The following is a 288,358-nucleotide window of genomic DNA, read 5'->3' as shown; positions in this document are numbered from 1 at the left end:
TCACATGCGGCAAAATGTTCTTCCATCTTCTTGCACTGGCATCCCTAGGATCGGACCTTACCTATAGCCTAAGATGACAACTTCACATTCCAGCTATCAAAAACAAGGAGAGAGAAAGAGAAGGAGGCATCCTTTATTTATGAAGGTAAAATTAAAAAGTTGAAACCTTCGTGTCTTTCCATTGGCCAGAACTTTAATCACATAACTATATTTAGCTGTAAGGAAATCTGGAATATGTAGCCACTAACTGCACAACCACATACCAAAATAACAGTAATTCTATTTGTAGAAGAAGGAGGACAATTAACAGCCTCTGCCAGTGTCACTTTTGGGTATCTCAAGACACTAATACCTGCCTCATTCCCTTAATGGTAAGGACTAAATGAAATAATAAGCACGAAAGTATTATGTAAACCATAAAGCAATGTATGCATGGAAGACATTATTTATACTTTATACCGATATTTTAGTGACCAAATGGGAAAACACAAAACAGAAAGATAAAGCACAGCAGATAGGGAATTATTTAGTGACACTGTTCTCAAGGAAGGAGCATAAAGAAAAATCTGTTTTAGTGACTGAAGTTCATGCTAGTTATCTGTGATGTGTTAGACTCAGGATGCGTTTAGAGTGTGAAGGTTATTGCCATCATTTGAAATGACACCTATTTGCATCAAAATATTACAGATGACTTTCCAGTTCATGCTTCTTTCCACAGAAACTGCTACCACATCAACGTTTAGGAAATCAACCCCAGGTGCCAGGAAGCATGCTCGGCCCTAGAGATGAAGATGAATGTTGTTCGGGTAAGAAAGCCATCTACCTGCAGGTTTGTTTGTTTGTTTGTTTGTTTTCCTTGCAGGTTTAAGTCAGAAAAATCACAAAACAATGTCATAACCAAAATCATGCTAATATTTCTTAAAGTCCTGTGGGAGGAGCCTACAAAAGAAATTTATGCTAAAAGCACGGCATTTTGGTAATGCCAACAATTTTTTAAAATGCCCATATATCACTAGCATGTTTCTCTAAAGTTAAAATAGTGAGTAAAAATTCATTGCAATTTTGGGAAATAATGGTATTACTCAAAATACCTCCTATGCTACTAAAGTTCCTGAAATTTTAAAATGAGCAAACTATATATATATATATTAGCTTATTACTTATTATATTATTTTATGTATATGCAATATAAATACAGGGCTGTTTCTTATATTTCTATCTTTACTGAATTTGTTTCTTGGAAGAAAGTAGAATATATATGGAATAAAAGAGACTTTTTGTAATATTGACATTTTTCTTTGAATAAAATTGTCTTTTGACAACAAAACAGAGCAAAGCAACCCATCAAAACATAAAATTATTTTCAGTGTGAGAAATTGGGGGCATTATTTTAAAAGGATTTATAACCATCTCCCTATATGTTTGCCTAGATGGATGTTTTAGGCGAGTGATAAAATGGTAATATTGTTAGACACTAAATATTCTGGCACTACTGACTCTGTTATTACATTTCATGTCATCATTAAGTCAAAGTACATCCAGGATGTAATTTTGTTTGGGATCTCTTGCTAGCTAGACAGTAAAATTAGAACTCTGAGGCCAACTCAAAAGTCATATTGAGGTATTGGTTTATAGCTTAAAGGATGTCTTAGTATAAAATATTTGCATACTCATGTTAATTCTGTTTGACAATTGTATATGCAATCTGAATACAAGTAAACTTTCCAATTTATATTTGATCCTAACATTTAAGATATTTTCTGAAATTAAATATTTTAGCAGAATATTTTATTATGCATTTTGTATTCCTTAGGAACTCATTTGTTTTCTGGATCATTTCTTTACAATTAGATGCTCGTAGCTATTTCACTACTTGATGAAATTTGGATTTTTAAAGTTTTTTAATTACAGTCCCAGTGTGTTCTAAACTTATAAAATTAACAGTAAAAAAAAATAGAGTTCTGTTATTCTTCAGACCATGAATTTTTATGGTTAATTGAGAGATCTCAAGATCTCAATGACCAAAAATATCTCTCACCCTTCAGAAGTCTCTGAAATCCTAGCCTAAGGACACATTTGTTCCTACTGGAGAGAATAAACATTGATGTCATTGGCTCCTCTCTGTCAAAGTGTACTTTTAAATTAATTATCAATCATAAACACATGACAGTAGAATAGGTTACTTGACACTTGGCAGCCAACTTTGGCCTGGACTGCACTGAAACACAGAAGCAGCATACTGTGATGATGGAGAGGGTGGGCATCTACATCTTGCATGCTGTACCTCAGTTGAAAGACACACCAGGAAAAGGTGTCAGTATCCTAAAGCAAGAATCAGAACATGCGATGTCAAGAGACGAGCTTGTGGAAAGCAAAGAAACTTAATGATGATACAGAAAAGCATTAAAAAGAATGATGAGAACATACCAAAGGCAAAAATGCCAATTTCACAATTTCGCCAAGGCCCTGGACCTCATGTATCCTCAGAGAGAAGAAACATTTTGGACAATAAAATACTCTTTTAATGTCTTCCAAGCAGCTAAAGTGTGCAGGTGTCAGCCAGCACTCTGGCAGGTAAGCCTTAAATACTAGAAGTTGGCTGGGTAGATGCTTAATCCAGCACTCTCCAAAGTGTATTCACGTTGGTGGTCTGATAAGATGTTCTATTAAAAAGGATTTCTATAGTCAAATAGGTCCGGAGAACTCAGCATCTTCTAATTCCCTCCTAGAGACCCAAAACTTGTATTAGCATATTAAAGGCTTTAGAAAGTTTTAGAGTTGAAAAATCTTTATAAAAGCCATCAGTTCCCAGAGGTTTTTTTTTTTTTTATCTCATAACCATGTTTTTAGTAACACCTATGAATATTTTGCTGGAAATGTTGAAATGATTATAATCGCTTTCCATCTGTGATGAGGCAAATTTGTTCCTAGTTACAAACCATGATAAAGGAAAGACAACTGCAATACATTGTACCCAGTAATGACAGCCACAAAATTATGATTAAAATATATATCTTTGCCAGAAATATCTCTTTTAATGAAAATTTCACATGAAAGAGTGTCAAATGGCCATTACTAAAAATTCAAATCCTCCTTACACCTTAAATATAGATATTCTGTAAGCAGTAATCAACCAAACATTCCCTTCCCAACAGTGAGTGGATTGACTGATTTAAAAACGGAATGTGGATTTGACCGATTTAATCAACACTGCTCCCCAGGACCTCCGGAAGGGTTGTTAATTGTGACATGACCAACAGTTGACATGAGGCACAGAACCAATCATTAAAGTCATCTTATAATTACTAATCTGAGTCAAATTTAACGAATTGTCTAAGAGAAAAATCTAGACCCTATATCTAATCTCTTCCAGCTTCCCCCTACCCATTTCCAAAATTAGGCAAATGCATTCAAATACACATATACAGTATAGAACAAGAAAATGCCAAGATCTATCCTGGGACTACCTCTGAGGCCAAAGTCATTCTCAACACTGCCTCAAACTCTGAACTTCTCTGTTAGCACAGGTTTCTAGCTGAAGCAGAGGCAAGTAAGATCTCTTCCTAAATAGTAGAATTTAAGGGTAATTTGAAGGTCTGTGTCACAAACCCTCATATTTTCTTAATCTATAGCCATACTACTCTCCCCTCCATCTGAACGCTTAAAATGATTGCTTTGGGGTTACACATTAAAATGTCATCTGGTTGCCCCACTAACACATTCCTTGCATAGTTGGAATATATGTCTTAAAATGACTTTTTAAAATGCAGTTTTGCTTTAGTAAGCAAGTTGAATAGCTTGTTGCATAAATACATTTCTAATTTTTGTATAGATCATAGCTGGAACAATGAAACACCTGGACAATGAACTGTTTAAGCAAACAGGAGGAAGGAAGAAAACTGAGGAGTTACCAAAAGCAGATCCACGTTTCCTCTTTCAAAATTTTGTTTCTGGTTTGCTGCTAATTTTTTTAGAAAAGAGGTTTCCAGAAAGCTTTCAGAGTACTTTAATGTCTATGGTGCTGAATTCCTCCCTTAAATATCTATCATTTCATATGTAAGTGCAATGTGCTATAGTGAAAGAATGTGGACTTAGAAAAAGATAGGTCTGTTTCCTTTTTGTCTGACATCTTAGTGAGGCTGCAGGGGTAGACGTTGCTCTCCTGGCTTCGCTATGCCGCCCAAGGATGACAAGAAGAAGAAAGATGCCAGAAGGTCAGCCAAGAAGGACAAAGACCCAGTGAACAAATCTGGGGACAAGGCCAAAAAGAAGAAGTGGTCCAAAGGCAAAGCTCGGGACAAGCTCAATGATCTGGTCTTGTTTGACAAAACGACATATGACAAACTCTCTAAGGAAGTTCCCAGCTATAAGTTTATAACTCCAGCTGTTGTCTCTGAAAGACTGAAGATTCGAGGTTCCCTGGCCAGGGCAGCCCTTCAGGAGCTCCGTAGTGAAGGACTTATTAAACTGGTTTCAAAGCTCAGAGCTCAAGTAATTTACACCAGAAACACCAAGGGTGGAGATGCCCCAGCTGCTGGTGAAGATGCATGAACAAGATCCCACCAACTGTACATTTTGGAAAATAAAATTTTATTAAATCAAAAAAAGAAAAGAAAAGAAAAAGATGGGTCTGGGTTCAAATTCTAGCTCACTAATATTCTGGCACCAAGGCCCTAGGTGCCCCTCCCATGGCCTTGCTCATCACACCCATTATCCACCTCTGCAACATGAAACTCAGTGTGTTCTTTAGCTACGACAACCTCTCCTGCCTCAGACTCACCCAGCTATTCCAAATACATTTTTTCTATAAGTTCTTCACGATCCAAAACACTATTTTGGATTTGTTTTGCTTTGTTTTGTTTCTTTTCTCCATTTTTTACTAATATTTTGAACTTCTTTGCACATTGCTATACCTACCTGGAAAATAGCGATTTTTTTTTTCTCTGCTCCTGTTATTTTCCCTGGGAAGTCAGGAATTATGCTTGTCTTGCTGACCATGCTAATATAATAGACCTTTAATAAATAATCTTTATGTGCTTTTGAAGAATATTACTTAACATCTCAGCTCCTCTTTTTTGTCTCCCCTGTAAAATATGGATACTAAAAGTAATAGAATTTTTGCAAAAGTTAAAAATGAGATGACTTATACATACAGCTCTCTTGTGCAGAAAACGTAATCAAGAAATGTTAACTCTCTTATCCATGCCCTTTTTTCTAAGATATAGAGCCATGGAAAAGACAAGAAGATAGCAGGGGGCTGGGGAGTGGGAATCTCTTTATCCTTTATGGCCATTATTATACAGATTTTATCTAAAGATTGTGTAGAAAAATTTGTCATGTCCGCAGCATACTTGATTAGAATTTTTTTTCAAAAACCTAAATTCATTTCATTTTTTAAAAATAGATTGTGCCTATTCATGGATTGTTGCTCCCATATATCCATATAGGTTATTCATATGTGTAAATGATCAGGCAAGGATTGTGCTGGTGTAATTAACATCACACTACTGAAATTAAACAGTGATATTTACAACTTGCTAGGTAGGGAATGGGGAGAGAGAAGGGAGAGTAAAAGAAGCTAAATAGGATATAGCAAGAAGTCCTTATTTCTGACCATGAGGAAACTGTTTTCAGCTCAGACTCCTCTCGGAATATTAATCTTCCTGCAAAAACATGTGTAAGATAAAACCCTTTCTCCCGTGAGCAATCAAGGACCCAGGAACAAAACCCAAAGTGCTAGAAAATCATGTCAGCAGAAAAAGAAACCATTTCGAGATAATAAGTAATTAGGGTTACATTTACAGAGCATAATTGAGAGATGATACCTCCTTAAAAGCCCCCATTGATTAAAATCCAGTATTTAAAGTGAACTTAGTGAACCCTTATAAGCAAAGACTAAGAATTTTCTGTAAATAGTGGAAATGGTCCTAAATCAAGAAAGGGAGAACCTACCATACACCCATGAAGAAAATGAACATGAGGAGCAGAGGAAAGGATAAGCAGAATTTGCCAGAGGAAGACAAAGTGTGGAGGAAAAAAGTATTCCTTTACTTATACTGTTCAAGTGTTATCCTTTGTTCCTTAGTGACAAGGAATTTGAATTTACATCAGAAGCCTATAGTTTATCATTTATGTTACATTATAAATAAGTATGTTTAGGTTTATTATATGGTAAAGTATCTATGGTTCTCAACTCTTGAGTCAATTCATGCTCAACTAATTTTTTTATCAACTTAATAAAATTCTGAGATAAAATTCATGTAATGCTATATTTTCTCAAATAGATGGACTATACCTAATTATTGCAGTCAAGACTTAAGAACCAGTGGTGTAAAACCTAGTAAATAATAACACCAGCACTTGATTTAATAAAGTTTATTTTTTTCTGGGTATACTTCTGATTAGACTTGCACATGAAAGATACAGAGAAGGATATAAAACAATTACAGTGTCTTGATAATCCTATATCCAGTTTCTTTCCCACACCATTGGCAGATTCAATTTAATTAAATACATATTTATGGGACACATATGTACCAGGCAGTGTACTGGGCACTGTGATGTAATAATGAATGACAGTTGCTGTCCTCAAATTTATAGAATTCACCGGGAAAACAAAGAAACAGAAAACTATCTTGCAAGTGATAAACACACACAATGACAGGAGAAGGCTAAGACACGAAGAGAGACACCTAACCAGACTATTCGTTGGGGTAGCGATGTAGAGCATGATTTTACCAGAGGTGATTTTCAAGATGCACAGTAGTAAACAGCAAACAGTGGTTGGCCAGGTGAATGTGGTAAAACATATTCTCTAGAGGGTCGCTGAAGATTGGAGAGACAAGATAAGAGAAATAAGATGGGAAAGGTTGTAAAAGACCTTGTTAACCATTTTAGGAGCAGAGAGAAGCCATCACTCTACTTAAGATTAAAATCAAACGTTCAAAGTTAAACATATTTTCAGTGAACTACTTGATATTCATTTTCCCTACTGATGCTGGGATCCCCTATCCTATGAAGGGACCCTTGAACCAGAAAATGGATTGGAGAAGGGAAGATTCTGGTAAAACTAGAAGCAGGAAGACTATCATTGTTATTGCAGTAATCAAGAGAAGAGATGATGTTGGACTGAACTAAGTTACCAGCAATGAAGCGGGGGGGGGGGGGGGGGGTGGACAAAATAGAGAGATGGTTAGGAAATAAAAACAGAACCTAGTGATCCATTACATCAGGTTTTAGTGAAGAAGACTGAGGAGTCAAATATAATGCAAACAGATTTATAGCTTGAGCAACTCAGTGCATGGCATTGCCATTCGCTTAGTTACGAGGAGCTGGGTTGTGAAAAGGGAAGAAGATCAAGAATTAATGTTTTCCATCTTGAATTTTACATATTTTTGTGATAGTCAAGTATAATGTCTCATAGACAGTTGGATATGCAGGCTTAGATCTCAGGGGAGAGATATGTGGAAGAGATCTAAATTTGGGAGGTCACAAATCTTTACACGATCTCCACATTTGTAAGAGTTTATACAACCCTATGTCTTTGTTCTTCCCACTCCTATTTATATGTCCACCTTTGTACTAGATCCCAATGCCTCCCACCTGCTCAGGGACCTAACCATTACCCCATGTCTACATCCTCCTCTCCCCTGCTGCTCCTTTCCATCATCATTTATATATGCTAAAGCTTCTCTCGTGTTTATCAGAAAGGAAGCAAACAAGCAAAACTCTGTCTCCTAGCCAACATCATATATCCCTCCTTCTTAGCAGAATTGCTTATTTTTCTCTTTTTCATTTCCTTCTAAAGTCTGGTTCTGTCCTTTGCCCCAATCTCCATCACCATTAGTCCACCAAAATTACTCCGTCCATTTTTCCACCAAAATTGTACTGCTTGTTATACAGTGAATTCAATAACTATTCTCAGTCTTTATCTTCAGGGACTCTGAGCATCACTTGACTCTATTGACTACTCTCTCCTTCTGGAAGCCCTCTCTAGACTTTGTGACTGTTTATTCTCCTTGTTACTTCTCTTACATCTCCTTAAGAAGGTCCTCTCCTGTCCCTCAAGGGCTAGTACTCTTTTCTTACTCTACACATATCCCCATATGATGTCATCTATTCTTGTTATTATTTCATATAAATGGTTCCCAAATATATACCTCTTGTACAGAACTTTCTCTGAGGAGAGCATATAGCTACAAGATAAAATTCCATCTCCTTAGCTAGGCATCCTCTAGTCTAGCAATACTTTGTAATGCCGCTAGTCTAACTTGTTCACTCACTACTCCATGACACACCACAAGTGAGGTTTTTGTTCCCATCTGTTCTCTAATCCAGAATGCCCTACTCCTTTATTCTATTAATTTATATTTTATCACTCTTAAGTACAAGCTCAAAACTGACTTCTCCAGTAGATGCTTCTCTAACCACTCCCTCCTCTGAATTCCTATCATATCGTTGTATCATCCCCAGAGTACAGGAATAGCAAGAGATTCCATCTTGAATGAAAATGGTGATTTACAGAAAACACCAACCTAGTGCTCAGTACCAGGGAAGATTCGCTTTTCTCCATGTCCATACACAGCATGAAAGTCTCATGATTAATTATCAATGCCTACCATCAGCCCAAGAGAGAAGGGGCAGCCTCAAGTCACATAGTTACCATCCATGTTATGGTTCTTGAAATTCACTTCCTTGACCTCACTGATTTGAGGAATTCTTTATCTCAGGAAACAAACTGAGGGTTGCTGGAGTGGTGGGGGGTGGGAGGGATGGGGTGGCTGGGTGATAGACATTGGGGAGGGTATGCGCTATGGTGAGCGCTGTGAATTGTGGAAGACTGTTGAATCACAGATCTGTACCTCTGAAACAAATAATACATTATATGTTTAAAAGAAGAAGAAGAAGAAGGAGGAGAAGGAGAAGGAGAAGAAGATAGCAGGAGGGGAAGAATGAAGGGGGCGGAATCGGAGAGGGAGATGACTCTGGACTCTGAAAAACAAACTGAGGGTTCTAGAGGGGAGGTGGGTGGGAGGATGGGTTAGCCTGGTGATGGGTATTAAGGAGGGCACGTTCTGCATGGAGCACTGGGTATTGTGTGCAAGTAATGAATCATGGAACACTACATCAAAAACTAATGATGTAATGTATGGTGATTAACATAACATAATAATAAAAAAAAGAATAATTCATATTTATTTTGATTGCAAGTGCCCTGTCCTTACAACCAGATTTGAAATCACAAATTAAAGACTGGATTTTATTCTTCATCATATTGTCATGCAAAAAAATTAATGATCAGTAAATGTTTGATAAGGAGATGCCAGTAAATTTTAGAAGTGGAAACAAATGTGGTATACCGAAAAAGTAAGCTTTCTAAAAAAAGAAATTGATGTCTTACTACCTATTCTCTAGAAATGCATTCCAAAATTAAGTCACCTTACTCCCTATAGATCCAGATGGGATAATAATATTTTTAGAAAACATTTTCTTTTTGAATCTCATGCAATCTCTTCTTAAAAATCTATCAGTTTTAAAGTATATCCTCTGGTTTAAATGACTCCTACACAATTATGCGCACAGCCTCTATTAAATCCAAAGTCAAGCTTTATTGTTAAATATTCCTATTCATTTTCCATTTTAGTAAAACAATATCTTGAGACGTAGAGTACATTCAGACTTTTAAACGTATTTTAGAAGAAATGTAATATGTAGAGGGTGTTATACTAAAACAATGCTACAAAAATGAAAAATGATAGGGGTAAAAAATACCTGAAAAGGAATACTCTCTCCTTCCTCCCTTTTCCCGTCACCTCGCAGGATTCATTCCATTGCACATATTCTTTGGGAAATGCTTTCACAACTACAACATATAAAATATATGCTTCATATCATGATCAAGAAGAGCTCTAGACATATAGGAAACTAAATCCATGAATCAACCATTTAAATATCTAATATTTGAATTTAGTTTCACAGTTTAAATCCACTGGTGTCTTTAACACCTTTTGTATGGTTTTGTCATATTAATGGTTGATGGGCTAAAATTTATTTCAAGCAACAAATCAGAATATCCAGTTCCCAAATTTAGCTTTTTAAATTACTCGTCCTTCATTAGATGCTGCATTACTTCTCTTGTAACACTGGAGAAAGACGTGTTGTCTTATAGAGACACAGTTCTGAAATAATGCTAAGATAAATGTCTATCAAAGTACTATGCCTCTGATTAAATAGTAGAGAGAACACAGTCTTTGGAATCACAAAGGCCAGATTTGAATCACTCTCTAATACTTACTCTATTATCTCAGATAAGCTGTTTACCCTCCATATGACTTTGGACAAGTGCCTCATTTGTGAAGTAGAAATAATACCTATCCCATAGAAGCTGCAGTCAAATGAAATTATGCGTATTCTTTAAAAAGCACAATGCCTAGAGATATTCTGATTTGTTAGCTCTGATTATTTTCTTTCAAATGTTCCAAAATAAAATTATAAGCTGAAAATATGAATTTAAACAGCTACTATTATTTTTTCTTAACATATTCATTAAAGCATGTGCTTGGTTAAGATAGGAAAGGACAGTACTAAATTTTAACTATAAAAGAATTTATAGTAGAAATGGTAATATCGACATATATGATTTACCATGCTGGCTGGGTTGGTATAGATTTTTTTTCTACCCCTTTCTTGCTGCTTTATAGTTAACAAATAAATAAGCTAATATAAAAGTTACCCTAAAGTTATTTACAACAGACTTCTGTAAGTCTGTGTTAAAAAACTTTTATAGCCCAATAGATACTATATGGAAAGAAACACTTATAAAAGGAACTGTGCTATTTATTCTCAAAAGATGTTCATTAAAAAATAACGATGTTTCAAATGTTATTCAATTTTCACAACTTTTGATAAATTACAAAAGTATCTCTTTTTTCTCTCTCTTTCTCAAAAATTAGTAATGAAGTAGGAAGACCAGGATTGGTATTGAGTAGATCCACCTTTCTTTTTTTTTTTTTTAATGGAACTACTTTTATACTTCTATAGGCTACCCTTCGTCACTTCTAAAACACGAGAGAGATTTTACAGAGATTTTTTTTCAAATATTGTGATACAAATTTTGACAATATTCATTATATAATATAGTGATCTCTGGAGAAGGTATGAGGACTCCCATGATATCATGAAGCTTTAAAAGTAATAAAGCAGGAGAGAGAAGATATCACTTCATGAATTTCAAGAAAATGGAATACAAGACAATAACTTGATATTATTATAATAGTTCATATGAAATAATTAATTATAGGCAAATAATGTTTTGTATTTTATTGTCTTCCAGAGTAGGTATACAACACTATCTTGGAAATTATTTAACTTGACTGTTATCTAGCCTATCTAAGAAAAGCTACCATGTTCTAGTTGGTAGTAAATAAAATGGGAAAATGCAGGTGTTGGCAATAAATAACTGATCATCACACCCCATAGGATTTGGTTGTTTACTGAGCATTAGTATTCAAGGAAATCACAAGCATTTTGTTCTTTCCATTAAGTAATATTAGTGATAGTGATCTCAAAATACTATTATAAGAATTAATGTGGCAACACATTGCAAGCCCCTAAAAAATGATAGGTTTCATGTAAGACCCAAAATAGTAATACCATGTTAAAAACCTGAAGACTGCTCTTGAAGGTAAAAAACAGGACTCTCTGTATAAAAATAACACTGCATTATGCTCTTTGAAGCTGCAAACAATTTGAGAGGGTGAAATTTTATTTTCTCAGATGTTCCAGTAACACATAATTCTATGAAAAAAAATTAGATCTAGATATGAAAGAGAGGACACCTGGAGACAGATGAATTGAAAAGCTAAATTTGAAATGAATCATTGAACTAATGCATAAAAGCTATGGGTTTAAAAGTTTTACCCATGCTTCCTTTGCTAATTGCATTTGTTTCCTGCTGTGGCCCTTATTGTCATGATGTTGGTGATACTAAATTTGTGTGTGTGGAGAATGAGGCCTGTTCCCTTTCATGTCAGAGTTCCTGAAGAACAGAGGCCTGTATTTATTTCAATAGTGAAAAGGACATGTGAATGCTGGACAGTGCTGATAGACCACCTCTCACCTGCCAACCATTTCTTATCAAACTGAGGAAATACTGATTGACAATCTTGATCTGAGAATCCACATGTCCGTTCCTCTTCCCTCTCTAATCTGCCCCAAAGTAGGGCAGACATGTGAGGATCTGTAATATTTCGGTCATTAAGGTTCATGTGTCCATCAACTCTCTGTTTCAACACCATTGTATCTTTTAATTCTATGAAGGAAATAAATTCTAATTCTAATTATATGAAGGAAATAAAAATCTCACTACACCCTTAATAGATATTTGCAAAACCTATGACTTCACTCCATTATATTTTGTACTATCCCAAAGTAGAGCTAAATCCTGGGAACAAAATAATCAGGACACTGAAAGTCTGGGGTAAATTAACTTAATGCCTAACTTGAAACTAATCATGAAGTTATTTTTCTTTCTGTCCGTATAGATGACAGTCAGACAACTAATATAGTCAGTGTAACCAATGTCCATTGAAGCCAGTGATCCACACTGTTTATATAAAAGATTGAACTGGGTTTGTACTGATGTCAGAGATCTATTGGAAATTTTTAAAAATAGATACCTGGGTTAATCTTCATTCTTACCTCTTTTTCCTCAGAAGTTTTCAAAGAGAGAAGAAAAAAAAATGTCATTTGGAGTAAAAGTTTGAAAATGTTGGATTCTAGTTTGCATATTTCTGCAATAAGAAATTAATAAACAAAGTGTTTATATTTGTCACTTTCAATTATAAGAAATATGATGATGATCAAGTGTGCAAGGAGTTTAATATACATCCAAATAATTCCTGCAATTTAACTCACTGAAGCTATCATTAACATGCTCTTCGAATGCCTGGGCAGGTTAAATCTACCCACACAAAAGGACCCAAACTTCTCTCAAATGTTTGAACAAGGGAAAGCTGATCCCCCGAGCAATCTATAATTTCATAGATCTTTTTTATTATTTTTATCTTTGTGTTTGTCTCCTTTTGTATACTAGTCTAGACTATATAATCAGTATTTCTTTCTGCAAGTAACACTACACAACCATATAGATTGTGAATCCCACATTTTATGAAGTATAATAAACATAAAATGATCTAAAACTATGAACCAGAAGTTTAGTATACTTTTCTTTCAGACATGAAAAAAATTTGAAATGACGCTTTTAGGAACCATTAACCCAATACTCTGCACATAGTAGATGTTCTATATGTACCTTTTGCTAATGAAAACATCCAAAGTATTAATTGATATCTGTCTTAAAACAATACAATATTAATATGTTATATTAAGCATATTAATAATATAAATATACTAATCATATTCATATTGACAATAACGTGAATTTGACATATTCTCAATATGACATATTCTCAATATGCCAACCTCACATTATTAATGTTAATATAAGTATGATTAGCATATTTATTATTAATATTGATTGATTAGTATATTACATTAATATTTATTATTAATAATACAATATTAACATAAATACTAAGGAATCTTAAACTCTTTTTTTAATCTTTTAATCTTTGTGCTTACTTTTTTTTATTATGTTAGTCACCATACAGTACATCATAAGTTTTTGATGTGGCGTTCCATGATTCATTGTTTGAGTATAACACCCAGTGCTCCATGCAGTACGTGCCCTCCTTAATACCCATCACCGGCTAGCCCATCCCCCCACCCCCCTCCCCTCTAGAACCCTCGGTTTGTTTCCTGGAGTCCATAGTCTCTCATGGTTCGTCTCTCCCTCCGATTTCCCTCCCTTCATTTTTCCCTTCCTTCTCCTAATGTCCTCCATGTTATTCCTTACGTTCCACAAATAAGTGAAACCATATAATTGACTTTCTCTGCTTGACTTAGTTCACTTAGCATCATCTCCTCCAGTCCTACCCATGTTGATGTAAAAGTTGGGTATTCATCCATTCTGAAGGCTGAGTAATATTCCATTGTATATATGGACCACATCTTCTTTATCCATTCGTCTGTTGAAGGGCATCTCGGCTCTTTCCACAGTTCAGCTATTGTGGATATTGCTGCTATGAACATTGGGGTGGGGTGCATATGGCCCTTCTTTTCACTTCCTAAAAGCGTCTTTTCACATCTGTGTCTTTAGGGTAACTAACCAGTGTGCAATTGCTGAGTCATAGGGTAGCTCTATTTTTAATTTTCTGAGGCACCTCCACACTGTTTTCTGAAGTGGCTGTACCAACTTGCATTCCCACCAACAGTGTAAGAGGGTTCCCCTTTCTCCACAACCTCTCCGACATTTGTTGTTTCTTGCCTTGTCAGATTTTGCCATTCTAACTGGTATAAGGTGGAATCTCAATGTGGTTTTGATTTGAATTTCCCTGATTCTGCTATTCCTGGCCCAGGACCCTGGATTAGAATAGCAGAAAGCCATTACTTCCCAGGCCTGAAGACAAAAAGCAGGCGATCCCTCCTGGAACCCAGAGATGGGAAGGACATGCCAAGAGAAGCTGTGAACTTTCGTGTAGAGACACAGTTTATGTGGGGCCATGAGAGAGCTGGGAATAAACTTCTTGCTGAACACAGCCTGCTGCACCTTTCAGAGTTCCTCTTGGTACCTCCTATTGGCTAAACTTACCAGAAGCCAGAAAGCAGGAGCACCTGCTGCTTCAGGCCATAAAAGCCAGCCTCCATTGGCACAGAGCTGGATGCAGGTCCCTAGCAGATATATCAGAGAAGCAGAGAGAAAACATCCAGTACGGTTAGAATGAAATTCACTTTGACTCCTCATAAAAAGAAAAAGATTTGCTTAGCCAATTAACAGTAAAGCAAGATGTACACATGATAATTAAAAACACTTAAAAGGAATTGATCAATTAAAGCACCTTTTCCTTAGAAAAGCACTATTCAGGAAAAAAAGAATTCTGACTATAAATGACTCTTTGAAAGTATAGTAATTGTCTCAGGAAGCTTAACAAGATTCATCGTGCAGTTATTGTTACAATAAATACAGAAAAGAAACAAAACTGATTTTTTATAAATGTTTCACAATCCATAAATCTAATTATACAGACTCCAGTCTCCCTCAATTTATCTGAATTAGTGAGGTTTTAACATATATCAAAAATATCTAAAAATAATCAATGATATTCCTTTTAAAACTGATAGAATTTACCAAAAGATTCATAAAGTTTAGTGGCTTCTTAGAATAACGTGAATATATGTCAAAATTCTTCAAAATTTCTTATCTGACTTCACTATGCATTATTTTGAAATATTTGTTATCACTCCTCAGCATGAATCCTTAGAAAACTTTACCTTTTTTTTTTTTTTTCTCTGCTACCCTCCTCCTATACCACACACTTGTTAAGTCACCAGCCTGGATTGGTACCTCTGGAAACTCATCTCATTTCCTCTTTTAAAACTCATCATTCTCATTTTTCCTCTTTTTCATTTTTTCTATTCCAAACCACATGAGTTCTTTTCTCACATGTTCAGTTATAATATTCACATTTGCTTATATTCACTGTTACATCGTTTTCCAACTGTTGTTTTTGGGGTGGTTACCTATATTATTAAATCTTCAGTCAGACTAGATGTTGCTTTAAGTGAAAAGAATGACTCCTACATTTTTCTTATACATTCTACAACATCTTCAGCTAATGTTCAACTCATGGATATCTCATTTGTATGTTGCATTCATGAGGAAATCATGTCTATTTCTTTTATTCCTATACATAATGATGTGTTTATATCTTTTTTGTTTTTATATCTTAATAAAAGCATTTCTTAATCATTTAAAAGAACACTAAACATTTTAGATTCATCAAATTAATGATTTAAATAATAAAGATCTCCAAAAGTACTGTGGTACCATGTGGGAGAGTTATAGGATTCCTTGCAAAATGGGATTTTTATTTTTAATCCTGATGCGTTTTAGGGATTCATTTTAGGGCCTAAGTCCCCAAATCAAATACCACTTTCCCACTTTTTTGGTCATCGAACTGTTTTCTAAATTACCTGAGGCATTCAGGCCTTACGTATTAAGTAAACAATGCAACTTATCTATGTGTTAGAGCAATTGGAATTTAGGCACAAAGGTTATGTTTGAAATGTAGGAGCATGATGTCTTTTAACAGCATGTTTTATAAAGTCTGCGGTGTTGTTTCTGCCTTGCCACTGTGGACAGAATCACAGCTGCACCCAGATGACCCCAAACATAGAAAAGTTCAAAGGGCCAGTTCCCTGCCACTGTTGTGCTCCAGATCTACTAAGAGGAAGCTGATCCTCTCAGCGCAGATGAAAGAGGTCTTTGGAAACCAGATGACTGATAGAACAATTCCACCCTGCCCCATTTTCTGCAATTAGATTGCCCTATCATTTCTTTACTAGAAATTTCACAAGCCTTCCTTTAAATCAGGTTTTATTTTTTTTAAGATAAATTTATTTATTTGAGAGAGAGAGAGTGCATGAGTTGGGGAAGGGCAGGGTGGGGGGGAAGCAGACTCCCCACTGAATGCAGAGCCCTTCCCAGGGCTTCATCCCAGGACCCTGAGATCATAACTTGAACCAAAACCAAGAGTCGGACACTTAACCAACTGAGTCACCCAGATGCCCCTAAATCAGGTTTTAATAAGTCAGTTTGTTTAAATATGTATCTTGAGAAATGTCAGTGTCAATAGATAGGAAGGGAAGGCTATACAGCCTTACAAGTTTGAGATATGGGGTACACTATCTCTCTTGGATGTTTACAACATATTTAACTTAGTGAAGACTCTGAGAAGATCTGTAGTAAAGGAATCTGTTTAACTTAAATTTATCTAGTCCTTTCATAAATTAATTTGAAGTTGAGATTCTTTCATTTTTTTTCTAGAATATCTATAAACATTTCTTAATATATCCATGTTTCACAGGACACATTTAGGAAACATTGCTTAAAGCACTTGAAGTTTTAAATAATGTTTTATTGGATTGGAAATATGGTCTGCGTCCAATAATATTTATCAAAGCATGTACCTACATTCCTCCTTTAATTAAATATTTTAGTACTTTCTTTTTTTATATCCATATTACTTATAATTTTTCTTCATCAAATTGAAAGGTGATAGAAAAGAATTATTCTTCATTTTGTTAAAGGATAATTTAAGACAAAGTCATAACTTTCAGGCAAATATAAAATGAACACATGTTCAAGATCTTCTTTAGCTAATGAATGAGGGAACAAGTAAGATGTTGCAGTCAGTTCAAAGAATTCAGAAGATACACATATAAAGGCAATTATGAATGCTAAAGTGAATTTACCAGTAGAATGCATCTTCTTTGGGCATAATTCATTGGCATTTTTATGAACAAGAATCATTTTGTACTACTAATTTTTCTATAATTTACACAGCTATAAAATAACTCAAAGACAACTGAAAAGGGTGCGGGGTACTCAGGAGCATGAGTGTCTGTGTGTGTGTTGTTGCCCATTTCAAAGTCTTGCACAGTATTTCCTGCCACTTTTTAATGCAAAACAAACCCATTTATTTTAACCACCACTTTTAAGTGTGTTCCTTGCTCTTTTTAAGACCTACTTTCACTTTAGTATACTGATACCTTCTTTATTGAGTGATTACTATATACCTAAAATAATGCTTGTATGCATTATTCCATTTAAACCTCACAAATACGATAATATTTTATCATCAGATGATGATATGGAGACTCAGACGGATTAAGTTTTGAAGATCACACAGGAAATGAGAAGCAAAACCTCAAGACCTCAAAAACAGTCTGACTCTAAGGTTCATGCTCCAAACCAAAGCACCAACCTGAACACAGTGCTTAACCTTTGTCCTTCAAATAGTAAAACAAACTCACCTTAAGTTTAGCATGGACATTAGTCTTAGTAAAAGTGTCTCAACAAGAGCCTGATTACCTATCCATTTCCAGACCTCACCTCTCCCTTGAGGCCAAGACATACATTCAACTACTTCCTTAACATTTCCCTTGGATAGCTAATGAACATCTCAAAATTAATTTTTCCTCAGCCCATATCTTATCCATTAGCAAATGTCAACATCTCTTCTCCCAACATTTATTCTAACCTTGTCTGCTCTTCTCCATTTTCCTTGCTGCCACTCTGCTTCACTCAATTATCATTTCTTACCTGAACTGCTTCAATAACTTCTCTTTGTTAGCAGTCAGACCATATCTGAACAGTGGAAAAAGAATGGGCCAAAACAAAACTCTTTCATTGTTTTCAACTGTCTTAGATTATCTGTTCATATTGCCAAGGCAACCAGTTAAAATAATGAAATAATACATCAAATAATTATTCTTTTGGAGTTACACGAATCCAAATAATGGCTATTCCCACTGAAGAGCATAATTGCTTCTCCAAATGGGTCAAGTGAACTAGTTATTATCTGGAATGTGAGTTCCCCAAATTTAAGAACGACATCTTATTCTTAGTGTCTTTTTATTCCCAATTCCAAGTTCAATGCAGAGCATAGATGGGATAGTCATTAAATAGCAATGAATAAATGAAATGTCATATTAGATGCAGGCCCAACTGATGGTTTACATTGCCACATGATACATCCAATCAACTGTAATGTGTATAATAATCAAACACTAGTGCCAGTGACAAGAAAACTCAGAGGCTGATTTCGTTGTTTCTCGGGCAGCCACAGATGTTAAGAACTAAATGGTAGGTAATTTTAGATCATTAAGAACATTAATTCACTATTCCCAAGAATTGCCAGATCTAACTTCTAACCCCTATGATGGAATATTTAAGTATACTGTTTTTATTAAATGATGGATGAACTTTGGGAAGAATAGGGGTTGACACACTTTTAACAAGATCACTGACTTAAAAATCTGCTTGGATTTTTGCAAGAAATTAAATTTCTAGTTTCACAAAATAATCAACTCCATCATGGACATTTAAATAGCTATTTTGAGCAATGTTATATACCTTCTAGTATGATTCTATGAAGGTTTCTAAGGTTTTTCCAGGATATTTTGGTGCATTTTTCAAATCTTCATAGTTGAAAAAGCAAAAACTATTCACACAACAGGTATGAACTTGCTAATATTGAAATGATACATAAACTCCAAAAAGCCAACTGAAGGAGAAACTGAGATAGGAAATCAAGTCAAGATTCAAGGCAAAGAGTATCAGGGTTAAGCCCCTGAATCCAGAAACAGGTCATAATGTGAAGCAATGAAGAAGCCACAAAAACTGAATAGGATCAACACATTGATTGTTCAAAACCAGAAAGCATAATGCAGTATAACAAATTCGAGTGTGCTTCAGGGGACACAATGGGACCAAGCACTGGAAATTAAGATTAGTTCTAAATATATGGCTATCCTATGTATAAAATCAACATGTTAAATAACAGAAGCGAAGTTAATTCGTCAAGAGTCTGCAGTCTGTCCCAGAGGAGCTGACAGAGCAGTCTCAGGTTCCAAATGAGACCTTCTAGAAAGCAAGAAATCTAGAAAGATTATACAATCCTTATCATTCATTATGTTTCTAAAAGATCAGCCTTGTCAGTTAATCAGTCACTGAAAATGATTTGTAATAATGAAGGCTGGTAAGTGGTAAAGACACTAAACAGTTGTTCTAAAAGGAATATATGACCTTAACAACTAAAATTAAATTTGCATGAATTACTTATTCCTGGGGGTGCCTGTGTGGTACAGTTGGTTAAGCAGCTGACTCTTGATTTCAGCTCAGGTCATGGTCTCAGGGTCCTGGAGTCAAGGCCCGGGTCAGGCTCCACACTCGGTGGGGAGTCTGCTTCAGGATCTTCTCTTTCCCTCTGACCCTCCCCCTGCTCACATACACTCTCTCTCTGTGTCAAATAAATAAATAAATCTTTTTTAAAAATTGTTTATTTACTATATAAAAGCAGGTTCAATTGTACCCAATGGTAACCACCTGACTCAAAGTAATTAATGATAGTAGGAGCAACATTTTCATCTGGCCTTTGGTATGGACCAGGCATTATGGTGCATCCATTATCTGATTTACTTCTCAGAGCAGCCCTACATATATGAGGAAACTAAGGCTCAGAGAGGTTAAATAATTTTTCCAAGGTGACATGATATTTAATGATTACTGAAAGAAATGAATGTAGGTCAAACTAGGACAGTCCAACAGAAACCAGAACATGTGTTTACTCTAGGAGAAAGGCCTTTGCAAACCTAATTTTCATTCTAATGGATATTATGAGAAATCAAATTATGACTTTTTACAACCAACAAGATTTTAGGAAGATAGGAAACTACTAAAATTGTTACTTTTTTAATTCAATAAAATCATTGTACATGACTACGGTAAATATAACACTGTTTGGCCTGGAATGATGAACTACATTCTGCATTAAAGAACCATAAAACCGGGGTGCCTGGTTGGCTCAGTCAGTTAAGCGTCTGTGTTTCACTTGGGTTGTAATCCCAGGGTCTTGGGATTGAGCCCCATGTGGGGCTCCCTCCTCAGCAGAGAGCCTGCTTCTCCCTCTGCCCCTCCCCCCACTCATTTTCTCTCTCTCTCGCAAAAATAAATAAAATCTTTAAAATAAATAAATAAATAAAAGCCATAAGACCTTCCATGACTGTTGTGGTGTCTGGGTCCACTCTCTGCTCCAGCATCTGCAGGAACCCACAACCCATGCCGTCCATCCTCCCTCCATCCTCCATTCATCCTCCATTCTCCTCTACTAACTTCCACCTGAAGGTATGTGTCGTCACCTTTCTCACTAACAAGAAAATAAATATCTAAAAATAAGGCTAGAGCTAACAACTCCTTAGAGTTCTCCCTCAGAACACAGAATCATAAGTGCTTAATAAATAAGTTTTTGTTTGTATTTTTTTAAAGATTTGTCTATTTTAGGGGCACGTGGGTGGCTCAGTTGGTTGAGCACCCAACTCTTGGTTTCAGCTCAGGTTGGACACTCAACCGACTGAGCCACCCAGGCGTCTCAATAAATATATTTTTATAGAAAAAGAAACAGAGAAAGAGAGGGAGGGAAGGAGGGAGGGAGGGAGGGGTATAGCAAAGAGCAAGAAGTGAGCAGGGAGGTAGGGGAAAAAGGAAGGGGGAAAGGAAGGAGAGAAGGAAGGGCTATAGTTTACATTACTAAAAATGTATCTTGAATTGTTATACCTGTTCTTTAAAAAGCAAGTTTTCAACAAATATATCTAAGGAGCAAGAACCAGTAAAAGTAACTCATATGTAGTTAATTAGCCATATCAAAATAGTTAAATCTGTGCCAGATAACCTTGTTAAGTACTATAAAGATTTGATCTAAAATGTAAAGAAATGTAAGGATTTAATGTAAAATGGCATCAAATCTAATGCAAGAATATTATTTGTTATATTTGTATATCCAACAACATTTGTAAAAAGAGAACAAAATTAGGTTTTGTTTTTTTAAAACTGACCTTGGCAGTTTTGAATAAATATACTTTCACTTGAGCAGGCAATTATCTTAGAGTGATTAAACATAGCCTTTTTGTAGTTTTAAATGACTTTTTACTTTTTTATTTTATTATATTTTTTTTAAGATTTTTATTTATTTGAGAGAGAGAGCATGGGGGAGAGGGAGGACGGGCAGAGGGAGAGAGATAAGCAGAAGCCCCTCTGAGCAGCGAGTCTGTCTAGTCTGTCTGTGGCCGGGCTCAATCCCAGGAACCTGGGATCATGACATGAGCCAAAGGCACATGCTTAACAGACTGAGCCGCCCACATGCCTCTTAAATGACTTTTTTAAAAGTAAGTCCTTGCAGACATATTTTTAGGCAAAATATGCTGTAAGAAATGGTCAATTTATACCAAGGAATTACAAATGGGAAACTATTCATTATAATTTCATTAAAATTTAATATTTAAACTGGCAGACAGAGGTCCTCTGCTTACGTTATAAACCAAAAGAACTCAAATTTTACATTTTTATTTCTAATTTTTAAATTTTACTGAAACTTTTCTCTCTGTGTACATCCATGAAACTATCATCATAATCAAAATAATTTGTATATCCATCATACCCAGAAGTTGTCTCTTACCCCCTTGGAGTCCTGCTTTCCTATCCATTCCACTCCTCCTCTCATTCCCTCATTGCTGATTCTCTTTCTGTCACCACAAATTTGTTTGCATCTTCTATAACTTTACATTAATGAAATAATACAATAGTCACTCCTTTTTATTATGGCTTCTTTCACTTACCATAATCAATTTGAGATTTATCCACATTTTCCCACATATATCGATAGTTCATTTTCCTCTTCACTAATTTTTTTATTGAAGTATAATTAACATACAGTGTTATATTAGTTTCAGGTGTATAACATAATGATTCAACAGTTCTTTACATTACTTGGTGCTCACCACGGTAAGTGTAGTCACCATGTGTCACCAAACATTATTACAAATATTTTGACTATATTTGCTGTGTTGTACTTTTCATCTCCGTGACTTATTTATTCGTTGATTTTACTGCTGAATCATGTTCCATTGTATGGATATACCTAAATTTGTTTATCCATTCATCTATTGATGGACGTTTGTATTGCTTCCTACTTGGGGCTATTAAAAAATAAAGCTGCTGTGACCATTCATGCACGAGTGTTTGTGTGGACACATATTTTCATTGATGTCAGGTAAATACCGAAGAGTAGAATGGTAGAGTAGAATGGCTCAATTATATAATAGGTATATAATTAACTTCATAAGAAAATGCAAACTGTTTTCCAAAATAATTTAACACTTTATATTCCCACTAATAGTGTATGAGAGTTCCAACTGCTCTAACACCCTCACTAACATTTGGTATGGTCAGTCTTCTTAACTTTAGCAATTCTAATAGGTATGTGATGATATCTCATTGTAGTTTTCACTTGTGATTCCCTAATGGCTAATGATGTTGACCATCTCTTTATGTGCTCATCTGCCATCTGTGTATCTTCTTTGGTGGTACCAAATGCCTGTAAAATCTTTTACTTATCTTTTCATTGGGTTGTTGTTTTCTTATTACTGAGTTTAGTGAGTAATTTATATATTCTGGATAGAAATTCTTATCATATACGTGTTTTGCAAATATTTTGTCCCAATCTGTGGCTTGTCTTTTTATTCTAACAGTGTCTTTCAATAAGCATATGCCTTTGGTTTTAATGAAGTCCAATTTATCATTTTCTTTTATAATTCATGTTTTTGGTGTTGTATCTGAGAAATCTATGCCAAACTCAAGATCACAAAGATTTTTCTTCTGTTTACTTTTAAAGATTTATACTTTTAGTTCTTACATTTAGATTCATGATCCATTTTTAGTTAATTTGTGTTCATAATGCAAAAATATTCATGTTTTTTCATATATGTGTGTGTGTGTTCCAGTATCATTTGCTGGTAGTCTTAATTATTTTGATCTTTTAAATCATTATGAGGGATATAGTATATATCCTACATATATACTATATATAATAATGAAAACTTTTAGAAGTTTTTATATATAAAGCTAAAGAATAAAAATTTACCTTATATTTCTTTCCTTATCATTCCATCTATCATTCCTTGGAAACTGACTTGAAAATAGTAATGAAGTGAAATTTTTATTTCCTATTTAAATACATCCTTAATACTCAAGTAATCACAGAGCTCACTATCTTAGGGTCCATTTTGATTATTAACAGAGGGGCATGAAATTCAGAACATAAAAATTGGAAAAATCAAGAATCAAGTCAATTTTTTATAGTCTTTATAAAATGATTAGCCATCTGTTACTGCTTCCCCCACATCCATTCTCCCCACTCTTCCTTTCAGAAATGGACCTCCTGCCCCACAGAAGCAGTCATAGCTATTCAGCTAAGGACTACAATTCCCTTGCAGCAGTGACGGGGTTTGGACGATACAAATCAACGTGGGCAACTCTCAGATCACACTTCTACCACAAAGCTGCTCTTTCCTTTCCCCCTTCTGACTGTTGGAGAAATGGAGACCACATGCAGGGACAGATTCTGGGGTGATGTTCAGGAGCAGAGCTGCCTACCTGCCTTTACACCCTCCTGTCCCTGAACTGTTTAGATGAGATAACATTGCATCTCATTTGAGAGACTTGGTTGGAGCATCGTAGTCTGTACTCTAACTGGCGCTGGTGCACAACCCTGGGATTTTTTGCTGGAACTTGGCAGCTATATCAATAATCTCAGTGGGAGTATATTCTCTCCTCATGAATGATTCCTGAATTGGGGCTGCTCCACTGGCCGGGGTCATGGTTGCTTTCCTTTGTATTAAGGATCAGACAACACGAGGTGCTTCGTCCACTTCACTGTCAATCACCACAATATCCTTTCCCTCATTCTCCTCACATTTCCAGAGATTCCACTTCTTAGCATCGCAATCAGGTTTTGTCACAATCGGGTCTTGTCATAAGCACTTGCACCTCGATCGGTGGCATAAACAGCATGCTAAAGGCACCAGACTGTTATCCCGCTCTTCCACCTTGTCTGCCAGCCTGGAAGCTTGCAGAGTAGTGAACACCCACATATCCTCTTCTCCCCACTTTCTGAGTCAGGCTTGGTCTCCAGCTGCGCCCAAGTGGCCAGCCCAAGTGCCCACAGGAAAGGCCAGCCCAGCGGGCCACCGGCGCGTCCCCGCTCCGCCTCCGCGCGCTCTGCGCACTTCCTCCAACAAGCGCCCGGGAGCAGCCCGCCTTTTCACGGTGCCCCAACTCTCGCGGGATCCACAAGCATCTGACCTACAAGCCTCGCCACACACACAAGGTCTGGTGGCCGAGCTGGGATTTCCCCCGGATGCCTCCTTCCCAAAGGCCATTTCTTCTGTCTCCTGGCTGCCTCACCAGTTGTTCCACAACCTCCCAAGTTGCCCGCGTTAAAGTCAAAGCCGCCCTGCACGCAGGGCAAGGAGAGAAGGAAGAAAGAGGCAGCCACGCCGGAAGGTGGTGTGGCAAGTTTAGAAAAGCAAGGGAACTTACCGCGGCTTGCATAGGGCTGCCGAGAGGAGTGGAGTTGCTCCCGCGCCTGCCAGAATTGTGAGCTTTTCTAGAGAGTCCCTGATGCGGCTCAGTCACATGCATAGTGCAGACAATCTCAGTAATACGTTCTTCTCTGGAGGCTGCACCCTTGAAGCATTCTGGCCATGGAAACGGTGGCCTGAAGGAACATTCCGACGGCAGGGGAGGGAGGCAGGAGCCTCTCCTTGTCCGTGTCCAGCTCGCAGGTCACCGAGAGGTCACGTTCCCTGGATGACCTCCTCCAACAACTGGACATTTGGTGCTGCCCTAACGGAAACTGAAACTATGTGGCAATGCTGTATTGGTAAGATCAGAAAGATGGTGCCTTTTGTCATGCCACAACAAAAATTAGGCAAAACTGTTACCCACGATACTTGGAATACAGACCCTTTACGTACGAAGACTATGGCTCTAGGAGACGTAGTTAGGCAATGTCAACATGCTGGTGGTGTTCACTCTCTATGCCATGTGACAAGGTACTAAAAGGAGAGGATTCAAGCAAAAATTAACCACTTCACATTTCACAAGCAGAGAAGGAAAGAAAGAAAGTTCTGCTAAGGGAAGTTCTCTGTCAATTTGCTGGGAGTCCAGGACTTTGTGGCAGGGCAGGAATGGAAAAAAGCAACTGCTCTGTTCCCCAACAGATCAGATGGCTCTACAGAGCCTTTCTCCAGAGGCTTGGCTTATATATTCTCAAATGTGTATCAGTCAGTGGCAAAAGCAGATTAAGGGTTGCCTCCTCGCTGATGCGTATTGTTTCAAATGGCCTCAAGGTGGCCAACAGTAAATTGAGGGAAACGGGTGGTCAAGAACGGCAACCAATAAACAGATGAGCGTCTGTGCATCAACAAGACAGGAAGAGATCTTTAACCATGGTGATTCTCAAATGAAACTGACCGGAAGCATTTAACTAAAGGTCGACCTATTAGAGACAAGTTGGCATTAAAAGTATTCTTCCTGGAAATACGCACCTTCCACACACACACACACACACATGCAAAATGATGAACTTTTTTTGGATTATGAACACAAATTACCTAAAAATGAATCGTGAACCTAAATGTAAGAACTAAAACTATAAATCTTTAAAAGTAAACAGAGAAGAAAATCTTTGTGATCTTGAGTTTGGCATAGATTTCTTAGATACAACACCAAGAAAGAAAAAGGTTTCACAGCCTGCTCCCTTAGAGATCTAGCTAGGAGACCTAGGGACTGTTTTAGGGGCCACTACATTAACCCTTAAAGCCTTTGCCACTCAGGCTTCTGACATCCTTGTTTATCAAAGCAACTTCCCCAAAATCTTAGAAAAAAAAGGCAAATATGGGAACCATAGAAACAATGACCTATAGAATTCCACTATTGCTATGAATCAGTGGTGTCTGTATCTTTCTCCAATTTCCATTTTCAAAAAAAAAAAAAAAATTGTATGAGACTCTTCTGATCCTAATCTACCATTCTTTATTGGGTGTGACATAGGAAATAGAAAAGTGATCTTTTCATACATCATTGGATATCCAGGAGCCACTTCTGAGCCTGTCAGAATGCACAACATATCACTCAGAGATTCTGGACGTTTAGTTGGTTGCAGTTTACTGGATGGGACATTGGTTTTTCTTACTTGGTACAAGAATGACATGGTCTCTGTGGGAAGAAGGGTGCACAAGACAGATTGGGTGGCCATAGCAGTGGATTTGGGTACACAGCAGGTGTCTCTAAGTATTATTCTCCTGTTTCAAGAAACTTCCCTGTATTTTAGTTAGGTATGTGGCTGCTCAACTTCACACTACATTTTCCAGCTTAATTTACATCCATTTCCTTTATTCCTATAAATGTCAAGCCTATTTATCGAGCTTAAATACACATTAAGATACCATTCTCAAAAGACTATCAAAGCAGACTGATTAATATATGAAGCTCTCTGCAAGGAATGGTAGAATGAAGAGTTTAAAAATTATTTAGATAACACAGGCTGAAGTAGTATCAACATGCAAAAAAAGACAATTGTTTATCTGAGAATATTCTAAAAGTTTTTTAGGTAATCCTTCATTTAATTTCTCTGTGACACAATCACTTTAGTAATATTGCATTGGCCTTGATAAATGTGAGAACTGGTCATATTTTATAAACGATGGTCACTTAGAGATCTAAAAATATGTGATTTTCTCAGCATATCTAAGCTTTTGTTAGATTTGGCTTACTGTGCATGTGTGCATATATGTATTTATAGATGTTAGAGTTATACTTGAATATGTTTATGTTTATTAGATATATATAAATGCAAGAGTTGTAAATTTTTTTGAAAGCCAGAAAAATTTTAGCTAGAAATGTAAATATAAGATAAGACAGTTGATACCTCAATTAAAATAAGCAGTTATTAGAAAAGAGGTAAAGGTTATTTTAAATGGATTCATAAGAAAGGCCCCAGCAATTACTATCATATGATTTCGTCATAGCTTTCCTTTTTGGAAAACAATGAATGAATAAAATGTCAAGTCACAAGTATAAAAAATCATGAAACTGGGGGCGGAGCAAGATGGCGGAGGAGTAGGAGACCTGGATTTCATCTGGTCTCAGGAATTCAGCTGAATAGGGATCAAACCATTCTGAACACCTATGAACTCAACAGGAGATCGAAGAAGAGAGTAGCAACAACTCTCTGAACAGAGAAGCGACCACTTACTGGAAGTTGGGACGTGCGGAGAAGTGAATCCCAGGCGATATTTGGGAGGATAGATGGCGGGGGAGGGGGCCTCCGTCGGCCACTACCGGCAAGTGATACAACGGTGGAGCACAAAATCGGAACTTTTAGAAGTCGGCTCTGCTGAGGGGCGTTGCTCCAGTGGCTAAGCGGGGGAATGGAACCCTTGCGGGACAGTGCGGTCTCAGGACCCTCGGGGTCACAGAAAGACCAGGGGTGCCTGAGTGCGGCAGAGCTCCCAGGTATCGGAGCGGGGAAGCCGGCTGCAGAGACAGAGCTGAGGCGTGGGCTCTCGGCTCGGGGTTGCCATAAACTGTGATCCGCGGCCCAGTCAGGCCACTGCGCCTCCAGCAGGGACCCAACAAGCGGCAGAGCTCGGGAGACTCCCCTTGCTCCCCGGGAGGAGCGGCACGGGAGCGCACCGCAGGATCGGCTGGGTTTGGAGACTCCACACGGGGTGGGGTGCCAGAGATAGAAACTCTCGGTCACAGGCCGGGTGAGCACGGAGTGCGGCTGGAGACTGGGGAGATGGGAGTGACTGCTTTTCTCTGGGGGCGCACTAAGGAGCGGGGCCCTGAGTTCTCAGCTCCTCCGGGTGGAGATTGGGAGGCCACCATTTTCACCCTGGTCCTCCAAAGCTGTGCCGAGAGCTTGCAGGGAACAAAAGCTCCTGATAGCAAACGCGTGCAGCTTGCTTAGCCCGGACTGACAAGGGCGGGGCAATTCCGCCTCCGGCAAAGACATTTGGGAACCACGGCAACAGATCCTTGCCCCAGAAGATCCGCACGGACAGCCAGCAAGCCAAGACCAAGTTTACCAATCAAGGAGAACGGGAGAACTCCAGCACTAAGGGAATACTGCACATAGAATTCATGGCTTTTTTACCATGATTCATTAGTTTTTCAAAGTTAATTTTCTTAACTGTTTTTTTTTAATTTTTCTTTTTCTCTTTTTCAACCAACACCTTGTCAATCACTTTTAAAAAAAAACATTTTTTATTTTTCATTTTTAGAGTCATATTTTATCCCTTCATAGAAGTTACCCTTATTCTTGGCATATATATATATAAATTGTTCACTCTTTAAAATTTTGAGATACACTTTCTTCTAACAGATCAAAATATAGCCTAAATCACTAGTGTATGGCTTTGTTCTAGTCTCCTGCCTGATCACATTCTCTCCTTTTTTTTTCTTTTTCTTTCTTTTTTTTATCTTCTTCTTTCTTTTTTCAAACAACTTCTTATCGTATCAATTCCTTTTATAAAATCTTTTATAATATTCATCTTTACAGTCATCTTCCATCCCTTCATTGTATCAACCCTTATTTTGTACATATATGAATCTTTCTTCCTTTAAAATTTTAGGAGGCACTTTTTTCTAACAGACCAAAATACGCCCAAAATCTAGTGTGTGGCACTGATCTATGCACTAGCCTGATCATATTTGATCATATTCTGTTTTTTTGTATTGTTCTCTTTTTGTTTTTATCTTTTTCTTTTTGTTTTTTTGTTTGTTTGTTTGTTTTGTTTTTTCTCTTTCTTTTTCTTTCTTTCCCTTTCTTTTCCCCTGGTTTCAGGTCTTTCCTGATTTGTATAGAGTATATTTCCTGGGGACGTTGTTAACCTGTTAGCATTTTGTTCTTTCATTCATCTATTCTCCTCTGAACAAAATGACAAGACGAAAAAAATCACCTCAGCAGAAAGAACAAGAGGTAGTGCCGTCAGCCAGGGACCTACTCAATACGGACATTAATACAATGGTGGCCCACGAGTTCAGAATCATGACTTTAAAGATACTAGCTGGGTTTGAAAAAAGCGTGGAAGTTATTAGAGAAACCCTTCCTGGAGAAATAAAAGAACTAAAATCTAACCAAGTCGAAATCAAAAAGGCTATTAATGAGGTGCAATCAAAAATGGGGGCACTAACTGCTGGATAAATGAGGCAGAAGAGAGAATCAGCGATAAGAAGACCAAATGATGGAAACTAAAGAGGCTGAAAAAAGAGAGAAAAACAACTACAGGATCACGAGGGCAGAATTCGAGAGATAAGCGATATGATAAGACAAAACAACATTAGAATAAATGGGATCCCAGAAGAAGAAGACAGAGAGAGAGGGGCAGAAGATATATTGGAGCAAATAATAGCAGAGAACTTCCCTAATGTGAGGAAGGAAACAGGCATCAAAAGCCAGGAGGCACAGAGAACCCCTCTCAAAGTCAATAAAAATAGGTCAACACCCTGACATCTAATAGTAAAAGTTATGAGTCTCAGAGACAAAGAGAAAAATCCTGAAAGCAGCTCGGGAGAAGAGATATTAACCTACAACGGTAGAAATATTAGATTGGTAACAGACCTACCCACAGAGACCTGGCAGGCCAGAAAGGACTGGCATGATATCTTCAGAGCACTAAACAAGAAAAATATGCAGCCAAGAATACTATATCCAGCTAGGCTGTCATTGAAAATAGAAGGAGAGATAAAAAGCTTCCAGGACAAACAAAAACTAAAAGAATTTGCAAACATGAAACCAGGCCTACAAGAAATATTGAAAGGGTACTCTAGGCAAAGAGAGAGCCTAAAAGCAACATAGACCAGAAAGGAACACAGACAATATACAGTAACCGTCACCTTACAGGCAATAAAATGGCACTAAATTCATATCTTTCAATAGATACCCTGAATGTAAATTGGCTAAATGTCCCAATCAAAAGACACAGGCTATCAGATTGGATGAAAAACAAGATCCATTGATATGCTGTCTGCAAGAGACTCATTTTAGACCCAAAGACACCCCAGATTGAAAGTGAGGGGGTGGAAAACCATTTACCATGCTAATAGACACCAAAAGAAAGCTGGGGTGGCAATTCTTATATCAAACAAATTAGATTTTAAACCAAAGACTGTAATAAGAGATGAGAAAGGGCACTATATCCTACTTAAGGGATCTATCCAACAAGACGATCTAACAATTGTAAATATCTATGCCTCTAACATGGGAGAAGCCAATTATATAAGCCAGTTAATAACAAAAGCAAAGAAACACATCGACAGCAATACAATAATAGTGGTGGACTTTAACGCCCCCCTCACTGAAATGGACAGATCATCTAAGCGAAAGATCAACAAGGAAATAAAGACTTTAAATGACACACTGGACCAAATGGACTTCACAGACATATTCAGAAAATTCCATCCCAAAGCAACAGAATACACATTCTTCTTCTCTAGTGCCCATGGAACATTCTCCAGAATAGATCACATCCTAGGTCACAAATCAGGTCTCAACCAGTACTAAAAGATTGGGATTATTCCCTGCCTATTTTCAGACCACAATGCTTTGAAACTAGAACTCAATCACAAGAGGAAAGTCGGAAAGAACTCAAATACATGGAGACTAAAGAGCATCCTACTAAAGAATGGATGGGTCAACCAGGAAATTAAAGAAGAATTTTAAAAATTCATGGAAACCAATGAAAATGAAAACACAACTATTCAAAATCTTTGGGATACAGCAAAAGCAGTCCTAAGAGGAAAGTATATAGCAATACAAGCCTTTCTCAAGAAATAAGAAAGGTCTCAAATACACAACCTAACCCTACACCTAAAGGCGCTGGAGAAAGAACAGCAAATAAAGCCTAAACCCAGCAGGAAAAGAGAAATCATAAAGATCAGAGCAGAAATCAATGAAATAGAAACCAAAGGAACAGTAGAACAGATCAACGAAACTAGGAGCTGGTTCTTTGAAAGAATTAACAAGATTGATAAACCCCTGGCCAGACTTATCAAAAAGAAAAGAGAAAGGACCCAAATCAACAAAATCATGAATGAAAGAGGAGAGATCACAACCAACACCAAAGAAATACAAACAATTATAAGAACATATTATGAGCAACTCTATGCCAGCAAATTAGATAACCTGGAAGAAATGGGTGCATTCCTAGAGATGTATCAACTACCAAAACTGAACCAGGAAGAAATAGAAAACCTGAACAGACCTATAACCACTAAGGAAATTGAAGCAGTCAACAAAAATCTCCCAAGAAACAAAAGCCCAGGGCCAGATGGCTTCCCAGGGGAATTCTATCAGACATTTAAAGAAGAATTAATACCTATTCTTCTGAAACTGTTCCAAAAAATAGAAATGGAGGGAAAACTTCCAAACTCATTTCATGAGGCCCCCATTACCTTGATCCCAAAACCAGACAAAGACCCCATCAAAAAGGAGAATTACAGACCAATATCCTTGATGAACATGGATGCAAAAATTCTCACCAAAATACTAGCCAATAGGATCCAACAGTACATTAAAAGGATTATTCACCATGACCAAGTGGGATTTATCCCTGGGCTGCAAGGATGGTTCAACATCCGCAAATCAATCAACGTGATACAATACATTAACAAAAGAAAGAACAAGAATCATATGATCCTCTCAATAGATGCAGAAAAAGCTTTTGACAAAGTACAGCATCCTTTCTTGATCAAAACTCTTCAGAGTATAGGGATAGAGAGTACATACCTCAATATCATAAAAGCCATCTATGAAAAACCTACAGCAAATATCATTCTCAATGGGGAAAAGCTGAGAGCTTTTCCCCTAAGGTCAGGAACGCGGCAGGGATGTCCAATATCACTACTGTTATTCAACATAGTATTAGAAGTCCTAGCCACAGCGATCAGACAACAAAAAGAAATCAAAGGCATCCAAATCGGCAAGGAGGAAGTCAAACTCTCACTCTTTGCAGATGATATGATACCTAATGTGGAAAACCCAAAAGACTCCACCCCAAAACTGCTAGAACTCATACAGGAATTCAGTCAAGTAGCAGGATATAAAATCAATGCACAGAAATCAGTGGCATTCCTATACACCAACAACAAGACAGGAGAGAGACAAATCAAGGAGTCGATCCCATTTACAATTGCACCCAAAACCATAAGATACCTAGGAATAAATCTAACCAAAGAGGCAAAGGATCTGTACTCAGAAAACTATAAAATACTCATGAAAGAAATTGAAGAAGACACAAAGAAATGGAAAAACGTTCCATGCTCATGGATTGGAAGAACAAACATTGTGAAGATGTCCATGCTACCTAGAGCAATCTACACATTCAATGCAATCCCCATCAAAATACCATCCACTTTTTTCAAAGAAATGGAACAAATAATCCTAAAATTTGTATGGAACCAGAAGAGACCCTGAATAGCCAGAGGAATCTTGAAAAAGAAAAGCAAAGCTGGCGGTATCACAATTCTGGACTTCCAGCTCTATTACAAAGCTGTCATCATCAAGACAGTATGGTACTGGCACAAAAAAGACACATAGATCAATGGAACAGAATCGAGAGCCCAGAAATGGACCCTCAACTCTATGGTCAACTAATCCTTGACAAAGCAGGAAAGAATGTCCAATGGAAAAAAGACAGTCTCTTCAACAAATGGTGTTGGGAAAATTGGACAGCCACGTGCAGAAGAATGAAACTGGACTATTTCCTTACACCACACACAAAAATAGACTCCAAATGGTTGAAAGACCTAAACGTGAGACAGGAGTCCATCAAAATCCTAAAGGAGAACACAGGCAGCCACCTCTTCGACCTCAGCCGCAGCAACTTCTTCCTAGAAACATCGCCAAAGGCAAGGGAAGCAAGGGCAAAAATGAACTCTTGGGATTTCATCAAGATAAAAAGCTTTTGCCCAGCAAAAGAAATAGTCCACAAAACCAAGACAACCGACAGAATGGGAGAAAATATTTGCAAAGGACATATCAGATAAAGGACTAGTATCCAAAATCTATAAAGAACTTATCAAACTCAACACCCAAAGAACAAATAAACCAATCAAGAAATGGGCAGAAGACATGAACAGACATTTTTCCAAAGAAGACATCCAAATGGCCAATAGACACATGAAAAAGTCCTCAACATCACTCGGCATCAGGGAAATCCAAATCAAAACCTCAATGAGATACCACCTCACACCCGTCAGAATGGCTAAAATTAACAAGTCTGGAAATGACAGATGTTGGTAGGGATGTGGAGAAAGGGGAACCCTCCTACACTGTTGGTGGGAATGCAATCTGGTGCAACCACTCTGGAAAACAGTATGGAGGTTCCTCAAACAGTTGAAAATAGAGCTACCCTACAACCCAGCAATTGCACTACTGGGTATTTACCCCAAAGATACAAAGGTAGGGATCCGAAGGGGTATGTGTACCCCAATGTTTATAGCAGCAATGTCCACAATAGCCAAACTGTGGAAAGAGCCAAGATGTCCATCGACAGATGAATGGATAAAGAAGAAGTGGTATATATACACAATGGAATATTATGCAGCCATCAAAAGGAATGAGATCTTGCCATTTGCCACGACATGGTTGGAACTGGAGGGTGTTATGCTGAGTGAAATAAGTCAATCAGAGAAAGACATGTATCATATGACCTCAATGATATGAGGAATTCTTAATCTCAGGAAACAAAGTGAGTGTTGCTGGAGTGGTGGGGGGTGGGAGGGATGGGGTGGCTGGGTGATAGGCATTGGGGAGGCTATGTGCTATGGTGAGTGCTGTGAATTGTGCAAGACTGTTGAATCACAGATCTGTACTTCTGAAACAAATAATGCAACATATGTTAAGAAAAAAGAAAAAGAAGAAGATAGCAGGAGGGGAAGAATGAAGGGGAGTAAGTCGGAGGGGGAGACAAACCATGAGAGACGATGGACTCTGAAGAACAAACTGAGGGTTCTAGAGGGGAGGAGTATGGGGGTATGGGTTAGCCTGGTGAAGGGTATTAAAAAGGGCACATTCTGGGTGGAGCACTGGGTGTTATGCACAAACGATGAATCATGGAACACTACATCAAAAACTAATGATGTAATGTATGGTGATTAACATAACAATAAAAAATTAAAAAATGAATAGTTAACAATAAAAAAAGATCATGAAACTAACATTAAATTTTGCCAGTAAAACAATATTAAGTAGTTGTGGAGGAAGAACAAAGAAGCTGAGGAGAGATCCCATCTGCACAATTCAGATGGTAATATTGTTTAATATATCTAAAGTGCAAAGATGGGGCAGCCTGAGGCCCATGCCTCCACCATGTTGAACGAGCTAACCAGGGTTATGTATTCAGTACAAGAGGAAATAGAGTATTTATTTTAAAGCAAATCAGAACAAAGAAAACTGGTATGGACTGTTTTTAAACTGTATGACATAACAGTTAAGAATTTTAAAAATCACAAGATTGCAACTAAATAGAAAGAACATTTTTTGCAAAGCCATAATTTTCATGAGACAAATATATTTGTATCATCTTTTATGTATAATGTGTTCTAATGCTCTTTCAACCCAGATGGAATGTGGAAGTGTTTTGTGGTTCTGATTTTACTAAAGCAATTGTTTCATGAACAAAGAAAATAATTCAGGATTAAAAAGCTGGTAAACTTTTAAGGTGATCTGTGGTTAAAAAATCCATTTTATTAAATATCACATCATATTTATTCCTTTGCAGAACTTCTGCATAGAGTATGAAGGACAACATTTCTAAAACTGATTGAGTATTAAATAATTCAAAACCCAAGAGTTGTGATCAAACAGATCTGTAGGCATATGTAAGTACCACTGAGGTGAAAGTGCCAACCAAAGCAATTAGAATGAAAATTAATGTCTGGAGGTAATCAATGGAAGAACTGGCTGTGGGTCCTCACATCTGCATCATCTTTGTTTATTGCTGTATCTGGGTATCACAGAATAACCAACTCATTTTTCAAAGACAGAGAAAGGATGTTTCCCTCAATTTAGGCATTCCTAAATTAAATTGGAATCTATAGGAAGTGATTCTATGCTCAGCTCTTAAGCTGATTTTTATTAATGTTGCTGGCCAGTAATGAAGATAAATGGTAGGCATATTCCACTTAAGTCAGAAACTACAAATGCAAAAGTTGGGACAGTTGGGAGTGATTAATTATATTCTTTCTGCAAGGATTCATGGGGGACTGGGGTTACCTCTTCCTCTAATGATGTCTCTTCCCCTGACATTAGCAGCACTGATGTAGGAGTTGGATATTTGACATTCTCTTCAGCATCCAAATGTGTCTTAGAGGCATCATAATGAATATTTAAGGTAAGCCCATCTTGGACATGTTCTTTACATTTCTTACTGTATATTATACCAGCTGATAATTAAAATCCCAACAGGACCCATTTTGGCAGTCATCTGTATGATTAAGGAAACTGTGTTAATGTCTCATGAATAGAATTTTTCTGGATAACCAAAGGGTTAAATAGAAAAACCTGTTTTGTTTCCACCTAAGTAGCCAAAAAATCTTTGCAAAATATATTAGTCTACTTTCAGCCTTGCTAAGTAGGTATAGTAGAGATAATTTAATATTTCTTTTATGATTGATGACTTTGCCATGCCATGGAGTCAGTATGAATTGTTGTTGAGGTAATAAGCTGTAGTATATTGAACTCTGAATCTGAACTGACCAGATATTGGTTTATTTTATTGTGCTTTTCTTCTTTCTTCCTAAAGCAGAATAGAGAAAAGGAATTCACTGGTGTTGGAGTTCTAGTTAGAGCTTTTTACTGTGTATGTGTCTCACACATTGTGTTCCTTTGGACAGATGTGGCCTGTAAGCCATTGAAAGTTCTCAATGTCCCAGCCATACAGCCTTAAATGGACGCTCTCACAACCCTGCTCCTGAATGTGGGACACTCTTCCCAGCCCCACTCAATTTACAGGTACTTCAGTACTTTCATATCCTCCGAAATTGCCATGATTCTAATCGGTGAAGAAATAAGCACAACTGTAATTGGACTGTCAGTATTGCTAATGACTCCATGGTCAAATTGGCAAGCATGACAATTGTGCTCTGAATTCTGATCTTTTAATAAGGAGATGATAATAATGATCTACTGTCAAATTATGCTATCAATATAAAATACCATTCTCTGTAGCAGTGGTGCCCCAATGCAGATATGCAGGTCTATACAAGCTTTCTCACCTAATTTGAGAAAGATTATAGAAACACAGCATGTAGGACTTTTCCTAGAACTTCTTCAGTAGTTTAGGCGGGGGTCCCATCACTCTTTCCATTTTTGTTTTAGGATCTTTTCACTTTGTTCAAACAAAGGAAACGACTCTAAAAAAATTCTTGGGGAACAAATATAGAAACTAGATAATGGAATAAGGTTCCTCGGAAATAGCATTTATAAGATCTGAAGGGTCAATTCTCTCTGCACCAATGAAAATCTAAGACTGGAGGGGTGCTTGGGTGGCTCAGTCAGTTAAGCATCCAACTCTTGGTGTCGGCTCGGGTCTTGATCTCACGGTCCAGAGATCGAGCCCCACTTTGGGCTCTGTGCTCCATGCTCCGAGCTCAGCAGGGAGTCTGCTTGAGATTCTCTCCCTCCCCCCTACTCCTCCCCCTGCTCTTATGCACATTCTCTCTCTCTCTCTCTCTCAAATAAATAAATAAATAAAATCTTTAAAAAAAAGAAAATTTAAGACTGGGAAATTACAGATATGTGAAGGTTATTCCACATGTTTCCGTAACTTTTCTAACCTCAAGATCCAAAGTCCTCAGGCTTTCATTTTTGCTAAAGTTTCCACAACAGCACAACACACTCTAGAGTTGGGGAACTTTTGGAAATATCTCTCTTGAAAGAACAAAGAAATTGCTCCTTTGTTAGATCAAGGAATAAGATGTGGAAAAAGAAGTGAGGGAATGAAGGATAAATATCATGTGTGCAGCACCTACTCTGTAAAGACATTTTTTAAAAAGATTTTATTTATTTATTTGTCAGAGAGAGAGACAGAGCACAAGCAGGGGGACCGGCAGGCAGAGGGAGAAGCAGGCTCCCTGCTGAGCAAGGAGCCCAATGTGGGACTCAATCCCAGGACCCTGGGATCATGACTGGAGCTGAAGGCAGCCGCTTAACTGACTGAGCAACCCAGGCGTCCCACGTAAAGACATTTTGACAGGAATTTTCTATATATAACTGCATCTTCTTTTTAATCATGTGAATAATGCAGTGTTAGCCTTTATGTATGAAGAAATTTACAAATTTACAAAGAAACTGAGATTTAATGGTATTAAGTAATCTGCTCGAGGTAATAATTTCTTTTAAATAGCAACAATTATAATTATTAATAGTTAGTATTTATGGAAAGCCTACTATATGTCAGGCATTGTGCTGGGTCCTTTACATACATTATATAATTTCATATCCACCACAACCAGATAGGGTAGATATTCCTCACTTCTTACAGAAGCAGACTGAGTTTCAGAGAGCTCTAAGTGACTCCCAATATCAAAGTAAAAGCAAATGCAATTAAAATTCAGATTTGTCTGAGTCAGAAGTCTATTTATTTCCCCTATACCAAGTTTAAATGGGAGGGATCTACACACCCTGGTTCCTATAAGTATTAAGTGAGCCTTACAGATCCAGTTTGAGTGGGGGCTAAATGGGAAGTTTTGACCATCAATAATAAAATGGGATTTTCAGAATATGTAACGCACAACTTTAGGCATTAAAAAGGATACCAAGATGCATACAACATAGTCTTTGCCTTCTAGAAATTTATGATCTGTAAAATACCCAGAAAAAAGAGTAGTCTGGCAGCTTATGATACATACCAAAAGGCTTCTAATAATAGCAAATATTTATTGAGCACTTATTTGGTTGCAGACATTTGTTCTAAACTTTACATGTATTAGCTAATTTATTCAATAAGCAAGATATTAGGTAATATCATTACCCCACGCCTCCCTGTCCCCCATTTTACATAAAAGAAAACTGAGAAATTTCTCTACAACATAAGCTGTGGAGATATTCTGAGGTTTAAATGGTCAATTTCCCTTAGGGGCATTAGTGAAAAACTTTTGGAAGTGGGATAGGAGGTAGGCAGAGACTTCAAAATGGATAGTGCTTCACACAATAAAAATTGTATCACCTTCAATAGCTTGTTAAGACCTTCAGTAACAGTGGGAATTTCCATGATGGAAAAATTCTGACATCCTTATATTCAAGTAGACAGTAACAAGGAAACAACAAGGAAAGAGAGTTTATATAAGAATCACCTAAAATACTATATATATATATATATATATATGCTTTTATACATATTTATATGTATACATATATATAAAGAGCATAGCCCCCCCAAAAATCCATTTTTATTTAAATTTTAAAGGAATTATGGAAAGAACCCTTAATAAAAAGACTGAACTTTTGGTTAATAGGAGAAAAAAAGAGGTGGGAGGAAAAGAATATAGATAACTTGAAATCATAATAAAATATCCAAGAGAAAAGTCGAAGAAACAGCAGAAGTTCCATTTTTAGAACCTCACCATGGAGAGAGAAATGGATAACAAAGACAATGGTAGGTAAAACTCCCAAATCCACCCCAGCCCTAAGCAGAGTATCTTTTTTTCCCAGCCCTGTTTAGGGGATGACATGGGGTTGGAGCTGAGCATGAATCAGGATTGCTCTGCTTTGCCTAGTTTTACTGAGTTTCATTGAAGAGCTAAGTAGCATGTTTCATTTAATCTAAGAAACTGTCCGTTGAAAACACACCATTAGTTTAAATGCCACTAAGGAAAATTATACTATCATAATCAAACTATGCCAAATACTTCCTTATCATCAATTATAAAGCCATCTTTACTTCAAAGATGTTAAAATGTGAACAAATGAGCATATTCTAATCAATGAAATATTATATTAGCCAATTCTCAACTAGGTCTTAACCTTAGTTAGTCTGCAAATCTATTCTGGATTAATGAAAACCTGACTATATGACCAAGCATAAATTAAGGCTGGGAAAGTCAAATCGATAATCTACTTTGAAAGAATAGTAGAACTAGAAAGAAATAGCAAATTGTTGTAAAGAGCATGGATTTTGTAATTAAACATACTTGGCTTTTAACTCTGGCCCCATGCTGTATATATAAGATGAAAAACTATTTAATCTTCTAATCCTCAATTGTCTAATCTACAAAATGAGAGTAATACTTGCTGGGTCATCAAGGTTCTTGTGAGGATTGAATAAATTCATTTCTGTATAGCACTTACCACAATTTCTGGCACAGAGAACCATTCACTCAACAGACCCCCAGTAAAATAAGTGCGGATTTACAGGCTATTAAGTCATGCCATCGAGTGAGTTGTCAATATTAATATTAAAGGTACCAGGTTCTTTCCAATCCTATGAGTAAATTAATTGTCTCTTCCTTCCTCACTGATATCACTGTATATTTCTCTAGTGATTGCGTGCCAAGCTTTGGCACCAATGGAAATAAACATTGAACAAATAATGAGTAACATCGAAGCTAACTAATTTCCAGATAAACTTGCGAAGTAAAAAAATATGTACTGATTATATCACAAATGAAAGCAAAAGTGAAGTATAAACTATGACTATTGATTTAATGAGTTCAAGATTTATGGATAATATTTTGTACCACATTCAAGGGGAAAAGAACTACTGGTGGCCACAAATTTTAGTATATTGGTTTTTCTGAGGAATAATCTGTTGTAAGACGGGTTTTGTTTGTTTGCTTGTTTTAATTTGTTCATGTCTTTTATAGTTATAATGATCTTTAGACTTAGATTTTGTTTCTCCCTAAGGGTATAATAGATTAAACTTTCTTATACTGTGGCTGATTACATTTGCCTGCATTAAATTCATTCTGATCTCTGTCATACTGGACTATAACTTAGAAATGCTCTAGTGGACTTAATATTTTTTCTTTTCTTTGTCAGTAATAGGTGCTGTCATATTGACTTGTAGCCAATAGGAATAAGTGAAGTTTAGGGGTGCCTGGGTGGTTCAGTCAGTTAAATGGCTGTCTTCAGCTCAGGCCCTGATCCCAGGGTCCTGGGATCAAGCCCCACATTGGGCTTCCTGCTCAGCAGGGAGCCTGCTTCTCCCTGCCCGTCTGCTGCTCCCTGTGCTTGTGCTCTCTCTGTCAGATAAATAAATAAAACCTTAAAAAAAAAAAAGGAATAAGTAACGTTTAGAAAAATCAGACCAACAAAATTCTGGAATGTCGAAAAAACATTGAACAAGCAAATTTCCCTCTCAAAGAAAATGCTTTTATGAAAATAAGGAGAGTCATTTCTTGGAGAACCCACCTTTAAAAAACAAGAGCCCTGAAAATTTTAAAGAAATACCTTATTTTCGATTATATCATTGAAACAAGTTTCACTTACTATATTTATATATCCTTAAAATGAATAGCTGAAAACTTTAATATATGTTTAAGTTTTTAGTACTCAGGATAAATCTCACATTGACATGGTTAGAAATCCTAATAATAATTTTGTTATATAAAACCAAGTCAATGCTAGGCCTAATGGCTATTTCTGGTGGCTGTTTAAAACAGATAATTAATTAAAACTGAATTAATCCAAAATGAAATAGATTATGTGTATTGATAGGGAGTATAGCCTAAGTAATGATTACATGTAATCACATCCACAGCCTTTGTAGGAAGTGCAGTGAATTAAAATTAAAGTAACTACCATCGGACAAAAATCACCTAAAACTCTATTGCTTAGATCTTTTGTCATAATCATTAAGCATTTGACATATATAAATAAAACTGGCATAAAAGTAGATTAAACTCTGATTGTTAAAGCCAATATGACATGATGATGAAATCAGTTTTTTTGAAAGGATCAAAGAAATGATATAAAACGACAGAGAAAATTATTCCAGTTCAAGCCTGGTGGGGTCAGACTGGAGTGTTTATGAGCCCCATGCCCCCAGGTGCACAAAGAAATGAAGATCAACTCTCAGGACCTTTTAAACAGGTCTTTCTGAAAGAAAAGATTTCTAAATCTTTCTGAAAGAAGATTCTCAAGAACTTTGAGGAAATTCAGGGTATAGTTCCTTACTTTATTTAAAAAAAAAAAAATTGTCCCCATGGTTGAGAATTACCAGACAAGGTAATTTGCCTCTCTCCCTCTCTGGTTAGTAGCTACAACTGGGAGTATTACTTGGAATAGACCTTAAATTAGTCTTCACCAATAGAATAATGCCTGTCTTCTGTAGCCATCATAGCCTTAAAGGATGGTGGGATTGTGGTTTAAGATTATCCAATTGAGTATTTTCTTCTTTGGACATGAATGAGGAAACATGTAGCCCTATGGTGATGCTAGGTAGTCCTTTCATTTATGCTAGTTCATTGCCGAGGGCAGATCCAAAAGTGTCAGAGAGATGCAAGACCTCACCCAAACTCTCCTCTATCTTTAAACATTTTAGTTGGATGGTACAACAAAGTCCCTTTAGTATTTAAACCAGTTAATTACAACTTAAAGCATCCTAACTGAGGCAGAGGGATGGGTTTATCTGTTCATCCAGAACCTGGCTAAAGTCAGTAGGCATGTTTTCTATTTTCCAAGACAAGAGGTAAGAATTATTGGCCCAGCACATGTTGTGCCCAGAGAGCAGTACAGCCTCTAATTTATCATCCCACTAAAAATTTGAACATACTGAGCTACCTATTTACATCCTTCTAGCTTCTGCCACCTAAGCAGGCAGTCTGCTTTAAGTTATCACATAAAATTGTTGCCATGAAACAAAGTCCCTTCATATCCAAGCAGATCTAGATATATGCTCTCAAAACAGCCAGAAGGTCAGTTTGGAAGTCAGGCTTCCCACCTCCTTCTCACACTGCTCTCCCCCATCAGTGAAAACCTTTGTGCCAAAATGTGAACATTCCAAAAAATAACTCAGAATGGCTGGCTTAATTCTTTTTCAGCCAAACCTCCTGAAGATAAATAGAACACCTGGGACTTTGTGCTTTTAGTTCCTTTCTGTGTTTCAAGGAGATCTAAGCTTAATCAGCTTTCCAAATAAGGAAGAATGTAGCCAGGAAGAGAAAAAAGAAACACATAGACTTGTTCCTTCCTTCAGGATCACTGAGATGGCTGATATGGTCACCAACACTGGAATTCCACACCAGCGAACACGGGCTTCCTTCTGTCCCTCCAACCTCAGTCACCAGGGCAGACTGGGAAGGTAAGAATCTTCTGATAGTCCCAGATAGAGCCACTGATCCCAAAAAGACCAATGAGGAGAATTGCGTGTCTTTATTTTCTTGGGCAAAATATACATGAATACATAAACAGCCTCTCCTTCAAGCATCCAAAATTTCCCTTAGTCCTCCATGTATCAGAAAACCATCACGAGAAAGGTATCCCTCTGTGCTATAGCACAGAACTATAACAGAATGTTAAATTGAAATCTGACTGGGGCACCAAAATTAGCAAATATGAAAATGTAAACTGAGTTGCCAGATGAAGATACACATTTCCAGTAAACAGTTAAATATTTAAAACTTTTAATATAACTCAAACTCAATCACAGAGGGGGCATAAAAGTAGAGTTGTTTAAATGCTATGAGCCCCGTTTGTCCCCAGAATGAGGTACGGGGTGGGGCATCAGCTGTTCATCTCAAACTTAATTAAAGGGCTTCAAAAAGATTACTGGTAAGGAAATAAACCAAAATACAAACTGTAAAAAAAAAAAAATCATTGGTAAATATTGGTGTACGTTCACTTTAATTGAGAAACACAATTGCTCACCGACTGTTGCCTATACTCCAAACTTCTTCCTCAATGGGAGAGGACAGTTTGCTGCTCCATTGCACAGGGTACATATTTCCCTTGGGCAAAAAGTAGTTCACACACAGACAAGAGCTGGAGGTAGGTCATACTCAGTCCTAGCAAAGAAGGGCCACCTAAATGATGAACAGGACCTGAGAGAAGCTGAACCAGATCCCTACTGACTGCAGAAAGAGCAGTGGTGAGCCAGAAGAGAGAGGATGAAGTGTGAATTTCCAGCAACCCCTTGATCGAACCCCAGATGGATCAGAAATCCAAGTTAGCAAGCTATAGGAGGAGGATCTTGGAAAGAAAGAAAATACTGGCCATGTCCTCCTCCGCCAATAGCTCTCCAGTTCAAACAGGCCCTAGCTGGGAACATGAGGAAATTGTGAGTTTGGGAGTTTTGAATTTTATGTGAAATACGACTTTCTAATTTCAGGCTTTGGTAATTAAGAGGGACTCTTGGATTTTTTTCTTTCCTAAGAGTGATTATAAAAATCGTGGAAATAACCAAATTTTCGATCGGAGGACTGGGGAGGTTAAAACTTTTCTCATTGAACGTAGTTTAAAGGAATGACTAAAGTCAATATAAAGCTATTTAATAATTTTTAAACATTGAGGATTTTAAAATACATTCATATAATAATATCCTTGGGTAGGAGGAAAAGCTCTCTGTTAAGAATACCTCAGCACTACCAAGAGATGGAGAAGTAATAGAAGGAAAGACCCTTGGGAGCAAAAGGTTGTCCTTTAGCTGATGGGTAAACAGCTGCCCACTTTGGAGCAACAACAATTTCCTAATAGCTGATGGTAGAATTCAGATCTGGTCAAGATACAAGAGCTGTGGAAGTGAAAGACAAAATGAGGCTTTAAACAGACTTCGTAGAAGGAGAAGTTTTATTGAATATCTGAACAATGTTCTATATTTAATACTTAAGCTTTTGAAATTTGTTGTAATCTAAATGTTTCCTTATATTCATATAATGAGATTTAGTTAACAGTGAAACCTTACTGATATATAAAGTCAGGCATGCTTGTTTACTACTACAAAAGTATAGTATTGTTATCAATATACATTGTAACACTATAGTTCATGGTTCCTCCAGAGAGCTCAAAGCAAAGTAATTATTTTAAGATTTTTCTGTGAAGTAGGCAGGAGAGCTCATTATTATGAAAATAAATAAGGATTTCAACAGATCTGAAATGATTTTCCCAAGTTTACACAATGAATTGACTCATGGCAGCTAAAATTAACTGCCTCTTTCTTGATTTCTAGCTTACTGCTTAAGAACATTAGTATGCCTATTTACCATTTTTTGGTATAATCTTTAAAATGTACAGTCTACATTCTTTTTCATTAATTCAGCAAATATTTATTTGGTGTTTACTTGTTCCAGGCACTGTGTTAGATGATGTCATATAGATTTAAAAGTTATAAACTATCAAAACAACCATCCATATTAAGAATGCTGGTAATTGTGAGAAATCTCATTAAGTGATTTAATTTTGTTACTAACACAATATTTCAATTTTATGTTTCCTAAGGATGGAAGAAGGGAATATGGAGCCATGGAAGACTTTGATTGATTCACTTTCAGCTTATATTCGGCCAACATATATATACTCTATCTCACTGATTACAAAAAACAGAAATGTTTTATTTTGGATGCTAAAGGTTTATTCTGTTTTCATTCAAATATTTAAGTCCTTATTTATTCTACCATGTGGTTTTCCATTTTTAAAGGCTGTAACTAAACTTTGCAAACATTTTAGTTGTATTGCATTGCTCTTGCTTTTTGTTATTATCTGCTCTACATTAATTTATTTTTTATATCACATCTTGTAGCCAAGATGTGATTCTTTCCGTTTTCCTTTCTAATCACAAAATAACATTAGCAAAAATCAACCTTGAATGGATGCATGTAGTCACTGATGCCTCTTGTTCTGTGTTAGTTGAACCATGAACGTTTAAATCAACATCCACTATGTAGCATATAGGTAAAGATGTAAATACCTAAATACCTTCCATTGTTCCTTTTTATTCAAAGTCATCTAAAAAATCAGATTCATAGACTATGTCAGAAAGGCTGATTATCAAACTGAGGGTTCTAAAGGGGAGGGGGTGGGGAATGGGTTAGCCTGGTGATGGGTACTAAGGAGGGCATGTATTGAATGGAGCACTGGGTGTTATATGCAAACAATCATGGAACACTACATCAAAAACTAATGATGTAATGTATGGTGATTAACGTAACATAATAAAATAAAATTTAAAAAAATCAGAAAAAAAAAAAAAAAGAAAGGCCCATTATGCTGTCTCTGCTGTTTGTGCAACCCAGCATGGTTTCCCCAGCCTGACTAACCCCATTCTCAGTGACTGAAAGCCTGACCACGGCATTTCTCAGAATTCCTTGCCATTTGGATTCCAGGTTATATTTTGTCAAGGAGAGGCAATCATATAAGACTTGAAAGGTGCAGGAAAAAGCAGAATTCATATAATTGCTCCTACGTCAGGACAGGCAGAAACATGGTCTTCAGTGGATTTGACGTTTTGCAGTGACTTCCAAGTGTTTCCTAGAGTCGCACCTCCTTTGGCGTTATAGAAAACTTGTATAATTACTAGTAATCTTTCATGCCTTTTGAAATTCCCTGCCTCTCTCTAAGGTAGGGGTGAAGCTAAGAGTTAAAAGAGATCTTCCATGACCTTTGCTTCTCCAGGCATTCTAGCAATTAGGAAAGCTTCTAATGCCCTCTATTAAATCCTTCCCTGTCTAAAATAATTCAGGTAGTTGCTCTTGTCCAGGTAGGAACTTCTGAGAAAATATTTGATACCGAAAGTGATCTTAAAAAAAAATAGACTCTGAAGATGAAGAGGATCTTGGATAGTTTGTGCTGAGTTGAATTTGAAGATAAAATAACCTTCATGTCATGGTTCATGACATTCAAAGATTTTAAAATAATCATTAACTTCTCATTATAATTGTCTAAAATGAAGTGGCTATTAAAGACAAGGATCTGGGATACAAAGAGGCTGCTATAATAAAACAATGGGTTATAAATGATGACCACAGGGACTATGGGGTAACCTAGCTGCTTCTGATGCACTACTTCTTTCTACAAGGAGAAACTGAAAAGCTCAGGATTTTAAATTTTCAGCTCACAGCATAATCAGAAAACAAAAGAGCTTCCAAAAATTTCTCCTATTCTTGTAGCCGAATGTATGGTGGATATATTTGAAAACTGAACTCAAAGTCTTAAGATGCATATTTCAGAATTATAAAACATATTGAGTTTACAGCCTTGCTTAGTATCATATATGAGAGTTAGGACACTTATTGGGAAAGAGTGGGGATTTGAGGTGGATTCTGACAGATTTGAACCTTCAAATTCCACTCAACCTTCTTGAAAGTAGAAGGAGCCCTTCCTCTCCTGTCTGAAGAAACCATAAAGGTTATACCTGAGACAATTACCTTGCTTGGTGATTCTGATCCTCCATGAGATATGCCTTCTCAGCTTACACTGTTTCCAGACCTGTAACTATACTCAAATTACAGAAGAATGGGTACAAGGTGTGACTTCAGAGAAGATAGCATGTCCATCAAAAGAATTGGAAGATTTTGCTAATTCATATTGTTGGAGATCTGGGGAGGCGTGCTATGAATGGATTCTGAGAGTCCTAGTACAGGGAGATAGAAACTACTTGTTAGAATAAGCCACATTTATCTGCATGATTGCACTTTCTTAGATACACTGGATTAAGAATGTTCAATGTTTGAGTATGCAATTGTGGTTCACCAGATTACTTAGTCAGTAGACTGAAATTTGGGCTCCAAGTGACCAAGGCTAGATGAAATTGAAGTGCAAGGGTTTCCAGGGTATAATGTAGATGAAGGTACACAAAGAAAAATAGAAATGGTAGTGTTGATTTAAAACTAATGTGACCTGCCACTCATCTCCTCTTTGTGTTACCTGGATGGGTTCCAAGGACATTGCTTTGCCAAAGCACTAAGAAACACCCCATAAGGCCAAGTGTGATTATAAGAAGTAACTTAACTGAGATGGTCTTCCTATATTCAGTGGGGGATAATGGGATCCTGGAAAATGACAGAAGCCAAGTGGTTGTTCTTAAGCTTGAAGACCAGAGACAAGTGCATATGATTCCCCAAGTGGGCAATAGGTTAAAACAGTAATCAGAATGACTTAAGCCCCAGAAATCATTGGTGGAGGCGAATAGGTCCTAGTGTCCAGTGGACTGAAACAGAACTACTCCCTGCTACCTACCTGATTTTTATAATTTAAAATATTTTAGGTATCCTTTTCAGATTTGGGGCACAATAGTTATGGTCTCTCACCCAATTTTCATACACAAACCCCTTGGGGATGAAGAGTATACCAGGTTCTTTTGAAACAGTACCCTGTATCTGTATCAAAATCATAAACCCTGAAACTTCCTAGAGGTTCCTTGAAGGGATCCACAGTTACCAAGCAGAGTAACTGTACGTCATATAAAATAAGGTAATTTTCTCATTTTTTGAAATCATAGCAGGCAAAGATACATTTTGCCAATGCCAGAATACCCACTTTAGTTCTTTGATTTATGGGATGATTATCAGTCCCTGGAACTATCTCCTCTCTTCCAAATTGTAAAGTAAATTGAAGGATGGCACAGATTCATGCAACCCAACCAAGACTAGAAGTAGGCAGGCATAGGATTCCTGTCACATCTACATTTAACTGATCTATTTGACCAGGGCCTGAATAGATGGACATAGAGAAAGACAATGGATTATTATAAACATATTCAGGGAGTAACACCAATTGCAGCTGTTTTTCCAAGTGTGACCTCTTTTTTGGAATAAATGAACACATCACTGAAATCTGCTATCTAACTATTGATCAGGCAAATGCTTTTTCAACTGCTATTAAGGAAAAAATATAGCAAAGAGATTTTGTTTCTCTTAGTAGGGCAGCAGTTTATCTTCACTTCACCTCAGTAATAGGCCACCCATCTGCCCTTCTGTCATAATCAAATCCCCAGAACTTGATGATTTAGACATTTTGTCAAACCCCTACCTTGATAGTGGTGGATCGCATTTTCTGAGATGGACAAATGGTCTATGTAAACTTCGCTTAACCTCTGATGAATCCTGTCCAAAAGATTTGGCTCTTTTGTTTGAGCAAACACTGTCCTGGGACTTTTGGTTATGAAAAGGATACTAAAATGAGACAAAGTAATAAGATAAATGATTTGTTCTAACTTTTAAAAATCAGTGTTTCCTTTTTCTTTTGGTAGCTCAAGACAGAAGAGTTTTAGAGAAGTGCCTGGACTTGAGGAGAAGAGATGGTAGAGAGAGACTTCTGTAGAGAGTGAGAGCATGAGTCAAACACAAGGCACAAGACTGACCTCAAAGGAAAGCTGGGTTCCATGAAGGGAGTCCCTGTGGCTTAGAAATCATGATATCTGATACGGGTATGCAAAAGTTGTGATTGTTCCCTGCTCCCATCATCATCCATTAGCTTCCCACATTTGGGAAAATCTCCATATTTCGTAGAAATGTACAACAGTACACCTATCTGGGTTTTCTAGTGCTATATCCAAGGACTAAAACATCACCTGGCACATAGAAGCTACGCAGTAAAAAAAAAAAAAAAAAAAAAAAAAAGATGAAAGATAAATGACTGGATTAATGGAGCTTTTGGAAATGTCTGCATGATGTTTTGCCCATGCCTGGGATAAAGTATGAGGTGTGAAGCCTGCTAGGTATACAGATAAAGCAACTATAGTTAAAAAAAAAAAAAGCAAAGATTTGGAGTTCAGAGTAGGCGGTGTAGACAGCATCATGCATTTAAGCATATGTACCTTGTACTCTTTGAAGAATCCTTAGAAATACTGGGGAAGGAATTACATTGATTTTCCATCAATTACTTGGGATGGAGGCTCATGTGATTGTATATGAGAATATCAAAGGAAAGGTTGACTTCCAGAGGCTGAAGGACATGGGGATATTAGGCAGCATTTAATAGATTCATTTTAGCTAAATCTCATAAATGTGCATTCAGCTTGGGGAGAGTTATACATTACTGACCTAGCTCTTGTCTGCAAAGGGAAAATGCAAAACCAAAGGTGCACAGTCCAATTTAAGGTCAGACCAGTGTGCAATTGAACAGAGAAGCCCTACCAGCTGCCTATGTATAAATGCCATCTGACAGGCTCTTACATTTTATGCTGGACCCTTGAAAGGAGAGGATCCCACTCCACAGGAGACTGAACGTTGTTATTTGCCATGGGTGCGTGAGGACCCGGAGCAAGTCATGAATGGGGCACTAAGTCCTTTCGTGCAGGGACCCAGATGGAGAACTATGTCTGTGGGAGCAGTGTTCCCAGGCACACAGATGTTCTGCCTTCTCGTAGCTCTCAGAAGGGCTGTCCAGTCAGACATAGCCCCTATTTTCTCTGTTCTCTGAGGAGGCCCAGGGGATGAGTAGCAGAATGGTGGTACCAGAGCTATGGAAACATCTTACTTCTATGTAAATGAAAAAGCAAAATGGTGTATGACAAAGCTTTATTGTAACAAAGGACCGAAACATCCTTTCTGAATATTTTCTCTCCAGGGGTCCTAAATTTGTATTTATATCTCAGTACAAAGTTTGTACTAAATGTTAGCAGACTGGGCTCGAATTTTCTTAGGAACAAAACTTAGTTGTACAAATAATAAATTTCTTTATTTCTCCACAACTGAACTGAATTTAGTTCCCGAGCCCCAATTTCTGCTGATGGTGGTGAATTTTATGTGGAAATTGAGGCTCTCTCCCTCAAATCAGTGATCACTCAGTACTTTCAGTTATAAACTCTTTTTGGTAATTTCTCAGACTGTCAGAATATGTCTCCTTCTCCTTCTCTTTCACATCTCTCCAGGGGCCATCTATATTCTGAGGGTGTGTGTTGGGGAAGGAGGATATACCATCTTCAGTTTGGAGGAAAGACATTGATCTAGAATAATGCTTTTCAAAGCAAGGTCCTCCACCAGCAATATCAGTGCCACCCGGAACTTGTTAGAAATGTCAGTATTTGGGTCCCATCCCACACAGAGCTACTAAATCAGAAACTCTGAATGAGCGGCCCAGGGCTCTGTGTTCTAACAAGGGCTCCAGCTGATTCTGATGTACACTTACCTTTGAGAAGCATTGGTCTGAAGTTATCAGCACCCACCCACCTTGATTTCTGATGAGAGGTGTGATCACTGCCGGTCTGGTTTTGTGGCACCTAGCTCATTGCATAATTGACTGAAATGCCCTCCTCTGTTCATGGACCAGCTCTGTGCTCATTCTGCTCTCTGCTTAGCCTGACCAGAGTGCCATGTTTGCACCCCTCAGAGCTTGCAACACTCTTGCATGCTGTTCTCTAGCCATTTCTACTTTATAGTTTGTGTTCCATGCTCAAGACAGAGTTTCTCTGAAGAGTTGAGGTCTGGAAGGGGAATATATCTGGAATCTGGGAGATGCATCTCTTTCCTGGAATCCCCCAAAAAGCAGTGGAGTTTCAATCATCTTTACTCATCAGAGATTGATCCTAGGAGACAGCAGGATGGAAGCCCAGATTCTCGGGCTCCTGAACCTTAATTTATTCTGCTGTTTTCTTCTTTACCTTTCCTCTCCTTCTCCTCCACAGTCAGGAGTTGTCTTGTTTTGTTTTGTTTTGTTTTTGTTTTGTTTTGTTTGTTTTATCTGTATTCCCTGTGGAAAGGAAAAGAAAATCCTGGTTAGACACATAGACTTCTAAAACTACCATTTTTTATAAGGCCCCTGCTGTTTACACAAACCTTATTTTTAAAAATATTTTATCCATTTAAGAGAGAGCAAGAGAACACATAATCAGGGGTTGCTATAGATGGAGAGAGAGAAGCAGGCTCCCTACTGAGTAGGGAGCCCGACGCAGGACTTAATCTCAGGACCCTGGGATCATGACCTGAGCCAAATGCAGATGCTTAACCAACTGAGGCACCCAGGCACACCCTACACAAACCTTATTTTTTTATCCTCCGATAATGTCCACTCTAATCATTGAAAACCTTAACTTGCAATTCTACTGGCCCGTAAAAGTTTCAAAACCTTAGCATCGAGTGGTCCTTTGCATCTTTTTCTCAATAATCCTAATTCTTTCAGATAATCAATGATACCTCTGAGATGATGTATAAGGATATGTAGAAGAGTAAACACATTAATTAAAATTTTAAGATATTATTACACCGCACCTGAATTAGAAACACTGATAATTTTCTAGGTGTACTACCTGATTCTAATCACTTCCCACTAAAATCCTTCTATTAAACTAATTCTCATAAAACACTCCTTTTAACATATCATTTTCTTCCTTGGGTTCTTTCAAAAGGTCCCTTTTAGCAGAATTTATAGACAAGCCTTTATTCTAAAATTCGTATTTCCATGGACATGTACAATGCTTGAAAATGAATGAATGAATTCCAAACCATGCCTGACCTGGTCATGACTCTTGCGTTAAACATTATTTCTTAACATATCACTAATTCCCATTATACTCAGCCTAATTTGCATCATAAAGAGATTCATATTAAAAACATAACCCTTATTTGTGGGCTCAGCCTGACTTCAGGATCTAGCTTCAGTCCTTACCCTTGGCAAGGAATATTTAAGCAACATCAGACCAAAACTCCAGACTCAGAAACAAGTCACTCTTTTGGCCCATTAGGCCCTGTTACAATAGGGTTTCTGCTTTATTGTCCAGAATCAGTCCTTATCATATCCCCAGTCATTATTGGTTTGGCTTTCTTCCTACTGAAATTCAGCAACAGTGACAGCATTAAGTATTCAATGATATTGTTTTAATTCATTGGGATTGTTCATTTTATTGGCACTATTAAAGTATTTCCAATGACATAGGCAAAATCAAGTTTTCCTCCATTTACTATAGGACTGGTGCCCTAATAGGACCCAAAATGTATTTCATTTGTTAGGATTCACAGGGCTGGAAGACTGAGCCCTCTTTAATAATTTATTCCAACACTTTGGATTCCATAAAATGTAAGTTATATCTAAATTTAGAGTAATCATAATTTATATAGTTGTGTAATGTCATCTTTGGCTAAAAGATTTTTTTTCATTAAATGTGAAACATAAAGGTTACAATGGCAGTTTCCATTTTACATTTCTAGGCTTCTGTATTTCATACTTCACTGCTATGTGAAATTCTGTATAGTAACGGGGACAGCTATCATGACGCTTTCAAAATTTCTCCCCGCAGACAGAGTCAAACTTTCTACAATTCCGGGTGCTCTGTTTGATGACAAAAATCATTTCCAACTGTTGTCCCAAGCATTATAGAGTATTTCATTGTAATGATGTGTCCTTTTCTGTTCTATATCACCACCTCTCAATGCACTTCTGTAAGGGGATTGTGGCAATACACTAGTGTTTCGTGATTACTTTGTGGCTCTCTGTGACTCCTTTGAAACCCTCTTTTTCTCACTCACTCTCCCTCCTGGCAGCCTTTCAGGTTGGAGAAAGATCCACTTGTTCAAAATTACCCATATAGCCATGCGTTGAATTAGTTATAGAGAAAGGATCTCTGTTAAAATCGAATGACTCCACGATAGCCACATTCTGGTCTCCCGGAGAGCTGCAGGAGCAACTAAAGGCATGGATTAGTTAGCAGTCTCTCATAAATATAATTTATGAAATGCACATTCAGATGTGTGGACCTAATGTCTTTCTATTACGGTCATGCTAATTCTTACAAAGTTGCTTTAAACATCTGAAATAAATATATTATGGTGTCTAGAATGGTTATAAACAATGCAGATGTTCTGTCACAGAGTGCCATTTTGAAAATACATATTTTTTTAGAGTATTTGCATTCCGTGGATTTTGCAAAAGAATCAAGGCCATTTTTTTAAAGTATGTAAAATAGTATACCTGTGGAGAAGCTCATGTAAGTCCATTTTTAAACTACAATGATTTTTACAGCCGAATAATAGGGCTTTGAATAACAGAACTACTATAATTAACTCAGTTGTCAATGAAGGCAATTTTTCCAGGGCAATCATTCATAGTTTGAAATATTTCTAAATACTCTAGACTTTTGTCATTACTATAACTCTTTAGAAAATAATACCTACTAGCACCTAAGTCTTTCTTTCATCCTTTATTAAGGAAACTATTAAAATTATTTCTCAGATGTATTTTAAGAAAATAACCAATGAAACTAATATTGCGACAAGAAATTTTGGAGAAGTTGGTGCTTTGTATTTGCAAAATCAAGACCACAGTTACAACTCTTCTTGTGTCAACAAAATCTATTTCATTGTCTAGCTTAAATTGTTACCTAAACTGAGAGCAGCCTTCTGACCCAAAGGTCTTTACATTTATTTAGTATTTCAGCTTCAAGAAAAAAACTACTAAAGTTTATTTAGTATTTCAGCTCCAAGAAAAAAACTACTAAAGCTAAAGGATTTACTTAAATTTAAAAGTACCAATCAGGGGCACCTAGGTGGCTCAGTCATTGAGCATCTGCCTTCAGCTCGGATCGTGGTCCCAGGGTCCTGGGTTCGAGCCCCGCATCGGGCTCCCTGCTTGGCGGGAAGCCTGCTTCTCCCTCTCCCACTCCCCCTGCTTGTGTTCCCTCTCTCGCTGTGTCTCTCTTTGTCAAATAAATAAATAAAAATCTTAAATAAATAAATAAAGAGGCAATCACATTCAGTAGATTTGCCAGCTATAGAAAAATTCTTTTAATGATGTAAATTGCAAATTACACTCCATACACAGGTTTACTTACCAAATCGTAGACTAATAAGTCGATTTTTAAAAAGTTTCTCTTGGGGCGCCTGGGTGGCTCAGTCATTAAGCATCTGCCTTCAGCTCAGGTCATGATCCCAGGGTCCTGGGATCGAGCCCCGCATCGGGCTCCCTGCTCCGCGGGAAGCCTGCTTCTCCCTCTCCCACTCCCCTTGCTTGTGTTCCCTCTCTTGCTTTGTCTCTCTCTGTCAAATAAATAAATAAAATCTTTAATAAATAAATAAATAAATAAATAAAAAGTTTCTCTCCCCTTTCTCAGTTATTTTCTTTAGGTAATCAGCTTTACAAAAATAAATCAAGATGAAATATTTATGGCAGTAAAACTGAAATATAAAAGCACTAAGGTATACTTTAAAGAGATAATGGTATTTTATATTAAAATGATTTTAGTCTTTCCGTCTTCACTGAAATCGAAAAGACACTAAGCCTTGCTGAGATAAAGTCTTCTTCATACTTTGCTGGTGAGAAAGAGCTCTGCTTTTCTTCACCCTGTGCTGTTTGGGATGTAATCGATTGGGCAGAGGAGACTAAGGAGGAAGAATGTGCAGAGGGGATGGTAGGGGCTCATGTTGCTGGTGCTTGCACTCTCTGACACACCAGCAACCCACCACCGACCTAACAAGACTGCAGATACCTGGTGAGGGTTGGCCTGAGTCACACCCTGTGACTGTGGGGCAGGGTTCCCGGGGACGTTGCCACAGAAGCCAGCTTACAGGAGAGCATCCAGAGAAGCAATAGAAGAGGATGCTAATGTGACAATTCCATGAGCTTCTAATTGGGAAATTAGCAAGCAATTCAGGCTTCAAAAATAAATCTATGCGAACCAACTAAAAGAGCAGTTTTGTTAAGTGAATGTAAGAACATTTCCTTTCACCCGAAATGTTTGGCATCGTGTGAAAAATCTGTTGATCAAAGGTCTAGTATTATTTTTAGATCAGGAAAGAATGCAGTTTGGGTACAGTGTTTCTGAAAGACAGAAAAGAGTCTGGCGAAAAGATTTGACCCCAAATTTTCTCCTTTCCTATGATTCGTATGTACGGCATGCAAAACAAGGGTGGAAATCATTAATCTGGTGATAATTTTTCCATCTTTATCCTCTTAAAAGGCACATCGAATCTTTTTGATCATACCGGAGTTAAAAAATTATTATTTTCTAGCTAAATTTAAGGGTCATCAATTTCCATTTAATCTATAAAGGGCATGCTTATCATAACGAGGCCTTCTTTACTGCAAAGAGATTTTATGAAAAAAGACTGCAGATTAATATTGTTCCCTAAAGACCCCTGACGTTTTTGTTATACTGATTTCTACCACTTTATGAAGTGTATGTCCTCTGGGCAACTTAGCTATGCAGCAGAATTTCCCAGATGCCAGACTGCAGACTAGCACCCTTTGCAACAAGTTTTTACTAATTCACAAAATGTTTATTTCTGGAAAGGAATTAAATTTTCATCACCTGATACAAAACTTGTGACTCTCTGCTGGCAGCCTGAGAAGTCCTGGTGGTCAAGCAATAAGATCAAAGTTCAGTCACCCAGGGCTCAGGTCCTTGCTCCTACTGGGTACCACTCCCTCTCTCCTCACCCTCCCCTCCTCTTCCTGTCTCTCCTAAGATTTCCAAGTGCCTCACTGAACATGGGTGGTCCAGGATCTGTGCTATAAGTTTATCCAGCCTTGATTACAGGCTTACTCTGAGCTAGACACTGCCCAAGGCACTGAAGTCTTATGGTAAATAAGAAACTAGCCCTGGCCCTGAGGAGTTTATGGTACACTGGAGCTCATCCAACACTAACAGACAAAGGGGAGTTGTCCCCCCACGGAGGGACCATATAGCACTGGAGTTTGTAGGTCCATCAAGGTTTCAGTCATAACTTCCTGGAGGGGGCGACCTTGAACTAGTCTTGAAAGATGAAGACAACCTGGTCACTTAGTAAAAAGTGGGAAGAGGGGCACCTGGGTGGCTCAGTAGGTTGGCTGACCCACACTTGATTTGGGCTCAGGCCATGATCTCAAGGTCCTGGGATCAGAGCCCTGTGTCAGGCTCCACACTCAACAGGGAGTCTGCTTAACGATTCTCTCCCTCTCCTTCTGACCACCCCACCCCCAAGCTCATGTGCTCAGTCTCTCTTTCTCTCTCAAATAAATAAATCTTTAAAAAGAAAGTGGGAAGGGCTTTCAACCCCAGATTATAGTATAAATGAAGGTCTCAAATGTTATAGTATTGTTATTTGCCCCCGCCCCACCCTGCAAATTCGTATGTTGAATCTTTAGTTCCCAATATGACTGTATTTGGAGATAGGACTTATAGGAAACAATTAAGGTTAAATGAAGTTGTAAGGGTAGGATCCTAATCCAGTAGGATTTTTGGCCTTATAAAACAAAGATATCTCTCTCTCTCTCTCTCTCTCTCTGAGCACACACACTGAGGAAAGGACATATGAGCACATGGCAAGAAGACCACCTGTAAACCAGGAAGAGAATTCTCACAGGACCCGGTCATGCTAGCACCCTGATCTCTTCCAGCCTCTGGAAGATATGTATAGATATAGCAAGGACAGTTTGAATAACCATTTGAATTATGGGACAGAGAAAGAAACAGATGAAAGAAGCCCAATTAATAAACAAGAGCCTCTTTGTTACTATTTTGATTAATTAGAAGCAGTTATGAATATATCTTAATAATGATGAAATAACTACTAACAAAATTAAACATAGGAAGTCTGCTTTCTAAAAGCATTGAGAAGATAAAAGTAAACAAAGCAGCCCGTAGAACAGAAGCCAAAGAGTACGCAAACAAAAACGAGACTACAAAATTATCTAAGACCAAAAAAATTAATGAATATAGTTTAAACTGCCCTATTAAAAGGGAAAAATGTGTCAGATTGAATAAAAAGTAATCCAGTGAGTTCATACTTTTAAGAGAGAGATCTAAATAATTATACAGATAATTATAGCAAAGGTGGCAATTCACACAAACGGGACTAAAAAAGATTATTATAACAGTAAAAGAAAAATAATACTGAGTATCTACAGCAGAATAGCTTAAAATATATTTTAAAAAATTATTAAAATACAGGAAATACCATTTTAAATGCACACTTAACTATCTATCTTGTTAAACATCACAACATTCTAGATAGATAGATGATAGATAGAATAAATATCTCTATTTTATATCAATGTCTATATTGAGCTGATAAAAATAATTATAAGTAAATGAACAAGATAAATATATATATATATATTTATCCCCTACCCCTGTTGGGAGATAACTGTCCATGAGTTTCTTGCATTTTTGCACATGTTGCCAGCAGAGGCACTGGATGCTTCAGGCTATCTTTCGAAGGATGCTTTTATAGAGGGGCACCTGGGTGGCTCAGTTGGTTGGGCATCTGCCTTCGGCTCAGATCGTGATCCCAGGGTCGTAGGATTGAGCTCTGAGTTGGGCTCCCTTCTCAGGGAGGAGTCTGCTTCGCTCTCTCCCTCTGCCCCTCCCCCACTCATGCTTGCTTTCTCTCTCTTTCTCTCTCACATAAATAAAATCTTTTTTTTTTTAAAGGATGCTTTTATAGGAAATAACCTTGGAAGAGAGAGATAATGTCTCCCTCTGGAGCAGAGTTGGCTTGCTTAGAGTCTTGGAGATGGAGACAATATTTCTCCAGAACAAAGGAGAGGCATGCTTACTGCCATTTATAAAATGATCAGGTTCCCTAACCTCAGGATTCTTCTTCTGTAACATATCATGTTGTATGTAGTTGTCACCTAGTTCTCTTTACCTTGTCCTGTGGAAATCACAGCATGGAGAGCTAACATAAAAATGATGATACTCTAGCTACCACTACTGCTGTGAGTGATAAAATCCTTTCTCTGTGACCCAGGAATTGCATGTCTTCTCCCAACATTCACACAACCATGGAAGCTAACTTGTTAGCAATCAAGTGAGGCAAATTCTCAACCTGTCACAGTTCTTGGCATTACCAGTAACTTTCTTTCATATAAAATATGCAAGAAGCATGTATTAAAATTGATACCATACCCAAAACAAAATCAGTAATTCAAAGAAACCAAAATCATGCACCATATTAAGTGACAACAATAGAATGAAAAATATAAATTCTTCTGTTACTGAAAACAAGGTTCAAACCCCTAGAAATGAAAACATACTTCTCAAAAAAACTATTGAACCAAAGAAGAGATAAAAAGTAATAAAAATGTTAAAACAAAAGTGGCAAACAAAAGTGAATTCATATGTATTAATATTTTCTATGTGTTGTGAAGAATGCAAATAAAGTAAATTTTAGAAAAAGAAAAGATCAATTGTAAATTGAAAAGATCAATTTAAAAAAAGGAAAGAATTAGGTAATAAAATTAATGAATTGAAAAGAAACAGAAAAAGAATAGAATAACAAGGGTCTAATAACATTATTAGCAAATATTAAATAAAATTATGTAATAAACACAATATAATAGTACTTTTAGAACTGAATAAAATACCAGATTCTGCCAATGATATCCACATATCTTCAAATAAAGATGATTTTTAAAAATCATAAATAAAATCTAGGATTTTATGCTACATAATAAAGTCATCAGGTAGGACTTATTTCAGGAATGTAAAATGAATCAATATTACATAATTTATTATTAAAATACATTAAAGCACTATATCAATTAATAAAAACAATCATAATTTTTGAGCAAAACATTGAAAATATTCAATAGTCACAATTTTTGAAAATACTAATGGCATAGAATATGTCATCAATATTATTAAAAAATAGTCACTGTGATACAGTTCATGGTTAAACCCAAGGAAGACTGTTATTAAATGTGGAAACAAACAATAATGATGTCCTTTTTAGAAGACTTTATTTGTTCAATGCTGGAAGACATTACACAAAGGTAAGAGCTACCAATATAAGACATACAGAGCAGTGATTTGTTAAGAAAATGCAAAATAACATCATACGAAAAATATATACAATTATTTTATTTATTATAAGAGAAAAATACAAAATCAACAGCAAGAGCTGCACTGGGGTCATGAGGAGTGGCCCATTATATACTTTCAAGTTGGGGGAGGGTTAGGGATAGCGTAAGGCTCTAAGGAATTTTGGAAGCAAGGTTTCCAGGACCTTGCGGGTGCTAGCTATTGTTGGGAAAAGGTCATTTACTACCGTCTAATAAAACCTGAGTCATGAGACCCTTCAGATGTGTATCAGTGGGCCATAGACTTGGAGGATGATTGCCAACATGTATCTTGGGGGTTTAGAGATAAAGGAAATTTTTAAAGGAATTTTTATATGTTAAAGTAGACTTACAGGAACTGGGCTATGGGGTGGGGGGTCGGGCTAGGATTGCCTTTCGCCCTTAGCAAATGGTCAACATCGAGGCAGTTGAGTCCCTAGAGAAATGTCACTCTGCCTATTTCAGGGACTTGTCAGTGGGCTGTAAGTAGTAAGGAAATTTAATAATGTTTCTTCTGCCTTTGTTTCCCACATCAGTGTCCATAACAAACAGCTGTGAAACTGCTTTATGAAAGTAGACTCTATCCTGGAGGCACATTCAGGATATAAACGTACCCTTCTATTGTACAGAATTAGATACCGCCCTTGGGAAAACTTCCTGAAGACCACTGCTCTACACCAGTTATCAACTTCATCTGTCTGAAGGCAGAATAGCTGGGAAGTTGTTCCTTCTCAAATACATGTTTTTCTTTTAACCTGATGTGTTTGTCTAAGGGCCACTTGGTGTTTTGTGGTGATAGATGCCATAGAAACATTTGTTTTTTGGCCTAATTGGATGACTTCGGTTTCCAGAGCTGTCAGCTTGACAATTTTTACAAGTGGTAAGTTCAAGTGAAATAAAAAATTTCTAAAATTAAAGATAAATTCTACAAAACATAAGAACTAGACTATAAGTAGCCTTAAAGGTTTGAAGAGTTTGTTCTAAACTAGGAGCACCTCCTAATGGCTGGTTCAAGGAGCAGGGCCACACCACACCACATCGGTTTCAGGATTAGACATTTTAACAAAGCATAGGAAAAGTCAACAGTGTGAATAACTGTATCTTTTTGTTCTTTCCTCCCCACCAACTCCCTCTTTGCTGCTTTTTTTATTCACTTGCTTGTTTTTAAGATATTGTAAGCTGACTCAGATATATACAGATTTTTAAAAATAGCATCAATCACACAGAGCTAAGAAATGGTATTTGCTATGAATTTGACTCAAAGGAGCACAAAGGTAGAGAAATGTTTAGTGAAGAAAACTGTGGTCAAAAACAAATATTTTAAAATGAAAACAAAAATTGGGAAACTGATAACTAAGGATGCAAAACATTTATTTTTATGTTCAAAATATTGCATAAAGGTTTTAAGAATTTGATTTCTGGAGAAAACTATTAATTATTAATTATGTACCATTGTGGAGGACCACAAATGAGTTTTTAACTGTTCGTGAAGATTTTTAAACATTTTTTTTAGTTTAGTTCTTTTTTTTTTTTTTAACTAGGCTCCACACCCAGCATGGAGACCAACATGGGGCTTGAACTCATGACGCTGAGATCAAGACCTGAGCTGAGATCAAGAGTTGGATGCTCAACTGACTAAGTCATTCAGGTGCCCCTCAGTGAAGATTTCTTAAATGCAGGGTTTGGGTTTTTGTTGGTTTTTTTTTTTTTAACATTAACTCTGGAAAACTATAAATAGCAAATATTTTTTTTACTTTAATTTTGGTAATAATCTGATTTTACCATATCAATTATAGGAGATGCCATCAGCAATTTAAACTTTAGGATTTATAGAGGGATGCAAAGTGATTTCTTAACAGTATACAACATGCAAGCAGCTAGGTTGATTTTGTGATTCTTAAACAAACCAAAAAACATGTACTACAGGGGAAAGATTTTTAACCAGCGTCGTAGGTTATCTTTTTCTAGGTTCTGCTGAACAAACTCAAGAATTTCCTGCTTATTCAGATCCAAGCAGGTTGCTTTCCTTCAGGCAAGTGCTATCTCAATTCATCATCTATTCACTGCTATCTTTTGCCAGGCATGTGGAGTTTGAAACTCTCACTGGAGCCTTCGAGTGTCCCTATTCCTGCTCACCGTGGTTCTCCCTCCCCGCCAGCCTGTCACCACTCCCTTGTTTCTCTTCCTACAAACTCTAGAGTCTGTGCAGAGCTACTCTGAAGTCTGCCTGTCTTCTGTAGACCTAAGAGTAAAGGAAAAAGATTTGCAGTATTAGTCTTGTATTTTGTTCCATTCTCAGATAAGTGATCCAATTTGTACACAGTCTTTTTAAAAGTCCCCCCCTTTTTTTTAAGGGAAAGTATTTTCTTAATAATTTAAAATAAGCTTTTCCCTCTCCTATGTTGCTACTAGGAAGTGGTAAACTACTTAATTTTACTATAAGATACACTGGATATTCTAAACAGAAGAGATACATTTTTTAGAACTGATTCTCTGGAAATACAACTTCTGGTGAAATGGTGAGTTTTTCTACACATGTGTTAAATGGTTTTAAATATATCCCTTTTAACTCCAAGCTTGAAATCAGCATGTGTATAAAATCTTTATAAACCCCTATAAGGTGAAGTGATGGCACGTTGTTGAATAACAAGATGATGAAATTCAACCTCATAAGACTTCAAATGGATAAGAGAAGGTTCATACTAAGTGTAAGGGAAGAGGAGTTAAATATTCGATCAGTGATTCTCAATAGCAGGAATGTTAGTGGGGAAAGTAGTGATGAGCTTCCCCACTAGGAATTTGTCACAATATTTGGGGCAAGGTATAATAAAGGCAACTATTAATTCACAGACATTATAAGGTGTTCCTTTCATTCCAATGAAAGATGTTTTTTCTAGGACATTTTAGTACACACAGTGTGACAAGCATCAAAAAAAAGCTGACGATAATTGTACTAAATACCTTAGTTACCGAAGTATTTCTTTCTCAGCTACTCCAAATTTGAGGTTTGGATTACTAATACTGTAAATTTATGTTTCACTACTGTCTATTGGAAATATAAGTCTACCCATATGATATGGATAAGTACTTCGTTCTGGATCGTTTTAGTTAGCACGTACATAAGTGAACTCTCAGGGGGTCAATATACTCCCATGGATTGCTTCAACATGATGTGCTACAACCTTGAAAATGGTTTTCATGACTATTATTTATATTAGTTGAGGATAGAAGATTTAGAATTTTTTTTTAAAGCTGAAAACTATAGGTGTTAGAACAGTGAATTGGGACTAGGTAATATATGAAGGTGACACTGTTTCTCACACAAAATGGAGAGTGACAGGAAGTGTCCTTCATGAACTTCAGGAAAGGCTGGGTCACAGTGGGAGTCCTAACTTGCTTCCAGGGATCCAGGTCTCAGTGGAGACTGATGCATATGTATCTCATCCTTAGATGACCATCTCCGTCAGGGAAAAAGGTATCGACAGTCACCTAGCCTCCAGATAATCACGAAGGGCTCCTTCTTTCCTTTATCAAGGAATAAGCCACAGATTAAATCTAGACAGAGAAAAGTAAGATCAAGCTACCAGCAGAGTGCAGTGTGGCTTGAGCCTATCTCAGCTGGGGAGTTTATATACTTCTGCAGGGCAGAAACCAGTCCCAGGCTGCCCAGTGCATGAGGCATGGGGAATAAGTGTGGGAGTAACAACCCCTATTTCATCAGAATTGAGAGGACAGTGGTTAGAAGTTCTGAGAAGAAGGTTCTTGAATTCTTAGAGACAGTCTCTGAACTCATCACTCAAGCAAAGCTGAGGTAGGGTAGGACGGCTTACGGAAAACTGGGAGGATCATGTTAAATTCTGCATGCTGAACATAATCCCCTTCCCCAAGAAAGCTTCTGACATGAAAGACAGAGACAAAAATAAACACTGCAAGAAATGCAACAGAGGGTCAACTAAGATGATTCAGGGAACAGAAGAAAACTTTTAAACAATATGTAAAGAGATAAGAGAAGCTTTTCCATTTATGAAACAAGAGCAAGTTGCTATAAAAGAAATTATCAGAGAACAACCAAAAACTCTTGGAAATCAAAAATATGACCAAATATTCAACAGAAAGGCTGGAAAAAAAACCTAAAGAAATCTCCCAGAAAACGTATTTGAAAGAGAGAGAATGTAGGGGGGCAGGGAACATACAAAAAAATGAGAGAGATCAGAAAATTAAGGATCAACCTGTAAGATTCTGCATCCAGAAAAAAATGAGAGAGATCAGAAAATTAAGGATCAACCTGTAAGATTCTGCATCCAGAAAATAAGAAAAAAAAGAAGCCAACTTACATCTTCTTCAGTTAAAGCTTAAACTATCTCATTAACATATGGATAGAATTTATTTTCAGTTTAAAAAAAAAAGGCTATAATTACAACAGGCCATTTTATGTCATTTCCAACCTTACAAAAATAACTTCAGAGGCAGAATTTTTGAAGTATAATAGGTTTATAATATTTGTTGAGGTAAAGATTTGAGAACTGGGAATAGTAGCGCACATCCCTACCAGCAAGCATCTCTGAGTGAAAATTTCTTACTGTTGATGATGACTTGCCCTTCTCAAGAGATGTGCAAATTCTGGGAAAAGACAGACTGAACTGCCCTGGATGACTGCTACTTACCAGTCGCCCTGTTGTGTGGCCCATCCTGTCAGTTCTGGATGCTGAAAAGAAAAGGCTGTCCCACGCTCTTGTCCAAATTTCGTGTTCTTTTTTTCTTTTTCTTTTTTTTGGGGGGGGGCATGACTCACTTCTAAAATGGAAAAAACATTTATTGAGTAATTACTAGGATTATGACCTTGCCCTCATCCTGTAGTTTAGCCATAGTCAACATTCTGTCCACATTCTGTCCCCTCCTCTCATTACAAAGCACAAACTTCAGGTGCTTTAGTTCTTTCCTTCTTCTGATGTTCGGCTGTGCCCATTTGTCTTTGCCAGCCACTCATCCCTTCCCTCAAAGCCCTGAGGACCAGAAGCCTCCAAGAACTCTTCCCAGGGGCTAGTAGGCCTCCAAGGTTTTAACATTGCATATGGCTTGGATAGGTAGTTTGGGAATGCAAATACATGCTTATTATTGGCTGTCTAACAACTTTAGAAGTGAGAATATTCCCATCTCCTGCAAACACATTTTTGGTGAAAAAGCTTCTCAAGGATGATTCAAGATAATAGACCTCCCAGAAAGAAAATGCTTGTTTATGGTAATCACTTGGCTTTTTTGAGCTATGGAAAGAATGAATCACAGTGACACACATTATAAATTCTGTAATAAATGGGACTATCGTTGACTTTTTTTTTTACATTCACCATTGAAAAGGAAAACTTGGACTATATCTTCCCAGATTGTATTGCAATGTAAGAAGTCCTCTATGGATGATTATGGTATGTTTAACTGAATATAATTTTCTCAAGTATCTATGGATGAGCATGTGTTGCCTTTGTAATGGAAGGATAAATATGTTATTTTTAAATCTGTGGATAAGTGGAGGGGGGAGGGGAATGATTTAATAAGCACAAGGCAGCTTGTTGCTTATGCCACATCATTAAAATATGACTTAACTTTAGGTACCAAATAATCATTCTTCTTGTGAGAGCCGAATCCACAGCCTTAAAGAATACCGTATATTTATCTATAACTTCTCTCTAAAGAGCTAAATAGGCTTTACTGACATTATTTTCTTAGACCACTCAGCATTTTGTGAGGAAAGTGGAATTATTTAGGTTCTATAGGTAAGAAAATGTGTAAAGAAATTAAGTGGCATGTTTAAGAGGATTCAACCATTCATAGATCTGGGAAGAGAACACTGGTCTCCTGAATCCAGGGAATACTTTTCAACGGCCTGGAACTTCACTGGAAGAAAGGGCACAGAGTTTGTATAAGCTCAGATACTAAATATATTTTAGTATCCTCTAAACACTGACCATTGTATTTCAGAACCTTCCAGAAGGCAGATCTTTGCTTTTATAAGGACACAAGGGCAAAAGTTTGGCACAACTAATGTTACCAGAGTCTTCAACATGATTTGTTTTATTTTCTGAAGATACGTTTTTCTTGAGAAATAGGCCTTCTGATTCTTAAGGAATCCAAAGTGCTGTTCTTATCCCATAAACATCCATGCTTCCCGTGCAGAAGGCAGATTTCTTTAACATCACGCAAATTATATTTTCTCAAATACAGCTGATATTCAAGCAGGACTCTGAAATCAACTATGAAATCTTGACTCTGGGAACACATAGAAAGTTGTTTGAGAAATGACAGAATTCAGGTTTACTGGAGAAAAGTTCTAAGCCAAGTAAGTTTTAGTCCTGGTCTTGCTATTATCAGTTTATGAGATAATCCAAAAATGAATATGCTTTCCTGTGTAAAATCAATACATTAATATTGAAGATAGTTTCCTACTAATACTTCATATACGCAGATATTTTTATGCATCTTGTAAAGCCACCATATATTTATTACTTTTGTCAGTAAAATATGTATTCAGCCATTGCTACCTACATTAGAGATTTCGCGTCCCTCTGTAAAATTCATGCCTCCCAAATAAAACTCTGATTCAAAGCCTTGTTTGTTTTAATCGCAGATAGTACTGGAGGAGGTGAGAGGAATATTCACTGAGATTCCTCAACAACTCTGCTCCAAATCCTCAGTGGAAGTAAGCATATTTAATACACATATAGATAAAAGTCCCTCCTGTGTTCCACTGTGTTCATATCAGGCTTTCTTAAGACATCCTGATATATTATCCACATTTTAGAAATAATGAAAAGAGCCTTAGAAATGTTGAGAAACTCACCCAAGTTCATAAAGCTAGGTCCACCTGAATTCAAATCCATACTGTTTATTATACCTTTCTAACTTCCAGAAAGGGATTGTTTGGGGGTGGGGGGGGTGGGGGGGGAGGAAGTGGTATTCCTTGTAATATATAAAAGCTGCTTGTGAATTACCTCCCTGGTCATGGAAATGTACAACTCCTTTATTCACTTGACCAAACGTACTTTAAATTACTTGCGTGGTTATATTTTCCATGGAAACATTGAGTTGGATTTTCAAATACTTAAAAAAAAATAAATTTTTTTTAAAAGAAAAGACAGAATGAAATGTAAATAATATCTCCAAACAAGAGTAGATTTAAAAAACCCAAGTTTTTCTTCTAATATTGGAACAGATGACGACTTCTCTGGCTGAGTACCAAATGAATGGCGCAGTCAGTTGAGAGTCCAACTCTTGATTTCAGCTCAGGTCATGATCTCAGGGTCCTGAGACCGAGCCCCCCTCCCTCTTTGGGTTACGCACTCAGCGTGGAGCTTGCTTGAAACCTCTCTCTCCTTCTCCCTCTGCCCCTCCCCCCAGTCTTCCCCCCCTCTAAATAAATAAATAAAATCTGAAAAAAGAAAATATACAAATCTTGAAACACAAGAATCACACTAAATACAGTGAGATGATCACACTGAAAATGGAACATGGGAACTGAGACCAGCAGAGAGAAAAACAGTTATGAGCCCCATGTGATGTATACAGCAAAGAACAAAATAGCTAAGAGAAATAGTGAACAAATCCCCAGCCTCATTAAACTTTCTTTTTTCTTTTTCTTTCTTTCTTTCTTCTTTCTTTCTTCTTTGTCCCTCTCTCTTTCTTTTCCTCTTCTTTTTTTTTTTTTTTTTGTTAAACTTTCCTCTCATTCCATATCATTGATTTTTCTAAAGTTAAAAGGGACTCTCTAGATTAATGTAAAGATCCTAGATAGGACTGGGAGTAACAAAGCAGGTGTCTCGTCGGGGTTCCCTACTTTCCAGCAGGTAGCTTTGTGTACCTCTTTAAGTTTCAGTGCTCCTGGAAAATAAGGGGGTTGCACAGATCATCTTTAACTTTAATTTAGAACATCCCATAACCCTATAAAAGGGGTATAACCCAGGGAAGGTCAGCTTTAATACCCTAAAGCTAACTGGGGAGAAACTTGCAATGTGAGGGCCATTTCCTAAGGGAGAGGGGACAATCCTAGCTTGCCATGGGGGTTGGGAGAGAAGGAGGAAAAGTTGAGGAGTGTCTTCATTTAATATTTGGGAAGGACACTTAGCAGGGTAAAGACAAGTATGGTTCCTGTCTTGGAGCTGTGTGGGGCGGCAGGGAGGGGAGGTTGTAGGTGAGGGTGCTGCAGATAGATCCTACTATTTGTCATTTGTTTCCAAAGTGAGGGCCCTTTTATACAAACACTTGAATGATGTACTTGTAGGTTTAGCATCTCCCGTTTGAGAAAATACACAACAAAAAAGTTATGATTTTACTTTCAAATAAATGCTAAAAATAAATCATCATGGTATCTATATACATATGGAAACTAGCTATGTGCCCATCATTTATTCAGTCTGTCCACAATGCTTGGTGCACATATTTGTTTGAGACCTCTTGTAGTAAATCAGCAGCAGCCCACAGGCCAGAAATCAAGGGATTAGACTGATTTTCAGTGTTATGAGCCCAGCCTTAATTTTTATTATTTTCTTGTTTTCTTCCCCTTCCCCTACCACCTGGCTGTTTCTCTGGGTCACTGCCAAGTCCCCTGCAGCCCCCGAGCTCTGCAGGCTGATGGAAAGTTAGTCTTCTGACTAACAATGCTGTGATCTGGGCTGAAAATCTTAAGAGTTTGGTCACCATTTGCCCAAAGAAATGAATGGCCCCATTAGATTATTCTAACTGGTTCAATGGAGAAAGGGGTGTGTTGCGTGCCAAAGTCAACACTGTATCTAATTTTATTAATATCAAATGGATGCACAAAGTCTCCAATAACATAATTTTAGAATAGGCTATTCCTTCTTGTGATAAAAGGCTGATTAGCAAGATTTGGCTGACCACGTGGTCAAGTTAATCTCAGGCAAGTTTCCAAAGCAATTCACCATTGAAAAATGAGAGGCATGCAAGTTGGACCAAAACAAAAACAAAAACAAAAACAAAAACCCTGCAAGTTCTTATCTGTATGATCAAAAACTATTGGAATCAGAGAATTAGCTGACAGGCATTCCAAAGCAGATTTTGAAGTCATAATAAGAGTTTAATTTATAAGGGGCATGATGTTTAAAGCTTCTAGCAAATAATACTAACAAGCAATAGAGTTATTCATGCTGAAATCTGTTCTAACTTTAATCAGAATGGCAATAAACATCAATGGCTACTGCTGGGAGTGGGGAGGAATTTGAATTGACATGATCTTCCTTATTCTTTTTGAGAAAAAAATCTAGGAAATTTTTTTGAGATTCATTTAAAAAATGGCCTACAATATTATGTTTTAATTAAAATTGAATAAGCCTCCCTATGAATATTAAATTTTTAAAAGCTTAGCCAGCAATAGTACATTATCAAAAGCTACATCACTCATGTCAAAGAAGTTAGTACTTGATTTTTAGAAATTCATCAAGTTCTTAAATGATCAGTATCCTGAAATTCAAATTCAAATGTTAGTACTTCAGTTACCCAAAGTATAAGAATAATGTTCATTAACTGCAAAAAAGTTCCACGACCTCCAGAGTGTGGAAACGTTTAAATAAAATACTGGTATTTTTATTTACCTATAAAACCTAAAAAAAAAAAAAAAAAAAGGTTCTGGAAAAAATTCATTATGTATCCAAATCAATGACTCCTCACCTCTCCCTCCGTTCCACAAATGCTTGTGACCCAAACTTGTAAAGTCTCTCACTTTTTGTGTACCACTCCAAGTTCATGCCTTAGGGAGAGGAAACAAAACTCCGTTATTTGGTGCGAACTATCAGTCATTTTATCTTTTAGATAATCCTATTTTCACAGCGAGCTCTGGCTTTTAGGTTGTTTATCCCTCTCTCTTCCTTTTCTGTTTTTCTTTGTTGACGTTGTTGGAGGTGGTGTAGGGAGGAAGTCAAAGTCCCTGAAACTGTTTGCTAAAAATTGTGAACAGTACCACTAACGAGTTAGAAATACAGAACGGGAGACTTCAAATAAAATAACACGCACTCTCAAACTCTCAGAGAGAACAAAAGAAAACGAAACAAGAACACACAAACTTGGGCTGTTCCAGCACATTCGCAAAGGTGGGAGAAGTACGAGGGCCACAGGGAAACCGCGGCCTCCGCCCTCCCCGGCCCTCAGGTGGCTCAAGGCAAGCACCTCAGACAACAATGGCCAGGATGGGCTCTGCCGGCGTCGCCAGAATGCTGTGTCTGCCCTTACCCAGAAAAATAATCTATCTCGAAAGAATGACAAAACAGAAAAAGAAGCGTGTGTTAGGCTGCCTAGGAGGCATTGTCCCCTTTCCTGATCTCTGATTCCCCATCGCGGTCCAAGGAGGAACCTGCCAACCATCAAGTTCCCGTGCAAGTAATTTTATTTCCCGCAGCCCCTCCACCTGCCGGGGCGGTGCTGCGCGCACCCGACTTCCCTCCGGCGACCCCCCGCGGGCTGCAGCAAAACCGGGGTGCTTCGGGGGGGACGGGGGCGGGCGGTTGCCGTGGATCTGGCCGGCTACCGCCGCAGCTCGGTGGCCTCCGATTGGCCACGACGCGGGCGGGGAAGCTCGGCGGAGGAGGGAGGAGGAGGCGGGGGCGAGGGCGGCGGCGGCGGGAGAGGAGAAGAGAGGAGAGGAGAGAGGGCCGCACAGCCTGGCAGCGCGTGCGGCGAGCGCCAGGAGAGTGGCGGCGGCGGCTGCGGCTCGCGTCCGTCGCGCTCGCGGAGGCCGAGCGGGGTGCGCGGGCGGCGGCGGCGGCGGGGGGTGGGGTGGCGCGCGCGAGTGAGCGGCGCCGGGCAAGGACCGGCAGGCGAGTGCCGGCGCGCGGGCAGCAGGGGTGGCCGCGGCGGCGGCTGCGCGGGACGGAGCCGCGGCAGTAGCGGCCGCGCCGGCCCCTGGCCTCGCCCCCGTGCGGCCGAGGCCGGAGAACAGTCTCCAACTCTCCGGGGTGCCGGAAAGCGGCCCTCAGCTCCCCCCCCCCCCCCCCCCCGCAACGAGGCGCCGGGCGGCGGGACTGCTGCCCTTTGTGGGCGCAGCGCGCACGGCCCGGAGCGCCCTCCCCGCGGCGCTCTCCTCGGCATCTTCGTCTTGCAGAGCGGCCCTGGAGAGGGGACCCAGAGGAAGCAAAGCCACGAGCCCGAAACCTCGCGTTGCGGAGCTCCTCGGGAGCGCCAGCCGCTCCACTTCCACCTCCGCATCCTTCACCGGCCAAGGTCCCCGCCGCCTGCATCCCTCCCGGCTTCCGCTGCGCTTAGGGCCGGAGCCTAGCCGCCTGCGCTGCCACCGCGGCCGCCTACACACACACGCACACACTCTCTCTTTCTCTCTCTCTCTCACACCCTCACACGCACGCCCGCCTTCTCCCCCGCCCCCTCCCCAGCTCCTTGATCTCTCGGTCTGTTTTATTACTCCTGGTGCGAGTCCCGCGGACTCCGCGGCCCGCTATTTGTCATCAGCTCGCTCTCCATTGGCGGGGAGAGGAGAGCAGCGGTGAAGGGGGTGGGGTGGGGAGGGGAAGGGAAGGGGGTGGAAACTGCCTGGAGCCGTCTCTCCGCGCCGCTGTTGGTGCTGCCGCTGCTGCCGCCGCCGCCGCCGCCGCCGCCTCCGGCTCCTCGCTCGGCCCCTCTCCGCCTCCATGTGCCGGATAGTGGGAGCGTCGCGGACCCTGCTGCCGCTGCTGGCGGCCCTGCTTCAGGTACGCGGCGGTCTCCGCGGGCCGGGCCGCGGGCGGGGTGGGGCGGGCGGCGCCGGGTCCCTTTGTTCCCCGCGCCGCTGCGGGGCCAGGCTGCGCACCCGTGAAGGGAGGTGCCGCACCGCGCGGTCGGGAGCTGCGCAGGCACGAGGCTCGGGCCGGGGCGCTGGGGCAGGGCTGGCCGGGCCGGCTGGTCTCCGGCGCCGCTGCCGGCGGGTCCCGAAGAGACCGATCGCCGGCCCCCTCTGTTCTTCCTTCCGGGCCGGGCGAGCTTGCAGGGGGTATCTCTGGGCAGCAGAAGGGTGAGGCAGGATAGCTCCCAGGTTTTGCAGTTTTCTGCGCTTCTCGCCCCTTGCTTTGCACTTTGCTCCGATTTTTTTGTTTATTTCTGCAGGGATAGGTCGCGAGTTTGCAGTAGGAATTCTCACTCTGGTGTCTTAGTTACGGGACGTGCCTCCACCCCACCCCACCCTGGCACCCGCGCGCCTCCCGGTGCCCGAGGGCTCCAGTGTCCTATTGTCTTTACCCCAGACCAGAGTTGCTTTCTCTTCTTGTTTTCTTGTCCTCACTGTGTTCTGTGTCGGTCCCACCTGGAAGGAAACCTCGTCCCCTTGCCCCGAAGAGTCTATGCGGGCCGGGGCCTCCGCACCCAGAGCGTGGCCCCGCACGCCCGGTATTCTGGCGGGTGGGGAGAAGTTCCGTTACTCGGTTATTATTCCTCTTCCTCTGTCCGCTGTCTCTCCCTTGCGTTAGTCCTCGGGGACGCCTTCGCGAGGAGCCTCCGCACTTTTCACGGCTTCGGGAGAGCGCCAGACAGCCTCTTCATGGAATCGGTACTAGGAGGCTTCTCCGCGGCAGGAAGCACCTGCTTCAGGCAGGTCGCAGTCTCCCTTGCCACTCCGCGCCACCGGTCCCCAGCCCGGCTGACCGACCAACTTTCCCCGCGGCGTCCGGCGGAGGATAAGCCAAGGCCCCTCCCGGCCGCCCACAGGGTCCCGGGAAGGGACGCCGCGCGCCTCAGCTCCGACCCCCGCGCAGGGCGGGGGCAGGGCGGGGGTCCTGAACCAGCCCCCGCAGGCGATGGGGTTCCAAAGCGGCCGCAGGAGAGGGGTGTGTCCGCCCTGAATGCAGGTCAGGGTCTCCGGGGAAATCCGCCCAAGGGACCCCCTGCGCACCCTTGCAGCTGGGGGTGGCCAGCGGGTGGCAGCTCTGAAAAGTGCGGGCGCGGCTCGGAAGTGCAGCTGCGCCGGGGGCGGCCGGGGCTGGGACAGATGGTGCGGATCGTACTCCTCCACGGTCTTCACGGGTCACGGCCTGGCGCGCTCCGGCCGCGGCGAGGGTGGGGGGTGGGGGGGCGACTGCGGGCGCCGGGGGCGGGACGGGGTCGGCGCCCGCGGTCTTTCGCGCTTTCTCCCGCCGCCCCCTAGAGGGGTGTGGGCAGAGGCCGCTGGAGCCCTGTCCATGGTGCGCCGTGGAGCCGCGCGCCCTGCCCGGCTCTGCGCTGTCTTCCCCCAGGTCGTGCTCTCCTGCTTTCCGGCGCGCGCTCTCGCTCTCTCCCTCTGACTCCATGGCCGCCGGGGTCCCGTCTTTTCTCCTTTCTTGGGTTTCTCCTTTTGTTCTTTGGTCTCCTGCTGGTCTCTCTCCCCTTCCCCCACTCGCCAGTCCGCCCCCCTCGGCTCTCCTGACTCTGGGGTTTCAGAACTATTAGACTAGACGTTCTTGGCCTCTGCAGTTTTGGGAAGTGGTTGGAATTTCTTCTTACTGGGGGAGGAGACCAGTCAGTCACTTGCTAACAAAAGTATCTCCTGTTATAAAAACGCCCTTTATTCTTGGAGTGCGCGCTCCTCATTCTTTCACCTCCTGTCACTTCCCTTATTGTTTCTTCTTTTCAAATGGGGTTTACTAAAGGGGTTAGGCTGAAGGGGAAGGAAGGAAAAAAGCTACTTCGGTGGTTTGAAGTTAGGGGGAGGGCAAGATAAACTTCAGAATCTTATGGACATCAGATATTTTCCCTTTTTTAAACAAAGAAAATGTCGTAGATCAAAAAATCTTATTTTTAAAAGCGTTAACTTTGAACATCATTGAGTGGTCTTACTAATTTACAAACAACTTTTCATAAATTTTCAGAGTGTGAAACCAGCAGTAGATGGTATTATGTTCACTAACTTTTTGATCTGAAAGTAAGTTTTAATTGAATACTGCGCAGTGAAGTTAGAGGAGCAGACATTTGTTGGTCATTTGTACCGTGGGACCAAGTGTGGTACCACTGGAGCAGTCTCATTTTCTCTTAGTCATCTGCCTTGAAGTCAGGTGTGAATTTTCTAAGTCATTTTCTTAAGCATTTTTTAAAAATAGAATTTATAAATGTCACATACTGCGCTTATCTTTACGGTCCCATGTTCTTTCTCAGTTTCTTCTAGATGGATATCATGTTGACGTTTGTAAACCCTCAGGAAAAGGGGAATTATAACTTTGTCATCAAGTTATTTGGCAGTCTCCTAATTCCTGGGTGCAAGTTAAGCAATTACATTGAATGATTTGCAAGGTCATTAGGAGTGAAAGCAGAACAGTTTATGCAACATGAGTGTTAGGGTTAAGTGCGCCATGTGGATTGTACAACTGAGATTAGAAATGACTTTGTGCTAATGGCCTGCTTTACACACCAGAATAACAAAGATCTATCTGCAAGGTGAAAATGGCCCCTTCTGCAGTCATCTGCTATTCAAGTCTAGTTTTTTTGTTTTTTTGTTTTTTTTTTTTTTAAGGTCAGACTAAGAAGACAAGACTTTTAGGAAAGAGGATGAATAGGTTATTAGTATAGATATAGAGCAGCCTTATTTTTTCAGACCAGTTAAAGAAAAAATATTCAAAAGGACTTTGTGCATTTATGTGTTAACTGAAGTGTACCTTGTTTTACTTTGAACACTTTTATTTTTACTTTGAGAGATTATTAGTTTAGTTGTTCTCTTACTTAGAGTTATATAATTCTAGTCAATTTTGTACATTATAATATTCAGCTTTTAAGATTTTCTCTAATTCTTCCTTATTTTAACTTAGGGCATTAGCACTTTCCTTTGCACTAAAAACAAGAAAGTCAAATTTAACTATTAAATTTCAAAGATCAAAGGATATCACAAAGTTATGACAAACTTTCCTTTTAAATTATGCGAGTGACTTTCAAGGCCTTCAGTAGATTTGTTATCAGGCAAAAAAAAAGAAAGAAATCAATTTTATTTTTACTACCTACCCAGTAATTACTAGACTAGAAACCTGCTTTGTTTTTCTAGTTAACATTTTAATGGCATAGTTCCATTGTTCTTATTTAAATACACTTGTATGGGTTATGAAGCATCAAGGACATCACCTTGATGTTTATAGATACTCTGGATTCTTAGTCTTATCATATAAGTCCTGCTTTCAACCTTGGGTGAGGAAGTATGAAAAAAGATGGCATAAACCATATGTGATTTTCACCTGTGAAGTGTATACACTTTGAAAAGATTAATATTCAACACATGAAACATATAAGAAGAAGCTTTATTTTAGGAAGTGGGAAATCTAGGATGCAGTAATCATTTTAGGTATAAAACATATTTATTCTCAGTGTTTATTTGATTTTCATGTGTCTTTGTCACAACTTATTGTGAAAGTAAGGAGAATTAACATGGTTGGTATTTATGGTTTATTTTACTTAGTGGCCACAGTTATGCATATCATTGCCCTTTTCTTATCTTATGGTATGTGGTCATTACTCATAGATGGTGCATTGCCAGCATACTAGGTGTGATTTGATAAATAATAATTTGTGCATCCTAAAATATTTTATGGACACATTTAAAAGTATATATATATGGAGATATATATGTAGATAGATAATCTGTATCTCTCTATCTGTAATTTCTTAGGCCCCAATTCAAAGTTTAGAATTTACTTACAGATTGTAGTTTTTGACTTTCATATGTTCCTGGAAGTCTGCTCTGATCTTCTAAAAGTTCAGACTGAGATTTTAAGAGGAAATTTTTTTAGATTGTATTTTTTGCATATAGAGACTAAAATCTTCTTGGGACAGATTATTTTGGTGACAGTATATTGCACCAAACTGTCCTTAATTTCCCTTTTCATTGAAAATTTTCAATTCTTAAATCTGTTGTGCCTCATTAAGCTTCAGGGTTATTAATCGGGAAATGTCAAGACTTAAAGCAACAGTTAATCTTGCTTTAAAATGCCTTAAAAAAAATCCTAAGTAACTCAAATCCCCATTCTGTTTTCAAAGGGATATTCTTAAGTTAGAAGAGTGATTTTTAAAGAAAAATCCTAGATGTTATTTAAGAAATGCCATGTTTGTGTATATACTCCACCATTTTGCCCAAGTTAACATTATTCAAATTTGTTCTTTTGGCTCAAATACAAAAAGTAATCAAGTTTAAGCACTGCACAGACTGGTGGTGAATTTTATCAACCATTTAAAACATATGATAGATTTGAATTTTGGATTTTGTCATATGAGTATTTCATATCTGCCCTTAGTATACCTTCTAAAAACCTAAGCATTTTTCAAGTTGGGTTAAGAACTATAAGTTGAAATGTAATTTGTATTATGCCGCACATTTCTGTCTTTTCCTACCGAAAACTTATTTTTGTTTTAATTTTTTAGCAAATTATATCAGTTAATTTGAGCAGGTGCTAGTCTTTGTGTATTTAACTAAATGTAGATCAGTTTTAATTAAATAACCCTATTTATACCAGGGAAGAGGTTTATATAAATAAATGTTTTAGTTAGAGCTGTATCTTCTGCCTATATGGAGTGATGTCTTTAAAGTAGTCAAAAGGTGAATTCCGGAGCTAAATAGGACCTTTTAAAAGATTTAGATTTAAAGATTACGATTTGTGTTACAACAGAGTTTTTAAAAGGAAAATTTGGGTTATAAATGAATGTTTCTCATTTCTTATTTCTGGTTACTCTCTTTCATACTCTGTGCACTTCCTTGCCTGAGCTTCCCCTGTACTTACAGCAGCTCAAAGACCTTGGGTTGTGTATATATGTACAACATGTATGTTGAGGATTGGTATTTACACACGTGTCTTCTGCAACATTTATCACAGTTTAGCATGAAGTGTCAATCCATAGTTAATTGACACCTTTGTGTTTGCCATCCGAGGTGATTTGGGTACCAAAGGTGTAATAATTTTGTTCTGTGCAAATGAGCTGATGTTCAGTAGTGTCAAGGGCAAGAGCTAGTGTCAAGGGCAGGGAGCCTGGGGTTCTAATCTAGTCCAGATGTAGTTGACGCCCTTAAACTCTCATGACCTCATTTTCTTCAATAGTAAAATACTGGGCCTGGTTGGATTAGTTGATCTCTAAGGGACTTTCCAGTTCTGGGACTCCTGGGGCTGCTTAAAAATATCCCCCAAATGACTCCTTTTCAAAGACTTTGGAATGACTTTAATTTTTAACCTGAAATGCAAAGATTTCCACATAATCAGAGTGGTAGAATATCTCTTTGAAGGTCATTAACGATAGTTTATTATATATGGTAGGTTAGAAGTCATCTCTATTTTTTATATGCTTGACTTTTAAAAATAATTTGTTTTCATTGGCAATGCTGCTTTTACCACTAAAAGTAAACTATTTTGGGGGGTTGGACTTGAAGGGGAATGTGATACTACTAAGAATAAAAATTACTCCTTTTATTCCTTATATACTTCTATGTTTCTTTGAAAGAAGATAGCTTCCATGAGAACCTTTGAATTAAGTGATATGGGTCAGCACTAAAAATATAGCCCATTGACCTAGCAAGTTATTTTTCTACAGATATGTCTGTATTCATGATGTACACATAATATATAAATATATATGCATATATAACATTATGTATTGGAATGTTTATAATTACAAAAGATTGGATTAATTGTACTCTGAATGTCATTAGTAGGAATTGATTTAATAAATTATGTGTAATATGCAGTTACATTTGAGAGCCCTTGCTGGTGGAATAAAGCATTTTAGTTCTATTTCCAGGTCAAGAAAATGATTGTTAAACCACCTAATGTTTATGGCAAAGCCACGTACCTAGAAATGCTTCAGAGAAGGACAGCGAACATGATCAGTGGGATTTCAGGGCTTCTGAATGAGGAGAAATTGGACGAAGACCATGATAGAAGTTGTAACGAAAGAATAGGTAATCAAACAATGTAGGAATAGGTTGAAGGTGACCTAAAGTAACAGTAGAACGTCCTAAAGTTGTGTCAAGAACAACCTATGGCAGGCTGAGCTACAAGTAGGTCTGAAGAAGATTGGGTAAGTTAATGGGTAGTTAAATAATAGCTTAGTTTCCATGTTGTATCATAAAATGACTATACTGTGCTGAGTTATTTGTGCCTGAGAGATTACATTAGGTGGTTTAAACCATTGTGGTATTTCTTACATTCCCTTGACTGAATATTTAACTTTTCATCTATTCCTGGTGGCAAAAGTGTGGCCTAACGTGTAGTCTAAACACCTTACTACTATGTAGAACTTGAGATGCAGAAGAATATTTAGTATAGGAATCAGATGTTCTGGTCTACTGCCTTGATTAAATAAACTGTTTAACTTGGGTTTTTCCCAAGTAGCTTTAGAAAATTAATTGTATAATGCCTTTAAAACAGCTTGAGCTATTTAAAAGGAAATGCTATTATAAATACAATATGGCAATCATATAGAGAAGTGCTTGGAGATATGCTTGATCCATGATCTGTTCCTTGGTTTTCTTTTACAAAATATACCTACATATGACAAAAATAAATAAATAAGTGCTGGAGTAATAATATATACTTCTATATATTATAATTTTAATATTTGTTTTTATGTTAACTTAAAAATTTACTTGACCATAGTGCACTTATATATATTATAGTTTTTTTATTTTTTATATTACAGTTTTAATATTGGTTTTTGTGTTAATTTAAAAATAATTGTTTATTTGACCATCATAATTGAAAATATTTATACCCAGATTCCCTCTCCCCCGTTCTGATAGATTATTTAATATTTCAGTGGATTAGTAAAAGGAATTTGTAAAAAAAAAAAAAAGTTAATTGAAGGGACATAACTTAGAATATTATTCCAGAAATTACTGGAAATGGAAATGTGAAATGACCATTTTGCCCTCATTATTAAAATAAATTTTGAGTTTATTCAACTTTCTTCTGTTGCATTAAATATTAAAGTATTTTTAAAAATTTATTTATTTATTTAAGTAATCTCTACACCCAACATGGGGCTCAAACTCAGAACCCCAAGATCAAGAGTCGCACACTTTAGTGACTGAACCAGCCAGGTGCCCCTAAGTATGGAACTTTTCTATTACTGCTTTCAGTAATGGTTGTAAGGCTGGCCCTTTTTTCCTCATATGCAGTTTTAAGACCTCTCACAATTTATTTTATTTTTATTAATCGTCAGTAGGTCATTCATGTAACTCAGAAAAAACACATACACCAGAGAAAACTGTTAAAACTTCTGATATTTGTTGCCACCTCTTCGAACCTTTTTTTTTTAACTAATGTCTGGTAGTACTAAACCTTTACAATAAAATATTTTTTAATTTCAGTGAAGGAAACTAATATGTTATCCCAGTTAATTATTTCCATAACCCTATGAGATAAAATTCCCATTTTAGAGATGATGAAAGTAGAACTCAGTTTGAGTAGTTTTTCTGAGAATCCAGAGTGAAACGATATCTGTCAGAGTAGATTGAGCCTGACTGCAAAGCACATTGTTTTCTCCCTCCCTCTACCGACTGGGACCCTTTCAATACAATGGTAGTCAAGGAATGAATATCGCATTAGAGAGGAATTTCAGTTCCTCATTAGTGGGTTGGTAAGATTTTTTTTTAAAATAGTTAACTTCTGACATATTCTCTATTAATTTGGCCTTAAATATTTTGACTTATTTTGGCATCTGAAGCCAAAATGTAATGTTTGGTTAGGATTTTCACTCATTTTTATAATATGTCCTCTTAGGGGCGCCTGGGTGGTTCAGTCATTAAGTGTCTGCCTTTGGCTCAGGTCATGATCCCAGGGTCCTGGGATCGAGTCCCACAAGTGGCTCCCTGCTCCGAGGGAAGCCTGCTTCTCCCTCTCCCACTCCCCCTGCTTGTGTTACCTCTCTCCCTGTGTCTCTCTCTGTCAAATAAATAAATAAAATCTTTAAAAAAAAAATAAAATATGTTATCTTAGAGAAAGAAGAAAATATCATAGGGAAATGATTCATAATCAGTTTTATAATGTTCGTCAAATTGTCTCGATCAACAAATAATATGCTGATAAGTGTTCAAAAATAATCTGCGCGAATCCTAGAACTTAAAATACTTTCTAAAAGCCTAGAAGCCCTCAGGCTATGCATTTTTTTTCTTTTTTTTGATACTGTTTTTTTCAGCGTTCTTTTCTGTGAAAATAAATTCAAGAGAGTGGATCACCAAGTTTTGAAATATATTTAGTGACACATTTTCCCTGTTTGAATCATCTGGATTACTTTTTCTCCCAAAATGAAATTATTTGGGGTCTTTTAAAACAAATATGTCCACACCTCAAAAGGAACTACTAAAGCAGATTCATGCGAATGTTTTGTGGTGGGATAACCGATTTGTTTTGCCAAGGAGAAAGCCTAGAACTGTTTTGCTTGTAACTTGACCTATTGTAACTGGGCGGATTCAGTTGGCTTGACTGTAATCTCCAACAAAATGTCTCTTGGTTGATTGGGAAGCTATTAAGTGAACTCTGAAATAAATGAATAAAAAAACCCATTAATTTTACTAAGTTTAAAGGGGATATAATCCACTCCCTCTGCTTAACATAAATCTTTCATAAACTAGGGATTGTGACCACTTTAATTTTTTTTCTTTTGTTGTCTTAATTGGTTAACACAACGGTTCAAAGTCTGAAGTTCATTCTTTATGGCTTTCTGGTCCAGTAAATAAAGAAAAAATGTGTTTTGTGTGGCCAGAATATTAGCCTTTTGCAGCTCCTTTGGCATCCCCCCAGTGGAGTGCATTTGGTGGTAACATGTTCAAAATTAACTTATAATGTTCTGCTTCCCCAAATTATACTTTAGGGAATTCAAAATGCAGAGTTGACACACACCTCAACATACACACTCACACTTTAGGGAACTACCAAATGCTTACAGGAAAGTGCACATATAAGTGGATAACCTGCTGAATATTCATAAATTGAACATACTATTGAGTCAGCACCCAATCCAGACATAGCATCTCATGAGTACCCTCCTCCAATTTTAACCATCCTCCAATGCTGAGTATTTACTTGACTTCTAGTAACATCTATTACTTTTGCTTATTTTTATGGAATCTTTGTACTTTATGAAATCCTATACTATATTCCCTTTTGTAACTGGCATCTTCCACTCAATTTTAGAATTGTCCATATGTTTGTGTCATACATATGTTTTAATAGTCAGAAATTAGGAAAGATTCATGGATGTTATAGAAATCTCCAGGAAGTTAAGGAAGTTAAAAATTGATTTTTTTTTTTTAAAGAATGGAGTGATTATTTCATTGCAGCTAAAATTTGCTTGCACATTTATGGTTTGTCAAGCCATGAAACACCTTTTGTGGGTGTTCCTACTCAGATTTTTTCTTCTGTAGTTCTTTTAATTTGGCAGTATTGTTTAGCCAAAAGCCAAAACCATTTAGACTGTAGTAAGTTACAGCCTCTACCAGAAGAAGGATGGAGGCAAAGAACTCAATGTCTTTTTGATTTGACGTCTTCAAGAGAGTTTTTGGGTGTTAACAGATTGTAATCTTTTCAGTGATGTTCCTTAATACCTTCTCTGAGCTTACCGATGACCCACTTCCCAATGAGGTCTTACCCAGATTTAATTTTAACTTAAAAAGAGGTTAAATGGAGGGGTTATAATGCCATAAACTGCTAGTTTTCCAGCTGTTCAGTGCATCTTTGGGTACAGTTGATCCTCTTTTGTGTTTGTATAGGTTTTTTAAAGATCTGAGAGGTTGCCATGAAGGATGCAGAGTGCCATATTTGTCCCAAGATCTTTCTTTCTAGAGGCCTTTTCTTTCTATTTATAATGGTTGTTTAGTAGATCCAGATTTCAGGTGGAGGATTCCATGCATGGTGCTGAGGACTAAAGAATCAAATTCCAGCCCACCAGGGATTTCTTTGCTTCAAGGCAGTTCTAGTTTTTTTTTAACATTCTTACACGTGTGGACTTTCTTACACGTGTGGACTTTATTTTGCAGTATTTAAAGAGCTTGTACTTTTTGCATGGCTTTAGCTTATTGATAAATAATATGTACTTCATTTGTGTTTCGCCCCAACCCATAGTTTTTCTCCCGTAAAAGTAATTGTTTATATTCGGTGTTTGTGTTTTTGGCATTAAATTTTATTTAAAGTCTGTCTTTCCTGTTTGACAAGTACTAAGAACATTTGGGGAGAACATCATAATCATTGATTTAATTTACAAATTGATTTATAGTTAACTTCTTTGTAAACAAAACTGGGTTATCCATGATTTGGTTTACGGTCTTTTATTTGAGGCTGTCTCTATGGAGCTGTGTTTAAAAGGGGGATACTGGTATATTTAAATGTAGATAACAGTAGACTATCTGCAGATGGCTTATAGCATTTTATGACCTAAAATAAAGGCATTTTGGAAAACAGTGAGGTTACTTTTTTAGTATTTGCATTTGTAATGGATATTGTCATGATTCTTATTCCTTATTTCCCTAAGTCTTGGTTCTTCATAATTTAAATGCATACATAATTTAAATATATATATACACACATAATATACATACATACACAGATACGTATCATGTGTTCCTGGGACACTACTCTGGTCGTTGTGCCAATATATAAATTGAGACCATGCACCTCCAAACACAGCCTTCTCAAACCTCATGCTATATCAAATTGTATTTATCTGTTTATATTTTCACATTTAAATATTTACTTACCTGAAATTTCTTTTTGTATGTGGTATGAGGGTAGAGAATCTTGCTCAATTTCTCCCACCAAGATTTTATGCACATAATACACAGACTAACACACGAGTGGCTGTCGTTGGCCAAATAAAGCTGCTCGTTTTCTGAACTGAAATGCTCCCTTTATTACGTTTAACATTTCCTTAGATTTTTGGTTCCTGTCCTTTTTTCTTTCCAGTTGTACTGATTTAGTAGCCTAGAGAGGCTGTGAGGCATTGTGTTTAAGAGTGGGGTCTCTGGAGCTAGTTGACTTGTGTTTGTACCCAGTTCTGACGCTTGGGTGTTATGTGCATGTGGACAAAATGACATTTTTATGATAGTCTATCATAAGATGGTTATGAAAAGTAAATGGGTTAATACACATACATCACTTAGAAAAGTGCTTTCATATGGTAAGCAAGGCATAAGCTCTTTAACTGAAGATTTTGGGGCATAGCCATTACCACTGTTTTATACAAACACAGTCAAGGGATAATTTAATTATTTGAATAAATTTGAGCTCTTGTATGTCTAAAGCTTTGTTCTATGTTCAGCGTGATAGCCAGATAACTTGTAACTCTGAAGGGACTATCACCCGAATGTCCCTTCGACCTCACTGGGAAACCACAATTGAAAGACACATGTTTTAACATTCTTCTTTAAATTCTAACAGATGTTGCTAGGCTGATAGGATTAGGGAAAGGGGTTAATATATATGGAGTGTATTCTGCCAGCAATTTGAATTTTGGGAATTACAGGTGATCGAACAGAAGCTATTCTGGTGTCTTCCAGGTCTGTCTCTTTGCTTCTGTGGTTTAATTATTTAATGTTCTGATATTGATGCATGCATGTGTGTGTATGCGTTGAGACTATCCTGGAACCAGACTAAGTTACTCATCTCTGAATATTTTTAACATGATGATGAGGACCTCATAGAGAGGAGGGGGTTGAAGGTAATGTTGGTGGATGCCAATACAGAATCTGCAAAAACTGAGTGAGGAGTCATTGTTCTTGTAGATTCTGATAATTTATTGGTGATTAGATGCAGGAAATGTTACTTTTAACTCAGTTTCATCCTGTCCTAATAATAGCACATCATTTTTGAGTAATTACTATGTGTGCCAGGCACTGTTCTAAGTACTTTAAGTGTATTAACTCATTTAATTCACCCAAGATTATACTCATTTTACATATGAGGACACCAAAGCACAGATTGTTTAGAACAAGGTACCCGAAGTGATTTTGTTAAGGGAAGAAACTTAGGATTCATATGCCAGCAGCCTGAGGTCAGAGCCTGTGTTTTGGTTTGGTATTTATTTGCATGCAGGTAAAAAAAAAAAAAAAATTAAGGCAGGATTGGCATCTAGTTCTATTTTACGTATATATGAAGTTCAACCTTTTAAAAAAAAATTTTTTTTATTGTAAAATGTGGTCCACGTGGAGGAGTATATAAAGCGCAGTATATGCACAGTATAAAAAATAGAGTATACAAATATGTCCGTGTAACTACCAGACAAGTTAAGAAATGAAAAATTGCCAATACCTTGGAAGTCTCCAGAATACTGTATCTATTCCCCCTTTTTGCCCCAGAGGTAACAACTATCTTCATTTTTCTAATTAATTATTCATTGCTTTTCTTCATAGTGTTAACCATCTATGTATATATCCCATATATATGGGGGAGGAGAGATGTGTTTATGTAAATGTGTGTGTATTATGCATTTATAAATGTACCATGCATATGTGTGTATTTATGTGCACGTATATATAAAATGTACTTTTTGTGATTTGCTTCTTCTGCTTAGCATTCTAAGATTCATTCAGTTGAATTGTATAACTCTAATTTGTTCATTTTCACTGCTCTAGGGCATTGCATGCTATGAATATGGTAGAATTTACTTATTCAATTTATTGTTGATGGGTTTGTGTGTGTTCAGAATTCGGCTACTGTGAACATTGCTGTACTTGCCACCTGGGCATTAAGTGTCAGGGATACTCCGGGACTGCATTTCTCAAACTTGAGCTTGTGTAAGAATACCCAGAAAGCCTGTTAAACAGAGATTCCTGGCCCCACACTCTGAGCTTCTGATTCAGTAAACCTGTGGTGGAGCCGGAGAATTTGCATGTCTAGCAAGCTCCCAGGTGATTGGAATGCTGGACTGCTCTGGGATATGTACCAAGGAGTAGAATTGCTGGGGTTGCAAACCAGAATGTTTTCCAAACCGGTCCACCAGCACCATGTATGTATTTCTCGTTTTTCCATGATTTTAGCATATGTGTTATAGCCAAACTTTAAAATTTTAACTATTTAGTGGACTGCATAATTGTATCTCTTTGGTTTCAAAACACGCTCTCCTGGTTACTAATGAGTCAAAGATTGTTTTGATACGCGTTTTGGCCTTTGTCTTTTCCTTGAGGTGTCTGAATGAACGCTAACCTATCAGATGAAATTTGTAATTTGTCTATAGCTTGGCCTTACTGTTTATTGCCTCTTCTTTTTGCCTAACATTTTCAGTTGTGGCGTGTATGGGATGTTGCCAAGGATTGAGCCTTCTTGAAAGCTGACTCATGTGATTAAATCTAATATTCGCTGAGTGCTTACTATGTGCCAGGCCAAGCCCTTCACCTGCATTGTCTCATGTAATCTCACATCAGCCCCCTGAGATAAGGTGGGCATTATCATCACTATCCATTTTACAGATATCTGAATGAAGCCTGGCTTAACACATTCACTCAAAGGCACGCCTCGAGGATGTGGCCAGTGGGGACTTGAACAGGGTTTTGCCTTGCTGGTTAACAACCAGTTCCTTAGAAGTCTTTAAGAGTATATGCAGTGGGGGGCGCCTGGGTGGCTCAATCGGTTGGGCGGCTGCCTTTGGCTCAGGTCATGATCCCAGGGTCCTGGGATTGAGCCCTGCATCAGGCTCCCTGCTCAGCGGGAAGCCTGCTTCTCCCTCTGCCTCTCCCCCTGCTTGTGCGCGCTCTCTCTCTCTCTCTCTCTCTCTCTGTGTCAAATAAATAATCTTAAAAAAAAAAAAAGTATATGCAGTGGGAACATAATAAGCTTCTCTGTTCTAGATTTTGAAAGATTGCAGCCTGGAGGAGGATTTGGAGTTTAGAATCCACACTTTAAGGATCTCGGTTTCAGAGAGCAGCTTTGGTCTCATGAATGGGAAAATTTAATGGACAGAGCCAGCGTTCGGATAGGATACCATGGAAGCAGGCAGTTTCTGTCACTGGCCACACGGCCCCTTGGTGGTGATTTTAAGAGATGCAAGTAACTGATAAGTGGTTGACAGTTCTCTGAATTGCCCTGTTTTTCCTGACCTCAGGCTGGCTGAGCCCAGCACCGTAGTCACCGAACAGTCCACGGGTACATGCGACTTTCTCTTCCTAGCACCTGGGCTCCCCCAAGCACTTGGACAGAGGTGGTTGTCTGCTCTCAGACCCTCAGTGTTCAGCATCCTGGTGAGCTTGTGGCCCTGCTAGTGGTATCAGGATGTTACATAGTCTGGCCTGTTTTCGATCTTTGAGCCTTAGCCTTTGAGTATTCAGTAAGAATGTAATTGTATGTGGGGCGCCTGGGTGGCTCAGTGGGTTGAGCGTCTGCCTTTGGCTCAGGTCATGATCCCAGGGTCCTGGGATCGAGCCCCGCATCAGGCTCCCTGCTCTGCGGGAGGCCTGCTTCTCCCTCTCCCACTCCCCCTGCTAGTGTTCCCTCTCTCGCTGTGTCTCTCTCTGTCACATAAATAAATAAAATCTTTAAAAAAAAAAAAAAGAATGTAATGGTATGTAATTTTGGTGTCTTTGAAGAGACCTAGTAAATAGTACTTCTTATCCATCTAAGCTCTGGACAAGTAAGACAAAGGGTCAGCAGATAGTCAAAATACAACTTTTCTTACTGACAAAGGCAAGGGTGGAGAATGTAGATTAAATATGTTGGATCTCCGAATTAATTCCCCTCCTTACCTCCCATCTTCAGCAGCGCTGGGTGAGGGCCAGCCTCCTGCCTGGGGACCCTGCTCCTGTAAGTTCACCTGTAGCATCGTGATGTCTGCGGAGGCAGGCGGGCTCCCAACAGAAAAGAGATGATGAAGGTCCTGAACCCTGCATGCCCATTTATCTCAAACGAACCTGCCAGAGAGGTTGACAGAGGTCAGGAGAGCTATTGCTAATGTAGCGCCCCCTACCTGAAAGTAGGGGGTAAGGGTTCCCGTAAACCTTCCCCAGATTTTAGATTAGCCCTTGAGTTTACGTTCTTAACCACCAAGCATGTGCTTGTCCAGAAGGTACGGCGATTGCCCGCAGTGGGGAAGATGGGCCTCTGTCAGGACCAGCCCTGCTTCCAACCTCATGAAGCCTTAGGAGATCGATAGTTTTACTTTTTCAAGAGTCCCCAAAGCTAATGGGACATGCAAGATGATCAGAGCAGTGGCTGCACAGCCCAGAGTTAGAAGGCACACCCATCTCGATCCTGGAGGATTTATCCCAGGCGAGGTTAGGACCCCACAGCCTATCTCTAAGTGTCCCAAAGACCGTAGTAGGGAGCCCATGATATCTGAGAGAAAGACTCAACAGTGGACTGAGAAAACCTTCTTCAGTTTAGCCTTCCCCAGATGCTAATCAGGCCAAGCCTCTTGTCTATAATCCCTGACCTTTGGGCTAAACACAGAGTTCAAAGAGGAAATGAAGACTTAAAGATACCGAATCTGATGGATGGAAGTTAAAGACAGGGATTGTCACCATGGGATATTCTCGAACCTTGCACATAGGGGGCAGTATCTCAAATGCCAGTTTTCTCAAGAAAAACCCAGAATGCATGGGTGGATCCCCTCCCCCGCGGTGAGTACAAAGTGCTGAATATAACCTCCCACTGGGAGCCTTTCCCTGAAGAGTTTCGGTTTGCAACCAGCACACTGAAACCTCCTACTTTACTTTTCCCTGTGAGCCCCTGGAGATTGCCAGCCTGGTGTTGTCAGTGGCGTGGGCTCTGTCGGATGGGTCGTCGCGGGACACACTGCCTTGGGAGCAAGGTTTTCAGTCTCTTGCCACTTGTTATGGGGTTGCTTTAGCCAAAAAGGCCCTGTGCAAGGCAAGATTTCTCCTTCATTTGTAAAGACCCGTCCAGACTGCCAAGGGGCCAAACTACCGGTGGCCCTCACCCAAAAGTGTTCATCATTTGGCTAAGGTCACCCCATGTGTCCTGCCCCTTTTCTGAGATCCTTGGTCTACAGCCTTTCCTGAGGCCCCCTGCTTGCGCTAGGCCCTACCCCTGTAAATAGCCACTTTCCTGGAGAATAACCACCATAAGTTGTGGTCACACATCAAGATCAAAATACCCTGTGGTTTAGGAATTAAAGCCTCTTGATGTTAAAAGCTACCTGCCCAACTATAAAAACCAGCCACGCTGCACAATCAAGGCTGCAAACCACCAAGTTGAAAAACATTCAGGGCCATAGTAAAACATCCTTTCTCCCCTGCCCGGAGACGCAGTACCTCCATGAGTATTTTCTTCCCCAATGTTGGATTCCTTTTTTATTATTTGCCGAGATCTCCAGATAATATACCAAATGCAAGTCTCTGAAGGGGCCCAATAAATAGGACCTCTCCTGCTGAACCAAGTTCTGAACCAGGTGAAATAGAAGCCAGGAGAGCCAACAGTTGGGAAAGGAGGCTATCACGTGGTTCTGGTAAAAGCTGGGCTTGAAAGTGTAGCTTTTGTCTGTTGCTAATAGGGAACCCCAGAATTCCACAGACATGGGTGCTCAGTTGCAGGCGGTTGTGGCCACCCTCCCCCAACCCCCAAATGCTGCAGGGGATCCGCGAATTCCCAGCATGGAAAATGAGATCACCACACTTGTTTTCTGCGGGCCCGTGACTCTCCAGTGGGAGGAGTAGGGGACAGAGCTGGGCACCAGCTGCCCAGATTGTTCTTTTGAATTCAGCCTTCAGATAAGTTCAGTCCATCCTTCTCTCTAGTTCAGTTGTTCACAAACTTCTCGGTCTTAGGATCCTTTTATGCTCTTAAAAGTTACTGAGTGCCCCAGTGAGCTTGTGCAATGTGGGTAATATCTGTTAGTGTTTAGCATATTAGAAATTAAACTGAGAAAAATACGTATTTAATTCATTTAAAGATATTAAAATCCATTATATAGGTAACATAAATACCAATTATTATGAAAAAGAGCTGTATTTTACAAAACAGAAAAGAGAAGTTAGTGGAAAGAGTAGCCTTGCGCTTATATGTTTTTGTAAATCTCCTTAATGTCTGGCTTATCTGCTTCTGCATTTGCTCTGTTATGGTAGCACACATTGCCTGCCTCAGGAATACTACACTTTACACTTTTGAGAGATTGAGAGTGAAAGGACAAATAATGTTATTCTATTAGGAGAAGAGTTTTTGCCTTCCAGCTCTCCTGGAAGGATCTTGGGGACCCCTAGCATTCCACAGCCCACACTGAGAACTGCCATTCAGGGTAGGCCTGACTGGTGGAGTGGAAGGAGGTGGGAGCAACATTCCTTCCACATGGGAAGAAGCTTCTGGAGGAGGGGAAGCATTCCCCCTCCACAGGTTATGCAGTGGAACCATCCAAAGGCCAGCCTTAAATCGCTCACCATGGCCACGGGTGGAAAAAATGCCAGTCTTCAGCCCCTGAGTTGAGACGGCAACTGATGATATTAGCTGTGTAACTTCTGAGTTAGCATGCGGGGCTCGAGGCTTTACTTCTTTATTGCTTAACCTATTAGAACACCACTGGGCAGGGTGCTGCTTGGGGAACAAGTTCAGGAATGACTTTGAACCCTGATGTTATTGACAGTATCGTCTTCTCACTGCAGGACACTTCTGGAAGCTGTGCTGTGAATGTTATTTTCTTACAAGAATAATGGTATAATTGGGTTGGGTTTATCTTATCAAGGACTTCAAATTAGATAAATCATCACTATGGCCAGCTATTCAAATTAAATCAGAGTTATGGGGATTGTAAATGTCTGTAACCATTTTTAAAAAGTGAAACCATTAAAAAAAAAAAAAAAGAAAGGAAAAATGAAACCATGCTCCAGGTTTTATGAAATGGGTCTGATTGTAAAAGAATACAAGGGAGCCTGGAGTATAGGAAGTGCACAGAGAGTCTATTATAAGCGATAATTATTTCCTCATCAGTACCACCTACTGAAAATTCATATACTCGCTATATGTATTTGCTGATAATTTTCCATGTATACTTTTAGAAGGGCTTGAGGAACGTGGATGGGTTTTGGTTTGGGTGGCTTAAAAAAACAAGATGTTTATCCATGTTTGTGCTGATGTCTCTTTCTCTCCATTTTTTTCCCAGTGGACAGAAACATTGGAATTATTTTAAAAGGGGGTATCATATCATATCACAATCATATGTGAGAATCATTTTAGGAAAATTTACAATGGTAGCAGGTAGATTCTTCACTTGGTCTTATAATTCATATAGGACAAGTGCTAGCCCTTAGCCAGTTAGGTAATACGTGTCATTGTGTGTGGATACCCTCTGATGTTTTTGTCCCCAATTCGCAGTGGGGAAGGGTGGTCCCCAAAGCCATTTCATCCTGGTTTGAATACCATCCCTAAATTGACTAGCTAAATAACCTAGGGCAGGAGCTTCTGGGTGACTCAGTAGTTAAGCGTCTGCCTTTGGCTCAGGTCATGATCCCAGGGTTCTGGGATCGAGCCCCACATTGGGCTCCCTACTCAGCAGGGAGTCTGCTTCTCCCTCTCCCCCTGCTTGTGTTCCCTCTCTCGCTGTCTCTCTCTCTGTCAAATAAATAAATAAAATCTTTAAAATAAATAACCTAGGGCAACTTCCTTTTAGTTTGCTTCCTTGCCTGCAAAATGGCACTATTATAGTACCTACCTCATAGGATTGTTGCGAGGATTATTAGGATATAATGTGTGGAAAGCCTTGGAATGCAGATCCTGAAATGTGGTAAGCACTCCATAAATATTAGTAATCAGTCATACTCAGTGTATTTAGTCAGATGAATTCCCCAGGTGGTTATAAATGCTGTCTGATGCTAAGTAATATACTAGTTGATGACATTTTGAACATTGTATATAAGCCTCTTGCAGTCTCTGGTGAGTGTGATGAGTTGATGGGGCAAAATCAATCTAAGCCAGGATTGGTCGTCTCTACTGAATTGCCTTCGGCACTTGTGGAAGTTTTTACTGGCAGTTTAATTGCAGAATGGCCTGAGCCACAATCTCTTGATAGTGTTACCCTTTCCTAAGCCAAGTCCATGAGTGAGTACCTGTAGGGCTGCTACCCATTACATTAAATCCATGACACTTACTGGTAAACTCTTGGCTGTGTTTCGGGATTGTGCTCCACAAAGCCTTGATGCCTCGGAAGCTCCTTCTCACGTGGCTGACGAGCTGGGGGATGGATGGGGCTGATCTCCCCAGACTTCGCTTGTTAGATGTTTGTATATGGTCCCAAGCTTTCATAGGTTCTACTCCTGAGAAGCTGACTCTCTAAACCATGTTTTGTATGCAGAATTCAGATTTTTGTCCATCAGGCTGTTGTCTTGGGGTGTTATCCTCCGGCTTTGAGTTCAGTTTCAGCAGGGCTGTCAGGTTTCCTGGCCAGCATCGACGCTATTATTTGACTCTCTGTCATTAAAAAGAAATGAAAATCAGAAAAAGTACTGACGCTAGAGATATTCAAGGACTCATCCTGATGATATGATGGAGGCAAAGATGGAAATTATTAGGTGGGTCACAGGGCGCAGTGGGTGGCCTTGGTCAGGGATTCCTCGCATCTCAGTCAGTCTAGATGGTATCATGAAGTCAAGAAAGAGTTAAAGAACCAGTTCAAAATGCTGGGCTCTCCCTCCAGAGTAGTACATGGCAGAACAAAAATATCAAAGGGCAAGGTTAAACTTCTGCCCATTTCAAGCATGTTTCCAGGGATATGAAATTCAAAGTGTCATCCATAGCATGGCTGACTCAGAGAAAAATCGTTAAAGAGTAGCAGCAGCTCTTGACTAATCTTCTTAACGTAGCCTCCAACATCAGGATGGAATCCTGTGAAATGTAGAGAATCTGGCAAATGTAATCGTCTGGTGATAAATTGGATTAAAAAATAAAAAATTAGTCATGCACGCTTGGTCCTGAATAGTCAATTATTGTATTACCATGTACCCCACTAACCCCTTAAAAAATGTCTTCGCTGGTTGTTTATTTTTGCATATAGAATGGGAGGACCTAACCACGTAATAAAAGTGTTACCATAGTTGTCTCCCATCCTTTCCCAACCCTGCCCACTCCCACCCCACAAACACATATCAGGGAAAGAATTCCATTTGTTTTCTTTTGCACACAAATGAATTTTTGTCATTTTGTTGTTTTCTCTCTCTCTCTCTCTCTCTTTTTCCAGAATTCCTACTTCATAAAATGCTTTAAAAATATTTCTCGGGTAATCATGTAGCAAAGCAATAAACGTCTCCACAACAGAAAAACAACAACAATATCATAATAATAGCTACCCCTTGTCTTGTGGTGGATCAGGTATTCTCTTTAAGCCCTCTGTCTGCTCACAGCAGTCCCGTGAGGCTGGTACTCTATTAGTGGTAGTAACAGTCCATATTTGTATAGAAGAAAAAGCCGAGGTCCAGGTGAACTTCTGTAGCTTGTTAAGCTCACACAGGTCACACAGGCAGTGGAGACAGGGTTTAAACCTAAGCAGGTTTGCTCCAGAGCCCTGAATCTTAACCACTATGTACATTACTGCCTTTATTTCCGTAAAAAGTAAGAGACAAACCAAAAGAAAAGGAAGTTTCCAGCTTTGATGACTGCATTAGATAATCTACTTCACGGAACTTAAATTGTTACTCGATTCTGACCTTAGAGTATCTGGAAGGGGAAAAAAATGAAGAGATTGATGCTTTGGGGGAAAACATCCAATTGATTAAATTTGATAAGCAAGAGAGCCTAGGTTTCGGTTAGGCAGTCTTCGGAGCCACAAAGAAAAGATAAAGATTCCATTAGCTTTGGGCTGCTTTCTGATGTGAAATTTTTAGCCAATAATCATAGATAATCTTGATTGGGAAGAAGATGGAGAGGGGAGGAGATTGAACATCTACTGTGGCTTCAGTGGAATATTTAAAAGCTTGGATTTAGCCACCCACGCGCCCCATCAGTGACTTGGAGGAAATTGGAAAGCGGAGCCAGTGACTGAGGAGGACTATAAAAAAGAATCACGATAATGGGGACCTGAAAGAGTAGTGGACTCGGGGCTTGAAAGCTGACAGTATTGAGACTACGGAAGACATTTTAATGGGAACAAAAGTGACGTCATTGCGAGTTCAGGACCAGAACAGATAGACTAATACTAACAGGCAAGCAGTACTCCTCAACTCCTATTACACTTTTGTCCTTTCTAGACAAGGAGGTCGATCTTCAGCCTGGGAAGAGTAGAGCAAATACTTGTAAGAGGAAATTGAAACTCAAGATAGGTGAACTGATTGTTTGAGGGCGCGGGGCAGCTCTGAATGAGTTCAGCTCCTCTGGCCAGCATGAATTTCATCCTAGTGGGCCAAGCGGACTTTTGCTGCCTGCTTGTAATCTTGGAAGAATTGTGGAGATGAGGAGAATCACTAACGGATCAGGGATGGGAGCATGCCCGATTAAGAGCAAGGCCAAAAACAAAATCAAGAAAGCGTAGTTTTCAGAGAAAAGAATAGAAAGCCCATGCCGACCTGGGGCAAAATTCTGGAACCAGTAATTACAAAAGGATGGCTTGCAGATTTTAATTTTCACATGTACACGGTAGCTAGGAGACCTCATGGGATTGTTAAAAGCGGGAAAAATAATTGTTTCTTTATTGCTTTTTGTTGCTAGGTTCTTAGACTTGGAGGCTAGGGCACACAGGTATGCTATGCCTGGAGTCCAGAGAAGTTTCAGGAGAGAGATGGGTACTGGATGTGTGGCCACCGCATGCTGTGTGGGCGCTTGTTAAGTGTACCAGTTTATCTACCACATGTCTTGAAATTCTGTTTTAGTGATTCGTGATTTAGATCCAGGAATCTGGATTATAGGCCAGTGTTCCAGATTCCTTGCTATGCTGGAGCAAGTTTGGGAACTGCTGAGCTGTAGGAGACATGCTGTCATCATAGTGTTAATACTATTACTGACAGCTGATGCATTGGATAACCACGTGCCACACACTATCCCAAGGGCTGTACACATGTGATCTCATTTAATCCTCACCCAGCCCAGTGAGTGGGTGCTGTCTTTATTGTACATATCATCCAGACGGGGAACTGTGACGTCTCTGAAGTCTCACAGACGGTAAGGGATGGGGCCGTATTCAAACTCGGGAAGTCTGGCACTTTTGAAAGTCTGAGCTTCTGCACCACTCAGCCGATAGCCCCTATTTGTCAGAGAGACAGAGAGAGCACAAGCAGGGGGAGCTTCAGGCAGAGGGAGAAACAGACACCCTGCTGAGCAGGGAGCCCGATGCGGGACTCCATCCCAGGACCCTGGGATCATGACCTGAGCCCAAGGCAAACGCTTAACCGACTGAGCCACCCACGCGCCCCATCAGATACCCCCTCTTAAAAGCCCGCCTTAGGGCTAGGGGTTGGAGGGTAGGGTGATGTCTGGGCACGTGTCACACCCTGTCTTTAGTATCTGAGTAACATCTTTATGAAGACATTGGCGTGTCTCAAGCTTTCTTGATGCAGAGAGCTGGGGATGCTGAATGACTATATCTAGGTGGAATTATTAATTTATCACGATCCAGTCTGGGAAGGTTACATGTAAATTGCTGCCCCTTGGGGCCCCAAATCAGCAGCAAAGATACTGGAAGCCATGAATAGTTTCCTGGTAAAAAAGATCAGGGTTGTTTGGGTTGACTACAAGCTCAATGTAAATCAACAAGCCTTTGTCTACGCTGCACCTTTTGCCTGGAATGCCCTTTTCCACTTCCTCCTCTTTCTCCGGGCAAGTTTTTAATCATCTTTAAAGACAGAGCCTAAATGTCACTTCGGCTATGGAGTCTTCTTTGATTTCTACAGGCAGATTTATCATCCCATTCTTTCTGCTTCTTTAGCACTTTGTTCCTGGTGTTATAATTCTGCGATTATCTTTCTTAGTTTGTGCCACCCAAGTTCACAGTCACTCAGCTGGAAACGTGGGGGAGAGCATCCTTCCCTTCCTCCATCCCTGCAAGAATCCCTGCCCTCCCTAAGCCTATCAGTTTTAACTGCTTCCTGATACAATCTGCCTCTTCCTCATTCCTGCAGCCCCTGTCCGATTCAAGTTCGTGTCCTGACTTGTACTGTGGCTGTCACTGTCACCGCCTTCCCCCCCATTTTCCCACAAAGCATCAGAGACTTCTCTATCAAATGCAGTCTGCCTGTGCTTAATCTGTGCCTGACTCCCCATAGCCAACAGGATAACCCCAAGCCCCTAACCATTTATGATCTAACCCTGTCTAACTCTCCATCCTCAACTTTTGACTTCCTGCCTTGCTTCTTGGACTCCAGTGACACTGAACTCATTGTAATTCTCCAGGCAGAATGCTGTTTCTTGCCGCCTTGTTCCAGCTCAACAGTGACCTCCTGGGATGGCTTCCCACCACCCCACACTGCCGGGCTCCTCCTGAGTTCTGCGTGGGAGGCCCCCGGGCCCCTGCCCTGGGTTCTGTTGGTCTCTGCCTCCTGGTCGGCACTTTCTGTTGCAATCACTTCTTTATTTTGCACTCACATTAAGCCTTGAACTTCTTAAACGCAGTGAGGATGTCTGGTTTTGTTTCCATTGGCAAATGGATACTCAGTACAAGTTTCTGGAAAGAATTGTGTTGTAATTATTTGTTCTACCTGGAAAGAGTGTAGGGTTAGCATCTTGCCTCTTCCTCTTCCTGGTTGTGAGGTCTTGAGTATTTTACCCCTCCTCTGAGTGAGCACCTGTTTGCTCATTTGTAAAATGAGGATAATTTCACACACACACCCCCAAGGGGCTCTTGTGAGAATCAGGTGAGATAGTAATGTTTTATAAATTTTAACACACCATTCCAGGGATCGCGGACTACAGCCCTAATGCCCATTTTTGTATGGCCAAGAATGTTTTTCACATGCTTATAGAAAATCAAAAGAAGAAGAATACTTTTGCCACTCGAAAATTAAATGAAATTCACATTTCAGTGTCTATAAATGAAGTTTTATTTGAATGAATAGAGCCGAGTTCATTCCTTTCCCATTGTCTATTACAGCTTTGGCATTGCAACAGCAGAGTTCAGTCATTTCAACAGTTACTATGGCTTGTCGAACCTCAAATATTTACTCTCTGGCCCCTTATAGAAAAATGTTTGCTGACCCCTATCTTGTTCAAATATTAGGAAAATGCATGTGATTCACAGCTGCCTTCTTGTACCACAGAGTACATTTTGAGGGGAAAGTTTCTCTCTTTGAACTTTTGGAGCCTCATCTTGGGTCCGGCAGAGTGATCTCTTGATGTTGGAGCAAGCCACAGGGGCACGGTTCTGGTTTTCTGAAAACGAGGATGTCCCAATAAGAGTATGGAGGATGGTTTGCAAAGACAGTGAACGTCCCACTGCTGGGGGGGAGGGGGTTAAAGGGTAGATGGACACCCAGTTTTTATGGGTTGCCAAAGAACAGAGTGTCTCACTCTTGACCCTATTGACATTTTGGGCTGGATCATTCTCTGTCCTGTGTGTTGTGTGGTGATTAGCAGCAACCCTGGCCTTCAGCCACTAAAGGCCAGTAGCACCCTTGTCCCCAGTTGCAACAACCAAAAATGTGTCCATACATTTAATAATTTTTGGAGCCTATTTTTAAGAAAACACATTATAGAATAACAGCATGTTATGTTTTGAATCCATTTTGTCTTGGGGAAGAAGAATTTAGAAAAGTTTTAGCTGTTTAAAATGAGTATGAAGGAGTACCTGGGTGGCTCAGTGGGTTAAGCGTCTGCCTCCGGCTCAGCTCAGTGGGCAGTCTGCTTCCCCCTCTCCATCTGACCCTCCCCCTGCTTATGCTCTCTCTCTCTCTCTCTCTCTCTCAAATAAATAAAATCTTAAAAAAATGAGTATGAAAATCTCATAAAGTAATATATGAGCCCCGTGGGTATTTAATATTGGTTGCCAGTATTTGTTAGAGATATGCTATACAAACATGGTTGCAGAAATTCTCACAGCCACCTTATGCAGGTGGGCCCCTTTTCCTAGATGAGGAAGCTGAGCAGAGAGGTTGAGCAAAGAAAGGGTAACATGTGGAGGACAGAAACTCCCTTCTCTGAAATAAGATGGAGACAGAAACTCAGAAGTGAACATCCATGGACTTTATTCTGCCCCGAAATTCCATTCCTGTGGGTTTGAATGAGGAGCCTGTTGTTGCTGCTTCTCCCACCTTAGGGCAGATGCACTGGAAAACAAGACAGTAGCCATGGAGCTCAAGAAAAGGTGACGGTGTTCCTCTAGTCTTTAGACTTACAGGTCCCTGGGTGCCTATCCAACTGCACGCTGGCCTAACCTGAACGGCCATGTGGGACTGTGACCCTTGTTGACTGCGTGTTGACCATTGTTTGCCTCTGCCCTGCTGCCCCCCCAGAGCCCTGCTTTCACGTGTCCTCCGTCGGAACGCTGCCGCGGCCTCCTCCTGCAGAGGGGAGTAGGCCGACTTCGGACCCGTCAGTGGGACACAGAGTTACAACATACTGGTCCATTTTATCTGGTGAACCCGGGAGTTCCCTTCAGTTGTTTTGGTTAGCTAAAAGCAAAATCTTTTCCTTATTGAGTGCCTGCTCTTTGCCAGGCCTGGTAAAGTACAAGTGCCTGGATATTTCCATCTGGCAGGAATCAAAATAGCATCCAGTGTTGCAAACTTGATGGGTGTTGGAAGCACTACTCCTTACTTCCCGCTTAGCCCCTAATGTTTTCTCTTTCTTATTATGAAATAATAGAGCATACAGGATAAATAAGGAATAATATAATCTGCACCCGTATTCCTGTGCATATATCCACATTTTACTGAAAGAAATGAATTATTACAAATAAAATCAAAGCCGCCTGCCTGTATGACCCTTCCTGAGGCCTTTCCTATCTTACCCAGCTGCCCTGGGGGTATCCCCTGTCCTCGGTTCCGTGTTTATCACCACCTTGTACATTTTTATATTCTTGCTTTATAAGTGTCAGTAACTATACATCTTTTATATTAAACTTTATGTATAGAAATGGAGTCCTCAATCATGCTTTTAATTTTTCTTTTTCTTCAAGATTCATGCTACAGAGTGCTTTGTCTCTGGTCTGAGTTTGGAGTGTTGCATAAATAGATTTCTGAACTTGCCTAAGAAGAATAGTCTCTAGGTTGATTTAGAATTAAATTTCTCTTGCAGTCTCACATGGAAGTTAAAGAAACTGACTGCCTGTTTGGAGATGTAACCCTGTGGATAAATGTAGCTCCAATTCTTCCATTCTAATGCTGTAGAGTGTGACTGTTTTGGGCAATGTGAAAATTTTGATGGCTGTTTAGGTAGTCTTCAGGTTTTGCTGTTATAACCGTGGGGCGGTGGGCATGTGAACATACCCTCACATATGACTGGAGCACGCACAGGAGAGTTTCCACAGGAATATACCTAGCACGTAGGCTAGGATATATCCACATTCATCTTTACTTGAATTTTCCCATCTGCATTCCAGATGTGCCTGTACCAGCGTCCACAAACACCTGTATGAGCGGGTTGGTTGCTCCAGACCCTTGACCTGATACAAGTCCTTTCTTGCACATAAAAGACTTAAAACTGTTTGCAAATTTGAAGGGTCTGAACTCTTCTCTCAGTGTTGCTCCTAATACTTTTTTTTTTTTTCAGATTAAAGACTGTGTAATATTTAACAAAGTTCAAATGGACTTTTTTCTTTATTTTCCCAGATCCAAAAGAACGACTTAAATATTAGATTAGCGTGGATTTTTATAACTTTAGTATTTGCACAACTTCTCATGCAGAATCCAGGTGTGCCTTTAATTGTGAAGCTGTGCGGTTTTGCTTTGACACCTGCTTTCAGGTCTCTCTCTTTCTGGGACTCCCCTTCCTCCTCCCTCCCAATTTCTGATTCTCATCAGTGTAGATTGTACCTAATGCTCATCCTGCAGCTACTTCGATCCCTCTGGCAGCCCGTGTCCTCTCTTCCTCCTCCTGTATATGGATCCCCATCATGTTTAATGTAAACGCTGCACGAGTTCTGTTGAGTGCTCTGATGATGTCAGTAGGGCCAGAAGACACAGGGAAACTGACTTGGAGGGGTAAGTGCATAGCACGTGGTATGACTGAGTTGTAACCACACTGGGTAGGTAGCTGCATGTGTGATAATAGAGATGAAGATGGCAAGAGAGACTTCCTAATTTTTAAGTATAAAAAGGAAACATAATTGTATTAATCTTCATTTGTATTTTTAACGTGTCCCTGCCCTCCAGGTTAGAGACATACAGACTTTTGATTGATTGGTTTTACTTGGTACAAAATACTCTATACTGTGCAGGAAGTCTATTGTAGTTTTGTCTTTTAATGAACCGGGTATATCGAAACAAACTTCATAGCCAGAGAATGGGATGAGAATGTAAAACTCTATATACTTAATGTATACGTTTTTCTTGAAAAGTTAAGTTGGCGATGGTGATTTGTGGAGACTAAAAACTAGTTGGGCTGCCTCCCTCCCCCCAGATCCACTTGATAATTCTTCGGTCACAATGCTCATTTTAATGGAAATGTGCAGTCTTTAGAAAAACCTAGAATGTGTATTATTTGGATTTTACTGGACAAGACAATTGGGATTTGTTTCTTCTACTCCAGTTATCAAAAAGATTAACCCTTTGCCCTCTACGTTCTAATTGTAACCGTTCGGAAACAAAGGGGTTGTTTGTACAAGATAGCTGAAAAATTGAGGCTTTATGCCAAGTGGAATGTTTCTCCGTTGAAGGAGGTAGCAATCATTGCACACATTTTTTCTTGTGTTGCAGGCGTCTGTAGAGGCTTCTGGTGAAATCGCATTATGCAAGACTGGATTTCCTGAAGATGTTTACAGTGCAGTCTTATCACAGGATGTGCATGAAGGACAGCCTCTTCTCAATGGTACTATCTCAAAAGATATATTTGTACACACAGTGTCTATTCTCGTGAAACAAATTAGCTATTAAAAAGTCTCAAAATCATCTCTACTGTATAACAAGTATGAATTTTTCACAATCACTATAATGAGACTGTAGGGACTTTATTTTAGGATTACAGAAGAGTTTATGAATCTCTTATGTCCATAACTGGAAGGCTCATAATCTCTTGAAAACTTCAGATTTCTTCCATTTTTAATTTATAGTAGAAACCATTATGTAATTAATTTTTACAGTTTTTCTGAACACATTTTACTTATTTTGAAGGATGTTTGCCAAAAATCAGATTCTAATGGTTTTAGAAATTATTTACAGCAAAAATCCACTTAGTATTTTGAATTAAAGAAACAAAGAAATTACTATGATATTATCTTTGATAAAACACATCAAACTTTAATATTTAGCTAAATTATCATAAAGGACTTAGCAGATTAAACCTTGAGGCAGGAGCATGAGATTCATATTTTTGTTATAACATTGTTTACAGAAATTATTAGATACCTTATTTATCTGTTGACATATGTGAGTTTTGCACATAGACACCTCTCCTATTTAAATGTGGATCAAGTTCATTGTGGTAATCATGCCAAAACGTCTAGATAAAATCTGAAATAAAATTTTGAGTAGCCTAAGCAAAATTGAGAGCCCCTTCCTTTATCTCTAATTGAAAGCAAATAAAATTTTGGTTAGTAGTATTTTCATGGACTTATTTATCATTACACAAAATGTCGTTGAAATGTGAAAGCAAGAAGAATTGATTAGTGAGTTGTATTTAAATTGTTATTCCCCACAAATCGTGCATAACTCTAAGCCTGTTTTAGAGCGCTCCTTTTAGAAAATCCGTGCAGCCTCAACTAATTAATTTACACAGGGTTCTACCACACAGCCTTAATTGAAGTGTCTCTGCAGCACTGACAAACCTTAGTGGTATAATATTTAAGAAGACCATAGACAGAGGACTTTGAAATGTAAATGGCCTCTTAGCTACTAAGGTTCTTTAGTGCAAGATTAATCATTTTATTTTCATTTCTATTCTAATTGTGATTTGCTTACACCTATGTATTCTTTCTGAAGTTGATTTTTTTTGAAGACATCTTTCTGTCCTTGCCTTATTACATGGTATTTTAATGAGTAAATGTTAAATTAGTCTGTCTCCACACTGAATTGCTCATCTAGTGGGTAATGGTTGACATGATAGAGGTTATATCAAATCAAATAACAAGTGTAGATTTTGAGTCTTGGAGTTCTTCTGCATGTTTGTCATTTTTTTTTTAAATCTATGAATTATCATATGGTATCCTAGGACCTGTGTGACCAGTAAATATTATTTGAATACTAGAAAAAAAAATGTATTGATGACGCTTCTCTAGAATAACTCCGAGAAAAAAAATGTCAGTGGAATTTGTTGCATATTTGCAATTTATTTCTGAGATTCAATTTTAAATGGATAAGTCTTTCTCCCAGTCTCTTTTCCTAAAAGCTTGTTGAAATATTCTGGTTACAAATCAACACACGGTCTGTCTTTAGAGACCACGGATTTAAGATGAAGTACACTGGCACGTTGAATGGTTTTGCAAATGAAAGCCTGTTTTCTAATTAGTAGATAATGCCAGTAAGAGTAGAAATTGGGCATAGTTGCTTGCCAGGGTCTTTTTAGTATAACCTAGAAGCTGGGATTTTGCTAGAGTTATAAAAGTGAAAGATTGAAGCTGCTTTTGACTTTGTGCTCTTGCCATCATTGAAAGAAGTGTGTATCATAATCTCCCATAGAACTTACATGCTATGGTACGCCCAGTTGTTACCTTCTTTATCTTTAAGCTTTTTTTTTTTTCCCAACTATTTCTCTCATGCCACACCATTACTTTTCTCTTTGTCATTCATAGAATATGTGAAGGGACACCAGTATCTGAAAGCTTAAAACATAAAGCTCAAAATATTGGTTAGTAGAAAAAAAGTTTTTGGGTGAGGAAGAAAACTTACACAGGCTTTTGTGAAATAGCCATTTTTTACAAGAGGGTTGTCACCAGTTATGTTTCCTTTAGAGAACTGTTATGTAGAAGGATTCTACATTTTTACCTCTTACATCTTTTTGGAGTTCTTAGTGGGATAAATAACCCAAAGGTTCATCTATACACTGAACCCAAATGCCATGCCGTGACTCTGTTCATGAATTCTGTGCCTTGCAGTAAGCTCATTTACCTTGCATGTACTACATCTGGAAGGGATCTATTGCTAGGCCCACTTTTGTCAAGTTTTGTGATTTATGGTGTTTAAGGAAAGAAGTAATTGTACATAAGATATATACAACAATTCTCTAAGGCATTTGCCTCATGGCAAGTTCTACTGTATTAAAGTTTACAGTAGAGCGCAAAAGCCTACTGAAATCATAGCTCCTGATTCTTGATGCTTCCTCTGATTTCTCATTGATGATGTTTGGGGAGAGGGGAGTCCAACCATATGTATAGTATGGTCTCATAGATTACATCCCTGGCACACTAGTCCTTGTGCCAAACTTTGACATTTTGGTGTAGAGGTGTCATGCATGCTGATTATTTTTCAAACAATAAAGCACCATAATCTTTGTGAAAGTGCTTGGAGACCATTAAGCATTAGATGGAGATCTAAGTTGGTATTGGTCATGTTAGTGAAGCACTAAATGGAAGAAGCATAAAAATATCAAAGCTGGTCTGTAGTGTGGAGAGCATCCTTTCCTCCCATCTGCACTTTTTTTGTTGTTGTTGTTGTGATGAATTTCGTAGAAAGAAGAGACCCAGTGAGCTAGTTCTATCCCTCCAGTTTCTCTTCCAGTTGTCATCAGTATGTCTTCTGTAAAATAATAAAGAAGACAAATGTATTTTGTGATTAGCCTTTACATTTCATGTGATACCATGTTGAATATTTCCACTCTTTTAAGAATAGTACAGTATTAAAAAATGGCCATGTAGACCTTTGTTCCATTTTGTTAGCAAAACCAGATTTTTACTTAACTGGGCCTCTCTTTTTGCATTTCCAGGTTGTTCCCAATTTTTCTCTCCTATGAGTGCTTCTATGGACATGCTTTTTGAGAGAACTTTGATTTTTTTCTTCAGGGATATTTTTTAGGGGGATTTATACTCAAAAGTGGAATTACTAGGCCAAAGGGAACGTAGGCTATTGACCGTATTTTTTTTTTTTACATTTTTGTAGAACGCTTCCTTCCAAGGCTAAACGTATATTAGTTCTTTTCTACATCCTCATGACCCTTTAATTTTGTAATATTTTTCATTTTTCTCTTTCCCCTCCAGTGAAAAACATTCCTTTCTTATCCTGTGGTATTCTCTGTGTTTGCTTTTATAAGTTAGGATCAATTGTAATATTGTTGAGGTACTCATTTTTACCTTGCATTTTTCTGTTCTGATTTAAAAGCATTTATCACAACCCCCCCTCATTTTACAGATGAGCAAATTGGAGCTCAGAGAGATTATAGGCTTTTCCTGTGATTATACAGTTCTTTAGATGGTTAGCTGCAGATCTGGAGTTAGAACCCAGGTTTTCTGATTCCTAATTTAATCCCAATGATGACAATGATTAAAAAACAAAACAAAACATTATGGGATAACCCAGGGAAGAGTGAGAGCTAATGAGAGCTAGCCTAACTGGCCGGGTGTCTTGTGACAAGTTCATCTTAGAGCTAGTCTTTTTTATTCCCACTTCACACCATGACTTGTGTGTTTCTAGATATATTTGGGAATTGGTGACTGTGAGGCAACCAAAGCTCCCTGTAATTAAAAAAGACATTTCAATTATTGTCACCATTCATATTTTGTGCCTACTTGCTTATAAGCAGCAAAATTAAGGACTTTGCAAAATAATATTTAGTCTTTAGTATTTAACTTCTACTCCACTGAACTAGAAAATCTAGTGGTAGCATATTACCTGAAAATAAAATAACTGCAATCATAAATTTTCATTTTGTCACCAGCAGTGCATCTGACACTATAAAATAACAACCACACCGTGACATTGCAGAGAGGATCCAGGCTGTTTTTCGTGTGGATGTCAAGAGTGATTTTCCTGTGTGTTGCACATTGGTGGTCTGCATGCTTAGACATTTCACTAAGTAAACTCCTCCAACTCTGGTCAACATAAATAGCAACCTGCAATTACCAAGAATATTTTCAGTAATCCATTTATACTCACCAACTCTGGGCAGGACATGATGATTATTTTCAACTGGAAGGAATTTGATTTAGATTAGTTTACTTACTGATTGAGGCTTGTCTGCATTAACAAGCTCTGGGGAAGCAGTAGTGTATGGTATCTTTAGATGACAGTATGAAAATATTTTTTATTAGTTTAGCAGGACTTTACAACTGCACTAGTTTTTTAATAATATGAGTACTTTGTGTATGTGTTACTGAATTGGGAAGCCATCTTTATTTTAAGTAGCTTGCTGCATTAGAGGCTTGTGATTGGAATTGTTGTGAAAACCTTGGCTTTGTTTTAATTTTTTTAAAATTTTGACACATATTGTTTTTGGTATTGAATGTGTGTTTTTAAATATTTGAAAGGTAGGTTTATAAACATCTTATATTTAAAGTTGGCTAGCCACTTGAACTTTATAATTTCCAGGGACTGTGGGAGAAGGCACTAGGTGCTGGGATTGTTCTCTTGGATATTATTATGAGCTCTAAGGAGTTACATATGAAATGCAGCCCTGTGGGATTCTCAGGGGTGGAGACCTTGTTTTAATACCACGTGGCAGTTTTTTTTAAGAGCAATTAAGTATGTAATAAGATCAACATAAGAACTAAGAAATTTCATTCTTGTTTTCATCATCTCATTTAGACTTTATTTAATACTTGGAATTTTTTATGTCCCTTTTGATGTATTTTAGGTCCATCTGTCTTAATGCAATGCTGCAAACCAAGATAAGCCAGTTTGAGCGGTCACTTTTTTTCTTTTTCTTTTTTTTTTTTTTAGTCCTTTTACAGTTATTTATAGCCTTCAGTGATTTGGAGTAGGTGAGGCCTGCTCTCTCACAAACTTGCAACCAGGTCTGTGTTAAAGAAAGTAAGTCACAGTTCACATAGGCAAACATATTAGCAAGCAGGCACCCAAGTGGTTTAAAATCTGTCCTTCTATGATCCAGAGAGGCCCTTTTTCATTGTCCCTTGGATTCTCTAGTAAACATCTAGTGGGGAATAGAAAATAGACATAGTAAATACGTAAAATTTACTGTATGTTAGACGGTGTAAATGCTATGGAAAAAAATAATGCAGGGAAGGGAAACAGGGAGAATGTGTCATTCTGCCATTCAAATAAGATGCTTAGGGGAGGCATCACTGCAGAGGAGATATTTGAGTAAGAACTGATGTTGGAAGAGATGGTCCAAGAGCCAGAGATATCTAGGGGAAGAGCATTCAAAATAGAGCAAACATCAAGTGCAAGGGCCCTGAGGCTGGAGTGTGTTTGGAATGTTGGAGGAACAGCAAGGAGTCTGGTGTGATCGGTGTAGAGAGAAGGGGGCAGAGTAGTCGGGTTAGAGCAGTAATGGGCCACACTGTGTGGGGCCTTGTAGACCACTGTAAGGACTTCGGCTTTTACTTTGAGGAAGTAAAAAGCTATTAATTAGAGGGTCTTCAGCAGATGAAAGACATGATCTGACTGACAAAATAGCATCATTCTGGCGGTTGTGTTGAGAAAAACCAAAGGAGATAAGAGGGGATAAGGAGAACACTTAGGACACTAGTGATAATGTTGGTAAGAGAAGATGGTGGCTTGGACCAAAGCAGTAGAGGTAGGAGAAGAGGTTGGATTCTGAATATTTTTAAAAATAATTTATTGATGTGAAATTCACATAACATAAACTTAACCATTTTGTAGTGAACCATTCAATGGAATTTAGTACATTTCAGTGTTTTACAACCACCATCTCTGTATAGTTTCAAATCATTTTCATCACTTCAAAATAAAACCCCTTATCCATTAAGCATTTTCTCCCAAATCTTCTTCCCCCACCCAGTCTCATAAACCTCTTGTATCTGGCTTCTTTCATGTAGTGTCATGTTTTGGAGGTTCATCCACATTGTAGCCTGTGTCAGTACTTCATTCCTTATTATCGCCAAAAACTACTCCACTGTATGTATGTAAATATGTATATGGTTTACAATTTGTTTGTAAACTATTTACTCATTCATTGGTTGATGAACATTTGGGATGTTTTCACCTCTTGGCTATTGTGAATAGAGCTAGTACGAATGTGCGTATACCTAGACTTTTTGAGTACCTGTTTTCAGTTCTTTTGGATATATACCTGGGAGTAGAATTGAAGGGTCTTATGGTAATTCTGCTTTTAACTTTTTGAGGAACTGCCAAAATGTTTTGCACAACAGCTGCACCATTTTGCATGCCCAGTGGCAATATACAAGGATTCCAATTTCTCCACATCCTCATCAAAACTTGTGATTTTCCATTTATTTTGACTGTAGCCATCCTAGTGTGGGCGAAGTGGTACCTCTTTGTGGTTTTGGTTTGCATTTCCCTAATGACTGCTGATATTGAATAGCTTTTTATATGTGTCCTTGTGTCTCTTCTCTGGAGGAATGTCTGTTCAAGTCTTTTGCCCATTTTTAAATTGGATTGTTTGTTTTTTATCTTTCAGTTGTCAGAGTTCCTTATATATTCTGGATATTAGTCCCTTAACAGATACATGATTGGCAAACATTTTCTCCCATTCTCAAGGTTGTCTTTTCACCTTCTTGGCAATGTCCATTTATGCACAAAAGTTTTTAACTTTGATGAAGTCCAGTTTATCTATTTTTTTTTCTCTTGTTGCTCTTGCTTTTGGTGTCATATCTTAAGAATCCATTGCAGAATCCAAGGTCTTTATTTCTCCATTGTTTTCTTCAAAGATTTTTATGGTTTTAGTTCTTATGTGTAGGTCATGGACCCATTTTGAGTCAACTTTTGTATGTGGTGTCAGATAGAAGTCCTCGTTTATTCTCTGAATCTGTTTTGACAATAGAGCTGATGAGATTTGATGGCTTGGATGGGTGGTGTGTAAATAGAGTCAAGGACAACTTTGATAATTTTGTCTGAATGCTGAGATGTTAGTCACTGTGATGGGGAAGATCAGGAACTTGGTTTGAATCTGTGGAGAAGAATATCAGAGATGTCAAAGGGACATTTGAATACAGGTTTAGGGTTCGGTGGAGTAGGCTGGGCTGCAGAATGGGAAGTACTAAATGTATAGACAGTAAGTAGAACCAGGACCCAGGCTGAAGTCACTAAGGAGCCCAGTGTGAAGAGGAGGAAAACCAACAAAAGTAAAGAAGTGGTTTTGTATCAAGAATTTGAGCACTCCAGTGTTAGGAAGTCAGGAGAACTGGAGACTGAGAGTGACCAGGGAGGTAGGATAAAAATCAGTAAGGTATGGCATCTCTGAAGGGATGTGAGGAAATGTGTTAAACGGAGGGCATGATCATCTGTGCCAGATGCTACTGTGAAGGATCAACTAGGATGAGGCCTGGAAATTCACCATTGATTCTGCAACTTGGAGTAACTGGTGTCTTTGATTTTGGGTGTGTTCAACAGTCAGGTGGAGGAGAGAAGCTGGATACAGATTGAGTTTTCCATTAAAAGGAAGAAGAGAAGTTGGGTGGTGGCTGAAGAGAGAAGCGGGGTTAATCGAGGATATTTTTTAAAGAAAGGAAATGATAGGTTTGCACGATGATGAGGCACAGACTCCAGTGGGGAGTGGGGGGAGATGATGGTGCTGAAGAGAGGAGCTAATTGCTAAGACAATGTCATGGAGTAGACTAGAGAAAGGAGATCAAGTGGAACTTAGAAACCTGTATTTATGACAAGCTCCACAGATGTTTTTATGTACCTGCATTTGGGAACCACTCTAACACATTTTGTTGAGTCACTCCTAAAATGGTTTAAAATCCTTCATTTCAGCTTGATGATTTCATGTCAGCAGAAGGTTTGCTCTACAGAAATGGCAGATAGGATAAAAATGAAACCCTTGTGGTGTTCGATGATGTAAACAGTGTTTTCATTGCTGTAGCATCCTTGACAGATGGTTATCCAGTTTCTGCAAGAATACCACTGCTGCTCCCTCCCCCCAAATGAGGAGGAGATCACTCCTTTACAAAGTCTGCTCCATCTTTGGAGAGCTCTAACTGTTAAAAAGTGGTTTCTTAAAAAGTTTAACAGGAGCATATGTTCCTAAAATTTTTACCCACTGGTGCCTGTCTCATTTTTTGGCACCATACAGAACAGCAAGTATATTCTCTTATGCTCTGAGGTCATTCATTTCATCATTTTTCATTCAACAAGTATTTTTGAGCATTTTTCCTATGTCAAGCCTTTTTCAAGGAGCAGGCAGCGGTGGTCAACAAGACAGATGAAACCCCTGTGGTAGGAACCTACCATGTAGAGATCCTTCACATACCTGAACACAATCACCTCGGCTCCTTAAATCTGGTCTGCCACAGGCTGAACTTCGTGTGGTTTCATGTGGTTTCCTCAGTGGTGTTTGAGCATTCTGGTCGACTCTTTTCTTTCAGTAGAGGAAACTGAGGTTCCCTCCACTGCTGAACTCATTCCTTCTGTGTCCTACCCATGCCTCAGAGGCGTTCTTGCCTTTGATGTGGATGCGGCCCTTCCCAGCACAGCCCAAGGTGGACTTGGCATTGTTACCTGCTGCATGATTCTGTTGGCTCCTGTTAAGACTGTGGTTAACTAAAACTCCTGGGTGTTTTTCAGATGAACTGCTTACCATCTTGCACTTGTAAAATTGATTTTTGAACTCAAATGTTAGACCTGTAAGTTGATTCTTTTTTCAAAAAGGCCCTCGTTTCAACATCATCTGGAGACCCCACTGGTAACCCAAACACATAGTAGCTTTAGAAATCAATGCCCAGTACTTACTTTAAATCCTCATTTGAACAAAGGGTGTGCAATAACATCTATAAGTTTTAGATGACATAAGCCGCCAAATCGATGGGGTAAACCATACACACACACACGTTTTAAATTGTTAAATGACCAAAAAGGGGTTGATGAGTTTCAGCCTACAGCAACTTGAAGAGACATGTTAAGACTATATTTCAGTTCATGGCCTATGATTTTCTTAAATAAGATTTCTTAACATCAGGCAATGGAGGAAAGACCTATGGTAGATGTATGAAGGTATAAATAACAAGGGATTTAGATCACCGCAGTTACTACTGTTTCACGTTCCTGCTGAAAAATGAATTTCATTAACTTTAGCAAAAAGTAAAGAATAATCTGTTTTCAAGAATGCATATATCTTTTTAAGCACATCAAAGTTGCCACAAAATCTCTGTTTCATCTTGAGGACTTTTATGTCAGTAAATGGTTGTCCCCTAAACTGATAGAACATAGAACAAAGGTGAATCCATTATGGCAAATTCATTACATTTGCAAATTGAGCACTATTATTTTTTGGGTGGGGGAGGCCTTCAGTAACTTTGTGTTTTGAATCATGTCTCTGTAGGAGTTTCAGGTTTATTTCTTCAGTTGTTCCTTGTTGAATTTTTTATAGATGACTCTCGTTGGGATTTGTTCACTTGGAAGGGAAAGTCACTGTCCCCTTCATCTGTTATTTCTCCTTCAGTGTGGATGAGGTTCCTTTTATGGACACTTTACTTTGCTGTTGTTTTGGGTGGAGAAATGTCTTTTAGGCTTTTTTTCCAAGTGAACTCATCTTTGATGCTAATACTCATAATCTGAGTTGTATCAAGAATGAAACTGAGAATGCCAGCCACTTTTGAAGACGTGTGTCCTTACACCAGGTCATGTGTCCCCCTGTAGGAGCAGGTGGTTCTTTGTGACAGTGCGTCATTTCACCTCATTTTGAGATTTCCAGTAGTATGAGGGAGTAATCCCTTTATCAAAAGAACTCATCAGATTTTAATCTGACTGCCTATTACATTGACTGTTACATGGTTCTTTACTATTTATATGCTTTTATTATTTCCAGTTTAACTTTTGTTACTAGTGTCTATGTTAGAAAGTGCAGGCAGTAACTCTAACAAAGATCTTTTAACTTTTTTAAAAGCCAATATCATTGGCTTTTAGATTTTGGGGTGCTTGAGAGTTACCATTGGGGGGAGTTTGTTAAAATTCAGGTTCCAAGGCCTACCCCAGATTTTAAGGTCTTAGTCTTAAGAACACACATTATTACAAGTGAACTCCTGGTGAGTCTAATAAAGGTGGTATTCCACCAAACGGACATAGTTGGACTTAGTGTGTATTTCCATGACAGAAACACAGATCAGGTGGATTTTTAGAGATATTATACGTTGGAGGTTGTACATTACCTCCTTTTTCTTGTTTTATTGTTGTTGTTGTTGTTTTAATATAGAAGCCTACTTTCTGTCTTTGGACAAATACTACCTGCATTTAAAATAGACATTGGTGAAACCTTTGTTCATGTTAATGATTGATCAGAACATATCTGTATACACTATTATTACTACATTTTGTTTGTTTTTAAATCTTGATATTTATTTCGTCAGATGCTCAAGTAAGGAGACTAGTAAATTCTAGTGTAAATGTGAATAAATAGACTAAGATTCTGCAGTTACCTGGTTAAAAAAAAATTATGACAAAGAAAATGGCTCAGAAGCTCTACCTCCAGTTAATTCCTAGTGCTGAAATCTCCTCCTTTCTGGCTGCTTCATTTAGTTGCTGATATTATGGTTTAACTAAAGGTGTTTCTGTCCGGAGGGGAAGCACTGATATATTGCATTTGATTTTCCTCTGACATCAACTGGCCTTCCTGATGATCTCCTTTTGTTGGCATTTGACTTTATTTAGCAGATTGTTGAATTCCATTTTATTTTTTTTAAGGATTTTATTTGTTTGAGAGGGAGCGTGAGGGAGAGAGAGAGAGAGAGAGAGAGAGCCTGCACGAATGGGGGCAGGGAGAGGGAGAAGCAGACTCCCTACTGAGCAGGGAGCCGGACGTGGGGCTTGATCCCAGGACCCTGAGATCATGACCTGAGCCAAACGCAGATGCTCAACCAACTCAGCCACCCAGGGACTCCTTGGATTACATTTTAAAACCCTACAAAGAAGGGTCAGTTCCTTATTACTTTTGTCTTTTATTTCAGAAATTCACCTTAAATTAACTACTCTGGATTAGCAGTCATTATGAATTTAAGAAAGTGTTGATATGGAAATTTTCAGAGGCTGGCATGTCTTTGTGTTCTGTACGTTTATTCAACAAATACTTGTTTTCTGGCGTGTGCAAGGAAGTCAGTGTACATTGTCTTGGAAAATGTCAGTGCCCAGCTAACACTTATTAGTTGTGGTGGTGGGGAAAATAGTCACAATCTGTGGGAATCATTTAAATTATAAATATTTCTGTGTAGAATCTCTGTGGTTTTCAAGGCCAACAAGAATGAGCCACCTTAATGAAATGATCGGAGAAAAATCTCAACAATGCTGAATATCTCCTAATTCCTTTGTGAAATTAAATCCTGCAGATTTTCACATTATGCGTCTGTAATTATTCCTTCAATTCAATCACTTAGATCTGCAGTGGCATCTTTTGTTGACTTGTCATCTATTCTGTTGATGCTGAAGACATTTAGTAAAGCATCTTGTTGCATTTATGTTGTAGGAAAATGGTCCCTTATGAGGTAATCTCACACTAACTACTCAAACTGATAAAACCCTAGTACAGTATTGTCACTCCACTAATGATTAGCAAATTAGCAGATAGCCTGAATTCTCAGTCCTTATTAGTGCCCCGTTGTCAGAGGTTTGGTAGTCTTCCATTTAAATGTCCTAATTGTTTAACGCATCTCAAATAATAATTGTAATTTATCATTTTCCAGGCAGCCGTTTAAATAAATAGGCAATTAAGAACAGATGTACCCTTTGTTTTGCTGGGTATTCATATATGATGTCTAGTGGGTTCAACGTGGACGTTTCGTCAGTGCTATATTGAAATTTTTGAGGATCACCTTACTTTTGGCATTCAGATTTTTTTTTATAAATGTGTTACATTTGCATGGCCTTTTCTACTTCTTCAGAAATTTAATAAATTTTATTTAGCTGCTGCAAACTCTGAGTCAAGTAGGACAAGGGGGTGCAGTGGAGGTGCATGGTGGGGGACATTTCTATTTTCACGTAATGAAACTGAGGTCTCAAAGGTGAAGTGATTCACTTAGAATCATAAGATTAATAAGTGGCTGAATGTGGTCTGGATATTGTCTTCTGATTTCTGTGCATTATACAGTCCTTCCCCTCTAGCCCATGAGGCCAGTGCTTCTGATGAGGCATTTCATGTACATTTCATGTACCATCAACTTCCCATCCCCCACTTGCCAATAATCTGTTGCTTGTTTGGTGTTTTAAAATTTCCAGTTGCCAGTACCAGTTCATTTTACCATTCTTTTTTTCCCGAGAATGATCACAAAAACTTGCTCAGTTTCCTTGAGGTATTAGTACGTGCACCCAGAGTTCTACCTTTTTTTCTACCATTTTGGACTCAACATTCTACCCCGAATACTCTTATGCCATGAATATTTCCTACTTATGAAATAGCAATTCATTTCTATGGAAGATGATAGAAGACAAGTGTAGTCCTCGGGAAGCAGCATCTTGGTCTTGCCAGACCCAGTGGCCAGCAGTTAACTGGACATAGACAGAGAGATGACTCTCTTGTTTGCCCCAGATTACTTGTGAAGTGAAGACCTGGTATATGAGAACATGAGAGAGAACCAGAACCAGAAGACTGCATACAAGCAAGAGATCTCATGATTCAGTAGAGATAATAGAGTTTTTTAATTTGTCAAGTGACTGTATGCACCAGGTCCTTAATAAAATGGCCTGGCAAAAGCAGTAATCCTGTGTTGCAGGTAAGGAAATTCAGAAGTAAGCAGTTTTAACATGATTTACCCAAGGCATACCATTAGCAAGTGGTGGTACGAAGAATTGACCCCAGGTCTGTGTGATTTCTATTCCTGTGCTCTTCCTGATACACCATGCTGTCTCCATAGGGTGTGCCTGAAAATTCAGATCGGTGAGGGACCTGATCTGCCTGGTCATCAGGGATGACTTCATGAAGAGGCAACTGAGCTACACTTTGGAGAGTGGAAGTTTAGATAGAGGAGGAGAGATGGATAAGGAGTATGTTTTTGAGATCAGATTGACGTGGGAGGAAGATTTTTATTGGCGATTACTTCCGAAAATTGTAGACTGACGGGACCAAGTCTTGAAGGCCGTCGAGTGCCAGAGGGAGGGATTGAGTTGGCTGATGATGTGGGAGTCTTCTAGAGCTGGGAAGGAGAATTAGGCTATTGGGAATTCTGCAGAGGACATTATGGATGGAGCTGACTCTAAAGGCTGTAAACAGTGGGTGAATAATGTTTTGTGTGAAGTAAGTTATGTAATAGACATCATGGTGGTCTTCCCCCCAAGAGTCCTTCCTCAGTTACTCTTTGGGTATCTACTCCTGGCAACCCCACACAGTTCAAAGCTTTAGGAGAAGCTTAATCCGCCTCTGGTTCTAGGGAAGAGGCACCATAGTCCTCTTCTTCTGACCACGGTGGATGCTTGAACAGTGAGCTCAAGCTTAAGGAAAGATACATTGTTCCCTCTCAACTTGTGTCTAGATCCTTTGGCCTCTCTTTTCCTCCACCCCCCAACTCCTTCCCTTTCCCTCCATGGTTCTCACCCTCCCTAGACGGAGACAGGGAAGCAGATAATGTCAAGAGCTCCTATTAGTCACCTCGTTCCTGGCAGAGTGGAGAGAAGGAAAGATGCAGTTACTAAACAGCTGAATTAATATGATCCAGAGCTTTTCCTATTCCTGGGCTTCTGGTCATGTTAGCTGATAAGCTCCATCGACTGTGTAAGGCAGCATGAGATGAGTTTTCTGTTATGGGCAGTGAGTTACATTCTAGCTGATAGTGGGTTTTGCTGAAGGTGTCAGGATGGGAGCACAGACTTCATAACTTTGGGGGAATGAGAAGCTGGTCTATGTGGTGACGGCCAGAAAGGGGAAATATCAAGGTAAGGAAATGAAAGGTGTTGCTTTGAAAAGGGGTCTGTGCTTTTCTGCCATGAGCCTGAAATAGTGGTCATCGCTCTGAGGTGGGGACGGTGTCATTTATTTATCCAGTACCCTCAGTGCCTAGCACAATGCCTGACAAATGTTTCCCAGAACACTAGTTGGTAGATTAAATGAATGAATGTGTATGAACAACAGTTTGGCGATTTACTGAGAAACAGGAAATGAGGTCAAGGAGAGTATCTTCTATTGCAGGAAATAATATGGAAATTAGAAGAAAAATGAAGTACTTAGTAACTTAGAAAGGTGGAAATGGGATGATAGTTTGTGAATTGGTGGAAAGTATTTGGGTAAAAGGAAATTTTAAGTAGGCCGTAGGATCACACTGTTTTAGGCTACACAAGACTGCTTTGGGAACAATTTCTTCTTTCTCCTTAATTTTTTTCTCTCGCTAAATGGACCAATTTTTTCTAAATGTCTTCCAAAATATTTTGATTTTCTTGTAAGAATATATTGTAAGATAGAGCAGAAAGAAAAATTAAGGGCTTTTTCTAGGTCAGATCTTAATAGAAAATCACCATGGCAGTGAGAGATGTTGCTATGGGAAGATTGTATCAAAGTGTTCCTGTCACTTGCCTAGGTGGGAAGTGAGGTGTTGTCATCAAAAACCCACAGTGTGCTTGCATAGAGGCCTTGCTATGATCATTTTTACTCCTGTGGCCTCTTTTCTTACAAAGTAGGGATGCAAAAGCTGTTCAGTGTTAGATTTTTAAAAATTGACAGAAAATTCACTGAGTTTTTTTTTTTTTTTCTTTAGTCCTTTTGGGATGCGGTAAGAGAATACCATAGACTGAATGACTCATAAACAACAGAAATTTATTTCTCACTCTTCTGGAGGCTAGGGAAGTCCAAGGGTGGCTGATCGGCTTGTGAGTGAGGGCCAACTTCCTGGTTCATAGACAGCTGTCTTATCCACTCTGTTCTCAAATGCTGGAGGGGTGAAGGAACTCACCTTTCCCCCCCCCTCACTTTTTTTTTTTTTTAATATGAGGACAGGGATCCCCTCATGAGGGCTCCACCCTCATGACCTAATCACCTCCTAAAAGCCCCACATCCAAAGGCCATGTATTGGGGAATAGGTTTCTACATACGAATTTTGGGAGGCCACAAATACTCAGCTGACAGCACATTTCTAACAGAAAAGATAAAATTTTGTATTTTTGAAAAAAAAATGTTGATTATTTATTAGTAGGTTTGTGAAAAGGGCAGAAGAAACTTGTAATTATCACTGTCAAATACTGTATAACTTAGGATATCTTATTTGAGCTATTTTGTGTAGGTCATTCCATCAACAAATTAGGTGGTATTTATTGGTCCAAAATGACATTTCCTATCTCAGAATTTTGGAAATGTTTTTTGTTTTGTTTTGTTTTTGGTTATGTGGTTAGCTGAAGAAATGGTGTAAAGAGCTGTTTTTAAAAATAAAGATTCCATTGAATGGATGAATGTGTGTGCCAATGTATGTGTCTGATGATAAATTTTTAATTAACTCTTGAAAGGGAGCTCATTGAAATTTGGGATTACTAAAGTCTCAGCTTCCCAAGGAAATTTAGTTCTTTCACTCTTCTGGAGAAGTTCTTGCTCTCACAGTTGAATTCCACTTTGGAAAGTATTGGCAGGAACACAGCTCTTTGCGCCCCAGAGGAGGTAACACAATTTTAGACTTTAGTCACTGGGGACGGAACCCAAATCTTCTCCGACAGGGCTCCCTGGAAGAGGCCTGCTCAGCTGCTATGCTCACATCTTGAAGCTGTCTGTCATTTCATTACTTTGGCCCATTAATTCTGCCTTAGATACCTTAGCTAGGCGTGGTGTGATTACTTCACAGGTGTCCTAGTTGGGTGGGTATAGACTCATGTCCATTAGAGCACTAGTTTTCAAATTGTTGTGACTGGGAAACATTGTCACAAATACATTTCACATCATGATTCTGTATTAACGTGTGTGTGTGTGTGTGTGTGTGTGTGTGTGTGTGTGTGTGTGTATGAATGTAGGTGGGGGTGTAGATATACACACCACACATCTATATGTCACAAGACAATATACTTAGCACTGACGGCAGTGTACTCCAGTTTCCATTTCATTCCATTCCAGATGATACTAATAATCTGTTGTTATATCTGCACTTTGAAAAGCATTGCTTTTGCCCTGCATTCTAAGGTAGAGGAAGTACTCAGCCTCAGAGACTTCTGTCTCTTTTCCAGTAGAAATGGACCTCTGATGACTAGCTATGACGTACCTACCCATGCCCATGGTCCCTCTGTTAGTGGTAATACAATTCCAAAATGTTCATAACGCTTCTAACTGATTTTTATTTATTAGACACTGTGTACTGGGTATGAAAATGTTTTTTTGTGAATTAGCACCTGTGTGCCTCACTGTTTTCTGTTAGGTGTGAACACTATGATTGTATATCATCTATTTTATAAATGAAAAGAGAGGTTCATTATTCTGCCAAAGAAGTAGCAGAGCACAGGGACACTGTGCTTAATGTTGCATTATTCCAAAAATTCTGCTTTTTGACCTAATGACATTTTCCTTATGAAGTACTAAAGGTCTTAAAAATGGGTAATAAGAAAGTTATATAAATTATGACCACTGACCATATAGGATCATCATCATTGAGTTTTCATAGTTAATCCTTTGTATTTTCCAAGTTGTGGCCAGAACTAATTGATACCCACCTGTTTTACAAATTATAGGCTGGACTCAGAGAAAAATAGTTTTGATATATTATCTTCGGTTTATGCTTATCAAAGACATCAAGGCCAACTTCTATTATGTATTATTTTTCTTTCATTTTTTTGATAATTACCACAATTACAGTGTATTTGCTTAAGTAGATAGTTTTTTATATGCAGGTAGTTAGGTTTTCTTTATGAGCTTAAATTCTTTACAGCTATGATTTAAAAGTATTAAAGTGAAGGAAGTAAATTCGTTCTAAGAGAAAATAGCTTCACATTAGGAATATGTCAGTCTTGGAATCAATGATATTTTGAAAGACAAATTATAATTTTCAGGGGAGTAGCTATTAACCAGATCACAAAATGACAATCCTAATGCCTGTTTGCAGGTAAAAGGGACAAAAATCACATAATATATGATGCCTAGTTGTTAGGATATGTCTGAAACCTGTATGTAAATATCTAATGTCATTAGAGAATATGGGCGTGACCCATCCAGTGTGGGCTGCATGTGAAATTAATTTACAAATTTACTTTCAAATATGAGAAAACAGCAATTCAGATAGGCTTTGATTTGTACCACTGATATATCTGAACTGAATAAATAGGGTGTGTGTCGAACGTGTGGCAAAGCTCAATCTGTTTATTGTGTGTTTGTGTCCTTCCGTGAGAGGCAGCCTCATTAATAATGGGGGTAACGCTAAACCCATTCTTCAGTTAGCTCCTTAATTCATGAATGCCATTGAGACATATTAAAGTAACCCTTTGGGTATTATAGTTTAGCAGTCAAGGTTCTTTGGAGGGTAGCCAAATATATGAGAAATAAATATATATATATCTAATATTTTAGGCACACACTTATTATATTGTACACATAGAGTTCTTGAAGCATAATCCATGAAATAATATAAGTGACAAGGTTATGAGACTTTGTTACAATTTTAAAAGTTTTCGAGAACCTAATTATATATTCTGGTATGGCCTATTAATTCACTTTTTAAAAAAAAAACCCTCTTTAATTTTATATTTGATTACGGATAAACCAAAGAAAAAACTGGTAAGAAATTTCATGATAACATTTTTAAAGTATATCAGAAGTGTAATAATGAGTTGCATAAACTCCATTTAGTTGTTAGTGGTTAGTTACTTGTTAGTATACAATTTTGGAATTGTATACTGGAATTGTATAGAGGAAACCATACTGTTTCACTATTTCCTTTAGTTATGTGTCCTGGGAACATTGGAGGTGTCCCAGGATGGCATCTAACTAGTCATCAGTCATTTCTTTATTTTCTCACTCAGTATCTAAAATATTTGTTACTGAGCATTCTTTTAGGATTGTAAGTTATTGAGTAATAGTTTAGCTTGGCAAAATATTTGTGCACCATCCTCTTTGGCCAGCCTCACGATATACTCTTGATGCCTAAGCATATAGAGCTTTGCAACATATTAGCCATACAATTAGCTGAGTTCATATGTAAATATGAAATGAAAAGGGAAATGTTACACATTTTTGTTCCTTTCTGAAATAATTTTCTGATTGCATGTGTACTGAAATAGCCTTGAAGGACTTGTATGCATTAGGGCAGCGCTACCTCCAACCATAATTAAACCCCACTTTTTGTTTTAGATCTAGTTCTATCGATACATAATTGTAGTAAATTTTCTTCTCTTGGCATGACTTAAATTACTGTATCATAATCAGTTTTTGTGCTCTGTTAATATATTATTTTTCTTATTAAAAAGAGGAATGGGCATTATTTTGATAAGGCTAAATAAAATCTTAAATGTTTTTGAATATATGTGGAATACTTGTTGACCATTGTTCAGGAAGAAGTATTTTTCCTTTACCTTAGGGCCTTGCTTTGTTGGTTGCTTCCCAAATTTCAGATAGGGCCATAATAACCTGTCACTATGGCTACCAGAATTTAAATTTGCTGTTATTAAGGGGAAGCTTATAAATTCCCAAGCCACTCAAAAGTTGAATCCATCAACTAAATCCATAACTGCTCCTCTGGGAACTGGGGGAAAGCCCTGTAGATTTTAGTATTATTTCCTTCATATTAGTGTGGTGGATTTGGATGACTTGACAATTTTTTTTCTATACAAGAGAAGATTTAATAAGTAACAATACTTATCTTTTTTTTTTTTTTTTTTTAAGTACTACAGTTCCTCTTCAAGCTCGCTCACTCTCATACTGCTGCTGGAATTCTTTATACAAGGCAGCTGTTTTGTCTGTTTCCTGCCCAAGGACTCACGATGGGCCACATGGGCTCACAGTGCCTTGAGGAGAAAGTCTAGCCACTTGGGCCTAGTGTGGATGACCCTTTCTTGCAGGGTCTGGTCCTGGAGCATGCCTCCGCAGTTTCTTTACCCTTTAACCCTTGTGGATATTCTCAATTCATTTGTGGAACTATTATTTTTTTTAAAAGATTTATTTATTTATTTATTTATTTATTTATTTATTTATTTGAATGAGAGAGAGAGAGGAGATGCAGGCTGTCCACGGAGCAGGGAGCCCAATGCGGGGCTCGATCCCAGGCACCCCATGCGGAACTAATTGATGGGTCTGGCTGCCCCATTTGGTCACACTGCCATATCTTTGCTTGTGCTGATCTGCCTCTCCAGCACCTACTAGTCCCTCTGTTCACCTTTCAATTCTAGAAAGTCTCTTTTCCATACTCACCTTGCAGTTCTGTTAGGATGGCCTCTCTTATTCACATCTCTATCTCTTGTGCCAAGCACAGCACACTCAATAATGTTTGAAATCAGTGATGGCTATCACACACTCGTTCTCTTTATTTCGGAGATTAGAAAATTGGAGAGATTTACCCAATCTTAAGATTTTTTTCAAAGGTAATTATTTGTAGGCAAGAGATTGGAAACCCTTTGACTGTGTTTTATATTTATGTAAATGTACCAAATTTGCTTGAGTTCCAGATACTGTTAGGGGCTTTAGATGTGTTATTTAGCTTAATTATCATAACAATCAGTTGGGGTATATTTTATACATATTTTAAAGGAATTGAGTAAACAGATTTAGAAAATCTAGAGAATTTGCAGAAGCACCCAGTTAGTAATATATGGAAGATTCCATGTTTTTCCCAAAGGCTCCATGTCATCTTTCTAAGGCTAGCATATACACTGTACTGTGTTTTGAAGAAATGATTCATTTTGATTTTTTTTTAAAGATTTTATTTATTTATTTGAGAGAGAGGGAATGAGAGATAGAGAGCACGAGAGGGAAGAGGGTCAGAGGGAGAAGCAGACTCCCTGCCGAGCAGGGAGCCTGATGCAGGACTCGATCCTGGGACTCCAGGATCATGACCTGAGCCGAAGGCAGTCGCTTAACCAACTGAGCCACCCAGGCGCCCCTCATTTTGATTTTTTAAAGTTTATTATATAATCATATAACCTCCCCCAATTATTCTATTTAAATTTAATTTCATATTTGCATTTGAGAACAATATATAATTGAGAAAATAGTTATAGATTTCTAAGGTCCATTTTTCTCAGGATGATGACATCCAAATAAAAATATTTGACCACTTGTAAAAGCATAGGCATCTGGGTGTTTCCTCTAGAATAACAATATATGACCTTTTAACAATGTCTTTTTATTAAATGTGAACCATCATTGTGTCAGTCTGAGCAGTTCCAAGTGTTAGACAATGCAGTTGACCGTGAACTCACTCTTTTCCTATAAAGATACTATACTTAGGGGTGCCTGGCTGGCTCAGTCAGTGAAGCATGCAACTCTTGATCTTGGGGTTGTGAGTTCCAGCCCCATGTTGGGTATAGAGATGACTTAAAAATAAAATCTAAAAAAAAAAAGATACTATACTTAAATATACTTAAGGTAAGCTTTCAGTTTCCCATTTTCAGTGCAAAATTAAGGAAAATGATTAAATTGTCTTTCATATTTTCCACACCACCAAATATTTCTTAAATGTAAATGCATATATTTTGTAATCAGGAGCTGTGAGCTCTAGGTCATAAACAATACCCAAGATTTCACCCCTTCTGTTAACTTCAGTTTCCTGAGGATAAGGACAGTCCTTATTTGCATGCCTGTTAAGATAAGTAAACAAGTTAATACTTATAAAGTGCTTAGAACAATGCCCACCACATAGTAAATGCTAAATAAATATTCATGGTGATAATTTAGCATTTTTTTCTTCCACCCCTTCCTTTTCAACATGAAGTTTTCAGAAACTGAGTCAATTAATGGTTACTTCTGATAAATTAATATATTAGGGTAAATAAGTCCATTTTTATAAAGCAAGCATTTGGGTTCACTTCCTCCTTACTGCCCCTTCACAGTGTGTTTCTACTTAATCTTGGCCCACTTTTTTTTTTTTTTAAGGATTCTTTCTTTATTTATTTATTTGACAGAAAGACACAGCGAGAGAGGGAACACAAGCAGGGGGAGAGGGAGAAGCAGGCTTCCCGCGGAGCAAGGAGCCAGATGATTCAGGACTCAATCCCAGGACCCTGGGACCATGACACGAGCCAAAGGCAGACCCTTAAAGACTGAGCCACCCAGGCGCCCCAATCTTGGCCCGCTTTTTAAGAAGAAAATGAATTTAAATATCTTCTTTGAGTCTTACTACCTTCTACCTTCTGTCTTCTTTGGAATCACTGCTGGTAGATAATAGCTTTTGCATTCAGTGTATTAATTGAGCAGCAGAGCTACTTTCTTCATTCTAGGTACTTTGTAAATATTGGTTAAATGAATCAATGGCTGAACAGTAATGTACTGGGTTTCTGGCTTCTTGACCTTCAGAGGAAGGAACTTGGAGAGTTTTCTCGTATGTGATATAGTGAAACATAAATATTAAAGTGGAAGTCTCTCTCCTCCTCTTCCCGAGCTAAAATGTCCTTAATATTTGTGTAACAGCTCTGGCATTCTCCAGATAAAGTGGACATGAAGGTGTTAGAATCTAAACCCTAGGCAGTTTTCAAAATAACTAATATTTGTCTCTAATGGTGTTTTCAAATAATTTTCTTAAAACTTTACAACCAACCCAGTGAGTAAGCGGTGTCTGCTCCATAATACAGAAGCTCAAAGGCATAGCAACTTGCCTGAGATACTGTACTGTGTAGCCCTTTGGAAGCTAAACCAAGATTTGGACTGCATTCAAGTTTGGATTCAGTCCCTGGGCTGGTTCCCCTGCCACCCCCCCAACTACAACCAATTACTTTATTTCGTTAAGTGAGTCATCCTTGAATCATTATTAGTCAGTGAGGTTGAAAAGACAAGAAATAGCAGAGAGATTAATGTAGTGATTTACTACTAAATTATTGCCATCCTCTCTTTTAAATCCTAAAATATTGGAGTAGTAATGGTAGAGTAAGAATGATGGGTAAATGTGGTAGTACATCAGAGTACTTAACCCTTTGAATTTGGAAGGAAGGCTTTCTGGAAATAACTCCCTTGGCTGATGTTTAGAAAAACACTTACTGTTTTAAAATTGAGAACTTTTTGAAAGTGTAAAGATGAACACTAACAAAATTTGGAAGCACGTGGTTGGCCCGTGTTCTGAAAACCAGGATAAAGGGGCATGGTTTCTCTTTTTCTGAGATTAAAGCCTCCTGTAAATTTTGGCAGCAATATTTTATTGTAATAAGATCAGTTCGCAGCATATTCAGGCTTATTTTGAATGAAAATTAAGTTTGACTAAAGAAAATCATGTTCTTCCAAATGAAAATGAACATATGTACAAAACAAACCTTAACATTCATCTCGGATTTGCCCCCCGTGTGCACCATTTTACAGTAATGGTGAAAGTGACAAGGTGCGGGGAGCTGCTGCATAGAGTTAAAAAAGTCACTACAGACATCTTTTGGGGGCTTCAAGGGAACAACTGTATTAAGGAGGCGGAATTGCCTTTCTGTTTGGAAATATGAAAAGAAAATATTCCTCTTTTAGAAGTCATTTTACCTTTAAGTTACTGTTACATCATTTTTAAAACCAAGAAATCTTTGAATTTAACACAATTTTTATCTCCCTGCCTGTCCTCCAACTGAATGCTGTCTGTTATTTTAATCATGTTAATCTACTAATTAGTATAAAATGCCGCTCTGTGGCTGCCCAAGTACAAAAGTGCTTTGTGCTCTTCCTTGTTCAGTGAACCAGGCTTCACATTGTGCACGGTCCTGCAAACAGTTAGGGGTTTAATCCAAGCTGATCAATACATTTAGAACCCTTTATTTAGTGAGATCAATACACTGTAATGAAGTCTGTGTTCCAATTCCCTTCTAAGCATCACTGTCGGGCTAGGAAGGTGGCTGTTTTCCTGTTCCAAAGCACAATCAGCATTATGTTTGAGGTTTTTTCCCCCTTATTACCCAGGATGGAGCAACACTTTGGATCCCCCTCCAGACAGGATCCCCAAAGTTCATTCAACCAGTCCGTCCCAAGACATGTCCGTCCTCTAGAATAATGAAGGAGTGAAGAGAAACCATGCAATTCCAGAAAGAAAAATTGAGTATCAGCAAAATACTGTTTTAGTTAATATCTATTACTTAATCACATAAGATGATTGCTGCTTTATAAATGGTTTTGAATAAAATCCTTCGTTTTATGAAAGTATGCCCACAGGTTAGCAGCGTGATTGTGGAGAGTATATGGATTATCATAGCACTGGAGAGGTAATCTGTCAACTGTAATTTTAACGTAGATTCATTTATATGCAACATGAATAAAACAAATTGGAATCTATTGTACTTGCTTTCTGGGTTTTTATGCTTTGTTCAGGATTGCTCTTAGTGAGACTTTTTAGCAGCTTTCATCTTAGCTTTAAAAATCTCTGTGTGTTTGGAGGAATGTTTTTAGAGTATTTGGGATATCAGTTTTCTGACACTTGGGTTGAGTTAGACAGAACTGAGATGTGAAAATTGATCCTTTGTATAAGGTGCTAAAGCACAGTTTGTCACCTTGTTGGCTCTCATATCTTCATGTGTTTTTCATGAACTTTCATCATAACCCAGAAATGTCCTCAGATTGTTTTTGCTGGAAAAATCCTATCTCAGTAGAGGTTGTCCTATTTATTAGAAATTGCTGATTTTTAATAGAATATAGTTAAATCATTAATATGAGGCCCATTGAAGAATGTCTGTTTTTTAGTTTCTGTTTAAGGGTTGTAAGACAATGTTTATATTCTTAGGTAAGAATGAAGTGCATGACTTCTAGTGTGTTAAAAGGGTTGGGTTTAAGAAAGTTTGGAGGGAAAAAAAGAAGAAAAAATGCTTGGAGAAATCTCCTTATAACATGTTGATTTGAAAGTTACTTCTCAGTGTCTTATAATTAGAAATCTTAACACTAATAATTTTTAGTTAACCATATTTATAAGATGGAAGACTAGAATTCTAGACTTGGAAGGAATTTGGCAAATGGCTTAGGCCGCCTTCCTTCCATGGAGTGCATTAATTAAAAAATAATAAAAGACAACTTAGCTAACTGAATTTATGATGACCTTGCTAATAGAGTAATATGAGAGTGTTAAAATACTCTCCATAATAAGAGGCAGTATAAAAATGAATAGGAAATTTAAAAAAGTACTTGGAGAAAAGGCAACATCTTTGAGTACCTGCTGTGTAAAAACACCGTAGTGCAAATCTAACTAGACAGTTACGTGTTCTGTGAGCTTTCTATCAAATCGTGGCACTGAGGATGAATACAGAGAGTTGAAGTTTTAGGGATCCCTGAAGGAGTGATTACTTGTGTCTGTGGTGGAGATTAGGAAAGCTTCCTGGAGACATGGCAGTTGAGCTTGGCCTTAAAACCTAGGCATGAATTAGGGGCGCTTGAGTGGCTCAATGGTTAAGCGTCTGCCTTCAGCCCAAGTCATGATCCCAGGGTCCTGGGATCGAGCCCCGCATCGGGCTCCCTGCTCGGGGGGAAGCCTGCTTCTCCCTCTCCCACTCCCCCTGCTTGTGTTCCTTCTCTCGCTGTCTCTCTGTCTGTCAAATAAATAAATAAAATCTTAAAAAAAAAAACAACAACTTAGGCATGAATTAGATGAAACCAACTGGGATTTTCTGTTTGGCATTTGTTGGGCATCAGGTACCAAGAGGAGAAGGGAGCTTAAGACTTTCAAGATCTAGAAGAAACTAGAAGAACACTGACAGTATTACATGAAATAAGGAAGCACCAAGACTAAAGATCAAGAGTGATAAAGGAAGACCATCCTCCTCTCCTGACATCTTGAGTTATAGCTCTGCTGAGCAAAGTGTGTACAAGTCCTGCCCTCCCTCATTGACACACCTCTGTACATATCGCTCATCCCACTCTGTCCTGCTAATTTCTCTGCTTGGGATTTTTATAAAACCCAGGTCAAGTGTTGAAGCTTTGTGTACCACCATGGGGATAGGTGCTGTCATTCCCCCAGTCCAACACTTTATGGTTGACCGCACTAATGTGAATGTGGTTCTATTTTATGGCACTCTAGTGACCTTGTTTTTCTTGCTAACCCTAATCCGGGCACACAGAAAATACTCAAATTTCTGTTGGATTAATGAAAAAGGATAAAGAATTCCGATTGTTGGAAAGATAACTAGGGGGAGAACATCCAGCAGCTGTGGCGTGGGTTTACTAGAATTGGGGAAGAGGTTCGAGAATCTAATCTATAGTTAGAGTTGGCCTTTTGAGACTGAAATCTAGAGAAAAGAAAAGAATGCGGAAGACTGAATCATGGGACCCAAATGTGGAGCTGAAAGAGGTTAGAGGGAAATCGGTACAACCTAAGTTAAGGACAAAAAAAATCTCAAGAATTAAGGAATGACCAAAGAGTTGAAATACTGCTGGGAAGCCAAGAAAAATGAGACATAATGAAAAGGTTGCATCTGGTGAAGGGGCAGTCTTTGAGGCCCCTGAGAATAGTTTAAATAGAGTGGTTAAGATGAAAATATGTGTTTCTTTAAGAAAACATTCACATGTTTTCATATGTCATTTGTAATGATGTGCTGGACAATTTAGTTTATTTAGGTGTTTTCTATTGACCCTTCACCCCTGAGTAACCAGAAGGCTGAGGATTTCTTGTGGTCGTTTTTAGCTGATTGAAAGCTAGCTATTGAGTAAAACATATTCTAAGTATTGGATACTTAGGTGAAACTGCACAGAATAACATTAGTGTTTCACTGTGGTTTCCATGGGTTTCTCTATTTGTCCTTGACTTGTAATGAGCCTATTAGCTATCAGCTGACACAGTGCCTGTGGGGACAGTTGGATTCCATGAGTAAAAGTTTACACTTGTGGCCAAAGGGGCTTTCTCTTGAGAAGGGCTGAAACCCTTGATAAACAATTTTAATTTTCTAATCAGGAAATTGTTCCCAAAGGAAATAATAACAACAATACAACTTTTTTTTTTTTTTTAAGATTTTATTTATTTGACAGAGAGAGACACAGCAAGAGAAAGAACACAAGCAGGGGGAGTGGGAGAGGGAGAAGCAGGCTTCCTGCGGAACAGGGAGCCCAATGTGGGACTTGATCTCAAGACTCTGGGATCATGACCTGAGTTGAAGGCATGGGCCACCCAGGCGCCCCAACAAGACAACTTCTTGATAGTCTGGGTGATATCTGTGTCCAGGGATGACCTGTGTATGTTGTGTCTGAATATTCTTTCAATACTGTTCTTTCACTCTTAGGTTACAATTTAGGATAGGATAGATGGGGTCGATGAAGTACCATAGGTTTTCTGTCCGGCTTGGGCATAAATCATGCCTTCCTTTTATATCTATCTCTTTTATGTTACTGCTCATCTATCTTCTTTATTATGGTCATGTCTCACCTTCTAAATACACACAGGCTGTCTAGCCATGTACTATTGGATGAAATATCAATTTTGGTCATAAACAGGCATATATTTGTTTTATGTCTAGGACTACATAACAGCAAAACTTTGGGGGAAAACTACGTGATGCATACGACTTACGTATCAAAATCTGTATTTTTTTTGTTACTGAATAGTCTGTAATTTCTTTGCTCAAATTCTCAATTAGCCGTATTTTAAAGTCTCCAGGGCAGACGAATACATTAAGGGGGAGGGAATTTAAGAAATGTGTTGGGCCTTTGATATGGGCCAGATATGGCATCTGAAAATGATTGGGACCTCTATACACACATACTACAGACATATGTGTGTCTCTGTCCATTGTTCCAGTCCTGTGTGTATGTGTGCCTGTGTGTGTGTGAGAGATTATTTAACCAGAGTACTTAGGAATAATTAAAAGGAGTGGCTTTTGTTCACTTGCTTTATGAATTAGGTAATATACAAATTTGGCTGTGTGGAACAAGACCTAGAAATAATAGTAACTTGGGAAAGAAGTTTATTTTTCTCACAAGTGGTCGTTTGGACGTCAGCATTCAGGGAAGGCAGGGTGGCTTTCCTCCGTGAAGTTATCCATAGATCCAGGCTCCCTCTTTGTCACTGTTTTGCCTTCCAAGAGTGATGCTCTCATTTGCATTCCAAGATGGCTAACAGTCAGGCTCACAGTCTAGACAGCTGGAAAGCAGAGAATGTCCCTTCTTTTTAAACGCATGATCTGGAAGTTGCACATATCACTCACCCTGGCGTCCCATTAGCCAGAGGTTTCTTCTGAGGCCCGACAACCTAAAGGGAGGCAAGGAAATGAACTCTGTATTCTGAGCTGCAGTATGCCCAGGTAAAAATTTTTTTACTTTGGAAGTAGGTGAGAGTGGATATTGGGTTATAGTTTCTGCCCCAGGGCGCAAAAGAGTTGGTGTGTATAAATAGCAGAAATGCCATTTCTATAGTTACATTATTATAGATCATTTATTGAATGTCCACTCAGTATTGCTTAATACTAAGGCATTATTGAATGGTTTATAAATTATGCAGAAGACATCTCCTTCAGTTGGAAACTTGATGATCTCAAATTCCAGAATTTTAATCTCTGAGGACTTTGATTGTGTGGTAGATTGCACTTAATTACTGATGGAGATCTGTTTGTTTCCTAGCAGGTTAAGGGTGGTCTGTGTCTGATTACTCCTTGAATATTCCTTTATTTATTCACTCATTTCAGTTCTTTATTAAGCTGTCTTAAGTGGGGGTCCGGTGCCAGGTGCTGCATGACATACAAAATGAGCTGGACATAAACTCTAAGTAATAAAGCTTTTACAGCACTGTGTACATCCCTCTGAAAGTCTGGCCTTGACAATAATGGCTGTACCTGGTGGAAATCAAGGGAACATTGCCCCAAAGTCTCTTCTTCATTCACTCAGAGTCTGCTCTGCACCATACTCCCTGAACATAATCCACTCTTGACTTTGTGGCAATGGTGGGAAAATTTCTTGAAGTTCAAATTATTTATCTTCCTTGGGTTGTTTTTTGGTTTTGAATTTTCTGATGGATTATGAGGTTGCCCCCAGTGTCGTCCATGGGTTTGTCCGGGAACAAGGAAAAAAACCTTATTGATGCCTATTTAAAAAGTAATTTTCAGGATTTGGAAAATTCTTTTTTTTTAACATAAAATATTATTTTACCTAGTAATTATGCATATTCTCTCTTCTTAAGCAACTCAGATTTAAAATTTTCCCATCTAATCAGAGTGTAACTTTTGAACTTTTGGAATGGTCTTTAAGAAATAAAAAGCTGATTTTAATACATTACATACATCAATAACCATTAAGGTATACTGACTAAGCCTTCCTTAGGTACATGATTTGGGTTTTATTCTTAAAATCTCCAGCGAAATCTTATGTGACCTTCATACTGCTCACAACCTGAAGTCAGAGCATGCACACACACACACACACACACACACACACACACACACAGCTACTAATCAAACCTTAAATGCATTATAAAACAACAACAAGAGAACACTGGTTCACCCAGTTTTTTCTTTTCTTTTCTTTTCTTTCTTTCTTTTTCTTTCTCTCTTTCTTTTCTTTTTCTTTCTTTCTTTCTTTCTTTCTTTTCTTCCTGTCATTCTTTAATGAGAACTTTGGAACTTTTTTTTTAACAATATTCTTTTGAAATGGGTTGATCATTTTCTTTGATTACATTAGAATTATGAGGACTATTATTAATGTTATTAAAAATCATGTATAATAGGGGTGCCTGACTGGCTCAGTTGGTAGAGCAGGCAACTCTTGATCTTGAGGTCATGGGTTTGAGCCTCACCTTGGGTGTAGAAATTACTAAAAATAAATAAATAAACTTTTTTAAAAAATCATGTATACTAGAAGATGGAACACTTTACTTGGCCGTAAATATGCTTCAGTACATGGGGCACAATCACCACTTCTTCCTGATCCCAGCTCCCCTATTACACTTCTGTCCCTTTGTTTCTTACTTTTCTTTCGACCTCAGTTTATTCTATGTCTAATGTAGAGGCATGTGAATATTAATTATCAGATAGACGACTCTTGAAAGATTGTTTTATGATATGGGTGGAATCATATCATTGGGAAAAAACAGAACTCAACAGAGGAAAAAACAGAAAAAGAAAATGTCTGTGGTGCCCTGGACTTGTCAGGAGGGCAGATAAGGTTTAAATAAGGATGGAAATATCACATCCCTATTCTTTGCTTTTATTTTTAATATATTAAGTCAAATGAAGTGCTTAGGTTGGGATATATGACAGCTCCTAAACTGTTTTCCCCAGGATTGTGCATATGAGTTAGATGACAGATAGCCTCACCTGCTGGAAAGCAATCATCCACGAGTCCAGAAACTTGGGTTTCAGGGTCAGCTCAGCTCCGAACTTCCATATAATCCTACTATGGTTGTACTATCTCTGGGTGCCTGTTTTCTCATTTGTAAAATGGAGGGCTTGCACTCTGTGATTACTAAGGTTGCACTCAGGTCTGTGATTAGCACGGCACTGGTCACTTTTACCTTAAAAATAACACAAAATACAATAAAAAATCAGCATTTTTTAAAGCCATGTCCTATTAAAAAAAAAAAAACAAACAGGATTGGTGCCCAAATCTGTGTAATTTGTCCTAAGGCCACATAACTTTCTTGATGGTTTCAACTGCTCGTGAATAAATTTTGTGACCTAACAATGTTAAGCTCTAGTCCCGGAGTGTTGGCATGGAGCCCCTTGCTGCTAGTGTATTCTAAGAGCATTCTAGGGTCTCCTTGAACCAGTACATGAGTGAAGCCATTGGGGGAGCCCTGCAGTTGCATGTCCTCTGCGGGTGAGGGGCCAGCCGGCCGGCCTGGAAGGGCTGTCTCTGACCTGCTGGTTGTGAACATTTGTCCCAGTTGTATATTTTTACTTTAGCCATTGTCCCCTTGGGTCACATGTCTAGCCATATGGACTTGGTTTACTTAATTTGAGGTTGGTATTTCCAGTTTCAATTAATCTTGTTTAGACCAATTTGGGTTTTTTACAAAGAGGTAAATGGATTTCTCTTTGTGTGTCATCACTTCCCCTTTTGTTGGTAACAATCAATTTCAATTTCAGGGGAATATTAAATATCAGTGTGAAAAAAATGAGTAAGATTAAACAAGCCACTTTTCAAACTTCAGAAGTTAGAAGATTAATTTCAAATACACTATAATTTGTACCGGAAGGAGAGGACGCAAACCAGATTGTGGGCACAGTTGTGGGAGATTGAAGCTACTTAATGAGCTCTCCCCGCCTACAAAATTTTAGTAATCAGAGTTTTTAAAAAGATGAAATGCTGACTCTTTCTTCATTCCTAAGACAGGTACTTAGTCCATTAAACAAACAGCTATTCCTTTAAAGTGGGACTGTGTTGACTCTTACAGGTAACTCAGTTATTTTTTGTAAGGTCTGGTTTGGTTCATGAAGTCAGAGTTCAGACTTGGAGTCATTCAAACCGTGTCTGCAGTGTCTACCGTCACATGGGTTCTGGGCTCAGGATCAAAGACAAATAGCATGAAAACTTAACAAGTGACAGAGTTGTTTGAAAAAGTGTGAAACATATAGTCTTTGTTATTAATTGGTTTTATAGAAGAACCTTGAATGTCAACGACCTTTGGCATCATCTCGCTTACTTCTCTGGCCTTTTGGGAGTTCTCTCTAAAACAGGCACATGCCTGGTCATTCATTCTCCAATTAAAATCATATAATGATGAGGAACTCACTTCTTTTTTTTTTTATTAACATATAATGTATTATTTGTTTCGGGGGTACAGGTCTGTGATGCATCAGTCTTACAAGGAACTCTCTTCTTACCGGGATAGCTATTTCCTTGAGGAACTGCTTTGTACCAAAGTCCATGTAGTGTGACCCAAAATGGTTCATAAAAGGACATTCAAAATAATACATAGAGTCTGATCAGAAAATGAGTTAAAGCAGGCAGTAAAATTTAAAACATCGCCTATTATCATTCTTACAGATAACTCAGGTTTCAAAGTTAGCTAGTTCAAAAATCCTTTGATTATTAAACTCTATCAACCAGGGATCTCTCCCTGAAAACTCGCCCTTTTTAGCCTAGAAATCTCAGGTCATTGGGATTAAAAAATGAGTAAAATTTCAAAAAAATCGCCTAGTGAAGACTTTTGCTTGGGTTTCTCAACCTTGGCATTATTCACATTTTGAAATAGATAATTCTTTGACGTGTGGCCTTATCCCGGGCATTGATGTTTAGCAACATCCCTGATCATGCATTAGATGCCCCAGTTGTGATGACCAAAAATATCTCCAAAGATTGCCAAAAGGTAGCTGGAGGGCAGAATCACCCACAATTGAGACCCACTGCTTTACGTTTTAACTGGTATCACCATTTAACACCAGAAATATCCTAGTAAAGGATAAGCCTTCTCAAGGAGGAATAGGGTGGAGACTAATAAAAATGCAATGTTAAAATTTTATGAGACTTATTGAATTCAATTGTTTTCTTGATACATGTTTGACAGATGTAGACCACATTGTCCAAGGTGAGATGGAGTTCAGATGTCCCATTTGTGTTGTCACTTAGAAAAGGTCATTGTACAAATTCTGATTCCCTGAGGCATACTTGTATGAATGGAAATAAACATTTTAACCCCAGTTACTTGACTTTGGAATATCCTGGGCAAACTGGAAAGCTGACCAGTAAATTGGTTGTAGTAGTTCTGGTGTTGTTCTAACGAGAGATGGTTCTAACTGACTCCCTAGTGATCATCAAGATGATGCAGCCAGAGGCCCTGATATCAGGAAATTCTCCTAGAAAGATACCAGTGACCAGTGGGAAGCTTTGTCAACTGGTGGGGAATCCTGGCCTGTGTTTGAGAATCCTTAGTTGTTGACTAATTTGATTTCCTTTCCCTTGTCACTGATGGGTGCTGAAATGGTCAGCCCCAGAAGAGCAGGGCGATTCACATTGAGGATGCTCCTGCATCTTCCAGGTTAGAGGGTGTGAAGAATAGGGCAGGAATTAAAATGACATAACTCGCACCCCCTTCCCACGTGGTATTTCTTATGGAAGTGATCCCTGTGGCACTTGTGTGTAGGAAAATCTTTCCCAGGAACTTCCCATAAGATCTTTCAGCCATAACTCCCATACGGGAATGAGCACTCTCTACATAACCCCAGTTTTTTCCCAGGCTCTTGCTTTGGTTCCCAGGGTTCAAGTAGAGGCTGAAGACTCCTGGCACGCCTAGATTCTTGACTCAGTGAATTTTAACAGATAAGATACATTCCCCAGGAGTGACAGCATGGGGGATGGCACTGTCCCCTTTGACATCATCACTTTGAATCATCATTTAGGACTCCCTGTTCTTCTTAGGGATTTGTCATATCAAATCCTCAGCTGGGTTGGGCAAGAAAATGGTTGAGTACCACTGGAGGCTGAGACATTTTTGACAAATAGGAGCTAACCTTAGTGCTGTTCATTGTAAGATATTTTCCAATGATTTGCTTTCCTTTATGAAGGCAGCCTACAATTTAGATGGAGAGTATTACACGGATATTTTTAGAAGACAGACAGATTGAGCCAAAGGTTACAATGTGCCTAAGGTCATGGCATATTAATAACAGATTCAAGACCTCAAAATTTAGAGGCCCCATAACTAAAACCTCTCATGACATAGTAACCTAAGTATTTTACTGACACCAAATCCAGATAATGCCATTGCTGAACTACAGCTTGATAGGTGAGTCATTAGTAAAAACATCTTTGACAGCTACATGGCTTAGAACTTAAAGGAGAACACAGTTTAAATGAAACAAAAGCCCATTTTATTGCTCATCAATTGTCCATTAAGTTTAAAAACAAGTTTAAATAAAAGCTTACACAATCCAGATATGAAATATTTAATCACTTATTCCTTTTTCTTATTAAACACATGTTTCTGTACAAATTGTATGTCGGAGAATACATGGAAAAAGTAATTAGTAGGTGAATAAACAGGCCTGGAATAAATAGGAAATATTTTAGGATTCGGCTCTTTTATCCCACCTAACATCTTTTAATTTTTAGGAGCAGAGGATAACAGTACTAAATACTATGAAATCTGATTTCTTTCCAAATTACTGCTCTTGTTCTACGTAGTCTTTTCCCTTCTCCCTTTTCAATAGATTGACGTTTTTCCTTACTTTTTTTTTTTTTAAGAAAATGCATATCTGCATTACGCTCCTCTGGGGTTTATATAAAAGACTCCTTCTTCTATGGAAGGTAACTTTTTATATACATTAGAAGTCATCATTAGAAGCCTGAAGGAAGAGATGGAGGTAGTATTCCATATTCCCTGTCTTCTTTTCAGAGCTAATACAGAGTTACATTTAAAGACCATGCTCATTTTGTACAGTATTCCAAGAAGATTCTGTGTAAATGCCAACAGTACAAATGTTTCAGTCCCAATAGCTATCAGGTTCTTTCTAATGTCTAAATGTAAATCATTCCCATTTTGTTTGTGCCTAATCTCTCTCTGTTCCCTACCCTTCCCAGGCAGCAGGGTATTTGTGCCACATCTTTGGTAAACACACGCTTTTTCTTTCTCTTTTTCTTTTGCTCTTTCTTTTCCTGGCTTATCGCAGTATATTGACACTTCTCCTTTACAGGCAATTAACTGTGCATGTATTTAAATGTTCTGTTCAATATGACAGCCAGTAACCACATGTAGCTGTGGAACGTTTATAATGTGACTCCAGATTTTGAAGACCGAGTACAAAAAATGAATCGATTACATATTGGAATGATATTTTAGATATATTGTGTCAAGTATCATATACTATGTAAATTAATTTCATCTGTTTTCTTTTTACCTTTTTAAACTGGCTGCTGGAAACTTTAAAATTACACATAGTATTTCCATTGGGGTAGCACTGCTCTGGACTCTGCTATCTACTTTCTTTGCACTTGAGCACCCAGGTTCAGTATTTTAAAGGCCTGATCAATATAGATTGTATTGAAAGAATACTTTCTTCACATTCTCTGAATACTTCCCTATGCTTTTACCCACTCCTCTAGGAGTCTTAAATTTTAACACAAAAAGATGTATATATTTAAGCATTTTGTTGTTGTTGTTCATTCCACAAATTTGGCCTCCTTGATTTTTCTTTCCTGGGTTGTCTCAGTGCCAATGACTTTTCTTCCTTAAGAGAATTAGTAGACACACTTTCAATGGCTGTGTCTTGTTTGCTCACCAGCCTGCAGAGATAAGGGGTCTTAGAGTGTGGGCTTTGATCTGCATGTCTGAGGGTTTGGGGTTTTTTTTGTTATCTACTTGTTTGAGTTTATAAATCTGCTACTTTGAATGTGGGCAAGGATCCTCAGGAAGTTTTTTGTTTTGGGGGGTTTTTTCCTTTTTCTTTTAAGATAAATCCTGAGTTACCAATTAGAGGACAGTTAGAAGGAGTCACGTACTTCACTTCATGGAAGTAAAGGTATTGAAAACTAGAAGATGACCAAATGAGCACTATGAAACTTTTTTTTTTTCCCTGAAACCAGACTGGTAATTTCTTTTCAGAGTATTTGAAGATTTAGTGAAGTGTCACATACACTTCACAGCCTTTTGTTGAATCCATCACCTTGGTGCCTCCTTCAAAGGAATTTGGGTCTGGCCTTTTGGTGTCCTTTCTGCGGAGGGCCGCACGGAAGGCTTTCCTGCTCATTAAGATCCCAGTGTGGAATTCTGCAGGCCCAGACATCACTGAGCCATTTGAGGACAGTGAATACAGAAAGACAGGTTTTATTTCAGATCATTGCATTTGTCTGTGACCATGGGGCTGGAATATGAAACAAACCAGCTCTGGAGACATGGAGCCTTGCATTCATAGTGGAAGAGATTAGACAAGTGGTCGGGTAGTGACACAGACATGATTCATGCTCTATCTCCTGATGACGAAACTTTCCAAATACTTTCAGTGTACTGATAGTACATTACTTAAATGCTAAATATATCTAACTCTTAACAGCTAATTGTCTGTCAGGCTCATTGTCCGTTACCCTTAAATGCTAAGGTCATGCTGTCCTTCTGGTTTTGTAGATATAAAAATATGTATGTGTCGCAGAGGCTGGGAAAGTAAATATGTAAAAAAATAAGTGTACATTTGTAAAACTCCTCTTAGAATTTTGAAAGTATTCATTTTGTGAATGCAGTGAAGCTGTTCACACTTTTTCTTGTTGTTTCCTCTTGTTCAATGTGTAACAGAATCACAGAACTTTAGGTCTGGAGGAAAAAACTCTAGAGAGCATCCCCTTTAAGCTCTACATCTTTCCATGTTGCTTACTAGTAAACTAGGTTTAAAGGAAGTAAAAGCCTTTTTCAAGTCTCCAGGCTAGCGGGCAGCACGGGCTCAACCAAAATCTGAATCTCTGATATTGAAGTGTAGTGTTCTTTCTGCCCGAACTTGACCCTGCTCATTCAAAACGTTGCAGGCAGATCAAGACATCCAAGAACTCAGTGGTTTTAATATCAAAGAAACAACACCTGCCTCTCTGATCCTCAGTTGCTTCATTTATGAAAAGATAGGTCTTGGTTAGATGATTCCTGAGATTCTTTTTGCTCGCACAAATTATAGCACAGAGTTGTTTCCTTTTTTAATGTGGACAGTGTTATTACCTCAAACACATATGTTTTTAATCTTCAAAAAAGCAACTTCTATTTCAAGGTTGTGTTAAGTAACATTCCAAATCCAGATGAAACCAAAGAGAAAAAAGAAGGAATGTGTGATTGGGCTGCTGGGGTGGGGAAGAGAGGCACATGCCCACGTGCGCGTGCGACTCTTGACGCGTCTCCATCTAGGTCAGCAGGTGGGCTCCATGAGGGAGGGTGAGATTGAGGCCAACATGCCGAAGCTTTTAGATTTGATAATAGAAGCCCTGCTCTGCTGTTTTCTTCCCAGGCAGTATTGGTCTTGCCTGTTTCCAAGGTCTGTAAGTAGGCCAGGTGAGCCACTGAAGGTCAACCTTGGGAATTGATAGGGCAGTTGATAAGAACTCTCTTCCCCTTCTGCAACTAAGCAAGAAGGTCCACCTTCTGTGACTCTGCACGGACTGTCAGATGGGCATGTTCTTCCTTTATCATCCTCTTTAATTTCTCTGCCATACTAACCCAGTTCAGCTGGACTTACCTTAAGTCCTCCTGCTTCTACCAAATGGACCTTCAAACGGTGTGGTGAAGAGAAGCCACAATGTGGAGAAAAGTGATTTGGGTTCTACAGCCAGCTTTGTCCTGTGCAGCTGGATACCCTTGGCCAAGTCCAGCCACCTGCCTCTGGCCTCAGTTTCCACTGCAGCCTGCATAAGCAAGCATAGGCATCTTTCTCCTTTGAACTCTTGATGCAGTAATAATGGTAAATAACACGTTCACTTTAGCACTTACTTTGCACATTTATTTCATGTCTGTCACTGTCCTTTTGCCAACAGAAGGGCATCGTCAGTCTACTTTTAGGTCTCAACAGCGTGTACATTCATTATCCCTCTCCTGATGTGTCCTGTTACTTAAGGAGGTTGGCCCACTAACTTACAGAGCAGATCCATTATTTTAGGGTTGGGGAACAAAGGCGAAGATTTATTCTTAAGAAATAGTTGATACAGTGAAAGAATGTGGCTGATTGAGAGTCCCATGTAGGGACTTTGTTTCTATGTTAGTCTTTGGCTGTAACTAAAACAAAGCAGAATTAACCAGAGGACAATGCTACACAGTGGACATAATGGCACTAATTACCCCATGTGTAATTAGTACAGTGTGAGCATGGTCTCCGTTAACATGGGCACCATCAAGTTCATAATTCAGAAAGGGAATAAACTCCTAAGTGTGTCAGGTTTATTGCCTTTGCCTCTTATCTCAAGGAAGGACACCATATGGCCCTGTATTGGTATACTCTTGCCATGACAATTCCTTCTGTCAAAAATGATTTTCTCCAGAAGTATGGTATGTAAATTCTTGGTTGATCATTCAGAAAAAGGAAGGGAATTGCATTTTTTTAACCAGCAGTTTTCAAAATACTGTTTTGGCATGTGAAAGGAATTAACAACTCCCTGTAAGTGTTGGCATCATGTATGTGCATTTAATGATAATAAAACATAAAACATAATTGTATAAACAGTAGAAGAATCTTTCCTCCTGATCTTCTGATTATCTAGACATGGCAGATTTTTTTCCTTTCCCCAGAGTTTCATTTTCCAAAGTAGTAGGGAAAAGTGTCAAGGAGATTTTGACATCAGTTATTTGTGAAATCACCTTGAAGCTGAGACTTGGTTCTGTCTAGAATGATGTTGAAATGTGCAATAATAAATCACTCCCCAGATCTTAAGAATAACAGCCCAAAGTATCTTATTTGTATGGTTGTTCCATATCTAGCTCATGTATTGTTTTGTTCATTATTATAATACTTAAAAGGGGATGTGGTCAATGAATTCCACTTGAAGTTTTCCTTATGCTCAGTGAGCCTTTCTTCTTAAATCTTTCATGAACTGTGTAAGGAGGAAGAAAGCATTACCCTATACTTCTAAATACATGGGGATATAGGGATTCTCCAACTTAAAACTAGATGGCATTCCATTTTTTATTTATTTGTCAGTTCTTTGTAAATTAGTAGAACTTTTCTGTCACAACAGTGTTAAAAACTAAAAGAAAAGAAAAGGCTACTAAGGGGCACAGGCCAGTCTACCAAAACTGTATTTATTTTGTACTGATTTTCTTTCTATGGAACATTTTCTTAACTTGTATTGGGTATTTCAAGAATGAAATCCCTTTTGCTCCTTATTAGCTCCAGTAATAGGAGTTTGTAGATACAGTATTTATGTCATTAGTTATCTAATTATTTGCCCATCACACGGTGGCCACGGTTCAGATGCTGGTTTAATAAGATTAATCATAATGCTTTTAGTACTAGAGAAGGTGCTGTCATGTTGTCAAAGGATTATTTAATGTTCAACATGAACAAACCCTGTTGAGGTATGCCTATTCTTGTTTTTTTTTCTTTTATTCTGCCTTTCTTGCCGGTCAGTTAAATGGAATTCTACAAACCACATGGAAAGAGAGGGAAGTTTCTGTTATTTGTTTAGACCTTACCCCTCCTTCTAGTTAAGGTGAAGAAAATTTGGGAAAAGCTGTTCTATTCTTACAGTGACCTTGTTTTTTGTTTTTTTTTTAAGTACCTCTAATGTTTTCTCAAAGCAGAGCACGCATCCACAGAAAATGCTAGTTTAAAAAACCTTCTGAGAAGTCATGTGCCAAATGCAAACTATTATCAGAGAACAAACTAGAGTTTGTAACTTTGTAGTTGAGGCGTGTGTATATCGGGCACGTATTTCGAGGACTTAGAATAAACTTGATTTTCTGTAATTCCTCATCGGGCAAGAGTTGTGTTCAACTGTTAAAGGGACACAAATGTGTCTTTGAGTGGCTGCTTGATTAAAAGCCGAGCCCCAGTCTGTCAGGGTGACTTAGAATTGGCCAAGACTCAGTGTATGTGATTGCATTCCATCTATTTGCTAGCTCAACAGATGGATCTGTTTCTTAGAGTATTTGCAGTTTGTCCTTCAGAAGGCAATGACTAGCTGGCCCAACGACGGTAGATTCCACTGACCAGAGTTAATGAAGCTTTTCCGTAGATGTTATGTTTCCCATAGTAGTTTTTAAATTTATGGATCAAATAAGCAACTGTGAGTTTTCAGCCCTTTTTCAGATCTTTGGAAGTTGTCTCAAAAGCCTGATCAAGGAAAATGAGGCCATTTATCTTTCCAGGGGTTTCTATGCCCTCTCAACACCTATGTGTTAATGGGATAAGTAAGAGTGGTTTTTGCTTCTTGAAACCTGCAGGCTCTCAAGGGGAGAGGGGAAAAAATGGAAAGGTTACTGCTTCCTCTGTCTATCAGGTTTTATTATGGAAACTGTTCACCAGATAATTGGGTTTAATTTGTGACAGAGGGGAAGATTTGTATTGTAAACAAGAAAGTTCTTTGAAGATAAATCTTGTCAGTAGCGTCTGGAAGGATGCTGGAGGAAGCCTTGACATTTTTTTTTTTTTTTAATGGCCTGGAGTGGGAGGGTGTTTTTCTTTCTTGGTTTTTTTTATTATTTATTTAGTTAGTTCCCTTTTCTTCCTTTTCGCTAGACTGCAAAGTGTTAGTGGGGCTGGAAGGTGATAATTAGTAGTCTTCACCTGATTTTTCTTTTGCAAGTGGGCTAATTAAAATGCATAAAAACTTCTGCTTTTTTTCCCCCAAAGGGAAACATACCTCTTTTGTCAGCTGCCTTTCTGAACGTCTGCAATTTCTGCCACCTTCTTTGTTTTATTGACTGCTTCTTTACACCATCAAGAACTCTCAGGTGCTTATTTGTAACTCTTAAATATTAGGAGAATTAACACTACTTGTCAATGCCAGGTTTGTACCAATATTAATCAGTCATGTAGCATACATATTATGCTCCTATTATTTATTCAGTTCTTCTATTATTATTTTGCAGTGGGCTTTTCCTTATTTTCTTTTGTGTCATTTTAAGTGCCTTAGGTAATAGTGTCCGTAGTCTTCTGTATTACAACATATCCAGTGCTGTGTTGTATTCAGCGGTTTCTATATGCACCCATCTCTCATTCTATACATTATCACTCCAAGAATCAACAAATTTTTCAACATTTCAAACTCAATATCAGTAGGTATTGGGTATGGTTTGTTGTAGATTTAGCTTTATTTTTTTAGTTTTAGGTGCCTTGCTTCAGATAATATATTATTCTTGATAAACTTCGATTTGGTCTAAAATGATGCCAGGTTTTTATAAGATATTCAACAGCAAACATACTGTAGTACCACATTCTGGTTTTGCCTACTTTTTTTTTTGAGATTTTATTTATTTAATTGACAGAGAGAGACAGCGAGAGAGGGAACACAAGCAGGGGGGAGTGGGAGAGGGAGAAACAGGCCTCCCGCAGAGCAGGGAGCCCGATGCGGGGCTTGATCCCAGGACTCTGGGATCATGACCTGAGCCTAAGGCAGATGCTTCACCGACTGAGCCACCCAGGCGTCCCTATTTTTAAATATCTTTATAAAATATGTTAGGAGACTTTGGCTATACTAACACTATTAATGAATGTGATTATATTTTTAATTAAGGACTCTTCATTGACCTGGATGAATGTTTTTCTGAATTTGAATTTTTATTTTAGAGTTCTGTGACTCAGGCCATGCCCTAGAAGTCGGAGGAGAGGGAAAAATGTTTATTGAATGACTAATATAAATTTGTTCTGTTGTCAGATTGAACTTTTCTTCTAAGATTGGGGTAAAAAGTTTTTTTAACTTTAAATGTATATAATTGATGGGCTATGTTTAAGAGTTTACTCTATTTCTTCTTGTGAAAAGCTTATTTTGAAATGGGTACAAGGAATTTGGAAGTATTCCAGAACTCTCTAAAATTCACACTTAATAATTTGCTTCATTCAGATTTTTTTTTGATTGGCATGCGATCCCTATGTTGTGTCCTGAAATGTCTGAAATCACAACATCTTGATAGAGTCTACTCTATTTTTGAATTGTTTTAAATAGTAACTTTAAAATTTGCATTAATTGAAAAGTACCTTGTCATAACATTTGCTTTGTGTCATGAAAGGTTATCTATATTTGGAAGTAACATTTTGGTAAAAGGAAGATTATGGAATATTTATGAACTTTCTCTCTCACAGATTCATAGGTTATTAGAACAGGATGGAACTTTAGAGCTTTGCAGCCACAACCTTCTCAGCTTGCAGTCGAAGGAAATGAGGTCCAGAGAGATGAAATGACTTGCCCAAGGACACACAGCTGAAGAGTAGTATAAGAAGGACTGTAACCCTGGACTTTTGGGTTCCAGGTCAAGTACTTTTATCATGGAAAGTTTGCTCCAATAAAGTGATGTAACTTTTCAAAAGATCATGGTGTAAAGCTGGAAGGGAGTCAATTTTAAGTATACTTTATTATGGTAAATTCAGTTTTGCATCTTTGTGTATGTTTAGGTGGTTAATTTTTTTCCTATTAAAGTATGCTTAATTCAATTTGCGAATTAATTACAAAAATGAGAATAATTTTGTTTGGATGATGATAACTTAACTTACTCTCATGACCCAGTTTTAGGACTGTGCTCCTTAATAACAACTCCCTAATGGGGCCCTGTGTAAAACAGTTAGTTTAAATTCTTGGATTACTTCATGGTTTTTAATAAGAATAGTTGAAGAAGGATGCACCTTAAATATTGCCTGTTTATGGCCTTTGATTGCAAGATAGCAACAGTTATAACCTCAATTTTCATGTAACCAAAGTTTATGGTATAGAACAAATACCTGCCCCCCAAAAAATATTTCATTTATTTATTTTTGAGAGGCAGGAGGGGCAAAGGGAGAGGGAGAGAGAATCTCAAGCAGACTCCGTGCTGAGCACAGAGCCGGACACCAGGCTTGATCCGACAACCGCCAGATCATGACCTGAGCTGAAATCAAGAGTCGGATACTCAAGGAACTGAGCCACCCAGGCGCCCCTACCTGTGTGCTTTTAACTAATTTTGTTTTAGCTAATTTCTTCACAAGCAAAGCTTTGGGGAACCTTTTAACTGAGTATATATGATAAATATTTTCACAGTCCTAATAGAACCAGGAGAACCAACAGAAACTCTTGATACCATTATTTATAGTCTTCCTTCACTATAAATCTGTTTAAGTAACCAAAATCAATACTATAACCAACTGGAATTAACACTGATTGTTTTCTTGGAGAAGCAGACAGGAAGAAGTCACAGCCAGTTGGCATTAAGAAGGTACTGTAAGATCTCAGTGCCTCTGGCCACAGCTGGTAGAGTTTGCCAGAAAAAGTGCTGCTCCGGCTTCTCCTGGGCTGTTGGTATTCACAGTGTGCAGCCCATTTTCTTATTTTAGAGCCAAATTTTTTTTAAGCTGCATTTTTTAAAATCCCATTGACTTTTTTGGGAGTGGGAAGGGTGTTATATCTAAGTATGTGATAATAAGAGCTTATCAGTTGGGCTTGAGATCCTTACTCTATCATTCTTTTTATTTATTTATTTATTTTTTTAAGTGGGCTCCACGCCCAGTGTGGAGCCCAACATGGGGCTTGAACTTACTGAGATCAAGAGTCAGACACTTAACCGACTGAGCCACCCAGGCCAGCCCACACTCGTTTATTTTTTAACTGGTTATTTACTGAGTACCTACTTACTCTAAGTACCTACTGTTAAGTAACTAGTGAACAGGGTGTTCTTTCTAGGCAAGCAATGTTTTGACGATTATAATCAGTTCCGCTGTATGTATGCATGCATCTATTTTACCTGATTCAGATTTCCACTATGGATTTTTTTTTTTTTTTTATAATCTGCAAACCAGTTTCAGTTGCACTGCTAGGGGTTCTTAGGTATTTAGCATTACTCACTCTATACTGATAGTCTATTTTTATACTTCATGTTTCCCTCTAATTTGCATTTCAGTTTCTTGGATAAGGGGTTTGGGGCTACTCCCTCCACCCCTTGTCATGTAGCCCACAAATAAGTCAAATAAATTAGGCCTATAATGACATTAACTCATTCCAAACCATCAGATAAATTTTAGGATTTGTCTCTATTTAATTTACATTAAGTGCCTAAATCCTTGACTTAAAAAGGCAAGGGGATGATTTGCATATTCATTTTTAAAAAATAAATACTCTGCTCTGCAGTTGCTCTTCCCCAAGGTACCAACTGCTGTCATTCAATGTTGGATAGCCAGTGTGGGAATGGGCTTCCCACCTTGCATAGGGGACTCGAGATATAGAACCAGGAAACAGCAATATTGGCCTATGGAACCGTACTCTGTGTTTCTAGTTACAACAAAACAAAACATTTGAAGAAGTGATTCTGCAGAGATGAATCAGAATACCCAGACTGTACTTGAAATTTTCATTTCTTGAGTCTTTAGGCACTTTGGAGTCAATCAGTTCCAAACACCTGGGATTTTATTTCTTCATTTAATAAAGTTAAAAAGAATACACACACACACACACACACACACACACACAAACAAAACATTTTTTTTCCAGTAAAATTAACTTATGATTTCTTGGTTTATAGAAAACATAACAGTTTCCCCCAAAGAGAGGGAGGAACCACTCGCTTTCACTCTCTTCTCACTGGAAAAGTAGGCCAGTTTCATAGGAGAGATGGTTTCAGCCCCGTGATGAAGGTGAGTTGACTTGTGGGCATTCTTTACAGATGGCCACAGGAAATGGGAACGTGCTTTATTTAGCTTCTCACCCTGCACAGCCATCGCGTTTCCTCTTGAACAGTTTGAGAAATAGGAAGATACATAGGTAAAAATGGAGAGGGCAGAGAAGAACTGGAACAGGTGCTCAAGTGGCTAACTTTGGCTTTGACAAGATATTCATTAATGGCCAAAGTTGGAAGTGTTTTTAGGGTGAAGTATTTTTTTTTTTTCTTTTGTGCATTTGGAAACCTTATTCTTAAGCAATCAAGGAAATTAAAAACCCTTTTCATGCTTAGGGCAGATTATTGTAATCTATTGTGTGCTTCAAGCTATGCAATTTAGTTTCCTGGATTCCAGAAAAGTTTATTCTTGTATTTTAATCAATTCTTTCTCTTTAAAACTCTGAATCCCTGAAAACGGCTATTTCTGGCAAACATAACGTGTTCCTCAAATTAAATTGCACATAGGTATTAAATAAGCTGGGCAAGATTTAATTCCCAAATGGGTTTGGGTGCATTTGTTTATAAATCACAGGTGTGGTTACAGTTAAGTCTCCAGGTGGCTTTGGAGAAATATAAGTTAATAAGGTGCTGGTGAAGAAATGCATACAGGTGCAAATGACTTTAGAAAGGCAGGAAAATTTTCCACTAACTTCAGTATGGTAGATGAAAATTAAGTTGTGTATGGTTAGGAGGGTCACATAAATAGCTACAGGGGTCATATGACAGGGCTAGGGAGGTGGAAGTTATATGTGTGTAGCTAAATTTGTGAAACATGGAAAGTTCTGGAGTGACGTGGAATGAAAATTTGAATATATAAAATATTAAGTGGGAAGCGAACTATTAAGGTATTCTAGATACAGTGTAACTGGAATTAACATTAATTCTAGTCATAGCAGTAGCCGAGTTCAAGGTAAAATATATTTTCCTTTCGCAGGTCATCGTGTACACTAGATGGTCCGTTCTCTGCTGGGGCTCCCTAGAACATACGTTTTGAGATATGATATGCCACGAGTAATAGGATATTAATATTTGTTAACAAATTTTACAAAATTCCTCCTTTTTAAAGCATTTGAGTGAACTCCAGTTTACTCCTCTTCATGGTGTGAGTCTCACTCACCTGTATTCAGACATTCCTGCTCAGTGGGACAGAGAGGGGAGGAATGTTTCAGCTAGTGATTTGCTACATGTCACTGCCATACCAGGACCTGTCATGACTTAGCCTGTCAGATTTACTGCCATAACTGTAGAGGTTCTAATAATTGTAGTTTTTAAAATTCCAACAAAAAGTTTTTAGGTTTTATTAGAAATTTCTTAAATCTTTGGGAATATGTGTCCATGAGTGACATGGGATTATCTCATGGTAGAAAAATCTGCCAAGTTAGACTAAGGACCACCTGCCTGCCATACACCAGGTTTGGAGAAACTCAGGACCCCCTCTGGCTTGCTCATATATACTATGGTAGTCTAGCACAGTGTATTAGTAAGTGTTCTCCAGAGAAAAAGATACAATAGGAGGTGTGTGTGTGTGGGTGTGTGTATGATTTATTATAAGGAATTAGCTCACATGATTATGGAGGCTGACAGATCCCAATATCTGCAGGGTGAGTTGGCAATTTGGAGACCCCCAAGACCTGATGATGTGGTTCTAGCCCAAAGGCCCTCAGATTTAAGACCCAGGAGAAGTCAGTGTTTCAGCTCCGGTCCAGACACAGGAAAAAGCTGATGTCCTAGTTTGAAGGCATTCAGACAGAAGGAATTCTTTTTTATTCAGGGAAAGGTCGGCCTTTTTTTTTTTTCTCAGACCTTCGACTGATTAGATGAGGCCCACCTACTGCAGGGAGGACAATCTGCTTTACTCAGTCTATCTATTTAAATGTCAAAATCAAATGCCAAAACCCCTTCACAGAAGTAATGTGAACGCCCAAATACCTGAGCATCCTGTGGTCCACTCAAGTTGACACATAAAATTCACCATCACACATGGTATCTGTACATGTCCAGGACAGTACTTTACAGACATCAGTACTCAATAAATATTGATGGATGGATGTTTGTTGGAAAAAGATGGATAAATGAATGAATGTTCATCACAGATGTTAAAGAATTGCAACTTTCCATTTTATAAATCTGGAAATACTTCTGTTTTTGCTGGTTAAAAAGCTATAACTTCACAGATGTTTGTTTGAATTTTAGTATTCTTTGGCCCTGGTGTTTAGCACATGAGCCAAGCTGAAGGTGGTACCTACCTTTGAATATTCCAGAATACTCCAAAGGATCTAAACTTCTTCTGTGAAATTGCATGTCTTTTTTCTTACTATTTTTTTCCTTTAATATCATACCACCTCTCAGTTTTTCTTACATTTCCATGGCCTCTTTTTTTCTATCAAGGAGGTATTTAATATTTATATTTCATTTTGTATCTTTATTTATATTTAGTATTTATCTTTTCTTCACCCTAATTCATTTTAGTTTTGGTTGGCTCTGCCTTTATAAACTTCTTTCTAGTGGCTTCTTGCCAATTGCCTTTACTTTTACTGTGTAGATAATAACTTTTGAGATTTTAACTGATGTAAAAGTGTCTGTTGAAATCCCATGAGTGAAGACAAACTCAGTAGTGTGATTACAACCATAAAAAAACTGAGCTACAACCTCAATATTTTGAAAATGAATTATATATTCTATTAGTAATGAGTTTCTTTTCTTTTATTCTGATATGTGCACCACAGAATTATGAAGTTTTCTTGACTTGCATTTCTTTTAGTTCCTACTGAGTAGATACTGCCAGTATTTAGCAGAGATGATTAATGTCAGTAACTCTCAATATTACAAAATGCTTAAGAGTGTAATGTAGTTCCTAAAACACGATGGAAGCACCATAGTTTAAAGGATTTTGCTAGTAATAATCTTCCTCCTCTGATCAAAAAGTTAATAGGTTTGCTGTAGAAAATTTGAACAGATAATAATGTATTTTTTTAAACAACTGAAGTATGGTAAGTTTACTTTGAAACAGCAGATGAGCAAAGAAAAGAAAATATCCCGTGTGGCATATCTAGTTGGCTGTCACGTGGAGAGACATGTTCCTCGATTAGCTAGATCCTTTCAGTTCCTCCCTTTGGTTATGTACATGTACAGTCAACCCTCATTATTCGTGGATTCCATATTTGTGACAAAACTGATTCCCTAAAAATTATTTGTAACCCCAAATCAGTATCTACAGCCCTTTCAAGGTCATTCGTGGACATGTGCAGAAGGGTGAAAACACGAGTCACCTAACACATACCATCCCAACAGATGTCCAGCAAAACAACCCTGCTTTCTCGTTGTGGTTCTCATACTGTAGGTAAGCGTCCTTTCCGCGGTCTATTCAGTGTCACGTTTTCACATTTTTGTGTGCTTTGTTTGTGATTTCATTGTTAAAAATGGCTCATAGGTGTACTGAAAATGCTGGCTGGTATTCCTAAGTGCGAAACGGCTGTGATGTGCCTTTTGGAGAAAATGCACACATTAAATAAGCTTCATTCAGGCCTGAGCTATATAGTGCTGTTGGCCGTGTGTTCAATGTTAATGAATTAACAGTAGATATTCAATCACGTGTTTTTGAACATAAACACACAATGACGTTACGTATTGACCAGATGATGAAAATGTTATGACCAGAGGCTCCCAGGACCCTACCTCTTTATTTCTCCTAGGAGCAAGAGAAATATTGGCTGAGTCAGCATTTGCCACAACTTTTTTTGAACATAACTTCCTGGGGTAATGGAGATCAAATTTATTTTTTTTTCTTTTCTTAAAAATTTGAGTTCCACTGTACTTTGTGCATTTTTCCTTGATAGTATATTTTTAATATTTTCCTGTGTCATTAAATGCTCTTTAACATCTTTTTAATATTTATGCAATAGGACAGCATACAGATGGGATGTCAGTTTATTTAATAATTCTCCTTTTAGAGAATACTTACTAGGCCCTCCCCTAGTAAGTAACTTTTTACTACTATATGCAATTCTGGAATAAACATCCTTGCAGCTTAATCTTGATCATATCCACGATGATTTCCTCATGATAAATTTTCTGCAAATGAAATTTTTGGAACACGGAATATGCAAATTGAGACTTTTGCTCTTTGCAAGATTGCTTTGTGACCTTTCTAATATATTCCTTTCTAAAGAAGATGAAATTAACAATAAACTGTCCATTTTTATTCAAATTTCAAAAACATAGGCATTTGAGGAATGCTTTTATCTTTTATTTCGGTGGCCATTTATAGCAAATGTGTTTTGATGTTTTTAAGTTGCAGGGCCTTGTATTTCAGATGTGCAGAGAATTGCAGGTTAGGTAAGAAATGTTCGATTTCTTCAGTCCGGCCTCCTCTTTTGCATTGATAAAGTTGGAGGCTTGTTTGAATATTTTATTGTGAATTTAATTTTTTTTTAAACACACCAAACTACAGACCTTTATTTTCTTCTGAATATTATCACCCATAGGTGTAGAGGAGAACTCAGACTGTTCGCCTCCATTTCCAACCCCTCTTAGGTTTCTTTCTTCTAGCTTTGTTTCAGATATCTAAATTCAGGAAATATGAGTCATACGTGTATTCTTTGTAAGGACAGATGCTAAGTGAAGAGGGAACATGAAGACCCTCTGCTGCAAGGGAGATGCTGATTTCATGTCACAGGAGGAATCAAAGCAGAATTCATTGGAAATACAGAGGCTGGAGCAAATATTACTTTCTGCTGTGTTGCCGACCCAAAGAAACAGCATGTGTGCTAGACATTGAAAGATGACTTATGTTCATGGGGGAAATTATCTAATGCCATAAATTTGCATACTTCTACATTGGCAGATTTTTAATTTTGCTTATGATCTTTCTTGAGTAGGGAGCATGTCTAGCTTCTTTATTTTTAGCCTTGCTGCTACAAGAAAGCAAATGTTGATTTATGCTATGTAATTCTTATTTACAAAGTCCATGTGGCATTTCATAGTTTGTATGTTTCCTCTTGACAAATCTTTGGTTTTTTTCTGTAGTGCCTTTGTGATCGTAAATCATCAAATACGTAATGTTACATTGAATACGTAATATTAGAGTGAGTCGATATATTTTCATTTATTGACATTCTTCCCTAATTTGATCATTTTGGATCTCATTCCACTTTTTGATTATTACATGTAACACCAAGTGAACAGCTTACTGCTTATATCTTTTTTATTTCTGGTGGGGTATTTTTAGTGCATATATTCCTATGAGCGAAACTACTTGGAAGTACTTTATTGCTTTCATCATGTATTTTTATATTGCCTTCTGAAAATGTGTTGCTAATTAATAGTAATCCCTACAATAGTTACTTCATGATTGTGTGTTATGTGTGGTATATTAAAAAAAGAAAAAAATCCTGCTTTCTTCGTGGCCATCAAATGGCATCTCAAGGTTGCTTTAATTTATATAGTTTTGATTACTAGCAAGGATCAATCTTTTTCTAATAGTATTTACTTTAGAATTTTGTCTTGTGTAAAATCACTGTTCATAATTTTTACCTAAATGCTTGTTTCAGAGGGCCTTTTCTTTGTCACAGTTAAGGTCATTCCATTCTTTATGGAGTTATTCCAAGTTAAATATGTTTTGTGTATGTAAAATGTGAAGCTGTAACATTTAACTTTCATAGACCCAGTAGTAGAGAGGGAATAACACCTCACGTTATTGGGTTCTCACTTGGATGCAGACACTTTAAGGAATAAAAACACGTCTGAACCACCCTCATTATGACCTGTGAAAGAAGCAGCCAGGGCTAGTCCAAAATGCTGAATTCCCAAATAGTTCACTTTCTGACATTGGAATGCCCCCAGGTATCCAGAGTCATAACATCTTCTGCCTCACACAAATTCATCCATCCCTCTTCTGAGTTTATTGTACCTCTCTGTTGTGGAGCTTAATCCCAGTAGATTGTAATTCCTTTTTCTGTGCCTGTGTTTTTCCCTTCTGGATGCTTTCCAAGGACTGGAAACCCAGTCAGATTCTTCTTCTCCTTCTTCTTCTTTTTTCATTCTTCATGCCTAAGTTTGTTTATTCATTCAGCAAGAATTTATTGGATGTCTGAACGCTATCTTAAGCTTTATTGGGTATGGAGGATATACAGGTGAAAAAACCTTGGTCTCTAATCTGGCCAGATCATTTACAGCGAGGGGAAAACTTGGGTCCCTATGTAATTAAGAGAGTGTGAAGTCTGAGTTTAGAGCTTAGGATGGTTTTTAAGCACTAAAAAATATGGGATGAGACACCTTAAGGCTGCAGTGATTGGGAATTATTGGGGAAAAAATATGTAATAACTTGTTACAAATTTTTTAAAGGTTATTTTCTCAAACTTGAGAGATTTTTAGTTCAATTGGCCTGGCCAATTGTAAATCCCCACCCTCATTCGCTAAAAATTTTGTCAGAGGAATGTAGTATTTAGAGCTGGCAGAGATCGCAGAAATCATCTATTTAAAACTCCTTTTTACAGTTGAGGAAACGAAACTTTAAAGCAGTTGTGACTAGCTGAGGGCTTTTCCAAAAAGAAAAGATTTCAAAAATGTAGAAGGGTAGATTTCCTCATAAATATGATGGAGAACTTTACACACCTCTTTGCACATTTGAGCCCAAGGGTTTTTAATCAGATCCAAGAATAATTTATATTCACCCATATATGTGGGCTGTGACCATGTGTCTGGCTGGCTTGCCCCATCTTCATCCTATATGTACTTCCCAAAATGTTTCAGGGATCTGGGACCTGTGGTGATTCTTCTTATTTTTTTTTAAGATTTTATTTATTTATTTGACAAAGAGAGACTGCGAGAGAGGAACACAGCAGGGGGGAGTGGGAGAGGGAGAACAGGCTTCCCGCAGAGCAGGGAGCCCAATGCGGGGCTTGATCCCAGGACCCCGGGATCATGACCTGAGCCGAAGGCAGACGCTTAATGACTAAGCCGCCCAGACACCCCTGTGGTGATTCTTATCTTTGCATGCTCTTTGCTTTTTAAAAAGTGAGATTGAAATTTGCTTTTGGTTTCTATTCTTGATCCTCTTTGTGACCAAGACCTAGATTAATTACTACGGGGTTTTGAGTTTTAGTTTTTCAGTATAATATATAATATGTAAAGGAATGCAGTAAAATATGTTAAGGAAATTGTATTCATCATGCAACTGGCTGTCTGTGATTGTGTTTTTCACAATGTTTTATCTGAACTTTATGGTCAAGTGTTTTATTGTTTTTGAGAACAATCCAGTGTTTTCTTTTCTACTTTGCTTAGACTTTAAAAGATAAAGACAAATTTATCTTAATCACACCAGAAGAAGCTAGCATAGTGGCCTCCAGATGGGATTAGACTGTGTAAAGGACAGAAAGAAGCCTTTGAAACTGTATTGTCTCTTCACTGAATTATAAAAATTTAGAACTCCTACCTTATTTATTACATGGAAACTCTTTCAGTTAAGATAAGGACTCTGGGGCAAGAAACTCCACTTAGCATCTTCTAACTCGGGCTTTATTTTTGGTATGTGTCAGAGATTTTTGTTCTTGAGTACTTTTTAGGGGAATATTTGATTTCCCTGAAATACTAAATTTTGTATACATGTATATTTTTTTTTTCTGGAGAAGGGGTTCATAGCATCATCAATCATATTCTCAAAGGTGTCTTGAACAAAAAGATGATGAGGAGAACCATTGCCCCAAACTTTGGTGCAGTATCTGCTGGAATACAGTAACTTAGGAAATGACAGACAACTTTGTTGTCCCTCTCTTTTTAAACAAGTCCCTCAGAATGACAGAAATCACAGTTCAGTGTTACCTGCACTTGTAATTTGCCCAATAATATGAAAAATACTCAAACTCATTGATTGTCTTTAAAAAGAGCATGTAAATGAAATGGAGAGGACTTGGCCTAGGCTTGACCATTGATTGCTTCCACTTGATGGCCAAGAAAATTTCTATGTAATGGACCTCATCCCTCACTGTTAAAATGAGAGGATAGATGTGAAGATTTCTGTGTGTGTGTGTGTGTGTGTGTGTGTGTGTGTGTCTTTCTCCCATAATTTCATTCATTAATTGGAATATAAATAAAATTAGAAATAAATACTAGAATTATGATTTGATACTACCCCCAAATTATGGATTTTGTTTTGCTGTGGTTTCTTCAAAGACTAGGTCTCTAATAAAACAATATTATACATTAGGATTTTCAACTGCTTAGTTTTTGTGAGGTTTTTACTATTTTCATGCTTTTGGGGTGTTTATTTTTCCTCATCTGATCAATATTCCTGTTTCTTGAAAATAGGGCCATTGAAGGAATTTTGATAATTGGATTGAGTGCTGTTTAATGACATTGGGCTTTTGAGTGGTGATGACTAGAATTTATGTGCCCAGTGGTTTGTCTGACTTACTTGTTTCATTTTATAATAATCATTTCAAATTCAAACACAAACAGGGGCACCTAGGTGGTTCAGTCAGTTGAGCATCTGCCTTCAGCTGGGGACATGATTCCGGGCTCCTGGTGTCTAACCCCATGTCAGGTTCCCTCCCCAGTGGGGAGTCTGCTTCTCCCTCTTCCTCTATCCTTCCCCCTGCTTGAGCTCTCTCTCACTCACTCTCTCTCTCTCTCTCTCTCTCAAATAAACAAATAAAATCTTTAAAAAAAAATTCAAACACAAACATAATCATTCCTTCAATTTAAAAAAAGGCTAAGAAAAACATTTTTTTAATAAAAATAAAAAAGGTGGGGCGCCTAGGTAGCTCCGTCGTTAAGCTTCTGCCTTCGGCTCAGGTGATCCCAGGGTCCTGGGATGGAGCCTGCATCGGGCTCCCTGCTCAGCGGGAAGCCTGCTTCTCCCTCTCCCTGCTTGTGTTCCCTCTCTCGCTGTCTCTCTCTGTCAAAAAAATAAATTAAAAAATAAAAAATAGGGCGCCTGGGTGGCTCAGTTGGTTAAGCGACTGCCTTTGGCTCAGATGATCCTGGAGTCCTGGGATCGAGTCCCGCATCAGGCTCCCTGCTCAGTGGGGAGTCTGCTTCTCCCTCTGACCCTCTTCCCTCTCATTCTCTCTCTCTCAAATAATTAAATAAAATATTTAAAAAAATAAAAAGGCTAAGGTTATACTACTAACAGCAACTCTTGTTGGTTTGATGTCATGGTCAGTAATTTCTCTTTCCCACAGTCTTCTTTCCTTGGCCTTAGAGACAAAGAAACAATGTTGGGCTGAAAACATCAGACATTGTAGAGCCACTCAGAAGTGAAGGATCAATTTCTGGTTAAGATATTGCGGGATGAATTTGTTCCCCCCAAATTCATTTGTCAAAGTCCTAATCCAGGTACCTCAAAAAATGACTGTATTCGGAGATAGGGCCTTTACAGAGGTATTTAAGTCAAACTGAGGTCATCAGGGTGGGCCTTAACCCAGTATGACCTCATTCCTTATAAGAAAAGGAGATTAGGACACAGCCAAACACAGGGAAGACCATGTGCAAACATATGCAGAAGATGGTCAAGGAGAGAGGCCTCAGAAGAAACCAGCCTTGCTGGCACCTTGACCGCAGATTCCCATCCTCCAGAACTATGAGAAAATAAATGCCTGTTGCTCAAGCCACCCAGTCCGTGGTGCTTTGTTATGGCCGCCCTGGCAAACTAATGCAGGGGGCCTTGTTTAAAGAGTGATTAAAACAGCTCAGTTAATCAAATGAAAAAATAGATCTGTCATTTTCTTCAGAAACAAGTTTTTATTAATGTGACTTCCTCATAATCCCTTTGAGGGTGTCCTAAAACCATTGGTATTTTGTTAATTAATTTTCCAAGGGCAGCTCCTTCAAATGGCAGATCAGTAGGTTGTCTTTAAAGGATCTTTTTCTGTGAAGCTTCAGGAAACCTATATTTGAAAAAATAATTTGAGTTAATCATTAGGATTAATTGCTTCATTCTCATCAAAATATGACTTTATCTTCTTTGATGGTAACACAAATTAATGAGGTGTTTGTTTTGTTTTGTTTTTGTCCCAACACTTTACAAAAACGTATCGGAGGGTTTGTGAAATATTTGCCAGACAGACTGAAGGACAAAGTCTACTGGCTAACTGAACGAGAGGAAATTAAACCCAATTAGTTACAAAGTAGGTGAAAGGTGTCAGGGGCTATTCCCACTTTCTTCCTATTTCTCAAAGTAATGTAAGAACAGTGGGGAAAAATGAGGGAAAGGGGAAACAGTACAATTTTATCACCTCTGTTCTCAATTTGGTCTTGATGTCAATTTCTGGTAGGAAAAAACCCAAAAAACAAGCAGAAAAGACCCACCTCTTTGTAATCATAGAGGTGTTATTACAGAAAGCAGTACTCTTAAGTTTACTTTCTTCTTTTGGCTTCATATCAGAGTATATCTAGATCCTATCATTTTTACAACTTTGTCCTGGAAAATATGGGAAAGTCAGCCTATGCAATTAAATGCAAAATCAATGTAAGCTGCCCAGAGGACTAACATATTGGGTATTAGCTTGTAGAGACAAATGCTTTTTCAGTCCTCTTGTGATTCTACTACTATTGGATATAGAAATTTAAGGCTTAATCTTTATTATCTCAGTGTTCTAGTTGTAGCAGGGTGAAAAGGGATAGCAGTTCTTTTTCTTTCCTTCCCCAAACCAGAAAGATACATGTTGCATTAGAAATATCATACTAGCTTCTGGGTGTTTTTAGGCCATGATAGATATAACATTCTACAGTACAATAAAAGAAAATTTGTCTTTTGCCCTGAAGTTATATTTTAGCTTTCGTTAAATTCTTATCTACCATAAGATTGGAAGGAGAAAAGCATGTGTAGCATTTCCAAGAGTTTGCTGGAATGCAGTAGAAGAGACTCTAATAAATGTGCACAGGGTTTACTTTGGAATTTTGTAGGCAAAGGAGAAATCTACTCTTTGGCAGGAAGGTTGTGGGTAGCACCTAAGCAGATGTTTTTAGATACTACCTGAGTGGAAGCTTGTGGACCTCAGTTTAGCCAATTAACAGCTATATTGCTCGCCAGTGGTGTGGGACCTTGGGAAGATGGGTCAGTCATTTCTGGTCTTCAGTGGTACTTCCCTGATGACATGAAGGAAGTGGATGAGATTTCTGGTTCTTTCCTTTAAGGGGCCTCATCTTTAAAGATTTTATTTTTTATTTATTTATTTGACAGAGAGAGACACAGAGAGAGAGAGGGAACACAAGCAGGGGGAATGGGAGAGGGAGAGGCAGGCTTCCCACGGAGCAGGGAGCCCGATGCGGGGCTCGATCCCAGGACCCCGGGACCATGACCTGAGCCGAAGGCAGAAGCTTAACGACTGAGCCACCCAGGCGCCCCTAAGTGGCCTCATCTTTAAATTAATTTAAATGTTATTGAGATCAGTGTAATAAGCATGTATTTAAACACATCAGTATGTGTTTTAAAATTTAAAATTTAAAAATTTAAAGTATTTTTTCCATGGTGTACTATCTTAGTTAACAGATGCTAAAAAGAACAGTTATTAATAGATTCGAGGGAGTTCACAGAATTCTATATTTTTGTGTAGTTTTGTTTGTAAATTGAAAAATAGTCCTTATATTTGGGGTGCCTGGATGGTTCAGTTGGTTAAACATCTGACTCTTGGTTCCTGCTTGGGTCATGAGCTCAGGGTTCTGGGATCAGCCCTGCAACGGGCTCCAGACACTCAGGAGTCTGTTCGGGATCCTCTCTCTTCCTCTGCCTCTGCCCACCCCCAAACCCCATGATCTCTCTCTCTCTCTCTCAAAATAAATAAATAAAATTTTTAAAAATAAAAAAATAAAAAATAGTCCTTTTATTCAAAAAGGAAGGGAAGAGCCAGGCTAATCTCCAACACCCTTACAGCTATGGCATTCAAAAACTGTTTTGAAGCATGCTAACTACATTTTTATTTGTTATCACTGAAACCTCAAAGATATACTAAAAAAATATAATCAAAGAGTTTGTAAAAGCAGAGTTTATGGTATTGAAGACTCTCTGTCCACCAGACATGGGTCTGAAGTGTAGAGGTCTCCATTAGGTCGGGAATCAGGCTCTGTCTTGTTTCCTGCTGTATTCCTGGCACCATTCATATACATTTAGGTACTATGTGCCCAGTAAATAAATATGTGTTGCTGAATGTATTTCTTGCAATAAGACCTGATAAGAGTACTAATCATAATTTCAGCTAACCTTTCTTTAAGAAAAAAGAATTATAACCAAATAAGAAATCAATAAATTAGGTTTAATTAACCATGTGCTTTAGAAAAGATTATTGGACTTGAACAAAACTGTAGTTGAAATTGTTTTAAATTATTTAAATAATTTGAGGACATTTAAAGTATGGCTTTATTTACAGACTATCAATTTATATGCAACTTTTTGGGGAAAAAAGTGTGAAAATCTAGATATTCGTAGGTAGACATAATAACCACTTAAAAATTCCTTACATCTAGGAAATGCTGTTAACTATAATAATAACTATAATGTGAAGAAAGGTATGCCACTGGTTATACTTTCTACGTTGAGACTGAATATTGCTGTTTGATTTTTCTGTGGTAATTATTATCTTTGAAGGACTTTTGTGGTGTTTTGACTCCTTTATTTGAAGTCCTAATTTTTTTTTTTTCCAGAAAGTTATCAGTTCATGGTGTCCTGATCTGCTTAGAGTCAAAGTAAGTTTATTTGGCATTTAGGATTTTATACAGTCTGTTTCTTGCAGTTCTTTATAACCAAATAGTCTTCTGGAGTGTATAAATGGTTTTGAATGGCAAGTAAAGGGATCATACTTCTGATCCGTTGTCAAACTCTGTTTCCTTCTCTTTTCTGTGTATATTGAGTTATGAGAAAGAACAAATGAGTCAAACTAAGTCCCAGGCATGCAGATTTTTATTTGTTTATAAAGCTCTTTTAGCATGGTTATTTTAGAAGTTATACTTAAGTATAATAATCTATGTATTGTTTTCTAAGTCAGCTGTAGTTTTTTCCCGGTGAATTTGCACTTTATTCTTTACCCAGCACCCAGTATAAAACTCGTGCTTTCCCTCATGGTACACAGCATCTGCTTTCATTCTTTTTTCACTTACACTACTTTGAGTTGTGGTTATCTTTTGATAAGTAGAGACAGCCCCCAGTTTAGAAACACTCGACTTGCTGCAAAGGTGGCCACCATGGGACACTCCCACCCCCACCCACCCACCCAGCCCAGTAGGAAGCCTTCCCCACCACTGGGGGCGCTATTGGCGCTGGAAATCTTTATTCCCCTGCCCGCTCACTTTGGGAGGTCCCCAACTCCCCAGAGCCCTCTAGGACAGACCTACACCCAGGACATTCCTCCCCCATGACTCTGTCTGTGTGCCTTCAAGGGCACGAGATAGCAGGCGATGCTATGGGGTCCCTCGTGCTATTCATTTGCTCTGCTCTAGATTAGAAAAGATCCTCCGGCCTTGATTGCAGACGTCCGCGTGATTTTCAGTTTAGTCTGGAAAAACTTGTGGTTCAGATGTTAGATTTATTAAATTCACCTTCAAAGCCATTTGCACGTTCAGAGCTTCTTATGAATGGCTTATTTCTGATACTAGATTTTTACTGTCGTTGTGCAAGGACAGTTGCTTAAAAGTGCCTATAGAGATGTCAGAGATTTTGGTTTATATGCTCAAAAATGTAGATCGTTTTCTGAGTACCAGTCTGTCCCCCCCCCGCAAAAAAGAAGAAGAAATTATACTTTAATTTGACGTGAAGTTCTCTTTTTCCTTTAACCTATTTTTGTCAGCTTAGCATTATAAATTAGTTTCTTCCTACCCATTGAGCCTAATTAATCAAGGTAGCATTTAATTTTCTCTGACTTACTGTCTGGTTTAATATTTTTGCCAAGCAGCCTAGTTACCAAAGAATCGTCTTTCCGTTTTGACAAGTCAAGTATGTCTACTTGAGGAGCTTGTGTTTGTAAATGTTCTGTTCTGCCTTCTCTCGGGGAGGGAAAAAGATGAGACAAAGAACACAAATCTGAGTATTGGCAGCCCGGGTTCGCCTGCCCTTCCATGTTCCATAGCTGTCATTTCCCTGGCCAGGGCTCCCATAATGAACGTCTGGTCAGCATGGTTTTTTTGTTTTCTTTTCTTCTTGATTTTAAGATCGGAACAGAGCAGAAGGTGTATTGCAGCAGAAGACAATGACAATGAAATCGTCTTGCCACACTTTAAAAAATATAACAATATTATATTAAAGGAATCCGTATTCGGGTATTGAGGTAGTCCAGGTGTAGAGAGAGGATAATTTTTTTTTTTTTCTTTTGGACCCAAAGTAATAGATTGAATGAAGATGGTCCCAGGAGTGAAAAACCCAATGTGTCGAAATGGTGTCATTGCAGGAGGGCATGATGCCCGTGGCCTTCAGACTCTGTGGTTTGTTTGTGTTGGCATGCCTGCATGTATAGAGGGCATTTTAAAATCCTTGGGCATGTGGGAGAGGGAGAAGATGCTTTTAGTACTTTATCCCGGTTACTGTTTCTGTTAGAACATGTGCTTTTGCTTTCTTCAGGCAGGCTTGTTGTGTTTACATCATTCCATCTTTGTCCCTCCTCGTGGCATGGGGGGGACCGCTTTATGCTTTACCATGCTTCTCTTCACACAGATGCACAGCCCTTTGCGTGCTTTGCATCAAACTTGTCTTTCATCCTGTCTTTTGTGCCTTTTGCAAGGAAATTGATCTCATAAAGAATGCTATCAAATTCATCAACTGGCAAAAAATACCATTTCAAAGTCTGAGGAAGAGACATAAAAAGGAGGCAATCGTAAGCTGGACTGTTTCAACAGATTGCTTAGCAGAAAATATTAAATCCGCCTCGCACGCCATTAAATCACTCTGGGCATAACTAGCCAAAGAATTTCACAATGTGGATAACCTCCAGCCCTCTGACTGTATGCAAAGTAGGAGGCCTGAATGTGAGCATTGTGTTATAAAACCTTAAGCTGGAGAGAGACTAAAAAGCCCAATCTTGCTGGTTATTTTGGACATTCAAATGCTGTCTAAGAGAAAAGAACTCATTATGACTCAGTTCCGTTAATTAGACGTAAATTACCATCTTTTGTCTGATACAAAAGAAGGTAAAGGGAACTCTGCAAGACCAGAGGATACAGAAATTCTAATGAGATGAGAGCATGGGCTGGGAAACTGCCTGAATACAAGGAGCCATTGAACTTGAGGCAAGCCCCTAGTGTGGCTTGTGTATGAACAAAAAGCAAAAACATACATTTGTAATTGTCCAGATTCATATGCTGTTTAGAACCACGGTCAATGTCCCCACAGTGCTGGAGGATCCTGATTTTGACAGGATGTGAGGCTGGCCCAGGGAATTTGCCCTTCCACTCCTGATTATACTCTGAAGATTTTTGTTACATATACAGTCTGTTCTCAGTGGGAGACGAAAGATCTCAAATGTGACTGAATGAGAAGTAAAGGACCTTTTACTTAGAAACAATAACGGCTTAATAAATAAAGGAAATTAGCAAAGTTTGACCAGGAGACTTAAGGAATTAGACAGAAGTAGAGGAATTGCTTAAGCATAACAATAACTGGAGAACTACAGAATTCTGATGTTGGAGAGGATTGAGGGGTAATTCTGGAACTGAAAAGCTACTTCATTAGGCTAAGAAAATAGTAACCCCATTAATCCCTCCTTTGGAAATGTATAAACACATTTTCTTAATTGCATCAACTTCTCAATTGCAAACCAGATTGTTCCAGAGTAAATTTAGCTTCACTGTTTTTACCTGCTAGAGTGTGGAACTTCACCCTTTTGTTAGGCAGAAATTAACATGGTCTCAAAGGCCCTATAGTCTGGTCACTAATTATGATTAGTTTCTGAAACAAGTTTATAATATAGTGGTGAACATGCTTCCCGGTAGATGATATTTGTATTACCCTTTGAGAAGATGGGCACAGTAGGAGTTTATAACCTGTGTCCTGTGGCATTGACTGTCATGTTATTCACATGATCCAAATGCTAATTTCATAGGATATTATAATATTAGAAGTAATTAATCAGTTTGTTCATTCAGCACATTAAATATGTAGTAAGTCCCAAAGGCAGTGTTACGCAGTATGGATTCTAGGGTTGTGATGACCCTAGTGCTGGGAAGAGGGATAGAGAGTACAAGACCAGATTGAGAAGAAAGTTTGACTTTCAGATGCACATGAACGTGGCAACATCAGGCAAGTGCTAAGCAGATCACTGGCCATAATTTTCTGAAGATGGAGGTTAAATCTGGGCTACTAGGTCGAGATCTAGGAGCTGCCAGTAGGGAGTTGTTTGTGAATGCCACGTGGTGGTGGATGAAATCATACAAGGTGACTTAGAAGAGCCATGACATGGAAATGATGCCCCAGGGAATGAAGATTTAAGGGGCAGGTGGGAAATTAGGAGCCCGAGATGGGAAATCCAGCCTATTCAGAGAAGCAAGGGGGAGTAAGTAGAATAGGTTATTGTGATTGCTAGGTGGAGGAGTATCTTTTCTCAGTGCATTTGAGCTGTGCGGTGTGTGTATCTGTCAGTACATGTGAATTGTATGTGTGAGGGGTGGGTGTAGAGACTGACAGTTACAACTAAGAAGTGCCTTAAGATCAGGCCTGGAGAGAAAAATGACCATTTTTCAACAGGTTTATGTCCTATGTACAAGGGAAGTGTAAAGACAGATGTTGAAAAAGGAAAGGATGTCTCTACATGACGTCAGGGTCAAGGACACAATTGGAAGGCTAGTCATGAAGGACTTCCAAGTGGAGTCCTAGAGTGAGGAATGAGTGTGGCTGTGGATAGGTTTGTAGGATGCAGAGTGGGGAGTTGAACTTGGACCATGGCTGATAGCCTCTATCTTCCCAGAAGCACTGTGGTCTTGGCAGGCGGTGTTACCTATAGGTTGGGCCGAGCCTAGTGAAGGTTCAGAATGGTCCCTGAGGGAACGGGAGAAGGAGAAATAACAAGGACAGCAACAAAATAAAATCATAGGTACTGATCACTCAGTTAGGACTTGAGGCCTGCATTGGAGCAGATGCATAGTTACAAGATTTTTCTCCAGTAACTCTCAGCTTCCTGCATCTGGATGAGAGATTGTACTTTGCTCTATTGATCCCAGTTTTTGAGGTTTTGCTGTATGGATGAGGTTTGAAGGGTCAGGCCAAACTGGAACAAACAGTTGTTTAGCTGGCCAAGAAGCTAGTAACGGTGCCTCTGTGTGTGTGTGTGTGTGTGTGTGTGTGTGTGTGTGTGTGCTGCCTCTTGCTTCCCAGTATCCTCCTTCTCTGTGGAATAGTGTTGAAACTGGCTTCCTTCCTATGTGGCTTGGAGAAACCAGATTAATTAGGGAGATTCTCTGGCATTTTTCAGATAAAGACACAAAAGCAACTCCTAAAATGTCAGTAACTCTTACTGCTATTCTTTGGTACTCCTGAGTCTCCCTGTAAAAACAAAACAACAAAGAAACTACAATAAACGAAATGAGAAAATCTCTTCCCCCTTGTGCTTGAGCTTAGTGACTTTCTTGCAGAACTAGCCCATTGGTGTCCTTAGAATTCTGAGTAAGGGGTTGACTTTTGTCTTTAGAACTGCTGGCCAGTTTTCAGGTGACAAAAAAATGGTAGGTACTACCTTTGAGTAGTATTTGTCAAGGCTCAGAGGCCAGTAGGTATACAGAGAATTAAATAAATAAGATTCATTTATGTTAGCTGCTAGCATCGAGTCATGTATTGTTGGTATTTGGTAATTCGAATTTGTCAGACAAAAGTCCTCATGGCTGATTTGCTCACTGGATATCCAGGACAAGCTTCAGATTACGTGTGAACCAAGCTGGGGGTGGGGGGTGGGGGGAAGCTCTCTAAGCTCTGCAAAATTGCTCTCTGCTGAACTTTGCAAGGCAAATAGACATAGAGCTCACTAAGCCAAAATATGTACCATCCCACCCCCATGCAAAAATGTGATTCTGAGGAGTTGATTGCAGAGGCAACGTGGCATGTTCTCCAAATGTTGAATTCAGGACAATGATTGAGAACCCCTGACTTGGTATCTGTGCCTTGTTTCCATTTGCCTAAAAGAAAAACATGGTATGATTCATTTGACTATAGTGTGTGTGTGTACATTTTCAGGCAGCTTTAAAATGCATCCTACCTTTTAGGAACGAGAGACCAAGTTGAAATAAACATTCAATAGGGTGTGGGGACTCGGGGGTGAGTCAACTTGGGACTGAAAATAAGGAAAATCTGTGTTCTTGTTCAGCAACTAACCAGCTTTGTGACCTTGATTGAGTTGCTTACATTTGGGGTCTTAGTTTCTTCACCCATGAGGTGATCTTTAAGGTCTTTTTTCCCCTCAGTTTTTAATAATTTATAATCCTTTAAGTTGTGTTTAAAAGATACAAAAATTTTTTTCTTGCTCTTTCCCACTTAGGCCAAAGTGGTCCTGCTTTTTTGTGTGGACAATGGTGCTTATGATCGAACTGTAGATTACCCAGGTTTCTGTTGGATCAAAGTGCTTCTTTTTCAGATTTTTAATCTTCTCTTTATCGTGTGACTTTTAGGCTCTTTGTCTATTCATTAGCACCTCCAGCAGAAAGTGGGCAGGGACAATAAAATATGAAATTTAGGCAAGACGCTGCTGTAGTCTTAGTCCTGATACTAAAAATGAGTTTCTTGGGGGATGTTATCTTTAGTTACTTAATTACACTATCTGTGTCTCCAGGAGCTAATTGAGGGAATGGCTCTGCAAAACAGATCAACAGCAACAAACATGTTTTACCAGGCCTTCTCCCATCGGAAGTCCATAGGCAGCAAATTTAATATCAGCATTCTTTTCTGCTCAGTTGGCATAAATTGTCACTTGCTTTTAGGCTGCTCACAAAGTATTTTTAGACTCCTTTAGTTTCATTCACTGTGAGGAACAAACCCAGCCCCTGTGGTCAGAGACCAAGGTGAGAAAGAACCTTCTAGTTGGTGCAGACCAGCCCTCCACCAGTGCTGAAATACTCCCCCTTAAGATAGGGTATGCACTCCTGCCTGTGGGTATTGACAGGATTTTTCCTGTTTTGTTTTTTTTTTTTCCTACTTATGTCCTAAATAATGAAAAAAATTTACAGCATATTTGCGTTAGATTCAAGAAACTAAGTACAATTAAGAAAACAACCATTTAAGGAACAGCTGTGTGGCCATAAAACACCATGTGTAACACACCACTTTATAATCTAATATAAAATTGGATTAATGAGAGGATAAGAATTGCTTTTTGAATCTTTGAACAATTTGTAGGAAAAAAATGTAAATTAATTTCTAGATTGGGGTGCCAAATAAAATCTTTTGTGTGACAAAATACTTACTAGGAATTTGATCCACTTTGGCTAGTCCCCATCAATGTGCATGATGAAGTCTCCAGAGAAGAAATTTAACCACGACTCTTAAGTTTTGGTTGCCGTTTTAAGAACTCTTTGTAAACTTTGTGGTGAATGTGATCCTTATTGTAGTAAGTACAAAATATTTGGATCCGTCATTTGGTTACAGTAAAATGGTTCATAGCAAGGTTTTACAAGGCTATAATCCTGCTCTTGGACTTGATTATGTTATTCGAGGAGCTGATATGGAAAAAAGTGCTATTTAACAGATGGCAATGAAGAAAACTATAAACCCTTGCTTTCTTACCTGCTGATGCTGTGTATTTTGATCAAATGAAATACCCCAGTCTAAAATGTTTCACCTTTGACAAACTTTATTCACATATATGTCATTACCTTAATGCTGAATTACATGTGATGTTTGACAGCCACTAAGCTAACCATTTAACCACGCCGACAGGTGCTGATGCTTGTAGCATAGAAAATAATTAATCTTACAAATGCAACATAACCATCCTTCAGGAGAGTCTTATGAACAGTCCTGAGGCCAGATGGTATTTTCCTCATGAAGCACTGTTATACTTACACATGATAGTGAAACGATACAATTAATGTTGTACTTTACTTATATGATGGAGAAAATTTATTTTTGGAGGATGATCTAAGAACTAAGATTTATAATATTGGAACTTGCAAAACATTAGATAAAATACTACAACTAGTTTGTTAAAAAAGTTTAAAAATAGCTTGTTTTTGAGGGATTCCTTATAATTTTAAAACATTTCCTAAAAGTCAATTTTAATATCTAAGCTATTTGCTTTTTGAAAAAATTCCTTTAAATGGCTCCTCTCTGGGCCTCAACAATAAATGAATCAGTGACTATTTATTTTGCCTAGTACTGGACCAAATGCTTCAGGGTATAAGATGGGACCTGTTATATCTGGGGAGAATTACTAACTTAACAGTTGAAAAACAATTAAACGCTAAATTGTTAGAGTTGAAGGATTTCAGACAAGGAGAGATTACCCTGACCTAGATGGACAAATAGCGTCTTGGGCTGGCTCTATCTAGAATGATGAGTTTGTGTAAGTGAGTCCTGTAGTGTCCAAGAAATCAGGCTGGGCCTCACAGAGGCCTTCTCTCAATGAGGAGGCCAAAGCTCAGAGCTTAGTCTTTTACCCTTTATCACAAAGCTGCTCAGTGGGCTGCTCCTTTGGGGCATAAGAAGGCATTCAAGGTGGAAGGAGTGGTTCAATGAAAGACGCGAAGGTAGGCACAGCTACGCTTTCCAGGAGTTAGGAGGTGCTAAGCTTAGGAGTCTGTACGTGACTGGAAATCTGATTTAGGTATGAAGCATGACCTTTTTGATTACTGTTAAATATTTTTCCTCGTATTACAAGGCATGGAGTATCCTGGGAGCTCAGTAGTATTAGCTGATTGAGTGAAGGAGAACTGAGCCATTTCCCAATTTACTGTATAACATGTAAGTTAGGTTGGTCATTGGGTAACATTTTAGCAGGAACATGATTTCACAAATAAGCCGTATTAGATGAACAAAATAACTTTAAACTCTATCAAAACTCGTGAAAATTTGTTTCAGCATTCTTCGATCAAGGGTTTTTGTTTTGTTTTTTGTTTTTAAGTATTTCCTTGTCCTCTGTTATCTTGGGCTGTGTTCATTTCTGAAAGACTTAACTATTAAATTTATGGGATATCATCTAACAATTCAGAATTTAGAAAGGCATTTTACAGCACAAACCAACCAGTTAGGATTATAAACGTGTGTTTTAACATAACTGCTGTGAAATTTTAATTTCTTTCTGAATAGGAATAGGGGATATTTCAAATTGCTTTATTAAATAGGAAATAAAAACTGAGATTGTTGTATTCTGGTATTATTTGTAGTTTTCAGAATATCCCTGAGAGGCCCTTGCTTCTGTCTTAGATTTTCAGGTAATGACCTTCGATATTCATCACTAATTTCTCTTTTGCCTTGGAGCAAGTGTCTTTTTGGTCTTTGCTTTGCCCTTGGGGTCTTGTCTTTCCTCCACCTTCTGGTAAATTAATTACAATTACCAGAATATTCTCTGTCTCTTGAATATCAGCCCTGCGTCCTCTTTCTGAGGAATCTGTCATTCATCACTGAAAGCTCCTCAGGGTCCCTGGATCAGAATCTGGGTAATGTCATTCTGGAGAATTTCAGTTTGTGTGTTAGAGATAGGAACATATTTTTCTGACCTCGAGTTTCCCTTTGCTAAATTTTTTATTTTTTTATAACTTTTAAATAAATGGGCCAGTTTTTAAAAATCAGTTAAGTCCCTATGAACATATGACATATGACTTTTTTTCTCTGGGAAAAAAAGTTCACCTTTCAAAAAGACTACCCACTCTATCTGCTAGAATTAAATCTCTGTCATAGGGCATTGCCCTAGCCATGCAGGGCTGGGGTTTCAGGACAATGTCCACTTGACAGAGCTCTTCCCTTCCCAAGGACAGGTCATCTTGCCTTTGACTTAGTAGCCGGACTGGAATTGGGAATCTACCACTTCAGAACATTGACCAGAACATCCTTTCTTTTCCTTTTTTTCTTTTTTCTTAATAAATTGATCCTATAAAGGAAAAATCATTCTTTGGGATTAGGAAACTTAATCTATGATCTCTGAAAAGGAATAATTTGCCTCAAAGGAAAATACACAGTTTATAGAATCAGAGATCATCGGAGAGACCCAAATGAAGCTGAATGTGTATTTTGATTGTGTATAGACAGGACTTGGACCCACACAGGAATGCAAATAAAGTAAACCCTCCTCTCTGCCTCTACTGTAAAATATTATTTGCAGGATACATTGCCGTATTTTAAGGACCAATGGGGAAATTAAACAATAGAATAGAGAGAATGATTGGAGAGCAAGGGTATTTATAATCTAGAGCAAGGATGAAAAATGTTGCTTGTCCCCATCTGTGGACGGTGAGGAGGAGGAGAATGACTTTTTAACTTTAGCTTTATTTTGGGAGATTAAGCTAAGCCTAGGAAGGAACCTTAGACAATTTAGGTAGTTAAATGTTGAACTGTTTTAATTATTTATTTAGTAAATATTTGTTAGGACTTACTAAAATTTCCTAGATGCAAAGATAACTAAGAAATATTCCTGTAGGCTTAAAGAACTGGAAGTCCATTAGTAAAACCAGGTAGAGATAATTACAGCTCAAAGGGGGGTGGGGTTCGAGAATAGACAAATGATGTTATTATTGCCCAGAGGAAAAGTCCCATTCTAATATAAGCAGGGATTTTGGATGTTGTTGTACTAGTTTTCCTTTATTAAAGGAAATTCTTTAAATCTTGTTTTAATTTCTAATTTGATAATACCTTCCTTTGCAAGTTTTCATTTTACTCAATTTGAAGATTCTGTAAATCTCTGATGTAATTGATCCATTTAATATTTATTCCAAAGATTATAGCTTCTGCCATTATAAATAAGCAGAATTATATGCTGTTACTCAACTGGTAGGTTTTTAACCAGTTTTAACATACTTAAAACAGCAAAGCATGTAGCCAATATACCAGAAAAACCGTAACTGTCTAAAACAGGAAAGATGAAATTAACATGTATTACTATTTTGGCTATTTGATGCAAATAGCACCCAGGTTTCATTCTCAAAATGGAAGATGGATAGATGCTTCTATGGATGATGATGATGGTGGTGGTGGTGTGGTAATGACAGTGTTATCCCTTTATTGAGGGCAAGAGACAGAAGTACATGGAGTTCTTGTGCATTAACTCAGTTAATTTTCACAGTTCCCTGCTTTTTCATCTATCAGGATTGGCAAAGATGGTTGGATATAATTTTGTGAGTGATCTGATGAACGAATCAGTGCTTTCCCTAAAAACAGGGTTTCTTAACTTGAGAAATAAAAGGGCTTCTTTCACTGGAAATGTAAATTGTATCTTGGTAGTTATAAATGTGCAAAATATGAAACTCATTAAACCTTATCATACATCTCATATAATTGTAAAAGCAAAGTAACAGTAAACATACACCAAAAAAACTAAAAACCTTTAAAATTGGAATTAAAGTGTCGATTCATTGCCCTGGATGTTGATGTTTTGTTGAAACGATTGTTATACAAAGAATGCCTGTGTTATGCTAGGGGGTTCAGTAGTCTCATGTATTCATGTGTCCTTTGACAGCCAACTTTTCTTACTGCTTTCCTTATTCGAACTATGTCAAAACTTCATACAATGAAGGTATTGGTATAATTTCATCTTTGCTTGATGAGAGAATCATCTACATATTAAGTTCACCTTTCCATCACTACTTGGTATCATTTTGTACATGTGGACACAAGTGGGCATCACGTGCTCTTGTTTTCTTTTTTTTTAAAAGATTTTATTTATTTATTTGAGAGAGAGAATGAGATGGAGAGAGCATGAGAGGGGGGAGGGTCAGAGGGAGAGGCAGACTAGACTCCCCGCCGAGCAGGGAGCCTGATGCGCGGGACTCAATCCTGGGACTTGAGGATCATGGCCTGAGCCGAAGGCAGTCGCTTAACCAACTGAGCCACCCAGGCGCCTTCACGTGCTCTTGTTAACTTCAAAGATTATCATGTGAATAAGAGCAAAAGCTTAATTTTCCTGTGGAGAGAGAATTTGTAGTTTCCCAGAATTTGTTGGCCACATCTCCCTGCCTTCTCCTCCCGGCAATTTGCCTTCTCCTCCCGGCAACATGCTAATGAAATTAATGCAATGGAAATAATAGGAGATAATGAATGTCTAGGTGCTTTACAAAGCCCTTTCTATACACTATCTCATTGAAATCTCTCAGCAACCCTACGCGCTAGGTAATCTTGTTATACTGTATTTGTAGGTAAGGACATTGGACCTTGAGCATAATAAGTAAATTCCTCCCAAGGTCACATGATAGAAAATCAAACTGATTTTGCACCCAGGTGCTCCCACTCCAGAGCCTATACTACCCCCACCAGAAGCTTTATTTCTTCACTGATTCTATAAATATGTATAAATGTAACTTCCAATGCACCAAATACCAGGCCAAGTGTTTCCCGTGTTTTATAATCTTTACAACAGTCTCAGTAGAATGATGCTGTCATCTGCCTTTAGTAAGATAAGAAGGCTCAAGGTCACCCTTTTAGTAAGAGAATTCATTCTGCCCCCCCATCTTAAAAGATATAAGCATTTCAGGTCCTGTAAAGGGACAATTTTAAAAGCAGAACTTAAAATAGTGTTTTCATTTTCTAGAGTTTCAGGAGCTTGATTTGTATTTTTCAAAGAAAAACAATCAAATAAGAGCTCCTATATTTATATTGATCTTTTAAAAATTAAAAAAAAATGTCATTCGAAAACGGGCCTGTTAAGCTTTTTAAAGCCCTCCATTGTATGTGAACCTTGACAAAGGATATGCAATAAATGCCTTGTGAAATGAAGTTCTCTACATTAAAAAACATTTTTGGTCAGCAAATTTTGTGGCAAATTTATTGATGCAGTAAATATTTCATTTACTAATAGGGCTATTTGCGAGAAGATTTGTTTACACTGGAGAACTGAAGGAAATGCAGTCCAAATTATAGGCATAATGATTCTCATTGATATTCTGGCAGTGCCCTCTAGTTTATATGCATCTATAAAATGATTATTTTTTTGAAAAAAATAAAACAATCTGTGTCACCCTCTATATAATTTATGTTAAATTATCGACTGTTAGTATACTGATAGCCCAGACAAAAATATGGAATTCTAGGTGAGTGTGTCTTTGGGAGCATATGTGTATGCAGTTAGATACATATACACAGAACCATGTGTGTAACCCATTAAGTCCAAATAAGGTTCATATGCTTTTGAACATTGATGGATTTTTGAGTTTATGATAACCACTAATGTGTTCAAGTATTACTTTGCATAGAGCAGAAATTATTGCCTTGGGCACAATTATTTAAGGTCTTTCAATTACTTCTGTTTGGAGAATAATACATTGTGATAGTAAATATATCATAAAGCTCAGAAAGTCTCCCTGTGTTACATGTAAATGTTTCATGGAAATCTATTGGTTTTGTGTTTGGTCCCTATCATTTGGATATGACCCTCTAGTCTGTTTTATTACTTGGAACTCTTTATTAGTGACTTCCTAAGTCCTAGAGGAATCCAGTGCTTAACTAGAGGGACAGAGTCCCAGACCCGGTGGCCTGGTGTAAGTGGTGGGTCAGAGGGACAATTAAGCACAGGCAGGTTGCGGGCTGGGTGTCAAATGCTGTTTCTTTCAAGAGAAGCACTCTTCAGGGGCACCTGTGTGGCTCAGTCGGTTAAGCGTCCAACTCTTGATTTCAGCCCAGGTCATGATCTCTGGGTCGTGGGATCCAACCTTATGTCAGGCTCTGCGCTCAGCGGGTCTCCCTAAAGATTTCTCTCCCTCTCCCTCTGCCCCTTCCCCAGCTTGCGTGCACGCGCGCACGCACTCTCTCTCTCTCTCTCTCAAATAAATTAATCTTTAAAATAAAAGAGAGAAGCACTCTACAGTCATTAACTTTAGCAATTAAGCAGTCATAGGTGGCCTTATCAAGAGCGACTTCATTATCCCTATTGTCTGTTGAATTTCTAGGATCTCAGAAGAGGAACTGTATAAGAAAGTCTCATAAATGTAATTATTTCTCCTAATGATGGTGGAACTGCCATAGGCACAATTATTGCCACTCTTAGGGTTACTAGGATAGTCCCTGAGTGTGAAAAGGAGCCAGATTGTGGGCTGGAATGAGGAGCAAAGCTGGGAGAAAGCATTTACTCAAGCAACTCCAAGGAAATGGACAGTGTACATAGGCTCATCTAGAATATTTAAGTGACAGGATTTATCTTAAGTAGCTTTTTATAAACAAAATTACCTGGGTGGGTTGCTGATTAAGAAAATGCTTGCCAGTTTGTCAGAATGCCCGCGCTTTGTTAATTATTTAGCAATAAAAAAGGTTTAATTCTTTCCCTGCTTTCCAGCTAATGGGAAGATAAGAGGTGGGGGATGGGAGGGCGGGTCAAAGACCTTCAGTCCTGGGAAGGCTGAGGTCGGCCTCTGTCCTCAGTTTCTGTTGTGGAGGCCTGGTGATGGCGTGACGGTTATGGACGGATGGATGTCCCTCCCGCCTGCTTCTCTGCTCCTTGCACACACTCACACTTGCGCTTGTTACCTTCCTCCTTTGTTCTCCAAGGAGCAGAGTGACCTTCCAGCTGGTGCACACCTGCATTTTTGCTCACTAGCATTTTTACTCGGTTCCTTTAGGAACCAGGAGAAACATACTTTCCCAATTCCTTCCTCTTACTTAAAAGAAGTAAAAAAGGGGGAGAGGGAGAGAGAGAGAGAGCCCAAAAATTGGCAGAAAATCCTGCAAGAAAATGAGTCTGACAGATTTGTTCAGTTTTGGATTTCTGTCTTCCTGTTTCCTGAATCTGTCAGAAAAGCTAAGGCCCTGCCCCCACGGTGAATAAAATCCCTAAGGCCACTGTCTGAAAAGAGGGGAGATACACATCATTTTCTCTCCAAATTATCAGAGGAAGATCCATGCAGACAGAACCAAGACACAAATCATTATCTTCAAATTATTGGCGGGAAATCAAATTAATGCTTGAGGCTTTAAAATGGGTGGGCTAATGTGGAGGAGAAAAAAAAAATTGAAAAACAGAATGTCTCATGAATAATAAATAAGTAAAATCTAGTTGTAATTTAATCCAAATCCTACCACTAATGGATTGCTCGTGATTAGCGGTGTGGTATGCTTTTTACCATTTCCTGATATTTCGCCTCCCTACCTTTGCTGTCTCTCCTAAAACATTTATCCTATGACATTTAATTACTTGTTTACACTTTGTTGTCTCCAGTTAGGCCCTGAGCTCTTTGAGGGCTGGGACGAGGCTTACTGTGTGCTCACTGCTCTATGCACAGTAGGTGTTCTAGAAGGTTCCTTTGTGCACCAGAGCAAGTCAGGCAGTTCTTATTTTGCAACCTGGTCTGATCCAGTGAGGAATGGAGGCTAAATGAGGAGTGCTCTCTTCTCCGATGCATTGACTCAACACTTGGCTCTCTGCATTCTGTCCTGGGCTTCCTTCTGGGCTGGCTGATGGCAGTTGTCCCGCTGCCTGATGGAATGAGCCCCTGGCTGGTAGTCAGGAGAAAACCCAGAGCAAATCCCACCTCTGCTCCACCCCACAAAGGACCTTAACAGGTTTTACTCACTTTTCCTAGCCTTAGAAATTAAATAGGGTAATTATACCTACCTCATTCAGTTGTAAGATGATTCAAATAAGATAATAACTATGAAAGCACTTTATAAATTATAAAGATGGTAGTTGTAGTTGAGGGGGCAGAACAATAGCTGCAAATACTATACTTCTGTGCAAACTTTACTCCTGGCAAGATGCCTTATATAGAGACGGTTTTATGTATTTGTATGTACGTTTAGCATAAATTTTCTTGGCCTCCAGAACTCCTGCCTGCTTCAAAGCCACGTCCCCATATCACACCCTGATTTCCCCCAATATCTGATCCTATGCAGATTGGGTCCTAATCTCCTGACCCACCCCTACCTACTGGGCTAATTGTGGCTGTTGATGCACTGGAGGCCATAGGTAGACCTTCACTTTTCTGCGTTATTCTCTGTTGGGAAGCTGCTTCCATCACATTTTTTATAGCATTCTCTGGGAAATGGAACCTTGGGGTTTGTTCGAGGAGGGGGTCAAGGTTTAAGCAACTCGTTCCCAAGATGTGTCCAGATGAGTTGAAAGGTCAGCTCAGGCTCGTTTTGGTGGTGACTCCATGCCCACATAAAACACGGTTGATGCCTTCCTATGTCTCATATTCTGATGGGGCAGCTAGTTCCTTCTGTGTGTGCTATAATAACAGGCATCAAATAAGCCTGTGAGAGCCCAGAGACTGGGTACTGATCATCTACTGGTGAGATATCAAAGGTTGTCTTTTATTCTTAAGGTCTCAAGGAGGAGAGCTTAAAGTAATCGCCTGAAAGAGGCTGAGGTACCCTGGAAAGTAGCATTGAAGTGACTTGGTTGTCACTGAGTCTCTTGGTTTTGGACATTTGAAACTTGGAACAAAAATGGGATTACTATTATAGAAAGAGTATAAAATGAGGAGGGTAATTCCTTTGGGAAGAATGAAATTCAATGTCCATTGCATGGGAGTGTTATTGGAGGCTCCAAATAAAATTGATTTTTTTTAAAGATTTTATTTATTTATTTGACAGAGAGAGAGAGAGAGAGAGCAGGAACACAAGCAGGGGGAGTGGGAGAGGGAGAAAGCAGACTCCCCGCTGAGCCATGAGCCCGATGCGGGGCTCGATCCCAGGATCCCGGGATCATGACCTGAGCCAAAGGCAGACACTTAACGACTGAGCCACCCAGGCGCTCCCTGAATAAAATTGATTTATTTTCCACTTAAAGAGTTATCATAGAGACCTTTTCAGATTGTTGCCTCAAAAAAATTTTGAAGATTCTAGATTAACAAAACAAGCAAAAGTTAGCACTACAGTGTCACTGAATTTCCAAAATTGCAAATACTCTACTATAAAGATATATATAAAACTCTGTGCATCTGAAGTAATGTGCATCCTCCCAAATTAAAAAAAAAAAAATGTGTCAAGGTTACTACAGTTTCAGAGTGGTTGAACTGAACGAATTTTCATGATGGCTCCACTTCATAATGGTAAATAGAAATATCCTCAATCGTTTGTCAAGCTTCGTCTTGGAATTAAGGGACACCAGGAATATGCCCCTTGTATACATGTGACAATGCTGTGCCTTTCTAGTCTCCAAAAATAGCAAAAGAGAAAAAGAATAAAGATGGTTTATTATATGGTAGGGAATGACTTGTCCTTTTCTTGTTTAAGTAAAATGTTTTATGTTATTACATAGATCTCAGCTTGAAGAGCTTTTCACCAGCATAGCACTTATTGGGTGTGGCAAATTAGTCTCTAGTTAATGGAATAGCATGGGATCTAGCTCACCTTGATGAGATAGTTCTTGGTTCAACAGCTTTTCTTTAGCTAGAGGGCGTTTCTTGTCAGCCTTTTTGAGATGATGTTTAGTCTTAAAGCTGCTAGTACTGATTAATAGTAGCTAACATTATTATCTTCATGTATGGACCTTAGGTGTCATAACCTTGCCTCAAGACCTGCTGAAGCTATTTTGGTCATGCTGTTAACACTTTTTCTATTTTTAAATACCAAGTATCTGCTTTATCTGCTGGATGACTAGTAAATTCAGCTTATTTTTAATTTGTTGAAAAGTTTTGTACCGGTCAGGAACATTTTTCCAAGTGTCTTATCAGAATGTTCAAAATGGTCTTGGTAGTGGCATTGTGAGTGTTTGGAGGTGTGCATTTGTTAATTTCGCTCCCTTGGAACTTCAGAAATACATGCTGACTCCTTATGGGTTGGAGTCTCTTGAACATTCTTTGTATTTATAAATAACCATTATGTATGCCAATAATGTTGAGACCTTATAGCTAGCAACTCTGGTATTTTTATTCCTTCTTCTATGTTTAACTGTCAAAATTCGAAATGCTGTTTGTAGTGCTTGGAGACCAGATATCTTCTCTTTGCCCCTCAAGATCTACGCTCGGCCCCAGGAGGCTTACCTCTATGACTACATCACTGGACTCTTTGCCCTCTGTTTCTAGGTGAATTTAATCAATGCAATCCTTGGCTGAGATTGGAGGGAGAGAGAAGAACAGGTGAATCAGGACATGTATTACTCTCTCTTCCTATGGAATAGCTTTAGACTACTGTCATTATACTACATTTTTGGTTTTATTCAGCTTTATTTTGATAATTCTTTGCAATGTATTATGAGCATGTTTCCAGATCCCTAAAACTTGAAACTCAGAAGTAACTTTTATTTCACTTTAACTAGAGAATCCATTTCATAAATGAGAAAAATGATGTAAGGTGGTGGGTCTTGCTCATGAAGTAACCCAAAGGTCCATCTACTAGACAAATGGATACATAAAATGTGGTATACCCATTTAATATAATATTATTCAGCCATAAAAAAATGAAGTACTGATACATGGCTACAACATGGATGAACCTTAAAAATGTTATGCTGAAGTGAAAGAATCCAGTTACAAAGGACCACATATTGTATGATTCGACTTATATGTAATGTCCAGAATAGGTCTATCTATAGACATAGGAAGTAGATCAGTGGATGCCTGGGGTTGGGTGGTAGGGAGTTGGGATGGGGGTGGTAACAAAGGTGATAACTAAGAGGTATGGAGTTTCTTTCTGGGTAATAAAAATGTTCTAACATTGATTGTAGTAATGGATGTACAACTCTATGGATATACCAAAAGCCATTAACTTGTATACTTTAAATGGGTGAATTGTATAATATGAGAATTACACTTCAATAAATGAGTCAAAATAGTCAGTGTCACTAAAAATAAAGAAAAACCAAGACAAAACCAAAAACACAAAGATATACATTGCATAATCAATATGAGTTTGCAAATACTTGCTTTTAGATTCTGTGAATTTTTAAAACAAGTGTCTGAATATTACCATTACCAGGAAGTATATAAATCTGTGTGATTTATTTGTTAGTTCATTCATAGAATTTGTTTTCCTCTCCAGTTTATGAAGTTTTGTTTTCATAGGTTTGTTTGCTTATGAGGAGAAAGGTCCAAGTAGAAAACTAAATTTCTACAATGTTCTTATTTTAAGGCTTTTATTTCAATGTTACTTGAAATTTACTTCAGGTTTTTATATTGTGTGGGGTTTGCCAGTTCTTTCCTATTGGAGGAGCATATATATAAATCTTGCAAGAATGGAGTCTTCTTCTGAATGCTAAATGTGCTCGTATTGTGGATTTCATATTCTGACAATAAACATTTGTGTAACTTACAGATTAAAATTTTTTTAACCATCTGATCCAGTAGTAAAACTTATCCTTTGTACAATTGAGATTCAACTTGACTATAATAGAAATCATTATTCAAACAGTGGAGTAGTACCAGCATTTCAGTGGCACCTAAACTAAGAAGAGAATTAGTAAAATGGTTTTAATTACATGCTTGTCTGTTTGATAGGCAGTAAGAAAAGGAGAGTTTTGCCTTTGAAAAGTGAAGGGGTCTATTTGGAGGAGGGGGTTGTCAATACAATTCCATGCTTTGCTATCAAAAATTATTCTAAAAATTGTTGATGCATTAAACATAAGAGCCTTTGTTCGAACTCCTGCTGTAAGGGTGACAACCTTAAAAATCTAAAAATAGTCTGATTAGAAACCCTAGTTTTACTTTAATAATGTAAAACCTGTATTTCTCTTTATGAAATATCTGCATTTATGAAGTTCATCTGTAGTTAATTTTGAAGATAAAATTATTTTATATTTAGTAAGTGTATGCCAGGGCTAAGTCTTCTTTTTCCTGAGTGCCATTCAAATGTGCCATCCAGTTCAAGCCAGTTGAGTTATAATTTTTTTAGATAAACATTTTGGATTTAAGAATAATTGTTTTAAAGGCAGTGACTAAGTACTTTTCATGTGGTTATCGAAGAGAGTTGTGGCATAAATTGACATCCAAATCCTGAAACATAGGAGGCTCTCAAATATTTGATGAACAAGTTAGGGGGGATTATAGCTTGAGCCCTATCACACTCTACCCCCACTTTTAACTAGAAAGCCCCAGGATGCCTTTTTTTTTGGTCAGATTGGGTACCTGTCTGAGTGAATAATCAAAAGAACCTAGGAAGTGTGAAATTTAATTTTGTGATCTTCTTCAAACCCCTAACGTTTAAGTCTGGTATCACCTAAAGAAATAGATAGTGGTGGTTGTCCTGCTTTTCTGAGTTACTAATTATTTCATCACCCAGGGTAGGGTCTGTAGGGATCTACTCTTGCTTATAGTCGTCTACAGAATTTTGTATTGGAGAATTATGATGATGACAATGATGATGAAGTAGGCAGGATGATGATAATGGTGGTGATGACCACAGAATTGGAGAAGTAAGAGGTTGATGTAATATTTCTTATAATGTCAGTACAGGGGGCAAACAAAGAACCAATTCTACAGCAAGTGACCATGGATTTCCTTAGAGGTTGACAATGATTGGTTTATCACTGTCACAGCATATTCTTAGCACTTGAGCCAGTGTCTGAGAATGTAGAACAGTAATCCCTTTTCCATATAAGGAGATAGAGGCATTTGTAGTTTTGAAAACAGCAGTCCTTTCAAGAGATTCCTTTATTACATTTGCTCTAGAATGGATTCTCCTTACCCTATAACTCAGATGCTTTTTTCTGGTAAGACATCTTGTGTAATGAAAATGTTGTTTTGGATACTTCTTAGTATCCTGCCTCCTGGTACATGGATGCTACGTTGTATAGATAATTAGCTGTGCGGCCTAATAGAACTGAGACCCTGGCTTAAGATCTTGGCTTAGATCTTGTCATCTCTCTGAACAATGAAGTGTCAACAGGAGATAAACCCCTTGGTGATTGAGTTTCTGGCTCAGCTCCCAAGAGCTCCCTTTATAAGCGGGACTGCGGGCTGCTGAAGTGAGCTACAAACCGTGTAGTCACTGCAATTTATAGTTTTTTAGTAGCCACCGAGCATAGCACCCAAATTGTGGTACATCTTCGTCTGTGACATTCTTAGGTATGAGAAATGTTATGGTGAACAGCTGCTGGGAAGGAAGGGACCTGAACATTAATGGTTCTTGGAGAAGACAAGCTGAGGGAGTAAGAGAGAGCAAAGGCAGGTTTATCAAGAAGCTCAAGAAGCTGAAAGTGTAAGACCCTTCAGTTTTAGACACTGAGTGCTGGCCTTGCTGGGGGGTATTTCAGAGCGTCCTGGGAGGGAATGAGAGACCAGCTTGTAATCTGGAAACAGTTCTGGTAAATTGCCTGAAGAGATCTCAGAAGAAAGACACCCGGATATCTCAAGGCTCCAGTAGTTTTGGCAATTTATGTTCTCATTTTAAGTAAATACTCACTTTTTTAAAAAAAGATTTTATTTATTTATCTGACAGAGAGAGAGACACAGCAAGAGAGGAAACACAAGCAGGGGGAGTGGGAGAGGGAGAAGCAGGCTTCCCGCCGAGCAGGGAGCCCAATGTGGGGCTCGATCCTAGGACCCTGGGATCATGACCCGAGCCAAAGGCAGACGCTTAACAAATGAGCCACCCAGGCGCCCCAAGTAAATACTCCCTTTAATTTATACTTTGTACCTTTGTTAAATAGGGCTCCAGGTTTTTCTGAATACTCTGGTTTGTTTGCTCAGCACATTCATTTATTTGTTCTTTTTCTTCAGACTACCTCAGAACTGGAGGAGGTGAATAGTTACATTCATCCCTTGTTTATGTGTTTTCCTTCCTTCCTTCCTTCCCTCCCTCCCTCCCTTCCTCCTTCCCTCCCTCCCTCCCTTCCTGCCTTCCTCCCTTTTCTTATATTGGCACCCTTCTGTTTCCCTCCTATCACACTCTGGTATATCCTCACATGCTGTGGCTAGTGCTTCATGGAGAAATTACTAGTTTAGGAAGCCAGCGAAAGAACAGGGATGAGAGAAACTGTTCAAATCCCCAGGAATTGCTTCCATACAAATACCATCTTTAGACATGAGGATCCTTTTGACACAGGAGAGAGAAAATCTCCCTCTGCCCCTCTGCCCCGCCCGCCCCTTGAGGAATTCATAGTTTTAAGAAATCTCCAGATGTTTCTCATCCAGACATGTCTGGAGAAATAAATGGAAGGACAGCATATATTTTAAGTTGTTTTGGCCGTTAACGTCTCTCAGGCAGGCAATAAATATATTACTTTTTCCTTTGCCTAAGTCGATCTTAATGATAGAATAAATTGGGGCTGGTTATATGCAGTATACTGTGCTGCAAGTGATTTTTGAAGCTTGCAGAGTATAGATGGGTTACCAATAATCATCAGAAGCTCCTTTAGGAAGAAAATGTAGAAAAGCCAGTTAATGTTTTTTGAAGCATGAAAGAGGATACTTTTGTCTACAAATCCCAGGGATGCGTAGCTTAAATGGTGTGAAGTTTTACATACACACTGTTATGCTCTCAGATCTGTCCTAGTCAAGTCTGTTTGTCTCAGGAGATGTCCTGCTGCAGATCATTACTGAGTTCAAGCTTCACTTTATGGCTTCCTGATGCTCTAGGCCTCCTGCTGACATTTAGTTTTGCATGTAGATGAGAAAGGAGCCCCTGTGAAAAGTTTTTATTAGGATGTGTTAATGATGCTTTCAGGCTCAATACAACGGGTGAGGGAGATCTGCTCTGGTTGTCGGTGTGTGTACCACCATAAATAACTTGCTGGCTTGCCCCATTTTTCTTTGCTCCAGAAGAGAAAGACTGCCTCCCTCCCATCCCTCCCACACAATAGGGTATTCTTCTACCCTCAGTCAATGGACTTCCTTCGTGGTTGTTGGCTGTTGACTCTCTTGCCTACTTTGCTTTAAAAAAAAAAACAAAAAACAAATAATAACTATGTTATAGTAGTGAGATCTTCAGGAAAACGACTCAGATTCAAAATACAAGAAAAGTAATACAGATGTTGCTCTTGCCCCTGTAATAATTCTGGGGTGTGTTTTTTTTTTTTTCCAAGTACTTTTAAAAGAAAGAAATAGAATTTTACAAAGCTGTATGCTTTTATTTTTTAAAAATCACCATACAAATAACTTAAGAGGGTTGTGCGGCGCTACTCAGATCTAACATTTAATTGTGGCTTTCTAAAGTACTGCTTATTTTTTTTTACATAATATAATATACTTTTCACAACCCGGGAGATTGTTAGACTTTGATGAAGATGCGTTTCACAACTTGTGTTGTTTTGTTCCATTTTTCTTAATGTTGTACATTAAAATTTGAAAAGTTTTTATAGTTGCAGCACCTGATTTCATGTTAGTGTGGTGAATATTTGCATTATTCGCTCAGTTGCATGACCTGGACTACTTGGTTTACAGTGTCAAGAGCTGTTCTAAAAATGATTTTATGATTTTTATTTTTAAAGATTTTATTTATTATTTGACAGAGAGAGACATAGCAAGAGAGGGATCACAAGCAGGGGGAGTGGGAGAGGGAGAAGCAGACTTCCCGCTGAGCAGGGAGCCCGATGTGGGGCTTGATCCCAGGACCCTGGGATCATGACCTGAGCCAAAGGCAGACGCTTAATGACTGAGCCACCCAGGCACCCCAAAAATGATTTTATAATTTTTAAAAAGCTTAGGAATTTTAATAGTTTTCATCTACAATATGCTATAAAAATAATGAGGACAAACAAAACGGAGACTGTTGACTCAAGTTGAATATATTAAATTAATAAATTGTGGCCCTTAGTTGAATAAGTTATATATTTTCTGTTGGAAAAGTTGTTAAATTCATTCAGTTAGCAGACAAGGGCATGAATAGTTGCCAGTAGTCTCTCCTATTGCATTATATCTCCTTGCTTTTGAAATTATTTTAGCCACATTTTAAATTTTAAAAAAGAAATAGAAACATGGCTAGAAAAATGATTAGGTGTCACTTGTTTATTGCAAAGAACGAGGCTGTTCATTGCAGTTGTTTGTAAAATTTAAAGACAGGAACAAACCAAAGGACCATCAGTTGGGAACTGGTTGAATAGATTATAGTACAACCATCTGAGGAAGCACTCTGCAGATTAAAAAGGAATGAGAGCTGTCTATAAACTGCTGTGGAGAGATCTCTCCAATAACCTATTAAGTGAAAACAACACAGCCAAGGAAAGTGTACTTAAATCAACTTTGCTACGGTTTATCTAAGGGAGCAAGGGTTTTATGGATTTGACTCTGGAAATGAGTCCATACTTTTTTCTTTTTTTTTTTTGAGAGAGAGAGAGAGTACAAGCTGGGGGAGGAGCAGAGGGAGAGAAAGAGAGAGAGAATCTTAAGCAGGCTTCATCCCAGCATGGAGCCCGACACGAGGCTCGATCTCAGGACCCTGAGATCATGACCAGAGCCGAAATCAAGAGTGGGACGCTTAACTGACTGAGCCACACAGGTGCCCCGAAATGTGTCCATATTTTATGTAAGTATAAAACAAAACCAACAAAATGAAGACAACTGTTAAAGATGAAATAAATAAGCTTCATTGTATAAAGCAGTTGCTGGTGTAACCAGTAACACAGAGAAGAATCCTTTCAAATGGTACTAAGGCACAGAAATTTGAGTGTATGTCCTCATTGGGATAGACTCTGAGATCTAAAGAAAAGAGGCAAAATTTTAAACTGTCTCACAGTTGTATTTGATAATGGTATTATTCTTGGGAAATGTTGTCAGTCTGTGTTGTGGGGTAAAGCAAGTGAGTAACCATGCTGTTGACTGGGAGAAAGAGGAACCAGATAGAGGTGTAAGATCAGTGTTACTGACATCCTGACATCCTGAATTTGAATGAGAGGTATCAAAATGAATTTTCAAAAAATTACAGACTTATTTGTATCCTTTGAAGATGCCTGAAAGCAGTGACCATCTAGTAACCCCATATTGAGGTTCACCAGAAGGAACGAGGGCTCTCTGAAAGAACGGCTGATTCCATGTCAATGGCAAGATGTGTAGGAGGTGACCTGGATTACCATGTTGCCCTACCACACAACAACGTAACTATCAACAATTACTAGTTTTATCAAAAGGCCTCTCCAAGCTGGGTCAACGTGGGTGTTAACAAGTTTAATAACTGCAGTGGAAAAGAAAAACGAACCCATTTTGGTCACTGTTTTGAAAAATGTTAAGTAAGGGGAAATAATATATATTCATATTGTTTTCTCCGTCATGACTATTTCATGGTAACCCTGTAATGAGTAGATGATGCAAATGGGTTCTTTTTTTTATAGAAGTATTTCAGCTAATAAATGAAGGAATTGTAGAAATTGATCATTACCATTTTGCATATCTTATTAAAATACTGGGTCTAGGCAATGATCACCTACAACTAAAAGAAACAAAATCTAATCTCTCCTCCTGATAGGGATACACAACATCATCTGTGAAGTAGTTTGCACCTTCCCTGCCCACCAAAAAAATAATAATAAACCTGGATCTGATCAAACAGAAATTGGATTACTGACTGAATATTTGGTAATTTTCATGAATTATAGTTTACTTTTAGGTGTGATAGATATTACTATCTTAAAAAATGTTTAATATTTCACAATGAAAAAATTAAGGTCCTACTAACTTGCCTGATTATAAACAAAGTCAGTGACTAATTTTTAAAAATTTTCAGTGTTGCATTGTGTATTAATTTGCCTGGGCTGTCATAATTACAAAGTACTACAGACTGGGTGGCTTAAGCAACAAAAACTTACTTTCTCACGGTTCTGGAGTCTGTATGTCCAAGATCAAGGTGTTGGCAGGTTTGGTTTCTGTTGAGCCGTCTCTCCTTGGCTTGCAGATGGCCGCCTTCTTGCTGTGTTCTCACGTGGTCTTGTCTCTCTGTACTTGCATATCCCTCCCCAGATTTTCTCTACTTACAGGATCACCAGTCATACTGGATTAGAGCCCACCCATATGACCTCATTTCACCTTAATTACCTCTTTAAAGGTCTTATCTCCCAAAACAGTCATATTCTGAGGTACTGAGGGTTAGAGTTACAACATATGATTTTGGGGGTGACAAAATGCAGCTTATAACACATGAAATGGTGATCTGAAGGAGAGAGATTAATTTTTTAAACTTTAAAAAATAATTCTGGTAGTTTCAGTGAGTTATTTGTTGATGTTAAACAAGTAGAAGCACCCAGAAAACATCTGGCCACTTTGTCATGGCAAAGTGGCCAGACCTCTGGCCATATGACACTATGACAAAGTGTCATAACCTCTCTGAGAGAGAGACAGAGAGAGGTTAGAGCATTATTTAATAACTTTAAAACACTTCTCTATGGTCTTTGGAATTTCTCTACCTTTCCAAATAAATATGAGTAAGACATTATAGAGAAGCAAACCATTAAATAAGATGTTAGCTTTTCTTTAAATAAATTTAAGAAAGGAGGTTCTTTGGAGTTCACTTGTGTATGCCTTTTAATGACAATGAACACTGAGTTTAAATTTAATTTTTTTTTGCTATTGCTATTGCCTAAATATAAATTAAAATTCAAGTAAGGATTTTTCTTCCTTTATCTGTTTAATTACAAAGCTGATATACATACTGATACTGTGACTTTCCTTAGTTATAACTAACTCCTTTACACAAATTATTTTCCATGTTTAATAAACAAAAATGGAAATTGTGATTTTTCTAATCATCTTCACTTTTCCTTTTGGAAAACTGGCATGGTGTTGGGAAATAGAAATAATTTTCCTTGTAAAATAGATTATGATGGAAAAACAAACTTGCTTTAAACTTTATAAATTGATTATTCCGTGATACCAAGCAGTAATCATTAATTGTGTTAGGGCTGCAATGACATGGTGAGTCTCTAAGAAAGTGTTCATGTTTTTTGAGATGCATACCAAATGGGATCAGGGATTTGCATTAAAGTGCCTAAGCAGTGACAAAAAAGGGAACAGATGAAGCATATGTGGTAAAATTCTGATAGTTGTCCAATCTGGATGGTCAGCATGAGTTCATTAGACTCTTCCTTTCGTGTATTTTATAATTATTCTTGGTAAAAATTAATACCATGATAGAGTTGTCATTGTTACACACTGATTTCCTAGAAAAGTACATAACAGTATTTACCACATTGCAGTGGTTGAGCCATGTAGTCTGTCTTCCTGTAGACACAGAGACCTTCCTAACAGGATTCACATAATGTGTGCTGGGAAACTTACTCATAAAGAGTCTTGTGTCAAGGGCGAGACAATTCTGTAGCTGGTAGGAAGCATTTTGGAGTATGATCCATTTGCAGTAAAAGGTTAAATTATCTTAATTTTTTGAAAAATGTTTGGCACTGAATTTCTTAATTTTTAAAAATCAGGCACTCCTGAGAGGTATTGGGATGATTCTGACATAGAGTGTACCATCTTACATGCGAATTCCTCCTTTTACTTTATAGACTGCATTTCTTAGGATAAGCAGACATCTTTAATTGCAAGCCTGATATTACTGTCTGTAGAGATAACATCATCCTATTAATTATGCAGGGGTTATTTTTTTAGTGCACTTGGCATCTTCCCAAGGTCATTGTTACTCCTCATCATTATATCTAGTTTTACCACATCTTAAAGTTTTGAAAGATCTTTGCCCAGTGTCATGTTAGCTATACTTTAGTTTCCACTATCATGAAATAACCAGTAGCCTGACTACTCTGACATATTAGGAAATCTATATGATAAAAGCTTATGTGAGCAATAGAAATATTTTTTTTAAGATTTTATTTATTTGACAGGGAGATAGAGCAAGAACACAAGCAGGCAGAGTGGCAGGCAGAGGGAGAGGGAGAAGCAGGCTCCCCGCTGAGCAGGGACCCCCGATGTGGGGCTCGATCCCAGGACCCTGGGATCATGACCTGAGCCGAAAGCAGCTGCTTAACCAGCTGAGCCACCCAGGCGCCCCGAGCAATAGAAATATTAATAATAATTTAATACAATATAATGCTTAGAAGGACTCAGTCTCTGCATCAGCATCTTTTAAAAGCAACCTCAGGAAAAACATTCATAGAAAAATGTTCATAGTTATTGATTTTTTAAATATGCATAAGATTTAGAATTGGGAAAGGAGGGGTACCTGTGTGGCTCAGCCGGTTAAGCATCCAACTCTTGATTTTGGCTCAGGTCATGATCTCAGGGTCCTAGGATCAAGCCCCAAGTCCAGCTCCATGCTCATCGGGGAGTCTGCTTGAGATTCTCTCCCTCCCCCTCTGCCCTCTCTCTCTCTTTCTGTCTTAAAAAAAAAAAAAAAAGAATGGGGGGAAAGGAAATTGAGAGAATTAAGTGTTTTCAGTTCTTAGCATGGCTTAATTAGGAATACACCTGGTTAGGGAGATATATGTTTAAATAAAAACAAACACAAAAAACAACTCTGATTTTTCTTTTGCCTAAACCCTATCAAGACTGAATTAACTTAATGGTCAGAGATGAAAAGAAGTAAAGTTTTTTTTAAGGTATCCTCTTGAGCTAAAACTTATGGCTATCTTAGGAATTTTCTAGGCTGTACTTCTCCTTTGCAAGAAGAGAGCTTTCAGGCATCCCCAGAGGCCTCTCCTTGTCAAGTGGACCATCTGGGAGTGGGAATGGGAGAGCTATTTCAGTGCCAGATGAGTCCCTACAGAGCAACAAAAGTGAAAAAGACATTACATCTCCTCAATGCAGTTGGCTTGTTCCTCCGTTAAACATTTTTAAACAGAAAAAAACCTTTCCTGAAATATGGTTAAGTATTAGGGAAGCACCTACTTGAAACCTAAAGCTGCCACCTATTAACTCTGTGGTCTGAATTACTTAACCTCTGTGAGTCTCGATTTCCTTATCAGTAAGGGGGATAAAGTTACATTATGGGAATTGTTTTAAGAGACAAATGAATAGAAAGTGACTGTTTTAGTGCCTGAGACGCTGAGCCAGAGTATTTAATAAACGGCAGCAGCTCATTTAGGTGGCTGTAGAAGAGGTTGGAGGGGGCAAATCTAAGAAGGTCCACTTTTACTAAGGCTTATAACTATACTGTATTCTATCAGCAATAATGAAATCTCTGTATTTGCATTTCACCCTTTATCATTTATCTAATATATAGGCATTATTTATGTTGATATATTAGCTGGACCATTATTAATATTGCTTATCTCAGTTAGCTATTGTAAAAGCAATGCTGCCTAACAAACCAGTCCCAAACGCAGTGGCCAGAACAGCAATCCTGACTCCAGCTCATGCATTGGTGGGTTGGGTAGGGCTCAACTGATCCAGGCTGGGCTGGGATACAAGCTGCAGATTGAGTTTAGATGTGCCCCCCCACTCCAATTCCCTTCACCCTCCTTAACTAGTGGGTAGCCAATCCACGTTCTTTTGCATGGTGTTGGCATCCTCCAAGAATACAAGCCTCCTACTACAAGTACATTTCAAACATTTGCTTGTGCCATGCCCATGAACGTCCCAGTGGTCAAAACAAGACAGTTTCCAAGCCCAACATCAATGGAATGGGAAAGTATATTCTGCCTGTAGTGGGAAGAGGAAGCTAGTGAATATTTGCTGTTTGGTAATTCAAATTATTAAAATGATTTCCATCATAATAATAATTATTAATTGCATCCAGGTTAACTTAATATTGGGTTTCTAAAAGCAGTGATCAGATCTGTAGGATGTGGCTGGGAAGGTTTTTTGTTGTTGTTGTTATTATTGCTAGTTGTTCACTTTTTTGACATTTCATGTGCATGTGGCCTTGTCACAGGTATCATTCAGTGATGAGTTCATCTAATAACTTAGCTTCCTTATGGTCCGAATACCGGACCCGATAAACAAATGCATATAAAATTTTTGTAGCACATTGGTGCTTCTCTGGTCCCATTAATAGTCTAGTCAAGCAGAAGATGTTTTCTACCTATTTTATCAATCTGCTTTATTCCATCTAACTTTCGCTTCTGTACTACCACGGTATGTATTTGTACTGTTCATTTCATCTCCGTGTGAAGAGTTTCCTTTCTCAAGAAGGCAGACTTTTCAGGAGCGTGTTTAGCATTGTAACAGGTGAATTGGCAAGAGCTGTACGGACCGAAATAGACTGTTGTTTTGGTGCAAGTAAGACATGCCCACAGCGCATTTTGGGGGCTTCATCACAGAGGAGGCTTTTGAAATGCATCCACCTGACTGGTTGGATTCGCCACTCACCACTTTTAAGTGCTTATTTTTTTCACACTTTTCCTTTTAGCTCCGCATGACCCCAAACAAATCAGTCAGCAGCCCTCTGGTTGAAAACTTTTCCGATAGTTGATGTGAACCAGTAGAATCTTTTAAAGCATGGCCGTGTGTTCCTCTGACCATGCAATAACTAGAAGTAGCACAGGGGGTCAGGCAATGAAAGAGAGCCCAAACAGGGATTTGTGTCTGCCCGGGTGCAGCGACTAGCCTGACAAGGGTTGTCCCCCTGCTTGCCTGCAGATGGTATTGTCTGTTGTTTTTTTCTTTTTCTTTTTCTTTTTTCATACAGAAGTGGGAGGCAAGGGCTGTTTCAGCTGCCATTGATGAAAATCAAGCTCCCAACGTCTGATGGCAGGCTGCTATTTCACGCTCTGCTGTTCTTGGTTCAGCAGAAAATTTAGTTTGTTGTTTTTGCTGGCAGTGTTTGCCTATTCTAACGTGGAGAGACTACTGCATTTAGTGAGGGGTGCGGCATTCTTTGCTTACATTCAAATTCATGTCATGGCTATGGTGCTCCACATTTATTAAGCAGAAACACCTTCATGTGCACGGGGAAAGAGCATCGTGAATAACATCGTAGTCTTGAAGAAATGCCAAAAAACTTTCATGTTGGTCTCTAGGTACCCACTTGGAATGCTTCGGGGGCATTTGACCCACATTACATAAAAAAAAAAAAAAAAACAGTTATTCTTTATAACAGCCAGAATCATTATTTGTCACTGTGTGAGGTACATTTGTGCCGGGTTGGGTCTGTGTATACATTTCACATAATGAAATGTCTGCCCATAATTTCAAGTGAAAAGCAGGTAAGTGAAGCACAGATGTAATGGGAAATTTTGCTTCCACTCCCCTCCCCCTTCAGTTTTTAACATTAAACACTAAATAAAGGTTAAAATAGATCACAATTCAAACTTACCGAGGCCTTGGGGCGCTTGGGTGACTCAGTCGTTAAGCGTCTGCCTTTGGCTCGGGTCATGATCCCAGGGTCCTGGGATGGAGCCCCACATCAGGCTCCTTGCTCAGCGGGAAGCCTGCTTCTCCCTCTCCCATTCCCCCTGCTTGTGTTCCCTCTCTCGCTGTGTCTCTCTCAAATAAATAAATTAAAAAAAAAAAAAAAAAAAACTTACCAAGGCCTTATTCTTCATATGGAAATGGTCTGTTTATGTCAATCTAAAATCTTTTAAAATAAGAACTTGAATAATCCGGGGGCGCCTGGGTGGCTCAGTTGGTTTAGCGACTGCCTTCGTTCGGCTCAGGTCATGATCCTGGAGTGCCAGGATCGAGTCCCGCATCGGGCTACCTGCTCAGCAGGGAGTCTGCTTCTCCCTCTGACCCTCCCCCCTCTCATGCTCTCTCTCTCTCTCTCATTCTCTCTCTCTAATAAATATATAAAATCTTTAAAAAAAAAAGAACTTGAATAATCCGGTGAAAACTTAATTTTTTTTTCTTTCCTGATACCCACTGAATTCAAGTCTTACATGGCTTCAGAAAGCAAGTTGGTTCCCCCCACCCCCCGCTTTATTTTAAAAAGGTAATCGTAAGTACTTCAATCTTTTGACCAAACGCTTGGCGGGCTAATCTTAACCTCTGGTCTTAAAACATCTTGAGATGTAAAATGAGTATTTTGATGTTTCCTTGCTCAGCTATGAATATAGAGGGCCAAGGCTTTCTATGATAGGTACCTACTTTTTATCAGTATCTCATTTCTTTTTAGCTCCTAGCAAGCTTCTAGGTATTTAAATCTCTTAGTGCTTTTTTGTAACTTAGTTGCTTTTCCTACAGCTAGGAGCCCACTTCCTAGGGAAGTGATGGTAATTTGTTTGTGAACTGCCTGGAGCATGGCCAATCACAAGGCCACAGAAGATCTGAGGTATAAAGGAATCCCTATAGGAATCACATCAAATGCAATCATCTGGTCTCTAACACACCCCAGTAATGCATGATTCTTGAAATTCATAGTCATCCTTTTGCAAGCCTCCCCTTGATTTCACAAAGATAATATTGTGTACCTGCCTTAAGGCTGCTTTGAAAGAAGCAATTTACTTGTACTTAATCGGTCATGGCTCCCGTCACTTTCATCCATTACTACAGTTCAACAGAAGTGAAATTTTAAATGCAAAATTATGATTTTTGCTCTGAGTGAAGGTCTTTGGAAAGGCCACACTGTCCAAACAGTGTTTTTTTGAAAGACTGTTAAAGTTTGAATGTGTAGCACATCTAAAAACCTATCAAAACGTCTGTTCTTTTCCTTTAGTTTTTTTATTGATTAGGTTAAAAATTAATGGTAAAATGGCATCAATTTTATTCTGACCTATGACAATACTTTGTAGGAGATTTCTTACCTAGGATGAATTCTGTAAATTTGCAGAGCATTTTTCTTAGTACTGAGTCTTATATTACAACTTAATTCGATTCTGTAATGTAAGATTTTCCTCTAAATTATGATTTATATTTATATCCCTTCCCACCTGAATCAGTTTTATGTCAAAAAACAGTCTTATTTTTTTGGTTTGTGACAACATCTTTGCATATACTCTTAACGTTTCACTGTGTCCTAGCTATCAACATTTTTGAAGAAATAATTCTGTATTTTAATCTGCTATTAAGCAGATTCTCCCAGTGTGTTTTTATCTTCCAGGTTTTTTTCTGACCATTTCATTACCCACCAAGGACGTTACGTGCAAATTTATTAAAGTTGCCCGAATTTCCTAACAGTATAGGAGATGGTCACAAATTACTAGACAGCAGTAAGTTATTCTATGTTGTCTCTCGGTAATGCATCATATTTAAATTATTTAGACTTAGAGCATTTATAATGCTCTCAAATTGTCACTTAAGGGCAATAGCTATCTTACAAAAATGAGCACTTGACTCAACTCCTTCTGGAACAATGTGTCCGTTTCATCACATACTTGATTACCTGAAATTGGGTATTCTGAATAGCTATGACGGAATGTTTTCTTAATTAGTAGAAATCATACTTGTGAACACTTAGCGTTTTCTGTATTGTTGTGGATCCTGTGAGACAGTGGATGTCTACAAATTCCGAAAAATACTCTGAATTTGGCTTCTCATTCTTGAAATTCAAATTCTAAATTCCCTCAACTGTCTCTTCCTGTTACCTTCGTTCATTCAGCAAGCACATAGGAAGGGCCTGCTGCATACCCGGCCTGAGCTGAGCACCAGGGCCCCTAAAGGAATAAAGCACAACTTTGCCCTTCAGCTTGGGAAAATATATACCCACGCATGTGGAACACAAGTGTGAGTGCTATGAAAAAAAATATTTAAGGGTTACAACTGGAGCACACAAATGGGGGAGGAGCATATCAACTGGGGCTTCATAAAGGAAGTGACCCTGGAAAGATGTGCATCCACCTGCCAGGTGCTGCAGTAAGGGTGGTCCACTCAGATGGACCAGCACGAAGAAAGCAAATGAAGCCTGACACAGTCCAGTGTGTGCAGGTGGATTTGATTGGAGTGGAGTTCATTAACAAGGCATAATGAGAGAATTGACCTTAGACATGGCCACATTGTCAAGGACATGTGCAACTGTCCAAAGAGCACATCTTCATTCTCTAATCAGTGGAGAGCTAGCTATTAATAGATTTAAACTTGATCAGCTTTGAGTTTTAGAAAGACTCATTAGTCGTCGAGAAGATAGATTTGATGAGTGGAGAAAAGGCAAAGTATATCCGTTAGGAAGCTCCCCCTGGAGACCTGATGAGCAGTGTAAAAGGTTTGTGTGCCAGGGAGAAGCAGAGAGGATATGTCTAGATGTTAATGAGGAAAGGCCACAGGACGTGGAGACTAGCTGGTTGAGGCAGGATTCTAAAATTATCATATTTGCTAATCTGTGACTAGCAGATGGTATCATGCTTCAAGGTAAGGGATGGAGGAGAACCCAGATTGGGAGGAATGTGGTCATTAATTTTTCTTTTGTACACCAGATTGAATTTGGGATTTGAGGTATGGCCACACACAAGGGTCATAGAGACACTTAAATCTGTGTCTCTGAATCTCAAGAAAGAGTTTTGGGTTAGAGATACAGATTTAAGTCATAATGAAATAAAAATAACTCTCATTTATTGAAAACATCCTTTGTGCTAGGCCTTGTTCTAAGTGATTATGCATATAAATATAAAAATTGTGAAATTTACTTATTTGTTTCTATAAGGTATTTTTAAATCGCTAATGTAACTCTAAGAACAAAGTGTTATTATCTTCATTTTATTAAAGAGTAAGTAAGGCTTAGAGCAGTAAACTTGTGCAAGCTTCCAAGTCTTAATAATTTGATGATTTGGTTTGATTTGTATTAGATCACAAACATGATTAAAATAATGTTCACTGGTATTTTCCAGTATCATTTTTAGTAAGAAGGGGAAGCAAGGTATGGGCATGGTGGTAGACTATGCGTGCACTTAGACCTGGCTTTGAAAGCCTGTGAGTATCACACAGAGAAGAGTGGGGTGTTGGTAGATTTCACTTTATCTTAGCAGCAGTAGGAAACATTGAAAGTTTTCAGCAAGATGATGAGAAAAAAAGGAAGTGAATTCAAATGAGCATAGAAATTGGACCAGTGGGAGGGAATATAATATTAATGTTCTTTTGGTTGCAAATAGCAGAAACAAACTTAAGCCAACGGGATTGTTTATTGGAGGAACACCAGGAAAATCTCGGCGAAACAAAGAGATTAACAGCCAAGAAGTAGAGCAGTTTGTGGAATTTCCCCTTCAGGGTACAGCCAAAAATTAACACACTATCAGCAGGTCCCTGTGTTTCTGTATCTCTGTTCAAAATACCAAGAGGCTGAGAAACAGATGAGCAGTCCAGCCGGTGTGGGGCCTTCACTGTCGATCCTGTCAGTTGTGATCATTCACTTGTAAACATGGCATCTCTAGGTCCTTCAGGTCTCTGTCCAACTTTTGACCCTAGGGAAATCATTTCTTCTATCTTTACTTTGTTAGCTTGACACAAAAATGATCTTTTTCAAAGATGATGATCATAAGAATAGTGCTGGTGGCGGGGCGCCTGGGTGGCTCAGTCGGTTGAGCATCTGCCTTCGGCTCAGGTCATGATCCCGGGGTGCTGGGATCCAGCTCCACATCGGGCTCTCTGCTCAGTGGGGAACCTGCTTCTCCCTCTGCCTGCCTCTCTCTCACACTTGCTCTTGTCAAATAAGTAAAATCTCTAAAAATAAAATAGTGCTGGTGGGATATTTATTTCATGAGGAAAAGCCACGAAGTTTGAAGTGAAATGAGATGTAATGAAAACTCAGTGCCATCAACCACTAAGGAACTTATTTTAAGGGCCCTTAAAAATCACGTCTCCCTCAGTTTCTCCAGATCAAACCTGTTTTCCAGATAGGCACATTTCTTCTCTACAGTGGGAAGGAGCTCTGACCTTCCTTCCATTCCGGTGTCAGGCCTAGTTTCCGATTAGAAGTTACTAGTTCTAATTACTCTGTTTTTTCCTTCTCCTTCTTTATTGGAAAATGGTGAAATCCTTTCATTTCATAGACTTCAAACAGAAGGCAAGAGCATACTTTTAAAACCTTAATTTCCTATAATAACTTGTTTTACAATGCAAATGTTGCCTTCATTTTTCTTAAAAGTTTGTGTGTGTGCCTGTGTGTGTATTTTTGTTTTGTTCACTTCTGTATCCCTAGGGTTCCTAGCAGTGCTTACACATGGGTGCTCAATAACTAATTGATGAATGAATGAATGATTTTATAAGACAAGTGAAATGACTTGTCTTTTTCAACATGAAAAATAGAGCATAATTTATAGATTTGTAAATGCTTTAAGAATGTCATGTCAGACCATCAGTGTGATACACCAACTATAATATCATCTGTAAAGAGTGGGTTTAAATATCAAAAAGATCATCCTAGATGTCATCTGAGGCAGGGTAATTGTGGAATTACCAAAGAGCCTCTAACCTAGAATACTCTTAGAGTAAAAAAATAAAGCATTATTCCAGTAATTCCAATGTTATGTTATTGGGTATTATAAAAGCAGAAAATCTTGTTTATGACTAAACACAAAAAAATCAATTGTTAAAAACATGATTCCCAATTTTAAGATTCCCATATACATAGAGTCAAAAAAATTTAACAATAAAATGTGTTAGTAAAATATAAAAGCACATACGTCGTTACTAAAAAGTGCCTATTAACAGTTTGGTATTTCAAATATACCAGCTTTAGCTTTCCTATTTCCTATTTTTCTGGTGATGATTTCCTTCCTAGTGCAAAGCTATTTCTCAGTTGTAACTACACAAGGAGTACAAAAGTTACCAACAACTATTTAAAGGGTAAGTCATTTCTTCTTGTTAATTCATTTCTTTCATCAATAAATTGTATTTAAAAATTTTCAGTTATAAGATGAATAAGGTCTGAGGATTTAATGTATAACATGGTGACCATTGTTGATAATGTATTGTATAACTGAAATTTTCTAGGACAGTAGAGCTCTCTATTGGTTCGGGAACAGGTGTAAAAGTAACATGGAGGCAGGTGCATGCTTCTGCAATGCTTCCAAATTCTGCTAAGAATGATTCACCTGGAAGAAGGAAGGGAAAGAATTAGATTGATCTCTAGGCTAATTCTATTCCTAATCTCTCTGGAGCCTGCTCACAGTGGTGCTTGCACTGCTGTGGCATTCTTTCCTGTTGTCATGGACACTTATCCGTTGAAAATACACTGCTGACTATCCATTTTTTCACATTGCCTGGTGAGTCTTGGGTTGGATTCAGGCTTTGATTAAAGTGGAAAGCACCCAATGGAAATTCATTCTTCTTAGTTCATATAAAACTTGATCCGTGATTTCATTGAGAAATTAAATGAATTCTGATTTTTTTTTTTCCCATAGAAAAGTCAAATATTTGTGAAGCCCAGGTGCCTACAGATACCTGATTTAGAGTAGAATGGGCAGATTTTCACTTCAGGAAACCACTTTTATAAACTTGCGAATTAAAAAGAGATTGTTTCAAGAATGCACCAAATGCTAAAGATTTCATTATTCCCTAAATGTATAATCTAGCATGATTCCTAAGGGAAAGACAGTGTTATTCATAAAGATATCAATTCATGGCTCGTGTTCTTACTCTCAACGTGTGCTCACTGTGGACTTCTCTCCCATAACTAGAAGCAGGGAAGCATTTTGAAAATGTATACTCCCCTTTGGAGTCACACGGCTGTGTTTAAATACTGGTTCTACCACTGCGTGACCTTGGACCTGGTACTTCATCTCCCTCTTTTTTTTTTCATCTCTAAAGTAACATCTACCTTTTATAGTTGTCCTTAGGACTAAATGAGGTAGTATACGGAGAGGCATATTTGGCGTAACTGCTGAGTCAATGGACCAAAGATCTATTCATTATGAGAATAATGAACTAAAATCCTTGGTATTTGTTTCTCCTTCATTATACTGTGAGTCTCTGGTGGGGCCAGGACTGGAGTCATCCATCGTGGTGTCCTGTGTTTAATATTGTTGCACTTAGTAAGGGCAGTATTTACCGTAGTGAGGGCTTGCAGAGTTGTACATCAAAGCTCAGCTGGACTCCGTTGGTTCAGCTTCTACTTCTACTGTTTTCTTTGCTTTCTGCATCTGATGTTTTTCAAGCAGTTGCCAGCTTTACTACCTATGGATAATTTTGTCCCTGACACTTTTGTTAACAGGAGGTAAAACTAAGAGTTTTTGTGTTGAATGCAGATTGTAGGAACACAATTTTTATCCAAGCACCGACCTGAGAAAACTGACATGATCTGTCCATTCAGAGAATTTTCACGACTTGGAAGTGAGTTAATTATTTTGCTGATGTGGTGGGCCCTGCCCAGTGGTACTCAGTTTTTGGAGTACTGCCATACCTGAAATCGTAATTTGCCTTCTGCTTCTAGAAGGGCAGCCATGTAACTGTTAAGGTGCTCTAAGGCAATAAGGTAGTGGTCTTACTGTTACCCTGGTCAGAGTATTACACTCTGACGATATCATTCTCTTTGTTAAAGCAAAGCAAGGGGAAAAGACTGCAGTGGCCCACATTCTTGCTTGGACTCTTCACTCCAAGGCTCTCTGCACAAACACTCAGTCAACTTTGAATACGCATCTCGGGCTCCAACTAAGAAAATAGTTACTTATTCTTCAGGAACACCATTTTAAGATATTATCAGAATAAACACTACTCACGACTTTTGTTTGTGTTTAATCAGTCAAAAGAGATTAACTTCTGTTTTTGGCATCGTCAGTGGTTGCCAATCTTTTTTTTTTATTTTTTATTGTTATGTTAATCACCATACATTACATCATTAGTTTTTGATGTAGTGTTCCATGATTCATTGTTTCTGCATAACACCCAGTGCTCTATGCAGAATGTGCCCTCTTTAATACCCATCACCAGGCTAACCCATCCCCCCACCCCCCTTCCCTCTAGAACCCTCAGTTTGTTTTTCAGAGTCCATGGCCTCTCATAGTTCGTCTCCCCCTCCGACTTACTCCCCTTCATTCTTCCCCTCCTGCTATCTTCTTCTTCTCTTTTTTTTTCTTAACATATATTGCATTATTTGTTTCAGAAGTACAGATCTGTGATTCAACAGTCCTGCACAATTCACAGCACTCACCATAACACATACCCTCCCGATTGTCTGTCACCCAGCCACCCCATGCCTCCCACCCCACCCCCACTCTAGCAACCCTCAGTTTGTCTCCTGAGATTAAGAATTCCTCATATCAGTGAGGTCATATGATACATGTCTTTCTCTGATTGACTTATTTCACTCAGCATAACACCCTCCAGTTCCATCCACGTCGTTGCAAATGGCAAGATCTCATTCCTTTTGATGGCTGCATAATATTCCATTGTGTATATATATATAAGTGGTTGCCAATCTTAAAACATGCATTATCGTCAGGAAATAGTTCAGAAGACTCCATGTTGGTTGTCTAATAGTCTCTTTTTCTTGAACTGTAAATGTTGACTGATCTTAAGTTCGCTTTCTTTGTGTTTACAGAATCGCTCTAAAATACCAAGATCTGTTTCATAGTCACACAGGACTCGAAATGTTGTGGAATTGCTTATCCCCACAACTAATAAAATTGAAAGAAAATGATCCTTACAAATTAGTGGTGAGAAGAACTTGACAAAAACAAAAACAAAAACGTGATACAGACTGTGACGTCCAGACTTGGCAGTGCTAGAGCAGAAAATAGGTAATTATAACAAGCCATAAACTAAATGTGGGCTAGAAACCCATCATTACTTGTAGTCCGTTTGGTCCCTAATAATGGTAGTTTGTTTTCTTTGACAGTTGTGGAACCTGAGCAGGTTGCTTAATCTCCCTGAGCCATAATTTAATTCATTTATAAAATGGAAATATGAGTTACTACCTACTTGGGTTGAAGTGAGGGATCAGATACGATCAGGTCTGAAATCACCGAAATGTCAACACCACTCTCCTAAATCCAAGCACAGATTGGAAGGAGCACTGGACAAATGCAGGGAGCAAAGAGTGTCACACAAAAAGTGTGCCCAGAACACAGACACCTGACATCCCAAGCATCATGATGTCTCCATACCCCCCTCCCCCCACCCCCTGCACCGAACCTCAGAGCCTCAGAATCCTCAGATGTCAGAAATGTGGATTCACAGGAGACCCAGTAGTATAGGTTGTGGGTTTATGAGGGACAACCTTCAATGGCTGTGCAAAGGAGAGAAATGAAGGGACTTTTCATGACCTGAGACCCAAGGCATACATCTGGAAGAGTGGTAAGCAAGGGACCAAGAGCCTTAAGGATGACTGATAGAGGCCACTGTCCCGTGTACAATACCAGAGACAGGGCACGTAACACTCAACTTACCATGAAAATTTCCAAAGATTTTTAAGCTTACAAAAAATTGCCCAGTCTGCAGAGGAGTTACAAGAGCTGACAAGTATTTTACTTGCAGTAGGTATTCCGACGTTGTTAACTGGGCAATGATTTTGCACACCCACATTTGAGCTTAAGGAACTGGTTTTGTAAGTTTTACATTTGAAAAAGTAGTAGCAAGTTTGAATCTGGTACAGAGGAAAAGAAAACAAATGATCTAAGGTCCATGAATGAAGAAGCTAATGCATTTAATAAGGAGGAAAAAAAAAGATTGAGGGCTGATATCAGTACACTTTAAAAATCTTTTTGAAGAGCTACCTATGAGGTGGCTATCAAGTGTCTTTTGTCAGTAAGACGAGTAAACAAAATAATCTCAGCAGGAAAAGTTTAGATTAGACGTGACTTCCTCCCTGAAAGATTTCACCTCATTCCAATGACTTCAACTAGGCAAATGATTTGTGTGTGTCTCCATCACTGGACTAGGCGCTCCTCCAGGGATGGTCATGGGTGAATCGTCCACACCTCACCCGCATCAGACACTCAGAAGATGCACAACTCATATATGTGTTTTAATGCCAAATTACATCAACAGTTCTGAAAAAACGATCTTTTGTAAACTGTTTCCTCCCTCCAACTGAACACATTTCCATTCATCTTCCCACTCGTCAATCAGATTCAAAACACTGGAATCCTTTTTGACTTCTTCTTTTCCTTTCATAGCCAGTCCTTAGCCTTACATCAGACTGGTTGTCAGTTCCTCCGGATTCTATCTTCACACCCTCTCTGGGTATATTACTTCTCCTTTTGAGATTCCTATGGCCAGCACTCTGGGTCAGATCCTCATTCCAGGCTCCAGCGCTGACCTCTTCAGTGCTCTGTCGGTCTTGGGGTTTTCATTCATAATTCCAGCCTTGATGTTGACGTTAGGTCCCTTGCCCCAAAACACTGTGTGTGCTTCCCCTGACCTAAAGCCTTCAGCATCCATCTCATGAATTTTTGCAAGTCCTCTCTGTATATCCCTACTAAATTTATAAATGTATCTCCCACTTTCTCCTTCCATGAACTAGATTTTAAAGCAATGGCTGGTTTTTGCCTTTCCCTGGACGTGTCATCCGCCCCCTTTGTCCTGCTCATTCCATTCTTCTCCTCACTGGAATCCCCTTTCTTCCTCTCCCTGCCTCCCAGAACCTTCTGGGGTTCAGCGTGGCCCCAGAGTATTTCTGTAGACTTTCTCACAGGTCCCCACAAGATTCTTGTGCTGTCCTCGACTATTTAGTGTACGGTGTGACCTGGAAAGTGAGTAGTTGAAAGGGGGATGTTTCAGAACAACACAACATGCGACGAGCCACTGTAAAAAGTAGTTCTGCCCTCATGGAGGAAGTCTGTCTGAAACTCATAAAGTTTCATGGTGTGTCTAATGTCTACAAAACTCTGGGTGGAGAGGCACCCGGTAAGAATCTCCTCTCTATCCATTAGCAAAACTATTTGGAGGCATGTTTGGCACTTAGAACATCTTTGATCTTACATGGAGTGCATTTCTTTAATTATGAAATTTTGTGTTTTAGCAAGTATTCTCAGATATATCCTTTTGACATTTAATCTCGAATTACCCAATTTAAGGTATAAAACCAATGACTCCTTACCGGTCCTAATTATCTTATAAGCACTTTGAGTGCTGCTGGGTGCACAAAGCACATTTACTATTGACTTTTCATTTAAGTTGCTTCTTCAGAGAAAGCTAGTAGAGCTACAGATACTTTTACCTAACAGATTGCTAAAGAACCGGTGATAGATGGTTACTAGCTGAAAAAAAACAGAAAGAACATGAATCTTAAGGTAGCCAAAGGGAGATAATTGTCCAGATAGAAATGCTGTTTTACCCCCCTAAGAGTTTATTCTTATGTTGTATTTTGTTTTGCAAACAGACAAAAGGACCAGCAGAGCTCAGGAAGGTTTTGTGTTGCTCCGAGGTTGGGGGCAAGAATTTGAAAGGGATCAGTGAATCAGATGTAATATGGGCTCTGTTTGAGCCACCCAATCTCTATTTTGCTGACGGTCAGTATTCCAGTTATAAAAGGCTGCATAGGCATTTCCGTCAGCTTGAAAGAACTTTATCCCTGTATGACTTTGTTCACTAAGCAGAAGGAATTATGGGAAATGGAAACTCGGTGGCATGTTTTTATTAAAGAGCAATGTGTGTATCTTCCCTGAGAAAGTAAGGAACCAAGCCGAATCTTATGTTTTCTTTTCAGGTAGCAAAAATCGCCTGATTCATTCCCTCCAACAGTGATTTCGTTAGATTGGGAAACAAAGTAGCATAAAATGAGAAGGCTTATGTACAAAGCATGTTTCTGTATTTTAAACAAATAATTCAGTGATTCTATGATTTTCCGTTATTCTAAAATCAAACTAAAACATAATCACAGAAAGACTGTGCAGATATATTCTGTGGGGCAGGACTAGGGGCTTAAGGAAGGAATGTTTAAAAGCTATCTTTCCACTTAGCCTTCTTTAGAGTGAATTGCACATTTACATTTCAAAATAAGGGACATGTTTTCAAATCTGGACAGGGGTACTTTGCAACAATGTGTATTTGTCCCTTTCTGTACACAGCAGACATTTTTCCTGCAAACTGCAAGTAAATTAAAATTTTACAAACCAAATATTTTTTGGCAACTTTATACCACTCGTGATACTCAGTTTAATCATATTACTAAATGTCAACTTCAGCTTTTGAATTTCTTCTAATTTCCCTAATCCCCACTCTGTAGTTCTTCATTTTAATTCACATAATTTGCTAGAGAAGTTTGTAGATGAGACTTTGACTTCTTGATGGTAGACCCCATGCTCTGTTCACTTTTATATTCCTAGCTCCTCTCCCAGTACTTACCTTGTTTTAAGACACATGTTTTCAGGCATGCAAAGGAGGAACAAGGCAAAATATCATGAAGCTATGGAAGGGAGCCTTATAAGTGAAAAACGTTATTAATGTCTCTTTAAATTTAAGTTCATATGTCTGTATTTTCATAAATCTAATTTATTTTAAATGGAATTAATCTGTATGCAGTTGCCTGAATCTGTCCTGTACTTTCTTTTCGTAGGATCTATGTTGAGCTTAGTAGCTTTTCCCCAAAATAAAGTCAAACTTAAAAGCCCTTGACTGTGAGTCATCTCTAAATAAGAGGTCTATGCTAACATAAAGTAACTCTGCAAGTCTGAAAAATGAAGGTTAACCTCATTAATTTTGTAAAAATTTGCCAAACATCAAGGGATTTGAAACCGCCTAGAAAAACAATAAGGTAATCAACAAAGTTGCTTGTTTTAAAGTCTACACTGTAATCCATTAAAGAATTATCAAAAGGTTCTGTGTGCATATAAAATAAGCTGTTTAAAGAAAATGACTTTGAACCCGAGAAACAGAATGCTACTCATTAGAAACCCAAACTTGCAGTGGAATGTTTATGTGTAGCCATTTCGATAAGAACCGAATAGAGGATGCCTCTCTTGTAACAACTACTGAGCTTTATTTTATTAGACACTTTTAAAAGTAAATACGACATATAAAAGTTAAAGGAGCACCTTTTCTGTTGTACCTTTTTTTTTTTTCCTGTTATTAATTAAGCCTGAAACAGTCATGTTGGTTTTCTGGCCATATATCTCCCAAGGAACTTTGTAGGTCTTCAGTGCCTCTTTCCTGAAATGCCTTTATCCCATCAAGCCTGGAAACTTAGGAGACAGCTTGGATGGTGTCCTCAGTTGTCTCAAATGCATATTTTTATTTCCCAAAGTTACAAGAGTTTTGTGCTCCTTCCTAAATAGTTCTAAAAAACCGTTCTAAGGAAGTTTGAGTTTTACCCTTCCTCGTTAACATTCATTATTTAAAGGGAATGAGCCACAGAATTTGTAACTTGAAATACTGGGAGTATCTTTTGATCATCAAGATTTATGCTCATTGTGACACTTTGTGCTACAGTGACTGAGATCGGTTTCATGTAAGGAAGGTGACGAATCTATTCCAGAAAGAGCTGTGTTTCAAACAGAATAACTGGAGCTTCTTTTGTTTTTTTGATGGGATGCAAAGCTTCGCGAAAGAAAAACACCTAGATCATAAATTACAATTCATTAATTGTAACTCGTTCACCTACTGAAGAGTGCCCACTGAATAATTGCAGTGAGTTTTCTCACCGGTCCTGTTGCTGTCTCTTTCATCTGTAATTACATGGGATGTGATATCTGGACTGTAACTGCTGTGGGATTTAGAACTTCTTAAAAACTAGAGAAAAAACACATTAAAAAAAAATGTATTCCTGTGTGAGTTCTGGGCTTTTTGTCCCAGAGAAGCCATTGTATTTTAGCGAAAACCTGCTCAAACGACAAGAAAAACAAAAACAAACCAAAATAGCTTGAGTACAACCTTCAGTGGTGATAATCACTCTGGAACTTGTTACGATCCTCAATTTTAAACTATGTGTCTGCATATTTTTAGTGCTGTAAGAAGATACTAGCAATGACCAAGTGAAACTCCCTCCCATTACAGCCGAAATGAAAATGCAAAGCTGTTTATAGAGAATTATCTGGTATTAGTAGAACCGCAACCAGAACTCAGTTTACTGGCTGTAGTCCACTGCTCTTTTTATTTATCTTTTTTTTGGCACCAAATAAGAACAAAATCATAAAAATCTCATTATCGATGTGATTTCTCCTATTCAGAGGAAAGTACACTATGTCAGTCTAGTTGAGGATATGGTTCAGTTGAGTATAAAATGATAATGTTTTATTGAAGATTACTTATAAAAATACATGAGATTAGAGTTGGCCTTTATACAAGCAGAAATTTTTTAGTATCTTTTAGCTTCATTAATAATTCATCTCATTAGATCGTAAAGTTACTTCTGTATTGTACTCTAAATTAAAGTGCATATTTAGTGCCCCGTTGGTTGGACTCTAATTTATACAAGGCGTGCTTGTTATGTAATGAATCTGATTTTTCTGTGTGACTTGTGGCATTAATCCCATTTCTTTATAATCACGTCTTGCATATTATATTGTGTATTCTTTAATAAATCCTGTGTTTTAAAAGTACCATTAATGGTCTTCCTCATATTAATAGATCTAGGCCGTGGCTCAGGAAAAGGGAAAATGCTAAACTACAATGACATTTAAATTTTAACGCTTAATCTTATTATCAGATATGCATGTTACACGCACACGTGCGCGCGCGCGCACACACACACACACACGCACACACACACACACGGTCCCTAAATTCTGTAAACCAACTCATGTGCATCAGTAATTTGATAGTTAGCTTGTGCCTATGTTGACTTTTCTTCTTTCAACCTAATGGATTTCAGTCTACCTGAGGACTGCAGTAAGAGACTTGAATCCATAAATATTCCTACTCCACAAAGATAATATGTTGTACAAACACCTTGCCAAACAAATTTGCCCTAGGAAAAAATCCTTTACAAATACTCATCCTTAACAAAGGCATTGAGTGAGGAACAATTGTGATCCAGGCGCGGCTCTTAACATAAACACTGATGCTCTGTGAAAGGTGCCGTCACTGCTGGAGATCCAAGCCCCATTCATGCAGAAGCCACCACCATTCCTCTGTCCCCTCACAGCCTGTTGGAATCCTGTGCTTCCTTCTATGTTCAGATCAAAAGCCTGCTGCCATTTGCATTCTGTGTTCAGTGATTCTCTTCCTCCTCTCAAACATAATGGTCAAGAACTTTGGCTTAGCCCACCTTGCTCTCTCTCTCTCTCTCTCTCTCTCTCTCTCTCTCTCTCTCTATATATATATATATATATATATTAGGATTTTATTTATTTATTTGACAGAGACAGACACGGCGAGAGAGGGAACACAAGCAGGGGGAGTGGGAGAGGGAGAAGCAGGCTTCCCGCCGAGCGGGGAGCCTGATGCGGGGTTCGATCCCAGGACTCTGGGATCGAAGGCAGACGCTTTACGACTGAGCCACCCAGGAGCCCCATGTTCTATATTGTTTTACTTTACTGTTAGTTATTAAAGGTATTTCCTTCTAAATGTAAACTCCTAGAGATCAGGGACCTTGCCATATCTATCTCTATATTCACTATAGATGGTAGACTGGGAATCATTTGGCTAATTTTCATTCAGTGCAGGCAGTTCAGCAAGAACTGGAAATTTCCCTTGGTCCTGAACTATAGTGGGTTCTTCGCAGACTGCCCCCAAGAATTTCAGGCAGCTGTGTCATCGCTTTCAATGTGACCAGGTCACTTAAACTCTGTAGCCTTTTGTTTCCCTACGTGTGAAAGTGAGAAACTATGGTATGAATAGGAAAAGGAAAAAAAAAAAAAGACATGAAAGTATTTGGATCATTAGGGGTGTTATCCAAATGAGATAGTAGATCACAAATATTCTGAACTCTGAACTCCTGGCTTAGAAAGAGCAGTAATGAGAGTCATAGCTGACTTCATACTCTGTTCAGAGTATAGTGCTAAGCACTTCACTTTCATATGTAGATAGATAGATGGATTCACACATACATACGAAACAAGTGAATGTGATATTATTACCCTGTGTTGTTGGATCTGAGGAAGTGGGCACAATATCCACCTTTGCTTTTATTTCCGTATATTGAGAGTCATGCTGTACACATTCTCATTGAAGCAGGATTATAATTGGGGTTGAGATGCTGAGGCCACAAGTTTATGTTCACTCTTCCCAGTCCCCAGTTTTGAGAAGACCTAATATACATATGAATGAACACTGGCTCAACACTAGACCGTTGTTATCCTTGACCTCGTCCTTACTACTGAGGAGCTAGTTGGAATTCCTTCATTCCTCCTGCACATTTTCAAATTCCAGTGTTGTTTTCGAGGCTGGGTGGTTCAGTAGAACTCAGGGTCTGGGTAATCTGTAGCATCTCATCCATGGCGGCACGTTCTGGTGGCTAGACCGTTTACTAGATTACAGACATCAAAACACTTGTTTGCTGCCTCTCTCTTTGCTTAGCTCTTGCTAAAATGCGTAATATGCCACACCCCTCCCTATGCATTCAATGATTCAATCACTTATCTCTAGTCAAACCAGCTAATGGATGAAAACGGGTCTCAGGTGCCTTTTAATCATTAATTGGTTTGGCTGAAAAAAGTCAACTCGAATCATTCGTTGGTACCAGTGACAGGGAAAGAAAAAAAAAAGGAAGAAAGTTGGAAACATTAAAGAAGGTAACTTTAATAATAAAGCCTATAAAAAGACCAGAATAAACCTAATTATCTTTTACCTGGACAGTTGGTTTTCCAAATTTTCTTGCTCCTTCCCTGTTTTATTTTTTCCTCTCTCTCTCCCCTGCATTGTGTGATATTTCAAATATACAAACAAGGACTTGAGGCTTGTTGGAGGAATCACAAGACTGGGGATCCTGTGAGTGAGGAGAAGAGGAAAGGAAGATGAGTTTGCAGGACCAACGGCTTTTGTTAAGGAATTTATTCTCTGTGTGATAGGAAGCCTTTGAGTATGATCTAACTTACATTTTTAAAAGGCCACTGTAGGTATTATGAAGAGTGGAAGTGATAGACCAATTAGAGGCTGTAGTCATGAATCAGCCCCGATAAGGGCTGATGGTAAGACAGTAGCCTTGGAGCCGTGCTGGGGATATATTTTGAAAATAGAGCTGACAGGATCTTCAAATTGATCCATTTGGAATAAAACCGGAGTCAAACTCAACAGCTAGACTTGTAGTGCGAGCATTTATTTGGGTGTAGGGTGACACTGTTCACCATGCTTCATTATTGAGGGCAGGAGGGAATCAAGAGTTGGGTTTGGCACCTGCTTAGTTTGAGTTGCCTTTTACATATCCAACTGGACATGGAAAGTTGGATGTAGGAGTTTAGATCTCAGGAGAACAAAGTTTATAGATACATATTCAGTATTCATCTTTGTACAGGTGGTTTTTAAAACCTTGGGGTGAGTTGAAATCACCTAGGGTGAGAATGTAGAGAAGTGAAGGTCCTCGCCTGATCCCCTTGAGACATCTTCCAGAGAAGGAGAAGGAATGGGAAGTGGGATCTGGAAAATCAGAACGGTCCATGAAGTTAATTTCATTTGGTGCATTAGGTTCTGATGCACCAAATGAAATGGGATCTCCCCCTCACATTCAAGTGCCTTTACCCCAGAGAAGCTGCATTTCAGTTAACCCTGCTTGCCTCCTATCCAGGTGACAATTCACATTAAGTTCATTTCCGGTCTAGTGCAACATTCATCTTGTTTTTGAGCCTGCCTGGATTTTATCTCATTTTGTTTCAACTCTTTATATTTTATTATGATGGCTGTGTATTTGAATCAAAGGTAGCACACCAAAAACATGGACCCACTGCCACACCATGCTATCTGGAGTCTCCTTCACACCTTGCATTTCTATCTGTTCTTGGTTTTTATATCCTTCCTTAAAAAAAACTGAGAGTTTTCTTTTAATGAAAAATTCACATGTAATACGTCTTTCATTATTACTGTTAGGTGTGTGTGTTTGTCTGTCATTGTCCCATTTATTTACATCTAATGTTTTACTTCATTTTCATGCTTCCTGAAGTCAGGTATCTAAGAGAATTTTTTTAAAATAGGGTTTTAATATATTATCCCAAAGCATTAGTATTGCTGAGGCTTTTAGGCAAAAAAACATAATTCAGACTAGTCTGCTTATTGCATCTGCTTATCAGCACAGGATAAGGATATTGTTTTAGCCTAACTCAATTTATTGTAGCTAATACATACAGATTGGCAAATGGTAAAGTTGGAAGCAAATAATAAAAGCACAGGATATTTGCCTTGACATCATCATGGTTAATGTAATGAAAACACTTTAATACATGCACACATATTTTCATGGGGTAAATTAAATGTGCAAAATCTTTTATCTCCATAAAATTTTAAAGCTATCTTGACCCTTCGTAAGTATACCTAAGAGTTGGACCATGAGTGCTATAGGGGCATTTGGGGAAGGGTTGGTGAGATAATTGCTCCTAGACAGAACACTCATGCACCTGTGATGTTTCTAGATAAGTTACACAGTGTGGAGTATGCAGGAGATGGCCATAAAGGTATAGTATATGACAATTAATCCCATTCAGTTTGATATAATTAATGAGAATGGTGAAATAGAAACGTAATCATTTCTCCAAGAGGAAATGTCAACCCATTAATGAGGATGAGGCTTATTAATGTCATTTGAAGCAGATTTTAGCCCAGCTATTCAGACTGCTGAGTTGGTGTGTTCACAGAGGTAGATGTTCATTTCAGCTGTGATAGAGGGAGGGATACAAAATACAAAAAAAAGTATTTTTTGTTTTATTTTTGTTTGTTGGTTGATTGGTTTTAAGCCAGTGACAGCATTTAGAAATGATCACAGTTCAGGATACATTAATAAAAATTTAATAAGCATAAAATATATTTTTAAATATAAGTAATTGGCATTTAAAATTGGTATTACTCAACTAGAGTATTTATACATTTGTGTAAAATCTTAATCTTCAAATAGTCCTTTGTTACTGTTACATTAATGCATTAAAAATCATAGCCTATTTTTTAAATTACATGTCATAGATTACTTGCCTTCATTTTCCTTGTGACTCTCTGTGACAGACCAGAGTGAGCTGAACTGGATCTAAGAAATGCTGTCTACATAGCTTGTTGAAAGTATACTTTCATGTTCCTGAAACAGTTTTCTAGGGTTTATACAGTAATTCTTTAAAAAGTTAGACAGTGGGTTACTGAGACAATGATAATAGGATAGACTGGGAGACCATGTTTTTTGTTTTGTTTTGTTTTTTAAGATTTTATTTATTTATTTGAGAAAGAGCATGCCCAGGTGACTCAGTGCTGAGTGTGGAGCCTGATGCGGGGCTTGATCCCACAACCCTGAGATCATGACCTGAGCTGAAATCAAGAGCTGGATGCCCAACCGACCTGGCCACTCAGGTGCCCCTGGGAGACGATGTTTTTTTCCAGGTTATATGGTGATGTTTCCCAAGCAGAAACACATTCATTGAACTTGTATTAGAATTTGTTAATTGTTTTGCCACTTAAATTTTATTGCCAACTTAGGGATTTTATGTAATTGTTTCTGATAACTTTATTGGATTTGTGAAAAAAATAGTAACTGATGAAATTTTTATGGAATCCTGCATTTTTAAATACTTAATTCACATCATGTTGCTAGTTCAGAAAGTATAAGCAGCCTTTAGAAATAACATGTGTAATATCGTGTGGATTTTGGTATGCTTTTGTTACATTTGTATGGTTTGTGTTCTGTAGAAAGTCCAACTTTACTATTTATACAGTTCTTTGTAGTGGCTGGGGAGCTGATACATCTTTCCAGGGAATTGGCAGTAATAATTGGGAATTCAGCTTTTAAACTATGTGTTATGTATCATTATGGTATTTTTTTTTAACATTTTATTTATTTTTTTGGCAGAGAGAGACACAGCAAGAGAGGGAACGGGGAAGTGGGAGAGGGAGAACAGAAGCCTGTTTCCCGCTGAGCGGGGAGCCCGATGCCGGGCTCGATCCCAGGACCCCGGGATCATGACCTGAGCCCAAGGCAGATGATTAACTGAGCCACCCAGGCGCCCCTCATTGTGGTATATTTTCAAGAGCTATTTTAGGGGTGCCTGGGTGTGGTTCAGTGAATAAGCGTCTGCCTTTAGCTCAGGTCGTGATTTCAGGCTCCTGAGTGGGACTCCCTGCTTAGCGAGGGAGTCTGCCTCTCCTTCTCCCTCTGCCTCCTCCCCCCTGCTCATGCTCGCACCCTCTCTCTCTCTACCAAATAATTGAACAAAATCTTAAAAATATATATATATTTTAAATACATTGTTATTTCTTCATATGTGAGCATAATCTTTCTCTCCTAATAGCCAGTAAAGGAATAAGTATTTCTTAAATTGTTTTACATGCTTAGGATAAAATCTTACCCTGTTTGTTTTATAACTTTACTATCAGCACCTGGTTTTGCATTTAATAGTGCAACAGTTCAATGGATCTTAATTTCAGTTAATGTGATATTATGTAATACCAGTAGGGCTAATTTGGTTAATGAACATTGTGTTCTAGGTACTGCTTTCTTTTATTCAGGTTTCATAAAACATACAACATCCTTTTGTTCCTGGCCTTAGCAGGCCAGGCGTTCTGGGGAAACTTTCGCTCTTTCTGGTTTCTCTGGCACATTTGGAGTCCGCTTTGTCGAAGTTGATTTAGATATGAGATTAGTTTAGTTCTGCTTTTTCCTTTTTTGGTGGTGCTTTTGAAAACTCCCAATTAGCAAGAACTTCTGTTTTCAGTAAAATTTACGATGAAACTCTATTTTCTTTAAAAAGTAACAGAAACCCGTCACAAAGATTAGGAATTAGGATTCCTTCTTTGTTGACATAAGTAGCCGAATAACTAAATTTAGAAGAACTAAATTGCATCGAATTTCAGAGACTAATAATCAGATAGTTGGGAAAAGGAGCTTCTACACAACCTGTGCTTTCTCAGAGTAATTTAATTAGAGGTAGTGATATTTCAATGTAATTTGTTAATGGGCACATTCTGCGAAAAAAAGGAGAATCATTCTGCCTGAGCACTGATAATTTTATATATTTTAGGTGGAGTCTGTCAAAAAAAAAGGAGGTTTTCATTGAGTTTCATGCATAGAGATGCCAGGAGGAAGAATATCAATGAAGTGAAGAACAGCTTTAAATTTTTTTGAGTTATTAAAATGCATACAAGGGAAAATGAAATAATCTTACTGCTTTTCCAGTAGTTTAATATATAAAATTACATACATATCATTATCGGACTGCTGAAAATCCAAATTTCCTATTTTTAATGTCATAATCATTCTTCTCTATCGTTCCCGCTGTTTGTTTTGATTTTTTTCAATTTCATATCAAAGAGGAATATCACAGCTCTGTTCCTTTATTTGTGTGCAACTTGTATACAGATGTTAGTTAATATTACATGACTTTACCTGGAAAGGAAATGAAATAACAGCTTCTCTAAGAGATTTTATAACATTTTAGAGAACATGATAATAAAACCTTGCACTTTTGGTAGGGAAATACCAAGAGTTTTAGGAATAATAAATATTTTTGTTTTAATCTACAGTAAGTTTGATTCCAATTTACTTTATTTTATAGACACTTCAGCCTAGTTCTACTGCATTGAGAGGGTTTCAGGTCACTGCAGGTGAGGCTTTATCATGGTAGGCTGTGATATACTGCACTAACACTTACTTCCAGCCCTCTGTGCCTAACACAAAAAACAATTTCTCTTTCACGGGAAGTCCATTTTGGAACAGCTGCTCCCCCCTGCCCCAGAGAAGCTCCCTGTAGAGTGACTCGCTCATGCTGGGGTTTTGGTCTTGTATTATCCACGTTTAACACCTTCTTTAATCATTGCCACTGTTGGGAAAGAGGGTATCAGCTTTTAAATGCTTCTGCTGAGAAGTGATGTATGTCACTTCAATCCCCAGATTTTATTGGCCAAAGCAAGCCACATGGTCCTACCTAAGGTCAGGAGAGATGAACAGTGTCATCTCTCTGAATGTCCACGAAGGGGAGAAAAACTGAAAATATTGGTGACCATTAGTAATGCCTACTGCAGCCTTACATTTTAGAAGTATGGCAAAATAAATCAGTGTTTCCCAACCAGAATGCCAAGAATAGGGTACAGTTGTGCTGCAGATACGCATGGTTGAACTTTTTTTATAATGTTAGAAAAGATGTGAAAGCATTTTTATAATAAAACAGTAAGTTAACTCACAATAGTTAACGTTAGATTTGAAAGCTCCTTTAAGGCTTTCTCTAAAAACTTGCTGACAGTTCTTATTACTTTTATTATTTTCTATTTGGCTGAGGAAGACTTACGTAGACTCATGTCCACACATGGCATCTCCCCAGATCTTCTCATTGACCAAGAACTCGCCAGTGGAACTGGCACCAAAATGTCCCCTTTCCCACCGAATCTGGTTATCTGGTCATGACTTTTGTATCAATATGTTTATCCTTGGTCAAGATTTTATGCAACTATTCATTTAGTTCTCTTTTCCATTTCATTTGCTTATATTTTTTGCTCATAGTTTTCCCTGTTTGATTCTAAAGTAGAAGGTATCTATAAATTTTAACTTTTTTATGTTTTTGTCAGGAGCCAGAGAATCATTAATTTTATTAATTTTCTAAATGGTTTATTTCCTCTTCTCTCCCTCTTTTTCTTTTTTTCTTTTTCTTCTTTTGCTATTTTTCCTTTCTTCCTATTGGATTTTAAGGTTAACAGTTAGTCAAAGTCTTACTTTTGATGGAAATCAAGAATTTTTATGCAATTTTTAGAATTAATGTGTATATATTATGTTAAATTTATATAGGTTTTTGGAAACAAATCCCTTAGAATTAAATTAGTTGTTTTTTTTTTTTTTCTGGACGTAAAATTTACTAAATTGTTAAAGAGGACTGTGGTTTCCAGAAATTGATTGTTTTCAAAATATTTTTTGATTATCCAGAATTATGAGTATACTTTTGTACACACTTTTTATGTTTTTTAAATGAAGTGAAAGTGAATATTCCATATTCTAATTTAGATTGCAGGATGTTTAATTTTTTAAGTTTTTCATGTCTTTATTTTTTTTTTAAGATTTTATTTATTTATTTGACAGAGAGAGAGACACAGCGAGAGAGGGAACACAAACAGGGGGAGTGGGAGAGGGAGGAGCAGGGAGCCCGCCTCGGGGCTCAATCCCAGGACCTTGGGATCATGACCTGAGCCGAAGACAGATGCTTAACGAATGACTGAGCCACCCAGGCGCCCCTTTATTATTATTATTTTTTAAGATTTTATTTATTTGTGAGAGAGAGAGCAGGAGTGGGGAGGGGAGGGGCAGAGCGAGAGGGAGAAGCAGACTTCCGGCATGACCCTGGGATCATGACTTGAGCTGAAGGCAGATGCTTAACTGACTGAACCACCTGGCCACCCTTCCTGTCTTTATTTTAAAGTATTTTAAGAATGCAGAAGACCTTATATACATAATGTATATTATATACTTATTTGTATATCTTATTTTATATATTTACATAATATTACTTATATAGTACATTATTTATATATGTTACACGTATATTATATATTGTTTTACAAATAGATTTCTGAAGTTATACATGCCAGAGTCTGTTTTTAGATGTCATTTTTACGTATCTTTTCTTTTCCAACGCAGTGGATAATTTGGGATGAAAGCTGGAAGGACTTCAGGGTCAAAATAACCGACTCAAATGTTTAAGATATTAATTAGATAATATAATAATGATTCCCTCAGATTGGAATTCATGTGTTCTTATCATTATTCTCACACTGGATCTAACCATTTTACTTAATGCAAAGTGATCAATTGAAGCCACATGCCGGACAGACTTTGTGGGCACTAACCAGCCATTCTAGGCAGCAGGAATTTTGTACTTTCTTAAACAGGAAGTAAGAACACTTCTTTATGAGACTGAGTACAGCACTGTTTGATCAAGCTCTTAACATCATTTGTAGCATTTCCAATTTAATGCTTTAAGCCAAATGCAGAATTCCTTGTTTTACCAGCCTATATATCCATCATCGACAGTAGGAGAAATAGAAGATGAGCCACTTTTGAATAATACACTCAGGAGAGGTAGTGATGGCATGTCACACATCATAGTGACAACACTAATCAAAAAGATTATTAAATCAAAAAGGTCATAGTTGCACATTGATGACTTTAAGGAACTAATAAATATATTAGTTAATAACAGTGGTTAGAATCTTTGAAAAGCATTATTCTATTCTGGAAAAAAGAAAGCAAAACAAACTTCTATAAATTATATATTCAAGGAGACAAGTGAATATTTTACAATAGGATGGTAAGCAAATATTGCATGAGGCTGATTCCCTGGCCCTAATGACATGAAAGTTATAAAAGCTATAAATGGCATGAAGATATAAAAACCAAGAGTTTAATCTGAGAACCTCCTGATTCTGTTAGTTTTACTCATGTAAAAAGCTCTTGTACATAAAAGATTGCTCATAAATCTTAAATCCACATAAATTGATATTATGAAAATAAATGGCTCCAGCTTTGTGCAAAGATAAAGGAATACCATATTTGCTGATACATACCAAAGTGCACAAGCTGTCCAAAGGACACTTTTTTTTCAGGAGTTTATAAGCTGATAGAAAAATGACTGTGTGTTCAAATGTTGTTCACTGTAGATTTGTTGAAGGAGAGTTATTCACTTGAAAAAATAGCTTACTTAACTGATATTTTGGAGCACCTGAATGAACTTAATTGAAAACTGCAAAAGCCGTGTAAAAAATATTACACACGGTCACAGAGTTTATGGATCTGAAGCAAAAATTCAACTCTGGAAAAAGGATTAAAATGATTCATTTGTGATATTTAGTTGGTGTTATATTTTTAAACCATAGAGAAAAATTATTAAGACTGTTAAAGCAATACCTGTGTATTCTTGAACTCAAGTTATATCATTATTTTAAAATACTTAATATGAAAAAATTTGAAAAGCTTTTGCATTTCCACAGGAATGTCTTTGTTATATTTGTCAGTGCAAGAAAAGGAAGGACCATGAAATGTAATAAATGTATTCCTCATGGTTCATGCCAAGAAAGAACTTCTTGCCAGTTGGAGGAAAAGGGGTGAATTCTTTGCTATCATTTGCTACCACCAACTTCTGTGAGTAAAGCTTTCATTGATGGTAATTATCAAGGATTTGATATCCATGTCATAAAACTTATTATAAAAAAAGGTATTTCATGAAAACAAGCTCAGATTTTAAGCATTAAAGAATTTTAAAGGATTTTGAAAGTTTTATGTATATTTAATAGTCAATATGTGTAATTAAAATTTTGTATTTCATTTTTCTTATTATAATTATATGCCATAAAGAAAATGTAATGATTTTTTCCACGAAGGTCCAAATCAACATTCCCACACTACCTCTAGCAGATCCCACTGTACAAGTGTGGAAAGGGTTGGTACACTCTGAAATGGCTACTAAAGTGTTTCAGGAAGAGTCGTTCCCAGGATTGAAACTCAGTAAGGGCCTGGTGTGGCAAAAGAATATCTAAACAGATTTTTCAGATGTGTAAGTGAACTCGCCTCTTGGTAACCATTCTCCATTGGAATCTACAAGTAAAAACCCCGTGAAATCCCTACTGTTGAGACTCCTCCCAACTTCCCCGCTCTCACTTCTTCGTTTAGATGTCAAGTTCATTAATTAATATTGTTTGCCTTTGGAAGGAGAGCTTCTCTTAGCACTGTGAAATATTTCTGTTGTCCCAACATGCCTTCAAAAATAGCAATTAATGTGGAAAAAAACAATAAGGTAAAGGCATATTTAGGCTCAAAAATATTTTGCAGTGTTCTCTTATCACTGTATTCTTAATATGGTGTGATGTTTTACTTGAGCAAAAATTATAAGCCATATGTATTTTGCACATTTTCATTCATATGGTTTATGCAGTCTATTAAGTGGTAATGCATTTAACATATAAGACCTGTGGTTTGCTGTTAATATTTTATAAAGATATTATGGCTTTATGGTTAACATTAATTTGAGGTATTGCTCTAAGAGTCAAAGAGTACTTTAAAATAATTATTTCCCTGATGTTTAATTTTGTATTAACCATGTTAACAAAGTTTTATGTAGGCTAGAACATAACTACATATATGTAGGAAAACTATGCAATAGCTCTAATAATAAATTTCTTGTTTAATATAGTAGCGTTTTCAGCCACAGATATTTAATTGTGTATAGAGTTGTTTTAAATTTGAATAATCCCATGGATTAAGCCTGTTTTTTTAGTTGTCTAAGGAAATTTATTTCCTTCTCCTGTGTTATGAAATTCTGGAGTTTCTACTTTGAGTTATTTGAGTATTTAAGCAAAATTAATGTTTTAACGTAAGGAAGATTATTCTGTCAGAAAAAATATCTTAAGTTCCCTGATTATTTTTAAAATAATAGAATTTCTGCTTTATTACATATGTCTAATAAGAAATTAAGACTTTTGTGAAACACCAACTCAATATCTCCATGCCTGATGTATTTATGTCAAGTTATCGATTTAGTTATATTATATAGCTCCAAGTAATACCACTTTGAGGCAATTCACTGGAACTCATGTTTATGAGACTGAGGATATTGACAGTTATCCCTTTCAAATATCTAATAATATAGCAGGTTAGATCATCACCAGTAAGGAAGTTTTCCCTATTATTAGCGTCTTGCATTAGTGTGGCACATTTGTTGCAACCAATAATGATACATTATGAGTAAATAAAATCGTAGTTTGCACTAGGACTCACTCTCTGTGTTGTGCTGTTCCTTCAGTTTTGACAGATGCAGAAGGCCATATATCCACCATTACACTATCATATAGAATAGTTTCACAGCTAAGGATGCATTTTAATTCAAAACAAATTTATCATCTTTTTTAAAAAAAATTTAAAAAATGATTAAACTGTTTCATGTTTTGGAAGATAAAAGTTGAAAATTGTATGCATTATGTTGCTCAGAGTTCTTTACCTACCATTTATTAGGAAAATATTTTAATAACAGGACCAGCTCGGTTCCAGTGAACCATGTATTTCTTCTAACAACTGAAACATGTCTATGATCATTGCCTTATTTTCCTCATCTTGAAAGTTAAATTTTAAATCTAATTTTAATAATTAAGCAATGTCCCTTGGATATCTCTTTCTTCTTTCCAAATGGTTTCTACCCACTCTCCTTTTTATATTTAACCAGTTTTTTTGTACACATACTTTGTCATAGTCCTCCTGAAAACTCCTTTGAAATGTTATGTTGTAAGTAAATTTAATTTATAAATTAAATTAGTGGTGTAACAGATTCTATAACATAGCCATTTCCCACTATTTTTTTTCATAAACGTCTATGTTTCTGTAAAAAAAAAAATCTTCTTGAATAAGTTTCAGTGGTTGTTTCAAGAAAAGAATTTTGTCAAATTTGAGAAAATATTCTTAGCTCCATCTAAGTCATAAGTGAAACAAAATAATAGGCAAAAACACTGACCAGTGGTTAATAAGTGGAATCCACGCATTCCCCATTGTGTTAGACCACAAATTGTGTGGTTTAAACAACAGAAATTATTTTCTTCCAGTTCTGAAGTGTGTAAGTCCAAGACCAAGGTGACAGCAGGTTTGGCTTCTCTCGAGACCTTTCTCTACTTGCAAATGGCCTCCTTCTCGCTGTGTCCTCACATGGTCTTTCATCTGTGCTCACACACGTCTATGCCCAAATTTCCTCTCCTTATAAAGACTCCCGTCCTACTGGTTGAGGGCCTACCCATATGAGCTTTGTAAATCTTAATTACCACTTTAAAGACCAGCATATCCAATTACAGTCATATTCAAAGGTATTGGGAGTTAGTGTTTCAACATAGGAATTTTGAGGAGCACAATCCAGTTTGTAACACCCATTGAAATTAGTAAGCCTTTTAATTTGTGTGACTTGAAAACAGTAAAATGTAGTTATCATTGATGAAGCATGTCACCGTGAACCAGGTACTCTACACGCATTAACTCACAACCACAAGATGAAGTCAGGACTAATCTTTCACCAAGGAGGATTTTTTCAGTGGACAATGGACTTTTTTCAGTTAAGGTGTTGACTCTAATGGTTGACTGTACAATGGAATTACCTAATGAAAAACACTTCTTTAAACCTGAATCCTCCCCCAAAATATTGCTTATTTTAGTATTTGGGCAAATGCAAATTAACATTTGTTTACCAAACCCAGAAGAATTTAATAATAGATATGTTAAACCAATTCATAGTAGTTATAGGTGAGGAGCAGGGGTGATAAAAAATTAATTGACTTTAAAGAACTGAGGGGGGTGGGGGCATGGGTTAGCCTGGTGTTGGGTATTAAAGAGGGCACATATTGAATGGAGCACTGGGTGTTATACGCAATCAATCATGAAACTCTACATCAAAAACTAATGATGTAATGTATGGTGATTAACATAACAATAAAATTAAAAAAAAAACTCACAGACCATTCCCAGCTGAATGCTTGGTACCTACCAGGTGTCCAATAAACATTTATTGAATCAAAAAACAAGAAAGAAAGAGAGAGAGAGAGAGAGAGAAAGCAAGAAAGAACGAACTGACCTTTATGCGATTTCTTGCAGAGAGTTTTCCCCAGTGTCAGACTCCCTGAGGTCAGCCACTTCTCATTCATAGGATGTTCCGTGACCCTTTATAGGAAAAGGAATTTTTTTTCCTTCTTTGCAAATGCATTTTTCTTTAAAGGCCTTCTTCTTTCCCTTCCCTGCATCATTCTGACACCTGAATCCAAATAGGTAGCTGAGTACCAAATTAACAGAATCCTCAGGCACTGGAAGAGTGAGTGTGAATTTCCCCTTCTGCTGGCCGCCCCTCTGCACCCCACTTCCAAGGGCCTAGCTACTTCCCTTTAGGGGACATTTATGGTACACTCTAATTTAAGGACTTCTTTTTAATAATACTCTTTACTCTGGTACTTTTGGAGATCTAAATGTGGCATTATTCTCTTCACGAGCATTTATCGAACCCCTTTGTCTTTTCTCTGTTTACTAAAGGTTTAGGTTTCAGTAACTTACGAGACATGAGTTTAGTTGGATTCTTTTTTGCTTTGGTAGAATCCCTAAAGTCAAGCCATGGGCACGGATGACTCTCTGAATTTTCTTTCCCCATTTGTAGAACAGAAATAATGATTTCCACTTCAGGAGGTTATTGCTAAGGCTAAAGTAGATAACCTAATCTTCAGTAACTTGTTCAATGCCGGGCATGCAACAAATATTAATTTATTTTATTTCGCTCCCAACAACCGAATACAAAGTCAAATTACTTAAAGATTTTTTGTTGTGGTGGTTGCTGAACGTTATTGCTACAGCAGGCTGGACATACTTCTATGTTTCCTGCCTATTTTCAAGTTTTTTGAAAAGTTGTAAGGTATTCACCATACAATTAGTCTGTGAAAATTTAATAAGCATTTATACTGTCTCTGTCACTTTTAGGTGTCCTAGGAAACAGAATAACCAAGACTCACTGTCAGGAAGCCAAAATGAGTTTACAGTCTACTTACAGAGAGAAGATTTAGTCACATGAAACCATTAATAAGTAGACATTATTTCTTATAATCATCCTAATAAAAATAAAGTGCTGATATGTGCTTCCATGGACAGGAAATGTAAAAACAAATAAGAGTTAAAATTAAAATAAAAAATCTGAAGCCTTCCCAAATGAGGGCATTGGCTGCCATATTCTAAAGATCATCTAGGTGGATCCTATGCCCAAATGATGGCCTGGCTCTGGAGCTGTGGCATGGAGAATGGGGGTGGAGGAGCTTTCCAGAAAAAGTGGTGAGCATGGGGTTTGGGCTGCAGTGAAATGGGGGAATGATTGAGAAATTCAATTGGGTAGAATATGTTTTAGAAGATGATGTACAAAAATTACCAAAGAGATCAAGTGACCAAGAGCGAAAAGAGCATTGCACACCAGATGAAAGAAGGTATATAATATTATTGATAGTAAGTGCGGAGGAGACCTGACTGAGCAACAGAGGTTTAGTCTAGGAGTAGATGCTCAATGACCTGGAGCAGGGAGAAGACCTCTAGGAGGCAGATGCAACAATCCAGGTGTGAATTGATGAGGGTCCATGCTAGAGTGGTAAAGAAGGAACAAAAAAGTGCAAAGGTCTGATCTACGTTATGTTTTTAAGTTCACAAATATCTTTTTTGATATAAAAAAGTGTTTTTATACAAAGATAAGTCTTGAATTTTGCTTTCTCAGCAGGGTTCCCCCAAATCAATTTTACTTTTCATTTTGTCTTTAATAAAAGATTAGCAGTAGATGGCATTGTGTTCTGTAGAACACATTACCTATTTTTCACTTTTAAATTGCATGGCAAGTAAGATGGGGTAAATAAGTATCTTTTGGGATACTTCTACTCCGAGGACAAATATTCTGGTTTAACATAATTTAGTGTGAGATATAACTTTTATTTTCATTTTTAGATGTTTAAAAAATGAAGGATGATATATGTGGGACTATGTGGGAAATAATATATTCAGTAGTTAAAGTATTTTATTATTGTTATCAAGGATTTTATGGTTACTAAGGGAAATAAGCTTGCATGTTATTTGGCTGTGATCTTGTGCACATTTCAGTGAATTTATATTAATGAACAAAAGAATTCATCAATCCATATGTGGAGTGGGAGTGAAAAAATTTACTTAGATATTTGAAAAATGCAAAAAGTAGTATATGGTTATATTTTGTAATGTGTACCTATTAATTGCTTTCCAAAATATACCCTATGTACAAACTGTGGTTAGGACATAACATCACATGTTTACAGAAATTTAAAACATTGTTTTTTCTTTGCTCCCTTTATGCTATTCCCAGAGAAATTTTCCTCATAAAGAATGATTGAGGATTTCAAAGGAAATCATTTTCCTTAGAGAATATTTTTATTATTTTATAATTTTACTTTGGCTTGATTATGTTTAGTCCTACATTTATAAGCATGTGGTTTAACTTTCGTGTTGTTATCCAATGAGACGTAAGCTGATTGACGTTGGGTTTTTTTTGCACTTTTTTTATTATTATGTTAATCACTATGCATTACATCATTAGTTTTTGATGTAGTGTTCCATGACTCACTGTTGGCGTATAACACCCAGTGCTCCACGCAGAACGTGCCCTCTTTAATACCCATCACCAGGCTAACCCATCCTCCCACCCTCCTCCCCTCTAGAACCCTCAGTTTGTTTTTCAGAGTCCATCGGATTGACATTGCTTTTAAGGAAGCATTGATTTTTTTTTTCAATTTTAAGTTATTACATGTTACATAAAGATAAGATACGATATTTTGAGATACGTTTTATTTTTATCTCTGAAAATTTGTAAAATGTTACTGCTTCATAGAACTATTATAAGCACCATGAGGACTAGAAATTGCAAATTATTCCCCTTTTAATTACTACTACAGTCTTGTAATTCTAGAGCACGGTGGGCATTCAACATTAATAAAAGTTATTGCTTTCTTCCTTGAAGAATTTATTCAAAAATTGTAAGTTAAGACTATGTGCCAGGAAGTGGGCAAAGTATTCAAGATAACTAAGAAAATTGGCCCTGACGTACCTCTCACCGTGAATGTCAGGAATGGCTATAAAACTGTGGTAGTAGAGTTCAGATTGCTACATGAAGACAGAGAACAAGGGGTGGTTCCACCTTCAGTGACTCTGGAGCTGGGACGGAAAAGATGAGTGGGAGTTTGTCAGGGAGTGGCAGATAATATCAGGGAGTGAGGGAGAGCATGGCGGAAAAAACGTGTAACCAAGGGCTCCAAGATGCAGGGGAATGTGGAGGGAGGGGAAAGGCTTTGGAACAAGGAGATTCTGGGGGCCAACTCAGAATCATAAACTGGTATCTTTAGTATGAGAATTCCTTTGATAATGTAAAACTGAAATGTCTGTGTTTTATGCGTACCGCATTTTACCCTTTAACCTAAGCGGGACCCGCCTTAGACACTTCTGTGTTTGTGTTATCGTGTGACTTGTATGTTTGTTATCTCTTACAGTGAAGTTCAGCAACTGCAATGGAAAAAGGAAAGTCCAGTATGAAAGCAGTGAGCCAGCAGATTTTAAGGTGGATGAAGATGGTATGGTGTATGCTGTGAGAAGCTTTCCCCTCTCCTCTGAGCATGCCAAGTTCCTGATATACGCCCAAGATAAGGAGACCCAGGAAAAGTGGCAAGTAGCAGTAAAATTAAGCCTCAAGCCTACCTTACCTGAGGATTCAGTGAAGGTAGAGTATCCAAACATGGCTTTGGAGTTATGTTTAAAAAATGAGATTTATACAGTTGGAACCAAATAGATGCTTTGCTTTATGTCACATTGGCCAGTATTTGAATTTTTATCATCTTCAGCCATTTCAATAATATTTTGTTGTTTTTTTTAATCTTACAAGATACTTAGACTAAATATATATTTAAGCTATCTGAAATTGTGTTTGAAACGGTTGTTTATACTTTGAGATTTGTAACTTAATTTAAATTAGAAGTAGTTGTTTATTTTAAGTTTCTTTGAAGCTTTACAAGCTGTTAAATAGAACCCGAAAATAATTCTCTGCAAGATGTCACTAGTCAAGTCTATTAAATGGGAAGTACAGATATACAGTAGCAATAGGAAAACATTTCTGGCTAAGAGTATTGGGTTTTTGTCTTGTCCCTTACTAATCAAATTGGGGAGTATGAATTATTTATACTACTGACCTAACTTTAAGGAATGATATACTCCCTCTGGTGGAAGCTGCTATGAACCAGGATAAAAGAAGTAGATACACTTCCAACAAAGTACAGTTTGATTGAATTCAGCAAACATTTACTGAGCACTTACTTTGTATAAAGCACTATACTAGGAATTTTTAATAAGATACAATAACTTCTTCAGTTAAGTTATGATAACATTATTAGTTTCTGAATATTCTAATTTGTGTTAATTCGAAACAAATATGAGGAGACACCAAAATCATCTATTTCGAAGTCCATAATTTCATGAAGTATAACTATTACATTTTGTAGACTTATTGTACTGTGGGAGATAAGAATACGCACATTCACTTCTGCTACTTAATTGTAAGTGTAACATACACACCCATAATCAAATATGAATAAGTGTATTCGTGGAAAAGATATCATTTTTCTCTTGTCCCAATGTTAGACTTTTATTATGTGAAATGTAATTTATTAATCTATTAGCTGTTAAAGGAAATCATGTCATTTGGGGAATACAGAGTGAGAAACTGGTAACTAATTGAGTGAAAAGATGCTTTCGTTGTTGATGATTCGCTGTGTTCCAGCAAACTAACTTGGGTATTTGCACTGAGGCAGCAAGGGCTAATGGCTAAAATGTCTACAGATATAAGGAGAAACAGAAGAAAATGTTGACATCCAGCAGAGATTAATACCCAATGTGCAAAGTGGGTCATCTACAGCATCCATCATGGCTGACATAGGTTTAGAATAATTACAGCATTAATTCTGTGGGATTTAATAGGGTCATAAATATTTGAGACATGCCTTAGCAGTATGTATTAAACTTCTCTTGGAATTCAAATTATATTTTAGCACATCAAGATCTAAATTTAATGTACAGTAGCACATTACCTGAACTGTGGTTTAAACTAATGAGAGATATATAAAAGGACACCATTAAATTTTGCTCAATATTAACTCCTACCTAAGATGGTTAATAGAAACTCTAAATAGTTTACACAGATGTGCCACATAATAAATTGTTTGGAATTCAATTCTTCAATGATCAGTGTAACCCCCAAATTTTATGGTTTTTTTATTATTTTAAGAGAGGGTTGAGGAGAGGGCCTCCAGGTGTATTTTCTTGTTCAGAACAGTGAACCCTACACTGTCAGGTATCCATTTATATTGCTGTCTTTCAGAAAATGTTTTTCCTAGTACTCAGCAATGTCTTGTATTTTAATGCAAAGGAATCACAAGAAATTGAAGAAATAGTATTCCCAAGACAAGTGACTAAGCACAATGGCCATCTACAAAGGCAGAAGAGAGACTGGGTTATCCCTCCAATCAACTTGCCAGAAAACTCCAGGGGACCTTTTCCTCAAGAGCTTGTCAGGGTAGGCTGGCACAATTTTAATTGTCTCCATGGCATGTGTCAAGTGAATGTTAGAAACGTTTTTGTCTCTTTTATCGCAAGATAGACTTTACAACATGTATTAAAAATATATTTTTTGTATAGATAAAATGTCTCTAGTGTTGTATAGAGCCTCTTTTTTAAAAAAATTATTATCTCAGATTATGTGTAGGTAGAGCTCTCTGTGGGTCCCATACACCGCGGAGGATGAACTTTGTTGAGTGTGTGAATACGTAAGCTCTAACTCCAACATGCATCCACACCCAGACCATACCCTTTCTCACAACACACACACACACCCACACACACACACACCCCCCTTCGTAAGCCCTAACTCCAACATGCATCCACACCCAGACCATACCCTTTCTCACAACACACACACACACACACGCACACGCACACACACACACGCACACACACATGCACACACACACCCCTTCACTTCCCTGTCTGATAGCTGTGCTTTCCATGATGATCTTTGCCCTCTACAGATAGCTTTTGAGCCAAAGAAGAAATAAAGGGGCAATCATTGCTAAAAAGGCCAGCACCAAGTGCATTTGAGAGTTTTTTAAAGAAAAAAGGAAGTGACCTCTGATACCATTAACAGAATCCCTGGGGCTGTGCAAAACCATAGGCTTTTATAAATCTAAGAAGTAATTTTTTTTCAGTTACTCCAAATGTATACCATCAGCTGTGGAGAAAAAAAATCACAGGTAGTTGTATATGTTCAGTAAAATTAGCAACCCATTGTTTATTACAAAAGGAAAAAAGACAAAGTTATTGTGTATTTATTTATTTGAATGTAGATGTTTGTGTGCATGATTAATTTAGCATTCCAATACATACTTACTGAAAGCTGTATTTTTAATAAGTCATTTTTTGTATTGCATATTTTATTTTAATGCACATTATAATTCAATTTAACAATGAACAACATAACCCCCAAGTAAAGGCTTTTTTTTTCTACTTTAATGGACAATGAGTAAAAAGAGAATTCTGCCTTAACAAGAAAAATAATAAACTAGATTCTGTTACTGGGTTAAGTATATTTACCTACTACATAAAGATCTGTTATTATCGCCTGCAAAGGAATTGCCAATTGGCGCTTTCTCTGAGCTGCTCTTCTTCCTCCCTTTCTATAGCCTTTTCCTATGTTAGCTCACCTATAAACTTATTTTTCCAGGGAATTATTAGATTTGGAGGAAAAGGCAGTGAGCCTATAGTAGGTTTCATTTTTGAGAGCATAAAAATGTATTGTAAAATGATTTCTTGTATGTTTTGTTATTAATAAAGAATTTGGAGTAATAGGTGCCACCTTAAAATGACATGGAAAGCTTTGGTTGCAGTGAATAATGTCACTGTAATGCAAGTGCAGAAATCTGACTTCCAAGCTCACCCATAATATTAGAGTTCCCATGTAAGGTTGTTTCACACTAAGGCCTAAACAGTTATGTCTTCTAACTGATACAAAAAGGTAAACAAGTTTTATTTCAATTAAATTGGACACCTGTTCCTATGTTAAATATTATAACCTATAATTTCCCTGGATTGAATTTGATGCAGTTTAAAAACTGACACTCCTTAATTTTGATTTTTTGGCACTGCTCCTAGCAAGTGTTCTTTTAGATGTTAATACTGGCCCCAGTCAGTGATAGGTGATATTCTGGTGATAGGTGACATCTCTTTTTGAAGCCTATCACCAAGAAGCTAGGATGAGAAACAGGACTTGTTTTCTGGGAAGAGACGCTGTAAGTTTGTAACTGAAAAAGGGCATGAGGTGTGGCATGTCCTGTCCTGATAAAGAGCTCATTTAGTCTCTCATTTAATATGATTGTCTTCTTGATCCTCAGATCAGGTCGGATAGAGATAAAAACCTTTCACTACGGTATAGCGTAACGGGGCCAGGAGCTGATCAGCCTCCAACCGGTATCTTCATTATCAACCCCATCTCAGGTCAGCTGTCAGTGACCAAGCCTCTGGATCGTGAGCTGATAGCCCGGTTTCATGTAAGATTTCAGCCAGCTGATAATCTGATGTATTAATACCTTCTAACTGTGTAGAGCTTAACATTTGCCTCTTAACATTGGTCTTAGAGCTTTGATACTGACAGATTTAATACCAGAAGTGCGCTTTTAGCCTTTTCAATTTGTTGTAATGATTTCATTGTTTTTATAGAATTGATGAATGCTTAGGGTGAAAAACAAACAGTGCCAAAGAAGAAAGTGAAATTGCCAAAAATCTCCTTACCCTTTACATGTTGGTGTGGCTAAGGACTTACAGGAACAAATTTACATAAAGGAGGTCAAAATTGTTGCCTGTAAATTATAGAGATCACAACACTTTTAATGACTGCATAGTATTCCATTAAATGTGTAGGCTATAATTTTAATGACAGTTTCTTATGATTTCAATAGACATCTGTGTTTGTCATCTTTATCTATTCTTCTTGGTCTGATTGTTACCATTAAATAGTCTTAGAAAATGAGTAGTACATTTTAATTTTGTCATTTGTTGGCTGTATTCCTTCCAGAAAGATGTGCCTTTGATGCTACCAACCAGAAATTGAGGTTTCCCTTTCTCTCATAACCCGGCCTACACTTGGTTTCATCAATCTGCCAAACTGAGCAATATTTTCTTAGATACAGTATCTTATTATATTTCTTATGTTCATTTTTATGTTCTTTATTTTTCTGTTTTATCCATTTTCTTAGTGAGTTATCACAACTTTTTGTATATAATTTATATGTTCATATTTTTAAATATACATATATGTTTGAAACTGATTTTTCCAATTTAAAAATATTAATTATAGTGAGTGTTTTAAAACTAAAGAATTGCCTAATATTAATCAAATTCCAGGAGGCATTTTTCTTTTCTTTTTTTTTTTTAGCCATTCTTACACATTTCCTGGAACAAGATTTCAACAATTTTTTCATGAGTTTAATATAGAAACCTAAGTTGGTCTTTATTACTTCTCCAGTTTCTGCATGAATAACTAAAACTTGCAATGAAATTATCATTTTTTAGACAGAATATATGCATATTATAAAAACTTTTAAATAATGCAATACTAATAAGAAAGTAAAAATGATTTGTAATCTCAGTACGTAAAACCAACCTGTTTGTTGCTTCTTTTTGGAACACTTTGGTGATATGCTGTAAGATGTTTTTCTTTGCCTAGATTCATAAATGTATTTCTTTGAAATTGGCATCATTCTCTGAAACCAGCTTTTGTCACTTTTGCAATCACAAGATTTAGCATCTTTCCATGTCAGTAAATAATTATTTACTTATAGCATCATTTTCAATTGCTTCAAATTATTTTGTTGAATGAATGTAATGTAATTTTAACTAATTACTTAAGGGTAAACATTTGGGTAACTTAGTTTTTTTATTTTATTTTGCAACTATAAATAATGTGGCAGTGAACATTTTTTTGTACATTTGCCCATTATATCCTTGGAATAAATTCCTAAAATTGGAATTATTTTAATAAATATAATGAAGTTGTTCTCTAGAATGGTTGTATTATGTTGCACTACCTGCCCACTGTATAGGAGATATACTTTCTCCACTCTTTTCTCTTACTTATCAAACTATCATTTGCAAAGAAATGATCTTAATGCTTTAAGTTCCCTAGGTTGAATATCTAATCAAAGTGAATCTCCTATTCCTGTTCTCTGTTGAATTTTGTTTTTTTAGAGGTGGGGGGAGGGGCAGAGGGCGAGGGAGAGAGGGAATCCCAAGCAGGCTCCATGTCCAGTGTGGAGCCCAACATGGGGTTCAGTCTTACGACCCTGAGATCATGACCTGAACTGAAATCAAGAGTGGGATGCTTAACCGACTGAGCCACCCAGGCGCCCCTCTCTGTTGAATTTTCTTTTGGCTGGTTTGCTTTTTATTCTTACTGTTAAGAACCTCTTATCTATTAGGGATGTTAATGTTTAATTTGTCATATATTTTCCTTTTGTGTTGTTTGTTTTTAAACTTTGTTAATAATTTTTACCCTACCTATAGTTCTTGCATTGTAAAATTAGTTGTGTTTTTCAATTTTATCATAAAGTCTTGTTTTAGAGATGGTTATAAAAGCCTTCTCTACTCCAAGATTCTAATCTCCCCGATTTTGTCTGTTGTATTTATTTATTTATTTTTGCATCTATACTTTTAACCTCTGTGGAGTTTATTTTACTAAAAGGAGAGAGGTATATAGATCCACTTTGTTTTTCCTTTGTAGACAGCTAGTTGTCCCATGTATTGAATTAGTATTCCCAGTGGTTTATCATCGATACTTAGTCATTCAAAACTTTTTATTCCACATAGGCATGTGTTTGTTTTTAGACTCTTATACTGAACAATAACATATTTGTTGAATTTTTGCACTTGTAAAAACTTTATAAATTATTGAAGTTTTGAAAATTGTTAAAATATTGATATGTGGTAGAGCAAGACTCCTATAGATCTAAACAGACAAATAAGCATACAAGAAATTTTTAAAACTTTTTCAAGGAGTGCCTGGCTGGCTCAGTGGGTAGAACATGAGACTCTTGATCTCGTGGTCGTGAGTTCAAGCCCCATATTGGATGTAGAGCTTAAAAAAATAAAATGAGACTTATTTTTTAAAAAAGGGAGGGTGGCGCCTGGCTGGATCAGTCTGTATTGATTTTGGGGTCATGAGTTTGAGCCCCACGTTGGATATAAAAATTAAAAAATAACTTTTTTTAACTCTTGAGTACTACTTGAGTACTACTCAGCATTCCCTTCTTCCAAAGGACTTGATTGTTTCATCAACCAGTTCATCAACCAGGTTTTTTTTAATCCTTCAGGAACATGTAATGCTAGTGCTTTTTATATTGTTCTAAACCATAAAGATATAAGTAAAACTTCCAAACCTTTCATAAAGACAAAAACTCATTAACAGGGAAACTTGATAAAGATAGCACATGAGAGACCAGTCTCTAATTAGACTAATCTTGCATTTATGGATATAAATAATATCAATACAAAAATTCTAAATAATTCTTCCTGTATGAAGTTTAATTATCTGAACTCCTGTGGTTAAAACTTCAGGTCAATTTTGGGGTCAACTCTTGCTCTGCAGATTCTTACTGCCAGCACAGAAAAGAATGATACTCATAAAAAAAGAAAAATAGAATCAATTATAGAATTGCAAGGATGTTTCAGTGTGAAGATCTATCAACATGTAATATATTAAATAAGTGAAGGAAAAAAGGTTTATTTTACAGCTGTTAAAAGGCAATAATAAAATTTACATTGTTTCATGTGTTAAATAACCTCTAAACTTTTTAAAAAGGGGGATATGTTGATGCTTCTTTAACTTGATGAAGCATATCCAACAGAAACCAATAGCCAGCATCATACTTCACAGGAAAAAAACCACAGAAGCATTCCCATTAAAAAGAAGCAATTCAACGGAACACTACACAGCTATTGAAAAGAATGTAATGGATCTCTATGTGCTGGATTAAAAGATTTTGAGGATATTCTGCCAAGAGTAGCTGAGTGACTGTATTAATTAAAAAAAAAAGATAAAATTTTTAGAATACCTGTAAAACTGAGAACTCAAGCTTGGGAGAGGAACAACTGTCTTATATACTCACACACTTTTAATGTTGACAAGTGATTTTTACAATGAAAAAAAAAACCCACCTAGTGTCACAATTCCCTAAACACATTTAATTCTAAGTTCTCTTCTGTTCTTTTAATCTCTACGACTACTCTGTGCCCAGTACATTTTTAATTACCCTGACTCATATGTACGGATTTAGCAAAAAGATTTGGGAACTGGACAGAACTGGCTTTGTCTGTGGGCTCTGTCAAGAGACAGAGCAAAATCACTTAGCTTTTCTGAAGCTCAATTTCTTTACCAAGCGCTTATCATTTCTGCCTCACTCTTTTGTATATGGATCAAATGAGTTAAAATCCGTAAAACTGAGCACAATGCCTAGCAAATAGTAAGTGTTGGCCTTTTACTACAATATCTATCCTAATCACATGAAGTTTGGCTAACTTAAATTTTTTTTAAAGATTTTATTTATTTATTTTGGGGGGAAGGGGCTGAGGGAGAGAGAGAATCTGAAGCAAACTGCACACCGAGTGGGGAGCCTGACACAGGGCTCAGTCCCAGGAACCTGAGATCATGACCTGACCCGAAATCAAGAGTCAGACGCTTAACAGACTGAGCCACCCAGGCACCCTGGCTGACTTAAATTTTGATAGGGAGAGTAGCTTTTTCTTCAGTTTCTCTGTTCACCCTTGCTATTTTGGTAGCATGGTGATTGTACATTTTATCTTCTCACTTGAGACATAAAACTGTTAAATAGTTTTGTTTTCTAATTATTTTTGCAGTTGAGGGCACATGCAGTGGATATTAATGGAAATCAAGTGGAGAACCCTATTGACATTGTCATCAATGTTATTGATATGAATGATAACAGACCAGAGTTCTTACACCAGGTTTGGAATGGGACAGTTCCTGAGGGGTCAAAGCCCGGTAAGTTTGAATATAATAATTTAGAGATTCAGGAAATGCTGTGTAATTCAGCACTGGTTATAAGCAAGAAAAGGAGAAATCATGTGAGCCTTTTGGTGTTATTTTCTTTCATGCAAAATGATTTTAGGGAAAAAAGAAGGTAAAAGGAAAAAACCGATTGAAGAGAGAAAACAGAAAAATACCACTTCCCACTTTGGAAAAAAATATACCCTAGGGTCTCTGATTCTGTATTATAGGATCTATGGGATCCTTTCATTCTGCTGCAGTTGGTAAAGTCAGTGTGGCAAAAAAGTGAGCAGGGACTTTCTGTTCATAAAGTACAGATTTTATCATATTACTCGGAGCAGCAAGTAAAACTCGATTAGAGAGTCTGAAACGTACTTGGTATTCCTAGGGAAAGCCAAAAGCGGAGAGGGGGCTTGGAGACAGCTGGGTGACACTGGAGATTTACTTCGGGATGACCCTAATGTCTTCTGCAGCCTACGCTTTTAAACTGGTGTCATGGAAAGTGTCCTAGCCTAGAAACAGGAGTTGCCAAACCCTGTCACCATCGTGCAGTGATGTTTGACTAAAATTTTAGACTCGGGTCCTTGAAAACACTGTAAACCTCAGAAGACCAAGGCTAGGAAGGCCAATTTAGTTTGAAAAACTAGTGGACAAAAAAACCAGTGGGTAGAGAGAGGTGGCAAAAGATACTGTTTCACCAGCCTTCCTGAGATGGTTAGGTGTTTGGAGAGATTTAATTAGCTACGTTATCATTTTTGTTCTCAATTTAAAGAGCCTCAACATTTAAAATAGTGCTACGTATTACCTTTGTCACCTATGCCAGTTTATACCAGTAGCTCCTTTATGCATACGCCAATTTATAGATACAACCACATATGCCTTAGATTGGCACTTCTTCTTGGTTCAGTTGTACCTGTCTGTATCCTCAGAAAGAAAGAGGGGGTGAGGGGAGCTGGAGTGCGGGGACGGGGCTGTGCGTGAAGTTCAACCATCTGTGGCTCCTTCTGAGTCACATTCCAGAGTAGCGTTCTTTGGTATTTTAAAATACTATAAAATCAAAGAACATTAAACATACCCTTACTAAAACACTAGTCTTACACAAATATTCTAAAGATAAATGAAGATAAAGATTTTTTACATGCGGAAATGATTTTTTGTTGTTTTTTTAAATAACTCATTTCATATGTTCCTCTGTGGTTTCTAACTTTATTAAAAGTACTACTTCACGAAAATTGTCAAAAATACACCATTAAAGATATATTTATTATGCATTTGATCGTGAATTTCCATTAACGCCTCCCATAGACATTTCATGCATGTATTTCCAGTAGTCGTTCTGGAAAGATCTTGAATTAAACTGCATTGTAATCAGTATTTTGGTTCAACGTTCCGGAATATACGTTTTTTGTGTTGACCCTTCATTTGTTCATGCAGCAAACGTTTATAGAGTCTCTGCTGTGTGTTAGTCACTGTTTTACCACTGTGGGCACCGCGTTGACACACTAGTTCCTACCCTAAACCCTAACCCTAAACCCTAACCCTAACCCTAAACCCTAACCCTAACCCTAAACCCTAACCCTAATCCTAACCCTAACCCTAACCTGTCCTACTGGAGCTTACATTCTAGTAGGGGAGAAAAATAAAAGCCAAGGAAGCAAGCACATATGCAATGAAGTTTAAAAAAAAAAAATAAGGGTGCAGAGTGGGCACATAATCAGAAGTGTCTCACTCAAAGGGACAATCTCTGGAAAGAGATTTGAATAACGTGATCAAGCCTTCATGAATTCTGGGGCAAAATTGTAGCATGGAGAGGTTCTAAAGAAGAACTGAGCTTAGAGCACTCGTGACGAATTTAAGTTAGAGATGGAAAATTTTATATGCTAGTTCTTATAAACATCCCACAGAACAAACCTTCCTAAATAGTAACTACTTTTCTCTCTACTTCTAAATTACACAGGGTGTGTAGCTAGTTTGAACTTATTTGATTCTAATGCGTTGTAGATTTCCTTTCCAAAGTATCTAATAAATTGAAGTCCCTGAGTTTGTTACAGTGCTCTTGTAATCTCCTAGGAAATAATGAACCACAGTGCCAAACCCCTATTCAATGTACCAAAACAGTAATGCATGGAATGATTCCTTATGACCTGAGTAAATGGAGTGTGCATCGTTACGCACACAGCTTACTTTCAGAAAGTGACTTAGGCATTGAGGAGAATCATGCTCAGCGTGTCATTTTCGATGTTATTGTATAACAGAGGAAAACATGGCAAAGGCAAAGTATCAGTGGCCATAAAAGATGTTGCTAATGGCATCTATACTATTGTTTGCATTTTATATAAATAAAGGTCTGAAGTGATCTTTTCTTTGAGCCATATAGTGAACTCAAAAGTTATGGAAAAAAATGAGTCTTTACAAATATATACATTTTTAATAATTTTCCTTTTGCAGATCTAAACCATGTTTTATATTTTTTAAAGTGAGTGCTGTTCTTATCAGTAGCACTTTTAATTAAATCTAAGTGACTAAATGTTTGTTTTGAAAAAGTGAGATTAAGACTGATCCAAAAGGCAGATACACTTTTTAGGTATATCTATTTAGGAGACCCTCAAGTGCAGGGTGACCATTCATTTTCCATGTGTACTGTTCTAGGAACGTACGTGATGACGGTCACTGCTATTGATGCAGACGATCCAAATGCCCTAAACGGGATGCTGAGGTACAGAATCCTATCCCAGGCTCCAAGCACCCCTTCGCCCAACATGTTTACAATCAACAATGAGACTGGTGATATTATCACGGTGGCAGCTGGACTTGATAGAGAAGTAAGCCAACCAAAAACTATTTGAATTTGTCGTTTAATCTTAAAGGTATATGTGGTATCACATGCAGTTTAGCTCCAGGTAATAATACGTAGACAGTATTATTCAATATCAATTTTTTAAAGAAATCTTGTGCTATTTTCTACCGAACTTTGAATTGGTTAAATGATGTGTGCATACTGGATAAATCATTGCTGGTCCATGTAATATTTAGAGGAAAATTCACTGAGTTCATTAGATACATCTGGTATCTGATTTTTAAAATTCTTGGCATTTTTCTCAGTTTTCCCTTACATTCAAAGGTTTTTGTGAGGAATTAAATTAAAAACCATGCCCAAATAATGTGTGTGTAAATTTAGGATAATTTTTAAGTCCTATTGTTTTTAAGATTTATTTATTTATTTTGGGGGTGGGGGTGGGGAGGGGCAGAGGGAGAGGGAGAGAGAGTCTCAAGCAGACTCTGCCCTGAGCACAGAGCCCCACGTGGGGCTCGATCCCACAACCCTGAGATCATGACCTGAGCCAAAACCGAGAGTCGGATGCTCAACCAACTGCACCACCCCAGCACCCCAACAGTCATATTTTTAAGAGGCTACAAATAACGTGTGTGCTGAGGTGTTTTGTAGCCTCTCTGGATAACCTGGTTTAGTAAAAAGAGATTATCTCCTTTATTAGAATTTTCCCCTTGACTCTAAGATTAACTTATTTAACAGGTTTGAAGACTAGCAATGGCATTAATTCTACTGACAAGCCTTTAAAGTTATAAATGGAGAAAAACAGACTTCTGGCATAATTTTTGTTGAAAAGGCATAAAATGTTGACAACACTGAAATACCATGTAGTGTCATAGTCTGAGAGTGGATGGGCATTTCGGTTAATTCCCAATGCTCATCTCACTGTGACAGACCTCAACCCATGGTCCTCAGACACACCTCTGTGTTTTTGTTCATGTAATTTCTTCCACCAGGAATGCCTTACACCTTTTTCTTGCTCTTGAACCTTCCATTTCTTCATGTTTCTATTTAAGCCCCACTTACATCCTCTCCCGAAAACCCTGTCCCTAATGAATCTTTTATGCTGTTCTGACCATTTTCTTAAGAGATTCTCAAGGTCATTATTGACCATCAGTAATCATTGTGTGAGTGAATTATCAAAGTGCTAACTCATAGACATTTGTGCTTTGTAGATTTCTGGCTGAGCCAGCTTTTATAGTAATGAGACCTCAGATTATGTATGTCAAAAGGAAACATTATACCTACCGTAATACATATTATTGACAAGGATTTTAGGAGTTGGTTTTTATGACCCTATATTTGCCCCAGTAGCATTCACTTGAATTGGATCGAAAACAAAATTACTATTGCAATTAATTATATACACAAGATAGTGCTAGAAGCACTTTAATAAAGTAGTACGAACAAATCAAGATTACTTTATTCACAACTGAACTGAGCTGGGAGCCTTACTTAGGAGTTAAATGTATGCCTGTAACATTGTACCTATTAACTTCCGGGTGTCACTGATTCTTTGTCCAGTAATATTCTGTGTTGGAGATAGTTGAAATTTAGTGTTTGCAGTAGTACTTCTCATTCAGTGATACTTGGAACATGCATGTCTTTTCACCTCTTCCATTACCGTATGAAGTGCAATGCTTAAATGCCAATAATCAGCATGCATGCATATTTTGTTTGAGAAGGGGGGGTGTTTTCTAACATTCTCTCTTGAGTGCCAGGTTGCTCAGATACTGTGTAGGTATGTAGCTCATCCCCCAATATAAATATTTCTCTTTTATTCACACTCTTCGTTGGAAGATACAGAAATGGGGCTTCCTCATGTTTGCACATGGAAATATTCTTATCGCATTGAGTCTGGCTGTTTCATGACAAGAAGGAGAATTAAAGATCATTTTACTAAAGCAGACCAGCCATATTTAAAAACTAGAGCGACTGCATTTAGTTTAGAGGATGAAAGCCTGATGCCATACCCTAATTGTGGTTAAGTTTATTTTGCAGTGGACCGAAGTTGCCATGCCCCACCCCCGATGAAATGAACGTGGAAATGGATTAGAAACGTTAGAATCATGTGTGAGAAATAGCTTCTTGACAGTGAAATTATTAAACACAACAATGAGTTACTAGGGGAAATTATGGAAAACCTTCCTTTTCTGAAAGTCATTTAATGGAAAAAAAAATGTGTCTATCTCAGATGGTTTATGGTAATTCTGCCTGAGGCCAGGGATAAATTACTCTGACTTCTTCAGGCCTCGTGCAGGCCTGAGATTCTTTTATTTCTATTAGAATTCACAGTTTTCTTTCTGTCAAAAGTAATTTCAGTTGTCGTTCTCCCAGGATATATGACACCTACAAGTGATTGAACTCCTAATCATTGAAATGCCTACTGAGATTCCGTTTTTTATTTTACTTTAATCTGTAGGTTTAGAAAAATATCAGTTCTTCAGGTTGCGTTACTTGGTGGTGCCTTTTCCTGGCACTTTCTTTTCTCCACCCCTTTCCCTTGATGTCCATCTCCTGCCCTTTTCAGGTAGGACTACTGATGGCTCGCCCTCTGCTTCCGTGGGTGTAAATCCTGGGACTGCCTGTTATGGGCTATTTGACCTTCAGTGTATTAACCTGAAACCTTAGTTCCCACATCTGTGAATGGGGATAAAAATATTACCTCCCCCGTGGGATGGTCGTAAGGGTTATGTAACACAAGGCGTAAAGCATTCAGCACTGTGCCCAATAAATATTAGCTATTGTTTTCCTCTGTTGCCATCATAAATCCAGCCTCGGCATCTACTGGGTGGGCACTATCACTTTGGCTCTTCAGCATTGTTTTCTCATGGCAAAGAAAGAAAGATACTTCCTGTTTTCCAAGCCTACTGATCCTTTCCGTTGCCCTCTCAGCAACATGTTCTCCTGTGTTCCACTGTGTTGGTCTTCCCTTCCCTACAGATTCCCTTCTAAAACCCCACAAGTATCTTTATAATCTATAAACATGAGTCTCCCCTGTGGTAAAATGACTCTCCATGACCCCTAGGATGACGTCAGAGCTCTGTAACATGGCACTCCAAACCCTCTATGACATTGGTCTTAAAGCCTTCTTTGGTCTAACCTCCTGGGATTCCTTGCCTCCTGTTGAGGAACAAGTGATGTCCAACACTCATACAACCACATGCAACTCCTTGTACAAATCTTTTGTTCCTGTGGTTTCCTCTGCCTGGAGATTTCCTTTCCCATCTCTGTAGAGCAGGGTGACCCTCACTCTCTGAAACCCAGTCCCCAACCCCTCCTTGGGCACCCCTAGTAGTCTCTGCATTCCCCGAGATAGGCAAAGACTATGTCACATAGATATTATATCTGCTTTCTTGCTCTCAGTATTTGGTGAGGCTGATGGGCTCCTTTTTACCCCGCATAGGAACCCTGAGGGAAATGTTCATATTATGTGATTTTCTCCCTTCTTTTCAACACCATACTCCTTGAAAGGACAGCCCACACTCATGCTCAGTTCCCACTCCCTCCTCGTCTTAATAGTTGGCTTTCTGCCCGCCTACCCACTCAGGTTGCACCCTTGTCATGCAGATATTCTCACTTTCTAGGAGGGCACTAATACAGTAGAGCAATTAACAGTACAGATTCTGGACTCAGAGAGACCTGGCTTCAAATCTCGTCTCTGCTACTTATGGCTGGGTGTCATTGTGCAAGCTTCCTTGCCTCCCTGAGCCTTGGTTTCCTTATCTGCAAAATGAGGATTAAAAAAAAATCCGGGCGCCTGGGTGGCTCAATTGGTTAAGCGTCTGCCTCCAGCTCAGGTTATGATCCCAGGGTCCTGGGATTGAGTCCCGCGTCGGGCTCCCTGCTTAGTGGGGAACCTGCTTCTCCCTCTGCCTGCAGCTCCCCCTGCTTGTGCTCTCTCTCTCTGTCAAATAAATAAATGAAATCTTTAAAAAAAAAATCCACCTGCCTTATGGGATTATTGTGAGGACTGAATAAGATAACGTATAGTGCTTAGCAGTGTATCTGGCAGGTCGTTAGTACTCAGTCTCAAAAAATGTTACTTTTTTTTTCTTATCAAGGCCCTTAGAACAATGTCAGCACACAGTAAGCATTCAAAAAAATTTTTAGACTCCAGACATACAAGATAGATGGTACGATCAACCCCATTTCACAGGTGAAGGAACTGGAGCTTCCCGTTTAAGAATTTGAACAGCGTCACAAACCTATACTTATCTTCTAAGTTCTCATGACATTATTACTTAATTGTCGATCCCCTAACTCAGTGCATCCAAGAGCAATCTATCATCTCCCTAAATCTGTGATTCCTGATCAATTTCCCATTTCATGTGACCAGTGCCACCTCCCCAGTCTCCCAAGATCACGGTCTACCTACCTTTACCATGCACTGCCATCCATCCACTGATAAATTTAGTTATCAGGTTCCTCTCAGTTTACCTCCAAAACGTCTCTTGCATTCATTCTTCCCTCCAGACTTTGAGGGCTGGTTTGGATGCCCCTACTGAAGTCCCTGCATCACTCCTTCCAACTCTTCCTACAGGTGCTTTGTACATTTGCTCCTGTTAATGCCTCCATCACTTAAGGATATCAAGGCCATCTCTGGCATCATTCATTATTTTATCCAAGTAAATACTACATTGCCTGACATCTAGTAGACATTCATTAAATGTGTGCCAAACTGAATGAATGACCGAATGCTCTCACTTCTTCATTCGCTCATATCACTTTAGTTCAGTGTTTCAAAAGTGTGGTGCACAGGTGTGATGATTTTATTGATACATGTAGGGAAGCCTCTAGAGAAAACTGGAGACCACAAGTCTTCAGATGCTATTCCACCAAGTAGAGACTGCCAGAGTACAAGGGTTATAGTGTGTTTATTTTTACAGTTATATTTATGGCAGGTGATGTTGGTCTTCCATTTATGGTACTTTTACAATAAATTAAGTTTTTTGAAAGGGAGGGAATGTCAAGATAAATGTTACGTGACTCATGCTACAGAAATATGAGGATAAGGCAGCATTGGGAAGATCGTGTGTGAATCACTGTAGTTTGGGAAAATGAGCTAGTTTATACTCCCAGTGTATGAGTTAATGAATAAATAACAGCTACCATGTAAATAAGATGGTTTTTCCCAAACCTGGAATGATTTTTATAGTGGAAGGCAAGGCCCAGGATTTCTCATCCATTCACCCATCCAACCACCAAGTCAAAAGCATTTATCACTTGCTTACTCTGTTCAGGCATTAGGCTGTATACCAATGACACAAACATTGACAAAGCAGGGGCCTGAGGAGGGCTGTGTGTTTGTGTGTACATAACCAGGAGGGCAGACATATGGATTTATAGCAGCCATATAAACTAGAAACAGTGATAAAGGTGTATCCATGACAGTCCAACAGCTCTGCCTCCAGGACTTTCTGAAGTCATCTCTGAGGTGGCTTTTCCACTTTGTGTCCACCAGGCTCAGGGTGAAGGGAAGGGTACTGAAGCCCAGAGTTTCTCAACCTTGGCACTATTGACATATTGGATTGGATAAATCTTTTTGGTGGGGGGGCTGTCCTGTGTATCATAGGATGTTTAACAGCATCTCTCTCTGGCCTCTATGGTCATCCATTAGGCGACTGTAGCAACCCCCAATTGTGATAACCGAAAATGTCCGGGAATGGTCAAATGTCCCCGGGGGGTGGGGAGGGGCAAAATTACCTCCATTGAGAACCACCGTTCTAGCCTAAGGGAAATACCAAAGGCAGTGGTGTATAGGGTTACCATAGGCATTTGAAAGTAGATTCAAAAAGCTCAAGGTGTAGGGTAAGTGGATGAAAGGTGATACATTGCTTTGATAAGTAAGGTGGGTGAGTCACAGGGCCTAGGATTGATAGCAAATGGATGAGTTGAGATTTTACCCACCTAGAAGAGGAAATAAGGAAACATTTTTAAGCAAAGTCCCCTTGATCAGATACGGGACTGAGGATGGGAAGTCAAATTCTTATGGAATCTAAATGTCAGTCATTCAGAACCAGATGCCCAGGGACTAAATTAGGCAAGAAGCCCTATATAGTTTGGTTGTCTAAAACAAGCTGTCATGTCTTCCTTACTAAATGTAAGAACATTTTACCAACCAAGCATTTGAAAATGGAGATTATATTATTTACCAAGTCGGATTTTTTTTTTATTTGAAGAGACATTGTATTTTAGAAATAACAATGTTCTTTTGTAACTTAAAGATTCTAAGACTAACTTGAAGCAGTAGGAAATGTCACGTATTAGCTACTCATCCCAATATTTCAGCTCAGTGGAAAATTGTATATATTATGCTTATATAATTTTAAAGTAGACATTATAATTTAAAGAGCAGACATTAACAAAGAACTATATTTCCATACAATATCTGTGTGGGTTTTTTTATCTTCTTTAACAACAACAATAAGAAAAACCTCTTCCTTTTTTTGAAAATGTTCATCTGCTTCTGCAAATAGCAGCTAAGAGAAATTGCATTTCAAAGTCATAACAAATTTTTATTTTCATGATTTTCGGCTAGGAAGCTGAACTGAGTGCCCTACGAAATTCTCTCACTAACCATGAGAACATTAAGCTGAAATGACACTTGACTGGGAAAGGAAATCATTGAGAAATATTTTAGCCTACGTAAGCACTATGGTGAGGTGTTATGGGTTAAGAAAAAATTTACATGGCTCAACTAGCACTATTCCTTTGTTTCTTTTTTTTTTTTTATTCAAATAAGTGGTATTTTCTTTTTTAGGAAGACAAATAAATAACTGCTAGAGTTTGGCATTTGGGTAGACAGAGACTTCAAATCAGATGTGTGGGGTTTGGCTTTTTCTCCTACCCGTTTCTTCTTCCTTGCCCTTCCCACTAACAAACTAAATCAAAAGCTACAATTTGTGTCTGTTCTAGCCAGCTCCAGAAATCCCTTAAGAATGGCCATTCATAATGTTAGCTATATTTAGAATCAGGGAAAACTGTACTTTGCAGTGACAGTTTATTTTTGTATGAAGAAGTAGGTTTTGTTGTTCAGAATGTTTTAACATTTATGAAAAAGATCTATATTTTTTATATGTGCCAGTTTCCACAGAGATTTCAAATGACTTTAAGAAAATCATTTTGGTTAGTATAATATAAAGTGTATTTGTCAGCTAGTACTATGGACTTCTCAGACAGTCTCCAGATAGTCTAGATACAGTGCAGCTTAATTTGGCTCCCTCTTTTAAAAACTCAATTCAGATGGGGCTCCTGGGTGGCTCAGTCCATTGGGTGTCTGACTCGTGGTTTTGGCTCAGGTCATGATCTCAGGGTCATGAGATCGAGCCCTGCATCAGGGGCTGAGCTCAGCTCAGAGTCTGCTTGAGATTCTCTCCGTCTTCCTCTCCCTCCTCCCTGCCTCTCTCCCTGCTCTCTCTCTCTTTCTCAAATAAATACATATAAATAAATAAAATATTTTTTAAATTTTCAGTTTGGAATTTAAAAGCAGTGATACCTATTTGGTAATAGCCATCTACATGCAGATGTATCTAGGTCCCTCTTAGGTATGTGGGCGCAATGAGTGTTAGGCCAAAATGACAATCCATCGAGTATGCAACAATTAAGTACCACTGTGTTCCTTAGTTACAACTAAAGACATAAACATAAACCCTCTAATTAGGTTTTAACTTCACTTAAGAATATATAACTCCTACATAGTTGTGACTAGTATGTACTAATGGAAAGTAGGAGAAAATACTCTATCAACCAGATTTTTCATTGTCTTTAGTATTCTAAACTGGGTAGAAACTAACATATGAGAAAGTAAACACAAGCCAAATGACTTGAATGCTTGATCACAATGTTGTGAAGTTCAGAAGAAAGGGGAAGGTTGAGACCAGATGGAAGTTTCCGCTTCTCTGAATTTCACACATCTACAATGCGATCTTTTCCTCAAGTAGAGGTGAAAATATACAGCCACCTCTCTCTAGACAAGAACCAGACCTGTGCTTCTCAAGTTAGAAGTTGGCTCCACTTGGGAAATTTCAAGCAATGTTAATCAGAATGAATGGTGCTGTGCTTTCTGTGTGTAATAAAGAGCTATTTACAAAACAACTGCTGTGTCTACTTGAGGAATTAGTTTCATCTAAGGTGTTATCTTTTTGTCTTTCTAGAAAGTGCAGCAGTATACATTAATAATTCAAGCTACCGACATGGAAGGCAATCCCACATATGGTCTTTCAAATACAGCTACAGCTGTCATCACGGTGACAGATGTCAATGACAATCCTCCAGAGTTTACTGCCATGACGGTAAGTACAGACGGTCACTCACAGAACTTGGGTCTGTGGTCCGTTACTGAGAAGTTTTGTCATGAATAATAAATGCATTAAATAGAGGTGGACCTTGCTTACCCTCGTTGTATATTGGCTACCCTCTCAGCTGTTTTCTGTCACCAGGACTTTTAAATGAGGCAACTGAGTAATTTGTTTTCTCCTAGTCTCCCAGGTCCACTGATGAAGTTGTTAAAATATGCCACCTGGAAGAAATGGCCTAAAAATACTTGGTGCTGTTATAACAGAATATTTATAAATATTTTCAGGTGCATGAAGTTGAACGGATATTACATGACTGATTTATGCAACTTTGTCGAGAATATAAATATTATCTCTTGAGGAAAATTATTTCCCTCAGACAAGTCCTTTTCTCCAACCCTGCATTAATCACCCAGATACTCACAAATGGACACTAATTTTAATATTAATGAAACTGTAACATCATTTGGAAGAAATTTTGACTGCTGAGAAAAGTGATAGTATTTTTAAAGTTAAACATAAATGCTGTGATTACCTGCATTATGGATTTCCTCATTTAGTGTGGGTAATAAAGATTTAATGGGGCAGTAAAATCAGGGCAGTGTGGTCATCAAGACACCCTGTCCTTCACCGGCCCACGTCACTCCTCTGACCGAGGTTTTTGTTTTTTTTTTGTAGTTCTATGGTGAAGTCCCTGAAAACAGGGTAGATGTCATAGTAGCGAATCTAACTGTGACCGATAAGGATCAGCCCCACACGCCAGCCTGGAATGCTGCCTACAGGATCACCAGCGGGGATCCTACAGGGCGCTTTGCCATTCAGACAGACCCGAACAGCAATGACGGCCTCGTCACCGTAGTCAAAGTAAGTGCCACTTGGGCCGCTGATCTCTCTGACGGGCACCCTGCATTGACCAGTCCATGCTCCCTCGCCCGTAGTTTCCTTTTGTGTCTTAGGGTTTGTTTGTTTGTTTTTTTCTTTCAGACACCTTTAAATCTAGAGTTAATAAATTTTGGGGAGTCACATTTGTTTTTTTGTTTAGTTTAAGTTGAGGCTACATTGAGGCCAACATAAATGTTCTCACATTGTCTCTGGAATACGACTGGGTTTCAATCATTTTGGACAATTTTAACATTCTGAAGACAGGACTGTCCTCCACAGTGTTGACTGTCGGTGTAGTTAGATGTGTTCGTGATATGGCACACCCTGAAGTATTGATCGCCAATTGATAGCTATTAGGAAGGATGCCCCACACCTATTATTCTCAAGGTGCCCTTTGAGTATTGACTCAGAGAACAAACCAGAAAATATCACAAAAGTAAAAGGGGATGAGTAGGGACAAAGAGGGCCTACATTCTGAAAATGTTGTGAATTTATACTCCTGTTTTTAAATGTTATATTCAAGACAGTGTTTTAATTGTCAAAAATCAAACAGAGCAAACACTGAGCGCTGGAAGCAAGGGGATGTTAACTTCACAGGTAATAAATACGTAGCTATAACGTAAAAGTTCCTTAAAGTGAGCATCTCTTCCTTTGAGCCCCCAGTGAAGAGATGTGTTTCCTTGCCTCACATCCCAACAGTTGATTTGTAAGTGAACCCAAATGTGGACTTGCCTAGGAAGGTGCTCTGAGGGGTCCGTTGCCTAGAATTTCATATGCGTGTGAGTAAAATGGGAATTTCCCCTGGGAGGTGGGCGTTGGAAATTTCTCTGCATGAAGAACATAGCGATCAGGAAGCACACCCCAGACCCAGACCATTTGTGTTCGAATCCCAGCCCTGCTTTTGGGAGTGGTGTGAGCACGGCAAGTTGTGGAACCTCGCTGAGGCTCAGGGTCCTCATGTGGAAAGTAGGGAGGATTATAGTATCGAAGTCATAGCATCGTTCTGAGGGTTACACTTAATACGCATTTAAGGACAGACTTGTGCATACCACGTAGCATAAATAAATATTATGTCCTGGACTTTTCATGTAGCTAATGAAATCACTCAAAGAATTCTGCTTTCTGGCTTCTATACTGTCTTGTTTAGAATAGTTGAGAAAGGGAAGTTGAATTGGTGATTTTAGAGTGAGAGAAAAAGAAACTCTGTGTTTGAAGGTTTTGAGGAGGTGGTCTAGGGTAGGAAACTAATAATGGGGCTTTCTCATTAGCTTCACTCTTAATCCTTCCTAGACCACCTAGGAGGGCATGAGAGCTTGTCAAGCTCTTTTTTTTTTCAAATTCTTATGGCACAGTAATGTTTATCTGCATCCCCCACTAGAAGGTCATCAGAGGAAATCAAGAGTGGAAATGAAAGTCCAGTCTGATCACTTGACTCCTGGTAACTCTTCTGTTGACAGCAGGAGTCAATGGAAATTTGGAATTTAATATTTACATTATGGGTTATTTGTGCATTGCCTTTATCTAAAGTGTTGTTCTTAGATTAGGGATTCTTGCAGACCAGTAGAATACCTAAAATTCTTTTGGGGAGACAGCCAGAGTTTTGGTTTGCTAAGAAAGGGAAAAACAAAAACAAGAAAAAGCCTACAAATACTATTATTTTTCATAAGTGTGTGTACATGTCTGTATTTAAAATGTGTTTCAAATTATGAATGTTGTTTTTATTAAATAGAATTTAAATTTAAAATTTAAATAGAATTAAGTTTTTGTTTTATGAAAAAATTGGATTTTATAGTTTGGGGGCTTTGGTTTCTTGGGGTTTTTTGTTGTTGTTGTTGTTGTTTTGCACTTCATCCCAGATGTAAAAGGTCTCCTGGATGAGGAGTGGTCTTTGATACCAACGTTTCGGAGTATAATCTAGACATTCAGGTTCTCACTTGACCTCAGACTATTTAGTATTTTTGGTTACGATGCTGTTCTTAAGAATAATCAAGTTTTGGGCGCCTGGGTGGCTTAGTTGGTTGAGCGACTGCCTTCGGCTCAGGTCATGATCCTGGAGTCCTAGGATCGAGTCCTGCATCCGCTTCTCCCTCTGACCCTCTTCCCTCTTGTGCTATCTCTCATTCTCTCTCTCTCAAATGAATAAATAAAATCTTTAAAAAAAAGAATAATCAAGTTTTCAGATGTAGCTGATGCAATCAGTGCAATAGTACTATGCATTATTTTGTGAACATAAATTGTTAAAGTACCTGAGATTTACAGATATCTTATACAAACAGGCTCAATTGTGATAAATATTTCAATCATTGGCCATGCTAATGCATGTTTTTCAGACATTTGAGAGGAACCTATGGTGCAGGGAATGAAAAATTAATGTTTTGAAAATGGAGTTGAAAACTGTAGAATATAAATATTCTTATTTCCTGCAAAAATATGGTGTTTTTTTTTTTCCCCAGCCAATTGACTTTGAAACAAATAGGATGTTTGTCCTCACTGTCGCTGCTGAAAATCAAGTGCCATTAGCCAAGGGTATCCAACACCCACCTCAGTCAACTGCAACTGTGTCTGTCACAGTCATTGATGTGAATGAAAACCCTTATTTTGCCCCAAATCCCAAGATCATTCGCCAAGAAGAAGGCCTTCATGCTGGTACCATGTTAACAACATTTACCGCTCAGGACCCAGATCGATACATGCAGCAAAATATTAGGTATCAAATGCCACTCGTTGCATTTTTTAAAATTTACTTTATGTTCTGTGTTGTGCACAAAATTTATCTACCTTTTGAATGAGAAATTTGAACTGGAACCAAAACCACTCATTACAAAATTATTTTTAATTCCTTGATGAAGCTTCCTGTCAGGAAATAAATCAATGAGTATATCAGATGGGAAATAGAAGAATGGATCTACTCATGTATTATTTGAGGAAAAAAATGTTCCCTGCGTCTTTTTTCTCTGCCCCCTTTTATCTTTTTATATTTCATAATAACTTAGCCAATGCTATTATACCAAACATTGCAAAAAGTTTTCACTGAGAGTAAATAGGGCTCGGAAGCTATAACATTTATCTCTTCTCCACACATCAGGAAAAAAGGAAAACTCATGCCTAAAAGAAGATATAAGAGCTAATTATTTTTGCCTCTTACCTGTACGGTAGTTATAGGACTTATAAAACATATCTGTAAAGATTTCCAACCTCAGCAAAATCTAATTTATCTTTCCTGATAAAGGGGTAGATTGTTGGCAGAGCATACCCCACATGACTATTATCCATTGCTGGTGATGATAATTCTTTAAATTAGCTCATATTTAATTTAACTTCTTTCAGAACTGCTGCTAACAGATAAATGCATATCTTTTGCATTTCTCTATACGTTGATATCAAGATAGATAAATAGCTAACTAATAGGCGTATTGAACTCCTACAACTTTTTACCTTTCAAAACATAGGAAATTTTTTCCAATCTTTATTGGTTATCTGAGCTTGAAAAACTTAGCCTCCACCCAGAATAAAAAAGGAGTTTAAGCTGATAAACCTACTGATACATATAAATCGACTTTATATAGACTCAGTGGCATTTTCTTTGAAGACTGTAGTTCTGCATAGTGTAGTTATTTTTTTAAGTATATCGAAAAATTTAAATTTACTAACACTTTATTTTGTAGATACACAAAATTATCTGATCCTGCCAATTGGCTGAAAATAGATCCTGTGAACGGGCAAATAACAACAATCGCTGTTTTGGACAGAGAATCACCAAACGTGAAAAACAATATATATAATGCTACTTTCCTTGCTTCTGACAATGGTATGTAATTAAATATGGTCACTGTATTACCGCGTATGTTGTTAAAGAGAGCAGAGCCTCATCATGAATGCATCATCGAGAAACAAGGTTTTCTCCCAAACTCAATTGTTTAGAAAACTGACCTTTATTAAGCTGAGGCCCCTATGTCTATTTTCCATTTCCACTGGGTGTTCTCACATGTTCCTTATCTTCTATAATACTCGCAATGTCCACACACCCTGGGTGGTAGCCTCAGATTGTGATGACAAACCTCTGTAGCCTTCTACCCTGAGACAGATTGACTGCTCCTTACTGCGAGTCTAGCCTCGTGCCTCAGTGGCCTTGAGACGATCTTTTTATATTTCTTACAGTCAGTCTGCTGACATCAGTTGGTCTGTCTCTAGCATTTTTTTCTCTTTGTAATTCTCTGCCTCTAGTCCGCCATGGATAGGAAACTCTTAATTGTGTGCGTAAAGTGAGATAAGGGAATACACAAGCTTTTGTGTGTTAGTTTTGAAAATACAGTCTAGGCCCTTTTTTTTTTCCTTTCTGGGTGTCTGCTGGATTCTAAATGATTGAGATTAATAGATAGCCTTCTTTTTTCTTTCTTTCTTTCTTTCTCTCTTTCTTTCTTTCCTTCTTTCTTTAGTTATATAAGACAAAAATGACTTATATGTAAACCTGGTGATGGATTTATTTTGCTTTGCTAGCCCTCAGTATGACGTGTGTTTAAGAGTACAGCCTCTGAAGGTCTGCCTGACCACCTGAACCCAGACTCCAACTCTACTACTTTCTAACTGTGGGATTGGCAACAAGATTTTTAAATATATCCATTTCCTCCTTTTTCTCTTAACTAGGGATAATGACAGCAGTACGTAACTCATAGTGTATCGTGGAAGATAAGGTGGTTTGTACACATAGTTTTTTTTTAATGTTATGTTAATCACCATACATTACATCATTAGTTTTTGATGTAATGTTCCATGATTCATTGTTTGTGCATAACACCCAGTGCTCCATGCAGAACGTGCCCTCCTTAATACCCATCACCAGGTTAACCCATCCCTCCATGCCTCTCCTCTCTAGAACGCTCAGTTTGTACACATAGTTTTTAAAACAGTGCCTGACACAAAGACTCAAATAAATATTTCTGTTATGCGTCAGTAGTTTTAAAACTGAATCACAACCACGTTTGAAAATCGTTTAGTTCTAGACTATCAATGTTAGCATCTAATAAAACTAGCAGGCTTCAATTTGGTGGTCAAGATGAGCAGTTTGAAAAACGTTTTTGATAAGAACAGTTTCAATGGACCTTTCTGAATTCTATATAGTAAGATTCAGTGAGATTATTATCTGTCATAAGTCTACATGGTGACAGGGTTAAAGCAGTATTTCTTATCCTTTCTAATGTCAGACCTACTGTTCAAATATTTAGAGCTGAAACGTCATAGGGACAGCTTCTGCCATGTAAGTGGTCACTTTCCTCTATGATGGAACTAAAGCAATATATCTTACACCATTATGTTGAGATTTAAAGAGCTGTGAGATTTGCTGTGAATTGTGTAAGACTGTTGAATCACAGACCTGTACCTCTGAAACAAATAATACATTATATGTTAAAAAAAAAAAAAAAGGAAGATAGCAGGAAGGGAAAAATGAAGGGGGGGAAATCAGAGGCGGAGACAAACCATGAGAGACGATGGACTCTGAGAAACAAACTGAGGGTTCTAGAGGGGAGGGGGTGGGGGATGGGTTAGCCTGGTGATGGGTATTAAAGAGGGCACGTTCTGCATGAAGCACTGGGTGTTATACGCAAACAATGAATCATGGAACACTACATCCAAAACTAATGGTGTAATGTATGGTGATTAACATAACATAATAAAATTTTAAAAAATAAAATAAAGAACTATAAAATTATATGTATGAATGTTGGTTGTTACAACCAGATTTGTCATTCACCAAGGTGGATTTTTTCTAATTGAAAGAGTGTTTGATAGGAGAGAGAAGTGGGTGGTTACATCTGTGTTAGCCGTGATGCTTGGCAAATGCACTTAACTTTAAATTGAGGCCGGATGTGGAGCCCTGGTTCTGCTCCTTAATGATGGGGTGAGCTCTTATACTCTTTGTGCCTTCGTTTCATTATTGATAAGTTGTTTTTGTGGCTTGCCTATTCTATAAAGTTTTTATGAAAGTCAAATAATATTACATGTGATAATGAGTGTGAAAGTTCTTCAAACTGTGGACTATCACTGAGCTCTTGGTGCTATATTCATTGTGAGAATATTGTTCACAGCCACCTCACCCCCCGACTTTTATTCTCCCTGCTCTCAGAACTGTACGTGTCCCTCAGACAGGTCCAGAGAGATTTCTCCTTGTCTCCTCCTCAGCACTGTCTGTGGGCACATTCCTAACTGCATGTTCTTGGGCAGGTCACTTCAACTTCTGGGTCTCAGATTTATTATTTTAACATTTTTTATATTTCTATTCTTTTCTATTTATATAATGTGTATTATGTAATTGAACTAAATAAAATAATTATGACACTATATATAATAACACTAAAAATACATACAATATGGAAGAGGCCAAATTACCAGACTAAATTATCACAAAACAGAGTAGAGACAGTTTTTAGGGTGGAATGAGAATGGGTTTGGGGTCAGGCAGACCTATCCTGAGTAGCAACCCCACCACTTACAAGAGCGTGTGACCATGAGCAGCGTACAGAGCCTGAGGTTCCTCATCTGTTTAAATTGACTTCGTAGGATTACCAATGAAATAATGTATTTAGAGCAACCTAATTCTTGGATAAGCAGGTAGCTGGTTGATCAGTAAATCCTATTTCTCTTCTCCATGGCATTCCTTCCCAAGAGGAGGTGTGTGGGTCTGTGTTACCTGTCTGTAGACTGGTTGGATATTTCATAGCTGTGTTTGAGCCTTAAAAGCATTCTCACGCTCTTTCATGCATACGTCTTGGTTCTCCGTCAAAAGAGGAGGGTGCACAAGGCCATGAGCCCCATGTTCTGCTTCTCTTGTGTTCCCCACAGTGGCTAGAGGAGCGTGGTATGCACAAGGCCCAGCGTAATAGACAGCAAGGGCAGGGCAGGTGCAGAATCGCACTCTGCAGGGACATGCATTGTCCCAGCACTCAGTTGGGCACAACAAAGGTGGCAGCTCAGGGTCATCCTAGAAAGGAAGCAAGAAGTGGCCTTGTTGGAGTAACAGTCTGCCAGATGCTGTGGCGACTAGATATTTCCAAGGTTATGCAGTGATGAGGGCAAGCAGGCTAGAAGTTTTGAGCATTCCACCGTCATTGAGACTCATGGGAAAGAACTGTTCAGCATTGGTTTGTGATTTTTCTCCTTTTAAGGAATCCCCCCTATGAGTGGAACGGGAACACTGCAGATCTATTTACTCGATATCAATGACAATGCCCCTCAAGTGTTACCTCAAGAGGCAGAGACTTGCGAAACTCCAGACCCCAATTCAATTAACATCACAGCACTTGATTATGACATCGATCCAAATGCTGGACCATTTGCTTTTGATCTTCCTTTGTCTCCAGCGACTATTAAGAGAAATTGGACCATCACTCGGCTTAATGGTAAGAACAGGTTAATTATTTGACTATATGTGCAGTTGGGAGGTTTTGAAGCCTGATACGAAAAGTTCATTTTGGGTGCTTTATAATCTTCTCATCAAATATATTTTAAAAGCTACGTAAAGTTAAATAAGATACTAAAAACTTCTACAGCTAAAGAAAAAAAAATCTTCACAATGCAGCGTAGTCGAATGGCTTGATCGATGTATGCTCTTAAGTAGTAAATGCATTCTGGGAAAGGTTGCGTGTTTTGTATCGTGTGATGTCTTAACTGTCCACCGTACGTTTTCCTTTTTTGTGTAGGTGATTTTGCTCAGCTTAATTTGAAGATAAAATTTCTTGAAGCTGGGATTTATGAAGTTCCGATCATAATCACAGATTCGGGTAATCCCCCCAAATCAAATATCTCCATCCTTCGCGTGAAGGTTTGCCAGTGTGACTCCAATGGGGACTGTACAGATGTGGATAGAATTGTGGGCGCAGGGCTGGGCACGGGCGCCATCGTAGCCATCCTCCTGTGCATCATCATCCTGCTCAGTAAGTATCGGCATTATCTCCTGGCATTCAGTTCTTCTCCCTCCTAAGACGTTTTGCCAAGTAACTTCTTGCTGTTGCCTTTTAATACAATCTTAACAACTCTCTTCAACCTCTGAATGCGTTCTGGCCAATCCTTCACGGGCCGCTCCGGTCCCCCGCAGAGTGAGAAAATCCCTGAGCACTGTTGCAAGCACTTAAGTGCTTGCAGCAAACCCAGCCCGCACACCTCGCCCGTGACCCGTGGCAACCGTTTTCTGATGTTGATGGCTGGAAGAGCTGTAGCAAACTCTCTCCATAGAAAGATGTTAGACGGTCCTAAGTGTGAGCGCTTAGCTTATGATTTGAGTATGAATTTATGGCACTTAGTTGATGATTTAGGAAAATAAGTATATTGCTTTCCTTAGCTCGTATAAAGCACAGTCAGCAGCTAACCGCAGTCATGCAGGGATCAAGGTATTCGTTACTGAAGGGCCACGTAAAATAGTGCGAGATTGTCCTTCACGCGGCACATTTGATGATAGAAATGATTGCATAGCTCAATCAATTGTCTGTCTTTAGAGCAAGTCGAGATTAAGGAATTGCTCCTTTTTCAGATACTTTGCAATCTTTGGTTCAATGGAATGCAAGAAATTAACCACTGGAAAGTACTTGAGGAGCCACTTCTAAGCATGCAGGTTAAAAGGACAAATTGCCGGGGCCCTGTGTTTTATTGTTAAATAGCAGCAGGACTTAGTTTATTGTGCCATCATGCTATGCACCAATCACTTTCTTGAAAACGTTGGCCATTTCTTTTGTGTTTTCTCCATTTACAAGTGTTCTGGTAATTTAGAATTCTGTCCCTTTATTCTAAGCAATTACTATAGAAGCCTGGGCATTTCTTTACTTCCTGTATGGAGACGACTTTGACTATAATTTGAAACCTGCATGCTATACTGATAATCCACTTGCTAGATTTAGCCCTGGAACAATGGCAAATGAGATCATGTATCTGGCTTTAAAAGGAGGATATTTACTTTTATGGCCAATAATAAAAATGTGCTCAAATAGGAGTCATTAAATCTCTTGCTTCAGGATGTAAGCTGCTATCCTCAGATTTGAGAGAGAATGCACTCCTAGATGTGCACTTAGGGATATGTTTCAATTTGAACTAAAATGTGGCATATATGCCAACCTTATCAAGAAAGACTTCGATATGATGGATTACAGCATGAAGGAGTGACTGTAGCATTTTGAAGGAAAATGAATTGGTGCTGATTCTAACATCAACCCTCTGGAAAATTCATGGTGCCAGGCCCAGCACAAAAGTGTAAAGCGGAAAGCCTTGTGTTATTTCAGTGCTCAAACAAATCCCGTCAGCTTCCTACCTGAAACGTGCATTTTAATAGGAGAGGGAATGCAGAACAGCACAGGAGAAAAACACCAGCCTTTGGGAGCCAAAATCCTCAAGACCCAATTGCTGATCCAATTCCAATTTACTACTCAAGTCTCAAGTCGTCCTGGCAAGCACCTACCTTCCCTGGGTAGTGCTGTTCCCTCGGACGTGGGGAGGATTAAGGACAGCCGACCCACCTCAGTGAAATAGCAGTTGCATAACAACCAACAATGGACTTACTATTGTTTGTTGGTTTAGAATTTACAAACCATTATATTAGGAGTGTCCTGTCCTCCAGCAAGCCAAAGTCAGAGACAGACATGGTTATTGTCCCCTTTGGTAAATTATAAAATGGAGGATGGGCATTCAGCCAGTGAGTTCAGAGGGCACCAGGTTCTGGAACCCAGGGTTCCAGGCTCTGTGTCCAGTGCTCCGGCCCCACTCGGTCTTCTCTCTCTTCACGGCAGGCCAGAGAGAGGTAACAGACTGGAAGAGGCCTTAGAAGCTCTTGACCCAGATAAGTATGTTATTAATGTGAAAAGCGGTGATTGGAAAGGTCATGTTTTTAAAATTACGACACTGTGGTTTTTGTTTTTTTTTTACTCTTTCTACCTAGTCCTCGTTCTGATGTTTGTGGTATGGATGAAACGCCGGGATAAAGAACGCCAGGCCAAGCAACTTTTAATTGATCCAGAAGATGATGTAAGAGATAATATTTTAAAATACGATGAAGAAGGTGGAGGAGAAGAAGACCAGGTGAGCTATATTTTAAACCTTTAAGATGAAATTTTGTGATCACATAATTCAAGGTGCAGGACAAATGTTAATACACGCGGTAAGTAAGGAAATGGTCTCGAGTTTCCTATGTTTGTCACATTATCAAATACTTGGGGGGGGGATTCTTCACATTTCTTGATTTTTTTTTTCAAGGTGCCAAATGTCATTGCATTTATTTTGTAAGAAAATTGTTAACATTGTTTCAAGGAGCTAGGATTTAAACCCAGTTCCAATTATAATAATGCTGATAAAAATATTTTTCTTTATAGTTTTTCTTCGTTGGATATCTAAAGTATAAGTAAAATTAGTGTCCCAACTGGATTTATATATACAGGAAAAGCACTAGATAACTTATTCTACAAACATTTACCAAGCAAGTTCAATATTCCATACACTATTTTGATCACTGAAGATACGGAAGTGGGCAGAGCCAACAAATACTTGCCCTCAAGAGTCTTCAATTCTTGAGAAGTATTGAAATTAGAGACAGTATCTAGTTCATCTTTGTATCTGTAGTCTTTCATGATGCCTGGCTCATACATGTTGAAGTTCCCATCTGGCTATAAAATCACGTGAGCTTCTGTATCACTGTGTACATGAGGAACTGCATGTGTGTTCAAGGATGAGGGTGACCAATATGCTGAATATTTTTATGTGCTCAAAAGCAAATTTTAGATATCATAGCTCACATCTATAATGTCTGTACCACATACCAGGCATTCTGCTAAGTGCAATAAATGCTGGTATCTCTTAAATCTTTGAAACCTGTGCTATTATACTATGAGTACCTCCCCTTTTGTGATAGAAAACAGAGCTACAGATGACTGGATTCTCATAAAGAAGTAGGAAGTGATGGACACAGGGTTTGAATCTAGGTCTGTCTGATGTCATAGCCTGACCTAACTACTCTGATACAGTACCTCTTGTAATTACCTGGAAGATACTAATGTAATCTACAAAAAATCAACATGACAGGTGACTATATTTTAGATACTTTGATAATTATGTTATTTTCACTTACAAATGCAACCTTTGGGGAGGGCAGTAGTCAAAAAAAACAAAACAAACAAAACCCAGAATTCTTGGGTCTTGGATCATTATCAGTAAATTCAAATGTACTCTGTCTTAAGGATATATATAAACAATTAGTGATAAGACTGTTAACTTGAATAAAAGCAAATTTTCATGAACATATTTTCTCTTTCCCCTCTATTCGAGGAAATAATATATCACTTTTGGGGTGGTTTTTTCTTTTCCTTTTTTTAAGATTTTATTTATTTATTTATGTATTTATTTAGAGAGAAAGAGAGAGAGCACAAGAAGTGCAAGTGGGGGAAGGGACAGAGAGAGAGGGAGAAGGAGAGCATCTCAGACAGACTCCAAGCTGAATGCGATGTGGGGCTCGATCTCATGACCCTAAGATCAGACCTGAGCTGAAACCAAGAGCCGTATACCCAACCAGCTGCACCACCGAGGTGCCCCTATATCACTTTCTGTTTTACAAAGCACATTCACATCCACTGTTGGGTTTAATCTTTGTGGCAGGGACGCCTGGGTGGCTCAGTCGTTGGGCGTCTGCCTTCGGCTCAGGTCATGATCCCAGAGTCCTGGGATCACAAGCAGGAAGCCTGCTTCTCCCTCTCCCACTCCCCCTGCTTGTGTTCCCTCTCTCGCTGTCTCTCTCTGTCAAATAAATAAATAAAATCTTTAAAAAAAAAAAATCTTTGTGGCAACCCATTAGACTTCTCCAAGTTCCATTTGTAGCAAGTTGTGTGATGAGCTCTCAGAGTTTGTAATTGGCGGAGCCAGAACTGAGGTCCACCTTTTCTGATTCCAGATTCCATGCTTGGTTTACAGTACCTCAACTCTCGCATTTAGAAGAGATGCTTGTAAAATATGTTGAAAACTTGACTCATGTGTAAAGCTGCTTTGAATACTGACTAATTAAAGTGGCTCTATAAATATGCACCAGGGTTTCTTGCTTATAAATGTCTTTGGATATTAAAATTCATGTTTGGCTTAATCCTTAATTAATCTATCCTTTCACTTTCCTGAGCTATGTTCAGGATCAGCAAACGTATATTGATCACATTATCTCATAAATCTTCTACTTTCAGTATTTTATTTTTCATGTCATTGTGCATAATTTTCTAGGCATAAATCTAAACCCAACTCCATGAAGCTTCAGTATAAATAGTAATAACTGGAAGGCTACCGGTCATAACTGGGTGCTGCATAGACTTGGAGGCCCAGAGGCAAGAACCAAGAACGTTCTCAACATCTTGGGCACTCAGTGTTACCTGATCTGCCTCTTTCTCCCTCCTCCCCACCAATCCCTTTGAGGGAAAGTGTTGAATGAGGTTTTATTGTTGTAGTTATTTTAGGAAAGACTGACTTCCTTTATTGACTCTTATCCACTTAGATTGATTCTTGAGATCCAATAAGTCAAACTTACCTATTGCAAGATTTATTAAAATCATCCTCATAAATGTTCAGCCTCTTCTTTTACTGACCTCTAAAGTTTCCTTTGCCCCCAGATAAGCTCTTAGGCACAAATGTTTTGTTTTCTACCCACTTCCCTAATAGTCGAAAGGTTTTGCTGTAACTTTCTCTATATTGTCCTCTGTGTCTAATTTCTTTATTTAGTATTAGTTTTCCTGTGGTATCTTTTGGTAGTTAGCGTCTTGGTTCTTTGATGCCATGTTCATCTAGATCAAAAGCCTCTGTCCATCTTGTATTCTCTGTCATGATTTCCTTTTGCAGTTCTCATTATAGGAAATGTAAAAAAGTTGGGGCGCCTAGGTGGCTCAGTCAGTTGGGCATCCGCCTCTTTGATTTTGGTTCAGCTGGTGATCTCAGGGTCTTGAGATCAAGCCCCATGTCGGGCTCCAAGCTCAGCAGGGAGTCTGCTTGAGATTCTCTCTCTCTCCCTCTTCCTCTGCCCCTCCCCCACCACATGTGCTCTCACTCTCTCTCAAATAAATACATAAACCTTTTTAAAAATTGAAAAGAAAATTGTGACAAAATTAAATAATGGGCTTTTTATTCACTCTATGACTTACCTCATAATAGCAGAATACAATATGCAGTGTGGGAATGCTACCTTTGCCTCTACCTGAAGTGGTTCATGAAATCCCTAGGACAGTCACATCCTAATGAGTGTCCTGTCTCTGGCTTCACACCCGCACCAGCTCTTTGGAAACTATTAAATCCAGACTTCCTCCTTAGCATGACAGGTTTTTGGCCTTTTGGTGCACTCCCTTAGGGAGCAGGTAGAGGGTTGTGGGAAAGAATTGATGGTGGGTATGCACTCCCTCAAGATGCAAATCCATCAGGCTTGTCCACACGTGGCCACTAAAGTTTCCTTGCAAGTCTAGGTGATTTGTCCTCATGCTCTCTCTGCCTTTTCTTGGGTCAAAACGTAGTTTAGTTTCTAAAAATATTTTCTTTATTGGCTGTAGTGTTCCCTTTTTTATTGAAGTATAGTTGACATACAACGTTATATTCGTTTCGGGTGTACAACGTAACGATTCAACAAGTGTTTATATTATGCTGCGCTCATCACAAGTGTAGTTGCCATCTGTCACATACAACACTATTACAGTATCATTGACTATATTCCCTACGCTGTGCCTTTTATTCCCATGACTTATTCATTCCGTGACTGGAAGCCTGGACCTCCTTAATGACAGATTCCTTTCTTCTTCCACTCTCTCCTCCTCCAGAAATAAAAGCAGCTATGGGTCTTATTTCTCTTAGAGCTTGTTAGCTTCTTTATTTTTATTCAGTTAGCCTCATTATGTTCTCAGTTATGGCTTCAAAAATCTGTGATTTGGTAACTTATCTGGCTTGTTCTTTGCATTAGAGTGTGAATAATAGTCTCATGACTTTCTATATCCCAACCAGAAGCAGAAGGCTTCCTACGGGTTTAAGAGTGTGACCACCATGCATATCAACAAGAGCATTTCCAGCACCCCGGGAGCTTTCATTGTATCCCCTGCCAGGAAGTATGCCCTCTGCCAAAAAGTAACTAGTATTTTTTATTTCTATCAACGTAGAACCACATAACCGGGTCTTAGATTTCATTATGTAAGTGGATATCACACAGTAGGTACTTTTTGTGTCTGGCTTCCTTTACTCAAACTTATATCTGTAAGATTAATCCGTGCTATATACAGAAGTAGTTCATTTTTATAGTTGCTGAAAAATATTCTGTTGTAGGAATCAGCCACATTTTATTCATCCATTGTACTATGCTTGGACCGAGTTCATGCGGTTGCATTATTATGAATAAAACTGCTATAAACATTCTTTTGTGTGTGTGTGTGTGTTGGAGCATTTCTATTGGTGTGTGCATAGGGATTGACTTTCTCTGTCCTAGAATGTGTCTGTGTGCAGCTGTAGCACAAACCTGCCAGTTTTCCAAAGTGATTGTACAGTTGACACCTCCCCTCATCATAGTGGTGCATGAGAATTCCGGCAGCTCTGCATCCTCACTAGCACTTGGCTTTTTCCAGTCTTTAAATTTCAGCCACTCTGATGGCATGTATCTCAGTATGATTTAATCAGGATGTTCCTACTGACTCATTTACGATTTTGATATCTTTGCGAGGTTTCTGTTTGGCCTTTTTGTCCACATTTCTATTAGGGTTGTCTGCCTTTACCTGATTGATTTGTAGGAGGTCCTTCTATATGACGGATATCATTTCTTTGTCAGATAAACATATGGTCAATATCTTCTCCCATCCCATAGCTTGCTTTTTTATTCTCTTCATGGTGTCTTATGATGAACAAAAGTTTTTAATTTTAGTGAAGTCCAGTATAACAGTTTTATTCCATCAGGGTTAATACATTTATGTCCTATTTAAGAAAACTTTGTCGATTCTGAGGTAATGAATTCTCCCCCCCCACAAAAAAAAAAAGAATCTTCTCGAAGCTTTATTGTTTTACCTATCACATTAAGTCTGTGATCTCTCTCTAATGGATTATTCATTTACTATAAGATATTTATCAGAGTTCTCTCTGTGTTCTCCCTTGATGTCCAGCACTGCTTACTAAAAAGATAACCCTTCTCCCCTGCACTGCAGAGGTCCACTTGTCATGAAGCAGGTGGCTCTGTGCGTGTACATCTGCAGACTGGCCTCCTGACCCTGTGCTGTTGTGCTTGTTCTGTCTCCCTGCTCTTGAGCCAGTACCACTTGTTGTCACTGCTATCACTTTACAGTGTCTTCCTATCTGGCTGTATCAGTTCTCCAACTGAATTCATCAAGATTTGCATCAAAGTTTTTGGTGGAATTTCTCATTTACTTTTTTTTTCCTTAAGAAAAACTAAACCCTTTATATAATTAATTTCTAAGTAAATTTAATCCCAATATTTTTCCATTGTCTTTTTTTTAAGATTTTTATTAGAGAAAGAGAGCGCGCGTGCGTGTGCGCATGAGTGGGGGGAGGGGCAGAGGGAGAAGCAGGCTCCCTGCTGAGCAGGGATTCTGACTGGGGGCTGACTCCCATGACCCCGTGATCATGACCTGAGCTGAAGGCAAACATTTCACCGACTGAGCCACCCAGGCACCCCACTTTTCCATTTTCTAAACAAGGTGTTGGTTACTGCTTTAAATCTTAAAATTATGGTCAGTTCCTGAGAAGTTCAGCTCTGTGAAATACATTCTATTTCTGTTTTCCATAATTTACGTGTGACTCCCTGTTAGAAAGTCTATTTCTTTTTTTTTTTTTCCTGCTGACACACAATTTTACATTAGTTTCAGGTGTACAACCTAGTGATTCAACAAGTCTGTACGTTAGGTTATGCTCACCACCAGCGTAGCTGCCCCCCCTGTCGCCATAGGACACTGTGACAAGGCCCCTGACTGTGTTCCATACGCCGTACCTTTTATTCCCAGGATTTATTTCTTTGTAGTGTGCATTAAGCCTTTTTGGCAACAGAATATGAATCATACACTTTTATTAGTTTTGGGGGGGAGATATTATCTCTTTACAAGAGTAGGCTTCGGAAATGGGATTGCTGCCATGTTACATTTTAGACAAGTTTTAGTCGATTTTTATTACACGTAGGTAGTATTTTACAGAGCATGTGTGTTACATTAAGATGCGGACGGAGACTGTGCCGTACGAGGCAGATATGGCTTGTCATAATCAGGCAGTGGTCTGCTTGATGTCTCAGCTGGACAATCCCAAAGAATCACCAGCTTTTTCAAAGGATGGGCAGGCCTCAGAGGGTAGTTTAGGCCGTTGGGAAAGCCAGGTAGTGAATGTGGGGACAGGCAAAGGTAGCTGTGCTGGGAAGGCTGGAAGACCCAGCCTCAGGCTGGCTTAGCCAACATTCTTATTTTGCCTGCCAAGAGAACGTATCCTTCTTAAGAAGCTAACTGATTAGAAAGAAAACAAAGCAAAGCAGCCCTTTACAAGGGTAGTCCTTATCTTCCCTACCATTGATTAGCATCTCTTGCTGTCTTAGTTCTGTGCCAGGATACAGGCTGCTAATTTCTTTAACAAAATAGCTCAGAAGCCTAAGAAAAGAAAAACAACAACACATCTGTATCTTTTGTCTTGTGTATAGTAGACTTTTGCCAGTGCATGTCAATACTCTGCTCTGGTTTAGGTTGTCAGGGCCCTCGATGTTTGAAGTTAGCCTTAGATGCCTTCTGAACAGGAGCATCTGTTGGCTGTTGGACACTTTTAGTATAATGTCTGTTCTCTTTTCAGAGGGCGAGGTTCCTACTTTATCTCCTTCACTGCCCTATCATCAGGGTTTTGGGTGGTTATCAAGTCATGTTTAATCACCCTCATTAGTAAATGTTCATTGGTGCACTTTTGGACAGTGGGGCTGGTTGCAGATACTGTGTAGCTTTTGATGTTCTTTGCAGTGAGCTCCCTCTATGTTAGCATCACTAATAAATCAGGGTGAATGTACAATATTGTGGATGGCTCGCTTTTCATGGCACCATCCCTTTAGCCCCAGGATAGGAAACAGAAACTGTCAGCTTCCTGCTTTTTAGAGCTTAGACTTAATTACGATTGCTTTTTTATATCGAGTAAACATTTATGGAGTGTGTATTATGTTTACAACACTCACTGGTGCTCACTTTAAACAACCTCTACCTAAATCACTTACCATTATACAGTTTCATTCTTCATAATAATAGCAAAAGCTATTGTTTGGGGTACCCTATGAATTAGGCACTGTCGTAAGTGCTTTCTATACGTTATTTCATTTGAGCCTCCCACAGTACGGCAGAGATGGCGCACGTTGTTCAGACATAGTGACGTGGGGATTAAATCCCTGTCCATCCGAGTCCAAAGAAAGTGGTGTGTCTACCGGATCCTGTACCCTCCTTGGCAAAGCTCAGGTTCAATCAGGCAATTAAAACAGCGCCTTTCCGAATGCCATTTGAATTTATCAGAAGATGTCCGTTCCTTGAAGTGGACTCTGGGACATTCAGCATCTTCCTCGGCTCTTAAAGTTTGACTTGGAAGATTTCCCATTCCGAGTTTGGGCCTGGAGGACTCCTATGGGGGACTCTGGATGTGTGAGAGAGGATGTTGCTGTCCATGTGGGGAGGTTTCCCAGGTGACAGTGAGTGGACACTGAGATCTTTTGGACCATGGCTGCTTCTCCACAGACAAACTCATCCAAGGTTAAAGTTGACACTGGTCAGAGGTGGTCTTGACAGAAAGGGTGAGTGCTAATTAAAGGTTCCACGTCAGTGTTCTCTTGCTCACTCTTGCACTCCTGGTCCTTACTCTGCCCTGGGTACCAGGTCTGTCTTCCCACACAGCTGCTGCTGAGTGTACTGTCATAATCAGCTAGATTTTTGTCTCTCAGTTTCTTCAGAAGAGGTCCAGCACTTCTTGGGCTCAGGAGATTTCACATTCCAGGACTGAGAGGACTCTTATCTGAATTCCCACATTTGGTTTCTTAAGTTTTGGAGTGTTGCTCTCGAGCTAGAGTTTTTCCTTCGCATCAGAGATGGTTCTGAGCTCTCAGAGAAAGTGCCTGACATCAACCCTGATGATATGGGGGGCATGTCTGAAAGCTGGATTCCCTGTCACTTTAAAAGTCGTATTTCATCAACTGTAGGTGGGGAAGGAGGGTGTGTCTGGACTTTTTTATTTAGCTTGCAAGGTGTAGAAATTGAAAAAATTCCCGTAAATTTTGGATCTCCCAAGCCTCTCCAAAAAGTTGAAGGATCTAGAAACATGGCCGGCATTCGGCCTTGACAGCGATCATTGCAAACCAAATAGAGGCTTCTCTCTTGAAGCAGGGCAGACATGTTCTGATAATTGTTTCTGTTTTCTTCTTTTCATCCCAGGCCAGCTTTACTGATGAATGTTATAAGCCAATCCTTTATAGAAATCTATTTTTGCTGACTCTGATTAAATTATATAATAATTATTAGACATTGGATTAACAAAAAACAGATTTCTACAAGGAGAAGGTACCATAGTGCTCTGGAACCATGGAACAATTTCCTGTAGTACAGTTTTTGTTGTTTTTTTTTTTAAAGGAAAAGAGGAAAAGAAAGTGGATTCACCACAAATATATTTAGCCAGATGAATTAGTTGAAATAGGCTAGATGCTGTAACAAACTAAAATTTCGGTGACATAAGCCTGATTGAAATGCATTTCTCACTTACTTCGTGGTCATTGGATGTCAGGTCGTGGGAATTAGGGGTGGGGAGGGAAGGTCCACTGTACTCCATGTGGCTTCCAGGGTCACCCCTGCCATACATACCTGCAATCCCTGAATGACCAAAGGGCAGGGAGGATAACTTGTGGGAGAATTTATGGGGTGTGGTGCACGTGACTTCCATTCTCCCTTCTTCTTACTAGGTATCTAGTAAGAAGAAGAAATGAGTTCGGTGACCAGCTGGAAGTCCCTGCCCCACCCTGTTAGGTATTTGAGTTTAGAGTCTTTTCTGAGGACCCACCCACAGTAGAGTGCTAGCTCGTGTGCATTGTTTTGTGACCCCTGCAGATATCCCAGAAGGAGGTGGGGGTCACAGGAGATGTACAGGAGGTTCACAAGCTCATGAAAATGAGACGCTGTACGGAAGGCTCACAAAAACCGGGGAGGGCAGCTTTCCCTTACCTGCAGGATGCTCCCCGTGCTCCCTGGGATCCTAAAGTCTTCTCAGAAACCAGCACTTGCACATGTAAAAAAATCACATGCAGTTTCAGGATAAAGGGAGTCATGATAGGAGCTCTTTGTAGTGGCCCAGGATTTCAAAACCCAAAAGATCCGGACGTAATTGCTGTATGAGTGACCGTTGCCTTTTTTTTTTTAATGAAATTGATTTCTTATGTGATTTGTGGAAATCTGTATTTCTGTAGCTGAGATCCCCGGAATCTCCGTGGCACAGGAAGCACGTTTAGTGGAATTTAGGTGCCTGAGAGGGGGTAAGAACCCACAGCTCCTATGAGCTGGGACTTGGCTTTGAGGACTGGGGCCTCTGAGGGTTGATGACTTAGTTTCTCCTCACATGGCCCCTCCCCTTTGCATGTTCAACTACAGTAGGATTGAACGCCTGTACCTCTGTACCTGTGACGGGGGACTTCACCCTTTCCTGGCTTTAGTCCATGGTCTTCACCAGCATCTCTGGTTAGCCCCCACGACTCATCTCAAGACCTCTTCCCTTGGAATCCCAGCTGGATCGAGGGTCTCTGCTCTGTGGCCCACAGCGTCTCATGTCCGCTGGGTTTTGAGCTTTTGCATCCTAGCCCTGCTTCCGACCTCAAGCCCAGTGAGGGCGGGGATTTGTCCTACTTACTTTTTATTCCTGTACCTAAGACATTTCGTGCCTGAGAGGTGCTCACAGAATGTTCGTATGTTGGGCCTTCTTCCCAAACCTCTTGGTTTTTATAAGTCTGTCTACAGGGTTAATTGAACTAGTACGCCCATGATAACTTGACTTTCATTCTTTGAAATCCCTGATGTCTTCAGGAAGTGATGATACCATTCATAAATGCTAGCACCCATGACATACTTGTTCTGTGTCAGGCTCTGTGCTGTGCCCTCAGTTTGCATTTCTCTTTTAATCTTCCCAACAACCCTGTGCGGTAGACGCTGCTGTTAGTCCAGTCTTCAAAACCAGGTCCATGTGGCGTGAGAGGACAAACTCCTAATGCACTTGCTGGTGGTCATATGATGGATGTCGTATATGGTGTTGCTGATTTGTAGCGTGCAGGTGATACTGGTAGGACCAGCGAGGGTGGGCGCTTAGCCACAGTTTATTAGAAGACCACTGGTAATCCAGCTTTAGAACAGGCAGAGAGTAAGACTCAGTTAATTGGTTAAACATGGCTTGCACAATTGAGCATGTTTTGACATTAATAAAGTTAGAATCTGGAGAAGCAGTGTGAACAGCCACGCTATTACAAAAAAAAAAAAAAAAAAACCAAGTATACAATCTGGATGACAGGAGCTAAAATTTTAAATCCAGGCTGGATGCCTAGACAGAGGGATGGGGTATAGGTATAAAAAAGCCCCTTGAGACCAAAGGAGCCACTTCCCCGAGTCAAGGGATCTTTGCTTGAGCCACAGGGTCTGTCTCCATGCACTTCCTGCCAATCTCAGGTTCCAAACCCAGGCCCTCCGTCTCAAGTAGAGAATGAAATTATATAATTTAACCATGGTATATTTGATTCTCTGAGATAATTGTTTTATAAAATCTTTCTGCTGTGTAAGCAAACTGACAGATGTTTGAATCTGGACACAACTGTGGAGACCATTGCACAACTGTGGAGATTTTATTGTTGGCTGAAGCACACTCTGTTATGTTCTCAAGTTGTTCTTCCACTTATACCCACCTGCAAATATGAGTATATGTTAGTTATTCAAAGACCAATACTGATTTCACAAGAGGAGAACTTCACCAGGGATTGGATTAGTACATTGTCATTCCCTTCATGCAAGCTGTTCTCAAAGCTCTTACCAGCAGGTGACACATATCAGTAGGCTACCGGTGGCATATTCTCAACTGGTCAGGGCCCGTTCATTCCCCACTGGGCATGAAGTATTTTTAATGTGCACATGATTTGCACAGGACCTTTTATTTGCTATTCTTGTCACTTTGTGTGAAGGAACAAAATATTTTCTGGAATTCATTTTTAAATGTTCATTCTTCCTGACTAATCATAAGTTTACTGTATTTAGTTTTAGAAGAAGAGGGAGTTATCAATATCCCGGTAATAACAGAGATAAAGATTTTGAATGCCAGCTATGTGTTAATACTGTGCCAGGGAGAAAAAAAAAAAGATAAGATACTAAGTGGCATTTGCCAGAGTTCTGCCACCTGGCCAGATCCACCAACTGCCTGTTTTTATAAATAAAGTTATCTTAGAACAGAACCATGCACCCTGTCCATTGTTCATGTGTAATCTGCGGCTCCTTTTACACTGTAGCAGCAGAGTTAAGACCGTATAACAGAGATTATATGGCCCAAGGATACTAAAATGTTTACTCTCAGGGCCTCACTGGAAAAGCTTTGCTAACTAACCCCCTGAGTGGCTAGAGAATATGGAACCCTCATGAACGTTTTGTCTGAAGTTTGAACACTCTTAAGGTTAGCACAGGACATTTATGGAACCTGCCCAAGGTCATGCAGTTGGATATGGTGAAGTCGGGATTTGAATCAAGGCATTTTGATTTCAGACTCTGTCTTTTGCAATCACCATAGTACGCTACTTTTATATGCACGTTTATCTTAAACAATGATTAGGTCTCCTTAAGAAATTCCAAAACAATGTGACTTAAAGTGGAGAAGGATTTCTGATGCTTTGTCACCATATTCCCAACCACATCTTCTCATTTTTTAGCTCCCTATTTTTAGGTTTCCTCTAAGATAGAATGCTAGGTCAGGCTAACACAGAATGACTTTGATCTTGTCTGAATGGTGACATTTGTATTTTTGTCAGAAGTTGGAGCTTGGGGTGGGAACGTGGCCTGAAGATGTGTTTAGACAGTATACTCTGTGTCTCCCAGACAGACGTGCTTGAGCGGCGTAAGAAGTATAGGGCTGTAACTGAATTGCATGGAAAGGGTGGGAAATGACAAACAGTATAAAAAATAAATGTCAGATGTCAGGAGCAACATCAGCTCTCTGAAGCCCTGTTACTCTGCTCCATCTTACAGGCCTCGCGCAGCCACATCCTTTCTTCCTCCAGCAGCTTACACCTTCCCTTTCCATATTTTTGTAATTGTTTATATACGCATTATATCAGGTTTCATCATTTTTGAACGCATTCTTTTATTTATTTATTTATTTTTTAAAGATTTTATTTATTTATTTGACAGAGACAGCGAGAGAGGGAACACAGACAAGCAGGGGGAGTGGGAGAGGGAGAAGCAGGCTTCCCGCTGAGCAGGGAGCCCGAGGTGGGACTCGATCCCAGGACCCTGGGACCATGACCTGAGCCGAAGGCAGACGCTTAACGACTGAGCCACCCAGGCGCCCTGAACGCATTCTTTTAAAAGACGCTAGACTAAGAGCTCTATGGGCAACTGTGTCTGTGACCCAAGAGACTCTCCAGAAAAGTATTTGTTGAATCAAATCTAATGGAACTGTATTTGCAACATTTTTCCAAGAGAATATGCCATAATTTTACAATAGGAAGTAAGCGGTGATAAAATTTCAACAATGCCAGTTTCTGCAGCAGCAGAACCATCATTTTGCACCAAAGAGTGAAACTTCAGCTCATTCAAAATTCTGAAGACAGAATTTTAAGAGAATTTTGAAAGAAGCTGTGGCAAGGCAACATTAACAGTAAAACATGAGGCAGAAACAATGGATACGTTTCCTCTTCATGGGGACCCAGCTACACCCCTCGTGGGAAGTGGCAAACTGTCCCTCTAGTGAGATTACGATGTCTATGAAAGCAGAGAATAGAGGTCCTTCAGCTGTCCCCAAGTTATTTTAACTCTGTTAGGCTCATGATTCAAACAAGAAAAGCTTTTAGCAAATCTTTTGTGTTGGGGGGCTTTCATAATCGTAAAATCTACTTAGTCTTCCACATCATTTCGCCTGGTAGAGAGTTACCATCATCTCTGTATTTCGCTGTGGAGGAAAATCACGTTGTATCATCATTTACATAAAGCTTGCAAGGGTATTTGACTGACTTCTCAGCATTTGTATGGTAATGTGTTGACACCTTATCATTATTTTATTCAATTATTTTAATGCCAGGAGCTATAGAGGGTGAGATAATAATGTTCTTGTCTTCCACCTTCCATTCCTTTCTGTGTCTGTCTGAAGAGTTTCTTGCCTGTGCCACAGTCAGCTTTTTTCTCCAGTAAAATTTTTTTTCCCCCTTCAGAATTTGGTCCATTTACTTTCATGTTAGTATTTTTACTTCTCCCAGTCACTCAGTCTTGAAACATTAAAAATGTTTCGCTTATGTATATGGGAATTTGAAAGTTCCTTGCCTTTCTGCTATAAAAGGAAAGTTTTCCACTTGTACCAGCCCTTGCCTAGGAGATAGGGAAGCGGGGTGCTCCATTCCTTCACTCTTCTCCCCATTGGAGGCTGATAAAGGACCAGGAATTTTCAGTGCCTCCGTTCCGTCCTTTCCGTACCCCCCCCCCCCGCCCCCGCCACGCAGGCCCACCTGGTGTCGGACCTAAATGAAGAATCCTAGTTCTGACTAAAACTCAGTGAGGCACATTTGAACCAACTATGCACAGGCCAGAGTTCTAGACCCCAGTGCCTAGTTAGCTTATTTAGCATAACCACCCTGAACTCCTCTTCTAGCATAGGAGAAACCCCTCACATTTCCCACCTCAGCAAATGGTCCTGTGCATTTCTTCACAGGCCCTGGGGCAACAAGATACAGCTTTTTTTTTTTTTTTTTTTTTTTTTTTTTTTAATTTCACTTGCTCTGGTGGTCTCTGTTTTATCCTTCCACACTGCTTACCTGAGTCCGTGACCTTGGGCAAATCATTAACCTCTCTGACCTGCGGTAATCAATGGAATAGAACAACACCCACTTGGAAGGATTTGTGCTGGGAGTATGTGAGGTTATCACTTGAGAAAGCACCTAGTGTCATTCCTGACGGATGATGGGCACCAGGTGAAGGTTGGTTTCCTTCTTTCATACATACCCTGAGCTGAAAATAGCATCTGGCACCCAGTAGGCTCTCCTTAATTACTTGTGAAACAGTAAATGAATGTTTTCATCACTCTCTAAAACAGATTTAATTGCACGATTCTATAGATGCTACCAGCAATGAAGCTTTGTGGTTTTTTTTTTTTTTTAGATTTCTGAAATTTTTACCTCGGTTCCAGAATTTCTATCTATACTGATGCAGCATTTTAATTTATTTAAATATAACCAAATGCCTTAGGGTAGATTCGTGATATCTTTACTGAATCAATTATAAATCACTGCAAGTCAGTAGAATTTAATAAGAAAACCAAAACCAGGGGCGCCTGGGTGGCTCAGTCGTTAAGCGTCTGCCTTCGGCTCAGGTCATGGTCCCAGGGTCCTGGGATCGAGCCCTGCATCGGGCTCCCTGCTCCACAGGAAGCCTGCTTCTCCCTCTGCCACCCCCACCCCCCCGCTTGTGTTCCCTCTCTCACTGTCTCTTTCTCTGTCAAATAAATAAAAAAATTTAAAAAAAGAAAAGAAAACCAAAACCACAGTGTTACCTGCTAACTTTTTGCTAACTCTCTCATAATTGTATCACCCTTAAGACATTTTAAATCATAGATGGACCAGAAAAGGGGATTTTAGTTGCTTGCAGTGTTAATATTCTAAAAACCATAATTCCATGCCTACTTCTAATGGTTGTTACCAAATAACATATGTTCCAAATATTTTAAAACAAGATTTTCCTTGACCTTCATTTGAAAATTAAATTTCTTTAGGAAGTTAACATTGCAAATAAAGGTTGACAATCATAAGAGAATTTTCAGATCTACTTTTTCTCTAGAGAGTTTTAGGAACAAAATAAAAGATTTCTTCTTGGATTGTTTCTTTGTAATCTTCAGAAGTAAGACCATGAACCCAATGACCTTGAGAATGTTTTCGGTCTCTGTAATTGTCTTTAAAATTCTCATCCTACATGTTGTAATTTGTGTGTTTAAGTAAAGTACTATGGGATTGTAAAGATGTATAATTTAGGAGGTTTGCATAGAGTGACCCCTTATCAAAAGGCTTTAAAATCACACCCTCAGGTCAGGACCTCTGCCATATAACACAGATGCATGTGAACAGAAAAACCCGTCCCTGTGACCTGAAGACATTTCTGCCTACTTCTAGCATTATCAGATTTTTTTATATCCCCTATTTGTAGTAGACAGGAGAAACCATCACAGAGAAATGTTAAGCCACCCATTTTAACCCAGTTTCTAATTTCCCGTAAGTCAGTGGTTTTCTGCCTGTTTTTTTGATACCAGCACAGCTGAGGAACATGACACATTTCCATCATTGTAGGGGACTCACCAGGGCAATGAATCTCAGCGACGGAACCGGGGGTCTTTCTGTCCCTCCCCATTGTGAACTACTGCTATGGAATGTAATGCGATCCAAGGCACATTTCTTAAATTGGTTGCTCTTTTGAACATCTGACATGAATATCATCGCTGAGACTTTATTCAACACATTTTTTTAATGAGCACGTTCTACGGGCATGCCATTTTGAGGGTGGAAAGGACTGAACAGGACTACAAACCTTTGAAGGCTATTGCTGCTCTCTGGTTCTTAAGGTGGTAGGAAAAGGCTACCAAAAGAAAGATAAAAATCCTATAAATTAATATGCTGTTTTATATATATATATATATATATCCCTAATAAGTGAAGCAGTCCAGGTGGAGATGCTGTCCTGGTCTGGAGGAGATAGCTACAGTCAGTTCTAGCAAATTATGTCAGAATTTAAGCTCTATTTTGCCAGATCTTCCCAATTTTCCGGTGAACTATCCCTATGTCTAAATGTCGGCAATTTATTAGAAAAGTTTTACCACACTGCTGGCCGATCAAAATGCATTCCCCTTTGGAACCTTGTAGTGGGAGCTATATAAGCAATCAGGAAGCACAGGTTCTTTCCAGGTAAGGAATAGCATGAGCAAAGCCCGCATGCCTCTTTTGTCTCTAGTGATGCCAAGGAAATTCCTCTGTATTCCTATATGGAATTATCATATAAGATACTGAGTATCAAGGAGTTTGTCACCAAGTAAAAGATAGTCCTTAACCATAAGATTCAATTACTTAATTTCATGTAATTCAGACTTCTAATAAAATATTTTACACCCTCAGCATAAAAATATTTATTAACTGTCATCAGTACACTTACAGTCTGTTTTTCCCTTCCTATATAAAGCTCCAGTCACTGTCAGGAGGCACAGCTATTCACGGTTTATCCCACTCTATTATGCTTGGGAGTTATGCAGTTAAACATGACCTGGAAAAACATGCTTCTGGTGTGTAAGCATTCAGAATTCTCTAAATAAATCCTTGTTTTTGTGTTGTATAACATTTTAGCATTTCAAAGGATTTCACATCTGTTATATCATTGTATGTCTTCAAGATAGTCTATAAATTGCTCATAAATTCCATAAAATTTAAAACGGAGCACATTTGTACACGATCAAGATGTTTTCGCTCAGGTTTTATATGGATAGTCTGAAATGCTCTATCCTGACAAGAGAAAACAGCATTCCCAAACCTTTGCTCATTCTGTTGATAATCCCAGAAGGGTCCTTTCTCCCTTGAACACGGATTGTTCAAGTTTCAACCCTCACACAGGTTTAGCATTTTATACTTTGCAATATACCAAGTTCACATCCCACACTGGCTTGTCCTGCCCTGTGTACCCGCCTCACGCCCCGTAGACCCGTGCACACTCCTGAGAGGAGGGGCTTTTCCTCAGTGCCCTCAGCGGTTACGTTAGCCGGACCTCTTGGTGAGGAGCTGTTTCCAGGATGGTGGTCAGGATGAGAGTGTCTCAGCGAGCAGAGACTTATGTGGTAGATGGACGTTTGGAAGTCAGACACACCTGGTTTGGATTCCCATCCTAACCACAGCCTAGATGTGAGACTGTGAGCAAGTTACGCAAGCTCTCTGAGTCTGTTTCTTCACCTAGAGAGATGATAATAAAACATTCTCCACAGGTTTGTTAGGAAAGTATCCGTGAGGAGCGCCTGGGTGGCTCAGTTGGTTAAGTGTCTGCCTTTGGCTCGGGTCATGATCTCAGGGTCCTGGGTTCAAGCCCCATATCAGGCTCCGTACTGGTCGGGGAGTCTGCTTCGTCTTTTCCCTCTGCCCCAACCCCCAGTCGTGTTCTCGCTCTCTCTCTCTCCTCCCCCCTTCGCTCAAATAAATAAAAAAAAAAATCTTTCGTTAAGAAAAAGAAAGTATCAGTGAGAAGACACTTCTCAAGAGGCTGGTATAGTGCCTGGTACCTAATGGGTATGAATGCCAGTTACCTTCCTCCCCTTGGTCTCCTTTGTGATTTTCATCACCCCTCACATTCCTGGCCCTCCACGCTCATCTGTCTAGTCTGTTACCCTCTACCTCCAGCCTCATAGCTTGGATTTGACTCACTCTCCTCGGTGACTGTCAAAGAGCGAGGCTTTGAGGTAAGTCTCACATGCTTGGAGTCAGAGCCTGTCTCTGAGTCTTAATAGATTTAGGACCAGGGACTTAGTTACTTGGGTTCTTTGAGATTCCACATCTCAGCTCTTACACGGGGATAATAAGACCGACTAGCGAACAGCGAACAGTGCTGATCAGAGGATTACAGGAGGGAACACGTGTGAGGCAGCTGCACCAGTGCCAGTAGAGGCTGAGTATTCGAGTGTTGAATCAATCAAAACCACCATAGAGATACTACAAACGGTGCTAAGCTGGTTTTAGACAAAAAGATAAAGCCTGAGCTATGAGGAGTCCCAGAAAGTCTGCACTCTCTGTAAATGTCCACATTAAATTGGAGAATTTTACATCATCAGAATTTAGGGGTTTGAAAACCACAAAGTATTTGCCCAAACCTAAAATTTTGATGCATTTCCACATTACAGTCAGCTTCTTTATTCCTGTCTCACTGGCTGATGTTAAAGCCGAAAATAGTTCTGAGGGCCCAAACCGTGCCCAGAGCCTCCTTCTTCACGAGTGCTACTCTGCCCGTCTGAACGTGGACAGGCTGTTTTTCTAGAACATTCCCACAGGGCTGCCCTGCGAGTGAATCCACTCCTCTTCACCTCACAGCATGGGGCCAGAGATCGGCAAACTTTTCCTGTAAAAGGCCTGATAGTAAGGCTTTGTAGGTCACATAGAGTTTCTGTGGCATATTCTTCTTCTTTGTTGTTACTGCTTCCAATAACCCTTGACAAATGTAAAAGCCATTCTTTGAGAAAAATAGGAAATGGGTCTGACAGAGGCCCACAGACCATAGTTTGACAACTCTAGACCACTGAAGGGAGGGAGGACTGGAGATTGGCTTTGAAACCATGGTGAACTAATACCTTTCTTTAAGGAAAACACATCGGCATCATTTTTTTTTTAATTATATTTTAATGTTAAAGACATTGTAGGAGAGGAAAAAAGTCTTCCTTGACCCTCTCAGGGTCCCTGGCTGGGTCTGAAAATTAAACAAACAAAGACAGATGAACAGGAGAAAAACATACATATTAAACTTTTAAATGTTCATGGGAGCCTCACAAGAGAATGAAGACCCGAAGTGTCCAGGGTGGGAAGCTTTTATACCTTTTAGACAAAGAAACGATACATTTCTAAGAATTGACAAGACCAAAGGTTTGGGCGAGGGCTAGTAAATGGTGAAGAAGTAATTAGGGAAATAAAGGTTAGTCTAATAAGGTTTGTTGGTACAGATCCCTTGGCCTCAAAGTCTCTGTTTCTGATGATAAGAATGTCTTCCCTCCGCCCGGTACAGGGAGGGGAACTTTCACGCGGGAGTTCTATGACCTGTTTCAAGGAAGGGCAAGCATGAGGGGAGCTAGAGTGACCTTCCTACTCTGCTGGGGGTTTTTTTGTTTGATTGTTTAAATTTCTTCAACTTGAAATACCTAATATGCTAAGGTGCTCTATGTTAGTGTAGTGGGTCTCGAACCCCACATTGAGTTAGTACCTTTGCTGCCGTGGCATAGCTCTATCTTCTAGGCAGTTTTTAGTCATTTTATAGTAGGGCCTTATCTCACTGCTGTTTTCCATTGGAAACTGATGAGAAACATAGGAAAGCAGATGGAGCACAGACTGTAGAAATGAAAAGCACAGAAGAAAGAGCTGTGTGAAAGAAATATTTAATCATAACATGAGAAACTCATGGTGGCAACTTTTCCATTATGTTAAATTTCACTCATTTCTATGCATTCTGGGTATGTGTTTAAAAACAAAGGTTGTAATTTTCCATCTTTATGCCCATCTACCATGGGTTTTTGATTTTGTCTTTTGCAGGATTATGACTTGAGCCAGCTCCAGCAGCCTGATACTGTGGAACCTGATGCCATCAAGCCTGTAGGAATCCGACGATTGGATGAGAGACCCATCCACGCCGAGCCCCAGTACCCGGTCCGATCTGCAGCCCCGCACCCTGGGGACATCGGGGACTTCATTAATGAGGTGCAAAGACAGGCTCACTTTCTTTATAAGGTTTTATTTTATGCTAACGGTCAGCTGTACGTAGACCACAGATTGCTTGGAATACAGCTGTGTAGTTCGTTAAAACACACTTGATTTTCTCGAGCTTATCTTCATGTTAAAGCAAATGTGGCTTCAATAGTGGAGGGCAGATATAACTGATTTGATGGGCCAGAAAACAGATCTATCAATGAATATTCTGTATTTGTAAATGACATTCATATACATTATCAGTATTAGTCACACTATTTCCAAAAGGCTTTTTTTCCCTAGATTACAAGTAATAAATAGACTAACAACATTATAGTGTATTCTAATTTCATTTATTAGCACTGATGAATGTAATAACAGTTCATTTTCATTTTCCTCACACTGTACCCTTTGAATCCCACAAATGTTGAGAATTCAGTGCCTACCCAATGACTAGAGTTCCATCAAATAAGATTAGTAGGAAGAGGAGCTAAATTAAATATTATGTAAGTGATTTAAATACTTGTCTAGTTGAGGAGTTTTAAGAGCTTCTGTAAGAGGCAGCTAATTCTCCGTTGAATATAGCAGATATGATTTCCATTGTCAAAATTATTATGGCTTTCTTTTATTTCATTACTGACCACAAGTTCTGCTACATTTAATACTTAGGTTTTGAAGTAAAATGATTTGTGCTGCTTATTTTGATCATGCCTATACTTTTACTGCAATTCACCTTTTGAATTTTTAGTGTTAAATGTAAGAGAGCAAAACCTATTGATAACGACTGCGACTCTATGGCAGAACTCGCATTCTCTGGCCATGTCCTGCCGCTCAGTATCTCTAAGGTCAGAATAGGTCTCAGTGCACTACAAGGTGGGATACTTCTGTTATATATCGCCTTCCATCATGTGCTGATAAGACTCTTATTTCCCAGGCTTCCTTGTAGTCATATATTATATATACATAATCAGTCTAAATCTACTTTAGATTTTTAGATGCAGTTATCGCTTGTGAAAAAAAAAAGATTTGAAAGAAGCTTTGAGTATTTATTTGCCTTTACAACTCTTCATTACTATCTATTCCTGAAATGCACACTACTTTCTGAACATATGCATTCACTTCTGTTAAACAGGTAATAGGTTACTTTGTTTTAGTCATCGTTTGAAAGCAGATGGAGGGCAAAACAACAAGAGGGCCAATAATTCCTTCATCTACAGAAATTTGTCCTGACTTTTCCAGTTATTTGTATAGAGACCTGGTTAGGAGATTTGCAGGAATTTTATATCTATGACTAGATCTTTTTTGAATATTTAAGAATGCCTGCTGATTTTCTTTCTAATTTAGCATTTGTTGTCATGAGAATTTGTTTTGTTAGCTCTCTGGGTGTGGGGCTTCGAGATAGAGTGAATCCTTTGAAAGGAAGTGCAGGAACTGGACTTTCTTAAAGCAAGAATTTTAGCTTCAGTGTCATTCAACAAATACTTAACTGAATGTTTCTGCCTGTCCCCGAAGCGTCAGTATTCTGTGGGGTTCCAGTCCATTCGTAACACTGTTCTTTTCTCAGTGACAGGGGTCAAGCACTAGGCTTCATGTATAAGACTGTTGTCCCAATCTGACTCCTGCCCTTTTCCCTGTGACATTTCCTTCCAGGGCTGCAGCCCCACTGAACTATTTGCAGTTCCTCAAATCATCCCAATTTTGACTATAATGTAACTTATGCAAAGCCCTCACCTTCCTAACCATCAATGAAACACCCACGTAACCTTCAGATTCACCTCAAACACCCCCTTCTATGTGAGGTCTTGTTTGATCCCTCTGGGAAGAGTTCACAAGACACCTCCTGCATGATAACCCTGGCCACAGAGGTGTAACCATTGATATTTCTCTCTCCTGCATGAGCATGTGCCTGCTGTCCAGGGTAGGGGCCATTTCTTGTTCATCTTTGAGTAACCTCAGCATCCAGTATGTTGCCTCACTCTTAGGTTTTGTTCTTTTAAGGAATCTGAGTGCTATGGCAGGTGTTTAGGGCATAAAGCCATGAGTACCACCCAACTTGAGGTTGATTGGGATTCATCGGGGTCCAAGTCTGGGCCCTTCACTCTACTGGAGCTGACTAAATTCATAAAATGAAGATACTGGTTGTTCTAAGCTGTGTTTTAGGGTATGTTTTTTGTTTGTGTCTACATGTTTGTTCATTCATTTTTTTACAGGGACTGGATTTTCTTCAGTAGGTAGAGAAGCGTATCTAGTTAATAAGATTCAGTTACCCAGCCCCTCAAATGCCACAATAGAGAGTTACAGTCACAATTTCCATTTGCAATTTCCTTTTCCTAGAACAGTGCTCAGCCTAAAAAGTGGCTGGAGACCATAACGAACATGTTTCAGTACTTCTATGAAAAACTTGGTGCCAAACGACTGACATGCAAATTAACTCCTAGAATGCAGTCAGTTCATAATTGGAGGATTGTCTGCATTGGCTAAAAATGGTTCATTTTGAAATGATCTTGAGCTTGGCTTAGGATCATTCATTCAGCAAATAACTATTGAATATCTCCTATGTGTACATATTTGTACTAGTAATATGTAGAAAGAAAATAAATTAGACCTGGATTCTCTTTGTGTGTACTCCCTACTTTGCTGCAAGCACAGTCTTAGTACCAGGCAAACATTCCGGTATCTGACGCCTTCCTTTGCCAGACACCATTGGGTGTAATCCTTCCTTGGTTTTACAGTTTCATCTCAACGCCCCCTGCCCCCAAACCTGCATCTTACAGGCCAGGGACAGGGACTCGACTTGTGCCTCCCATGCTCAGCTCGTAATTCCATGTCGGTACCTGTTCCCATGCTGACCTCTCTGTGTAGAATGCCCTTCCCTCTTTTTCTAGATGTTAGTTCCTTCATTAAGTCTTTACCAACCCAAGGAGGGTCAGGCACACAGAGTTTGGGGTAGGCACCATCCAATGACATCCCATTGTACCCAGGACTCACCTTCCTTCATAACTCTTATCTCAGGGTCCCCTTCTGCCGCCAAGGGAAGAGGTGCACATGTCCCTGGGGGACAGTGTGGGGCCCACTGGTTTGGTGAGTACATGAATGCACCAAAGGATCACATTTGGAAATGTTTCTCCAAATGACTACAGAATCCATAATTCCGAATGGGATTGTAAGATGGAGAAATGTGGCCAAGTTGGAAGACCAAACATTCACACTGGAAATGCCCTATATTTGGACATAGGAAGAAAGTCTACGGAGGTGAAGGTGTCACAGAAGAAACTAAAATGAGGGTCTAGGGATGAGATGGTCAGGTCTGTGGGAAAATTCAGAGGGTTGAAACTGTCAAAAGGCCTAAGTCAGGTAACATTCAAATACACGGTGTAGATTCTTCCATCTAAGACACCCATGAAGACTTACTCTTTCTATAACTGGACAGATAAGAAATACATTCATGTAAGGTTTTAAAACAGTTGAGGACACCTAGAAAGAATTCAAGCATATTTTATAAATACATGTAAAATGCAAACAGATTTCATCCCCAGGTCTTATTTGATTTAGCACAGTACCGAATGTTCCAAAGGAAGAATAGTATGGTGCAATTATAACTGGAGTGTTTTTATAATGTAAGGAATAAGTAAGCTCATGAGAACATTTTCTAGTTTGTTTATTTAAATAATCAATGAATGTTGCCTTGAATATCAAAAATATATTTCTAGTTTGGTAGGTAGAGTAAAACAAATCACACATTTTTTTAATTTTGACTACCAAGTTTCATTCTATTTTGAGGCTTTCAAATATGACCTTCAGAGGTTGAAAAGTTAAAACAAATTAATTTTATCGCAGCCTGACAGTAGATATTAGCATACCTCCAATAACTTTACTAATCCTATGTATTTCTTTATCTCAGAAATACAAAAACCAAGGACTTATTTCTGTTAAAAGACCAACTTTTGATTGATATTTAAAAACTTATGGAAAGTGCTTCTAAAATAACTTGCCCAGAATTCCTAAAGCTTAGAACTTTTGCCTTTTTTCTCCTATTAAATGGATTTGTCCTCTTTAAAATATCTCTGTCCCCTACTTAGAGTAGTTGGGCATTTGTTTGAATTCAAATCCAGCTGCCTCACCTAATAGCTCTGTTACCCTGTACAAAGTCAAGGTCCTTGGATTTAACCTCTTGGATTTCCAGCTTTCATATGTATATATAAAATGAGAATAATAATAAAATCCTCTTTTAAGATTTCTGTAAGGACTGAATGAGATAATCCACATAAAGTGCTTGGTATAGTGCCCATCCCATAGTAAAATCTCTTAATTATTATGTGTCATATTAGTTATTGGTACAGGTTACTGTTCTCTAATTGTAAATAAAACAAAATCCTCTCCTTCCAAAAAACATTTGCTTTAAGTAAAGTGAAATTCCCAGAAAGGGACATAGTAACGTTGGCGTTAAGTCACAAAATTCCACTGGAATGTAAACCTAGTGTACTTTTATGTCCACATGTATTTTAAACCTAAATTCTAGCTTCTTCTGAAAGGAGTGTCTATAAATATGAGCATGGTGACGAGTGAGAACCAAAGCCCAGGACAGGAGTACCAAGCTACCTGCTAGGATGCCCGCTGGGTATCAGGCACTGTAGTGAACAGTGGGATATGAAATGAATATCAACGTCCTTGGCAGAAAAGGGTGTCACAATCTAGTGTAACCAAAACATGACAATGAAAGTAAAGGAGACCATGAGAATGACTCCCAGTCATGATTGGAGGAAAAATCCATACAGTGGAAGTGATACTTTTAATGGGTTTTAAATGATGGATGGATGGATGGATGGATGGATGGATGGATGATGGATGGATATTAATAAAATGAGAAATTATGAGGGAGGAAGTTTCAAACAAAGGAAATCACATTTTAGCTATCAGGAAATGAAGGTACAAATAACATAGGGTACACAAAAACATGACATTTTTAGATTTGGGGGGAATCTGGTGAAATATTTAGTTGTGGTTGCTGGAGTAGAGAATAGCTGAAATGGAAAAGATGCCTGAACACTCCAGGTTCACTGAATGCTCTGCTAAAGAGTTTCAGCTTCATCCTGTAGTTTACCCAGACATCAGGCATTTGAGTAACGCCTTCTAGTTTTTTCCATGTCCACACACCTCATCTATTGTTCTCTTAAACTTTTAATTTCATTTTTTAATAGAGGTAATTGTTTTAAAGTGCCCATGCACCAATTAAAAAGCATCTTACCCATCCCCAGCGAAACCCCTCCCTTATCTGGGAAACACTGCAATAGGTGATGGGAGAGCAATCAGAGTTTTCCTTGGGGGAGCAACTTCAAATAATGTCTGAGAGAGAAGCCACTAGTAGTTTGTATGAAAGAAAAAGGAATAGTACTGGCGACCGGGAGACCAGTTAGAGAGGCTTTTGCTGTGGTCCAGGCAGGATATAAAGAGGGCCCGAACTAAGTCAGGTGGCACTGAGCTGATAAGACCTCTTTCCTCTTATATCCTTCATGTGTTCCCTCACTGAAGAATGTGGGTTTTTATAGCTCCTATAAAAGCATATCTCCATCCATAAAGCATAGGATCAGAAGTCTATAAATACAAGCTCAGCAAGAATTCAGCCAGAGCCACAGGCTTTTTCATTTTACAGAGATACCTCAAACTATAGAAAACAGTTCAGATTTATCCAGAGTTCAAGATCTGCCCCTCCAGGAAAGGCGAAATAGACACCTACTCTTCTAGATTTAGTTAAACCAGGTGGAGAAGAGAAACACATGCAGTTAGTTGGTAGAGTTGACAACAGTACATACACTTCATGTGAAATGGTGTCCACACCTAAGAATAAAGGAATCCCATAAGGGAGGACCAGATGGGTACGTGGCCTACCGGATTTCTCCCGCACATTCATTCTGCTTGTGTGCCTGTCATTTTCAGTCTCTCAGAACTTGACTAGGATCTTTTTAGCATTACCAAAATAGTACCCAGAATTTATATAATACCTCATCCACAAAAGTCATATTTTATTCTCAGACAAAAATCAGTGCTATTCCAAGTGGAGGGGACTTAGGATACTTAGCTTTCAGCCTAGAAAGATGGCTTGCCTAAGAGTTCTTGAAAAGTTTGGGGGGTTTTTTGCTCTTTTTTAATTATTTAAAACCTGAGACAGTGTGGAAGGAAGGGAGGAAGGAAGGAAGGAAGGAAGGAAGGAAGGAAGGAAGGAAGGAAGAAAGAAAGAAAGGAGGAAACAGATTCAAAAATGACCAGGATGATCCAAAAACCAGGGCAGGAGCTAAAAGAAATTTAGAAGAAATGAATATATTTTAGAATCTCCGTAGTGAGTAGGGGACTAGATTATCAGCAGTGTTATGCTTATTTTAAAGCATTGAATTAGGGGGCTTAGACATGGGATGAAGGGGCTCAGGTCCTTTTATACACCAGTGAAGACCAGACAGCTTCCCACGTTCATCCCTAAGTCGTAGTAAACACAGGCCATTGCTTCCTCTCCACTGAATCCAGACACACTTAACACGCTGCCACTGACTCTTTAGAACTAATTTTAGTCTTAACCTTTTCATATTTCCAGTTTAGTGCTCACACCATAAAGACTGGGCAGGGCTCTGCATGTATTTCTATTTAAATTTCGAATCGTGATAAAAGCAGATGACCTGAACATTGTGACCCTGGTCATTGGCTCTGTTCTGCACATTAGAAAGCAGTTTCATTTAAGGTCATAATGAAAACTTAATGCAGGTACACCCTGCTTTTTAAACATCCATCCACATTCCACCGCTTTACTTCTATAGAAGACCTACATCAGTGCTTGGTTTCACCAAGGAAATCCAAAGACAGGTTTTGCTTTTATAAAAAAAGGTGGAAAGTGAAAAATAGTGCACAGCCTTTGTCTTGCAGGGAGCTGTTAGAGAGGCAGCATGCACCCCAGGCCGCGAGAGCGCCCTGCTGGGCTCCTTCCCCAGAACTACCCTCAGCTCCTCAGCATCCAGCTGCATAGCTTTGAACTGTGGCTGTGAGATCTCTGCTTCATCTCCATTTATCATGTGCATCTGTTAGCAACATGTGTTGTAAGCATGAGAAAAGCCTCAGAGCCATTATTTTTGGGGTCTGGGAGTGCTCAAAAAGATGTCCTATATAAATGAATGGTAATTGCTTCTTTGCATTCTGCCATTTCAGCTTTCGGAAGGTTTCATCTTCATGAACACTCTACTCTCTGTTAGCCCAGGAAACCTGCATTTGTCTTCAGAAACCTATTCTCCTTACCAGGATTTTCTTTGTTTTCTTGATTTCCCCTCAGATCTTTTCGGGTCCGGTTCTTATATGGACCCGTTAACCCACGCTGAACTAAAAGAATCTCCTATTGCTTATGTTTGCAGTTGTTAGATTTTGTAGGGAAAAGGAAAAAGGGCCCATGCTAACATTTGATTATAAACTCCATGAGGACACGTGTTGGGTCTAGCTTCTTAATAGCTGTGTCCCCACCACTAAGCAGAATACATGGTAATATACGTACTCAATAATTACATCTTGAATTGAATAAGTAAACACAGAAGGTGTGTTGTTTGATTTTTACCAGCTAAGGCTACAGTAACTGACAACTCCCAAGCATTGTTGACTTAAAATAACAAAGGTTTACTTCTTGTCCACATTCTGTGTTCACTCTGGGCTGGCAATGGCTGGGTCCTCATGTCTTCTGTGTTTCAGGATCCAGGCAGGAGGAGAACTCCCAGCTGGGGCAGTCCATTCTCCTGGGAGAGGGGGCAAGAAGGGACTGGTGGACAGAGGTCTTACAGAGTCTTCTCTACATTGCTGCTGACGTTGCATTGGCCAAAGACAGCCCATAGCCAAACCTGACAGTGGGTTTGGAAAGTAAACTCTGGCTCCAGGGAGGTACTTGTGGTAGTGTGGGTATATGACCCACCTACAAGGAAAGGATAGTGCATCTTTGAGGACAGTAACATGGTCTACCACAGAAAGGAATTATGACTTCTGAGAAATTGTAGTTTGTGATTTTCAGCCTTAGCAAAATTGCCTGGTAGCTTATTCTATAAATATGATAAATAAAATCCTTTCTAAAATTATGTTTTATACATTGAAGTAGTTTGCTGAAGACACGCTTTATTTTATTTTACACTGGCTTTTCTGGGTTATACGTAGTCCAACCAGACATGAGGGAAAGTGGTGTTTAATTAAATGGTTAGGATGGTTGGTAAGAGAGACTTTGGGATGGGAGAACTAGTAGTGTGTACTTTTCTCTCTTGTTTTTGAAGGAGGTCAAGCAGCTGCCATTTTGTTGCTTAAAATATTATGTCTCCACATTTATTTTTCTTTTTTCAAGTTCCAAAGCAAGAAATTTTTAACTAAGCTTTCAAAGATTTTTTTTAGACAAATATTCATTGAGTGCCAACAGGGCAGATATGGCAATGAGCCCATGGTGCCTTTATCCTTCTTTTTCCTTCCAAATTTAGGTCAAATATGCCACTTCCTCCTTGAACTCCTAGCTCTCAGTGCTAGTCTGGATTTTTTTTTTTTTTTTTTTAGCATTCTGATGATTTTTGCCTAGACTTTGTAGTTTTATTACTTGTTTATCATTTATTTCACACTATACTATAGTAATGCCTGTTATGCTAGATTACAAAGGGCAAAGACCATATGGTACTCATTTATACATTCCTGCCTTTGCCTGGCATGTATAATTCCTGTTCAACCTGTTCACTGTCAGAATCACTAATCCATACTCTGACTCTGGATTAGTGTCCACGTGTATAAAACATTATTTCCTAGCCCTTTATATTATTTCGTGTGACTTATTCCAGCAGTAATTCCTCACTCAATGCACTATCATATAGATGCATTACCAGACTTCGAGAGCCTTCCTTCTCAGCCTCAAGCAGTCGGCCATTCATTTCTGCCACCTGTCAAGCACATTCTCCACAGTCAACTCCCCTCCCATTGTATGTCTTGGCCTCACTGAGCTAGACTTCCTCGGGTTCTTTTCTGCAGAGGAAAGACCTAAGTGCGTTTTTGTCCAACATGCAAACATGGTGATAACCCCAATTTCTGTAGGTTGAAAATGTTGTGGTCTCCGGGTGGAAACTTATAAACATAGGACCCCTGGGATCTATCTGCACGTGGTTTGCCGATTGTAACCCTCTCTCCATTCTTTCTTTGTCTTTCCAAATTGTAGGGCCTTAAAGCTGCTGACAATGATCCCACAGCTCCGCCATATGACTCCCTCTTAGTCTTTGACTATGAAGGCAGTGGGTCCACTGCTGGGTCCCTGAGCTCCCTTAATTCCTCAAGTAGCGGCGGCGAGCAGGACTATGACTACCTGAATGACTGGGGGCCACGCTTCAAGAAACTTGCTGACATGTATGGTGGAGGTGATGAGTGAACTTCAGGGTGAACTTGGTTTTTGGACAAGTACAAACAATTTCAACTGATATTCCCAAAAAGCATTCAGAAGCTAGGCTTTAACTTTGTAGTCTACTAGCACAGTGCTTGCTGGAGGCTTTGGCATAGGCTGCAAACCAATTTGGGCTCAGAGGGAATATCAGTGATCCAATACTGTTTGGAAAAAACACTGAGCTCAGTTACACTTGAATTTTACAGTACAGAAGCACTGGGATTTTATGTGCCTTTTTGTACCTTTTTCAGATTGGAATTAGTTTTATGTTTAAGGCTTTAATGGTACTGATTTCTGAAACGATAAGTAAAAGACAAAATATTTTGTGGTGGGAGCAGTAAGTTAAACCATGATACGCTTCAATACGCTTTTGTTACATTGCATTTGCTTTTATTAAAACACAGAATTAAACAAACAAAAAACAAAAACTCATGGAGCGATTTTATTATCTTGGGGGATGAGACCATGAGATTGGAAAATGTACATTACTTCTAGTTTTAGACTTTAGTTTTCTTTTTTCACTAAAATCTTAAAACTTACGCAGCTGGTTGCAAATAAAGGGAGTTTTCATATCACCAATTTGTAGCAAAATTGAATTTTTTCATAAACTAGAATGTTAGATACATTTTGGTCTTAATCCATGTACACTTTTTTTATTTACTGTATTTTTTCCACGTCACTGTAAAAATGGTATGTGTACATAATGTTTTATTGGCATAGTCTATGGAGAAGTGCAGAAACTTCAGAACATGTGTATGTATTATTTGGACTATGGATTCAGGTTTTTTGCATGTTTATATCTTTCGTTATGGATAAAGTATTTACAAAACAAAGTGACATTTGATTCAATTGTTGAGCTGTAGTTAGAATACTCAATTTTTAATTTTTTAATTTTTTTTATTTTTTATTTTCTTTTTTGTTTGGGGAGGGAGAAAAGTTCTTAGCACAAATGTTTTACATAATTTGTACCAAAAAAAAAAAAAGAAAGAAAGAAAAGAAAGGGGTGGCTTGACACTGGAGGCACTACTAAGTGTGTGTTTTTAAAAAAAAAAAATGAAAAAAAAAAAACAAGCTTTTAAATTGGAGAGACTTCTGACCAGCTTTGCCTCTGTATTGTGTACCAGAATATAAATGATACACCTCTGACCCCAGCGTTCTGAATAAAATGCTAATTTTGGATCTGGTGACTGGTTTGAACTTTTTCTTTTCTACTTGATCTGCTATAATTTGTTGTGAAAATCCCAAGTATTGGAGTTCTGTTGAGAACAACAGTTTTACCAAAGTATGTATTTGTTCTTGTACTACTCACCGTCGAAACCCTTAGCAGGGCAGCCGTGTCCAGTGAGCAAGAGAGAGAATCACCGTGGATCTTAACTGCACGGAAGAAAAACATCAGGAAGAGACTATGCTTGATGGTGGTTTACAAATGACGTTCGTAACTTCAGTGAACTTTGTATACTTCTTAATATCACGTATGCTTTCATTCCTTTCTGCTCAAGCTTGTGGTCACAGCGACTCTAACAGGCCTTTCCCATTAGAGCACCAGCGTTAGGAAAACCGTGGTAAAAAAAAAGTTACAGGACTGGCCCTGAAAACCTAGTATCTTGGGTAATTCATTGAAGCCATTTTCTGTACTTAGTGAACTATACTCTGGTACTTCTATTCATTTACCATTTTTTTTCTGGCTTCAGTGAGGTAGAATTGATAAATAAAGTTGTATATATTTAAGAACCACACTATGATGATTTGATATATGGCTACATTATGAAATGATTTCCACAGTCAAGTTAATGAACACATCCATCACCTCACATAGTCACCTTTGTGTGTGTGTGTGTGTGTGTAAAATCAAATCTCTTAGCAAATTTTAAGTATACAGAACAGTATTAGCCTTATATAGTCACAGTGAACCTAAAAGGGAAATGATCCTACTACATTTTGTAAAATTATGAATGCATCCTACTGTGATTCAGAAGTGAATTTTAAGAGACTTGAAGAAAGTTTCACTGTATTTTCTATTTGCTTCGTGATGATTATCACACTGTATTATACTGTACAGTTCAAAAAAACATTTATACAATATACCTTCTCCAATTAGCTCTGTGTCTTTTTGCTTAACATAAGGATTATTTTATATTAGAGAAATTCACTTTTCTATTGATTCACTCTGAAAGCAATACTTTCTTGTTACTCTTCTAATCATTAAATGCCAGAGGTTGCCTCTGGGAATTTCCATAATGAAACTTACTAAATTTCCTAATTTAGTCTAATTTAGTGTGGTCTTTTTAAAAATGGATTCTTAGTCTGTACCACTCTGCTGCTCTACATCCAAATGAATACTGAACTATTTTTCTTAATTCAAACGCAGAACTTAAATTTGCCTCATTTAGGTAAACAAACACTCTCCCAATTATTTACTTATTGTTGACATAGAGTCACAGATCATATCTAATATGTATATACATTTTAAGCAATAATAAGCATTCCATATATGCACAATCAGTAAATATTATAAACAATATTTTTCAAAACTTTCCCTTTTTGCTAGAAGTCATACATGACTCTATTTCCTTTGTGAAAACACTTTTCAAAACAAACAAACAAAAAGAAACCAATAAAAAGTGGAAGCTCCACCCCTACCCTGATAAAGGAGTAACTTTCATTAGCCCTTTGATGTGTAATCTCTCTAGTCTTTTCCAGTAAGTATCTTTACACACACATTTCCATTAAGATTCTATTGTGTTTGGTTTTCATGAAAGTGGGATTGTATACTACATATTTTCTGTAACTTGCCTTTTTCATTAAGCCATGGGCCTTGGAAATTTTTCCATAATAGCATATATATATGTGTGTGTGTGTGTGTGTGTGTATATATATATATATATATATATATATATATGCTCTTTAGTATTCCTTAATGTGGACATTCGGTTAACTTAGCCATTTCCTAAGTAATTCGTCGTTTCCAAGTTTTTTCACTCCTGAAAACAATGCTACAATTAACGTTCTTTGACATATCTCTTTGCATGGGGTATTTCTGTAAATGAGATGTTTGGAGATGGAATTGCTGGATTAAAAAATGTGGAGAGAAATGAATTAAATATGACCAAAATTATAAGTATTTTAATGTCGTTTCAAATTGACTTTTAGCTAAAAGTAGATGAGGTTTTCTAAAAGCCAGCAACTCCTTCTTTTGGCAAAAGGATTTTATGTGGCTCAAAATAGCAACTACAAAATGTAAGACAATCTAACCAAGGCCTTATTCTTTTTCTTTGGAAGGTAGTCTTTGAGTTGGGCAACTGTACTAGTTTCAAGTACTCTGAAATGACTGTCACCACGTGATGTAGTAAAACCTTGAAAACCATATTTGTGAACGTGGTTTATGGACCCCATCCAGAAACATGTTTCCTAGGTTGCTACTAGTGATTTGGATCTCTTTGGCAACATTACAAAAAAATTAAAAATGTACACGGTGCTAAAATCTCTGTGCAGTGGGTTGTTTTCCGTGATAAAATATGTGCATTTTACATTTTAATGAGGCAGTCAAGTTGCCCTAATAAAGACTAAACCAATTGACATTCCACCAACACTGTGTGCAAAAACCTATGGACCTTCATCCTCAGCAGTCTTGGACATTACACTATGTTTAAAAGTTTTATACCTATAAGATGAGCAGTAAGAGATATCTCAGGCTAATTATGACTTCCCTGATTACCCATAAGACAGAATGGTGATTTTTTTTTCTTATGTGTATTAGCCATTTGTGCTGCTTTGAACTGCCTATTTTTATTTCCCTATTGAATTACTTGGCTTTTCCAATTAATTACTAAGAACTTGTTAAATGCATTCTTTTTTCCTGGTCTTTTGCTAATCTTGTAAATTTGTCTGTGGTGTTTTTAGTTACTGAAATTTTTGTTTTATGTGTTTTACTCTCTCTATTATGTGTAGTATTTTCAACTGTAGATTTTTGAGAAGGTCTTCCCACCTGCAAATTAGAAGTTATTATCCTATTTTGGGGGGTTTTTTTATTGTTTTGCATTTATTCAGCTCTTTAATTCACCTGGAAATTCCTTTGTATGAGGTAGAAATTGAACATTTAAAAAAAATTCTAGATACGTGATCTATTTTCTAAACGTCACTTGTTTAAAAGTCCATCCTTAACCCAATCAAGTGAGATAAAACATTCATCATACACACAATTCCCATTAAGTGTATGTTTGTTTGTTTCTAGATCATTTATTGTGTTCCACTGATCTTTAATTCCTGCACAATATTAAACTGTTATTCCAGAATACCAGTTGAATCAGCCACTATTTTCTTCTATTCAAAATTTTCTATATTCTTTTCCCACATTGTCTTGTGCATAAATTTTAGAAACACTAAGTTCCATAGGAAATTTTATTGGAAATTTTAAGTTGTGAAAAGTTAGTAGTTTCATCTGTTACCCCATCCAATACTATGTGAATCTCTCACTTTTTAGATCACACTTACACTTTCATAGAGTTTCATTAACATTTTCTTACACTGTTTTATGATTTTCATTACTAAAATGAGTGGGATCTACATTTCACAGCATTGTCTTGAATAATTCTTTTACTGCTGTAGTGGAAATGTATCCACTTTTATGTATTTATCTATTTATCTTCTTTTTGTCTTACTTTATTCCTATATTAGTTCTAATTGCTTTTTGGTGATTCTCTTGGATTTTCCTGACAGATTATCATGCTGCAAATCATGACAGTTTGTTTTCTCTAAGATTAATATAGTTCATTTTCTATATAGTTAATAGTAATGATCATAAGCATTTTGTTTCTTAACTATTGGAGGAAGGTTTTGTATATTTTGTGATATATAACACCATCTATAGATATAAATCTATTTCATGGTATAACTGAGTTACTTTGAGATTTTATGAGTATACATATTGAATTTTATAAAAATTTCCTTCATCTACAGAGATTATAATATATTAACCCATTAATAATAGTGAATTATGCCATTGATTTTCCAATATTGAACGAAACTTTTTTGGAATAAACCCTGCTTGGTCATAATGTGACTTTTTTTTTTTTTAATTTAACTCCAGTATAGTTAACATAGTGTTACATTAATTTCAGGTGTACAATATAGTGACTCAACACTTCTCTATATCACTCAGTGCTCATCATAAGTATACTCTTAATCCCCTTCACCTATTTTACCCATCCCTCCCACCCACTTCCCCTCTGGTAACCACCAGTTCTCTATAGTTAAGAGTCTGTTTCTTGGTTTGTCCCTTTTTTTATTCGTTTTGTTTCTTAAATTCCACATATGAGTGAAAACATATGGTATTTGTCTTTCTCTGACTTATTTCACTTAGCATAATACTCTTTAGATCCATCCATGTTGCAAATGTCAAGGTTTCATTCTTTTTTATGGCTCAGTAATATTCCTGTGTGTTTGTGTGTGTGTGTGTGTGTGTGTGTGTGTGTGTACTACATTTTCTTTATTCATTCATCTATCAATGGACACTTGCTTTGCTTCCATAATTTGGCTATTGTAAATAATGCTGCTATAAACATAGGGGTGCATGTATCTTTTTGAATTAGTGTTTTCATATACTTTGGGTAAATACCCAGTAGTGGAATTACTGGATCATATGGTAGTTCTATTTTTAATTTTGGGGGGAACCTCCATATAGTTTTCCACCGTGGCTGCACCAATGTGCATTCCCACCAGCAGTGCATGAGGGTTCCTTTTTCTCCACATCCTCCCTAATACTTCTGTTTCTTGTGTTTTTGATTTTAGCCATTCTGACAGGTGTGAAGAGATACTTCATTGTGACTTTGATTTGCATTTCCCTGATGATTAGTGATGCTGAACATCTTTTCGTGTGTCTGTTGGCCATCTGGATGTCTTCTTTGGAGAAATGTCTATTCATGTCTTCTGCCCATTTTTAATTGGATTATTGTGTGTTTCTGTGTGTCTGTGTGTGTGTATAAGTTCTTTATATATTTTGGATACCAACTTCTTATCAGATAACTCATTTACAAATATCTTCTCTCATTCAGTAGGTTGTCTTTTAGTTTTGTTGGTTGTTTCCTTTGCTGTGCAGAAGCTTTCAATTTTGGTGTAGTCCCAATAAGTTTATTTTTGGTTTTGTTTCCCTTGCCTCAGGGAATATATCTAGAAAATGTTGCTATTGGCTGATGTCAGAGAAATTACTGCCTGTGCTTTCTTCCAGGATTTTTATGGTTTCAGGTCTCACTTTAGGTTAGTAATCCATTTTAGGTTTATTTTTGTGTATGGTATAAGAAGGTGGTCCAGTTTCATTTTTTTACATGTAGCTGTCCATTTCTCCCCCATCATTTATTGAAGAGATTATCTTTTCCCATGGCATATTCTGGCCTCCTTTGTTGAGATTAATTGACCGTATAATTGTGGGTTTATTTCTGGGCTCTCTGTTCTGTTCCCTTGATCTGTGTGTCTATTTTTCTGCCAGTACCTTACTCTTTTGATTACTACAGCTTTGTAGTATATCTTGAATACCTGGTAGTGTGATACTTTCAGTTTTGTTCTTATTCAAGATTGCTTTGGCTATTCAGGGTCTTTTCTGATTCCATACAAATTGTAGGATTGTTTGTTCTAGTTCTGTGAAAAATGCTATTGATATTTTGGTAAGGATTGCATTAAATCTGTACATTGCTTTGGGTAGTATGGACATTTTAACAATATTCTTCTAATCCGTGAACAGGGAATATCTTTCCATTTGTTTGTGTCATCTTCAATTTCTTTCATTAATGTTGTCTTTCACCTCCTTCATTGTTTATTTCTAGCTATTTTTTTTAAATGATTTTATTTATTTGTTTGACAGAGAGAGAGAGACAGCGAGAGAGGGAACACAAGCAGGGGGAGTGGGAGAGGAAGCAGGCTTCCCGCCGAGCAGGGAGCCCGATGCGGGGCTCGATCCCAGGACCCCAGGATCATGACCTGAGCCGAAGGCAGACACTTAATGACTGAGCCACCCAGGCGCCCCTATTTCTAGCTATTTTATTATTTTTGGTGCAATTATAAGTGGAATTTTTTTTTAAGGTTTTATTTATTTGACAGAGAGAGAGAGGGAACACAAGCAGGGGGAGTGGGAGAGGGAGAAGCAGGCTTCCCGCAGAGCAGGGAGCCCAATGCGGGGCTTGATCCCAGGACACTGGGATCATGACCTGAGCCAAAGGCAGACGCTCAACGACTGAGCCACCCAGGCGCTCCGGAATTGTTTTCTTAATTTCTCTTTCTGCTACTTCATTATTAGTGTATAGAAATGCAATGGGTTTCTGTACATTGATTTTGTATCCTGTGACCTTACTGAATTTATTTACCAATTTTAGTATTTTTTTGGTGGAGTTTTTAGGGTCTTCTATTATGTTGTATGCAAATAATGAAAGTTTTACTTCTTCTTTACCAATTTGGATGTCTTCCCCCCCCCCCCGCTTTTCTTGTCTGATTGCTGTAGCTAGGACTTCCAATACTATGTTCAATAAAAGTGGTGAGAGTAGACATCTTTATCTTGTTCCTGATCTTAGGGAGAAAGCTCTCAGTTTTTCGCCATTGAGTCTGATGTTCGCTGTGGGTTTTTCATGGATGGTCCTTATTATGTTGAGGTATGTTCTCTCTCAACCTACTTTGTTGAGGTTTTTATCATGAATGGATGTTGTACTTTGTCATATGCTTTTTCTGCATCTATTGAGATGATCATATGTTTTTTTTCTCTTATTGATGTGATGTATCATGTAAATTGATTTGCAAATATTGAACCACCATTACATCTCAGAACTAAATCCCACTTGATCGTGATCATAATGTTATTCTTTTAGTGGGCTGATGGAGTTGATTTGCTGCTATTTTACTTGGAATTATAATTCATACGTGATTTTCTTGTACTTTTCTGTTTTTTAATGTTCTTGCTCAGTTTTAGTGTGAGATTTATGCTAGCCTCAAATAAAAAATTAGTAAGACTGCCATTTTTTTTCTGTGCTCATATTGCTCTTATAAACTGGGATTATCTATTCATAAAAATTTGTTAGAATTCTCCTACAATTTTACTATTGTGATATGTTTTCCCCCAATAGGAATTGATGTATTCAGGCATTATGCTTTTTTTAACCAATTTTCACAATTTACATCTTCCTGAAAAATTGTGTATTTTATGTAGCTTCTAAAAAATTTATTGATAGAACGTATTTTGAAGATCTGTTGTATAACTTATGTTTCCTTTTTTCCCTTTTTTCTTTTGTTTTTTTTCCCCCTTTTTTCTTCAGCAGAGCAGTTAAAAGTGTCTATTTATTGTTCTGTTAAAAGAACTAGCTGTTTTATTTATTGATATAGAATATTTTCTCATTTGCTTAGAGGGCACACATTTTTCTAACTCTATAATTTTTGTTTTTCAAATAATTGGTGTTTTACTAATTTTTGATTTATCAGTTCCTGAAAGAGGTGTACTAACATTTCCCACTGGTGTTTTGGATTTGTGTATTTCCAGGCCATATTGATAGGTGCTTAAAACTGTTCTATCCTCAAGTTTGGATTGTTGCTTTTATCAATGGGAAATATCTTGCTTGGCAATTTCTAGTGCTTTTGGCTCTAAAATCCATTTTGTCTGATATGAATATTTGGGTAGCCATGTCTGCCTTTCTTTTTCTTTTTTTAGCATTTGCCTGAGGAAGCTTGGTCCACCTCTTTATTGAAGACTTTTGGATAATTTTGCCTTTTATATCTCTGTAAACAACATATTAATTAAAAGATTTTATTTCACTGCCATTTTCAAATAGGCAGAAAACATTAATCTTCCATAATGATTTGGTTTTTGCAATTCACTGTCTTTGCACCTAGTAACCTCCATTCATGTATTTTTAGAGTGACCTCAGTGAACTGGGCATGTGAGGAGTCACTCTCAGTAATTGCTCACATGGCTTTTGGGGTATCTCCCAGCTACCAACATGTGAATTAACCTCAAGGATGTAAAGAATAGAAAAGGCACTAAAAAGCCATGTTTCTTTCCTCCCCCCCACATTTTACCTCATAGCTTTACAGTTGTTTATTTAAAATCCACTGTATTATTTTTCTTTGTTAGGAGAATAAAAGTATCATTTTCATATTTAAAGGAAAAACTGGAAGACCAAAGCTAAGAGATTCATACTATCCTGAACTCATTCAGAATGATAGTGACATAAAACAAATATAAAACACCTACTGGTGTTTCACCATGTGTTCAACAACAAACAAACAAAACCCTCCTTCCTAGAAAAATATAATTTGATTGACTCCCATTAAGAAGGCATTTGAAGGGTGGGCAGCGAGACTATTTCTCTTTCTTTTTCTTGATGCAGAAAATTCAGTCTTACTCTAGATACTACTTTTTAATTGATCATTAGTGCTTCTGCAAGATTGATAATAAAAGTTCCTATATTACCATTTTTTTCTGTTTATTAGCCAGTCTGATTAAGAGGTCATTGGGTGGAAGAAGAAATGATGGATGCTTCACAGCTAAAATGAGTTTGGGAGAGATTATTTGTAGATGTAAAGTAATTTAGATTCTCTTAATTTCTCTTACAACAAAGGATTGTGCTGACTATAAGTATAGCTTAAAGTTGGAGAATATATTCACTCTCTAGGGGTTGTTTTAGCAAAACAGGTGCACTAGGAGTTATGATACTGATTATTTTAAGTGTCTACTCTTAGATGGGGTTGGTGTGGGGTGGAGCATGTCTCTCAAAGAAAAACATTTTTGTGAATCAGAAATGTAACAGTGGACAGATATTTTTGAGGTGTTCAATTTCTCTAGAACCAATATATACTTAATATATTGGATTCGTTTATTCCATTTTTTATAGTTTGAACATGTTGATCTCAAAAATGATTCTTAAAAGGATTTACATATTCAGGGATGTATGGTGAACTTAATTACTAAATGGCTGTCTGCTTCTACAGTAATTTGTTTCTTGATCTTTCTCTGTAACTAACACACTTGGAATAAGAAACCTTAAGTTTAAGAATGTTGACTTTTATTTTCTGCATTATTATATAGACATTTGTCAGCAACAGTTTATTTTTTTCAGTTTCTACTTCTTAGGAAAGCTAGTTTGCCTGGCAGAATTTTAGAGTTTGTTGCCTTTTTCTAATAGGGTATTTATGGTAAAGTCATTTATTGTAGTAAATAAAGGTCAGAGGAGAAATATGACTGTATTGGATAAGAATATTTTCTAATTTAGATGATTTTATAAACTGCATTTGATAACGTTTTTCTTGTTTCATTAGATATTTTTTCTAACTTCCTGTTTCAAGTCCATCTTGATCATTAAGTATAAATAAAGGCCTCAAGAACCACAGACTGAAAGAAACTTCTCCCCTTTGCCCTAGGTTTTTTACCTTCTGCACTGAACTCGTGTCCCTGCACTAAGATCTCTGGCACCTTCAGAGTAATTCAAACTGAATCAATGTCCTATCTTCCAGGCCTCGTTATGAACGTTATAAACTGAAGTTGATTTCTCTGTATTTGCAGAGAACTTGGTCTCATAGACTATCTATGAACTAAAACTGTTGCCAGTCTCAAATAAACCCATATATGTATACACATTCAACAATGAGGATAGATTTCAATAATACTGAGTTCTTTTTATGTGCAAAGATTCTATTCATTGGCCTATTAGCTCATTTAATCCTTCCAGTAACTATCTTCTTTCATCCCTTCTATTGGACTTATTGTTTCCCCCCATATTTGAACAATTCTAAGATCAAGGAGCATTATATGATGACTGAGTTCCAGCCAGGTGACGCAGTGCTGTTGTAGTTGTGTGAAAATGTCACTTTGACGCCTTTCAGTAACAATAAAGCTTAGCATCCATGTCTTTGAGTCTGAACTACGTATTAACGGTCAGATCGCTTTCATTGTGCCCAGTTTCTTCAGATGGAGAGGCCATAGCTGAAGTTACGTGGCTCATCCACTGACGCTCAGCTGGTCAGTGGCAGAGCTGAGACGTAAGCCCAGTTCTCTGGCTTCTGAACTCACACTTACGTCTTCCACCTGGCCGCAGCAGGCATGGAGCAAAAAAATCACAGGGCTGGCTGAAGAAAGGAGAAAGCCGCTCTATCACACAGTATCATTTTTACCTTAGGGTGAGCCACATACCATCGCCAATTCTTACAAGTCAAGACAGCTGAATATTTTAATTTCCATATCTAAGTTAAACTTTTAAATTAGTTCAACCTAAAGTTTCAAACTAAGCCATATATATTACAAGGAAACATACACATCCTATGAAACACTAAGCACATTAGCAAAGATGCATGTGGCATGAAAGAGAATCAGAGGCACTAGGATGAGCGGGAATTTTTTTTTTTTAATTTAATAATTTCTTAGACTTAATAAGTCCTTTTCTCTCACCGCTGACACCAAGACTGGCACATTCTTAGCATTCTTACTCCTCAGTCTCTCCCCAGTCCCAGGCAGACAGCCCTGTGCGCTGTTGACCTCAGGGTCTAGAAAACTACTCAGAGCATCTCTCTGCTCTCTGCCACAATCGACAATCTCTCTCATTCATACGTGCAACAAGACCCA

The 288,358-nt window shown here is 38.4% G+C and overlaps 3 protein-coding genes across 4 annotated transcripts; 2 read left to right on the top strand and 1 right to left on the bottom strand.

Moving 5' to 3' along the window:
- The first annotated feature begins 4,173 nt into the window (after nucleotides 1-4,173).
- On the top strand, nucleotides 4,174-4,551 carry LOC113912296 (40S ribosomal protein S25-like). The gene has a single exon (XM_035723845.1). The coding sequence runs from the start codon at nucleotides 4,174-4,176 to the stop codon at nucleotides 4,549-4,551; it is 378 nt and encodes a 125-aa protein (XP_035579738.1).
- Nucleotides 4,552-69,450: 64,899 nt separating this feature from the next.
- LOC113912363 (serine/arginine repetitive matrix protein 1-like) lies at nucleotides 69,451-70,409 on the bottom strand. Its single transcript, XM_035723869.1, has 2 exons — nucleotides 69,863-70,409; nucleotides 69,451-69,779 (listed from the first exon to the last, which is right to left on the bottom strand). The coding sequence occupies exons 1-2, from the start codon at nucleotides 70,407-70,409 to the stop codon at nucleotides 69,451-69,453; spliced, it is 876 nt and encodes a 291-aa protein (XP_035579762.1).
- Nucleotides 70,410-70,728: 319 nt separating this feature from the next.
- Nucleotides 70,729-277,955, top strand: CDH2 (cadherin 2). Of its 2 annotated transcripts, XM_027576021.2 has the most exons (16): nucleotides 70,729-70,906; nucleotides 98,884-98,995; nucleotides 217,083-217,309; nucleotides 219,008-219,154; nucleotides 221,025-221,180; nucleotides 225,541-225,685; nucleotides 228,341-228,513; nucleotides 236,678-236,815; nucleotides 237,497-237,682; nucleotides 240,154-240,407; nucleotides 241,366-241,508; nucleotides 244,861-245,094; nucleotides 245,395-245,628; nucleotides 247,617-247,756; nucleotides 267,201-267,365; nucleotides 276,553-277,955. In XM_027576021.2, exons 1-16 carry the CDS (start codon nucleotides 70,847-70,849, stop codon nucleotides 276,757-276,759), a joined length of 2,721 nt encoding a protein of 906 aa, XP_027431822.1. In that variant the 5' UTR covers nucleotides 70,729-70,846; the 3' UTR covers nucleotides 276,760-277,955. The 2 variants fall into 2 exon arrangements, with proteins under 2 accessions (XP_027431822.1, XP_027431823.1); XM_027576022.2 differs by lacking the exons at nucleotides 70,729-70,906; nucleotides 98,884-98,995 and adding an exon at nucleotides 155,058-155,078.
- The last annotated feature ends 10,403 nt before the right edge of the window (nucleotides 277,956-288,358 follow it).

Source organism: Zalophus californianus, chromosome 14 (assembly GCF_009762305.2).
Source record: "Zalophus californianus isolate mZalCal1 chromosome 14, mZalCal1.pri.v2, whole genome shotgun sequence".
Lineage (NCBI taxonomy): Eukaryota > Metazoa > Chordata > Mammalia > Carnivora > Otariidae > Zalophus > Zalophus californianus.
The sequence above is the reverse complement of the archived record's forward strand: the minus strand, read 5'-3'. Positions and strand labels throughout refer to the sequence as shown.

What these genes read in the sequence shown, in the direction of transcription:
- CDH2 (XM_027576021.2), top strand. Translation starts at nt 70,847, where the DNA reads ATGTGCCGGATAGTGGGAGCGTCGCGGACCCTGCTGCCGCTGCTGGCG. An exon ending in AGGACAGCCTCTTCTCAATG is followed by an intron (nt 98,996 to 217,082) that starts GTACTATCTCAA and finishes TATCTCTTACAG; the next exon opens with TGAAGTTCAGCAACTGCAAT. An exon ending in GCCTCGTCACCGTAGTCAAA is followed by an intron (nt 237,683 to 240,153) that starts GTAAGTGCCACT and finishes TTTTTTCCCCAG; the next exon opens with CCAATTGACTTTGAAACAAA.
- LOC113912363 (XM_035723869.1), bottom strand. Translation starts at nt 70,409, where the DNA reads ATGCGGAGGTGGAAGTGGAGCGGCTGGCGCTCCCGAGGAGCTCCGCAA. An exon ending in GCCGCACGCGCTGCCAGGCT is followed by an intron (nt 69,780 to 69,862) that starts GTGCGGCCCTCT and finishes TCCTCCGCCGAG; the next exon opens with CTTCCCCGCCCGCGTCGTGG.
- LOC113912296 (XM_035723845.1), top strand. Translation starts at nt 4,174, where the DNA reads ATGCCGCCCAAGGATGACAAGAAGAAGAAAGATGCCAGAAGGTCAGCC.